The sequence below is a fragment of the Mustelus asterias genome, chromosome 3, assembly GCF_964213995.1.
Source record: "Mustelus asterias chromosome 3, sMusAst1.hap1.1, whole genome shotgun sequence".
Classification (NCBI taxonomy): domain Eukaryota; kingdom Metazoa; phylum Chordata; class Chondrichthyes; order Carcharhiniformes; family Triakidae; genus Mustelus; species Mustelus asterias.
The window spans coordinates 42181111-42418770 of NC_135803.1; the positions used below are offsets into that span (position 1 = coordinate 42181111).

At 41.3% G+C, this 237660-nt stretch overlaps 1 protein-coding gene and 1 long non-coding RNA gene across 9 annotated transcripts; one reads left to right on the top strand and one right to left on the bottom strand.

Moving 5' to 3' along the window:
* Positions 1-42243: 42243 nt before the first annotated feature.
* LOC144490337 (uncharacterized) lies at positions 42244-45432 on the bottom strand. The gene is made up of 2 exons (XR_013497227.1): positions 45326-45432; positions 42244-44110 (listed from the first exon to the last, which is right to left on the bottom strand). It is a non-coding gene; the product is annotated as an uncharacterized LOC144490337 (long non-coding RNA).
* tbl1xr1a (TBL1X/Y related 1a) lies at positions 45417-219169 on the top strand. Of its 8 annotated transcripts, none has more exons than XM_078208077.1 (18): positions 45438-45553; positions 109881-109957; positions 155560-155641; positions 180624-180717; positions 183934-184032; positions 185591-185736; positions 189024-189246; positions 190792-190924; positions 191228-191369; positions 193049-193112; positions 195932-196029; positions 196139-196199; positions 200252-200373; positions 202973-203047; positions 206443-206570; positions 212953-213118; positions 213427-213528; positions 215865-219169. In XM_078208077.1, the coding sequence occupies exons 5-18, from the start codon at positions 183975-183977 to the stop codon at positions 215889-215891; spliced, it is 1545 nt and encodes a 514-aa protein (XP_078064203.1). In that variant the 5' UTR covers positions 45438-45553; positions 109881-109957; positions 155560-155641; positions 180624-180717; positions 183934-183974; the 3' UTR covers positions 215892-219169. The 8 variants fall into 8 exon arrangements, with proteins under 8 accessions (XP_078064189.1, XP_078064199.1, XP_078064203.1 ...); XM_078208061.1 differs by lacking the exon at positions 155560-155641 and adding an exon at positions 189626-189721; XM_078208063.1 differs by lacking the exons at positions 109881-109957; positions 155560-155641 and adding an exon at positions 189626-189721 and having other exon boundaries at positions 45417-45553.
* The last annotated feature ends 18491 nt before the right edge of the window (positions 219170-237660 follow it).

The window sequence follows — 237660 nt, forward strand, 5'->3', positions numbered from 1 at the left end:
AAGACAGGGATGAGGGGGAATTTCTTCTATCACAAGAGTCATAAGTCTTTGGAATTCGCTTCCCCAGACAGTAGTGAAGGTGAGTCATTGAATTGTATTCAAGATCGAGTTCGACAGATTTTTGCTTAACAAGGGAGTTAAGGGTTATGGAGGACAGGCAGAAAAGTGGAGTTATGGCCACAATCAGATCAACCATGATCTTATTGATGGAGGAGCAGGTCAAATAGCCAACTGCTGGTCCTATTTCTTATGATCTTATGACCAATCCAACACATACAGCCATGGGAATATTTTGCCTGCTAGGGAATAATGGGTCTGTTTTCTTTAGAGTAGAGGGTAAATTGATAGAAACATTTAAAGTTACGAGAGAATGAGACAGTGTGGATAAAAACAGTCCATTTTTAGTGATTGGGCGTTCTCGAATGAGGACATCCAATATTAAATATTGGGCAGGGAACAGTAGAAACGTTTTGCACTAAGGCTTTAATGATTGAAGCAGAAACCACAGGGTGAAATTCTCTGGGGGAATATTCCTGATTGCCTGCCTTGATTTCAACACAAGATTTGCACCAGCTCTAGAGAAATATGAGTGATGTTTACGTGGATTCTCTTGAGTTTCTGCAAATGGATTTGGGAGCGATAGGGAGAACTCCCAACAAAATCGATGGTGAATAGATTCGATGGGGTTGTTGAAGGGAAAGAAAATAGGTGGGCATGGAACAGAGTGAACCCATGAAGATGACTGCTTCTGTGATGGGTGAACAGCAACACAGACTGAGTGAGTCAAACATTCTGCTCCACATTGTATTTCTTATATAACTTTATGTAAGCACAAGGGACCTAGCCACACCCGATGCTCACCACAGGTGACTATACATGCAGATATAAGCGAAGAATTCAAAACCCACCACGCACGAAGGTGCTGAAACTGCATTTGCTGCTTTGGTTCCTCAATAAATCAGGGCAAATAAATCTGGAAATGGTTAGAATCAAGAGGAGATATTAAAAATTACACAAGACTGGAGCATAAAGTGAGAAAAGAAAACTCTTTCATTGCTGTAATGTCAGAGGAGTCCAGCAAATCTTACACGCTGTGCCATATGACCAGTTGTTGGCCCTGCATGTATCATTCGGGCATAACTACATTTTTAAAGCATCCACCCAGTTGCAAAATGACATTTTCATCTGTTCTGACATCTTTATAAGATGCTATTGACCAATGGGTTCAGACCCCAGTCAAATAGTTGCATCAGAGTTTGATAAACCACCGCAGGCCACTGAGATCAGAAAAAAGATGACTTAACTGAGGCTGGAGCCCGCAATTGCTGATTGAAAATTTTTAAGCAGCTGATTTACATCCTTTGACACACCACATTGTAACAATTTGTTATAGTTTTCTTTTAAAAAGAATGTATGACTGGTTTTATACTTTAAACAAGTGTAAAAGATCTTAACAAAAAAAGGCAGGAGTGAGTGGTCTAGTTTCAGCATGGGAATAGCTGGTTTTTTTCCCCTTCTTTGATGCCCTGATCTAGCTCTGCAGGAGATTTCACAATCACACCTCTTTCATCTTTCTCCTGGATTGAAGATAAATGGCTTCAGGTCCTTTTTAGTTGCACATAAATCAGAAAGCAATCTACTTACAAAACAGACACTGGCAGCCACTGAAACTGGAATTTAAGACCAGGGGGAAAATCTCCTTTGTTTACATAAGGAAAACCATACTGCTTGCTAGCTCAAATAAATTATTTCCCTTTTATTGTGCATAAAAGGTCTGGCATAAAAGAGATTTTTAACAATAGCTCAGAAATTACAATTACTTCAGTGCTGCGTAACATTAGTTAGAAAATGGAATGGCTATTTATCTTGCCAAGTATGCTAAGATGATTTACTAAAAAGCACATTCATATCTTTCCATTTATATAAAATAAATGGAATTTTTTTAAAGGAATCACCAAGAATCATAGTCTAGATTTTTTCTCTGTCTATCTGGACATCTACTCACAATTTCACAGTTATGGAATATTCTTCTTCTTGGGTGCTAAAATTGCATATCTCCTTCCATCAGATCTTTAACCTGTTGGTAGCAAAGGATTGTTTCCCTGCCAGACTAAGCCATTGATTAATTGTACAGCATCTGCAGTTGCAGCCTTAAATGCACATATATTACGTTAAAAAATCTTTTCATTCAATACTTTATCAGTTGCTATTACACAGAAACCTAGTTTACTGTGCTGCTAAAGAAGCCCAGATGGTTTATCTTTTTACAAGAAAAAGCTCCAGTTTTATCATGAGAAACCCTGGACACGACCAAAAAGTCCACAGCCATTCCAGCAGCCTCCCACAATAACTTCAATAAGAGTGCTGGAACAGTCAGAAATTAGAGTGGGGCCTATATATGCTGGACCACAGTCCAGTAATGAGATTTACAATGTAACTTTGTATGGACAGAGCTGCCACATGCTCCTTACAAGATCATTAACATGAGAGTTGGGCCAAGGTAAGGAGACTCTAGGCCCTGGGCTTTCTTTGAGCTGATAACACACATCATCAGTGCAGGTGAAGACAGGCATATGAGCTCAGTCATTAGCAGCTGTGGAGAGCACCAGAGAGAGATCAGAATTGTGGGCTAGACACCAAAAAATGTGCCCAATTTCTTTTTAGGCTTCGAATTGGCCTCCTTTCGTTAGGCAAGCACCCCGGACTTCAGTTTTCTTCCAGAAGCGGGAACCCAAACTCTCCTGGCCCAGGAGTCTCCTGCTTGGCTTTTGGCTTTTCTTGATGGGCCAGTGTGGTTGACCCAGTGAAAACCCCAGTCTGTCATTAGCATGTTGAGAATTTAGCATTATCTGCTCCTGAAAACCTAGAAACGTTCTGCAGTGGAGGCCAGAAGCTGGTACATGCTGGTTGTTGCACCAAGATGCGCCATCCCATAGATTTTCAGGGCCATTATGTTCAATTTTTAAAAATTCATTCGTGGGACATGGGCGTCGCCGGCTGACAAGCATTTATTGCCCATCCCTAGTTGCCTGAGGGCAGTTAAGAGTCAGCCACATTGCTGTGGCTCTGGAGTCACATGTAGGCCAGACCAGGTAAGGATGGCAGATTTCCTTCCCTGAAGGACATTAGTGAACCAGATGGGTTTTTCCAACGGTCAACAATGGTTGTTTCATGGTCATCAATAGATTCTTAATTCCAGATTTTTTTATTGAATCCAAATTCCACCATCTGCCGTGGTGGGATTCAAACCCAGGTCCCCAGAACGTTAGTTGAGTTTCTGGATTAATAGTCTAGTGATAATGCGACTAAGACATCACCTTCCCAAATTATTACACATCAGAGGACAGATTCTCATATCGATAATCTGGCGCAGATTTCAATTTTGAGCTCAAAGATCACATTGTATTAGTAGTCATAGAAATCATAGAAACCCTACAGTACAGCAAGAGGCCATTCGGCCCATCGAGTCTGCACCGACCACAATCCCACCCAGGCCCTACCCCCATATCCCTACATATTTTACCCACTAATCCCTCTAATCTACGCATCCCAGGACACTAAGGGGCACTTTTAGCATGGCCAATCAACCTAACCCGCACATCTTTGGACTGTGGGAGGAAACCGGAGCACCCGGAGGAAACCCACGCAGACACGAGGAGAATGTGCAAACTCCACACAGACAGTGACCCAAGCCGGGAATCGAACCCAGGCCCCTAGAGCTGTGAAGCAGCAGTGCTAACCACTGTGCTACCGTGCCGCCCTAGTATAAACCATCACAGCGGTTTCTAAAGCTTTCATCAAGGAACTCTGTCAGTGAACCTGTCAGATGTCCATTATTCAAGTCACGTTTAGTACTGTATAGCACAGAGGATCACATTCAGTTTGTCATCAATGTTCTGACTGGAAAGCACTGGTGCATGAGTCATATATTCTTTCTTCCTCTATGGTAATATATAATTTGTTTATTATGGACTCCGTGATTTGTTTTCTGTCTATTTTTATGGGTCAAAACATTTCTTCATGCAGCAGCATTGGGTTATTCAGCAAGTAAATGTATGCTGTTATGCATAATTTTAAAATTTGGCTTATTTAACGTGTTAGGAAATTCCTATTCCATTTATGAGTTAATAATGTGCTGTTCAGATGTGTAACACACTGGACGCAGGTGACCCTCATAATCAGGCCTTGAGTCCTGAAGCCCATTCACTGCCTTGAGTGCAGAATGTCTAATAATGTGATTATAAATCTCACCTAAGGCACAAAAAACATTATTAAGCCTATGGGTCCCATAATGTGATTTCAGCACCTCAGCAGCACTGCAGCTGCTCAATTGCAGCTGTCAGAAAGTTATGCAGCACTGCAGCAATGTACGCTATGGATTGATGCCCCTAACTATAGAGGCTGACTGGAACACACTCCAATGATTGCATGAATTGCTGATGCTGAAATATAAACTGCTATTGCAAGCAGGCCATGTGAGAGAACACTCAATCTGACCCTTTCACCAACAGACTGTGTCTCTTACCTGTGCTTAGCTTGCTTAGTCCTCACTCATGCTCAGTGAATCACTGCACTTGACTAACAGTTTTATTTTCACTCTCGGGATACAAGCATCACTGGCAAGACTGGCATTTATGGCAAATTACCAATTGAAGGTGGTGGAGAGCCTTCTTCGTGATCTGTGTGGTGAAGGTGTTCCCACAATAGGTAGGGAAAAGCACTTGGGAGGTTTGATCACAGATTCTTTTTCATTATTTTCCTGTAGCACTCACTGCCTTTTCTTTTTGGGCTTTCTATGGAGGAAAGTGCAGAATACAAGACAGATAGTAAGTATATGTCTACAATTATATGTCTGTAAGTATCTTTGAAGTTTGTTACAATTATGAGGTTTATAATATTTGTGTAAGTGTTGTGGGATCCCGAATCACTGACAGCAAGGACTTTCAACATAGAGTAGTTTATTCACTAGCTTAGCGACTACTTCAACACGTGCTCTGCGTTCCTGGAGATAATTCCCACGCTCCCACCATGTGACCTCTTTATATCATCATGTTATCATGTGACCACTCAGTCTACATCTTCCCAGTTTAGCCGACTTAGGGTGGTATGAGATGTGACACTGCGCGCAAGAGGAAACTATGTACAGACCATTGTGTAACTTAAGTGAAATGATCTAACATTGCATAACAATTTACGCATACAGTGAGGCATGGACTGAGCTGTTGCAGCTGATGCATAGCCCATCACATCTCCATTCACCCCCCCTTCCATCTTTTTGTTGTAGAAAGCTGAAATTTGAAAGCTACTTCGAGGTTAAGTGGCAATAAAGTCCTGAAACCTCTTGTTCGGTTTGCTTAGGCGCCCTGAGCATGTGGTTCTCCAGTTGGTGGTATTGTAGTCTTACTCTGGTTGATGTCCCTTGTGTGGTTAACCCAGAACATTCTGTCATTGTATTCTGTGGGTGCAGAGTTCGCTCTGGAGTAGTCTACATGTTCACTGGTGTAGGGGGCATGTGTCATAGGCCTGATGTCTGAAATGTTATGTCATGTGTTGTTGCTGGTTCTGATATCCGTAGAAGTTGCGTACACAGTGGGCACCATCTGATTCTACCATGTAACTGTTCAGTTTCAGGGCATGGCTGTGTACCACTGTCAACTGGTCATGGCCATGTGCGGTCTGAATCCTGACCGTTTGACCAGGTGTTAAATACTATGGGCAGCTCGATCATAGTGAGTTGTATGAGGACGTCTTCCACATTGGTTCCAAGGTTGGGCTGCAGCAGAGCCTTAGCAGAAGGAATCGTGATGCTGGAAAAGAGTCATTGTGTTGACAAGGGCAGATTTGGTCATGGTAGTTTTCAAAGGCTGAGAAGTGCGGCATAATAGTGGATAAAATCCCATGCACATTTTTCTAGGAGATGCTTGGCTGAGTGAACCGCATATTCTGCCAGACTGTTTGACTGTGGATAGAGGGAGCTGCTCGTGATATGCTCAAAGTCCCATGTGTGTGCAAAGTTCTGAAATTCCTTGGAAACGAATTGGCGAGCATCATCTGTCATGAGTCACTGCAGGATGTCGCTTGTGGCCAAGTGTCTCTTGAGCTTGATGATGACTGCGGTATTCATCATGTTTGGCAGGTAATCAAGTTCAAACCAACCGGAATACGAATCAACTAGGATTAAAGGTTGTTTACCATTCCATTCAAAGATATCAGCTGCTGTGAGTGGCCATGGGAGGTCCTGGACCTCATGCAAATACAGTGATTATTTGCTTGATGTGGATTGAGTGCATTGCATGATGCACATCTGGAAACTTCTTTTTCCATGTCTGCACACATGGAGGGTCAGTACAGTGATTCTTTGGCCCTATGTCTGGTTGCTTCCAACCCGGGACGTCCTTGGTGAAGTTGTTGGATGCCATATCTCTGAAGAGCGCTAGGGATGACAAATCATCGGTCACTCAATATTACTCCATCCTGTACAGTTAGTTCAGCTCCGATAGTGAAGAATGTGTGGAGCCCATGGGGAAGTTCCATTGAGGACTCTGGCCAGCCCCTCGCAATCATGTCATGTGATTGTCTGCATGTGAATTCCACTTGTAAAGTGCTTCAAGTTCCTAAATTTGATGAAAGGATAGCACCTCTATTTTCACAATGACTATATCTTCCTCATGATCTGCCTGGTCTGTGGTGGGTAAGAAATCTCTGGAGAGAGTCTCAGCCATGTACAGTTCCTTACCAACGTTGCAGTTGTAATGTTATAACTTTAGCATCATGCATTGTGGTGTAGCGAGGCTTTTTAAGATAGTTATAAGTGGCTGATGATCTGATTCAACAGTTGCAGGATGACCATATATGAATTCACTTAGTTCTGGATGATGTTGAGCTTCTTGAGTGCCGTTGGAGCTGCGCTTGTCCAGGCAAGTGGGGAGTATTGCATTACATTCTGACTTGTGCCTTGTGGACAGGCTTTGTGGACTCAAAAGGTGAGTTACTGTCCACAGAATTCCCAGCCTCTGACCTACTCTTGTAGTACAGTCTTTACCTGTCTGGTACAATTCAGTTTCTGGTCAATGGCAACCACCAGAATGTTGACATTGGGGGAGTCAGTGATGTTAATTGTTGCAGAGGTTGTTTGATGTTTCAAAGAAAGATCTGGAGGCTTTTATGTTTAAACTTAAACCCCCATTAATTGGAGATCCATAAATATGTACATATTTGAGGTTCTGCCATGCATGAGTACAGTTCTCTAGCCCCACGTTAACTCTTACTCTGTTGAACCCCCTTATCCAGTACCTCCCCTTCCCATGTCCTTACCAAAATACATTTACAACACAATTCTTACTTGCTACCCCTTCTGCTCACCCCCACCTCAAGACTCTTACTTCGTAAATGTAGAGAGTCTGGAGACTTAACCATTCTTCCAGATCTTGTTTTGTCATATTTGGAGGAATGATAGTCTCTGTTGCAATGGATTGACTTTGTCAGTTTAGCATTGAAATTATAGTACTCTGTGTCCGACACTTGGTTATCTCCATTTGATTCATTTTTTGCACTCCGTTGAATTACATTTCTTTTTATCAACTCATCTGCTTTGTTCAGACACCATGGGTTTGTCCATTTCCTTCCAAAGGAAATATGTTAGTTCCAAGAGTGGACACGGATGTTCTTTTTCTGTGAGATCCACCAAGCTCTTGCTGGACGTTGGCATTTTAAAAATGGAGCCTTCATTAGCACTTGATTCAGCCATGTCATTTTTCAACCACTGAATGGTTCTTATTATGTTTGAGATATATCCACCGTTTTTTCTTCTAGCTCCTTGAGCTTCAACATTGGATTTACATTTTCTGATCTTATTTCTGGCTTTTCTATCTTTGTCTGCAGCAGAGCTTTGTCCTGGTCTTACGTTGTGGTTTCATTATTCACCAGGTCTGTCACCAGTCAAGTCTTAACATGTTTCAGTTCTATAATTGTGCTTCTCATGGCTTCATTATCCACTCACAGCTTGAAAAGTTTTACGGCTTTTCCTTTCCTCCCCTTACCCATTCTGTTGGTTCTTCTGCTACACAGTCTCTTTCTTATACATCTTGGCTTCCTCCTGGAATATGAAACATTACTGAGTCCTCTCTGAATAAACTACAGAACCAGTTGGCCTTAAATTAATGTTGCTTCTCTTTGTAATTTTCCAGAGGAACAGATTTTGACCTGAGGGGTCCCTGTGAAGGTCGTTTAACAAGTTTTCCTTTTGTTTGTGAAGCTCAATTGCTTTGTTTTGAATTTTCTTGCAATTCAAGTCTCCTCAAGTTTCTTCTGCTGTTCTTCCTTTGTGCTGTTCAAGGCAGTCTCCATTTCTTCATGCTACTGAAGGGTTATATACTCCTTTTGCTTTTGATCTTGAAGGAAACTCAGCTATTCTTTCAACTGTTTATTTTCTTGATGACCTCTTGCCAGTTCACTCTGTGCTTCAGTGCATTGCTTTGTTGCTACTGATAGCTCTGACACTGCTTTTGCTGAAGTATAATTGAACATCTATTTTAGCTCCTCATTTTCTCCAGGGCTATGTATTGATTCTTCAAGGAGCCTTTCAGGGCAACAACCTAATAGATTTTCTGCCTACTGCTGTGCTGGCTGTATTTAAGGTTGATATCTTTCAACTTAGCTCTGATACCAACATTTTCCTGTGGATTAGCTTCATTTTCTTTTTGCAGGTTTTGTTTCTTTTGGGTTATTTCAGATAACTTTCCATCATTCACAGCCAACTGCTCAATCTGCACTGCCATCTGTTGTTACAGTTTGAATAATCTGTCAACATTTTCAAAAAGCTCTCTTTTTAAGCCTTTCAGCTGCTTCTTAGCCTTTTCTTTCTTCTTCGCTAAACTATTTGGCTCATGCACTTCATTGTGCTAACATGGTGTTTCACTATCTTGTGGTTTACTTCAGTATTGTCTCCTTTGGTTTGATGGTCTTCTTTCTTACTTGGCACTTTATTGAGGGTATTCTAGGCCTGCTTTCAAGACCTGCACTTTCCACAACTTGGAGTTTAAATTATTTGTCAAAGGCTTTTAATATCTCACCAAATGTGGTTGAGGTTTCATCTATGCCTTGGGTTAGCTTGTTTCATCCGCACATATACCAAACAAGTGTAAAATGCATTAACCTGCTTAATCCTGATGTACACTGATAATTTAAAAAATGCCTTCTCCAAGACTCCCAATTTTGGGTCTGCTTTGGCCCTCATCTTAGCCTAAACTGATCTGATAGTGTTAATGTTCTGTCCATGGCCATTTTTTTAAAAAAAGTGAGTACTTCTTTAAAAGATTTTATCTCTCCCTTCAAGATGACTCTGCAGCTGCCGATGTTTTTTCTCTCTCTCTGTTCTTCCCACGCTTTGTCAGTTTTAGCGGATTCCCACTGAGCCAGTAGGCATTTTTTAAAATTAATTGATTCTGCTAGAAACAACAAAGGAAGTTGTTTTGGGTTAGAATTCCCTCCTTCACGCCTGGGAACTGACTACTAGGCATTCTTAACTCTATTACCCCTTTTCTTTCTAAGCTGTTTTTCAATTCAGGTTGACTGCCTCATCTTATGGTGCCAACTATGGGCCTCTGGCTGCAGCTCTCTCTCACAGTGGCCCAGTGGTTAGCACTGCTGCCTCACAGCACCAGAGGTTGGGTTCAATTCCCGGTTAGGCGTACTGTCTGTGCGGAGTCTGTACGTTCTCCCTGTGTCTGTGTGGGTTTTCTCTGGGTGCTCTGGTTTCCTCTCACAGTCCAAAAGACGTGCTGGTTAGGTGCATTGGCCGTGCTAAACTCTCCCTCAGTGTACCCAAACAGGCACCAGAGTGTGGCAACTAGGGGATTTTCACAGTAACTTCATTGTAGTGTTAATGTACGCCTACTTGTGACACTAATAAACAAAATAAACTTTAAACTTTCAGCTGCACTCGATGTGCTGATCCTGATGGCTGCCTACTTTAAACGGTAAGTTCAGCTCTTTTACTGTGTGTGTTTTTTTTGTTTACTCATCTTGTGATTTGGTTAGGTCTCTTAACTTTGCTTTCACTCAGGTCTGGCTTTTTTATCTTATCAGTGGATTATTCTTCTTTCAGCCTTTTCTTCCTTTTCTTTTGAATATTGCTCAGCCTTCTTTGCAATTTGTCTAGCTTCTTTGACATTGCTTCTATGTTTGATCAGGTCAGGCTTTTCATCTGCACAAGTGGATTCTTTTGCTGCCTTTTAGCCTTTTTTTCTTGTTTGAATTTGACTCAATCTTCTTTTGATCTAGCTAGGTTCCTTGACTCTGTCTTTGATCAAGCCTGGCAATGGACCTTCATTGGCCCGAGTGGAGTGCTTCAGCCTCCATGTCTGTAACAGACCATTTTATTTCAGAGCTTCCAAACTGTGTCTCCAGCTTCTTTTTAACTGATCTTGAACTGCCTTCAATTTAGGCATACTTTTCTTAGGTCAGGCTTCACTTTCTTTACTTTTTAATTCTTTGAGATTCTGGGTTCCTACTCCAGCTTCTTTGGGATTTCAGGGTGCATCCTTCACTGCTAGTAGGTTTCTTGGCATTTCACGGAGAAATCTGGAGGCTTGTATGGTTGCACATAAACCATTTATTTGTAACCCATAACCATGTACATATCCAAGGTACTAACAGCATGGGTGCTGCCTCCATGTCAGCTCCTTCCAGATCCTACTCCACAGACAGTCTATCATGTGACTTTCTACACCATAATGTGGGCAGTACTGTTCTCCAGTCCCACATTACTCTACTGAACACCCCTATACTACAACAATTCCATCCAAGGAGAGCCGGTTGGATTCTCTCTTGTTGGAGATGGCCATTGCCTGGCCCTTGTGTGACACAAATGCGACTTGCCACTTATCAACCCAAGACTGAATATTGTCCAGTTCTAGCTGCATGTGGGCACAGACTGCTTCAGTATCTGAGGAATGGTGAATGATGCTGATCATTGCTGATGATTATCAGCAAACAGTCCCACTTCTGACCTTATGATGGAGGGAAGATCATTGATGAAGCAGCTGATGGTGGCTGGGCCAAGGACACTACTCTGAGGAATCCCTGCAATAATATCCTGTGCATATCCCACGATGATATCCCACGATGATGGCATTGCTGCAACGGCCTCAGTGCTCAGCGCCAACAACTGCCAGTTTCCAGATGCAATTTTACAACTCATCTACTTCATCCTGGACCACAATGTCTTCACCTTCAACAACCAGTTCTTCATCCAGACACACGGAACAGCCATGGGGACCAAATTCACACCTCAATATGCCAACATCTTCATGCACAGGTTCGAACAAGACTTCTTCACCGCACAGGACCTTCAATCGATGCTATACACTAGATACATTGATGACATTTTCCTCCTTTGGACTCATGGTGAACAATCACTGAAACAACTATATGATGATATCAACAAGTTCCATCCCACCATCAGACTCACCATGGACTACTCTCCGGAATCGGTTGCATTCTTGGACACACGCATCTCCATTAAGGACGGTCACCTCAGCACCTCACGATACTGCAAGCCCACGGATAACCTCACGATGCTCCACTTCTCCAGCTTCCACACTAAACACGTTAAAGAAGCCATCCCCTACGGACAAGCTCTCTGTATACATAGGATCTGCTCGGATGAGGAGGATCGCAACAGACACCTCCAGATGTTGAAAGATGCCCTCATAAGAACAGGACATGGTGCTCGACTCATCGATCGACAGTTCCGACGCGCCACAGCGAAAAACCGCACCGACCTCCTCAGAAGACAAATATGGGACACGGTGACAGAGTACCCTTCGTTGTCCAGTACTTCCCTGGAGTGGAGAAGCTACGGCATCTCCTCCGGAGCCTTCAACATGTCATTGATGAAGACGAAGATCTCGCCAAGGTCATCCCCACACCCCCACTTCTTGCCTTCAAACAACCGCACAACCTCAAACAGATCATTGTCCGCAGCAAACTACCCAGCCTTCAGGAGAATAGTGACCACGACACCACCCAACCCTGCCACAGCAACCTCTGCAAGACATGCCGGATCATCGACACAGATGCCATCATCTCACTTGAGAACACCATCCACCAGGTACACGGTACATACTCTTGCAACTCGGCCAGCGTTGTCTACCTGATACGCTGCAGGAAAGGATGTCCCAAGGCAAGGTACATTGGGGAAACCATGCAGACGCTGCGACAACGGATGAATGAACACCGCTCGAAAATCACCAGGCAAGACTGTTCTCTTCCTGTTGGGGAGCACTTCAGTGTTCATGGGCATTTGGCCTCTGATCTTCGGGTAAGCGTTCTCCAAGGCGGCCTTCACGACACACGACAGCGCAGAGTCGCTGAGCAGAAACTGATAGCCAAGTTCCGCACACATGAGGACGGCCTCAATCGGGATATTGGGTTCACGTTACACTTGCCTGGACCTGCAGAATCTCACTGGCTGTCCTGTCTGGAGACAATACACATCTCTTTAACCTGTCTTAATGCTCTCTCCACTCACATTGTTTGTATCTTAAAGACTTGATTAGCTGTAAGTATTCGCATTCCAACCATTATTCTGTAAATTGAGTTTGTGTCTTTATATGCCCTGTTTGTGAACAGAATTCCCACTCACCTGAAGAAGGGGCTTAAGGCTCCGAAAGCTTGTGGCTTTTGCTACCAAATAAACCTGTTGGACTTTAACCTGGTGTTGTTAAACTTCTTACTGTGTTTACCTCAGTCCAACACCGGCATCTCCACATCATAATATCCTGCGACAGAGATGATTGATCTCCAACAACCACAACCATCTTCTGTTGTGCTTGGTATAACTCCAACCAGTGGTGAATTTTACCCCCAATTCCTATTGGTTTACTACGGTTCCTTAATGCATACTCAGTCAAATGCTGACTTGATGTAAATGGCAGTCACTCTCACCTCTCCTTTTGCATTCAGCCACTCTTTTGTCCATATTTGCACTAAGAATGTAATGAGCTGAGTGGCCCTGGCGGAAATCAAACTGAGCGTCAGTGAATAGGTTATATTTGAGTAAACACCATTTGATGGCACTGATGATGACACCTTCCAGCACTTTGCCGATGATTGAGTGCACTGATAAGGTGGTAATTGGCTGGGTTAAATTTATCCTTTTTTGTGGATAGGACATACCTGGGCAATTTTCCACATTGCCGGGTAGATGCCAGTTATGTAGCTGTACTGGAAAACCTTGGCTAATGGCACAGCTAGTTATGGAACACAAGTCTTCAGTATTATTGCTGAAATGTTGTCAGGGCCCATAGCCTCTGGAAGGTGCTGACTTGGATCATCCACTTGAAACTTCTGGCTGAAGGTTGCTGCAAATGTTTCAGCCCTGTCTTTTGCACTGATGTGCTGGCCTTCCCCTATCATTGATGATGAGGGTATTTATGAAACCTCCTACTCCAGTTAGCTACTTAATTGTCCACTGCCATTTACGACTGGATGTGGCAGGACTGTAGAGCTCAGATCTGACCCATTGATTGTGGGATCGCCTAACTCTTTCTATCACTTGCTGATTCCGCACACAAGTAGTCCTGTTTTGTTGCTTCATCATTGAGTTGATATCTAATTTTTATGTATGCCTGGTGCTGCCCCTCACATGCCCTCCTGCACTTTTCATTGAACGAGCGTTGATCCTCCGGTTTGTTGGTAATGGTAGAGTAGGGGATAAGTCAGGCCATGATGTTGCAGATTGTGGTTGTGTACAAGTTCGCTGCTGCTGATGGCCCAATTGTGCCTCATGGATGCCCAGTTTTGAGTTGTAAGATCTGCTCAAAATTTATTCCATTTAGCCCAGTGGGAGTGCCACACAACATGGTGAGGTATCCTCAATGTGAAAATGGGACTTCAGCTCCAGAAGGACCATGCAATTGTCATTCCTACCAATACTATGATCAGCTCCACAAGGACCATGCAATTGTCATTCCTACCAATACTATGATGGACAGGTTCACCTATGACAGGTAGATTGGTGAGGATGAGGTCAAGAAGGTTTTTCCCTCTTGTTGGTTCCCTCACTACCTGCCACTGACCCAGTCGAGCAGTTATGCTCTTTAAGACTTGACCAGCTCAATCAGTAGTGGTGCTACCAAGCCACTCTTGGGAATGAACATTGAAGTCCTCCACTCAGAGTACATTCAGCACCCTTGCACCTTCAGTGCTTCCTCCAAGTGGTGTTAAACATGTAGGAGTACTGATTCATCAGTTGAGGGGGTGGAAAATGGGAATCAGTAGGTTTCCTTGCCCATGTTTAACCTGAAGGCGTGAGACTTTATGGAATCTAGAGTTGATGTTGAAAGCTCCTATGGCAACTCCTTGATGACTATATATCACTGTGCCACCACTTCTTGTGGGTCTGGCCTGTTGGTGAGACAGAATGTATGCAGGGCTGATAATGGTGGCATCTGGGATATAGTCATACAATAGAAACATATCTTGCAGACAATGTCAGGCTCTTGCTTGACTAACCTGTCGGCCATATCTCTGAATTTTGGCACAACCCCTCAGATGCTAGAGGACTTTGCAGGCTCCAAACGGATGGGTTTGCCCTTGTAGTTTCCAGTGTCAATGTCATTGTCAGGTGATCTGTCAGGTTTGATTTATTTTTGTAGACTTTTTAGCAGTTTCATACATTTGATTGGCTTGCTAGGCCATTTCAGAAGGCACTTAAGAGTCAACAAAAATGTTTGTGCATTTGGAGTTACATATAGGCCAGACCAACAGAATTCCTCCCCTAAAGGAATTACTGAACCAGATGGGTTTTTACAACAATGGTCATTATTATCAAGACTGGCTTTTCAATTCCAGATTTTATAAATGAATTTATAAAAACCAGCTGCTGTTGTAGGATTTGATCCCTTATCCCAGAAATATTAGCTTTGGTCTTTGGATTACTAGTCCAGTGACTTAACCACTAAACCACTGCCTCCCCCAGTTAGACTGATAGGGCTCAATTTTACCATCAAGTTGCGTTCGTCTTCAGGTGCGAAAACTTGGTAAAGTCAGGCGTGAGGCGAGTAACACGATCCGCGCCCGCCTCTGCTCTGGTTCCCCCTTTACCAAGGCCCAAAAATGGCCAAAATCGGGACCGTGTCCGAAATGGGGGGAGGGTCCACGATCGGTCTGGGTGGCGGGGGTGGGGGGGGGGGGGGGGGCGGGATAAGGGAGTCAGTAATGTTGTGGGGTTGGGGCAATGTCTGTGGGGGCCAGGAGGAGGCATTATCCAGTCCAGGAGGGATGTGGCAGGGGAGCAGCATTCTATCAGTTTTTTCCGAACATGCGCAGTTGGAGGCACCAATCGGAATTGCAGGGTTTCGGGTGCGGTAAGCCCCGCCCACAGGTTTGAATCAGACTCGCCGATATTTTTTCAGGCAGAGTGCTTATGGGGGCGCCCTAAAACGTGTCTAAAAGTCAGATCTGGAACACTCCCAATTTCAAGTCTGCCCAGCACTTCAAATCAAAATGGTAAAACAGGGCCCTTAGATGACTTAGTTGGTTGTTCTTTGAGAGACATTAGCATTGGGTTCTTTTAAGAAATCTCTGGCTGCTGAAGGGCATTCGTAATGATGACCGTAAGCTAATTGGGCTCAAAGCTTACCAGCTGGGTTGGGGAAAGAGGGAGGCAAGTGGCACCCCACTTCGGTCCTCTCCCTGAACTGTTTCTCATCAGTTCTGCTGAGAAAACATGTGCTTGGATTGCTAGTCCAGTGACTTAACCACTAAACCATTGCCGCCCCCAGTTAGACTGATAATCTCCAAAGTCAAAGAAAGGTGTTGAAAATTTTGGGTTGTAAATGGTTATGCTTTAGACTGTTCATTTACTTCCAAGATAAAAGAGAGTTGGAATCTTAAAGATAACACACCAGCATTTATACCTTGGATTGAAAAGATATGAAGATATGAAATGAGGCTGGAAGGTTTGTCTCGCATTTGCTGGACGGAGAATTAGCATGAAAACCCCTCACCATGAAAAACAGTTTTGGGGTTAAAACTTTTCAGGTTTGGAAAAGAAAGGAACAGAAATAAGCATTTTCAACTGGTTCCGGGGCTGGGATTTGCCATGGACGTAAATGGTGACAGAGGCATAAAATCTCACGGAAGGTGAAAAACAAGATTCTCACCGATGAGATCTCGTGACGCAATTGCCCCTGCCCCGTGCTAGTGATATAATGGGGTTCATACCAGGCAATCATAGGAACCCCATTTAAATATATTTTAATGTCATTTGCGGGCTTCCCCACTGTATTGTTCCCCCACATTCTATCTCCCTCCCTCACTGATATAACATCATGTTGGCGAGGTTTACAATAGATTGTGGCCAACGTGAACCTAGCGAAGAGAACCTGCCAGGGATGCACAGGGTAAGTATAGCCTCTAGGTAAGGGTGGCGGGGGGGGTGGGGCGGAGGTGAGTGACATAGCCGAGCAATTCCGACACTACCCCGGCACTGTGCACTGACACTAAAGGGGAAATGCCAGGGTTTTCCTTTGGGGAGATCCATGGGGTGGGGCAGGGTTCTCCATGTCCATAAAAGCTGGGGGTTTGGGGGTTCCTCATGTCTGTTCTGATCGAGGTGCCCTTTCTGATCTCTGGAAGGCCAACATTGCCAGTGGGCAGGCTATAGCATGACAGTATTGGAACTGCCTCCAGCATTTGTTTTAACAAGTGTTGGAACATGTGGTGGGAAATGCCAGCGCGCTGCACACCACTTTTATCTCCTGACCCAACACTTTGAAAAATAAAGAAACTTCCACCCCGGAAGAATTGAATGTCTACCCAAAGGATCATGTAAAGTATAATGGTGGCACATGAGATTTTTGGTTGTTTAAATGTTAGAAGGGGTAAGTTCTCTTTTGTAGCTTAAAATATAGGTTGCCTACAAAAATAGTGTTTAGTCAACTTTGTTTTCAGTTTGGTTATTGCAGTAAAAGTTATAAAATGTGAAATCTGGCAATGCCACATCCCTTCAGCTATCAAATGGCAATTCAAATTTCTTTTTACAAGTTATTGGTCTCGCTGGGAATTGTAACAGGTTAAGAAAAGGAACTTGCATTTAAATATTAACATTGTAGAAATTAAGGAGGGAAGCTTACCAGTCATTTGTGCACAGCAATGCCCAACAAACAGCAAGCAAAATGAAGGACTGGATAACCTGTTTTGTATTGTGATTGAGGGATACTGGGAGAACGCTCAGGCCTGAATTCGGCCAACCCGCCAGCAGCTTAGACAGCCAAGGATCAGTCGTCATTTTTAAAGGCTGCCCCAGCGCAGAACGAGCAAACCGGATCACCCTAGAACCTTGCCTGGCACTCTGCCTTGGAACATTCCCGGCATTCTCCCAGGTACTACTTGGCCACCCCCTGCCACTGCCCAGGTATTCCTTTGGCACTGTCCGGGCAGTGCCCTGAGAGCGCCTGGGCAGCACCCGGGCATGACCCTCTGCCCTGTGAACTCTACACACACCTGAGCTCCCCCAGGAGGTCTGCTCGCCAAATGCACACCTTCAGAGATCAGTTGTGATTTGCGCTCTGCTGCCGTCACACCGCTATGGAAGGATGTTCTGACGGGGGTGGGGTGGGGGGGAATGATTCTGGCGAAGGGGCCTGATAATAATGTGGTAATTTATGATGATGATGTTTCTGATGTTAAACATCAGAAACACGTGGGGCGGTGGGGAGCGTGGTGGGAGGGGGGGGGGGGGGGGGGGGAATTGCATCATCCAATTGCACCAACCTTGCCGTTCTCATGATATTTTCCATTCCTTTTGCCGAACCCCCCGATGCAAATGAGAGCAGCAAATCATGGTCTCAATCATTATTTAATAGTTCAGTAACAGTTTTTTTTTACATCCATCTGAGCCATCTTAAACAGGATGTAAATGATAATGTTACATCTAAATGTCACTACCTCCAACAATGCCACACCCTCTGTTTACAGCTCAGAAGTAACAGTTTAGACAATGTGTGAAGCCATGGGCCTTGAACCAACAACAATCTGACTCAGAGACAAGACCAACAGTACTAAACTAACGCTTGTATAAGTAGCTCTGGAGCGGTGAAGTAGAAAACAATGCACTTTTTCTCCCCCAAACGGAACCGGTCTGCGAGGACAAGGTTTGCAAACTTTTGAAGGAGCTGTGCAGTTTAAGGAGGTGGTGAGTGGATGGGGAGAAACAAGCAGTGGAAAGCAAGTAAATGTGGAGAAGGTCAGAGCAGTTAAAGCTTACATGTAAATTTATTTCTGTGCTTGAATTTGGCAAGAGAATAGAAGCTTTCAAATCATACTGGCCAGATTCCACATACCTCTGATTTTTTATGAAGTGGTGACTTCTCCTCAAATGGATCTTTCAAACCTCAGGAATTCGGAAATAGACAATGGCAAAAAAGAATAAAATTTTAAAAGCAGTCAATCCATGTTTGCTGCTTCAGATCAAAAATATCTGTAATGCTACGTTAAAAGTCTTATTTATCACACGAATTTTGCATATGACTTCATAACTTTCAAATCCCGCCATTTTATAGAATTTCTTTTTTCAGCTCAGGAGAAAGCCATCAACCATACTGCTTCTCTGAAACTCCTGCCAATCTGCTCCTGCTGGTTTTATGGAAATGATTTTTGAAATTAAAAGAAGTTTTTTGCTGGGGGCCACTGAATAATTCCAATTAGAAACGCCAGAATCCCAAACCACTCGCTGCTATTTTTTTACTTGCTCGTGAGATGTGAACGTCTGGTTAGGCAAATCTATAATTGCCCTTGAGAAGGTGGTGGTACCCTGCCTTCTTCAACAGCAGTGTACATCCACAGTGCTGTGAGGGAGGGAGGGAGTTCCAGGATTTTGACCCAGCCACAGTGAAGAAACGGCGAAATAGCTCCAACTCAGGATGCTGTGTGACTTAGAGGGGAACTTGCTGATGGTGGTGTTCTCATGCATCTGCTGCCCTTGTCCTTCTAGGTGGTAGAGTTCACAGTTTTGGAATGTGCTGTTAAAGCAGGTTTGGTGAGTTGCTACAGTACATCTTGTAGATGGTATACACTGCTGCCAAGGTGCATCAGTGATGGAGGGAGTGAATGTTGAAGATGGTAGAAGGGGTAGCAATCAATTGGGCTGCCTTGTCCTGGATGTTGTCAAGCTTCTTGAGTGTTATTGGAGCTGCACTCATCCAAGTGAAGAGTATTCCATAACATTCCTAACTTGTACCTCGTAGATGGTGGACAGGCTTTGAGAGTCAGGATGTGAGTTGCCTGCCACAGAATTCCTAGCCTCTGACCACTTTTGTAGTCATATATTTATACGGCTAGTCCAGTTCAGTTTCTAGTCAATGGTAACCCCCAGAATATTGATAGTGGGGGATTCAGAAATGGTAATACCATTGAATGTCACGGGGCAATGATTAAAGATTGTTGGAGATGGTGATTGTCTGGCACTTGTGGTGCAAATGTCACTTTCCACTTACCTGAATATTGTCCAGGTTTTGTTGGCATATAGATACAGGCTGTTTCAGTATCTGAGGAGTTGCGAATGGCATTGAATATTGCGCATTATCCCCACTTTGGATTTTTCTGATGGAGGGAAGGTCCAGCTGAAGATGGTTGGGTGTAGGACACGACTCTGAGGAACTTCTGCAGTGACGTCCTGGGGCTGAGATGATTAATCTCCACCCACCACAACCATCTTGCCTTGTGCCTGGTATGGCTCCAACCAGTGGGGTATTTTTCCCCTGATTACCATTGACTTCAGTTTTGCTCCTTGATGCCACACTTTGTCAAATGCTGTTTTGATGTCAAGGACAGTCAGTCTCACATCACCTGTATTGCGTTTAGCTCTATTTTTCCCATGTTTTGGACAAGGTTGTAATGAGGTCAGGAGTAGAGTGACCCTGACGGAAACCAAAATGAGCGTTAGTGAACAGGTTATTTCTAAGTAAGCATTGTTTGATAGCACTGTCGACAACCCTTTCCATCACTTAGCTGATGATTGAGAGTACCAATGCCAGAATGTTCAGGGCCCAAAGCTTTGCAGTACCCAATTCCTTCAACCGTATCTTGCTATCATGTGGAGTGAATCAAATTGGCTGAAGACTGGCATCTGTTATGCTGGGGACTTCAGGAGGCGGTTGAGATGGATCATCCACTCAGCACTTTTGGTTGAAGATTATTGCAGGTGCTTCATCTTTTGTCCTGTGTTGCAATATCCACTCGAAATCCATTCTTGGTGATGGGCACATAAGTCCCCAGCCTCGAGTACATTCTGTGCCCTTGCCAGCCTCAAGTGCTTCCTCCAAGTGACATTCAACATGGATTCAGCTGAGGGGGCTCTAACAGGAAGTTTCTTGCCTGTGTTATACCTGATGCCATGAAACCAGAGTCAATGTTAATTCTGACTCCCAGGTCAATTCCTTGCCAACTGTACACCTGTGCCACCACCTCCTGACATACCCAGGAATCGTGATGGTAGTGTCCTGTCTGTAAGTTCTTATACCATGTGTCAGGCTGTTGCTTTTGTCTGTGGGACAGTTCTTTAGCACAAGCCCCCAGATGTTGGAAATGAGAAATTTACATGATCGACAGAACTGGCTTTGCTGTTGTGTTTTATGGTGCCTCCAAGACACAAGTCAGGAGTGTGATGGAATTCTCAAGGAATTTGACACCATCCAGGACAAAGCAGCCAGTTTGATTGGCACCACATCCACAAACGTCCACTCCCTCCACCACCGACGCTCAGTAGCAGCAGTGTGTACTATCTACAAGATGCACTGCAGCAATTCACCAAAGATCTTTAGACAGCTCCTTCCAAACCCATGACCACTTCCATCTAGAAGGACAAGGGCAGTAGATACATGGGAACACACCACCTGCAAATTCCCCTCCAAGCCATTCATCGTCCTGACTTGGAAATATATCGCCATTTCTTCGCAGTCGCTGGGTGAAAGTCCTGGAATTCCCTCCCTTAATGGCATTGATCATTGTAAAGTGCTTCAAAAGATTAGTCATGGAACAAATTAATTCCGGCCTCCCAGATTGCCTGGATCCACTACAGTTCGCCTGTCGCCGCAACAGTGGACGCCATCTCCCCGGCCCTACATTCAATCCTGGAACACCTAGATAACAAAGACACTTATTTCAGACTCCTATTTATTGACTACAGCTCAGCTGTCAACACCATTATTCCTACAAAACTCATCTCCAAACTCTGTGGCCTGGGGCTCGGCTCCTCCCTCTGCGACTGGATCCTGAACTTCCTAATCCACAGACCATAATCAGAAAGGATAGGCAACAACACCTCCTCCACACTCATCCTCAACACCCAAGCCCCACTAGGCTGTGTTCTCAGCCCCTTACTATACTCCTTATACACCTATAACTGTGTGGCCAAATTCCCCTCCAACTCGATTTTCAAGTTTGCTGATGACAATAATTTCCCCCCTCACCGTATTGTCAAACCTCATTGATGTGATGTGATGTCAGTAAGGTTTACAATAAAATCACCCAGACGCGAACCTGTCAAGGGGATCCCTCTGGGGGCGTAAAGGTGAGTATAGTCCCAGGGGAGAGGGACATGCCCAGGCACTGCCCTCTGACTCAGCCAGATAGGCACAGTGTCAAGCTGGCAATGCAAACCAGTACCGGGGCAGAGTCAGGGGCGGCCTCACTTGAGAGCCTCGGAGAGGTGGGGGTGGAGGGGGGGGGGGGGGTGCGTCAAGTATGTGTAGTAGGGGAGAGAGCATACACTGAAGAGGGGAGAAAATGCCAGTGATGCTTGGGCTGGCAGGGGGAGAAAGAGGGAGATACTGGTGATGATTGGGAGTGGGGCTGGGGGTGGGGGGGGGGGGGGGAGATGCCAGGATATCAGCGATGAGGGGGGAGGAGGAAGAGGGAGATGCTGGTGATATCAGCGGGAGAGAAGGAGGTACTGGTATTGACTGTTTGGGGAGGGGCAAACCCCTGAAACCTCCGAGAGGGTGAGGGAAAGGTTATTTTTTGCTCTGATCACGGCACCCTTTTTAAAGGAGTAGGAATTGCATGGCCAGTGGGGGAGCATGATCAGTGGGGGTGGTGGGCAGTGAGAGCAATGAGGGGAGGGGTGAGGGGAGGTGCTAGACAGGTGGGGGTGAGTAGATGTGTGGGGACAGTAGTCGGAGGGTCCTGTGGGGATCGGGTAGGTAGTTAAGGATTTCTGTGTGTAGTCAGGAGGGTATCCGGAGATCTCATGATCGTCAGGGCAGTCAGTATAATAGTCACCTGGGCGTCAGAAGTGGTTTTAATTCTTTTAATTTTTCCTGAGTAACTATTCATGTAAGACAGTTGGAAACACCCAAAGACCTCAATTTAAGTCAGAGTATAGGATGGTTCCCAGTGCAGGGAAATTGTCCAAAAAGGTTTGAACTTCCAGAGCAATTGCTGTGCAATCCTAATGTGGGGACCTCTGGGAGGGCTGGGGGGTGCGGAATGGTGGAGGGGATCCCCCAGAGTTTCTTTGGAGTACACCCCTGAATATGAGGCTTCAGAGATTATAAATGAAGGGCCTACATATTGATCCTTAGTTTGTCTCAAACTGGTATTATAGGCAAAAATGTTTTTTTAAAAAGTTTAGTTATTAGTCACAAATAAGGCTTACATTAACACTGCAATGAAGTTACTGTGAAATTCCCCTAGTCACCACAGTCTAGCGTCTGTTCTGGGTCAATACACCTAACCAGCACATCTCTCAGAATGTGGAAGGAAACTGGAGCACCCGGAGGAAACCCATGCAGACACGGGGAGAACGTGCAAACTCCACACAGACAGCGACCCAAGCCGGGAATCAAACCCAGGTCCCTAAGGTTTTCAAAATAATTTTCCATCTGATATACCAATAGTCCTAATCAACATCTCATAGTGTGCACATTCTTTATAGTTAACTTTTTGTGGTCCAGATTTACATTCATATAATAGCAAAGTAGTATAAAGTGACTTTAAGATCCCTTCTACACTAAATAAGTAAAAATCTCGAAATGTGAAAACACTCCTCCTCTTTTCTGCAGTACAGTTCTCTTTACTCCTCTCTTGTAGCAGCAAGACCTCTGACTCATCCTGAGCAATGCCACAGATGTGCTAGCACTAATGAAGTTTAATAATCAGAATTAATTTGCATATATAAATTTAAGTTGGCTCCCCACAACCTCAGTCCTATCTTTCTAAAACTGAGAGCTTCATCATTATGCTATTTGAAATAACCTACTTATAAGTTATTCTAATTAGATATGATTTGCATATCCCTCATGTTCTTCTGACTCTGCTATTGAATAACTCTAAGAAATACTAGGGCCCGACATTCGACTCAGTCTCCAGTAAAGTCATATTTCTCGCTGCAAATTGCTTTGCCAACATCCCATGAGAATTAAACAATTATAAGCAATTTTTCATTAACATTTCCATCAAAATGAATCTTTGTCAATATGAATACTTTGATGTTAAGCAAACTCACAGGACCTTATGTTTTGCTGACTTTTAACCTTAGCAAAATAATTGCCTCGTAAGTGGAACTTTATTGCCTGCAATTTGCAATAAATGATTTTAATGGTTTTATCCGACCTTCCCAGACCACAACAAGTAGAAAGATAATATATATTATATATATATATATATATACACACACACAATATAAAAACGCTACTTGAATACAATGTTTAAAGGAGGAATTTGTTTTATTGCATTGAGATTTTGATGAACATATTGCCAGGTGTACAGTATTTAAGTGTCAATAATTTGTCACAGTTTAGGTCACTTTGAGATTCAAGAAACATTGTTCCAACAGCAGAGTTATAGTTCTATCAATTTCATTAGGAAAATGAAAATACATAGTAGCTACTGTTGTGATTATCTATTTCAATGCACATTTTTGCTCCACCAAAGGCTTGAATGATTAAGATGGTGCAGCCAAGCCAATCCCACAGTGGAAGTAGACCTGCAAAACCAGTCCAAGCAATTAGAACAATATACTCAGGAAAAATTTAAAGTTTTTTTATTAGTGTCACAAGTAGGCTCACATTAATACTACAATGAAGTTACTGTGAAAATCCCCTACTCGCCACACTCCGGCACCTGTTCGGGTACACCAAGGGAGGATTTAGCATGGCCAATGCACCTAACCAACACATCTTTCATCCTGTGGGAGGAAACTGGAGCTGTCGAAGGAAACCCATGCAGACACGGGGAGAACGTGCAAAATCCGCATGGACAATAACCAAGCCGGGAATCAAACCCGGGTCCCTGGCGCTGTGAGGCAGCGGTGCTAACCACTGTACCATCCCCGTTCTGCCCATAAGGAAGGAGGAAGGGAAGGAAATTGATGACGAAAGACAGTAAAGGTTTATTCTGAATTTTCTAAAATGTTAAATTGACAGATGTTCCATGTAAAGGATTTGGAGTTGGGTGTTGTTCCATCTGCACTGAGTAAATTGCTATTTTATTTCCTTTTACAGTATTTGTATGTGGGAGTTAAAGTCATCGGATCTGTTCTGCCTCCTCTCTTAGTATCGTCTCTTTTTGACATACACTTTACAAAATATCTGTTCTTTTTTTCAATCTAGACCTACTTACGAGACTGTAAATAGCATCATTAGCAGCCCGGGACTGCCTGCAGTTCAGAGAAGAGTTCCATTACTGGAAGAAAGGCTTTTTGATATTCAAAGTGCACCTTGTTGACAGCTGAGGATTCAAACTCAAGTCTGTTATTAGCATCAATATTTTTTCAGAAAATATTAAATGTACATGGAAAAAGAATCAAATAATGGATAGTTAATGAACAAAGGCATGCACCATTTTCCCAAGAATGAAAGTATAATCTGATCATCCATACTCTAGTTAATCTAATATCAGTTTTGGACAAGCTCTTGAAATCCATTAATCAAGATCAAATTAAATATGGGATGATCAGGGACAGGCAGGTTGGACTTGGTTGAATATGAAAATCGTAAGTGTGTGAGTAAACAAAGTTCATCATTATGAATTTCTGACTTCTAAACTGAGTCATTTTCCATTGATAGGGAGTGGGGGAGGAGCACTAACAAAAGTACATGGAACATGGATGACTCCGATTTGGACCAAACTGCGCTGTGCTCCTAACATGGCTTTATGGCTACATGTGCGATTGATCCATAGAGGTCAGGAAATTCTAGATTCAATCCAGGTCAGCGTTGAGTAAGTTAATTTAGGTTGGGGCATTGATAGGTGTTTTAAGTAGCTGCCTGTAGCTAAGAGACAAATAAGCTAAGAATCAGACTCTTGAACTTAATTAATTGCCCCCCCTAATGGAAAGCGTACCATCAAGTAAGAATGGGAGTGACCTAGGATATAGGGCGGAATTTTATGTCTCAAAGTCGTAAAATCCCACCCAAGGTCAACGGACCTTTCCATGGTTCGCCCCTTGCCCGCTCCGATTCCCGTGGTTACCGGGACAGTAAAATTCCGGACATAATCTCACATATGAAAAATGGCCACTTTGGAGGAGGCACCAATGGGTAGGTAATCCTTGTGGAACTGTACCTAAAATAAATGAGAACCTTTAGTTAAAGAGGACAGCAAGTTGGACAGGTAATCAAATTTTCAAAAATCATTTTAATGCTGATTTGATAAAGACCTGTGCTTTGCAATAAATTGGAAAAGGGATGAGAGAAATGGAGTTGGATGGATCTACCATCCTTTCTTCAAAATTGTTAAAATAAGAAACACCTTGTTAATAAGCAAAATACTGGGGATGCTGGAATCTGAAACAGGAACGGAGAATGCTGGAAAAACTCAGCAGGTCCAGTAGCACCTGTAAGGAGAGAAGATTGAGTTAATATTTAGAGTCCCTTTGACTCTTCACCAGAATTAAAGAGAGGAAGAAATGTGTTTGATATTAAACTGTAGCTGTGGGAGGTTGCAACAAGATGTAACTACTTTAAGGGAGGGGGATGGGGAGGGTTATCATAATGAGACAATAAATAAATGGGATATTTTTTAAAAGTGGTATAAGATGGAGGAGACAGATCACAGTCTAAAGTTGTTGGACTTAACGTTGAATCCTGAGGGCTGTAACATGCTCCAATAAAGCCCAGCTTGCGTTGGGCTTGACTGGAGCATTGCAGGCGGCCAACGATGGATATGTGGCACGAGAGCAAGGTGCTGAGAAAAAATGACAAGCAGCAGGAAGGTTGGGGTCATTCTTGTGGATTGAGCGTTGGTGTTCTGCAAAGCGGTCACCTGCATTTAGTCTCCCCAATGTAGAGGAGAGCGTATTGGGAGCAGTGAATACAATAAATCAAATTAAAGGAAGTGCAAGTGAAATGCTCCAAGTTCCTCTTCATGTCACACACCATTCTGAATTGGAGATATATCATTTTATCTTCATTTTGGCTGATTCTAAGTGCTGTAGCTAACACCATTGTGAAACCACAATTGCTACAAAGACTGGAGAAAGGACCTATTGCCATATTGTCAGAGAATTTCAGGATAGACAACAAGTGTGACCTTGCTGGTATCACCCAGATCCTTGGAATGAATTTTTAAAAATAAGTATCTACACCACTCCACACTTCAAGCTATATTGAATTCCGGGAACATACAGACACTGCTCACACCCAGTGTTAGAATAGAAACAACAGACTATTTCCCTCATTGGCACGGTGTCACAATATACCTGCCTGTAAATGGGCAAACATTCAGCGTATGTGTTCAAAATCTGAGGGAAATGCTGATGATCAGATAAAGGGATGGGGCCTTCTGTTACTGGATTATGCCTCAGTTTTTGTCACCACCTGCCCAAAGTGATTGTTTTCAAACCATGTCAGTGAGGATTTTCAAGATCTCTAACTATAACATTAACATGAAGTGATCTTAGCTTGCTGGCGGCAGCACCCACCCAAATTTTACACTTCAAGCATTGGAATGCCTGTTTGGTACTCTGGAGCTCATCTGCCAAGTCAAACTGAAGGAGCTCTCTTCACATCTGGAATAGGTCAATCACCCAAAACCCAAATCACCTCCTGTAAATTTAGCGTTAGTGTAAAGCCGAAAGTGCTTCACACTCTGACACTAAACTGGTTGTGTGAAAGCATGGTTAATTTATGCTACATTAGTAAAGAAAAACAATATTTTAAGATTAAATCTAGATAGTCAAAAGCATTTACTTTAATTGTGGACATTAGATCATATGTATTGTATACATAGTTAGGATCTTAAATCAGTGAAAGTGACCAGCCTGTTTGTGTTTCAACTTATGTAAGTTAGAAAATATCTACTTAATGTTTCTGATATTTCATAAGTTACCAATAGCTCCAGTCTATTTTGTAATGTACACTGAAAGAAGGATGTACTGTATTTTCTAGTTGACTTTATGAATTAAGTGCTCCTCACTTAGAAGGTTATTGGTAGCTAGAAACTAGCAGTGTAATATACAAACCACTGATGATGTCAGCTTGTTATTGACTTTCCAAGTCTGAATGACTGAGCAAAGAAGTGGGGGTGGGGTGGAATGAATCAATTGAAAGGAGTGGCTGGCCATACAAAAATGAGTCTGAGCTGCTTTGTGGGGGGATGGGTACTACAACTATCTGTGGCTAAACTGAATTGTCCTTTAGGAATAAGGTGTAAGTAGAATCCTTCTGACTATTTAACTGAACGCAGCGCAGATTTAAATCAGTTAATATTTTTAATCACAGCAAAATTAAAGCACTGAATATTTAATTTCCATTTTGAAGCCGATACATGTTCTGTACAGAAGGAGCTGGCATTTGAATTTGGAGTGGGGGATGGGAGTAGGGAATAGACAAAGAAGCAGTTCAGAGAGGCTCGTAAACCAATACAACCAAATGTTTCTGACAGCTAGGATTCTTAGCCTCTACACTGGGATTGTGGGGGGTGGTGGGAGGAGGGGGAGATAGTTCTCCAAAGGCTAGCTGTGATATTTCTGAGTTGTAATATTGCCTGTTTTTGTCAGGTGGGGTAGCATAAGATAATGGTGAGCTTGCGGAAAATCAGTTGCTGTGGTGTTAGCAAAGGGAAAGCTTCCAGACTTCTAGATTGCTAACAGCCTTTGTATTGTTTTGCAGCAGATAATCTTTTTTTTGTATATTGGAGCCAGAAGGGAAGTGAGCTTTTAAATTTCATGCAGCCCATGAGCATTTTCCTCTTTAAATAAAATCCCAATCCATGAACTTGTTTTCTTTTAAATTTTGCCCGCTTTCTCTTGTTTTCACTTCTTTCTGGAAGATATTAATACTTCCTGTGATAAATAAAAACAGAAAATGCCGGAAATATCCAGAAGGCCAGGCAGCATCTGGAGAGAAAAGTGAGTTAATTCAAGTTGATAACCTTTCACATACTTTCAGCATCTGCATTGATTTTGTATTAATATTTTCTGTAACCCAAGCTGCAGTTGTCCACGTAGCCATTTTTCCTGTGTGAACCTAAAAGATGACCTTTTGAAAATTACCTATAGCCTTGGAGGGCAGCACGTTAATATTATGTTAATTATATTGCTACGGTTAAACAGGTAGTGAGTATTGATTAATTAATTGTCTTTGGGCATGAAAAAACAACTACAATTTAATTTGAGGCGGCTGCTCCTTGGGTTTTGTTCGCACTTCAGTCCAACACTCCAAGGCCGGACTCTTACCACTGTTCACGCCGGAGGGATTTTCCCACCTTGCCGCAGTGAACGGAGATTTGGCTGGTCGCCAAATTCTTCAACATCGCTGCAGCGGGAGTATAGTATGAACGGTGGGTAAGATCGTTCCCCTGATCTTTGGCTATTGGTGTGGAGGGGGGAAGCAGGCACGGTGGACGACCTCCTCATTAACATGCTCCTGGGTGTGGATAAGGTGATCATCAACAGATCCAGGTAGAGAGAGGGTTTTTGAAAGGGTTATTTGACCCAATTGCCTGCCCTCTTCCATGGTTACGTCCACACCCAAATGTCCTTAGAGAGGGAGCATGCAGTGTCCACTGGAATGCTCAAGGCCTACTGCGACTGTTGTGCGCTGCATGGGATGAAGTGAATCATTTCTTCTCCTCCTCCTCCACACCGCTCACCCCCCCCCCCAAATATTTAATTTAAATTAGGTATGTTTCATTCACAGAGTTTTGCTTTTTACTCGCGTATTAAAGAGACTGCTGGGACACTAGATTGATTGGTAGGTAGGAGGAAGAAATCTGCAATGCTGGATTCTGTGAATAAACTTACAATAATAAAAGGATGTGCCTGGCTCTGTACTTCACCATCTGGCTTCGATCCATTTAACACATCACACCTGAACCTGAGTTTGTCTTGTCATCGAGCATATGTGCACTTTTTAGTGCTATAACGGGAGTGCACAGTATTCATTTATTCCCTCCTCAGCCTAAAGAGTACTTAGACTAATGGTGGCACCCATCTGCTGTTTTGGTTAGGTCTAGTTAACTCCGCCAAACCAGGAGTCAAACACAACCGTGTGTGTGTGTCCACTTTGTACCACATTCTGTAATGAATTTCTATGAGCAACTGAGGGAGTTTCTTATTTAATTTGTTTCCACTGACTATTTGACTGTGGGTGGTATCAGAGTTGTAAAGTAATGCTTACTTTGTAGTAGGATCATTGGATAATGATCAGGAAGAGAAATGTGGATGAGCTTTAAGCAGTGAGACTAACTTTAAAATCTAACCACCAATTCCACTGAGATTAGCAAGATCAGCACACAGGCCACAGTTAGAGTGCTATGTGCAGTTTTCGGCACACCACTATAGAACTGGTATTGGAACCATGTGTGAGATGCAACATAGTTTTATTGGGACTTTACCAGGAATAAGGGTGGAAGAGTATATAACTACAGTGGGAAACGTGGAATGATGAGACTGCATTTACAAGGGAGAATGTTCATCAAGAGCCAATTCAACATTTTAAGAAGATAAACACAATATTTTCACTGGTCAACAAACAGGTTAAATACTTAAAATGCTGGCGGTTAAAAACATTTGTTTACATAACTGGTTATTAGAAGGTGGAATGCATTACTGAAAATGGGCATTTAAATTGAGTCAATTACAAGGTTTGAGGAAAAAAATATACATTTGAAGATAAAAGTTAGAGGGAAATGGGATTAGAGTACGAGTTACCTCCAACAAAGAGCTAACAATGGGATAAATGACTTTCTTTTTTGCTGAAATTTGTATGATTCTATGATTGAATCCTTGGCTCTTTCTGATTTACAAACTAAAACATATGCGCCAACATCGAAAATTAGACTGCCAGCTTCAAAAGTTTAACTGTGCATAAAAGCTGCAGATACAACCAACGTCCATTCCCTTATGTTAGAGCGGGCAAAGAACACAGGTCTCTGAAAACAGCCACTAGCGAGTGGCTACTAGTGGAAAGTACATGTATGTGCACATGAAGTTAATACAGTAAGAAGCCTCACAACACCAGGTTAAAGTCCAACAGGTTTATTTGGTAGCACAAGCCACTAGCTTTCGGAGCGCTGCCCCTTCATCAGGTAAGACTTACCTGATGAAGGGGCAGCGCTCCAAAAGCTTGTGGCTTGTGCTACCAAATAAACCTGTTGGACTTTAACCTGGTGTTGTGAGACTTCTTACTGTGTTTACCCCAGTCCAACGCCGGCATCTCCACATCACATGAAGTTAAGATAGAATTGGGCTTGCCTGTGGCGTCCCTCATGATATACGACCTGACAACATTCACTACCAATCTTTGCATATAGAGACCGGTTGTATGAGTAAAGTAATGGATAAATTCCAGCACAGGTGGAACCATACTCACTATAAATCAACACCTTCAAAAGATAAAGACAGGAGGGTGGGGACAACATTGGCCAAACATTTAAAAATGTAAAAGAACCTGACATTGCAAAATCTAAAGGAAAAGGAACACATTTTAGAGATTTAAAAATAGCCAAAATAATTTAAAATCAATTACTAATTCCAAGGGAATGAGATTTGTTTGTTTGAGCTTAATGCTCAGCAGGGAGCCTTAATAGAAAATATCTCTTTCAATTTGCTACCCTTTCAAATGCAGCAAGCTTGTGAGAAAGAACAGATTGAATTGTATATCATAGATCTGTTCAGTGAATATTCTTGGAATTAAACTGAGTTTAATTACATGACTATTGTATCCTTCAACAGAATCTGCCCGTTTCCACTAGGCAAAGGTGCTGAATGATGTTTCACTCTGCTCAATTTGTCTCGATTTAATCTTTCAGTTCTGGTCAACATTTTAGGCTCACACCAGAAGCTAATGGAGTTATTGTCCTTGACCTTAAAATCAAAACATTAATCCCTACAAAACCCTAGAATGCCAATTTGGCAGCCTGTTTTGTGCGTGTGCACACAGTTGGAGATAATCAGTTTGAAGGAACTTACTGACAAAGTAAAATTTTAAAAATGAAACTTTATCTTTTTGCTTTTCATGAACAAGCCTTTGCTCCACCCTGGAAATTGATATTTTGTCATTAATTGGCCTCTGATTTCATTGCTGAAGGCTTCACTGAGATAAATGAAGCAAGAGTTCCTCTGTTCCACACATTCACTAAAAATAACAAGCAAAAATTCTCGGAGGCAGAAAGTATCTAACCCTACTGAAAGAATTGCAATATCTTCCAAACAGGTGGCCTAGATTAACTGAGCCAAATGCAAGAAGGTGGTTCCAGGATCAGTACACACACCGAATCAGCGAATTTCAGCTGAAACCTCAAGGCGGCTACAACTGGCCTTCGTGTTCCTGAGTTAAGGAATGAGAAATCTCTGCTGGAATTAAGCTTTGTCAAGGAAAATCTGGATTGGCATTTGTTGCAAGAACAACGTGCATTTATATAGCAGATTAAATATGAATAAAAATATACACAGAAATGCAAAGCTATGCCATCTGGACAAAAGGTTGAAGTGGCGACTATGTGGCAAAATTGTCTAGGATTCATTACACACTATATTGGTTTATAAACTGTTTTTATAGAAATGCAGGGGTATATTGGCTGCCTGATCTCACAGGCAGAGCAAGAAGTGCAGGAGAAACAGCAAAAACGACTGGGAGAATATAAAATGTCTTACTTTTTTCTACTTTTTAAAATAAAATGTATTTAAAAGTACATTTTTTACAGTACATGAAACACTATAAAAGATAAAGCTGGGTTGTCCTGCATAAAGGGTAAAATGGTAGGATGTGGATTTACATCATGATTCTCTACACAGGATGTTTTTGATCACGATCACAACGTTTCAGGGAAGCTTGGGTCATGGCTAGGTATTTCCTCACAGAAAGGAGGTTTATTGATGATCTGCTGTAGGTATATATTGTTGTTTTAGAACATTTAAAGTGTTTTTGACTGCAGCTAAAGTATCTACTCAAACCAAAATATTTTTCTGCAGGCCTTTCTTTGTCTAGCTCTGGCAACATACCATGTTGTATGCATGCTGTTGGTGATGATTCATGATGCTGAATGATTCTGCAGACACCAACGGTCATCCAGTACCTTCTGTAACCATTATTGATATGAATAATGAATATTTGACTTTGTAAGCAGTGTAGTTGAGCCTGATCCTGCCTTCACCTAACATCTCACTCTCACTGCATTCTGATCAAAAATAGAATTCCAGCTAACTTTTTTCCTTGCTAGTCCATGGACATGACCAGATCTAACCACCCACCATCATAACTCAACAAATACTAATCCAAACTGTACAAATCTACTCACCATGGAGCTCTGAAAGAGATTCCTTAAGTTGTGAAAAGTCCAAAATTAGGTGAATAATGATATCTGCCACTTAAAAGAAGGAAAATAGAGATGCTTATGTGTAATTGAAATACATTAGCAACTTTAATAGTTATGGTAATGCATGAGTAACTCAGGCAATATAAATTAAAATGCCAAATCATGAAATTAAATTTAGTAAACATGAATGCTGCGAGATTGTTATAAAAAAAACACTTGTCCTTTGTAACATTTTTCTTGGAAATGACCCTACCACCCCCTGGTTAATTAACCTATATGTGACTGGTCTGCATACATAGTTGACTCCTTAATACTCTCTGAGGTGGCATAGCAAACTATCAAATTATCAAAACAAGTAGGAAGGGCAACAAATCTAATAATCTTAGAGTTGCCCAGAAGAACAAATCATCCATCAATTTCTATATTTAGAATTTCTATTTTAATTGTTTTTGTATTTACACACAAGTGGCATGTAAATATAATCCATCTATAGAAATAATTATATAACAAACTGGATTTCTATAAGCATATAAGAACCGTGACAGCAAAGGTTTACGTGCTTTATAGTAATCATCTGGTGCTATGATTAGATTATGACCTTTTAATCACATTTAAGTGCTTGTTATTTTATATCTGTTCCGGTTTCAGATAAAGATTTGAATCATTTGATGTGCTGTCAGCAGTTATTGATACGATTCTCAATTAACTGAATTCAACCTACACAATTTGTGATGATGTTCATGGAAAATGATTAGTAATTCTGATATAATAATGATGGTAAATTTGGGACAAATCATTTCGCGTCAATACTCAAGCCTGAAATAATGTCCAGGATATAAGGAAGAAAAAATGACTGTCTTTATGTTGCACTTTATCACATCTTCAGGATATTTCAATAATTGTTTTAACGCGGGTAAATGTAAATGATGATTTAACTATTTATGCATAGCAAAGTCCCACAAACAATAAATACAGAAAATGAACTTTACCAAAAAATTAGATTTATTTGAGAGAAGAATATTGACAGACTCCAGTCTGATTCTTTTCTCTTAGTTATGTTATGATTGACATGAACACTGTGATATTTTGTCTTCCACCCCATCATGGATCTTTTTTCCCTCTTCGTCCCCATCTCCCAATTCCCTGCCTTTGTGCTTGCAAAAAATGTTGGTGCGTCATTAACCTTTTCAAATTCTGATGAAAGGTCATCAACCTGAAATATTAACTCCATCCTTCCCTCTAGAGATGCTGCTAGACCTGCTGCGGTTTTATCTTGGATTTCTAGCCTCTATGGTATTTTGCTTTTGTTTTCCAATTCTTTGACGTTGGATGACTTTTTCAATCAAAGATAAAATCCATGATGCACTTGTTATAAAATTACCAGTTCTGCTTTTGATTTCTGTAAAATGACACTCCAGAATATATTATGTGATGACACTAAACCTTGAAATTACAATTAGAGTATTGCTGAAAAAAGAGACGTGCAGTCAAAGCTTTTTGTCTTGCAATCAAAAGGACAGTCACAGCAATATGAAATTTCGAAGCAAATAACAATAAGTGCATGAGAAAAAGGTTGTTGATTTGTTGGCAAGCCAACTCTGGTTGAAGTGTTACCATAGAGAATGAATCTGGGAACAGTTATTCCCCTAAGCTTTTGTTTAAATTTAAAAAAAGGCAAGTTGAATCTAGTCAAGGCAGTGCCATGAGAAATGCACTAGGGAACAGTTGTCCCCCAAGCTTTTGTTTAATTGGGGAAAGTGCATTGTCTGGCTATGTCTGGCTTACAGAGGACAGGGCCTGGTTATGAATATATGTAACCTCTAGCAAGTGTAAGTGAGCCATATTGCAAACCTGACTGATTATCTTAAATTGGTTGTTGGTGTAATTTTTAGCACACTTGGAATTATCCAGTTAGTGCTCTCCAATTGCGGGATTACATCTAATATTGGGCACAATGTTCTGATTTTTGTAAGCATGAGCTGGTTGAGTTTGGTCGGTGTTTGCGTGTGGCAAACAGCCAAAGCGACAGATGGCCTACCTACTTGCCATCACCCTGGCCCTGAAATTCATATACCACATTACTGATTTGTGTGGTAGGCAGACCATCTTTTTTGACTTGACAGCAGCATACTGTTAGTGCAGAATACTACTCCTGTTGTTACTTTACCTGGCGTATATTCGGCCTTGCAGGAATTCGGGATGATCCAAAAAACTTCAAAACAAATGAATCACTTTTTGAAATGGATTCATGGTTGTAATGCTAGCAATGTTCTTCAGCAGGACCTCCCAAGCTACAGCTTCTAACATCTAAAGGATGAGGACAGCCGTTTCTTGGGAAAACCGTCACCTCCATGTTTCTTTATAATTCACACACCTGGAAACATATTGACATTCCTTCATCGTCATTTGGTCAAAATCGTGGAACTTCCTCCATAACAGCACTGAGAGTATGTTCAGCATTCAAGAAGTCAGTTCACCACCACCTTCTCATGATCAATTAAGGATAGGTAATAATTGTTGACCTTGCCAGTAACACCCACATCCCATGGATAAAACACAACAGCCAATTTGTGCACAGCAAGATTCCACAAACAGCGAAGAAATAAATTAAGAGTCTCTCTTACAGGAGAGATAGTCCTTGCTGTTCTTTACATCTACTTGAGAAGACACAAGGGATCTCTGTTTAAAATCTCATCCCAAAAACAACAGATTTACTACATTTTCATATTTTACCTTGTCTTGGAGTCAGATGTTGTAGGTTCAAGCCCTACTGAAGAGAATTGAACACAAAATTTCGGCTGACACTACAATACAGTACTGAGGGAGTACTCCACTCTCAGGAGTGCTGTCCAGTCACCCACATTACCTCAGTGAGTGCATTTTTAAAAGTTCTATGGGATGCCTTGAGGTCATGAGTGACACTATAGTCAAGTTTTAACTCGCCTCAAAACCATCCAACTGGCGCTAAAATTGGGCTCTATGTAAATGCATGCATCTTTTTATACAGTACATCATTTTGTTACTTATTTTAAAAATATTTTTCTACCTCAGTTACTTGAACAACTTCTTGTGTCAACCATTTTTTCTGGTGAAAGTAAATCCAGGAGACATCTCATGTGACTCTACCCATGCCTTTATACATCTGGTTCTTCGCAGGTTTGCAGAAGGGCCTCGTGTCATTGGACTTTTAAATTCCTCCTCCCCTCTCATTAACAAACACTTGGCTTGTAGTTGCTACCTTTCCAGAATGGCACAGCAGAACCCTGTAGTGAACTGCTGTAACTTTCAACTGTTCAGTTTTATTTAGGATGTCTCAATGTTAGATAGCACTACTGAGGGAGAAAAGCAGCAATAACATGCAAGATTTACAAGCTGTCTAATTTGCTGGTTCCACCTATAATTGTTCACTCCAACCCTCGCCCTTTTATTAATTTATTTTATTGATTACTTGTTTCATTAAAAGAGAATATAATTGTTCTCCCACCCCAAACGCTGACCTCAAGTCCAAATTTCTCAACACACTGCAAGTTGAGGATTACGGCCATTTTTGTGTGTTACAAATTCTTGTATCACCCATCGTTCTTCTTTTTTGTTAAAGTTATTAGAAGTTTTTCCCTGTATTGGAAAAATCACAACCCGTGGCAGTCAATGGGTTTGCTTAAGAAGGCCACATAGCATTAAAATTAATGTTTCTTCCCTCTTTCAGGTCCTAACACAAAATCTTTCTGGCTTACTGTCTCTATGAATCACCATCTTTGAATGACCGTACACTAGTGCATCAGCCAGCTCAGATATATACACAGCATATTTTCTGATTGAAGGAGTGAGCTGATGACCGGTTTCAATGTCTCTGCCAGTTCTTCAGAGATTTGAAATCCACCACAGCCCAAAATTGGACATGTCTTCATTTCATAGTGTTAGAATCCTGTTTAGTCCGTTAACATTTAAAGAAAATATTCAAATACCCGGAAAAAGCTAACAGAACTACACCTCAAGATTTCCCTTTCTTTAAAAACAAAACACACTTCGTTGTTAACAAAAATAAATTAAACAAAGCGACTAACTTAACACTATGGCTTATAAAGACTTATGCTGCAAGCTCAGTTCTACTTTTTACTCCCCCCTCCCCTCCAAGAGCTTTCTTACTTTACAAGGTACAAGATTTCATGGGGGCCCTTCCATTAGCTTTTGGCTAAGCCCACCGCTAATGATTCCTTTTAAAACCTCATGGGGACAATTCTCCCATCCCGCTGCGCTGCATTTTTAGTGCAGCAGGCCGGGAGAATCTAGTGGAGGCCGTGTTTGGAGGGCTCCCCGTTGGGTGCCATGGCCTCTGTGTATCTCCCAGTAATGGATTTCCAGAGCTGCCTAATGTATTCAGCAGCTCATTTCCCTAAATTTCAATAGAGCTGGCGGCCTGACCCTACAGGAGTGAAAGGTGGGGGGGGGGGGGGGGGGGGGGCAATTGAAGCATCTCCAGAGGGTTAGGCGCTGGGGAGGGGTGCCCTTGGGCGTTGCCACTTTGGCATTGCCAGCTGGGCCCCCGGCACTGTCCAAGAGGCAAAGTGCCAATGTCCAGAGGGCATCGTGGCACTGCCCACTGGGCATAGGGCATTGCCAAGGGGGCAGGGCATAATGGGGTCTGATGATGGGGCAATCTGTGGAATTGGGGGGGTCCTGCTGCCACTCTGCAGTCGGGATCGGTGGGGGAGGGTGGGAGGCCAACGATCATGGCTGGCCATCGGGGGGAGGGGGGGGGGGGCGGAATGGGTAAGAGATTGAGATGAGTCGTGACGGGCGGTAGTCGGGGCTGGACCCAGACATGTTTGGGGGGGCCAGCGAGCAATCGAGCTGGCCAGCAATCCGGAGGCTGGCAGACAGGGGTCACTGCGCATGCGCCGACCTTGGCACTGACAGGTCGGCGCAACCGCAGTGGCCCACTCAGTGCTAGGCTGCCAGCCTCTCGGGTGGGAATAGGCCCCGCCTACTGATTTCTGGAGTGATGCACACTAGTGCCCTCTGCAGTTCACAGAGTGTGGGAGATTCAGTTTGAAACCTCCGCTGAAAAAAACCAGCGTGATTTACTCCAGTTTTTACACGAATTCGACACTTAGAATATTTTTGGGAGAATCGCTACCCCACTGCCCTCCCCCCCCCCCTCTCCCCGACTCTGAATTCCACTGTTCAGGCACGGGCCTTCCCATGACTCCTGTGCAGTGCCTTAAAACATCAGAAAACGCTCTTGGTTTCCACTAGCCTGCTGCTACAGTTTCAAACTGATTGCTTCCAGACCTCCAATTGCAACAAGGTTAAGTGCCTTTCACTGAGGGGGTTACTGTAGATTTCTTCCTTTAGCTTCCAGCTGAATAAATCTTTCAGGTTTTTCTTCTTACTAGTACGTCATATACTGAATACCAGCTCCGAATCTGGCTGATCATAGGTGAGAAATCTAACATTTCTGTACTTCAGGTGTAGATCTATTTTTGTAATGCATATTACTGGTTTTTAATTCCAAGATTTTCTTTAATTTTGGGAAACCAGATGAACGATGTATCCTTTATTAGAATAACTGAAAACATTATGGCTGGAACTTTCCAGCTGTTCATGCCGGTGGTATCTTATCCTGCTGATGGCGCACCCCATCGTGGGTTTCCTGGGGGTGTGGGGTGGAGTCAATGGGAAATCCCATTGACAGTAGTGGGACTAGAGGATCCCGCTGTTGGCCAATGCACACTGCCCTCTCACCGCGAGAAAATGCAGTGGGGAGATTAGAGTAGCCCGCCCTATGTCTCCAGTTCTTCAGATATGCAAGTCCACTGGCTGCTAATAATCTTACCTTTCTAGCTGTTAATCTCTTAAATCAACACGGCCCCAACCTTTTAAGTGTAATATACTCCAAACTTGTTTGGACTGCACTTACTTCAGAATTGCTTTCACCAATTATCAACCAGATAACTCCCCCTCCCCTCCCCATTTTCTATAGGTAATACTTAAATTTCTAAAACTAAACAATATACATTAAAATCTCGGATTCAATTCCCAGGGGATCTATCTACAAATTCTTGTAATGTGGAGCTTCGTAATAGCCGAGGAAATCCCATTCCTACAAGAATGCGTCTCCAGTAACATGATATACTTACAAAAGCTGTCTATGTCAAAAACAACAGATTAAAATATCGAACAAAAATGCAGTAAATCACTAAGTGTGTGAAAATGTCCCTATTCAGTTTGTTCATACTTGACAATGGCCTGACCTTGTAAAAGGCCGAAGCTTTCCATCGAAAAACGCTGGGAATTAGCACCAGGAAAACTTTGTAATCTCCTCTCTGATTAATGTGCTGTTTTTGGACACGCATAATACAATCCGCCATGTTGTCAATGCAGTCAAACATATTTTCAGTTGGTGTTACAGTGCGAATTCTGGGAGCATCTCTTTGGTCTTTGTGGCATTACTTAGAGAGAAACAGGCAGATGGGCAGACGGGTATACATCGGACTCTTTGGGGTCATCAGTCTCCTCGAACTCCTCGGTTAAAGAATGTACTCCATCTACAATGGCATCATCTGTCAGTTGTTATATTATCATCCATCTTTGCATAAGTTTCCATCGTTGTCTCTGCTGGAGTTTCCATGCCAGTGAAAAGTGCCTTGTCATCGGAAGCATGGCCGCAGCCTGCTCCTTTTTGTTCTCGACAACCTATGCTGTCGTAACCTGTTTGAACTCAGTGTGGTGAAGAGAGTTCTCAATTATAGCTTCTGTCACCATCTTCCACTTCTTCTGCATCACGAACATGGTACCTAGTACAGTTGGATTGTACTCTTGCTTCATATTGATGGCCTCTGTAATCTGAGAGATCAGTTGCCATTGTTACTAATCACCCCTAATCCATTGGTTGGAGCTTCGCCATGATGTTGGGAGGCAAGAATAACTCTTCAGGCCGGTGAAGTTGGCAGTTGTCTGAAATGATGACACTCTCCTTTACTTTTGTTGATATGTTTTGTCCACTTTCCTGATCGATGCCTCAAAAATGCGGAAAGTCATCCAGACAGTTTTGTTAGCCATCTACAGCCTGGGTAGTATCTTGGCATTCATAAAGCGGTGTGACTTTTTGGAATTTCTATCACAAGAAGTGGCAGTTTTTTGGTGCTATCCATGTTGGTGCAGACCATAGCAGTGACATGTCCCTTGCTTTGCTTTTCACCATTATATGTTTCACATTTAAACATCAGAGTAGTCTGGCAAAAGAGGATAAACAGCCCAGTTTCATCCATGTTAAAAATGTTTCTTGGTACATATCCCAGACGTGGGTGAGACCATTTTGGAGCCAATCATTTGCCATATGTCATAACCATCACCTCCTTACTGCTTACCACACAGAAGACCATGCTGTGGCTCATCTTGAATCGTTCCAGCCATCTGTTGCTCCAGGTGAACTTCATATTTCGCAGCTTCTTTGCCAGGGCAATTTCCCCTTTCCGGCAGGATTGGACCAGAGACGAGAATGTTTTCTGCTTAGGCTCTCTTGAACATGTCAGAATTTCTTCAACGTCAGCATAGGCAGCGGTTTTCATCCCTTTCCATCCTGGAGCGGATGCCTGCTTGTCGAACTGCTCCAAGATGCCCGCCTTGTGTTTCATAAGGATAGAGAAACTTGGTGGCAGAATCTCCCAATCGTTAGTGATATCTGCTTTCTGCCATGGTTTTCCACTTGCTGCTTCAACTTCACTTTCTCTCTGATCAACAACAGTGATAACACATTGGAGTGGGTTAGAAGCTGGAAGAGTTTAGTATTTTTTGCACTATTGAAAATGATCAGGCACTTGTATTCTTTTATAATAAAGAATTTAATTTTAAAAAAGTTTTACTATTAGTAATTTCCAATGGCTTTACAATCTTTATGTTGCTGCAACAAGGCACCACCATTTTGATGCAGAATTTTGCAAAGTGACTTTGTGTTTTTCTTTCATGAGATGAGGACATCATCTGATGCGGCTAGCCTTAGTAGCTCATCCCGAATTTCCCTTGAACTGAGTGGCCACTTCAGAAGGCAGTTAAGAGGCAACCACATTGTTGTGGGTCTGGAGTCACATGTAGGCCAGTCTAGGTAAGCATGGCAGATTTCCTCCCCTAAAGGACATGAATGAACCAGATTGGTTTATATGACAACCAATGTTCGTTTCATGGTCACCATTATTGAGACTGGCTTTATATTCCAGATTTATAAATTGAATTTAAATTCCACCAGCTGCCTTGGTGGTTTTTGAACTCATGTCCCAGGTCCAGCTAATGCTGAACCTGGGTTTCTGGATTACTAATCCAAATAATTTAATTGTTACAATAATCTAGTATACAGACAAGAACAAATTCCTGATTTTTATAGATTCAGTTATATACAAACAAAGAAAATTACATTTTCCATGTGGTTTCATGTCATTTGACATGAGGGATAGGGTGGGGATGTAAAAGCGTGATTATGTGCGAAAGTGATTACAACACTTTGACTAGTGTACTAATGTCAACTAAAACAAGATTGTTGTTTCCTCAATTCCTGCATTTTGCCCTCCTTCTCTGAAGTGTTGACTCATTTGGAGTTTGATTCCACATGTAAATTGCATAATCCAAATGCTACTCCAGTTAAAAATCAAGCAAGAAGTCTGTACTGATTGAAACTGCAGTGCTGTAATACCATACCATCCAAGGACATTGCATTATATTTGTGGGACTGATTGATGGATGATATAACAATTATTTTGACATTGCAAAGGAAATTCTGACTGTTATCAAGACTGTGATATGCACTAGAATTTGGGGATTGTCTTTGTGTTCATAAAAGGCTAGTATTCAGGTACAGCAAGTAATTAGGAAAGCTAATGGAATGTTGTGAGGGGAATTAATTACAGAAGTAGGGAGGTTATGATTCAGTGCTACAGGGCATTGGTGAGACCACACCTGGAGTAGTGTGTACAGTGTTGGTCTCCCTATTTAAGGAAAGATGTAAAAGCATTTGAAGCAGTTTAGAGAAGATTTGCATAAGATTTACTAGACTAATACCAGGAATGGTTGGGTTGTTTTATGAGGAAAGGTTGGAGAGGTTATCCACTGGAGTTTGGAAGAGTAAGAGGTGACTTGATTTAAACCTTTAAGATCTTGAAGGGTATTGACAGGGTAGATATGGACAGGATGTTTCCACTTGTTGGAGAATCTAGAACTAGGGGTCACTTTAAAAATAAAGGGTTGTTTATTTAAGATGGAGATGGGGTGTTTTTTTTCCTGAGTGTTGAGAGTCTCTGGAACATTCTTCCTCCAAAGGCAGTGGAAGCATTGTCTTTGAATATTTTAAAGGCAGGGGTAGACAGGTTCTTGATAAACGAGGGGATGCAGGGTTATTGGGGTAGGTAGGAATGTCCCAGAAAGAAAAAAAACAGTTTGGACCAGCAGTCTTATTACCGTTTCATTTTCATATACAAGACCACAGTATTCTTTTAAAATATTTTTATTGAAAATTTTCAACTTTATATTCAACACGATACACAACAAATTCCCAGGATTCAGCACCGTACAGAATGAGCATTTCACATATATACATGGAGAAGATCAATATAAATAATCAGACATCATAATCCCTGCTGCTGTAGTTAGCACCCCTTTTGTACAGATATTGAAAGGACAACAGAAAAAGAATATGGGGAATCAGGACAACAGGAAAAGGCCACAAAAACATGGCCCTATGGTGCACACCCTTTCTGGGAACAACAAGATAGAAACACTAAAAACTCAAAGACCTATCAACTGTGTTCAGAATGCACCACCACACACCTCCCCCACGCTCCCAATGAACCAGAAGCACCAACGGCAAGGAAAAGAAGTCCAGTCCATTCCAGGATATTTAGTTTGTCTGCACCACCATAAGCACAGGATTACTTAGACCCAGAATAACTAGCAAAGAACAAAGAAAAACACGACACCAATAAATACATTGTGGGGCTTTCCTCTCCTAAAATTGGGTCTTAAGGCCAGACCAACCATCTCTACATCCATCCATCCATTCACTCACTACCCTGCTGTGGCACTACTCATCTTTTCTATAACTAAAATGGAGGATACTGCAAAAGAATCATAGAAATCATAAAAACCCTACAGTACAGAAAGAGGCCATTTGGCCCATCGGGTCTACACCGACCACAATCCCACCCAGGCCCTACCCCCATATCCCCCCACTAATCCCTCTAACCGACGCATCTCAGGACACTAAGGGGCAATTTTTTTTTAGCATGGCCAATCAACCTAACCCGCACATCTTTGGACTGTGGGAGGAAACCGGAGCACCCGGAGAAAACCCACGCAGACACGAGGAGAATGTGAAAACTCCACACAGACAGTGACCCAAGCCGGGATTCGAACCCAGGTCCCTGGAGCTGTGAAGCAGCAGTGCTAACCACTGTGCTACCGTGCCGCATGTACTCCTTCTGTGCAAATGCAAGGATAACAACACATTAAAAAAACAATTAAATATGTATTGCATAAGATCTGCAACCCACTTGGAGTGCTCCCTGGTAAGAAAAAAGAAGAGGGCCCCAGTCAGAGAACCAAGGTCCTTTTCCCATCTGGAGCACACCAGTGGAAGAACCATCAGCAAGGATATAAAAAATGGTGATCCTGAATTTACAGGGAAATAGACTTGGGAAAAGGAAAACAAAACCCTGTGTTCAACCCATTCTCTTATCAGGATAAAAGACAACATCACATGCTCAAGAGTAAAATCATAAGGGTCCAAAAGAAATATAAACTGCTGGATTATAAGCCATCCATGGAGTTAAAAAAAGCCAAAGTCATGAACAGATCATCGAGGAACATCCAGGACTCAAGACACCAGTCCTCAAATCCAGATTGTGAAAGCATGGCATCCAGTTCTCAAAAATCAGCCGGGAATCTCACCACAGCTCTTCCTCTTTCTGGGGGGGCTAGTTCATGGGCAGTCCTCGCCTGACCACGTCCCCTTGACACAAGTCGGATGTTCGACACACCATATAGCAGGATTTCCAAGGATCAAAGATGATCCTTCACCGATGAAACCTCCCTCTCAGCTGAAAGGATCATCACCTTCACGTCATTCATTCTCTGTAGCTATCACTCAGTTCATCATGGTGAGCATTCATAATCTGTGCTGGGGGGCAAAATACGTCTTTCACATTTTCGCTCATAAAAGTAGTCTTCATCTCGCTGCCGACTACACCACCCGAGCATGGGCCTGCTTGCTAGGGCTGTGGCCACGATGAACCAGGCCTCACTGAAGTCAGTTCCAACCCCAACACAAACAAGCATTTCTTTAACTTAATTTGGTTTCCTGCAGTCAAAAAAGTTAATCAGGATCTTCCACAAACATTGCACAGAATATATACATAGCAGGATTAACCAATTAAAGGTTGTATACCAGGATAAAAGAAAGCATTAAAAGATGATCAGTGTCAGAGCTCGTGAAAACGTAGCCACTCCCGCGCTTAGATCTTGCAACCTCCCAGATCCTTATTTCCCTGTTTTACAGTTGTTTTTTCCTTGAGGGGTAGGGTTGAAGTTACAGCCATGATCTTATTGAATGGTGCGGAGCAGGCTCATGCCTATTCCTGCTCCAAATTTTATTTTATTTATTCGTGTCACAAGTAGGCTTACATTAACACTGCAATGAAGTTACTGTAAAAATCCCCTAGTCACCACACTCCGGTGTCTGTTCAGGTAACAGTGAGGAAGAATGTAGCATGGTCGGCACACCTAACTAGCACGTCTTTTCGGACTGTGGGAGGAAACCGGAGCACCCGGAGAAAACTCACGCGGACACGGGGAGAACATGCAGACTCCGCACGGACAGTGACCCCAATCCGGGAATCGAAGCCGGGTCCCTGGCGCTGTGAGGCAGCAGTGCTAACCACTGTGCCACCCCAGAATTAGTATGTTGTGTGTGTGAGCCACAGTTTGTCAGCCGAGGATGGAGGTTCTCTCTCTCTCTCTGGTGGAAAATAATAATTTCACAACCAGCCTTCCAAAAAATGTTTTTTTGTTAAGAAACAAAACACGGCGGTGCAGAAATTTAAAAAAAAACTGGAGGCTGTGGCAACTTATTTTTTTTCTCCCCCCTGTGTGTGTGCACCACCAATTCCTTTCAAAGAGTAGCAGCCCATTATTTTGAGTGTGTTGGCAAGTGTGGAGGAGGAGTGCAGGATCAGTGAGAGTTGGTGTTGTGTCTCCTCCTCTCTATGTGTGACACACACACACACACACAATAAGAGCCCTGTTGCTGTGAGGGAGCCATTTCTGCAGGCCGGGTCACAGTGGCTGCCAGCCGGGGAGAGAGAGAGAGAGAGAGAGAGAGTGTGTGTGGGGGGGAGGGAAGGCAGACGTTGGATGGCAGTGAACGTTTGGCTGTGTTCAGCTTGACGTTCTCAATCCTGCTTCGCCTCGGCACTTCAACCAACCCAAGCCCGCCGCTGCAGTTTGTGTTTCCCCATTTCTTTTTTAAAAAAAAAATATATATTATTATTACACACACACACATTTCTCCACCTACCTTCCTGGGACAACATTGTCGGTCGGGCGGGCGCCCTGCTGCAAGCCGCTGGCACGGATGCGGAGTTTTTATATCCAGAAATTTCCACTATAACCGCCTTTTAAAGCCCCGGCCTCTGAGTGGAGAGAGAGAGAGAGAGAGGTGGGGGGAGGGGAAGGAACAACAACGGGGAGGCCGCCCAGCAGCCAGGAGGAGGAGGAGGAGGCCGCCGAGTGTCTGCGGGTCCCGGTGAGTGAGTGAGCCTCTTGCATACCGACTTTACCCCGGGGAGGGAGGGGATGGGGAGAGGTGTGGGTGAAGCCCCCCAGGATGGGGCCTGCGGTAGTAGGCCTAGCCGTGGGGGGGGTGGGGGAGGGCGAGCTGGCCGACTCCTCTCGCCCTGGGTGAGTGGCGGCCTGCTCTGATGCTGCTGTCTGTCTGTCTGGGTGAGCTCTCCCCAGAGGAAGGGAGGGAGGGAAAGGCCTGCCCCGGGGTTAAAGGCCCGGGCGGGTGTTTTTTCTTTCTAATTTTGGGGGTCGAGGCCCTGGCCGGGGCTCAGCCCTCTCCTCCTCCCATCCCCCCCCCCGGGTCTGAAGGTGCGGGAGAAGCGCGGTGGTGGTGGTGGTGGCGGCTCCCCCCCCCGGGCCTGCACTCGTGCTGTGGGGGAGGGGAAGGGAAGCGCTATGAAGAAAAGCCTGAGAGCCACATGCTGCTTGCTGTGAGTGACACTGGAGCTGCAAGAAGCTCCTTGTCTCTTGCCTCAAATACACAAGGAATGATCAGGGTGGGAGCTCAGTCTGTGCCTGAAGACACCTCCATGCTGTTCACTTGATTTTAAAAGTTGTGGCTTTGTTGGGGCCTTGAACTGCCAGCACCCCTCTTGACCACTCTGTGCCATTTCTTGTAATACTCTACTAGCAATGGGGTTGTTGGTTATACTTTATATATTTATAAAAAATGTATTTCAAAAGTGATATAACGGATTGCATAACTGGCAGCACACCAGTCGGTTTCCAAAAGCCAACACAGAACTTCAGGCATTGACCTCTTTTGCAGCAACTACAAGCCGGTCTAGTGTAAAATTAGACATATATTTTATGTGTTGAACACAAAATCAATTTGCAATTAGAGCATCTCTTCCTGTTGAACTCCTAAAGAGTTCAGATCTTGGGCGCAACAATAAGTACAATTAATTAATTGTGGTGTTTTCAAAGTGGACTCCTCATTTGATTTAGTGGCATTTGATGAAATAAGTTTATTAATGCAGGATATAATATCTGGCTAGACAAAGTAATACATTGATTACCATGAGCTGGTGGGTCTTCTGTATGAAATGGCTGCAGTGGAGAATTGCCATCTCAAATTATATGGTTTTCTGTATAAGCTAAAGAACTGCTAAAGCTCATCATTAACAATGAGAAAACAATGCTGGAATTTAGTTGATTATATGGATTTGTTTTGGTACATTTGAAGAGTGGAATAACTCCCATTTCTGTTAATCTGTTTTTGCTTTATGTTGCACTACACTTGGATCCTAAAATGTACTGCACACACACTTTGCAATTATTAAATGATATTATTTTCCTTGTCCAGTCCATGAAAATTACTTTGCAGTTTGGGGGTGCTGTGGTGGGTTTGGGGAATGGAAATGGTTTATTGGACAACTAGAAAGGAATATAATGTAAGCACTATCTTATTACCTCTGCAGATCCAATGGTAATTTTTCTTTTGCAGACTTGGTAACTTTCCCTATTATCCATTTGCAATGTTGCCCATTTTTTATCTGTTGATGCAGCTTTGCAGCCATCTCTGTGATGGGACATTTGTTCATGCCAGTGATTCACCATGAACTCCTGGTTCATTCATGCCTGTTTAGATAGACAGGACTTCCTGATTTGATATTTGATATCAATAACGATTGTATTTATATAGTGCCTTTAATGAAATATCTCAAGGTGTACACAGACTCATTTAAGGTAATAGTAGATTCTTGGTCAAAGAGGTGAGTTTTAAGGGGTATCTGAAAAAGAGGTAGAAAGTTGGAGAGGTTTGCGGAAGGAACTCCAGAGCTTAGGACCTAGGCAACAGAAAGTATGACCATCAGTGATGGATCAATTAAAATCAGGGCATGTTTGATGGCAGAATTAGACATGTGCAGATATTTGAGTATTGTGGGGCTGGGGGAGATTACAGAGATAAGTGGGGTGGTGAGGTAATTTGAAAACAAGGATGAGAATTTTTAAATCCAGGTATTGCTTGACTGGGAACCAGTGTATGTCAATGTGTACGTGTCATGGGGGCATGGGACTTGGTGCAGGTAAAGACACAGGCAGTAGAGTTTTGGATGACATCAAGTTTACAGAGTGTACGATATGGAAGGCCTGCAATGAATATGTTGGAATAGTCAAGACTAGTGGTAACAAAGGCCCGAATGAGGGTTTGAGCAGCAGATGAACTGAAGTGGGGTAGAACTGGTTGTTGATATGGAAGTGAAAATAGATGGCCTTAACCGGGATACAGCTATGTGGTTGGTAGTTTATCTTGACCTCAAATATCCACCGAGGGTGGTGGAGTTAATGTTTTTGCCCCTATCTGTAAACAATACATCTCAAAAGCTGATGGATGGATTTCAATGAAAGGTGGTATGTAGGGTATGTTGGATGGCACAGTGGTTAGCACTGCTGCCTCACAGCTCCAGGGACCCGGGTTCGATTCCCGGCTTGGTTCACTGCCTGTGCAGAGTCTGCACATTCTCCCTGTGTCCGCGTGGGTTTCCTCCTGGTGCTCTGGTTTCCTCCCAGAGTCCAAAGATGTGCTGGTTAGGTGCATTGGCTATGCTAAATTCTCCCTCAGTGTACCCAAGCAGGCGCCGGAGTGTGGCGACTAGGGGATTTTCACAGTAACTTCATTGCAGTGTTAATGTAAGCCTACTTGTGACTAATAAATATACTTTACTTTTACTTTAAGGAAGTTTTTGTTTAGTTTTTGCTGCAGATGTGGGTCTGGACCTGATCCCTGAAAATTTTCAAAGTATTTGTCAAAGTTGGAAGACGGTAAATTGACTTTTTTTAAAGAATGTTGTAGATCACTCAGCTGCTGTGGTGCAATTTGTCACTATTTGCATCTGTCCAAATGTGAGCAGAGTTTTCAGAGCAGGTTGTTGGCACCACACATCAGCTTTGTAGATTCCTTGAGTTGACCTGAATCCTCCTCAGGTGGAAGTTCTTAAAAATATTTCTATTTTCACCTTTCTAGGTACAGAGCTTCAACCAGAAGAACTGCTTAATTGTAATAATGTTGAGTTAATACAGCATTGTGGAGTGCCTTCTTCACTTGTTTTCTTTGTGTTCATGACATCATGAGTCTTTAACCCCACTCATATTTGTCATTGGGGGATGGTCTTTTAGAATTCTGAAACAAAACATGGAGTACCCAATGGGGGTGTACATATATGCTGAGCTAACTCTGTATTTAACTTGTTACAGTGGAAGGTGCTTAATATGACAACAGATTCATAGACCTACACGTCATAGTCTCTCAGTGTAGTCAGTTTGGGTCATTTATATTTATCGGTGCAGTTCATGGTGGGAGAGCCACACATTTCATGTTGACTACATTCCTCTAATGTGTGTCAGGGTCTGTGCCATAGCTCCAATTCTCTCATCTACATTAATGTTAGATTCAGAAATCTATTGCAGACCTGTCAAATTTGCTGTTCATAAACTTGGATGCCAATGTCAAATTCCAAGTATCTGCAAAAGGGTTTACATAAAACCTACAAAATGGATAAATCAGTTACAGATGAAATTTAAAGCATGATGGTCGCCATACTTTGGATGATGTAGAAATAGCAAAAGATGAAATGGAAAGGATTTACAGATTCAGTGGTTAACACAGTGACGGTATGTGTACAAAAGTGCCGTGCTAAAATTGTGCAGTCCCATAGTGATTACTTCACCTTGAGTATTGTCACCAAGACATAAGGGAACTCTCAAACTATGGAGATAGTACAAGGGAATCTATAAAGCTGATGTGTGGTGTCAAAAGGAAAAATGGGGAGAAATTGGCACCACAAGGGGACTTTAAAGAAATATACAAGACATTGAATGGCATGAATCGGGTTAATCTGGAACACTGAATGAATAATGGGTATAGATTGATGAATTGAAGGTTGATGTTGGGAAGAACACTTCCATGCAAAAGTTACATGACAGCTAGAATTATCTCCTGAGTTGGATAATGGAGGCAAAAAATCTTACCCCCTCCCCACTCCCCCTGCCATTTCTTGAATCAATATAACATTTTTTATTGTGTGTGAGTTGAGATGGACTGAATGGCTGTCCTTATCGGTTCTGACACACAGAATTATCCCCTGGCTAGGATAATGGAGGCAAAACCTTACCTTCTGCCCACTTCCCCTGCCATTTCCTGAATTAATATATAACATTTTAAAATTGTGTGCAAGTTTAGATGGACTGAATGGCTGTCCTTGTCGATATCTATTTTATAAAACTTCCCAAAATGATACATACTAGAATTTCTTGAAAATTCCCTAAATTTGTACGTTTATGGATTCATTTACATTAGAGCTTTAGGATGCCACTGAACTTCAAGGGTCATTTTCATATTGGTAGTTATACTGCTATGAATTTTAAGATGCCTTTAATGGGTCAATTTCAGCCATTAGTTAGGGAAGCTTGCATTTTGCTGTAACCAGGTGCTAATTAAGCATTTAAATTATACAAGATCTATGTTAGCACCACTGGTTCTCAACATACGGCTTTGAATAAACCTGACAAGACTGGCTTTTTAGCAGCCAGTCTGGTGAGTCCTGGCAGGTTTACCTTTGGGTTGCACTAATCTGAGAGATGTTTTGGGAACTAATGATGCAAGCACAGGACCTTGTACAGTGTAAAATTAGGTTAAATGGTCAACACTGAACCTTCTGCAAATGTCTTTTAACCATCTTGAGATGTACTCTTTTGAATACTGTCTTTGAGTTTAGAGGCACTGCAATGCAGCATAAACCTTTAAACCTGCTGAATCTGGTGACTTTGTTTTGGCATTTGTAATGCTTTTCTGAACAATTAGTAGGTTTTCATTTATTTTCCCCATAACATTGCTGCATTAATTCTCTGCAAAGTGATTTTGCACTGCTGTTTTTGGAAGGAATGCAAAGTCATGAGCCATCATATATGACTGTGACCATTGATATCCCTTTTTGTTCATCTGGAGCCTTTGACTCAATTAACTGCACCATCCTTCTTCCAATGCTTTCCCATTATTGTCCAGCTGAGTGGAACTGCACTTGCCTCATGTCATTCCTGTCTATTCTGCCATAATCCGATAATCACCTACAATGTCTACTCTTCCAGACTCTTAGCTCTGGTGTCTCACAAAGATCTATTCATGGCTCCCTTAGTGACATCTGAAATCACAAAGTCACGTTCCACATGTATGCTGATGACACCTGGTGCTTTCTCGCTACCATCTCTTTCAATCCCTCCAGTGTATGTCAATTGACAGATTGCTTGTCTGACATCAATTACTGCATGAGCAGAAATTTATTTCCTTGAGCTAGGGCAGCACGGTAGCACAGTGGTTAGCACTGCTGCTTCACAGCTCCAGGGACCTGGGTTCGATTCCCGGCTTGGGTCACTATCTGTGTGGAGTTTGCACATTCTCCTCGTGTCTGTGTGGGTTTCCTCCGGGTGCTCCAGTTTCCTCCCACAGTCCAAAGATGTGCGGGTTAGGTTGATTGGCCATACTAAAATTGCCCCTTGGTGTCCTGAGATGCGTAGGTTAGGGGGGCTAGTGGGTAAAATATGTAGGGATATGGGGGTAGGGCCTGGGTGGGATTGTGGTCGATGGGCCGAATGGCCTCTATCTGTACTGTAGGGTTTCTATGATTTCTAAATGTTGGACAGACCTAAGTTGTTGCTTTTGGTTCTAGCCGTACCCCTCCCTGGCAACTGCATGAGGCTGAATTAAAAATATTAGTTTGATTTTTGTGTCCCCTTTGACCCCAAGATGAGCCATCAACTGCATATCCACGCCATTATTAAGACTGCCCATGTCTACCTCCTTAGAATTATCTCATTCTCTTCCTACCTCAGATCATCCACTCCTGAAATCCCTTCATGCCTCTCAACTTGACTATTCCAACACACTCCTGGACGGCCTCCCATCTTCAACCCTCCCTAAACTTAAACTCATCCAATACATTGCTGCCCTCATCCTAACTTGCACCAAGTCCTGTTCACCCAACCCCTGCCTGCTTGCTGATCACGATGTGGAGATGCCGGCGTTGGACTGGGGTAAACACAGTAAGAAGTTTAACAACACCAGGTTAAAGTCCAACAGGTTTATTTGGTAGCAAAAGCCACACAAGCCACAGAATTCCCACTCACCTGAAGAAGGGGCTTGGGGCTCCGAAAGCTTGTGTGGCTTTTGCTACCAAATAAACCTGTTGGACTTTAACCTGGTGTTGTTAAACTTCTTACTGTGCTTGCTGATCCACATTGACTATGAGCAAAGCAATGTTACATTTGTTTTCAAATCCCTTTGTGGCCATGCCCATCCGTATCTCTGTAATCTCCTCCACCCCTCCCTTTCTGATCCCTTGCACATTCCTGATTTTCACCATTCCATTATTCATGTTCTGCCTTCAGCTGCCTCTCTCCTTCAAGTGCTAATTGCCTTAATATCTGCTTTTGTGGTTCTGTATCAAATTTGATTTTTAACAACAACAGGTTAAAGTCCAACAGGTTTATTTGGTAGCAAATACCATTAGCTTTCGGAGCGCTGCTCCTTCATCAGATGGAGTGGACGAAGGAGCAGCGCTCCGAAAGGTAATGGTATTTGCTACCAAATAAACCTGTTGGACTTTAACCTGGTGTTGTTAAAACACTTACTGTGTTCACCCCAGTCCAACGCCGGCATCTCCACATCAAATTTGATTGACAGTGCTCCTGTGCAGCACCGTGGGATCTTTCACTATGTTAAATCCGCTATAAGATACAAGTAGTTACTATCCAATGTTTGCTATTGCAGAGCTTACCAGCTTGAATGGGGCCTCTTCTCATTCAATATCTGGTTAAACAGTTACAATGCTGATCCTGGATCATTGGTTGACTAATGGAATGGCAGCTCCTACATTATTTAACTTTATACTGTTATGAGATTTATAACATTATATTTTGGGACTGCAGTTTTACATTTTGGGTAAATGCAGGGGGTCATGTGACATGTCATTCAGTCTGCCTGACAGTAAGACTTGGGTGATTTGATTGTTAGGACATCAAAGGAAGAAGTTGATTGTTTAAGTGAGAAGAAGGTGTCAGGTATTTATGCTTGGAGACACTGGCAGCAGCTTGAATTTATAATAGCAGACTCTTGAACCTGCCTTGGATATGCCTTTTCCAAATCAGAATGTATTTAACTATGTAAGCAATGAACATTAAGGAGCCAATCAAACAATGTTTTCTTGAGTCAGAGTGAGCAGATTTATTAACCCTAAATCTGAAAAAAATAATCATTAGGGTGTGTGCATGCAGGTATCAGAAACGATGGCAGGAATTGTGGATAGCGAAGAGCATTGTCGGGCAATACAGCAGGATATAGATAGGCTGGAAAATTGGGCGGAGAGGTGGCAGATGGAATTTAATCCGGATAAATGCGAAGTGATGCATTTTGGAAGAAATAATGTAGGGAGGAGTTATACAATAAATGGCAGAGTCATCAGGAGTATAGAAACACAGAGGGACCTAGGTGTGCAAGTCCACAAATCCTTGAAGGTGGCAACACAGGTGGAGAAGGTGGTGAAGAAGGCATATGGTATGCTTGCCTTTATAGGACGGGGTATAGAGTATAAAAGCTGGAGTCTGATGATGCAGCTGTATAGAACGCTGGTTAGGCCACATTTGGAGTACTGCGTCCAGTTCTGGTCGCCGCACTACCAGAAGGACGTGGAGGCATTGGAGAGAGTGCAGAGAAGGTTTACCAGGATGTTGCCTGGTATGGAGGGTCTTGGCTATGAGGAGAGATTGGGTAGACTGGGGTTGTTCTCCTTGGAGAGACGGAGAATGAGGGGAGATCTAATAGAGGTATACAAGATTATGAAGGGTATAGATAGGGTGAACAGTGGGAAGCTTTTTCCCAGGTCGGAGGTGACGATCACGAGGGGTCACGGGCTCAAGCTGAGAGGGGCGAAGTATAACTCAGACATCAGAGGGACGTTTTTTACACAGAGTGTGGTGGGGGCCTGGAATGCGCTGCCAAGTAGGGTGGTGGAGGCAGGCACGCTGACATCGTTTAAGACTTACCTGGATAGTCACATGAGCAGCCTGGGAATGGAGGGATACAAACGATTGGTCTAGTTGGACCAAGGAGCGGCACAGGCTTGGAGGGCCGAAGGGCCTGTTTCCTGTGCTGTACTGTTCTTTGTTCTTTGTTCTTAGTTCAGTTTAAAAGAAAGGTAAATAATATATGGTTGGTTGTCCTTGAGGCAAGATTTTAAACTTTGTGACCAATTTGGGTTCGCTGGTTTCTCTGCGTTCCAAATGAAGAAGATCTTGTAATTATTACGAGATCTTAGTTTGCTGGTAGAGTTGGCTTCTTGAAATGGGCGATATGTTTATTCCAAAAAGAGGGAGAGAGTGAGCAGCTTATTCTGCTGAAAGCTGTCTGAACACAGCCTGTGTCATTAGCAATTTCTCTCTTGTGGTTGGCAGCCTTGCACAATGGGTGAAGTATTTCCAAGAGGTTTTGGAAGGGACTGTCTGCAACGGCCATTGTTTCAGTATCCAGTACATTTCACTTTAATGTCTCTTCCTTAATTGTGAGTTTCAGTGGATGTCTGGATTATAGGAAACGTTTCTTCGAGCTCCTCAGAGTGATTTGTTTGTTTTCCCCCTCCGCCTTGGAATGTAGTCTTGCATTTTTTAACAGTTTGCTCTGTCTTTGTTCAAATTGCAAAATTTCAGTTGAAAACTGAAAAAAATCATATTCTCAAAAGCAAAGGGGCATAGCTTTGTAACAACTTTCTTCTCTCCTGATCCAGTTCCTGCCATTCTATACATTCTGTCCCTCCCATTTCTATGCATTCATTCTTCATTCTCTCTTGATTCTTTAAAATCATAGCTTACCCTTTTCTGTACAATTTTGACATCTGTGTTGAGAGGTGCCTGAAATTTAACACTGCAGGACAGATGGAGCTATGGACAGTGCCTTCTATACAGATTTGCTTTTGGCCCCTGAAATATGGACTTTAGCCTGGATGTGTAAATGAAAGAGCCAGTCAACATAGTTGTTGCAACCTGTACTCTTGGTTTTAGTGGATGTTTCACAATGTTCCGAGATCTCCCTCCTGTTTGTTTGTCTGGCAGTGCCGTTTAGTTTATATTTACACTGTTCATTCATGCCTTATTTGTCCACATGAAATACTAATTGCAACTCATTAGTCCATTTCCACCATGGTGAAGATCTTATTCATTATCTCGCATATTTTTAGAAATCACAGAACTTGGTATGATCTGCAATATTAGCTTTGTATCATGCTCAACTTCCGATCAATTATATACAGTAACCAACAGTGTCCACATCACTGATTCTTATGGCAATGAACACTTGCAATTTTGATGCAGCTCAGTTGAAACTTTTGCGATCCCAGTCAGAATTTTTCCTCCTTTTTTAATATAGTTTTAATGTGGCTAAACAGCTTTTATTAGGTTTCAGCTTACTTCATTTTTCACCATTATAGCTAATGTTTTAAAAGCCATATGTAAGTTTTGAGTTTATTTGAGGTCTAACTGAATTTTTAAGGAGAGGAGGTTGAAGGTTTATGAATTTTTGGAGTCAGGTAGGATTGAAAATGGGCACAGTAAAGCAAAATACCGTAGGTGCTGGAAACCTGAAATAAAAAGAGTTGATAATACTTAAGTCGATCTGGCAGCATTAGTGGAGAGAGATTTAGAGTTAACATTTCAGGTCATCTGATGAAAAATCTGACCTGAAATGTGAACACAGTTTCTCATGCCCACAGATGTGACCAAACCTGCTAGGTATTTCCAGTGTTTTGTTTTTGGTTTCATGTATTTTGCCTTTTGCTTTAAGAAGATCCCATTTTTCTCAAGGTACACTGAAAATGGACATTTGATGAAGTCTTTCTTTTTAAAATTTCATATTCTGCTCCAGCTTTTGATCTTTTGTTTTCTCAAATTTGTCCTGCCACTTTTACCTTTTGCTACATTGGATTTTTTTTTTACTGTCTTAATGCCACTGTTCGTTGCTTGCCTGAGATGACAAGTCAGTTATTCATGATTTCTCTATACATTTGACTGTACAACTTTTTAAGTTGTACTACCTTTTTGGTTAAGAGATGCATAAACAACTGCTATGGACAGCAGTTACATTTATATAGTGCCTCATATTACAATCTCCATAGACGCATAACTTCAAAAAAATTTGAAATTCTGCTTGAGAGTTGAAAGGATGACACGACAAGATTTCACATTTAAGACTTTTACTGTAGCAAACAGCTAAGCACACCATTGTCAAAACACTTCCGTAGTCAATATACTTGAAACTACAGAACAGAATTTTCTGTTTTGTTTTTAACACAATCAAAAATACCACTTTACACTTTCCCTTAAGTAGCCGTTTGATTTTCTCGGACCCAATCCAAGTGATTTTTAACTCCCATTGATTTACTTCCATTCCTTTGCTTTCCCAGTCTGGTCACTGTTAACCCCAGAATTGTCTTTAATGGCCAGTTTTTTTCCCCCTGAAGTTTCTCTCTCAAGTACAAGCTTGGTGAATTTTTCTGTGAACCTTTCTTTCTCTAGTTGCCCTCTCTCTCTTTCTCTCTGCTTGATCTTCCAGACTACTTGTGTCTGAATTTCATGGCTATCTTGTAGGTCAGCAATTTGGATGAAAATTAAAGAATTTACAAAAGTTGTATTCTGATCTGATTATGCTGCAGGATGGATTCCATTGCACTGGCAGCAGTGCATAAACTGCAGATTCATATTTTAAAAGTTGTTACTATGACTTTAATTCCTGGCAGCCAGACTTTTCCCATTGGCGGTGAAAGATCTTTGTAAGCCAGGTGTGAAAAGCAGGAAACAATGGTGGCATGCACTGTTATTTACAGTAAGAAGTTTAACAACACCAGGTTAAAGTCCAGTTATTTACAGTCAGTGGTACTGCTGTTTTTGGAGAACAGCTAAACACGGTCTCTTGAGATGATTCTTTGCTCCTCATGTCTTCTTTGCCATCTCATTAACGTTGCAGAGCTGCATCCAAAGGAGCTGCCATCTGTGGTATTGTTATAATATAAAGGAGACATTATGCCATATTTATACTGGGGATAACTGTTCAAAAGAATCCCCTGCTGGTTTTTTTGCAAGCTATTTTATCCTTTGAGTGGTTTGAAGAGTGAGGAAAGGCAAGGAGGATATTGTCTTAACCGATTTTCCTGATCTTGAACTGCTGTGATTTTTTTTCTTTTCATTGTAAATATTAAAGAAATGATAAATCTCTACAGATTTGTGTGGTTTTATAATTGGTAAACTTACAGTGAAGGGAGGGGAAACAGTGCAGCTAAACAAGGAATGTGCTGTGTAGGGGATGGTTAGTAATATACCATTTGATAAAATAACCATTGGACTTTCTGTGGGCTTGTTTGATTTGAATTGCCTCCAGATTAAAGTCACCTCTTCAGGTTTATTTCCTAAATTAAACACAGTTCTAACCTTAATTTATGTTGTACCAATAACTAGAAGTCACATTTTCAGGAGATTGATTTATCAATTGAATGTAGCGCTGTGTGAAATGTTTTGAGTACTGGGAAATTTTATTTCATATTTTTACAGAAAGGTATGACTCTCTTGGAGGGCTAAATTTCTCCACTCTGGCTGATCCTTTAAATCCTTCAGCTTAATTCAAAAAATCTACAATGCTATAGAATCATGATGGAACCACAGAGTACCCCATTTGGTCTATCATGCCTTTGCTGGCACTTTTGCAGAGCTATCCAAGTATTCACACACACCTTCTGTTTCCCCAAAGCCCTACCTGTATTAAGTCTTTGTCCGATTCTCTTATTGAATCTACAATCCACCACCCTTTTATGCAGTGTGTTCCAGATCACACATACATTGTTTAAGAAAAAAATATCTCCTTGCATTGCCTCTGGTTCTTTTGCCAGTCACAAATCTGTGTACTCTGTCTGCCAATCCCGTTGCCATTGGAAACTATTTCTTATTACACTCAAGACCATTGATGATTTTAAACACTATCAAATATCCTTTTACCCTTTTTCAGGCACCAACCGCATTCCAGGCACCCACCACTCACTGCATGGAAAAACTACCCCTGCACATCTCCCTTAAACTTCCCCCTCTCATCTTGAACCTGTGCCCCCTTGTAATTGGCACTTCCACCTTTGGAAAAGTCTCTGGTTATCCACCTTGTCTATGCTTCTCAATTTTGTAGACCTCTATCAGATCCCCCCTCAGCCTGCGTCTTTCCAGTGAAAACAATCCTAGTTTATTCAACCTCTCCTCATAGCCAACAGCCTCGAGACCAGGCGACATCCTGGTGAACTTTCTTTGCACTCTCTCCAAAGCTTCCATGTCCTGGTAGTGTGAACTGCCCGCAATACTTCAAATGCAGCCTAACCAAGGCTTTATAGCTGCAAAATGATTTCCCAACCGTTGTACTCAATGCCCTGACTGATGAAAACAAGCATACAAAGAACAATACAGCACAGGAACAGGCCCTTCAGCCCTCCAAGCCCACGCCGCTCCCTGGTCCAAACTAGACCATTCTTTTGTATCCCTCCATTCCCACTCCATTCATGTGGCTATCTAGATAAGTCTTAAACGTTCCCACTGTGTCCGCCTCCACCACCTTGCCTGGCAGCGCATTCCAGGCCCCCACCACCCTCTGTGTAAAATATGTCCTTCTGATATCTGTGTTAAACCTCCCCCCTTTCACCTTGAACCTATGACCCCTCGTGAACGTCACCACCGACCTGGGGAAAAGCTTCCCACCATTCACCCTATCTATGCCTTTCATATTTTTATACACCTCTATTAAGTCTCCCCTCATCCTCCGTCTTTCCTGGGAGAACAACCCCAGTTTACCCAATCTCTCCTCATAACTAAGCCCCTCCATACCAGGCAACATCCTGGTAAACCTCCGCTGTACTCTCCAAAGCCTCCACGTCCTTCTGGTAGTGTGGCGACCAGAACTGGACACAGTATTCCAAATGCGGCCGAACCAACGTTCTATACATCTGCAACATCAGACCCCAACTTTTATACTCTATGCTCCGTCCTATAAAGGCAAGCATGCCATATGCCTTCTTCACCACCTTCTCCACCTGTGACGTCACCTTCAAGGATCTGTGGACTTGCACACCCAGGTCCCTCTGCGTATCTACACCCTTTATGGTTCTGCCATTTATCGTATAGCTCCTCCCTACATTATTTCTACCAAAATGCATCACTTCGCATTTATCTGGGTTGAACTCCATCTGCCATTTCTTTGCCCAAATTTCCAGCCTATCTATATCCTTCTGTAGCTTCTGACAATGTTCCTCACTATCTGCAAGTCCTGCCAATTTCGTGTCGTCCGCAAATTTACTGATCACCCCAGTTACACCTTCTTCCAGATCGTTTATATAAATCACAAACAGCAGAGGTCCCAATACAGAGCCCTGCGGAACACCACTAGTCACAGGCCTCCAGCCGGAAAAAGACCCACTACCACCCTCTGTCTTCTGTGACCAAGCCAGTTCTCCACCCATCTAGCCACCTCCCCCTTTATCCCATGAGATCCAACCTTTTTCACCAGCCTACCATGCCATTTGCCTTAATCACCTTGGCCACCTGTGTTGCCACTTTTAGGAAACTGTGGACCTGCACGCCCAGATCCCTCTATGTTAATATTCCAAAGGATTCTACCATTTGCAGTATAAGTCACACCTAAATTTGATCCTCCAAAATGCATCACCTCGCATTTGTCTGGATTAAACTCCATCTGCCATTTCTGTGCCCAAGTCTCCAATCTATGTATATCCTGTTTTATCCTCTGACAATCCCCGGTATTATCAGCAACTCCACCAATCTTCGTGTCATCTGCAATCTTACTAACCAGATCACCCACATTTTCCTCCAGATCATTTTTATATACTACAAACAACAGAAGTCTCAGTACTGATCCCTGCGGAACACCACTAGCTACAGATTTCCATTCTGAAAAACACCCTTCCACCACTACTCTGTCTTCTATAACCAAGATGTGGAGATGCCGGCGTTGGACTGGGGTAAACACAGTAAGAGTTTTAACAACAGGTTAAAGTCCAACAGATTTATTTGGTAGCAAATGCCATATAACCAAGCCAGTTCTGTATGCATCTAGCCAGCCCACCCCTAATACCATGTGATTTTAGTTTTTGTACCAGCCTGCCATGTTGGACCATGTCAAACGCCATTCTAAAGTCCATATAAACTACATCCACAGCCCTTCCCTCATCAATTTTCTTTGTCACTTCTTCAAAAAAAACTCTATCAAGTTGGTGAGACATGACCATCCCTGTACAAAACCATGCTGCCTGTCACTAACTAGTCAATTTTCTTCCAAATGTGCATATATCTTGTCCCTCAGTATCTTCTCCAAAAGCTTCCCTACCACTGACATCAGGCTCACCGGTTTATAATTTTCTGGATTATCCCTGCTTCCTTTCTTAAACAAGGGCACAACATTGGCTATTCTCGAGTCCTCTGGAACATCACCTGTGGTCAAAGAGGATGTTAAGATATCTGTTAAGGCCCCAGCTATTTCTCCCCTTGTCTCCTGCAGCAACCTGGGATAGATCCCATCCAGCCCCGGAGACTTGTCCACCTGAGTGCAATTTAGGATACTCAACACTTCCCCCTTCGATTATATTGACGTTTTCTAGAGCGTTCACCCTGACCTCAATATCCTTCTCCGTGGTGAATGCCGATACAAAGTACACATTAAGGATCTCACACTTCCTGTGGCTGCATGCATAATTTCCCTCCATTGTCCTTGAGTGGGCCTACTCTTTCACTTGCTACCCTCTTGCTCCTAATTTTGCAAAAAAAACCTTGGGATTCTCCTTGACCCTGTTTGCTAAAGACATTTCATGGTCTCTTTTAGCCCTCCTTATTCTGCATTTAAGTTCCTTCCTACTTTCACTGCACTCCTCAAGGGCTTCATCAGTTTTTAGATGCCTAGACGTATCGTATGCTTTTTTTTGACTAAGCTTGCAATTTCCCTTGTCATCCATGGTTCCCGAATCCTGCCATTTCTATCCATTATTTTTGTTGGGACGTGCCTGTCCTGCACTTCAATCAATTGGCCTTTAAAAGCCACCCACATGCCAGACGTGGATTTGCCCTCAAAAGGCCACTCCCAATCTACATTCCCCAATTCCAGTCTAATTTGGATGTAATTGGCTCTCATCCAATTAAGTACCTTCACCTGAGGGCCACTCTTGTCTTTATCCATGACTACCTGAAATCTTATGCAATTATGGTCGCTCAGCCCAAAATGCTCTCCCACTGAAACATCAACCACTTGGCCCAGCTCATTCCCCAACACCAAGTCTAGTATGGCCCCTTCCCTGGTTGGATTACCAACCTACTGTATCAAAAAGCCTTCCTGGACATATCTAACAAATTGCTCTCCATCTAAACCCCTGGTTGTAAGGGAGTCCCAGTCAATATGGGGGAAGTTAAAGTCACCTACCACAACTATCCTGTTTTTTTCCCCCACGTTTTCAGCATCTGACTACACAACTGCTCTTCTGTCTCCTGTGGGCTGTTGAGAGATCCATAGTACACTCCCAACATTGTGATTTCATCCTTCCTATTCTTGAGCTCCACCCATAATGTCTCACTACAAGATCCCTCCAATGTATCCTCCCTGAACACAGCTGTGATGTTCTCCCTAATCATCAATGCAACTCCCCCACCCCTTTTGTTTTCCCCTTCTGTCTCATGTAAAACAACAACATCCCGGAAAGTTAAGCCGCCAGTCCCGTCCCTCCTTTAAACATGTCTCTGTAATTGCAATTACATCATAATTCTATGCAGTAATCCAGGCTCTCAGTTCATCTGTTTTACCTGTTGTACTTCTTGCATTGAAGCAAACTCACTCCCGAGCTTCCCTCTGTTTGCCCCTACTCTGCATTGTCTTTATCTCAGTATCACTTTTTCCCCCAGTCCCTACATTTACTGGCTTGTTGTTCAGTTCCCACCTCTCTGCCGCACTAGTTTAAACTCTCCCGATCAGCACTAGAAAACCTCCCTCCCAGGATATTAGTGCCCCCTCCTGTTCAGGTGCAACCTGCCCTTCTTGAACAGGTCCCACCTTCTCCAGAGGACATTCCAGTGATCCATACATCTAAAGCCCTCCCCCCTACACCAGCTCTTTAGCCACGTGTTCAATTGTACTATCTCCATATTTCAAGTCTCATTGGCATGGGGAGTAATCCTGAGATTACAATCCTCCCTTGTTCAGTACATTACTGAGTCATAATCACCTGCATAATTAGAAATCTTGCCCTGTATATCCTAGTCCAGGTTATTGATAAATTTCAGAAGGAACAGTGGCCATAATACTGATGACTGGGGAGCACTACTGTATACCTCCCTGCAGTCTGAAGGGCAGCTGTTCATCGTTATTGTTTTCTGTACATTAGCAAATTGATACCATTCTGATGCTGCCACTTAATTCTATGGGTTTTCATTTTGCTAACAAGTATTATGTGGCATATTGTCAAAAACCTTCTGCAGCACCAACCTCATCAACCCTCAGTTATGTAATCAAAGAACTCTATCTAAATCCATGCTGACTTTCACTTATTGGCTACTATTTTTTTCTAAATGCCCAATTAATTTGGCCTTATTGTCTCTAAAATTTCTCCTCTACTGACCTGCAATTGTTGGATTTGACCCCTTCCCCTTTTTTTAAACATAGATGTAACATTTACAATCATCCAGTACTTTGGCACCATCCCCATGAGTCTCTGCAGCCTCCACTCTTGATTCATTTGGTGATCGAGGATGCATCTCATCCAGATTGCAATCAAAAGAGAAAATGCTGGAAAATCTCAGCAGGTCTGGCAGCATCTGTAAGGAGAGAAAAGAGCTGACGTTTCAAGTCCAGACGACCCTTTGTCAAGGCCTTTGGCCCACTGAGTCAATGAGATCATGACTGATCAGATATGATAATCCTCAACTCCACTTTCCTGCCTTATCCCCATAACCTTTGATTCCCTTCTCCCAGCCTTGAACATACTTAATGATTCAGTCTCCACAGCCCTTTGCGATAAAGAATTCCACAGATTCACAGATAAAGAATACCACAATTCCTCCTCATCTCTATTTTAAATGGGCGACACCTTACTTTTGAGATTATGCCCTTCGGTCCTAGACTGTTCCACAATGGGAAACAGCATGTTACTATCCCAGATTACTGATATTTGAGTTCCTGCTTAACTTCATTCCTAGTTCCTGAAACTCCTGTCTACAGGACCTCAATCACATGGACCAGGCTATCTGGCTGTTCTCCTTCTCCCCACTTCTCTGCATCCCAAAAATGTTTGTGCTTTCTTAGCGTCACCCCATGCGGTGCTTACTTTGGCAGAATACTTGTCTACTATTATATTGAATGCCTAATGACCCCTCCATTTGTACATTTCGCTGTGCCTTCAAAGCTCCCCCACACCTGCCTCCAGACCTTGTCATATCACCACTGGTATTCAGTTCTGATAACTGCTTTGAGGGTGCTGCACTCCCTGACTCTTATTTCACTGTCCACACTCTGTCTCTCAAACCCCCCCCGCCGGAGCAACAGGTCAAGCCAGCTGTTTTATGCTCATAGCACGCAATAGTGGCACAAGTGGTACTTTCCACTGATTGGATGCTGCTAACTTCCAAGCAATTGAGCAGCGTCATGTATGAATACCATTGAATGTCAAGGAGAAGTAGTAGTTTCTGTCTTGTTGGAGATGGTATTGTCTGAAATTTGCATGGTATGCATGTCACTTGACGCTTAATCCAAGTCTGAATGTTGTCCAGGCCTTGCTGTATGCAGACATGGAATGCTTCATTATCTGAAAAGCTACAAATGGAATGAACACCATGCCACCATCAGTGAACGTCCTTACTTCTGGCCTTTATGATGGAGGGAAGGTCATTAAAACAGTTGAAGATGGTTGGGCCAAGGACTCTGTCATGGGGCCTCTAGCAGCCATTTTCTTGTATGCCAGTTTTCCCTCCTTATTACCATTAACTTTAAATTTATGAGTGCTCCTTGATGTCACACATGGCCAAATGCCTTGATGTCTAGGGGACTTGCTGCCGCCTCATCTCATCCCTGGAACTCAGTTCTTTGTCCTTGCTTGGACCAAAACTGTAATGAGGTAAGAGGCTGCATAGTGATGTGAAATGAAAGCTGAGCATCAGTGAGCAGATTATTGATGAGTAAATACTGCTTTGATAGCACTGTGGATTACATCTTTCATCGCTTTGCTAATGATTTGAGATTAGACAGGGCTGTAATTGGTTGCATTGCATCTGTCCTGCATTTAGTGGACAGGGAGTACCTGGCCAATTTTCCACTTCGCTGGTTAGGTTCCAATGTTGCAGTTGTACTGGAGCAGCTTGGCCAGTGGCATGGCAAGTTCTGGAGCAAAGGCTGCAGCACTGCAGCCAGGGCCTATGTCGCCTTTTGTTTATCCAGCACAGTCAGCTGTTTCTTACAAGGGAAGCAGTAGTGGTGGTATTTTTGCTGGGTTAGTAATCCAGAGACCCAGGTAATGCCCTGTGCATGCTGGTTTGAATCCCACCATGGTGGATGGTGGAATTTAATTTCAATAGAAAAAAAACATTTGGCTTCATGGTCGTCATTAGACTTTTTAAATTCCATTGTTAATTATTGTAAAAACCCATATGTCTATAAGTGTTCAGCACTGAGGACTGCTTTGAGAATGCTGCCTTCCCTAACTCTTACTCAGCTGGATGGCTATCCACTTGCTGTTTCTCTGAACCTTCTTTAACTGTAGGATTGCTACCTTCTAGCACATGAACCCGAGGAAATTCTTGTACTCAAACACACAGTCACACGCTCAATGCCCGCTCACTCCCCAGCTGCCTGTGCTCTTGATACCTGTTCACTGATGCTCAGTTAGGGTTCCAGCGGGGTCACTCATTTCCTGACCTCATTATAGCCATAGTTCAAAGATAGACAAAAGAGGTAAGGTGAGAATGACTGTCCTTGACATCAAGATGGCTTTTGACTTGAGTGTGGAATCAGGGAGCCCAAGTAAGACTGGAACCAATGGGAATCAGAGGGAAAATGGTCTGCTTGTTGGAGCCACACCAGGTACAAAGGAAGATGGTTGTGGTGGTTCGCGATAAATCATCTCCGCTCCAGAATATCACTGCCGGAGTTCCTCGGGGTAGCATCCTAGGCCTAACCATCTTCAGCTGCTTCATCAGTGACCTTCCTTCCATCCTATGGTAAGAAGTGGGGATGTTCTCTGATGTTCAGCAACATTCATGACTCCTCAGACACTGAAGCAGTCCATGTCCAAATACAGCAAGATCTGGATGATATCCAGGTTTGGACTGACCAAGTGGCAAGAAACATTTCTGCCACACAAATGTTAGGCAATGACCATCTCCAACAAGAGGGAACCTAATCATCGCCCCTTGTGACATTCAATGACATTACATCACTGAATTCCCTACTACTGACATGCTAGGGGTTGACCAGAAACTGAACATATAAATATCGTGGTTCAAGAGCAAGTCAGAGGCTAGGAATCCTGCAATGGGTAACTTGCCTCTTGACTCTCAAAGCCTGTCCACCATCTACAAGTTGTCACAAACTACGCTGATATCTGCGAGGGTGTTCCAACTTGAAACACTGATTCGTGGTGGTGTATAGTTTTGTTTTTGGACTGGTGCAAGGAGCCATATATACCCCAGTGAGAATAACCAGTCCAGTCATTGTATAACAATTATTAAAAATAATTCACTAAATTAAAGAAAAGACAAATACACACAAACAGAATTACAATACACTAAGTATATGAATTAGTAAACATAGACACAGTTTATGTAGAAATTACCCCTTGTTCCAAAATATATCTATGATCCCTGAACTCCTTAAGACTTTCCCCCTTCCCAAACGGCATCCAAATTAAATAAACCTGAAAGTCAAATTCAGTTTATAGTTACCACACAATACAAGGCTGAGGATCAGGTCTGGGAAAAGTCTCTTCCTGGTCCAGTGAAGATGTTTAAACTCCCTTAATGAAGGTTTCTGCACTGCCTTGGCTCTAAGACCTAGATGCAAGCCTAGTCTCCTGACTGAGAGTTGTAGACTGGCCTCTTGGCTGTTAGAGGTAAACTGGCTTGCCCGCTTCTGACTGTGTTGGCAATTGCACTAGCTTTCCTCTTTGAATCTTCATTCTGTGTATTTTGCTGCCTGCATCTGTCAAATTCCTTGACTCTAGAAATTAGCATGTGTATACCTCCACTCATCTCTGTCGTCTAGGTCACCTGTTTCCTACTAATCATGCAATTCACACCTGGTTCAGTCCAGATGCCTGCTAATCCCATTACTGGGAAAATCACAAGGAAATTTCCTGCCTTGCCCACCATTGGACTCGTAGGGGGGGCAGACAATGCAAAGGTCCATTGACCTCGAGCAGAATTCTCTGGTTTTTGGGTGAGCATGGCCGGAAAATCCCTCCTCACGTCTTTTGAATGCTGGCTACTGCTGTTGCTAAGCAGATTTCTACTTGTTGCTAGGTGGAGTCCATCCTTTCAACCCTTGTTAAACTTTTATTGCTGTTACAAGGCAGATCCATGACAAAGGCACAAGTCAGGAGTGTGATGGAATACGATCTGCCTGCTTGGATGAGTGTAGCTCCAACTACAGTGAAGAAACTCAGTACTATCCATTTCAAAGCCGGCTGCTTGATTGGTCTCCCTTCCACAAACATTCAATCCCTCCACCACTGATGAGCAGTGGCAGTGTACGGTATGCAAGATGTGTTGCAGGAATTCCAAGGCTTCTTAAACAGCACCTTCCAAACCCACTACCATATAGGACAAGGGCAGCAGACACTGGGAACATCATTACCTGGAGATCTGCCTGCAAGTCATGCATCAGGAAATATATCACTGGTTAGCACTGCTGTCTCAGAGCGCCAGGGACACAGGTTCGATTCCCTCCTTGGGTCACTGTCTGTGGAGAAGTTTGCACATCTCCCCATGTCTGCGTGGGTTACCTTCGGGTGCTCTGGTTTCCTCCCACAGTCCAAAAGACGTGCTGGTTAGGTGCATTGCCATGCTAAATTCTCCTTTTGGTGTACCCAAACAGGTGGCGACTAGGCGATTTTCGCAGTAACTTTATTGCAGTGTTAATTAAGCCTACTTGTGACTAATAAATAAACTTTAAAACTGTTCCTTTATTGATGTTGGATCAAAATCCTGGCACTCCCTCCCTAACAGCGGTGTGGGTATACCTACACCTCTGGTACTGCAGCGATCACGAAGACAGCTCACCACCACCTTCTCGAAGGTAGTTAGTGCTAGGCAATAAATACATGCCCAGCCAGTGAGGCCTACAATCCGTAAAATAATTGTAAAATACTATCGCTTGGAGTGAATTGAATTGGTTATGGACTAGCATCTGATGGTGGGATCCTCAGGAGGGGGCCAAAATGGATCACCCACTCAACATTTCTGACTGAAGATGTCTGCAGTTGCTTTAACCATTTGTGCTGATACGCTGGGCACTATTATTATTAAGGATAGCAACGTGTGGAATCTTTCCTTCCTATTGTTTAATTGTCCACCACCATTCATACTTGGATGTGGCAGACTGCAGAGTTTGAGCTCATCTGCTTGCGAGATTTCTCTGTTCTCAGTCACAGTTAATAGAGGGTGTTCCCATTGTGAGCATGATATTTTGTCTCCACCGGTACTGTGAGGTAGTCACTCTTGCAAATGCTGTGGTAATAAAAATGAACCTTGATCCAAAGGAGATAATAGGGTGGCCAAAAACATGGCATCGGGATTTGGATTTCAAGAGATGTTTGAAGAGTGAATTTCCGCAAGTGGGGCCCAGGTAACTGCAAGAACAGTCATCAAAAGTAGGGGTGGAGGTGAGCATATTATGGAAACATTGTCACTGTTGTGTTGACACTTGAGAGACAAATTGTGCATAGCAAGATCTTGCAAACAGCAATGTCTGTTTTGATGTTGATGGATAAATGTTGGCTACAACACCAGTAAACACTCTTATTTCTTTTTGAGTAGTGTCATAAGGTCTTTTACATCCATCTGAACAGAGAGCATCTTGCTTCAAGTCTAATGTGAAAGTCAGTGCTTCACCAGATTATCACCCTAGATTACATGCTTGGGTCTTAAATTTGAGACTTGAACTCTTAATCATCTGAATCTGAAGAAAAATACTACCACTGAGCCAGGCTGATAATCAATATAAATTTAAATGACCATAATATGCAGCCAAGCTATTTTAGCAGTAAATGATATTTATATAGTGTTTGTGTTGCAAAAGCTAAAATTAATGTTTAATGTAGGAGATTTTGTTTATAGTTTAAAAAAAGTAGCTTATAAAATGTAAGCTTGCAATATTTTGCATAGTGTTTCTATTTAGCCATTTTTGGTTAAATTTTCAAATTATGCATTTGAAGTGCTCACAACTTGTTTTAGACTAACTGGTTGATGGTTATCCATTTTAACCTTCTATCTCCTCTTGAAAAGAGGTGCACATCAATTACTCTAGTGTCCTAACGCCACTTGCCTTTTTTATAAGGAAGATTGAAAAATTGCTGTACAATTTTCTGTTATGTTCTTTGGCTTTCTTTCACATTACAGAGTCAATAACATCAAAACTTGGTAACTTAATGAACAGTTTAAAGAACAGTATCTCAAATAACTTCATATCTTCTATATTCTCTTTTCCACTGTCATTGATGATGCTTGTTAGAGTATAACTTATTTTGAGAGGACCAGTAATTTTTTTTGAAGTTGCGATATGTTTCCTCATTATAGCCTTGTATTAAATAAAAGTGTGACTAAGCAGGTGTTTCATAATGAGCTTTCTACGTCATGGAAGTTAATTGTTAGGTGTAAGACTTATCTGGAGCAGAACCTATTACTGCCCTTTTTTTGAATGGAGTTTACTTGCATTATATTTTTGTTTACAACTTATAGGTAGCCATTTTTAATTTTTTGAAAACCTTATGGATACAGAAATTATTTTAAGGAAACCATTAAAGTGAAGCACAAAATATACGAATGACTGAGTTAATAAAGGACTCAATTTCTAATTTAGCTGTTTTATTAATTTAAAATTAATTTAGGGTTTAGGGTGCAGGGGAGATGTTAGGGGTAAGTTTTTCGCACAGAGGGTGGTGGGCGAGTGGAATCGGCTGCCGTCAGTGGTGGTGGAGGCGAACTCAATAGGGTCTTTTAAGAGACTCCTGGATGAGTACATGGAGCGTAATAGGATGGAGGGTTATAGGTAGGTCTAGAAGGTAGGGATGTGTTCGGCACAACTTGTGGGCCGAAGGGTCTGTTTGTGCTGTAGTTTTTCTATGTTCTATGTTCTAAAATAATTTCATGGGTCATGCAAAATCCAAACATAAGTGAACAATGATCAATGCTCGCTACTGCCCAGATAGTGAATAATTGGTCACGGCCGTAACAATGTGAGGAAATGTCCAGTACAAATCCCACTAAAGCATAGAGGAAGACCTGATGACCAGACACAAAATGGGAGCACATTACTTGTAATCTTGGCTCGGGGTAGTGGTGGTGTAGATGTATTAATGTAAAGGAAGGGATGAAATGCAAAGTTTTTTTTAAAAAAAAAGTGAAACCACTGGACTCTGTAAATTGAGAACATAGGCTGGTGACTTTTAATGATTAGTACTACTGGATTGATCAGCTGGATTTGTGGTGCTGAGTTCAAGTTGAATACCGTTAGTTTTCATCCTGTCTTTTCTCCTAGAACAGTGGTTCCCAAAGGGTGCGGCGCGCCACACTGGTGCGGCAAGAGAGGATGGCAAGTGTGGCAGGAAGATTCAAGGACAATCAAAGAAACATTTAAACATGGATTAGATATTTTTCCAAAGTGATTGTTTTATACTTTCTGGATGTCCCATGATCATATTATAAAGTAGTTGTGTTCTATGTTATGAATCAAGCACTGCTAGGAGTTGTTTTTTTTTGTTTTTGAATGTATTTCTTATCAATAAAAAATTTGGCGTGGCGCAAGCAAATTTTTATTCTGAAAGTGCGGCCCAGTGAAAAAAGTTTGGGAACCACTGTCCTAGAACAAAACCAGCAAAACAAATTTTAGTAGGATCGTTTTGGGAGTTTTCAAATTTGTGGGACAGTGCCACACATCCACTTTCTTTAAAAGAAATTAAGAGATTGTAAGTTTGGGTTTGAGATAAATGTTTTTGTATGCTAAATAAACATGATGCCTGTAATATGCATTGTGCATTATTGTCTGTGGATATAGAATTAAATGTGAAGGGTACACCCGAATATGAAACTTAGATTGCTTTCCTCAATGCCACCTTGCTTAATAGATGCAATTTATTTGGTAATGTATGCCCAGAGAATTAAATCATATAATTGCATGCTGTCTCTATTTATGTGTTTGTTGACTATTGCCAATATTGTGACAGTGACTGGCAGATCATGGCATTGTTCAGGAAGTAGTAAGGTTATTGATGTGTACCATGTATTAAATGAAATGAGACAGTAAAATGCCTTTTGAAGCATATTGCTATTAGTGAAATAGTCTTTTGAAGCATATTGCTATTATATTTGGCTGCTTGAAAATATTGAGTGAGGTCTAATCTGGGTGCAAACATTGGGTTTCGGACATAACAAAATATCAACAAAGATTCTCATCCTCATTTTTAATTCTGTGGCTCCTGGAAAGATGGTATGGGGTTGAGAATTCTGCTGCTGCAGTTGCCTACCGCAGGCTGAAATATGGGAATGCTTTTGTAAAGCACTTAATCCTGGTTGGTAGTACTGGAGTAGTTCTGGTCACAGTTTGTTACATGTGAAATGAGGTAGAATTATTTTAAAATCAAGTGGAATGCTTGTGGCATTGTTCAATGTGCCAGTATTTGGGTACAAACATTTTAAGTTACACAAGTATTGTGGAAAGCAATAAATCACTTAGGCTGCAGAATATTGATTCTGATTTTATTTTTAGAAATGGCAATATTAGCATAAAACAATGCAGCCGCTTGAATTTTTTATTCCTACTTTGAACAGGTCACTCAGTGACTAAGATCTTTTAATCGATCAAGTGCAAACACACGGAGTTATGTTGAGGGTAGGGTTGCAGGCAATGGACAAGATAGAGGCAAGGCAGACAGTGAAAGTTAGATTGTGCATATCACTTCAATGGCATTTTTGTTTGATGTTAGACTGGACTCTCAATTCAAGAGAATCAAAACCTCTACCAATTCAAGAAGCCATTCTATGAAGATGCACTAGGCTTATTGACCCTGAAAATAATGTAAATACAATCTTCTATGCCTAGCCCACAGCTGGTGTGAAATGAAAAAAAAGAGACAGTACATGAGTGGAAATAAGAGCTATATTTCTGAGTGAAGGGAAGTCATGGCATCCATTTGCTGCCAGGTTTGAGTGCCCACCACGATTTTGGCATTGTTCTTCAGGCAGCTAAAGGTATTTTGCTTATATTGTAGTTGGTGATTTTGTTACCTGGAGCTAGATATTTGCAAACTTCATCGTCTGCAAATGTTTCCTCACTAAATAACTAAGTTGAATTGTCAGACTGTTGATTTACAGCAGTTAGACTTTGACCTTATACAGGACCATTTAAAGCTAGAACCACCTTGGCTGTATCATCATACATTGAATTTAGTGGCATTATGCTCCTACCATTTGGGGAAAAAAAAGCGAACTGGCTGTGAGCAATTCAAAAGACAATGTATATATACTAATTTGACATTTATGGAGCTAATAACAGTTATGATTTTAAGCCCCAATCATTTCCCCCTCTACAATGCCAGCAGTTCTTTGATACTGAATTTCAAGGTATTACTGCTGCCATAATGCAATCAACAGTCCAGCTTTAAAATCCAATGGTTTAAAACTTGAGTAAAAATAAACATTTCTCTTATGAATGATTTGAGGGAAAAAGCCACAAACAGGCTATTAGGAACAGAAGAATATATGTGATGTCAAAAGACCATTTTAGTTCGACAAGCAAATGCCAAGATTTAAAAAAATCAACTACTTTTAACTTATTTTTCTGTTGATTGCAAGGAAAACTTTCAGAGAGAAAGGAAGGAAGGGACAGTTAGAAGAGAGTTTGGGGCAGGTTTGAAATGAGCAGTTGCAAAGCCTTGTAGACTTTGCTTTGTTTGTAGCTGTCTCTGTCCTGCAGCCATGGTGAAATGGAAATAGTGCTTAAGATAACTTTTCTAAACCATTCTGTAGCTTGTGTGTGTCTATAAAGTTCTCTCATTCACCATTTTTCAACACTGAAGAGTCTTGAGCATTCCTTGCAACTCAGTCCTCTGACAGCAGACGTAATTCTGATGGATTTTCTTGGATTTTTTCCTTTGTGCCTCAGCGTTGAGAACTGAACACAGCATTCAAGGTATAGCCTGACTGGAGTATTGTACTTGTATTAGGGATACTGCCTTCAAATGATAATCTACTGATTTAGCAATGTTGGTTAATTTTTACTGTTGTTGTCAAAAGTTGAGGCTGAGGACATTAATGATTGACTTAAATATGTTAACCATGAATGTTGCACAGTCCTACCCTCCCCTCACTTTTCAGGAGTGTCTGGTTCATCTAGATTTGGTGTCTTGTGTGAGAGAGTTTCTTTGATCCTATTTAAGATGACACCTTCAACTATGATCCCTTTCGGTTCCAATAGTCGTATATTATTCTCTTATGCAAGTTGCCACATGACCATACGCTGCTGGCAGAAACTCGTGCTGAGTTTAAAAATAGAGAACAAAGCTGATTTTTCACCTTTTTTCCACACACCCCACCCTGAGTATGCTGAGACTTGTAACACCTCAATTGCCATCTTGACCTAAATCTGATAGTTCCACACAAACTAAAACAAGTTTCAAGCTTGATTTGTTTCCTTGGCTGAGAATATCTAACTCAGCATGGACCCCGAATGAAACCTGACCTGTGAAATATAGGGATCAGCCAAAGAGTTTGCCTGCATGCCTATTGGTCCCCGAGGGATGGCAAGAGTTCCACATGTCTACTGCTGACAAAACGCTATCAATAAAGCTTGCAATGGCACAGAAAGTCAATTCTAGCAGTGAAGAATTACTGCCAGGTGAGTGTGAAATTCCAGCGGTTACACTTTAAACTCATTAATTTGATTCACTGTGCTCACCATCAATCCTCACAACTGGCACGAGTCAACAAAAATATTGTCAAATGACCCCTACTGCACTGATCCAAAACAGATTGTATTAATCTCATTTACTACTTCAGATTCACTTAGTGAAGATTTCATCTTGCCTGCTCCTGGTGTTTCTCTTACTGAGGATTGGAAGGTGACACAAAAAATAGGTGGTTGAGAATGACTATTGTAATGTTGCAAATACAGAATCATTAGGATTTTCTATATCTCCTAAGGAACTTTTTTTCTCATATCTGCTATTGTAGTATGAAACATGTCAAATTTCATCAATAAAATTATATTTTCACATTGCAGAATTTCAGTAATGTGAGACATGACACATGCATGCATGGGAGGAATATGATCTTGCATCCATGGTTCCCAAAGCTTTCCATCATTAGGGGATTCCCTGTCTCTTGCCTGACTCTATTGAAGACTGATGGAGTTTGCTATAATTTTGTACAAATACATTTCAAAAGTACTCCATTGACTGTGAATTGCTTTGAGCTGCCCAGAAGTTGTGAAAAACACTGCATAATTAATTTTCCTTTCATAATTAACCAACAACACCATTAACATTATATCATGTGATCACCAGGATATTAGAAGGTGAACTATATGGATCATGCCCTTTTTCCTTGTCTGAATACAAGAGTGACCATCGTTACTTGATGCTAATAATAGTTACTGTTATCCCTGTTGGAGCTGTGATAATTTTAAAGTAGCATGTATGCCAAGCTTCACAAGACTTAGTGGCAGAGTTTTTTGTGATGGTTATGGAATTCTCCATTTGTGAATTTCTGGCTTTAATAACATGTTCTGCAAGCACCGAGGATGGGCTCTTTAGCCCCTGAGCTTTCTCTGGCATTCAGTTATATTACAGCTGGTCAGTATCTCATCTCCATCAACCTGCCTTTTGTTCCATATTCTTTTACTATCCTTACCTAATTTAAAACAGCTCGTCTATCCAGCTCGGTCATGACAATTCCAGTTGTCCCAACCTCCTCAACCTTTTGATGGGTGGATAGAGAGAGAGAGATTGTGTTCCAGATTCAAACTATTATCTGAAAGCAACCCTCTGTTTTGGAGAAAATAATTTTTGTAACACCTACAAGAACTCTAATTTTTTAAGACATCAGGGCAGCAGGCTAGGACCATATATTATATGGACCTCTTATGGTAGGTCACTACCAAAGAGAGAACACATGTAGATGCTGCTGTTTATTGTGTGAATAAATGCTTTCTGATTTCATTTATAAATCGCCTTGCTCTACTTTTAAGATTATCCCTCTCGTTCTGGATTCCTTTGCCAGACAAAGTAATTTCTCTGGTATCTATCCTTCTAGAATTCCTATCATTTGATTAGGTCATCTTCCAGCTACCTAAAATTGAGGCAATGCAAACCGAGGTGATGTACCCTTTTAAGTATTAGAACCGTTGTTGCGAAACTGCTATACTCTCTCCAAGGCCAATATATCCACTATATCTTTCTTGAAATTTGGCACTCATGAGCACAGTATTTCAAGTGGAGTCTGACTGACACTGCAATTGAAGCATCATTGTCTCACTTTGATATTAAAATCCCTCTGCATAAAGACTAATATTCCATTAGCCTTGTTGATTTTTTAAAATCTAGTATATTAGTATTTGGAGATGTATGGATGGTAACTCTTTACTCCTGCGTTTGCTATTAAGAGAATATTCTCATTTGTCTTGATCCAAAGCTGATAATTTCACACTTCTGAATGTAGAACCTCATTTGCCATAGTCAGTTAAGACTTTTGGATCTTCTGCTCTTAATTGAATAACTTATTCACTTCAAACTGTCCTCTGCAAAGCTGGATATGCAACATACTATTTCTTTTATTGTAATAACATATTTGATGAAAATATAGATTGTAGATTTCTGGCCTGGTAGTGCTCCCCAAACAGAGAATAAATCTCTTTATTTCAACATTCTTGCCAGAATTCTACCGCCCCGGAATCTGAGCGGGTGAGGGGCAGACATTGGAAATGTCCGTTGACCTCAGGCAGGATTTTTCGGTCTTGGGTCGAGCTAGACCATAAAATACCGTTCTATCTTTTGTCTCCCAATTAATTACCACTCCTGTCGCAATGTTGCTTCCAAATGTGTTTTCATTTGTACTCATCAGCTCTTCTGTGGAATCTTATCAAATGCCATCTGGAAATCCATGTCAGTAAAATCCATCCATACTGCCATACTACTAATGACCGATTTGAAATATTCAAATAGATTTGTTAGACATGATCTACTCATTCAGCAACACCTGTACATGCTGTCTCTTTGGGAGTGATCTACATTAAGGGGTCAATATAATGGGGTGTCCTGGTATATTGGAAAATAGAGAATTGTTTAGGTGTTACAACAAATTATTTTTCTCTGAAACAGAGGTTGCTTTCAGACAATAGGTTTTACAATGAAATGGCTTGCTCTCCTTGGAGAGCTTTGAGAGTCAACCACATGGTGTGGACTGTATCAGCTAAATTATGGAAAAGTGATGGATTTTTTTTCCCTGGAAGATATTGGTGAAGCAGTTGGGTTTTTACAGTAATCAATAACTTTTATGTCACTCCAGTTTTGGTGCTAGCACATTCCATATTTACTGACTCGATTTCATATTTGACTATGATGGAATTTGTTCACAAGAAGTCTTGAATTGCCACTATCATTACTGCACTGCTGTACCCTTCTGTTACTGAATTACGCCTTGTCATGTAGGTCAGTCATCATCGCATTCTGGAAAAGGAAATGTTGGTGCAGCCAGAGAGATGCTGTAATTTCTCAATCAATAGGCTATTTTGGCCACCAGCATTAAAGCTGTATGATTCAGTCAGTCTGGCGCTCTTTGACTTTCCCTTTTTTGAAGGTCTGGACTCTGATAAAGCCTGTTTGCAAATTGTGTTCATTATAGAGAGCTTTAAATTGTTTATTATTGATGTAATGTCAAGGCATCGTTTTCCATGAGAGTAGCAGTAACTTTAAATTCTGTTCCTTGGGTAACTAGGAAGAGTCAGCATGGTTTTGTGAAAGGAAAATGGTATTTAACTGATTTAATAGAGTTCTTTGAAGAAGTAGCATGTACTGTGGATAGAAGGCAGCCTATAGATGTACTGTACTTGGATTTCCAGAAAACATTTGATAAGGTGCCACACCAAAGCTTATTGTAAAAAAAAAATGGTGTAGGGTGTAACATATTGGCCTGGATTGAAGATTTGCTGGATGGCAGAAAGAGTATACATAAATGAGTCTTTGTCCGATTGGCAAGATGTGATGAGTGGAGTCCTGCAGGGCTCTGTACTGGGGTCTCACAACTTTTCACAATTTACATCAATTAATTAGATGAGAGGAAGGAAGGCAGAGTAGCTAAGTATGCAGATGACGCAAAGGTAGGCAGGAAAATATGTTGTGAAGAAAAGGTATGGGATTTGCAGATGGAGTGAGTGGGCAAAAAATCTGGCAGGTGGAGTACATTGTGGGAAAATGTGAAGTTGTTCACTTTGGCATTAAAATTAAAATGAGAAACATAGAAAATAGGAGCAGGAGGCGGCCATTCAACCCTTTGAGCCTGGTCCACCATTCATGATGATCATGGCTGACCATCCAACCCTATCCTGTTCCTTCCACCCCTCTCCCCCTCATTTTCTTTGATCTCCTTCATCCCGAGAGCTATATCTGACCCCTTGTTGAAAACATACAATTTTTTGGCCTCAATGGCTATCTGTGGTAGTGAATTGCACAGGCTTGTCACTCTCTGGGTGAAGAAATTTCTCCTCATCTCAGTCCTAAAATGTTTACCCCTTATCCTTAGACAACCCCTGAGACTGGGCGCCCCCAGCATCGGGAATACCTTCCTCCATGTACCCTGTCTAGTCCTGTTCGAATGTTGTAGGTTTCTTTAGATCACCTCTTATTCTTCTGAAGTCCACTGAATATAATCCTAACCAGCTCAACCTCTCTTCATACTTCAGTCTGGTAAATCTTCACTGCATGCCCTTCTATGGCAAGAACATTTTTCCTCAGATAAGGAGACCAAAACTGCGCACTAGGGTGTGGTCCCACCAAGGCCCTGTATAATTGTAGCTAGGCATCCTTGCTCTTGTACTCTTTGCTATGAAGACCAACATATGATTTGCCTTCTTTACCGCTTGCTGCACCTGCATGCTTACCTTCAGTGACTGGTGTACGAGGAACAATCTAGGTCTTGTTGTATATTCCCCTCTCTCAATTTATAGTCATTTAAATAATCTGCCTTCCTCTTTTTGCTACCAAAATGGATAACCTCCGATTTATCCACATTATACTGCATTTGCCCACTCACTCAGCTTGTTCAAATCGCACTGCGGCATCTCTACATCCTTCCCACACCTCACCCACCCAGCTTTGCGTCATGCAACTGCAGAAATGGAGAAGAATGCCGAGGTGCAGAGGGGTCTAGGTGTTCTTGTGCATGAGTCACAAAAAGCTGGTATGGCAATGTGTAATCAAGAAGGCAAATAGAATGCTCTCCTTTATTACGAGAAGAATTGCCCATTAAGGATGTTATGCTTCAGCTATATAGGGCATTAGTGAGACCGCATCTCGAATACTCTATGCAATTTTGATCTTATTTAAGGAAGGATGTAAATGTGTTGTAGGTAGTTCAGAGGAGGTTGACTGGACTGATACCTGGAATGAGCGGGTTGTCTTATGAGGATACGTTGGACAGGCAGGCTAGTTTCCACAGGAGTTTAGAGTGAGGTGACTTGATTGAAGTATATGAATGGTATTGACAAGATAGACGTTGAAATGATGTTTCCTCCAGTGGGTGAGTCCAACGCTAGGGGCACTTTTAAAATTAGTGGTCATCTTTATGGGACAGAGGTGAGGAGAATTTTCTTTCTTTGAAGGTTGTGCCACTTTGGAACACTCTCTCAGAAGGCAGTGGAAGCCTGGTCACAGAACATTTTAAGGCAGAGGTAGAAAGATGATTGTTAGGCGAGGGAATCAAAAGTTATTGGGGGTAGTTGGGATGTGGAATTCAACAAAAACAGGTTCCCGGTGTTAAGTTTAGTCTGTCTGCTCATTGGATTTCTCATTTGACATACTTTGTTGTAGATCTCTCCCTGTTTGTCATTGATTTTAATTCCCTGTCTGAAACATCTAGATCCTGATGCCAAAGGTTTACATATTTTCCTTTTTGAGTGTAGTCTCCACCAAGCATAACACAAAGCTTAAACAATTCTAAAAAGAATCAGTTACAGCCAGGATATTATTGAATGATAAGCAGGCTAGAGGGGCTGAATGGTCTACTTCTGCTCCTGTTTTGTATGTTCGTAAATACTTCATATTTTTCTGATATATGCCAGTTTTATATTGGTCTCCCTCCCCGGAAACCCCTAAAAAGTCTCATTGTTTTTCCCCTTCAGTGGGGAACTTACTGGATATATAATTTACTTTTTCTGGGTTTGGGTTTGTTTCAGGAGTTGTCTTAGTGTGGATGGGTATAAGTTGTAAAGTTGGATACGGCACAGTTAAAACATTTTACCTTTTAACCTGCTGGAGATGTTGATTTCCCTTGGAATGTCCCCATGTCCAGCATCGTTGAATTGCCATAAATTTAAAACATTAATTCTGGTATGAGTGTCAGATTTATAGACAGGACTGCAATTTGGTATTTCATGCCATGCCTTCTCAGTTGCTTTGATTTAATGGGTTGCAAAATGTTTCTGAACTGTGCAACCATGGAGTGGATAATATGGGCAGTGAGTCGACAGGCTGTGGAGTTTCTAGTTAGGATTTCCTATGGATAAAACCATTCATCCTCTTCTAGATATTAAAGGATTTGAGAAATTACCCAGGCACTACCCATCTGCATGCTTTTTTTGTGTATTGACATGTAATTCAGCCAGTCATTGGGAGACTGCACCATTATACTTTGTATCTTTTCCTGTGTTTGCAAGAACAGTGACTTGTCACGGTGGCAGTTGTTCCTAATCTTTGTCAGTGGTTGATGCTGACATTGTGTATCTGGTTCCCAGTGTTAAGTTTAGTCTGTCTGCTCATTGGATTTCTCATTTGACATACTTTGTTGTAGGGCTCTCCCTGTTTGTCATTGATTTTAATTCCCTGTCTGAAACATCTAGATCCTGATGCCAAAGGTTTACATATTCTCCTTTTGAGTGCAAGGGTTATGTTTTAGTTTCCTCTTGGCTACTTGTATGACCTCATTCTTTTTCTGAGATGGAATGTCTCCACCAAGCATAACACAAAGCTTAAACAATTCGAAAAATAATCAGTTACAGCCTCAACAGTGTGCAGTACTAATGAAGCCACTCATACAATGATGGTTGAAATTAAAATCCAAGCAACTAAGAATCCAAACTGTTTATCATTCCCAACCCCACTTGCCCATCTAGATTAGTTGAACTGGTCTAACCACTTTCTGCACACCATACTTTGAATGCTTTCAGTTAATAACTGCCATTATTCAGCCTGCAATGTTTTAATATTTTTGCCAAACACCAGTTGTGGTCTTTTATAAAGCAGGATGTTGAAAATTTGAAAGATGCCTGTTCTATCTCGAATAGGAGGGATCCTTTGTCTTGTATTACACGTAAAAAATTTTTTTACAGTATGCCATGAAGGTATGGGCTCACCATTGACCTCAAAGACAAAGATATAGTCAGCTCAAGAGCATTGATATTCCTTTCACTTCTGACAGTAAATGTCCATGGATTCTTTTGTCACTGAGACCATCCGACCAACTGTCTCCCTGACTAGTTTGACATTTGTTTTGTCAGAACCAACCTGCCACCAGAAAATTGCCGGGGTCTCACCCAATGCTTTCGTTTAGGTTTCAGCTGTGAAAACCCAGGTAGGTAAGCAACAGCTACCAGCATCATTATTCAGTCAAAACTCTTAAACACGATCATGTATGTAGCACTAATTGTATTTAAAGTTCTGAGACTTTTTTTTAGTCCAAGAGTAGGGTGGGGGGGGGGTCAGCTTTTACATGTATAATATTTTTGAGGGATTGACAGATGCTTGATTTGGGGCCCAGAAAGATATTGCAGTGGAATAAAGTAAAAATTAACAGTTCTAAAGGATTCATACTAATTCTGTAGAATTTATTTACTTTATCTTACAAGCAATATGCATTTCATCCAACGCAATATACATAATATCCCATAATGAACTAACTACAACATTTACATTGAAATTCTTCGAAAGCATTCTGACCACCCTCTGAATCACCAACAATTTGTCCCCATAGCCGCCTTCATCATCATTGGTCGTACCAGTAACTTCAGCATCATTTCACAAGTAATCGTGCTCTCTGTACTGCACAAGCGTATTTAATATTCCACATTTTAGAATTTTTTGGACAACATCCGAATCAAGTTCATTCCACACACCTATGACCCATTTATGTTCATGAGGGTGCTTGCAAGATGTTTTATGCCTTTCAACATGCAGTTGCTCCATCTTGCCCTTGAGAGGTTATTTATACACGCATTCTAGGGCTGAATAGTACTTGTAAAACTGCCAGCAATAACTGTTACATCGGAGTTGGTTCATCTCGCATCATGGACTACTACATTGTTGACAAGGTGTGATTTGAGTATGTTCCAGAGGAGCAAGACTTTTTCATTGTGTAGTCCTCCTGTTCTTAAATTCCACACTTCTTTGATCCAGAACAGCCTTCATCCATCCAGCATTTCTTGTGAAAATGGGTGACTGTCTTTTTGGGGAGAATTTTGTCCTTTAATATCACCTTGGCTTTGATTTTGTGCCATCTGCTATGCAAAATGGAATTCTTGTGGCCAGTAATTTTTATCAGGATGGTTTTTTCATCTATCTTGGTAACGGTCTTGTTCGTTGGGACGTCAAAGTTCTTTGGTGCCCCATCCTTATTTTCAGTGCAGGCCAGTTGATACATTTTTTTCTCTATCAGATGACAAAATGGGGGAATTTGATGATTATTCTCATCAAGTTCCTGTGGCAGATGCTGTGAAACTTTGATTTTCCGATGGAATACTAAATCATTCCTTTTCATTATGCACCATCTGACAGTGGCATAGTTTTCTAGAGTATAATTTTTCTTCGCTTCTCTGAGAACATTGAGTCAAATGACTCTGTGGATGATATCACCATTTTGCTGAGGTTCGTTGATCCACTCAGCCACTTTTTAACTCCATGACAGAAACGTAGCACTAGAAAATAGTAAATTATTAGGTGGGTTCAAAGTAAGGGAGAAAGCAATAAAGTCTAAATGAGGTGCAAATTGCCATGTGGAAATGCAATGTTGTGGCTAGAACAGAAATCTGCCTCCAAGAAGGGCAGGACTTGGTCATAAATAGTCCTGGATATAGGTGTTCAGGGTAGATAGGAAAGGAAGTAGGGATGGGTGGAGTTATTGGTCAAGGAGAATATTGCAGTGTTGGAGAGTGAGGAGGTCCTAGAGGGATCCAAAACAGAACCAATTTGGCTAGAACTAAGGAACAAAAACAAGTGCAGTTACATTGCTCGATGTAATCTATGGGCCATTAATGAGTGGGAAGATATAAAGGGACAAATTTGCAAGGAAATTATATAGAGTGGTCAGGAGTTATAGAGTAGTTACAGTGGGGGCCTTTATTGGAACATAAACTGGGATAGTAGTAGTTTAAAGGGCAGAGTGGGCAAGAATTCCTGGAGTGTGTTCAGGAAAATTTTCTGCAGCTGTATGTTCTCAGTTCAATGAGAAAGGAGGCACTGCTAGATCTAGTTCTTGGGATGAATTGGGCTGAATGGATGAGTGTGAGGAGCGAAGCACTTGAGGCACAATGATCACTCTATAATAAGGTTTAGGTTGGCTATGGAAAAAGGCAAAGAACAATTTTAGTAAGAATTAACTGAGGAAAAGTCAACTTCATTCGGAGGTAAGAATGGAACTGGGCCAGATAAATTGGAATCCAGTGTTGGCAGGAAAAGTGTTAACTGGGCTATCTTTAAAGAAGAGATAGACATCTCTCCGAAGGGGAAAGATCAGACAACCAAATCCAGAACTTCCTGGAGGACGAAAGAGCTAATCATTAGATGAAGGAGAAGAAGTATGTTTATGATTGATATCAGGTGGCTAATAGAACTGAAAATCAGGCTGAATTACAATCAGGGTCTTTGGGGAGGTGAAAAAGTAGATGGAAGGAGCATGGAGAGCATATGCAGAGAGGCTGGTAGAGAGCATAAGAGGGAATACCAAAGTCATCTGTGGGCATATAAATAGTAAAAGAATGGCCAAAGGAGGAGTGGGGCCAATTAGGGACCAAAAATGGGGAGATCAGAGGTATTGAATGAATACTTTGCGCCTGTATTGGTCATGGTGAAAGAGGAGATCATTCATATGCTTGAAGGATTTAATATTGATATGGGGGAGGTATTGGATGGGCTGTCTCAAGTTGACAAGGCGTCAGGGCTGATGAGATGCATCCAAGGATACTGAGGGAAGTGAGAGTGGGAATTATGAAGACACTTCCTTAGACTCTGGGGTGAGACCAGAGGACTCGTTAATTGCAAATGTTACACTCGTTTAAACAAAAGTGTTAAGATGGCTCAGCAACTACAGGTCAGTCAGCTTAACTTTGGTGGTGGGGAAGCTCCTAGAAACAATAATTTGGGCCAAAATTAATAGTGACTTGGGCAAATACACATTAATTAAGGAAAGCCAGCACAGATTTGTTGAAGGCAAATCTTGTGTATCTAGTTTGCTGAAGTTTTTGAAGAGGTAACAGAGAGGGGTGATGCTGTTGATTTAGTGTACGTGGACTTTTAAAAGGTATTTGATATAGTACCGCACAACAGACTTGTGAGCACAGTTCTAACTCGTGGAATAAATGGGACAGTAGCAACATGGATACCGATTTGGCTGAGTGATAGGAAATGTATAGTTAATGGATATTTTCCAGTCTGGAGGAAGGTTTAATCTGGTGTTCTGTGGGGATTGCTGTTGGGAACCTTCCCCTTCCTGAGATGTATATAAATGACCTAGACCTTGGTCTACAGGGTAGTGGAATGACACTGGATAAATTGATCACTTGGAGAGCCAGTGCAGACATAATGGGCTGAATGACTTTCTTCTATGCTGTAAGAATTCTGTGACTCGGAGGTGAGGCCACTTGTAAGTTCCTTCCTAATTTCTTGATGCGTTAACCATTGTTTATGTGCACATATGTTATTTTCTCACTACAACAATGCAAATGTTCACAGGTCAGCAGTTAGGTGAGGAACTCTTCTTTGTCGGCACGATTCTCATTTTTTGGTGAATGGAGAAGTGCAGAATACTTGCTAGTTTAAATGTGTTTATTGAACTCGTATGTGCAAGCAAAATATCAAAATGCAGTGAGAACTCTGGTTTCTATATATGGCTCCATTTTCTTTTCTCACTGTAATGAATAATAGAACAATATAGTGATGCAAAATGTTTAAAAGTGGTTCAAAAGTTGAACCCTGCTTTACTTAGCATCATCCTTTTATAAGATGGATGTCATCAAGCATTGCGAAGTTGCTGCAGCTATAGCTAAGTGGTTGGCAACATTCTCAATTACTGCTTTTGTTCATTGTCTTGGGTAGAAAATTCAGCCTTGCTTGTGTGTCATTTGATAGTTTTTTGGGAGGGGGTGGTGGGGAGTGGGATTTGATGTTCTTTGCTCATGAAAATTTATGAGATGTTCCATTCTCGTGGGCGCCACTCCAGATTTTGAACTGCTTTGCCTTGCCTTCCATTCAGTCTTTCCGAACTTGATACTTCTGGTTTATTCATATATGGTGAACTTCAACAGTACATAGTCATACCCTTTTCAGTCTTTGGCAATTAAATAGCAAAGTGGATCCAACCATAATACTGAACACGAGAGAGATGGCAAGTATGCTCAACTATTTGTGTTGAATTCTAGAGTTAACATACGAGAAAACAAACATAACCATGTTATTGTGAAATATGTACTTTTTTTTGTTGAAATCCCTATTTTGGCTACAAATTTCATTTACATAATGAAAATTATTCGAATAAAACAATTCAATTGGATCAGAATGGGGGCCCGTGGAAAAAAAGAAACAGAATTGTGAGAGCCAAGGAAAATTAAATGGAAAATGTTCTGCTAGGAATCTACAATGGAAGGAAGAAACTATGGCAAAGAATGGATGAAATGGTCTTGCATGCTGTAAGATTCTAGGACAGTGCAGCCAATTCTAACTCTTGTCTTCACTAGATGCCTGCTAATACAAATTTCCAAGAGGAATCTATTTGAGAATACTGACTGAATAATGTATTCAGCTTAAATCTAAATGTCCAGTGATGATCACTAACTGAACTATTCAATCGCATCTTGGCTGCTGTTCCATGATGTACAGCTAACCACTAAGTCCACTGTAGTATCTTGACTCTCAAGCCCTGTTAAGCAGCAGCTGATCATCTATCTCTATGAAATTGGTGTTTCAACCTGTCTTTTGTTGGTTTTTCTTAATTTATCCACTTTACCTCTGGGATATTGAAATTCTTTATTGATATCATATTAGAATTCCCTGTAGCTCCTCTGACTTGCCTAAGTGCTTATTGTTTATTTGATTACCATGAACTGACAACTGATAGAACCAATTACTGTGTTATTGCTGCCTCACTTATGTCTGCTCATTATTCCTATCATCATTTTTGCTGTTATTTACTCTCTTAATGGATATTTTAGCATGTGTCATCAACGTTACTGCTTCAGCCAGTTTAAGCATTATCTCCTTTTTAGCTTCGCTTCATTTGTAGCGAAATTTATGTTGTATCTAAATGTAGTTAAAATCTTCACTGGGATGTGTATTTTATATAAGTTCATTGTTGATTTGATGAGTTAATGCTGGTGCGTTCTGGAATACTAGTATTACACCCAGATGGCTATTCTTCATGTAGGCATCTAAACAGTGGGTGATGGCAGAATATTTCTAGGAATCTGATTTCATATCCGAGGCCATCCTTGCTTTTGTTTTCTGCTGATCGATTTTTCAGGAAGAGTCATTTGCTAGTGGCCTAGTAGTTACCCTGACTGATTTATTCCGGTTTTGTTTGAAAGCTTGGGGATACAATTATTGTACAAATGTTGATACCATGGTTGGGCTCAACTAACCAACTTTGATGATTAAATTCAAGACCATCCTGTTCCATGTAGATCACTATTAATGCATTTATGTATGTCACCACAGGGGGAGCTCTATATTTGTCTTGTGATCCTGGCATTATTGAGACCTCAGCAATTTCTGGGAGCCATAAAGATCTTCCAGTTTTTCTACTTCAAATTCGGATAAAAAACATGTTCAAGCAGCTTAACCTGTTTGCATTTGGCAAGTGCAAATTACTTAACATTTAGTCAAGTGCAACTTATGTTTTGTGTATTATCGAGTTTTGGAAACTACTAATTCTGTGTTGAACAGGTTTGCCATAAAATAACTAAAGTTATTTCACCCAGCACGTCAGCCTCCAACCCCTCACCCACCAATTGTACTGACCATGAGGAATTTGAGATGAAAGATCAGTTCAGTGATATGTGGCACCGGATAGATTGGTTGATTCACGTCATCTAATTTATTTGGATCAGTGGAAGATGAGGGTTAATTCTGCTGCTCCTACTGATGGCGAAATCTAAATAGTTTCATGGTTTTTAACATGCTTGGTTGATTAAATTTAAGAGGTTTTGGGTTTAACTGATAAAACGGAAACATTTGAATGCAATATTTTGAAGTCTCTTATTTTGATAACATTATGCCCTGGCAATGCACATAGAAAATATTCAGACTGTTTGTTGTACTTCCACAATTTTATTGGCACCAGGAGCTTTTCCTGAGTCTATTAACCTGATCCAAACATTTGTTAATATTTAAAGAACGGACTTTTAATATTTGAATATGATGCAAGCTAGCGCCTTGACTCTTCATTTTTGTGGCACTGAATGCTATTGAAATTTGATGTCACTTGGGTGTTTCTGATGATCACTCTAGTGTTTGATGTGGAAAGGTGGCATTAATCTGTGTTGAAGTTCATTTTGTGGCTTGCAAATATTTGCTGGATGATTTTATATCATGAAATCAACAATGTGTAACAGCATACGTTTCAAATCTATTTCCACTAGTTTTTTCAGAAACTCGGGTCTAAAATTTTAAAAGAAGACTGGGTTCAGATTACAGGCAGGTGAGCCTTTCTGCCAGTTCTCCACCACTATCCCAACCCTGTGACATTTGAGCGGGTTGCTTGGGGTGGGAGAAGGCCAGTTGCCAAAAATTAGATCTACTATTAAACCCTATCCCATCCCGACTGGGATTTCCAATGTGATGAACTTGGGGCCGGTAGGAGTGGGGACACAAGGGATCAAACAACGGACCCCTCCCTCACCCCGGATCTTTAATGGCCACAGCTGCGGCCATCCTCTACGTACGATATACGGTCACGTAGAAAGGCATGGACTAGTCAGGGATGGTCAGCATGGATTTGTTAAAGGAAGGCCTTGCCTCACAAATTTGATTGAATTCTTTGAGGAAGTGACAAGAAGGGGTGATGAAGGTAGTGCAGCGGATGTTGTGTACATGGATTTTAGCAAGGTGTTTGACAAGGACCTATATGGTAGATTGGTCAAAAAAATAAAAGTCCACGCGATATAAGCAAACTGGATAAAAAATTGGCTTAGTAACAGGAAAGCAAGGATAATGGTTGATGGATGTCCTTACGAATGGAAAGTTGTTTGAAGTAGTTTTCCACAAGGCTTGGTGTTGGGACTCTGTGCTACATATTAATGATTTGGATGTGAATGTGGGGCGGGGGAGGGGGGGGCGCATGATCGGGAAATTTGCAGATGACAAAGATTGGCCGAGTAGTGGATAGTGTGGAGGTTAACTATAATCTCAAACGAGATTATAATCTCAAACGGGTTGGTAGAGTGGGCGATGGATTTTGACATAGAGAAGTGTGAGGTCAAACAGTTATAGGGAATATGCTAAGAGGGGTAGATGAAGTGAGAGATCTTGGCGTAAAAGGTCCCTAAACACAGTAGTTCAAGTAGACGAGGTTGTAAATAAGGCATATGGAGTGCTCTTTTTCATTGGCAGACATGTCAGATATAAAACTAAGGATATAATGTTGGAATTGTATATAACACCGGTGAGGCCACAACTGGAGTATTGTGTACAGTTCTGGTCACCACATTCCAGGAAGGATGTACTTGCTCTGGAGAGAGCACAGAGGAGATTTACTAGAATGTTGCCAGGGCTAGAAAAGTGTTGATTTGAGGAGAGATTGGATAGGTTGGGGTTATTTTCCTTGGAACAAAGAAGGCTGAGGGGTGACTTAATTGAGGTCACATTTGGTCTCCTGAGCCTGCTCCGCCATTCAATATGATTATGGCTGATCTAATGGTGTCCTAATGTCCACATTCTGCCTACCCTCAATAGCCTTTGACTCCCTAGTTAAGATTCTATCCACCTGTGCCTTAAAAATGTTCATTGATCCTTCTTCCACCACTGCCTGGGGAAGAGAATTCATTTGTTCTCCTTGGTTGGATGGTGAGCCTGCTCCCAGGCCTTTAGCTGAAGATTTCCAAATTGCAGAGGGTGTGTTAACGCACAGTTGGGACCTAAATTTCGCCCCCATGTATGATTTTGGATCCCTGATAATTAATTCTGGGCCCTTAAAGTTGTGAGAAAATGTCTATGATAGGGCAAACAATAAATAACCTACATTAAAGCAAAATACTGTAGATGCCGGAAATCTGAAATCAAAATAGAAAATGCTGGTTGCTGGTTAAACACAGCTGGTCTAGCAGGATCTGTGTGGAAAGAGAAACATAATTAACATTTTCGAGTCATAGAGGTTTACAGCATGGAAACAGGCCCTTCGGCCCAATTTGTCCATGCTGCCCTTTTTATAAAAACCCCTAAGCTAATCCCAATTGCCCGCATTTGGCCCATTTCCCTCTATACCCATCTTACCCATGTAAGTATCTAAATGCTTTTTAAAAGACAAAATTGTATCTGCCTCTACTACTACCTCTGGCAGCTTGTTCCAGACACTCACCACCCTCTGTGTGAAAAAATTGCCCCTCTGGACACTTTTGTATCTCTCCCCTCTCACCTTAAACCTATGCCCTCTAGTTTTAGACTCCCCTACCTTTGGGAAAAGATATTGACTATGTCTATGCCCCTCATTATTTTATAGACCTCTATAAGGTCACCCCTCAGCCTCCTACGCTCCAGAGAGAAAAGTCCCAGTCTATTCAGCCTCCTTATAATTCAATCCATCAAGTCCCGGTAGCATCCTAGTAAATCTTTTCTGCACTCTTTCTAGTTTTGCCCACGATGAAATTCAACGTGGGCAAGTGCGAGGTCGTGCACTTTGGAAAAAAGAATAGAGGCATGGACTATTTTCTAAACGGTGACAAAATTCATAATGCTAAAGTGCAAAGGGACTTGGGAGTCCTAGTCCAGGATTCTCTAAAGGTAAACTTGCAGGTTGAGTCCGTAATTAAGAAAGCAAATGTAATGTTGTCATTTATCTCAAGAGGCTTGGAATACAAAAGCAGGGATGTACTTCTGAGGCTTTATAAAGCACTGGTTAGGCCCCATTTGGAATACTGTGAGCAATTTTGGGCCCCACACCTCAGGAAGGCACTGGAGCGGGTCCAGCGGAGATTCACACGGATGATCCCAGGAATGGTAGGCCTGACATACGATGAACGTCAGGATCGTGGGATTATATTCATTGGAGTTTAGGAGGTTGAGGGGAGATCTGATAGAGACTTACAAGATAATGAACGGCTTAGATAGGATGGACGTAGGGAAGTTGTTTCCATTAGCAGGGGAGACTAGGACGCGGGGGCACAGCCTTAGAATAAAAGGGAGTCACTTTAGAACAGAGATGAGGAGAAATTTCTTCAGCCAGAGAGTGGTAGGTCTGTGGAATTCATTGCCACAGAGGGCTGTGGAGGCCGAGACGTTGAGCGTCTTCAAGACAGAAATTGATAAATTCTTGATTTCTCGAGGAATTAAGGGCTATGGGGAGAGAGCGGGCAAATGGAGTTGAAATCAACCATGATTGAATGGTGGAGTGGACTCGATGGGCCGAAAGACCTTACTTCCGCTCCTATGTCTTATGGTCTTATGGTCTTTAATAATATCCCTTCTATAATGGGGTGACCAGAATTGCATACAGCATTCCAAGTGTGACCGTACCAATGTCTTGTACAACTTCAAGACATTCCAACTCCTGTATTCAATCTTCTGACTGATGAAACCAAGCATGCCGAATGCCTTCTTCACCACTCTGTCCACCTGTGACTCCACCTTCAAGGAGCTATGAACATGTACCCCTAGATCTCTTTGTTCTGTAACTCTTTTGAGTCTGTATGACTCTGTATGAGCTGAGGAGAGGTAGATCTGTGGATTCTATGCTATTGAAGAGGGGGTGGAGATCAGGGATAGGTGGGAGCTTATGAGACATTTGACAAAGTTGCCATGGACACACAACAAAGAAAGTGTTAATGGTACTGTTAAATACTAAAGGTGCTAATAGTCGCATAAAGGTATGATAGCAGAATGTGTTAATAGCAGAACAAGGGTCAGCACTCTGTGAAAGCAAAACTAAGACCCAGTTACAGATGGCCCCCACAGGGCCATCTGTAATTTATATTTTGCTTTCACAGAGCACTGACCCTCGTTCTACTATTAACATATTCTGCTATATTATCTTTACAGAAACATAGAAAATAGGAGCAGGAGTAGACCATTCAGCCCCTCAAGTTTGCACTGTCGTTTAGTATGATCATGGCTGATCCTCTAGCTCAACACCATACTCTTGCTCTCTCCCCAAACCTCTTGATGCCTTTGGAATACAGCAATCTGATATTTTCTTCTCAAATATATTCAGTGACTTGGCCTCCACAATCTTCTGTAGTAGAGTATTCCACAATTTCACCACCCTCTGAGTGAAGAAATTTCCCCATAAACCAGCACTAAATGGCCTACCCCATATTCTGAGATTGTGATTGTCCTGGACCGCCAGCTTTGGGGAACATCATCCCTGCATCCAGTCTGCTCAGCCTGGTCAGCATTTTATACATTTCAATAAGATTGCCTTTCATTCTTTTAAATTCTGGTGAATACAGACCTAGTTGACCCACCTCTCCTCAAACCTCAATCCTGCCATCTCAGGAATCAGTCTGGTGAATATTTGCTGCAATCCCTCTATGGCATGTCAATCTTGGCTAAGGGGACCAAAACTGCACACACTACTCCAGATGTGTCTCACCAAATCCCTGTGCAGCTATAGTAAGACATTATTGCTCCTGTACTCAAATCCTCTTTCGGTGGATGCCAACACACTATTTGCCTTCCTACCTGCTTGCTGCACCTGCATGCTTGCTTTTAGTGACTGGTGTGGAAGGACACGCAGGTACCTTTTGTACATCAATCTTTCCCAATCTATCACCATTTAAATAATGCTCTGCCATTCTGTTTGGTAACTTCACACTTATCCACATTATACTGCATCTGCCATGTATTTGCTCACTCATACAACTTGCCTAAATCACCTTGAAGCCTCTTTACATCCTTCTCACCATTCACATTCCCACCTAGTTTTGTGCTGTCTGCAAACTTACTTTTGGTTCCCTCATCTAAATCATTGATGTATATTGTTAATAGATGGGGCTCAAGCACTGATTCCTGGAGTACTCCAGGGATCAGTGCTTGAGCCCCAGTAATAATGTCTCATTAACACCCCCAGTGATAATGTCTCAGAGCAGCGATATTTGTAAGAGTCTGGGTTGCAGGACACATTTAAGATGGGATGAGAATAACATGAGCTGAAGTGCATAAGCTGTATGTAAGGGGAGGGAATGCAGCAATCTCACCAAAGGACATGATTATTGAGTGTTTAGGAAAGATAGAAAGGAGGATCAGTGCAGAGCTGAAGAAAGAGATGCCCCAGTGTGGATGTGGATATATGTGTAGTGATGCGTGGATAGTGATGTCTTCCTTAATTGTAGAAACTATTAATAATCTAATGCTTACAGTATTATAGTATAAGTGAGTATAAACTATTGCCTGGCTCCTGGCGGTTGGGTGAGGTCATGTGATGGTATGGCCTTGTTCTGCCTACTAAGATAAGCTGAATACAGCTGCGATCACTTGTTATCACACAAGTGTTCTGTGTTGCAGCATCTGTGCACAGAATGTGACTGGCCAGTGAAGGTCAGCACGAGGAGTGCACGAAATAAGATTATCCTCTGATTGGCAACAAGTATATTGGGGCTATAGCTGGTAGGCTATTGGGTTGCTTGCATGTGTTAGAAAAAAAGTATTTGTATTGTACCAAAACAACGAAGTGTGTTCAGTCTCCCCTGAGGGCTGCAGGCTTTGTTAGCCTGCATCATTGAGGAAGACTGACCCGACGTCGTAAAATAATGAAATAAAGAGGTTGATTAAACACCTGGAGTTGAATCGATTTGTTGTCGAACCAAGCCTGATAGTGTAATTTGAGATTATCACCAGAGAGATCAAGGACAGAATCTATTTGGCTAGACTAAGGAATTAAAAAATGCAGTGCAGCCTATAGGGTGCCAACTAGTGGGGAGAATGTAGAGGAACAAATTTGCAAGGAAATTACGGAGGTGCAAAAATGATAAAGTAGTTATAACAGTGGATTTTCTGCATGGGTTTCCTCCGGATGCTCCGGTTTCCTCCCACATCCTGAAAGATGTGCTGGTTAGGTGCATTGACCCGAACAGGCACCGGACTGTGGCGACTAGGGGAATTTCACAGCAACTTCATTGCAGTGTTAATGTAAGTCTTACTTGTGACTAATAAATAAACTTACTTTAGAATATAGGATAATAATGTAAAGGGCAGAGGGGACCAAGAGTCCCTAGGGTGTGTTCAGGAAAATGTTCTCCTTCAGTATGTTTCCAATCCAATGAGAAAGGAGGCACTGCTTGAGGTGATCAAGTGTCAGCAGGAGAACAACAGAACAGTGATCACTGTGTCACAATGTTTAGGCTGAATATTGATAAGGACAAAGAGCAATCCAGAGGAAAAACAATTAACTGGGGGAAAGCTATCTTCAATGCAATAAGAACAGGTCTGGGCTGAATAAACTAGAGTCAGAGGTTGGCAGGAAAACGTTAACTGAACAGTAGGTTACCTTCAAAGAAGAGAGTTCAGGCTCTGTCAAGATATATTCTCTCGAAAGGGAAAAGTGGAGCAAACAAATCTAGAACTCCTGGATAGCAAAAAAAGATAGAAATTATGATGAGGAAGAAAAAATATGCTTATGGATGTCAGGTAGAAAATGCAACTAAGAATGAGGCTGAATATAGAAGGTTCAGAGGGGAGGTGAAAAAACATAAAAGCCAAGAGGAAATATGAAAAGAGACTTGCTGATGACATAAAAGGTAACCTTAAAGTCTTCTAGAGGCATCTAAATAGTAAAACTGTGTTAAAGGAGGGGTAGAGCCGATTAGAGATCAAAAGGGGGATTTGTGCATGGAGGCAGAGGGCACAGCCAACTTATCAATGAATACTTTGCATCTGTCTTTATCAAGGAAGGAGATGCAACCCAGACTATGGTGAAAGAGGAGGTAATTTCAACATTAAAAGGGTTTAAATTGACAAGGAGGCTCTTTTTGGGATGAGATGAAATTCATCCAAGGATACTAAGGGAAAGTGGAAATTATGAAGGAAATTAAACTCAGGTGGCCGAGGACTGGAGAATTGCAGATGTTACACCCTTGTTCAAAAAATGGGTGTTAAGATACTGCCAGCAACTACAAGCCAGTCAGTTTAACTTCGATGGTGGGGAAATACCTAGAGACAAAATTAGCAGTCACATTGACAAATAGAGATTAATTAAAGAAAGCCAACATAGATTTCTTAAGGGAAAATTATATTTAACTTGATGGAGTTTTTTGAAGAGGTGACAGTGATGGTTGATCAGGGTAATGCTGTTGATGTAATGTGCATGGATTTACAAAAAGCATATGATGCAATATTGCACAGCAGAATTGTGAGCAAAGTTATTGTTCATAGAATAAAAAAGAAAGTCGCAACATGGTTATGGAATTGGCTGAGTGACAGGAAACAGCAAGTAGTGGTTAAGGTATGTTTTCAGGCTGGAGGAAGGCTTGTAGTGGAGTTCCCCATTTGTGAATGGTGCAGAACTACAAAAGGACAGAGACAAGCTGGTGGAATTGGTGGGCAGGTGGCAGCTGAAGTTCTTGTTCATAAGCCAATATTGTGCACACTAAAACAGAACTTTTTAATGTTAATAACTGCAGTTAACTATGAATATTTCATACTTTAATGTTGTGCTGTCAACTCTGAAATTATTTAATTTGTATTACTTGTTAATTTAAATTATGCAAAAACAATCTCCACGTGATTGTATTAAAATTATTTAACTTGAACTGCTGGAAAATTAAAACAATGAATTTTAACAAAAAGCAACGTTTCAAGCAGTCCATCTCTGTTAATGCTTTTATTTTGCAATTGTTTATAAATGTAGTATCAGTTATAGGGGGGAATTCAGAATTGATTCCATAATTGTTTTGATGCTGATATGATCACTCCCAGGCAATAAGATGCTGAGTGGAGGTGATGGTGCTCCATGTACTGGGGTGGGGAAATCTACTGGAGAAGGAGAGTTGCTCATGCACACCTCTCGGCAGTGAGCTGTATAAGGGTAAAACTAAGCTCTACCTGTTTGCTGAAAGAGACTCTAGACCTATAAACTCGGAGAAATTTGAGGTGACTTATTCTTTGGAGCTGCAAAAGTAATAGAAAATGCAGTGTCCACAGCTTGTGTTGGGTGGTGTTGACACTCCAAACTTGTTTTCTCTTGGAACCCAGATCTATGCTGAGCTATTGGTTTTCACCAGACCTACAAATCTTTCCTGATCAATATACTGCTGCAATCTGAATGGAAACTGTTTATTTTTATATTACCATGTGAGTATAACTTCCCCCTGCCAATAACATTCCAAGCAGATGCTGACAACATTAAAGCAAACTTGATAGATTTACTTGAGGATAATGGCTGAGAAGACCCGTTTTTTGGTTTTGGCAAATCCTGACTGTGTAAGGACTGCAAGTTTTGTGAATTGATGGTATATGCCAATTAAGCAAAAATGTAAATTCTTGCCTAAAGTTTTTTGAATGTTAATTATATCCATTGTGTTCCCTTATTTTCTCTCTAACCCCCCCTCACCCCTCCCTCTCTCTCTCACCCTCCTTCTCTCTCTCTCTCTCCCCTCTTTCACCATGGAAGTAGCATTTTTTAAAAGCAGACTAGTTCATGGTGTCAGAGGAAGTGAATTTCCTGAGCATGTCTGAGATGGTTTTCTATAACCTTCATCTACCGTTTGGCTGGATGCAGAGCAATGTCTATAATTTTATACAACGGTGGTTGAGCCAGATTATTCTCCAGGAGTGGTGGTGTGTACCGCCGTTATATCTCCTTCATATTTGAGCCGGGCATTGAGTCATTGTTTGTTCCATGGTCTGTACTGGGTGACCACAATCGCACACAGGAGTTTTTAGTTTTCCATTGTGTATCAGGAATTCGCAACTGCCCTTGTTTGTATGAATGCAAATTAGGATGTCTATGAGCTTTGTGGGAGGTCGAAACTGGTGACAACCCAGTGTCGGGCCTTTCATGAAATGTTTGTTCATAGCTTGTTGTGAGCACCATTCATTTTTCCAAACTTCAGGATTGAAGTCGCATTGCCTGAGGTTGTTGGGTCCAAAAGGGCTCATGTGATCTCGAGGGGTGGTGAGAGACGTTGGTGAGGGCCTGGTGGATAGTCCTGGTTTCCTGCAATAATATGTCCTATTGCCAACAAGGGCCAGGCCATATTAGATTTAGTAATAAATAGTGAACCAGATTTTTGTTAGCAGCCTAACAATGTGTGAACATGTATGTAATACTAATCATAATATGATTGAATTTGACATCCAAACATAATTTGATCGAGTTCAGTGTAATGTTTGAAAGGAAGAAATATTAAACAGCTATTAAGAGACTAGATTTGGGTAAGGATGACTTCAGTATGACCAGATAGAGACTCTCCAAAGTAAACCAGGGGAAGCTGTTATTGGGTCGATAGTCATTGGGAGATGTTATTAAACATGAAAAAGAACCAGTTTAAACCTCCAAAGGGCAAGAGCTTCACATGCCAAAAAAAAGCCATGAATGAGAAGTAAAAACCAACATAAGACTAACAGAAAAAATGTGTACAAAAATGGAAATAAAAGCACATCCTGGCAGTTGGGAGAGATATAAAGAACAGTAAAAACTGACAAAAAAGATGGTAAGAGCTACAAAAAGGGCTACACAAGAAGTAATTTGGAAGGAATATCAAAATTAACACCACTTTTATAGCTAGGAAAAGGGTGTTGTTTGGGTGAAATAATACAAGTGAAAATGAGGAAATGGCAGGCATGTTAAAATAATTACTTTGCATTAGTATTTACAGTAGAGAAAGATGTCAGCATTTTTAAAAAATCACAGGATATGAGCACCCATGGCTAGGCCAGCATTTATTTCCACTCCTGATTGCCCTTGAGAAGGTGGTGGTGAGCAGCTGCAGTCCCATGTGAAGGTACATGTAATTGCTGTTAGGAAAGGATTTCAGGATTTTTGACCCAGTGACAGTGAAGGGACATTGATGCGGTTCCAAGTCAGAATGGTGTGTGGCTTGGAGGAGAACTTGCCAGTTATCACCTCGAGCCTGAATGTTGTCCAGGACTTGCTGCATGTGGGCAGAGACTGTATCAGTATCTATGGAGTTGCAAAGTGAACTGAACATTGTGCATTAATCAACACACAGCCCCACTTTTGATCTTCCCTTCATCATGAGTCTAGTTATGAAGCAGTTGTTGGAGGTCTGGGGAACACCTGGAGTGATGTCCTGCGACTGAGATGATTGACCTCTAACAAGCACATTGATCTTTTTGTATTAGGTGTGTCTCTGACCAGTGGAGAGTTTTCCCCATGGTTTCCATTGACTACTTTTTTGCTAGAGCTCATTGATTCCACCCTCTTCAAATGCTACCTTGATGTCAAGGGCAGTTAGTTACCTCACCCCTGGCTTTCAGCTCTTTTGTCCATGTATGGACTAAGGCAGTAATGAAGTCAGGAGCTGAGTGCCCTGACGGAACCCAGACTGAGCAAGGTTATTGCTGAATAACTGCAACTTGATAGCGCTGTCGACGACCTGATCCATAATTTTGCTGATTGAGAGTAAACTGTTGGGATGATAATTGGCCTGGTTGGATTTGTCCTTTTTGTGGACATACCAAGAAGTTAACATTAAATTAAGATTGTCTGCGCAACAAAACTGTTGCAAGTAAAATAGCAGTAGTGAAGGTGAAGTGAATGAACATCTTGAAAATTTTCAGCTGATCAGAGAGAGCCAGCATGGATTTGTTTTGGGTAGGTCTTGCCTGACCTGATTTGTTAGTATAATGGTTAATACGTTCCTTGTTAGTATTGTGGTTAGTATCCCTGCCTGTCATGCAGGAGACCAGGGTTCAATTCCCTAATGGAGAGCTCTGAAGTTTGCCTGATGACGTGCCAGTAAGTTGTCTTTGGGGCAGCATGGTGGTTAGTATTGCTGCCTCTCAGCGCCAGAGTCCAGGTTCAATTCCGCCTTGGGTGACTGCCTGTGTGGAGTTTTCACATTCTCCCAGTGTCTGTGTGGGTTTCCTCCAGGTGCTCCAGTTTCCTCCCATACTTGAAAGATGTGTGGGTTAGGTTGATTGGCCACGCTAAATTGCCCCTCAGTGTCAGGGGGATTGGCAGGGTAAATATGTGAAATTATGGGGATGGGACTTGGGTGGGATTGTTGTTGTTGCAGGCAAAGTGGCTCAAATGGCCCCCTTTTCTGCACTGCAGGAATTCTAGGATTTTTATTTTTGTATGTGCTATCTAAAGTAGTGAATCTTATTTATATGGACTTCCAGAAAGTCTTCAATAAAGTTCCTGGTAAGAACCTGTTACCTAATGGGTGGTAAATTATTGACCTGGTTTGGAATTTGAATGAATGGCATGAATGTTGATGGTTCAATGAGAAGGCTTGCCGTCAACTAAGGGCAATAGGGGTGAACAAAAAATGTTACCTGTATTGATGTGACATTGTATTACTGAATTTATTCATCTCTGGATCTACGAAGGGGTATTGCTCGGTGGAATTCTCCAATGTGTTTTCACAGTAACTTCATTGCAATGTAAGCCTACTTGTGACACTAATAAATACTCTTTAAAACATTTAGAGGTTTGCTAAATTTAATATAGTAAAGGTGTTCAGATCCATATCTCTTTTTCATGTCACGATAGATCATCAAGGAAATATAACTTCAAATACAGTATTAGTGTTAGATTTAGTTGTAACACTATATATACCCAGATTCAACCAGATATCGAACTTTTCTGTCGATATTTGGTTTTAAAAAAATAGCTTGGAAAGACCTCCAGTGTTTCCAATGGGTTATGCATGTTCTATCTCCCATTATGTTGCAAGTACAGTAGGAACCAAAGCATTTAGCCTCATCTACATATTTGACCATTTTAAAAAAAACAAAGTGTCACAAATATCAGAGTCTAAAAAGACAAACAAAAGTTTTAGGTGAGGTAAGTAAGCAAGTAAGTGAGGGTTAGAAAAAAGTGTAACGCAGAGAGTAAATTCATGGGCTGATTGACCCGCAGTCTGCCCAATAGAAAAGCAAAAAGCTGTTGGGTTATGTAAAGGATGATTTTTGTGACTTAATGGAAGAAGTACCTTAAGAAAATAGCTAAGATAGTAAAAATCAAATGCTCCCGTAAGAAAAAGGGCAAAGAGTAGAGCGGAATAAGTCAGCAGTTACAAGAAATCAACAGTTAAAGCTGCAATGCTGAAAGAAAATGGTCTTCCAGCCCTACAAAGGGAAAAAGGAATGATAGGAGGAGGGTTACATTCTAAATCTGTGTGGCAACTGTCTGTTCCTCTTTACCATTAGGGGTGGCACAGTGGTTAGCACTGCTGCCTCACAGTGCCAGGGACCCGGGTTTGATTCCTGGCTTGGGTCACTGTCTGTGTGGAGTCTGCACGTTCTCCCCGTGTCTGCGTGGGTTTCCTCTGGGTGCTCCGGTTTCCTCCCACATTCTGAAAGACATGCTGGTTAGGTGCATTGACCCGAACAGGCGCTGGACTGTGGCGACTAGAAGAATTTCACACTAACTTCATTGCAGTGTTAATGTAAGCCTTACTTGTGACTAATAAATAAACTTTACATTGAGAACAAGTATGACCCCCTTCTGCCTAAATTCTGTACACAACAGTGAGGTTTACATGGATTCAATTTGCCAAATCCTTTCTTAATTTTAAACCTGACTGTCATGTTCCTTTCAATTTTCTAATTTCCAGAGAGAAAAGATGCAGCATATTTTATCATTCCTCAAACACCATTTCCTTATGTTCAGGAATCAACTGTGTAATCCTTCTTCACTGCCTCTAATACCTAAATATCCTGTTTGCTATAAGGACACCAGCACTGCATGAACTTCCACTAGGGCCAGAAATAGTTTAAAAATGACCCCTATTTGATTTAGATATTATGCTGCTTGTTATGCATCCCAGTAGCCTATTTATTGTTTAATAGCCTAATGACATTGTGCTGATGGTTTAATGCCCTGTCCACTCAAACAGCATGATATTTATCCTCAAGTAACTTCCCATTTAGCACATTTTCCACATTAACCTTCCACTTGCCCAATCATTAATATTATCTGTATTGAATTGTATCTGCCACTTCTCCACTTATTGGGGCTTGTTGAGAATGTGTGCACATTTATATTAATTATTCGCCATTGCTCCCAATTTGGTGTTATTTGAAAATGTGGGTAGTTTGGACACCTTTCTTCCAAAATTAATAAAATTAAACCCAAGAGTGACCTAACACTAAATCTTGTGCAACTCTACTGGTTATTGGCTGCCGGCCACATAGCTGTCTATGACATAGGATTGCATAGGATATTGGCCCAACAAGCCCCATGCCTATGCTATGTTTGTGCTCTGCTCGAGCCTCCTTCCATCTTCATATAATCCCTACAGTGCAGAAGGAGGTCATTCGGCCCATTGAATCTGCACCGACAACAATCCCACCCAGGCCCTGTTCCCGTAACCCACATATTTCTCCTGCTAATCCCCCAACACTAGGGTCAATTTAACATGGCCAATCAACCTAACCTGCACATCTTTGGATTGTAAGAGGAAGCCGGAGCACCTGGAGGAAACCCACGCAGACACGGGGAGAATGTGCACCTTCCACACTGACCCGAGGCCGGAATTGAACCCGGGTCCCTGGCACTGCGAGGCAGCAGTGCTAACTACTGTGTCACTGTGCCATCCCACTTTCCTTATTTAAATCTACTCTTGTCACCCTCTAATTCCTTTATCCTCCTATGCTTGTCTAGCTTCCCCATAAATGCATCACCATTCGTCTGCTAAACCACTGCATAGTGGGTCAAACCTGCCTTTCTCTGGGCTTCTTTAAAGTCCTGGGCTGCCACATTATATTAGATTGGTATGTGGATCTGGTCCTTTTCTTGACACTCTGATGCAACTGGATTAACAGATGTTTTTTTATTATCAACGAAAGTTTCCTGTTATGATTATTCAAAAATTTGCTTTGATATTTAATATATTATTTGTGTCCTACATTTAATGTAGCATGGAATTCATTTCTTGGGATTTCTTTTTGAAAATGTCTCAAACAGGCTGTTAACTTTGTTCTCTGTTAAACTTGCCTGACTTCAAATAGAGTAACTGAGTAAAGTTAGGGGGTTTGCAAGATCTCTACATTTTGTGCACTTGTAGAAATCCGAAGTATATTTATGCATTTCGTTGTGCTTCCTATTATACTGATCTTATGCGAGTATAATACTAACATTAAATTTACTTCTGTAATGTTGACATTTGATGTCCTTCCACAGGTTATGATTCACATCTGGTGGCAATTTTATATTAAATTACATTAAAAATAAGTTTGAGCAATGAAGCACTTCATTGTCTTGGAGTGTTCTTTAGAAATTGAAAAGTCTGTACCTTCTTGGCTGTAGGTTAGTTTTATGTACCTGAGATGATATTTTATGTACGTCGTATGCATCCTCATGGGCTGGCAGTGCAGATCATAAATTTGAGTTTACATTGTGCACAATCTTTTGATAGGTACTTTTGGCAGGCTGATTACACCCTGTTTAAATAGAAATATTTGTTTTTAACTGAAAGAACTACCAGGGACTTTATCTCTGTGATGGCGTAGTGATATTGACACTGGAGAAGTAATCCAGAAACCCAAGGTACTGTGAACCAGAGTTTGGATTCTACCAAGGCAAATGGTGGAATTTGAATTAGAGTACAAAATATGGAATTGAAATGGCTAACACTGACTGTGAAACTATTGCAGCAAGACCTGAACAATATCCAGGTTTGACTGATGAGTGGCAAGTAACATTCATGCCACAAATGACAGGCAAGGGCAGTCTCTAACAAGAGAGAACCTAACCATTGCCATCACTGAATCTCCCACTATCAACGTCCTGGGAGTCTACCATTGACCAGAAACTGAACTGGACTAGCCATATAAATACTGTGGGTACAAGAGCAGGTTAGAGGCTAGGAATCCTATGGTGAGTAACTCCCCTCGTGACTCCCCAAAGCCTGTCCATTATCTACAAAGCACAAATCAGGAATTTGATGGGATATCCACTTGCCTGTATCAGTGCAACTCCAACAATGCTGACAGTTCAACACCATCCAGGACAAAGAAGCCTGTTTGATTGGCACCCCATCCACAAACATTCACACTCTCCACCACCAGCTCACAGTGGCAGCACTTTGTACCATCTACAAGATGCACTGCGGAAACTCAATAAGGCTTCTTAGACAGCACCTTCCAAACCCAGTTAGGGATGGATAATAGATGCTAGCCTATCTAGCAACGCCCACAGCCCACGAATGAATTAAAAACAACCTTTAACCAGCTCGTATGTGACACATAAGGGTGGTAAATTTGCCTCTTTCAGGAAAAGCATCTGGCATGCATCTAATACTTATGATGCTAATATTATGAAGTCACCACAGGCAATCGTGGCCTATGACCATAATTCCATCACACTCAAACCTCCACTCAATTGCTTAGTTTTTGATTTTCTTTCAAATTATTTTTTTCTTTTCATTCATTTTTGATCCTAACAGTATATTTTTATCTTTCAATGTATATATTTAATGTTTAATTTGTGTTTGTATTGTGTGTTAAGAAAGGTGGAACATGGTTCTAGTTTCATTTAGTTTTTTTTATGAGCTTGGTGCTGGGAAGTCTGGAGGCCCTATTTGTATACATGCGTTTTTCATGAGGTTTTACAAACGTTGAGATGAAGAAATTTGATTAATTTAGTGAATTTAGGGGAAAACAACACAAAGTAGGAAAATCTGTGTTGTTACCTAGTAACAGGGGTCCAGGCACACGCGTGCGCACTCGAGATCTAAACCCTCGAGTAAAACGTTCTGCAAGACTGCGGGGAACCTGAGTTTAGAGAACCTGTTTGTCTGCTTTGAAGTTAAATTAATAGTGATGAGAGGTCACATGACAGCAGGTTATAGTTTAGCAGGTCAAGCTTTCGGAGCGCTACTCCTTCGTCAGGTGCAGTGATGTTAGATTGCAGTTTTAGGTTGGCTCGGGGAGAGCTACCAGCAGGGGAAAATGCATCTAGTGAATGTTCAGAAATCTGCTGGAAGAAAAACTGTTTGCAACGGAGGCATTCCAAACAAGAAGCCTTGGTGACGTCATGATAAATCTTCACTGAGGTTTTGTGTTTGTAAGGGTATTGCTGGGATAAAAGGAATTGTGAGTTTCAATCATTTTCTGGTGTTTGTATTGAAATCTTTCCAACCTTTTTGCCCAGTTAATACGGTTCACTTTTCCGGTTTAATAAATCTTTTATTTGCGTTTAAAATTATCCTGGCAGACTCCTTGTGAATGTGTTCAGTAACTGATCTCCATTGTGCCTTAAAACAATGTGATCCAGCCAGGTTACACTCTGGGATCTGACTTGCCCAGTATTAACAGCAGCTGAGATAGTAACAATAGAATTATGGAGAGAAAAGATGATATTTTAGAATAAGAAATGACTAATCTTGGTGTTGCGGATCGGTTGCCAGTGATTTAAATGAAAAGTGAAAATCATTCACTGTTCATTTAAATCGATGGAAGGTGTATTTTTTAATCAATGGCCTAACTATACTGTGGTTTTATGCCAGGATAGTAAGTTGAGAATCTACTTCATTGTGTCTCTCCATGGCACTTTCTCCTTTCAAGCACCTCATCTTGTTTCACTCTTGCCATTTCCTTTTGACACCCTCACTCTGTACTCCTTCCCTTGCCTCAGCAAGATAATTGCAGTTTCAGGGAAGGGGTGGTGGGAGTGCAAGTACAAGAATCTGGGACTGGAGGGGAAAAATCTTTTACTTTTTCCAATTTTGAAACTTGCCAGTTTCTGTTTGATTTGCATTTTAGAAAAGACTGAATATGAAAGTCATTGATTAAAGTTCCAACTCAAAGTACTGATTGGTACAGACATTGTATGCACACTTGAGTGGGGAAGCCCTATGTGTATTAACCTATGTGCATTAACAGTTGGCTATTTTTGAACACCATCTGCTGATCCTGAATATGTCTGTATGGTAAAGCAGGTAGATGATTGGTCTGGAATCTGTTGCAATGTTGTATTTTTCATTTGTTGTTTATTTCCATTGGATATCTGAGCATGCTGGGTTCTTGCTCTAAAAGTGTTTGACTAAGTGGAGGGTGGGGGTGTGCAAGGTTAGCTGCTGAATTAAATTTGAGGATTGCACATGAAGCACTTTCCTGGCTGATTCATGTTTGAAAGCGAGTCAACGTAATTTTTGAATCCACCCAAATATATTCCTTAAACTATTTTTGCCATGTTCTCAGCTAAACTTGTATGACACTGCCGCAGACTTAATGTGGGTACTGTATCATGGTTGGAATTTAAATACAGTAACAGTTTTAACAACACCAGGTTAAAGTCCAACAGGTTTATTTGGTAGCAAATACCATTAGCTTTCGGAGCACTGCTCCTTCGTCAGATGGAGTGGAATTTAAATGCACAGCCTATATGTGATTTTTCCACAAGTCTATAGGACAGTAAGTAGCATTATAGTCTGTCTAGTATTCAAGTGCTTCAGTAGAATTTGATGAACAATTTTTGCAGTAAATTTTATATCATCAATTAACCATTATTTCCTTACAGTAGTTGGACAGTTACACATTTTTGGAAACCGAACCTTTTTGTGAGAATAGAAAATAGTTTTAGTGCAAAAATAAATATAGTAATAAAACTTTGATCCTGCTAACAATTAATGCACATAACTGGCTGTGGTTTGATCTGTTGAATGTTGTTCTTGATAAAAGGTACTGGCTCTTGTTGTAAAACAATTGATTTAATTGATCTGACTATCACTATTTTGGATTTGTTGACACACACAGGAGCACAAAAAACTGTAGTTCAGTATTTGTTAATTAAATATTATCGCAATATTTATGTCTGCTCAGATCAATTTCTTTGCATTGTCTCTAGCTCAAAAAATCCTAAAGTTCGTTCAATGCAACTTTCTGATGGGCTTGTAAATAGTTCATTACTCCACTACTATCATAGCATGAGTAAGGGAGTATACATTACATTTTGGATTTCTGATTATTTGTAGGTCAAAGGGATTTCAGCTGACAATAAACTTGTCAACACTGCTGGTATGCAGCTTTCATCCTTATTCAATTTCTCTTTCATTTGATAAAGTTGCTGTCAGCCCAAAATTACAATTTATGATTATGAAGTACTGTGATGATACTTTGTTCTTGAGATGCAATGTAGGAATCTTGTCTAGCCAACAGAATGAAAGGTTGAAGATTTTGGATTAGTAATGTTTTGGAGAAAAATAATATGAGACAAAGGTTTAAAAAAAAAAGGCCAACAATAGCTGGATATTGTAGTAATTCAACTCGTTCCAGTCAAGCATCCAACTACATTTTGAACCAAAGCCTTTGAATGCATGACTCTACCATGTCGATTATTTTAAATTCTATTGTTTTGTGTAAGCATTTTTCAAAAATATTTTTGAACTTGACACTCTTAACATTTAAATTCTGAAATAGTAACTGCATCTAGTAGTACAAGAATCTGGTTCTTTAAAATTATAAAGGAATTTATTTTGGAAAGTATATAAAAATACTGCATGGAACTGGGGTGTAACTTAGTTCTATCTAGCCTGCTAGTAACAGTAAATCTTTTCGGAGGTATTTTTCTGGTTTTTTTCAGTTTGATTCTTGTTGCAGAATTTTCTGGCTTTAGCTCTTTTGTATATAATTTTGAATTTGACCAGTATTTTCTCTTTGAGAAGATGTCATAATAGTTTACAATGTTAAGTATCTGGTAACCTATTTTTATTGTTATTGTGGACATATCTAGATTTAAATTCCACTGAAGTAACTTCAAATTCACTTTTAACCCTTTTCCAATAATGCTATAAATTGCTTATCAAATAAGCTTAGATTTTAGATGTGTGACAATTGTCAGGTGTGCAAGCAGCATCCTTTTTATGTTTTAATTATAACTTTCTCCAGTACAAATAAATACTGAAGTCCTAATAATCCCGGAATGTAAGCACTGCTAGATTGTGATGAAGTGGCCTGAAATTGGGAATAGAGTTTAAAAACCAGTTTTGTGAAACCTCAAGGTGTTTGTGTGTGCGTGCATGCGTTATATGATTATTCTACCATATTTAATTGGGAACTCAGATTGTTAGGCTGTGCTCCTGGTGAGGCCTCGTACCAAAGGACTTTAATGCAGTTTGTAGTTTCCTGCGTTATGCTGCCATCTTTGCTATGATAATCACTATGCTTGCATTTTAGTGCCTATTATGCATAATTTTCAAGTCTTTGAAATCTAGTGAATTGGAAGGGGTGTTTTATTCACTGCATAGTTTTCTGGAGCAGTTTGCTGGCGGGGATCATAGTTTTTCCTTGTGAATTTCAAAATGATAGGTGTTTTCAGGGCTAGGAAAACGAGTAGAATGTGAAATTACTTTTACAGTATGGGAAACTTACCAGTTTGAGGATAAAGATTTTTAATTTCATACCAGTTGATTTCTTATGGTATTGTAAGCGATGTGTCATGACTAAATGTAGTCATATGGAGATTAGAGAGTAGGCGGTCACTATAGGCACATCTTAATACATCTCTTCCAATTTCTTACGTCTATGTATATGATAAAATGGCCCATCCTCTCATCACGGTGGGAGGATGTGTTTACTGCATGTCAACTTTGCATCAGCAATTTCCATTATGACGTGAGTGAAGTGTATGTTGAAGGTGATGTTTTTAATTATTACCAGTTGATCTGCAGAATCAATGCACATGGCAAGGCATAACATATCTCTTGCCTATCTTCGTCTCTGGTGTTTCCCTCGTCTGCTTTTCTTTTTTAGCTGTGTCTTTATCTCTGTCCTTGCTGTGTACGTAGGTGGTGCAAAGGAACCCTGAACAGCAGCAGACTATTTGGGGTGAGGGTTTCAGGAAACTGTGGCTCTCAGCAACTAACTTCCCATCTTGTTCCCCAATTGCTCGTGCTTCTCGTTATCCTTTTTCATGTGCTCGCGTCCTTTCATCATCTCTGTATATATTCCTCTTTCTACAGCACCCTCATTCCCATCACAGCAGCTAACTTTCCCTTTGCTTAGCTTCACCTTGCTTTCCACCCTGCCTTATTATCACTCACCTTGAACCTGAACCTTGCATCTGCTCCAAACACACACACACATCTGTCCATGTAACATTACGTGAAGCAAGGTGCAATCTTTCTTTGCTTCCCATGGGCACACTCCCACTATGTGCTTTTTTTTAAAACATAACTATGAATTTTGAAATTTAAGTTTCTCCTCAATTTTTAAAAAAAGCATGGGGGGGTAATAGTTCCTTGGTGTATTCTCCATGGTACCACCTCGACCAATCAGAGTTTGATTTGCCAACTGGACCAGCACCCTTCCCTCATGTATTAATTATTGCTCATTTTGAACTTTAGCATCCTTGTGTTGATCCTGATGAATGTAAGGAAGCCAGAAGGCTTTGACAGCAAGTCTATAGGAAAAAGAAGAAATCATGTTAGTATTCTTCCGTGGACTGTTTGGTAGATATATTCTGGGAAATTTGGCTCGTTGCACATTTTTAAATGGCACAATCCAAATTCAGCCCACAGTATCACAGCTTTTGGCAAACATTCTCTAAGCCTAGGCTTTGGCAGAGGTTAATGGCTTCAAAACAAGCTTCGTTATGAATGCATTAAAAGGCAATTCGATGGATAAATTCAATAAAGTGACTGTTGACACCCACTTCGTTAACCAATGAGTTGACAGCTAGGCGGGACTTGTCATTTTGATTTAGTTTCCAAACCTTTTGTGTGTCTCACGTGCAGCAGAATTACTTCACCAGCAAAATGTAAAAATCAATCTCCATTTCTTATTTTCTGGCCTGATTGACTGCTAATTATCCAGTTGTTTCCATTCTGGCCATGACTTGTGGTATAAAATGTAATCTTTTTATTGCAAAACAGTTTAATGTTATAGTTTTGGTTATAATTTAAAATTATACAAAGTTCAGTTTCTGAAGTTCTATCTCCTTCACGATAGCATTGGAAAGAGATAGGATCAGGCAGGCTAGGAAAGTGTTTCTCTGGAGTAAAGGGAAATACAGTGTCATCAGGGAGGAAATTAGACGGGTAAATTGGAAGGAGGCATTCTTGGGGAAAAGTACCGAAGGAAAGTGGAGGATTTTCAAGGAATGTTTGTCTGGAGCTCTGCATGACAACGTTCCGATGAGACAGGGGGGTGTTGGTAGGGTACGGGAACCGTGGTGCACGAAGGTTGTGATGAACCTGGTGAATAAGAAAAGAGAGGCGTACAGAAGGTTCAGAGAGCTAGGAGGTGTTAAGGATTTAGAGGAGTATACGGGATGTAGGAAGGAGCTTAAGAAGGAAATTAGGAGAGCGAGAAGGGGTCATGAGAAGGCCTTGGCGGGTAAGATTAAGGAGAATCCCAAGGCTTTCTACAAATATGTCAAGAGTAAAAGGATGAGATGTGAAGGCATAGGACCCTTAAAAGGTGAAGGGGGAAAAGTTTGTGCAGAACCGTTAGAAATGGCGGAGGTGCTTAATGAATACTTTACCTCGGTATTCACGGTGGAAAGGGATCTGGGTGGTTGTACTGCTGGTTTGCGGTGGACAGAAAGGATCGAGCATGTGGACATAAAGAAAGAGGATGTGTTGGAACTATTGAATGGCATCAAGGTTGGTAAGTCGCCGGGACCGGATGGGATGTACCCCAGGTTACTGTGGGAGGCGAGGGAGGAGATTGCGGAGCCTTTGGCGATGATCTTTGCATCGTCGATGGAGACGGGAGAGGTTCCGGAGGATTGGAGGATTGCAGATGTGGTCCCTATATTCAAGAAAGGGAACAGGGACAGCCCGGGAAATTACCGACCGGTGAGTCTAACCTCAGTGGTTGGTAAGTTGATGGAGAGGATCCTGAGAGACAGGATTTATGATCATCTAGAGAAGTTTAGTATGATCAAAAGTAGTCAGCACGGCTTTGTCAAGGGCAGGTCGTGCCTTACGAGCCTGGTTGAGTTCTTTGAAAATGTGACCAAACACATTGACGAAGGAAGAGCGGTGGATGTGGTCTATATGGACTTCAGCAAGGCGTTCGATAAGGTCCCCCATGCAAGACTTCTTGAGAAAGTGAGAGGGCATGGGATCCAAGGGGCTGTTGCCTTGTGGATCCAGAACTGGCTTGCCTGCAGAAGGCAGAGAGTGGCTGTGGAGGGGTCTTTCTCTGCATGGAGGTCAGTGACCAGTGGAGTGCCCCAGGGATCTGTTCTGGGACCCTTGCTGTTTGTCATTTTCATAAATGACCTGGATGAGGAAGTGGAGGGATGGGTTGGTAAGTTTGCTGACGACACCAAGGTAGGTGGTGTTGTGGATAGTTTGGAGGGATGTCAGAAGTTGCAGCGAGACATAGATAGAATGCAAGACTGGGCGGAGAAGTGGCAGATGGACTTCAACCCGGATAAGTGTGTGGTGATCCATTTTGGCAGATCCAATGGGATGAAGCAGCAGTATAATATGAAGGGTACCATTCTTAGCAGTGTAGAGGATCAGAAGGACCTTGGGGTCCGGGTCCATAGGACTCTTAAATCGGCCTCGCAGGTGGAGGATGCGGTCAAGAAGGCGTACGGCGTACTGGCCTTCATTAATCGAGGGATTGAGTTTAGGAGTCGGGAGATAATGCTGCAGCTTTATAGGACCCTGGTTAGACCCCACTTGGAGTACTGCGCGCAGTTCTGGTCACCTCATTACAGGAAAGATGTTGAAGCCATTGAAAGGGTGCAGAGGAGATTTACAAGGATGTTGCCTGGATTGGGGGGCATGCCTTATGAGGATAGGTTGAGGGAGCTTGGTCTCTTCTCCCTGGAGAGACGAAGGATGAGAGGTGACCTGATAGAGGTTTACAAAATGTTGAGAGGTCTGGATAGGGTAGACTCTCGGAGGCTATTTCCAAGGGCTGAAATGGTTGCTACGAGAGGACACAGGTTTAAGGTGCTGGGGGGTAGGTACAGAGGAGATGTCAGGGGTAAGTTTTTCACTCAGAGGGTGGTGGGTGAGTGGAATCGGCTGACGTCGGTGGTGGTGGAGGCAAACTCGTTGGGGTCTTTTAAGAGACTTCTGGATGAGTACATTGGATTTAATGGGATTGAGGGCTATAGATAGGCCTAGAGGTGGGGATGTGATCGGCGCAACTTGTGGGCCGAAGGGCCTGTTTGTGCTGTGGCTTTCTATGTTCTGAGCGGAAAAATGGCAGGGGAATTTTATTTTCAAAAATCATCCTGAGAGAATCTTGTGGCCAGATTTCAGAATGTGTCATGTTTTATCCAGCTGTTTCCATTGTAAATTTGAATATAGAACTGTACAATGATGAAAGATAACAAATCATGACAAAACAATATGAGGAAGTTGTAGGTCAAATTATATGCAAATGTATGATCTTTAATATAAATATGGGTTTCAATTGAGTAAAAATGAATGTCGAGATGGCTTCCGAGTGTAAGTGATCTATCTGGATAGTGTTGTGTTACATGTAGAATTTTCTCAACAAAGAGGTTGCTATCAAATTTCATTGGCATCGGAGATGTAAAACAGCCTGCAGAATGGATTTCTACTCGATTAAAATATTTTTGTCTCAAAAGTTATGCTAAAAAATTTCCTGTGGGTTATGGAATCTCCTGTTGGCTTTTGGAAGCCTTGCAATGTGTACGATATCTTAACTTTCAGCAAAGCTATCGCCATGTTTCTCCCTCATCTATTTGTGTTAGGTACTAACCTATTCATTTTGTGATATACCGTTATATTATTTCAGACCATTGTCTGTTTGAATTAATAATAAACATAGAAAAATATTCACTGAGCCCTCCAATCCTTATTTTAAGCTTGAAAATATACATATTAACAGAAGTAGAATAACTAGCTATAATTCATGTATTTTAATGAGAAAATTATTTTAAAGGGATGTATTTTGTATCACTGCTAAAATGTGGACATAGCGTTTACATTTTATATGCTATGTGCTGTATACCGATTGTCATAATACATGAAGTTTATATCTACGACACATTAGAGACAATTATTCATTGGCTGTCCTTGGTGTTCTATTTCCTCAATTTGTTCTTATTATCAACATGCTAGCTCTCTTCTAAGCAATGGTAGTACTGCAAGCAATTCTCTCTGGCCAGAATTTGTTGTATTGTACTCCCTGTGTTAAATAGTACATCTGACTCAGATATCTAAAGTTAAGTTTATTATTTTGAGTGAGTCATATTTATAATTTTTTAAAATCTCTAAATAGGTGCTGCAGAATTGTTCAGTACCGACATTACATCCTTTGCTGGACTTGAGATTTTACACAGCCACTGTTTGGAGCTAGTAAGTTTGCATTTTTGCATGATTTCCTTCCAATATCTACAGTAGTAGTGCACCGCAAGGTAATCTTTTAGAATACATGTGTGTCAGTGTAAAGACCATATACTATCGTGTTTTAAATCAAAAATTGGTGGTTCGTTGACCCAAAGTTGATAGGGGTGTGACTACCACAGAATAATGCCTACATTAAAAGAATCAACTAAAATCTAAAGCAGGGACCAAGCATGTCTTTGCTGCCTTCATCTTTAGCCTTGCGTTTTATTTAATGTAGTAAAGCAGAAAGTAATTTAATGTTTTTAAATAGCTTGTAAAACCGTATAAGGAATGTCAAAAATATTGTACTTTTCTAACACAACCAAGATAAAGGCAAAATACTGCTGATACTGGAATCTGAAACAACAACAGACAATGCTAGAAAAACTCAGCAGATCTGACAGCATCTGTGGAGAGAGAATCGAGCCAACGTTCTGAGTCAGGATGACCCTTCATCAGTGCTCTGACTCAAAACATTGGCTCTATTCTCTCTTTTCACAGATGCTGTCAGACCTGCTGAGTTTCTCCAGCGTTTTCTGTTGTTGTTTTACTAACTAACCACTTCTCTTGGTGCCAGAATCTTGAGCATTTAACTGTTTGATTTAGTACATATGGAATAACAGCTTTGATTTTTTTTTACTGTGATCAAAAGTTTTGCTGAATAGATTTATTTTGTTAGCTGCTAGCCAACAGAAAAAGTCTTGAGTACCCTTTTAGCATGTCATGCTCTAGTTTTCGTCAGCAACTGCTTTCAAATGGAAAGCAACACTGGGGACAATTCTCAGAAGCTAAGAATGAAAAGAAACTAGTTGTACTTTTTATTTATGTTTCATAGTTAGAATTTCTGTAGGTGGTCATTGACTGACGTTTGAAGACTTATGATCTTGGAAGAGACCAATAACTTAACAGTTTGATTATCTGAAAGAATTACACAAGGTTTCACATTTTAAACAACTTTTACTATGCAGGAATTAAACAAAGCAAGTACAACTAACCATCTTCAGCTGCTTCATCAATGACCTTCCCTCCATAGTAAAGTCAGAAGTTGGGAATGTTTAGTCTTCAGTTTGATTTGCGAATCCTCAGAGTGAAAACGTAGGAAATAGGAGTAGGCAATCCAGACCTTCGAAGCAATACACGTCCATCGGTAGCAAAACTTGGGCAATAAGTAAAGTTTGTGCCGCATAAAATGCCAAACAATTACCATCTCCAACAAAGAATCCAGCCATCACCCTTTGACATTCAATGGAATTACCATCACAGAATCCCTTGCTATCAACAACCTGGGGGTTTACCAGTGACCTGAAACTGAACTGACCAACCATATAAATACTGTGGCTACAAGAGCAGGCTGGGAATTCTACAGCAGGTAACTCGCCTCCTGATCCGTCCCAAAGCCTGTCTACCATCTATAAGGCACAAATCAGGATTGTGTTGGATCACTCTGTATTTGCCTAGATGAGTGCAGCTTCAAGAAAACTCAGAAATTCAACACCAGCTTGGACAAAGCAGCCTGCTTGATTGGCATCCCCTCCATTACCTTCACCCCTCCCCCAACAATGCAAAGTGGCAGCAGCGTGTACCATCTGCAGCACCCCGAGCCTCCTTCAACAGCATGTTCCAAACCCATGACCTCTACCACCTAGAAGGACAAGAATTGCATGGGAACACCATCTGCAAGTGTCAACTACCTTGTTAAAAGAATTGCTAGTTAAACATGTGACATTTATTGAGACAGCTGAAACACTGGGGTCAATGCTTCTTGTAGATGAGAAGCACTGACGATGTATTTTACAATAAACCAGCTTGAACCTAATGACCAGTCTGGGGTGATTCTTCCACCACAGCCGTTTATTGTAAGTAACAGCAAATTCCCCTCCAAGCCACGCACCATCCTGACTTGGAACTTTATCGCTGTTCCTTCGCTGACGCTGTGTCAAAATCCTGGAACTGCTTTCCTAAAGGAACGGAGTGTACCCACACCATGTGCGTACATGTGTAATTCAAGGTGATGGGAAGGTAATCAGGGATGGGCATCAAATGCTGTCCTGGTTAGCGATGTCCACATTCTGTGAAAGAATAAAATAATCTGTATTGTACAGAGGAAATTACAAGTGTAGATTTAAGATGTCTGAGGAAGGTAAATAATTCGGACTTCATTTTGCATTCTGATGACCTATATTTTAAAATAATACTTTTATATTTATAAAATAACAACTTGCAATTTTGCTGCAAAGAGCTAGAATTAGTTGGACCAATAGGAAGAAGCTCTAAGAAAGAGATGACAATGCCTCTATTGGGAAAGGGGTGCAATTACAGTGCAGCTAGTTTATATAGAATGTTTTAATTTTAAACAGGGACATTTATAATGAAAGCAAAGATTTGTAAATGAGAAGCATGCATGTAAGTTTATTTCTTTTTGTACAGATTGATCAGGGAACTTGCCTTTCTTGATGATGTTTTCCATCGTGATAATGCCTATGTAGAACAGCAATATAATTGTTGGGAGTACTAAATGTGTAGAGCACGAGACCACTCTTCTCGGACTATCTGGATGCTTTGCATCTTGGATTTTTTGGTTCCCCACATGGCACACTTAGCACTAGACTATCTGGCATAGCATTCGCAACTGTTAAATCTAGTGTAAGTACTTAATTTACTTAACCTCTGGCCAGTTACTTCATTACACTTAAGGTAACTATGAACAAATAAACAAGCTCTTGTCGCTATATCATGTGATGGAAAAACAAAAATCCTGTCAAATTCCCATAATTGGGGGATTTAACTGCAACTCACTGGCAAGCTGCATTTGCCATGATTTGCAATTTTGGAAGTAATGTTTGCAAGATTGACATTTGCCTTTTTGCTGTGATATTTTGCACTAGAGGATGCATAGCCCATCCATTCTGCGTTTCCATTTACTCCAAAATAGAAAATCACCATCAAACTCATTCTAGCTAATACCAGTTGTCGAATGTATTTGTGTGATTTTTCGTAACAGAAAATAGAAACAGGAAAAAATAAAACAATATTTACTTTGTCTTTTTTTTAAAGTTCTCAAAAATAATACTGCTCAATCTTGATTCAAAACTGTACCACTCAGATTTTGGCTAGCACAACATAGGCGTTGCTTTTCTTCCCTGATCTTATCTCATTATTGCCAGGGGAAGTAAAAGCCGAAGCGGGGAAATTGCAGGTTAGCTGGCTGGCAGCACCTCTGATTAAATCAGTTTGTTTGCAATAGGTAGGTGACCATGTTACTATTTTTATCATTCATATATATCTCAGACTTCCGGATTTCTGCTAGATTGGCTTTGACATGAGTTGCATATCAAGTAGCTTGGTTCTCCTCAATGGATATCTTGTTTCCAGTGCAGTAATGCAAGAACCGCCTCCAAAAAATGAAAGTGCTGATTTAATTAATTTGTGTGTATGCATTCAACAGTACTATAGAAAACTAGCTAGTTGCTTCTCCCTAAAACCCTATCTCTAGACAGATTTCCATATTTCTTTCTTCCCTAAGCATGAGCCCGTTTTAGAATAGAGTCATGTTCTATTTTAAATTCATAAAGATTTAAAAATCGCGATATATTTGAAAAATATGTAATCTGTGGATTCTAAGATTTGAGGCAAGGCTTTACTTATGTGATGGCTGAGCCAGACCAAAATCTCACTCGCTTATCCTACCCCCTGAACCCAACCCCACCGCACAGTAGCTGGCTAGCAGCTGCCAGCATTGCATGTAAGCTTGACATTGCTCCACAGTTACTATTGTTGCGGTGTTTAATGGCATGGACAAGCCTTGTTACCATGATTACAAAACTGAACCACTCAATGTAGCAATTAGGGAAGATGGGTAATAGCATATTACACCAAGGTTGAGGAATACTGGGGCATGTACAATGTTGACTGCAGCACGTAAGGCTTGACATACTCTGGAGGTTTGATATGTAACAACTATGAAATGTTTCAACATGCCCATAAAATGCCATTCATAATTACTGCCTTTAAACTTTTATCAAATATATATGCTTGAGATTGATAAACAGTATGATTAGCATAATTATGATCACAAAACAATGGTCACTTCGAAAAGTAATTTGGTTTGAAGGTCACACAATAGTTGTTGGCTCAGATTGCTCAAAAGGCAAAGGAAACATTTTAAGTGAATATATCATGCCTTCTGGCTTTATTCAATTCATTGTGTGTGCATGTACACTTAGTGCCTTTGCAAATGAAAGTGGACATAAGTGTAGTATCAAATTAATTTCAGCCAATAACTATCCCTTTCTATCTTTATTTAGAACAGATTTTATAGCATAATTTTTATTACCTTTCAGCACGTAAGAGCCAGAGTAGACCATTCAGCACTGCAAACTGGTTCCACTATTCAACTCAATTCTGGTTGATATGTACTCCATTTACGGACCATTGCTCCTTATCTCCTCATCTCCTTGCCTTCTGTACATCTCTATTTGGAATCTTCCAAATTTTTGATTTGATTTATTGTTGCATGTACAGGGATGCAATTAAAAATATTGTTTCTTGCGCGCTATACAGACAAAACATACCATTCATAGAGTAGAGAGGGGAAACGTGCAAAATATAGTGTTGCAGTTACATACAGATAGGGTGTAGAGAAAGATAAGCTTAATATAAAAGTCTGATGGCAGCAGGGAACAAGCTGTTCTTGAGTCGGTTGGTACGTGTTCTCAGATGTTGTATCCTTTTCTGAATGGAAGAAGGTCAAAGAGACTCTACCCAGGGTGCGTCGGATCCGTGATTATGCTGGCTGGTTTTCCGAGGCAGTGGGAAGTGTAGACGGAATCAATAGATGAGAGGCTGGTTAGCATGATGGACTGGGCTACGTTCACAACCCTTTGTAGTTTCTTATGGTCTTGGTCAGAGCACGATCCATACCAAACTGTAATACATCTGGGAAAGATACTTGCTATGGTGCATCTGTAAAAATTGGCGAGAGTCATAGCGGACGTGCTGAATTTCCTTAAGTCTCCTAGGAAAGTAGAGGCATTGATGGACTTTCTTAACTATAGTGTCAGCGCAGAGGGACCAGGACAAGTGTTTGGTGAATGTACACCTAGAATCTTGAAGCTCTCAACCATTTCCACTTCATCACCATTGATGTAGACAGGGGCATGTCCTCCACTACGTTTACTGAAGTCGATGACTATCTCCTTCATTTTACTGACATTGAGGGAGAGATTATTGTCGTAGCCTAACCAGAACAGCTTTTTGAAGGAAAGAATGTTCCAGGTTTCCATTATTCTTTTTGTAAATGGCTTAGTTTTAATTCAAATAGTAAGCCCTAATGTGTGATCAATATTTAGATACATTGTCATTATAGTTTTCACAATCAACATCTGGCATTGCAGTGATCAAATATTTAATAATCAATATTATGCACATCTGAGCAGAAAATGTATAAGGTGCTTCAAAGGAGGAACCATCACTGAGCAGTAGTTAAGAGAGATGACATAGCATGGCCAAAATAATTTGGAGGAGGCTTTTACAAATTGGAGGGTATAGCAAGGTGGAGCCATTTGAGGCAAACTTTTCAGAAAGCAACGCCATGATATCTGATTCCATGATTTTTCTGCCAGCGAAAAGATGTTGAAGTGTTGTTAGATGCAGTGACCGATCTGGTGGCCAGAGATCTAAGAGAAAGCTTTTGAAGCTGGAGCAAATGTACGCTTTTGAGTTGAAGGAATAAATGTAAGAACATAGAAATTTGTGAGCCATTTGATACTGCTGCAAATGTTCAGTGTTTTTGTTTATAATTTGAATTGGAAGCTATTATGCTCATTTCAGCTCAGTCAAACATCTTTAGAATGGAAGAGTGCAGTGAATTTTTAAGTAGATTTCTTGGTATATGTATTACCATTATATGTCATCCATTGCACATTACAAAACATCCAAAGCTCCTCCATTGACAATTGTTTCACATCTATCCACTTGGGAATATTTGTACCTACTGGCAACTGGTTGAGAGATTTGATAGAAAACCTATTTTCAAATTTGATGTTCATTTATATAGAAATTTAGTGAAATCTTTGTCACTATGACTAGTTGGCAAGCTATTACAGTCTTTTGTGGGAAAAGTGTATCAATTTGTAAGATATTTGCCCATTTACAGTTATCTTCAAAACTGCTTAGCCGTTAATCTGTATTGATGTACTAAAACAAATCGAAGCTCGGTCTCATCAAGAGATTTGTTTTGTTACAACTAAACCTAGTCATTTTTTAACTCCTTGACTTTTGTTCACACTCTACCCACATTTACAGTACTTGACAATGAATTTGTGACAAAATATATTTAAAATACTTGATGAATGTTATTTTTATATTGGGAATATTCTCCCTGCCATGCACCAAAACTCTTTTGACAATCACTGGATGATCTTCATTATCACAATCAAATGGCTGCAGTTACGGTGTGAGGCTTAACATACAGCTTTTGGTTATTCATCATCAAAGATATTCAAGCCAAGCCCATCCTCTGCTCATCTGATACCTCCAGCAAGAGTCTCCAGATTGTGATCAAGATGGGAAACTTGGCTGACACGATTAAACTGATGATATTTTGTTCTTGATTAGTTTCGATTGGACAAAAGCTGGCAAAGCCAGTGAAAGGAACTCTTTCCCCACCCAAAGCAATTGCTGCCACCTCCAAAATTAACTGACAAGCAAAAAAACAGTTAGTTACCTTTTCAAGAGAGAAAGGCTTAGAAAGTATAGATTTTAATTTTTTTAAAAATCAGACGAGGATAGAAGAGGAGGAAACTGGTCACTGGACATCATTAGTGTTTAAATCCACCTTGTTATCATCATTGACATTGAAAGCACTTTGGGCTGCATATAGTGCATTGAAGATGGGTGGATTTATGCATTTCAGTTGGATTTTTTAATAGCAAACAACGGCATGTTTTATTGAATAGTTTGTAAATAAAAGGGTTTTTCCTGGCTTGGTCTGCAGAATTGTAAATGTAATTAATCAAAGGCCCCACTTTGGGTGGTAGCCATATAGTATGTGGTTGGTAAACACTGTTATTTTAGGAGGCTTATTTTAAATAGCTTTGTGTAACTTATTTCACTGTTGAGGATTTGGGTCAAAATCTTGTAAACTAGTTGATCAACTAAGCTTGGAGTTTCTTGCGCCATGCTAATAGTTTGGGACTATATTGCTGTCTACAGTTAATCATAAAAGACATACTAATAATGTAATAAGTTTAATCTAACAATTAATGGGAAATAATATATAGTAATAGTATTCATGTATTTCATTTTGTAGAGATGCACCAAAGGCAGCATGGTGGCACAGTGGTTAGCACTGCTGCCTCATAGTGCCAGGGTCCCAGGTTCAAGTCTGGCCTCGGGTGACTGTGTGGAGTTTGCATGTTCTCCCTGTGTCTGTGTGGGTTTCCTCCCACAGTCCAGAAATTTGGAGTTTAGGATGATTGGCCATGCTAAATTGTCCCTTATTGCCAGGGGGATTAGCAGGGTAAATACATGGAGTTATGGGAATAGGGTCTGGGTGGGATTGTTATCGATGCAGGCTTGATGGGCTAAATGGCGTCCTTCTGCACTATAGGGATTTTATGATCACACACTTCATTTACATCAGAAATAACTGCACCAGCTAATACTCAGGATGAAATCTTTCCTAATGTCTTGGAATTATGTGTATACACCAATATAGGTATCTCTTGTTTAAAGTGCATTCTAATAGCAGGTTTTCAGTTTAGTGAGGTTTTTAAATTTGGAAAGTTCCCCTGAAAAGCACCAGCTCCATTTTTTTGTTTTAGCCCGGTTACTGTGCATGCGCAGTCCTTTTTCTTTAAATCAAATTGCTGTTTTGCTCGCTGTCTAACTCCAAGCCCTTACTCCCTCCATGCCCGTTCCAGCTTCCCCGACCACCCTGCTCACTGCTTCTCTTTCCTGAGCCATTGTACATCCCACTCGCTAACTTGCTTGCCACCTCTCTCCTGAGCCCTTGTGAGTGAGAGGTAGTGAGTGAGGGAACAAACAAGGTGGCAAGAGGGAAGGAGTGAGGGAGTTGGGAGAGAGAAGCAGTGAGCAGGAGATGTGAAGCAGCAGGCAGGATGTAAGTAGTGAGAGGATTTTTGGGCCAGATGGGTTCAAGGCAGCCATTAGGTTTTTACCAGTCAGAAACATAACTCCCCTTCGTTATATGTTTTCTTGGCATTTTTTTCACTTTTCTTAGAAACACATTAGAAGCACTAAATGTGGAATAGCTGTAATGGCAAAAGCATAAGGGAAAGTATCAGCTAGGCTCCACTCAAGCAAAGCGCACAGATTATAAAACACACTTCAAACCTGGAGCATATAATGTTGATACTTCGGTACTGGGGGCGTGCTGCATTTTTGGAGGTGCAACTTTCAGCTGACACTTTAGATCGAGTCTCTGTTTATCTGTTAACATGGATGCAAAAATTCTATGACAATTGATCATGACTAACATGTGACCAATGTTGCCTGAATGGACTAACTTGACCACTTGTAAGCAAATTAGCTGCTTAATTTGGATAACTCCAGAACTTATTCATTGATCGTAAAGTCCTGAGGATTGTAAAATATGCTGTGCATGTAAACAAAAGTTGTGTTTCTTTATGGCCATACTGGGAGCCCAATCAGCTGTGAACAGAAAATGGTGGAATTTCTACAAACGACGATAGTGGCACCATTTTAACATTGCCCTTGATGGCATTGAGGGAAATATAAACCTTAAGTTTTTAATCACTTCAAGCATTACTGCTTTTGGGTCATTTATCCAACAAGTGTTACTGAGTGCGCTGTGACTATCAGACGTGATCTGCAAATGAAGGGGCATAACTGTACAGTTTAAATATCAGTAAGAACATATGCACTTCTACACGATTGTCTTTTCCTATATTTCAAATTTTTAGAACCCTAATTTTTGGCTGAGTCATTAGAAAGCAAGACGGAATTAAGTAAATAACTTGGTTTCTTTTCTTTGGAATGTAAACTGTTTGAATCATGTTTATGATGTGCTTTCATTTTGATTTAATGCAAAAGGCCCACCACACACTTGGCTATAGTTGCTGAAGTTTTTTTTTTTAATGGCCATGTCAAAATGTGCCAACCAGGTTGAGACCACGTGCTTTCATTTTAGGGGGTTGAATGTTAAATCAAGATTACAATACTAGTGGCTTTGCATCATACACGCAAGAATATGCTAACCTGGCGGAAGGCTGTATGAATAAAAGAGCTTTTATTTAATGTTTCATCTCTGCTGGCTTTCTGCTCAGAACTCATAGTAATGCATGTTTGTAATCTGCATCTATATAGAAAAACCTGAGCTGAAGGATGGGACATTTTGATTCACTTAGTTAGACATTTTCTCTATTATTTAAATGTTCACTTCAGCTATTTTTAGATTGTTTTTTTGCCAAAGTGGTAAGAGGTTGCAATGCAAACTGTGCTATTATGAATGAGTGTGCAATAGTTTTACAATTGTAAAGCTGCTACTAATGTTTGAACTAAATTTATTTCAACATCATAACTGCAGCAAAACTTTCGACTTGCATACCAGCCATTTTATCCACATTATTTTCTAATCTAAAGTTATTTTCCTGGAGCAATATTATGCCACTGGCATTTATGCTTGGTAATATGAATGGGCTTTATGGCAAATTGGAATATCTTGCCTGTCTATCTCGTCTAAAATCGCACCTTGTTTTTGTATAAACACATTGCTCCGTGACTTCATTTACAATGCATCAGTTGCTATCAGTAGTTTGCATTTAACAGTACATTCTCATGCCATATTCTTTCCTCCTCGAGCCCAGAATGGGTGTAATATCTAGCACTTAAAATGTTGTTTTAAAACCCTTTTTAAAAAAAAATACAAATTGACAAAATAATGTGGAGTTTCATTCAAATGTTTTTGTTGGCGGTATTAAAAATGTTTAAAAGGAGGATAAGTGGTGGCACAGTTGTTAGCACTGCTGCCTCACAGCGCCAGGGACCCGGGTTCGATTCCCGGCTTTGGTCACTGTCTGTGTGGAGTTTGCACGTTCTCCCCCTGTTTGCGTGGGTTTCCTCCGGGTGCTCCGGTTTCCTCCCACAGTCTGAAAGACGTGCTGGTTAGGTGCATTGACCTGAACATGCGCGCCGGAATGTGGCAACCAGGGGAATTTCACAGTAACTTCATTGCAGTGTTAATGTAAGCCTTACTTCTGACTAATAAATAAACTTTAAGTTCTGGCTTGGGATTATATTAAGCTTGTATTTGCAGTCAGTTGCCAAGCCTTTGTAAACCGGATTTGGAGGTCCACTAAATTAATTGTCCCAAAAATATAATGGCGCGAAACTATTCCCTTCAGGGTATCACAGTCGACTTCATTCTGGAAGACCAGTGAATCCTGATACTACAGTAGTTTAGTGCTTGTGCAGTTTTCACCAACACTAAATCTGCAGTGTAAAAGTATTTTGAATATCTTGTTTAGTTAATACAGGTCAATAAATCTGAACACATCTAAAAACTACACTTATTTTTTTGAACCGTTTCAGTTTTTAGCATGGGAAATCCCTGACACAAGCTGCCATGATCTGAGGCAATGCGAACCTCGCTGATTGCACCCGACTGTCAGTGCAGGAAGTCTGGTTGTTTGTCTGCAATTGACGTAAATCTCGCCAATTGCACCTGACCTTTTAGTGCAGGAAGTCTAATTGTTTTATATGCACTGTTTAACTTGTGATTTTTGTAATGAATTTGCCATAAAGATCATCAGGTATCCTTATGGCTAACAAATGAAAAAAGGCCAAAAAACATATTTCGTTATGTTTCTTACAAGATTCATTTAGGTCCGAAACATTAACTGTTTTTCTCCATAGATGCGATGCTGTCAGACCTGCTGAATTTAACCAGCATTTTCTGTTTCATTTCATAATTCATTATCAATTGCTAAGAAGGTAGACTTGTTGCAGAAATGTGACAATGGGTGTGTCTCTGAGGTTTGAGTGAGGCGTATGGGGTTGGTTTCACCACCATATACGATCTTTGTAAAGTTTGCACGTTCTTCCTGTGTCTGCGTGGGTTTCCTCCGGGTGCTCCGCTTTCCTCCCACACTCCACAGATGTGCAGGTTAGGTGGATTGGCCATGCTAAATTCTCCTGTAGTGTCCAAAGATGTGTAGGTTAGGGAGATTGCCGGGTTAACTACATGAGGTTACAGGGATGGGGTGGACTTGGGTAAGATGCTGTATCGGAGAGTCAGTGCAGACTCGATGGGCCGATTGGCCGCCTCCTTGTCTGTAGGGATTCTATGATTTAAAGAAGCAGAAAGACAAATTTTTGACCTTCACAAAATAGGAAAACTTTGCTTGGGTTGAAAAATGATGAACCTGATCCATTATGATGGAATGGATTCATCAGCGTAGAGGTTTCTGCTGGTTGGCCCATTGATCCATGTCATAAGCCAAGATCTACCATAAAAAACTGAGGCTTGAAGGTGCATGTGAATACATGACTGGTTAGTTGCAGAAATTCGAGAAGTATCATGGTATCAAGTTTTTGAAAGATTGTGGTGACGAAATAGCTCCAGATCGTGACACCACTGAAAGTTTTTTGATGAGTTTGCTATGCTAATTTCAGATGAACTGTTTACAGAGAATTTACAGAGCTGTTGAAATGAGTCTGTTCTGATGGTACCTACGAAAATACTGGCAATGGCTGAGGAGAGTGCACAGAAAGGTGTAAATGATGCTAAGTATAGGTTGACAGTTTTTGGTTGTGCCAATACAGCTGGCACACAAGTGAAAATTGGCTGTATCAGGAAGAGCAAATGCCCCAGGTACCTCAAGGATCTTCTGATATTACCTGTTCACTACTATGTCATTAAGAGAGCCCGAATAACCAGTGACGTGTTTTCTGATTGGTTTCACAACTGCTTTGTACCAGAGGTACATGCGCACTGTTGGGCAGCTGGACTTGAAGAAAACTGTAAAGTCATGTTGCTCCTGGACAATTGTTCAGCACATCTCCCGCTGAACTGTTGGTGAAGAACAGTATTTTCGATGTTTACTTTCCTCCCTAAAGTAGTCATTAATTTAGCTGATGGATTGGTCCATGAAATATAAATATAACGGATACTCACGTGCATAGACTATCGCAGTAGCCTACATGTTTTTCTTCTTGCAGTATATTTGAAGCTGTCTTGCAATGCATCCTGACTGCTGTACAGGAATAGGATTTCTTTATGGCTGAGCCCCTAATCTGTTGATGTAATCCATCTCGGGCTTTGACCTAGTTTTTGCCATAGTGGGGATTATTGTGATTCATTGGTGTGAGGGCTAATCAAATCAGGGATTATGGTGAGAGTTGAATCTTTGGGGCTGGGTTGTTAATTGTACGATTGCTGTCTGATGTTCTGCAAAGTCTTACGTGCTCTTGGTGCATTAGAGGCCAGGGGTACAATATTTTGTATGAATTGAGGTACAATTTTCTAGTCGGGTAATTCTAATCAACACTGGTCCTCAAGGGAATAAATTGAAAGAAATATTTATTGTGTATTTGCTCTTTTGAGGCCAGTTAGAATTTTTTCCCTTGAACAAAATCAATTTGATTCTGAAATTTTGAAAATTAATACATAGACAAGTTCACTTTGCCTCAAGATCAGCACAAAAACTGCAAACCAGTAACCTAGCCAATGATCAGTGCCTATACCCAGGATTTTTGTTTTCCAGTGCCCAATTTACAAACAAGATTGGTGTCATAGTGGACAGTGAAGAAGGTTATCTAGGATTGCAACGGGATCTTGATCAATTGGGCTAATGGGCAAACGAATGGCAGATGGAGTTTAATTTGGATAAATGTGAGGTGATGCATTTTGGTCGATCAAACCAAGGCAGGACTTATTCAGTTAATGATGGGACGTTGGGGAGAGCTGCAGAACAAGGAGATCTAGGGGTACATGTTCATAGCTCCTTGAAAGTGGAGGCACAGGTGGACAGAGTGGTGAAGAAGGCATTCGGGATGCTTGGTTTCATTGGTCAGAACATTGAATACAGGAATAGGGCGCCTTGTTGAAGTTATACAAGACATTGGCAAGACTACTCTTGGAATACTGTGTACAGTTCTGCTCATCCCATTGTAGAAAGGATATTATTAAACTAGAAAGAGTGCAGAAAAGATTTATTAGGATGCTACCAGGACTTGATGGTTTGAGTTATAAGGAGAAGCTGGATAGACTGAGATGTTTTTCTCTGGAGTGTAGGAAGCTTAGAGGTGATCTTATAGAGGTCTATAAAATAATGAGGGGCACAGATCAGCTAGATAGTCAAAATCTTTTCCCAAAGGTAGGGGAGTCTAAAACTAGAGGGCATAGGTTTAAGGTGAGAGGGGAGAGATACAAAAGGGTCCAGAGGAGCAATTTTTTCACAGAGGGTGGTGAGTGTCTAGAACAAGCTGCCAGAGGTAGTAGTAGAGGTGGGTACAATTTTGTCTTTTAAAAAGCGTTTAGACAGTTACATGGGTAAGATGGGTATAGAGGGATATGTGTCAAACGGGGGCAATTGGAACTAATTTAGGGGTTTAAAAAAAGGGGTGGCATGGACAAGTTGGGCCGAAGGGCCTGTATCCATGCTGTAAACCTCTATGACTCTAGGGACATTGGGAAGAGGAGGGGTGTAAGGCAGGCAGGAGGAAGGACCAAGAAATCTAGTGCAACATGGTGAAGTACAACATGGCTGTATCAGGGGCTGGAGGCCAGGCAGAAGCCACTCTTTCTTTAGCAGAGGAGAACACTATAGAGTACAGCCAATGGCAAGAGCTTCTGTGTGGAGTGTTTTAATGTAGGGAGACTGTACACTGCAGCTACAATAAGGTTCTGGCTGACCAGGGTCCTGCTCTTACTGCTTTCCACAGGCGCATTTTGGAGGGATTTTCTTTACAGGAGCTTCTGGTTCAGAGGTAGGGATGTACCATCTTTGCCACAAGACTTCCCTTTGCAGAAAAAACTAACTGAGGGAGAAAGGGAGCATGACATCAGGCTGAGTTAGAAAGGCGCTGGGTAGGAAATTGCAGAACACACTACTGTAGTGGTGAAAATGAGATGATATTTGTAAAAAGTTTGTTGATTTTGAATTAAATGTACAGTTTCCTGCTCTCGTTTCAATTTGCCTTCTCCTGCCTTTACCAATATGGCAACTACTGCTGGTGACTCCACACTGGCACACGATGGCCAGAGCAATTGTGCAGTTTTTAAAAAAATGCAAAGTTTTTTTCAAATCTGTCTTCTAATTGACTTGGGTGTTAAGATGTTAATAACATGGGTGTGACTAGCATTGATTAAGATTTAACCTTGACACAACATTACCTACATGCCGAACAGGTATTACAAGTAATGCATCATGGGAAAAGTCACAAAAATGATTTTGACCTGGAGTTGAGTGCACCTTTAATGGAACTTGAAGACCCATCTACCATTTCACCAGATAGTATTTTTGCACATTTGCACTGAGCAGAAAAAGACCAGCAAGTTTGAACCAACATGGTTGCAGTGCCTTTGGATTGGGAAGAGAGTGGAGCGAAGCTAAACTGGACGAGGACGACTCAGGAGGAAGTTGAAAGATTGTCATGTACATAAGACATGAAAAAGATCATAAACTGTTTAAATCAAATTCTGCTTTCTGCTTTTTTAATAAAAATGTACTTTGCTGGATCAAAATCCTGGCTGCTACATGTCACATGATTTGCAAGTTGGCTCTGTTCTGGAAACTTTCAACAGTAATTACAGGACAAAGCTCAACCGTCATCCTGGTGGAAGCTCATGCCTATCACTGCGTGGGCCCATTACAATCAATGAAACAAGGGAGCAGCAGGCAGTCTGCCTCCACAGCCTAAACTTAAAACAAAGGGAAAACCATTGGAACTTGTTAGACCCGCTGAGGCACTAACTATCTCCTAAGGTGAAAAATATATTTTGACCAGAGACATAGAAACTGTTTGAACCTGAAGCTGATTTGTCAATGGCTAACGTCAAATGACCTCAGCCCCTCGGCCTTTGGAAAATTTTAATGTTACCATCGTGGACCCATTGGGCAGTTTGCTGTTAAACACACAGCCTTTCAATGCCAGACTCCAAGCTGACAGCAAAGCGTGTCTCAAGTCTTCAAAGCTTGGTTCTCTGGAAGATTCCTGTCATTACTTTCAGGGTGGGCCTGGTCTTTGTGTACCAACCTTCCCTTGCTGCATCACCCCTAACTTTTAAAAGAATTCTGCAACCCCTATGTAACCCACCTGAAGTTCAACTCCTCCATGAAGGAACCGTCACTTGACTTGGACAGTCACATGAATTAGTATCCATATCTTTGATTCTTTGTTTTCAGTTTGGGGCGGCATGGTGGTACAGTGGTTAACACTGCTGCCTTACAGCGCCAGGGACCCGGGTTTGATTCCCAGCTTGGATCACTGTCTGTGTGGAGCTTGCTCGTTCTCCCTGTGTCTGCGTGGGTTTCCTCCCGGGTGCTCCAGTTTCCTCCCACAGTCCAAAAATGTGCTGGTTAGGTGAATTGGCCATGATAAATTCTCCCTCAGTGTACCCGAACAGGCGCTGGAGTGTGGCGACTAGGGGATTTTCATAGTAATTTCATTGCAGTGTTAATGTAAGCCTATGTGTGACTAATAAATAAAAACTTTTAAAAACACACAAGCAAGAGATTTTTGTTTATGTAATTGCAATGATCGTTCCCTGGGTTTGAATGTATGAATAAACAATACTTCTGATTTAATCCTAAAGTGTGATTGCTTGAGTAACTTTAAATTGACTTTACCAACTGAGGGTTTGGGGATACATGCCACAGCCTGTTTCAAAATAAAACATCTCTGCTTATAGACAGGTAGTGGGGAAAAAGGAGTTCAGTTTGCTCCTCTGCTTTGTCCATAACAGTTGTGTGCAGAATGTGAGTATAGATAAAAGGAAGAGTTACATTCCTATAGTCCCTCTCACAACCATAGGACATCTCCAAAGTGCTTTGTAGCCAGTGAAATACTTTTTGAAGTGTGGTCACTGCTGAGTTAGGAAACGTGGCAGCCAATTTGGGCACAGCAAACGCCCACAAGTAACAATGCTATAATGACTGGATAATCTTATTTTTTGCGGTGATTGAGGGGTAAGCATTGGCCAGGACACCTGAAATAAACTCTCTTGCTTCTCCTTTGAATAGTGCCATGAGTCTATTGTATCCAACTGAGTGGGCTGATGAAGCCTCGGTTTTACATCTCACTTAACAATGTAGTGTCCCTTTAGTATTACACTGGAATATCAACACAGACAAGTCTTAGTAGAGCACGGTAACTGGGAGGACCAAGTAATTGAGTCGGTGCAGGAGATTGGAGAGAGGGAAGAGCACTGGCAGATAGGTTGTGAAGGACAGGCAGAGAGAATGGGAAAGTATGCAGTTAGAAAGTGGAGATGATAATAAAGGGCCAGGAAGGAAAAGGTCGTTCAAAATACAAATAGAGTTGATAAAAATGTATTAAATGCGAGTTTAAAACAGGCTTGCATAGAGTGAAGGGAAACTGTACTAAATAAATAACAAGAAAATAGATAATAGCGTGGGAAAATGGTTAAGTTGCGTAAATATGTTATTAATAAATTTGAAAAGACCCGGACACTTCAAAGCCTAGGTTTCAGTCTATAAAATAAATTAAAGATCAGGATAGCACAGAGTGAGGGGAAGTGCGGTGAATTAATTAAACAAAGATTATGGATTCATGAAAAAGGAAATAAATATGTTGCCTCGTTCTGGAATTAACTAAATGAAGATTGAGCTCATCAAGAAGTTGGTCAGAAGAGACTGGAAGATGTAATGTTGTCGGTGGGGTTTTCATTCTAGGTGGCACACAGGGTGGAGATGTGGTGGCAGTGAGTGATAGTCACAGTAGACACTATCTGGTGGACCAACAAGTGAGAACAATCAAGCCAGCAGCAGATAATTTTACAATTGTGCAAGATCAGATTGTTTCAGGGGCCCATGGTATTAAGAAAAAACAGGAGCGAGGAACATAAAACTGTTCTGTGCACCATGAGATGAGGAAAATAGAATTGCCTTTACTCTTAGCAAGCTGTCTAAAATTCTTGAGGAATGCGCTGTAGCAGAACTATCCAGGGGAATTTCACAGTAACTTAATTGCAGTGTTACTGTAAGCCTTACTTATAACTAATAAATATACTTTACTTTATCCTTTGAAGGTCAAGCATTGCAGCTCCAATTTTGAAAGAGTAAGTTCAGTTGATTGACAGTCACAAGATGTTACCTGGCACAACATTATACATACACCGTCACAGGCCAGCAAAATAATGGCCCAAGTGTCCTAAAGGGTGGAATTATCGTTGAATTGTTGCTGTGCTCTTAGCTTTCTGTGCCATGACAGAGCTCCATGTTTCTGGCCTGGTCTTCCAATCCCAGTTTCCTCAGGAATGCAGAATGGTCTTCCGTTGAACTGCTTCCTATTAGTGCTCAACTGTGGGCCGGAACAAAGAAAATTACAGCACGGGGAACAGGCTCCAGTCGGAGACTTTTTCCAGAGGGTCCCAGGGAGCAGTGGAAATGCCCATTAGAAGTTCAAACATCCTGAGCAATTCCCACAGTCATTGCATTGGGTCTTCTGCAGAATCCCAAAACTCATTTTGGAGGGCACGTCTGGTCTCTGACAATCCAGAGACCCAAAGATCTGGGCCAATGAAACTACTTCCTGTTTTTAGTATATAATAGATTTGTAATTGACATATGCTACCTGAATACATTACCAAGTGGAATTTACTCAGCTTTGTCTTCATGCTCATCCTGCAAAATGTTAAAATAAAGTCTGTGTATGGGAACTAATAGTTCGTAGTGTGACAATAATTGGTACAGTACTGATATTATAAATCTCGTATTTGGTCCAGTAGACAAATGGCTCACGTCAACTGGGCAGTTATGTCTTGCCATTTTGGTTAATTATATTTCATTGCTTTATTAGTTAAGTAGTTTTGTTCCTTTACTATATTTTGACACGTACTATACATGAAATCTGTCTCAAAAATGATTCATTGTAGATTTGAACTTTGAAGATGTATTCCATTGTTTAATTATCCTCTTGGAGATGCACTATACTGTAGAAGTTTACGATCGATTTGCTTATGCAAAGTGCAGGAAAGTTCGAATGATAGTTGTTTTTATTGTAAGAAAGTGATATTATCCAGTCTAAGGGAAGTATTAATGTGGGGAGTTGTATAAATTTAATTTTTACATGCGAGCTTGTTTAATTTGGTTGAATTCTAGCATCCGTGCATCAGCTCTTCTGTTTACACTGCCAAAGCCTGATTCCACTGGTCTCTCTTCCATGGTCTGGTCTGTGCGTCCGTGCCTCTGGAGAGGGAAGCATGCAATGTCCACCAACTCTCTCTTGATACCTTCCACCGACAGTGGGGATCTCCAGGGTACACAGTATCTCAGAGACACTGGTAAAAGCATTCTGGTTTAGTTGAGAACTTTTGCTTTGCTTTCATTGCTGATTTATGCTTCTTTAGTTTGAATGGAGGACATATTTAGGGAAACGAGAGGAAAACTTGTTCACTAGAAGGTAGAATTGTCTATTCTTTATGGGGATAGTGGGGGGAAAAATGGCATAGAGGTCGATTATCAGCCATTATCTGTTTGAGTGGAGGAGCAGGTTCAACGGGCTGAAGGCCGTACTCTTGCTCCTCTGCTCCTAATTATAAATTCACTTTCGAGATGTTCTACTCCTAATATAAGTGGGTTAGATTTACCAGTGAGCCAATCCATCAGTACCTGTTTTGCATGATTATGTAACTCGGACTAATGTCAGAAATGTTCAAAGATTAACTCCAACTTTCCCTATTTGCAAAGCACGTTTTTATAGAGTTCATGTATGCTTTAATTTGATATGATCTAATCGTGGAATAGTGAGTAGATAGGTGAAAATATAATTCTGTTCAGTGCTCAACAATTGTGATGATTCAGGTTTTATGGTCAGCAATGAATGCAAAGCGCTTTCTCTCCCATAGTCTTACAAATGCCCACAGACTTTTAGTGGGCTTTTTTGCATAGCAATTTATGGTAATTTTTCCTTTTAATGAGCTGTTGCCCACCTAATTGACCTTGAACTAATTGGCTTGCTCGGCCATTTCAGCGGGGAGTTGAGAGTTAACCACATTGCTGCGGGTCTGGAATCTCATTGCGTGTAAGGCAGACCAGGTAAGGATTAAAAGATCCTAAAGGATATTAGTTTTGATTTGATTTATTATTGTCGCATGTATTGGGGTACAATGAAAGTTGTTTCTTGTGCTCTATACAGACAAAACATACCACATATAGAATACACAGGAGAGAAGGTCAGGAGAGGGGGCAGAATAAGGTGTTACAGTTATAGCGAGGGTGTATCGTTTTTCCAACGGAAGGTGGAAGAGAGTATGTCCGGGGTGTGTGGGGTCCTTGATTATGCTGGCTGCTTTTCCAAGGCAGTGGGACTTGTAGACGGAGCCGATGGTTGGGAGGCTGGTTTGTGTGATGGACTGGGCTATGTTCACAACCCCTTGTTGCTTCTTGTGGTCTTGGTCAGAGCAGGAGCCATACCAAGCTGTGGTACATCCGGAAAGGATGCTTTCAATGGTGCATCTGTAAATATTGGTGAGAGTTGTAGCAGATGTGTCAAATTTCCTTAGCCTTCTGAGAAAATAGAATTATTGCTGGGCTTTCTTAACTGTAGCGTCGGCATAGACGGACCAGGACAGGTTGTTGGTGATCTGGACACCCAGAAACTTGAAGCTCTTGACCATTACCACTTCTTTACCGTTGATGTAGACAGGGGCATGTCCTCCACTACACTTCCTGAAGTCGATGACTATCTCCTTCGTTTTACTGACATTGAGGGAGAGATTATTGTCATCACCCCATTTCATCAAATTCTCTATCTCTTCCTTGTACCCCGTCTTGTGATTGTTTGAGATCCAACCCACTATGGTGGTGTCATCAGCAAACTTGAAAATGCAGTTGGAGCGGAATTTGTTGCTGAACCAGATGGAGTCCTTATCACAATCAATGATAGTTTCATGGTCACCAATTCTAGATTCATCAATTGAATTTGAATCCCACCAATTGCCATGGGGGAATTGAACCCATGTCCCCAGCACGTATTAGCCTGGGCTTCTGGATTACTAATCTGCCGATGGCACCATCATCCACTGCATTACTACTATGCCGCTGTCTCTTCGTTAGAGAATTATTTGCCATCTGATATACTGCTTACCCAACAGTGAGTGCTGATAGTTTCACTATTATACTGTAAAATTCAAGCCAATATGTTTGCATGTTTCAAGATCTGAAGATGTGCTGTTCTTTTTTTTTGTTGTTGGTTCAACTGGTAAAAAGTATTTAATACATCAGCAAGTACTTAAGAACAAAAGTAAATTGTGAAAACACCATGTTTGCTAATGGCAGCCTCCCAAAAATGTACTGTTTTGTTCGGATAATGTGTTAAAATAGAAGCTGTACCAGGTGCCACAGGTAATCCTGCCAATGGGATTATTGAGGAGGAATAGATCTTTTTAATTGAATGATACCAGAACACTCAATTATTTCAAGAAAGGATGGACAGTCTGGGTTCTTTTTTCTTGAATAGAGGTATGTGATGGAGACCCTTAAACCTTTGAAAGGTTTTTAATAGAGTTGATGCAGAGAATATCAATTTATGCTAACCACCACAAAATTAAATAGGGAATTTAAAAGAAACGTCTCTTTACCCAGAGAGTGGTGAGAATATAGAACTCCCCACAACAGGGCAAATAGGGAAAGCTGTATGAGTGAGAAGGGGCATGAAGGGACTGAAGGACTATGTTGATAAAGTTATATGCGGAAGGATGGGAAGAGGTTCAAATGAAGCATAAATGCTTCATGGACTAGTGGGGCTGGATAGTCTGATTCTGTGCTCTACAATCCATGTAACTCTGAAACTCCTAGAAAAGTTCCCAACCCTTCCTCACTTCAGATGTACCAGTCACGACTTGATTTGTAGAATTCACCTGAGTAAGACTTGTGCACAAAAATCAAGCCTGACATTTTGTTGCAGGACTGATAAAATGCTGCACTGCCAGTGGTGCGTCTTCAAATGATAGATTAAACCAAGACTCCCCTCTGGTGGATGTGAAAGATCCTACAGCGCTACTTTGATGAAGAGTGTCATCTGGTGTCATGGCCAATATTTATTAATTAACATTTAACATCATAAAAAAATCATTTAATGATTATCACTTTGCTATTTGTGGGGGCTTGTTTTGTGAATTGGCTGCTGCTGCATTTCCTATCTTCAACAACAGGAACAGAACTTCAAAATTATTTCATTGTCTGTAAAGTGATTTGTGACATCCTGTGGTAGTGACAGGCGTTAGATAGATACGGATTTGTCTGTCTGTCTTTCTCTCTCTCATTTCATGGACATGGCCTTGACCATTATGTCATATTGCATTCCCTGCCCATTAGAGTTACAAGATAAAATGTTTTGGAGTAGTCAGTGTATTGTATTTTTTTAATGTAACTCATTGACGTCACTGGCATATGAAAAAGAATTGCATTCTGTTTCTACTGCATGGAACTTTCCTATTTAATAATGTCTTGGGATCAAATTTCCTAATTTTCCATATAAACCAAAATATGATTGTTTCATGCTTTTTCATCTATGTTCAAAAGGCCTCACTGCTGTCCATGCCCGTTCCTATCAGTCCAAGTGCCTACCTACCCAAAATTTACCTTGTTTCGTAAACGTTCACTTCCCCAATTCTCTTGCATTTTCCCATCCACACTCGAGCATAATTCCTCCGAGTGCTTCTGGATTGTAATTCCACTGAGTACTCTGTCCTCACTCCTATCTTTACTCTGATTGTACTATCCCAGTTGTGGACCCCCATGCGTAATAGGTATGTTCTAATTGGTCAACCCTATCAATTTACCCTCTATTCTCATGATATCTCAGGATTATCTAACTTCCCCTTAAAATGCATGGATGTTATAGCAACTTTGTAGACTGTCTGGTCCAGCCAGCTTATAGCTCAGAATGTGCAGTCAATGGCAAAGCTACTGGGCTTTGTGCTTGCCACACATCACTGACCTCTCAGATAGCTGCCAGCGAAGATCAAGTGCTCTCTGTGGAGTGGCCTTCCCTTTTCCCGATGGCAATTTAAATCTGGTGTCAATCTGGTATACAGCGGCAGCAATGTCTGCAAGCTGCTAAGTAGCTAAATTGAAATATTTATATGGCAAACCAGGATGTTAAAAGTCCTTAACCCTCAATATTAATTTAAACTAATGATAATGATTGGATTAAGATAGAAGCTAAAATAAAGATACACAAACTTTAAAAAAAGTAGATTTTAAAAAATCATTGTGTAGGTTTAGTGGCTCCATTTCCAGTCAGTTATTGTGGACAATGGTATTAAATTGGCCAATGTTGGGATATGTTTAATTGTGAAAAAGCAACATGACTCAACAAATTGAAAAAATTGGTTGCATTAGGTGTTAGGAAAAAGTGAGACTTGCTTTTCCTATGAAGTTGATAACTGGTATTATTTATAACTATATTTATAACTATATTTATCCATGCACATATGTCTAATCTAATTTAACACAGTATTTAAACTTGGTTTGTGCTAGCCCTGAACTGGTTGGTGGCTGCTAAACAGCTACTCATTCCTCTTGGATGGGAATAAGTTCTTGACATTAACTAACTCTTAATTTTTCAGTGCCTGGGTACAATAGTGGCTTATCCTATGTGCCATTTTTGTCCAGTATCTCCAACACTGGATGTGTAGGTAGTTTTAAAGAATCTACACTCAACGGTGGAGTCATGCCTTTTTAAAATAAAATTTCCCCCCAACTGTTGTGGGCTTCTTAGGTCACAGCTGATGCTTTCAAAGTGATACCTGTTTTAGATCAGTATAAATTTGAAGCATTCTTTTATTTTGGTTGGTGTACATTGCCCATTGAGGGAAAGCGGATCTCTCTGCTCATAAAGGTGTGCACTGCAATCATAGGAATCTGAAAGCAGATTTTTTTTCAGTTTCTAACCTGCATCATTGGTCACACTAAAAATTTTAAGTAATTTCTGTGGGAGTTAAGCACCCTAGATGACATGGCTAGAGACTGGAATAGCTCCCATTTTAAATGCCAATTTTAGATCCCAGTTAAGATGGAATACAGTTAGACACAGAATTTAACTCCATTTGCTCTGTCTTACCATTTCGTATAGACCCTCATGGACAACTGTTGGAGCAGATATTTTGCTGGTCAAAATTTGAGTCGAGCTGAAAGTTCAATGTTTAACCCGCTGCAGCGCCCAATTCTCGTGAATGAAGATTTGTGTAACTGCTTGCTTTGCATTATTTTTATTGAGATACAAAGCTGAAGTAATATGAGACTATCTCGCTGAGATGCACTTATCAACATTTGATGGAATCAACTTGGTGTCTTGAATCTGCAGTCACCTTAGATTTTGTCAATTCAATATGAAAGCTTCCAAGCAAAGTCTAGTATACGTGGTCTTGATTCCTTTGTATGCTGTCCTGATAAAGAACATGGGGGGGAGGGGTAATTAAAACATTCTGTTGTTATGGCCAGGTAAGAAAGTGCGAAATGACTCCCCTATTCTCCCATCTCTCATTTGATTATAATGGGGACTTTTAAAAATGATTAGAGAGGATATGTCAATTCTGTGTATGTCCCATGTTTTACATGTAGAGAATTACTCAGGTTTTCTTGGGCTAAACAAAGAATGAGGTATGTTGAAACTTAATAAAATAAGAAAACCATTCATAAGGTCACACGCAGTTATCTGGGCCTGTGCAAATGGCAGGGTAAGAGGATAAAAGTGTTCTGGACATTGTTCAAGTGCTCAAGTCCAGTTAGTCCTCAGGGAAAGACACCATGTACCCAAGGAAACGAAGTGAGATTAGATCTAAAATTTGCCAAGTGCTAAAAGTTATGATGCGTTCAGTGAATACAGAGATATCTCGCTAATTTCAAAATCAACCAAGTTTCACCTAATTTCAGGAAAGGCAATTGAAATAATCAAGGAAACTATAGGCTCATTACTTTCATAGAGGTAATTGGCAGAATAATGAAATTAATCATTAGAAACAAGGTTGATTTCCTCCTCACCTGACTCCAACTTCAGTAAACTATTGTTCTTTTATATCCTGTCCCTTAGTAAGTCCCTCTTTCCCATGGTTCCTGACACATTAAATTTGGAATTATTTTCCTCATTCCAAATCTCCATGGCCAGGCCTCATCTAACCCTACCTCACTGGCTTTACTGCTGCCTGGTTCTCTTATTCTGACTGTTCACGTCAGGGCCATCCGACATCTCAAACTTTATTTTTGTAATCATCTCAAATTATTCTGTCACTGTATTTCCCTTCCTTCAAACCCATACCTCCCACCAAACCTTTCGTTACTTCGCTTAATTTCCAATTGTACATTGATGTCTGTTTTATCCCCTTTATTAAAACAACATGGGATGTTTTTCTATGTTTCTGATTCAATCCTGTACTCTGTTAAATTGCATCGCCCATCCTTAGATGTCACACAAGAACGTTATGAACAACAAACTTCTTGAATTTAAGGTTAAAAACTTGGAAATCTACTGTTTTAAGAAATGGTAAAGCAGCTAATATGAAGAGTGTGATATTTTTTAAAGAATTATATTCCACTGTAGATATATAGATTGTTGTTTTTTGAAAAATAGCTTAATTTTTAGAAATATGAAAACTTAGAAACCAAAATAAAATTTACAGTTGTACCTGGCCGTGGAATTTTGTACCGCCTAGCCAAAGTCAGTAATGTCAGGACATTCCAAAACATACAAACTTACAGTCCAGGCTGTGAATTACATTGAAGCTTGTGGAGAAGCTTTTGGCTACATGACTGCATATTTTGTCAATTTTCCTTCAACTATATAAGCAAGCATGTGGACAACATTCTTTTGATTTTTTTTTTCTCTACAAAACTAAACCTTGACTTTGATAAAGCAAACATTTATGGTAGGTGTTTTCCATTTTTTTTCCAGGTTTAGTTAGAATTTTCTGCATTTCTCTATATTTTAAGAATTTGGATTGATTAACAGTGATTAAAATTGTGTTATCTGAATTTGGTCATATTTTACTATTTTCACAAGTAAATATCAGAATTTGTTCAGGTTAATGTAAATCCACAGAACTTAGCTCAGCACAATAAACTGTTATTGATAAAAGTTGGCACCAGCTAGGTTTTGGGCTTCGTGCCTTTTGGGGAAATAATTAAAAAGAGAAATTTCAGTTTTATCAAGTAAACATGGGAAATAGAAGCCTTCAATAATGAATAATTTAGAACACTTAACAAGCTTAATGTTGCAATGAGATTGATAGCAAGACTAAATTCCTAATGAGTTATTTTACTTGTCTGTTTGCATAGTTTTACATGAGCTGATGACAAAACAGTGTCAAGTTGTATTTGGAAACTGCGTGGAAAATTCTAACGTGTCCATTTTGATTGCTGTGTTTTTATTACACGCATTCTAAATACCCTGGTCATGGTATTCAGTGCAAACCTGTCAATTATTCCTTCCACCCACCTGATGGCTTTCTGTGACTCAGGATCTATGTTCTGTTATCGAACCTCTGCTATCCAATTAAACCTCACTATCTGGGTGAGGGTTGGGGCATATGTTGGGTAGGATTTTTGTTCTTTACTACAACTACTGTTTAAGTTAGGATATAGATGTTGAATAAGAACCTGGCTATGAACTTGACATTTCAATAACTAACCACTGCTAATTTAATTGATGTACTAGGCAACTGTTGCCTGCGTATACAAAGGAAGGGTGGGAGATTTTGGTATTTAGAAGCAATTTGTGATGTTGGCGTTGACAGTCAATGCTGCTAAAATGAAAATTGACAGAAGGAAGCTACTTTTGTTTATAGTGTAGCAAGATCCAACTGTATGGTAAGACCATCCTTCTCATTATCAGGAAATATTTCGAGTTACAGCTGTAGATACAGAGAAATACATAGAACTTAAAACTCCGAACGTACTGTTCAGCCCAACCAGTCTGTATTCACATTTACCTTCCACAAGAATGTACGTTCCTATATTATTCCGCCTTGTTCCCATTTCCCTTAGTCAGTCACTCCCTCCACTGCTGATGCATAGTGGCAGCATTCTGTACCATCTACAGGCTGCATTGCAGCAAGATTCCTTTGACAGCACCTTGCACATCGAGAACAACAAGGTCAGTAGAAGCACCACCACTTGTAAGTTCCCCTCTAACAAACACACCATATGACTTGTAATTATATCATTGTTCCTTCGTGGTCTCTGTGCATCACCTTTCCTGATGTGGAGATGCCGGCGTTGGATTGGGGTAAGCACAGTAAGAAGTCTCACAACACTAGGTTAAAGTCCAACAGGTTTATTTGGTAGCACAAACTACCAAACAATGCGCTACCAAATAAACCTGTTGGACTTTAACCTGGTGTTGTGAGACTTCTTACTATCACCTTTCCTAACAGCATCGAGGGTGTGCCTATAATACCAGAATTGCAGTAGTTGAAGGAGGCAGCTCATCACCAACTTCTTGAGGGAAATAAGGAATGGGCAATAGTTTCTGGCCTTCCCAAGAACGTTTACATCCTGTGAATGTATTGGGGGGAAAAAAATTCCTTCAAAGCCTGTCCACCATCTACAAGGCACAAGTCAGGAGTGCAATTGAATATTCTCCACTTGCCTGGATGAGTACAGCTCCAACAACACTCAAGAAGCTTGACACCATCAGAGCAAAGCAGCCCATTCAGTCACTTCACCACTGGCACAGAGTGGCAGCCGTGTGTACCATCTACAAGATGCACCTCAGCAACTCACCAAGGTTCCTTAGGCAGCACCTTCCAAACTCATGACCACTACCATCTAGAAGGACAAGAGCAAAAAATACCTGGGAACACCACTACCTGGAGGTTTCTCTCCAAGTCACTCACCATTCTGACTTGGAAATATATTGCCATTCCTTCACTGTTGCTGAGTCAAAATCCTGGAACTTCCTCCCTAACAGCAATGTGGGTGTATCTACACCTCAGGGAATGCAGCAGTTCAAGAAGGCAGCTCATCACCACATCCATAGAGGCCCTTTAATGAGAGGGAGGCCGTTTGGCCCATCAAGTCTGCACCGACTCTCCGACTGAGCATCTTACTTGGGCCCATATACCCCCATATCCCTGCCCTATCCCCATATCACTGCTAATCCACCTAACCTACATATGTTGGGACAGTGGGGGGAAACTTGGCGTGGCCGGTCCGCCTGGCCGACGCGTCTTTGGACTGTGGGAGGGGATCGGAGCACCCGGCGGAGATTAGCGCAGACGCGGGGAGAATGTGCAAACTCCACAAAGACAGTGAGCCAGGGCTGGAATCGAACCTGAGTCCCTGGCACTGGGGCAGCGGTGCTAACTACTGTGCCACCATGCCACACTTCTGAAGGGCATCTATGGATGGGCGATAAATGCTGGCCTCACCAGATATATAGAGGGATATGGGCCAAATGCGGACAATTGCTGATGACACCAAGGTTGGTGGAGTAGTGGATGAGGTGGAGGGCTGTTGTAGGCTGCAAAGAGACATAGATAGGATGCAAAGCTGGGCTGAAAAATGGCAAATGGAGTTTAACCCTGATAAATGTGAGGTAATTCATTTTGGTAGGACTAATTTAAATGTGGATTACAGGGTCAAAGGTAGGGTTCTGAAGACTGTGGAGGAACAGAGAGATCTTGGGGTCCATATCCACAGATCTCTAAAGGTTGCCATTCAAGTGGATAGAGCTGTGAAGAAGGCCTATAGTGTGTTAGCTTTTATTAACAGGGGGTTGGAGTTTAAGAGCCGTGGGGTTATGCTGCAACTGTACAGGACCTTGGTGAGACCACATTTGGAATATTGTGTGCAGTTCTGGTCACCTCACTATAAGAAGGATATGGAAGCGCTGGAAAGAGCGCAGAGGGGATTTAACCAGGATGCTGCCTGGTTTGGAGGGTAGGTCTTATGAGGAAAGATTGAGGGAGCTAGGGCTGTTCTCTCTGGAGCGGAGGAAGCTGAGGGGAGACTTAATAGAGGTTTATAAAATGATGAAGGGGATAGATAGAGTGAATGTTCAAAGACTATTTCCTCGGGTGGATGGAGCTATTACAAGGGGGCATAACTATAGGGTTCGTGGTGGGAGATATAGGAAGGATATCAGAGGTAGGTTCTTTACGCAGAGAGTGATTGGGGTGTGGAATGGACTGCCTGCAGTGATAGTGGAGTCAGACACTTTAGGAACATTTAAGCGGTTATTGGATAGGCACATGGAGCACACCAGGATGATAGGGAGTGGGATAGCTTGATCTTGGTTTCAGATAAAGCTCGGCACAACATCGTGGGCCGAAGGGCCTGTTCTGTGCTGTACTGTTCTAAGTTCTATGTTCTAATTGGGATTAGCTTAGGGCTTTAAAAAAAAGGCGGCATGGACAAGTTGGACCGAAGGGCCTGTTTCCGTGCTGTAAACCTCTATGACTCTATTCTCTAAACAACTGTAGAATTGAATTCCATAGTGTCTCAGCTCTCCCTGCAAAAGAAATGTAACATGCTGACTTTTAAATCTCTTGTTTTTTGATCTATGGCCCCTCATATTGCTACTGTTTGTAATAGTATTTGTGGCAAAACCATAATAATTTCTATCATTGTGATTATATGATTCAGTTCTCAAAGAAAATTAAAATTCTTTCTCATTTTCATGCTCTCGCCATCACTGAGCTTAAAGCAGAAGAAAAGTTGAGAAATGTACTACACCCATCTTCCATGCACTTGCTGAAATCCTGATTGCCAAAAACATCAAACAGGGTTTTTATGTGTTTACAGATTTCCCCACCTTCTCTATAAATTTTGGGGTGGAGAATTCATGAATAAAAAGTGCTTCATATAGATTATCCTTCCTCTGAGTCCCTTGCTTCCCCCACTTCCACTAAAGGCATGTATTTATGTTGCAGTGCGATTCACATGCCAGCTGCTATCTGGTACCTTGCCAACTGTAAGTCTAAACTGTAAGTATCAACAGGACATTTGACATGAAGAAATCACACACTGTTTGATCCTTTTCTTGGCTTCAGCTGACTTCACCACATATACGTGCCAATAAGAATTGCTGTTTGCTGTACTATGGGTAAATTCTTCCCTTCCTTCCCATCAACTAATTTAGCAAAACCAGAGGACCAATCTGAGACCTTTCTGCCTGTGTTAAACTGAATAGTTTGTTTTCTATATGTGGCCTGTACTTGCACAGTGGTTCTCAAACTTTCCTGGTTGAAGGACCGCTTTTCAAATTGATTATTATTCTCTTGTGACACCCCCTCCCATTTTAATATCATGTAATAATCATAATAAGAAAATGCTACGTGTAAAGAATATTTTAATGCTCGTAAGAAAACAAGTATTTACTGACAGGTGCCAGTAAGCTAGGTGTGCCTGCTTTTCACAGCAGAATCAGCCAGTTCTTGGCAGGAGCTTGGTAGAAGCAAGGCCTAGGATGAGGGCAACAGAGCATGGAGAAAGCATTAGGCGAGCATAGGCCTGTGGGGAGCAATGCTTGGCAGGAGGAGAGCCTCTGGTTGCCAGTCGTTTTCTTAACTCTTGACCATGGCACTTCCGCATTATTTTGTAGACTCCCTGGACAGTCTCTGCAGAGCTTCAGGGCCCCACCCACCCCAGTTTGAGAACTAACGTTTTTAAAATTCAGTCTGAAAAGTATAGAACTCGAAACTTTGATCATAACCATATTGGATGTAACTGTTAAAAAACGCACCTCAAATATCTAATGAGTGAAATTAGAAACATTGAAAGAACAAGTGAAAAGGGCACTCCGAGCGCATGCCTTCATCATACGGTGTTAACTCAAAATTATGCAGCTCTTCCTTGAGGCTTTTCCCTGCCTGATTGATGCTCTGTAAGCACTAAGCCAGAAAGAACATCTTTTTATTAAGTACTTGCATCCAACTGAGGAAGCTTCAGGCCACTGCATATCTAATAAGCTCCAAAAACTCTGCTCACATTTTGACAGGTGACAAATTGCACCACAACATTCTAAAGCAATCACCAATAATTACTTTTTAAAAAATTGCCCCCCCTCCCATTTAAACTCCCCTCCCTTCCCCAAGCCAATGCTTGTAAGGGAATTGCCTAAGAAGTGCAATCTTCCAAATGGACAGTTGCCCTACAATTGAAAATGTAATTTAAATCACAAACTTCAGGTGGGTCCAACTGACTTGCATCACTAGTTGCCCAGAAAAAGTGAGGATTCCAACCACTTCTAGTTTCTGGGTTAAATGCAAAATGCTGCGGATACTGGAATCTGAAACAAAAACAGAAAATTGCTCGAAAATCTCAGCAGGTTTGACAGCATCTGTGGAGAGAGAGTAGAGCCAACCTTTTGAGTCTAGATGACCCTTTGTCAGAGCTGAGAGATAAGGGAGTCAGCAGAGATTTATACTATGAGGGTAGGGAAGGGTGATGGAATTGGACAAAGGGAATGTAAATTAGCTGTTTCTGGGTAACTACTGTACAGGCCCACGCCTCCCACCCATGGCACTACCCCATCAAAAAACTATGCATAAACTGATCAGTGATGATTCAGACAGAGTGATGATGGAGTGGATTCGATAACGGAGGAGAGAATGCTATTGACTGAGCCAATGTTGATTAAGCAAGCCAAAGTATTCTAAGATTAATTGAATATTTCCACTCCATGCGCCTATATTTCAAGTTGGTTAACCAAATTTAAAAGGCGTCATGGAATAAGGCAATAAGTGTATGTAGATAAAGCCTCAGCACATAATGAAGCAGCTGAAAATTACATGGATGAGTTCGCCAAGTTAATTGCTGATGAAAACCTTTCTGCTGAACAAATCTATAATACTGCTGAAACATCCCTATATTGGCATCGCATACTAAGGAAAACCTTAGCAACAGCTGATGAAAAGGCACCCACAGATATAAAAGATGCAAAAGATAGGTTGTGCTAATGTGGCTGGGACACAAATATAAGTTGATATGTATCGGAAAAAACGTCCAACATGTTTCAAGGAGTTTCTAATATTTCTAGGTCATTAATGTGGCAATATGTTTTCTTATTGGGCAAATGATGAACTATACAAATTCTCATCCCCTTTGTGGCTAATCAGGCAAATTTGTTTGTACTGGTTTGAGAAGCACTTTGTTCCCGAGGCACATGCTCACTGTAATTCAGTTGGGTTTGATGAAAAGTTTAAGATATATTGATGTTGCTTGACAATTACTCAGCACATCATGATGCTGAACTTCTCGTGAAGTACAATTTGTTTGGCATATGTGTGCCCCTGAATGTAATATTGATACAGCCAAAGGCTGCTGCATGTATGGAACCAAGTGACTAAACACTGCAAGACTCAAGCTTGACACAACTTGTAGCCGGCAACTATGTTTGATGCTGATGCTAATATTGAAAGATTGTGTGCATCTATTGAAAAGAAAATGATTTTGGAACTTTTGGAGAATGCAAGGAGTTGTTTTCTTGAGCTGCACAATCATTGAAAGTAAAAAAGAAATTGAAGAATTTATGAACATACACTGTTATGCTCCCAATGTTCCACAATTTCATCATTTGTAAATATGTGAACTGGTTTTGTGTCCAGAGTAGAAAAATAAAAAGAGTGAGGATAACAATGATGACACTGGTGATCAAGTAGACAGTGTCCATGGACAAATATAGTGAGAAAATGTGAGAAGATTTAATTAATGCCCGAGAGCAACATAGCTTCAAAACAGCGCGAGAGATAGTGCTGCTTACCCAATTAAAGAAAAACTAATCAAAGCAAAAGCGAAGTTCATGAAGCAAATGAAATTAGCTGATCGTTGCATCCTAACAGAGAGCTATTGACTTCAACTTCAAATGCAATTCCCATGCTGGAAGATCCTGTTGCTGGCCCATCAGCAACCCCTGTCTCTCCGTAAAACTGCTCTTGAACACAACTTTCAGCCAGATGTAATTAACCTCATCTGCTTTTGTCCATCTAACCACAGAAATGGATAGTAGGATGAATATTTGGTTAATACAGTAAAGTCTCATTAATTATTATTTTTCGAACTCTGATTATGAATTTCTATTTATTCATTTTCATTCTTTATTCCATGTACCTGTAAGCCATTGAATTTGGCCAGGGATGACTACCTGGTGTAACTGTCCAAAATCCAGGAAAATCTGAAATCTGGCATGTATTTGGTCCCAAGGATACCAGATTTTGGACGTCCAACTTGTTGCAAAAACATTGTGTTGAAAAGATTGAAGTTCTTGTTCCATTTCTACTTTCACTTTGTTTCAGACAGGAGAAACAGTACATGAACTGAGCAGAGAAACAGTACATGAACCGAGCAGCCATTGAAAAGTTGTTTAGATTTTCATCATGTAATATTTTCATTTAAATTTGACTTCATAACTAACTACAATCGGAACTCTTCTCAAATAAAATGTCACAATATTTCATCGTAAAACTAAAGGGTTCTTTCCAAAATATTTCTATTTCTGACGACATTACTAAATCATTTGATATTAAAGAAAGCATATGCAACAGGCAATGGTGCTGGGGTTTTTTTTTATAACTTGTATTATTCAGAACTTGAGCTGCCAAATTAGTGGCAGTCATGTGTCATGAAAAGCGGACATAAATTGAAGTAATTTGTTACTCGGACTGACTGAGAGTCACGTTTTTTCTGCTCTGCTCTCTATTTAAAATTCATAGCTCAACAGGGAGTCCAGGGCTGATCCTAATTACATTACATTTTTTTATAGTGAGAAATTAAGGTCCAGTTCATCTAATTGAGCAGGTGTGTAAATCCTTCTCAAGCATCTCTGAATGTATACCGATGTTAGCTGGCACAGACTTGAGGCTAATTGCAGCTCGAACAAAAGCGACCAACATGTTTGCAGAATGGTAAATGAGAACTGTTTAGAAAAATAATAGTGTTGAAGGAAAATAATTTCTCTATAAGCAGAATAATTTGACACAACGTTATTAGAGCAATATTTTATACTTCTACATGACTTCTACAGCCCTTGAAGTGTGTTGAAAATAACCATTATAATTTTAGGCTTTAAATTGTGATCTTTTGGACCAATTCATTGTAGGAAATCATGTACAGTACAAAAATGCAACTTTTGGTAGCAGGATAAAGGAAAGATAACTTCTTCATTTTTCTTTCCCAACTGCTTCCACTGTCCCCTCATTTTGTATTGTTTTCCTTGGTGTTCCTGGCTGCCCAGCAATTTGAAACACTTGGCTAGTACTAAACTATCTCCATTTAGATGATTCAACACTATTTTCCTCCGAAACTCATCTCCAAACTCTGTGGCCTGGGGCTCAGCTCCTGAACAGGATCCTGAACTTCGTATCCCACAGATCGCAATCAGTAAGGATAGGCACAACATCACCTCCATGATCATCCTCAACACCGGTGCCCCACAAGGCTGTGTCCTCAGCCCCCGACTATGCTTCTTATACACCTATGACTGTGCAGCCAAATTCCCCTCCAACTTGATTTTCAAGTTTGCTGATGACACCACTGTAATGGGCCGAATCTCAAACAATGACAAGACAGAGAATCTGGTGAATTGGTGCAACGACAATAATCTCCCTCGATATCAACAAAATGAAGGAGATAGTCATCAACTTCAGGAAGTATAGTGGAGAACATGTCCCTGGCTACATCATTAGAAGTCTCACAACACCAGGTTAAAGTCCAACAAGTTTATTTGGTAGCAAAAGCCACTAGCTTTCGGAGTGCTGCTCCTTCGTCAGGTGAGTGGGATTTCTGTTCACAAACAGAGCATATAAAGATGCAAACTCAATTCACAAAATAATGGTTGGAATCCGAGTCTTTACAGGTAATCAAGTCTTAAAGGTACAGACAATGTGAGTGGAGAGTGGGTTCAGCACAGGTTAAAGAGATGTGTATTGTCTCCAGCCAGGACAGTTAGTGAGATTTTGCAAGTCCAGGCAAGTCGTGGGGGTTACAGATAGTGTGACATGAACCCAAGATCCCGGTTGAGGCCGTCTTCGTGTGCGGAACTTGGCTATCAGTCTCTGCTCAGTGATTGATGCAATGTTGAGCAGAGACTGATAGCCAAGTTCCGCACACATGAGGACGGCCTCAACCGGGATCTTGGGTTCATGTCACACTATCTGTAACCCCTACGACTTGCCTGGGCTTGCAAAATCTCACTAACTGTCCTGGCTGGAGACAATACACATCTCTTTAACCTGTGCTGAACCCACTCTCCACTCACATTGTCTGTACCTTTAAGACTTGATTACCTGTAAAGACTCGCATTCCAACCATTATTTTGTAAATTGAGTTTGTGTCTTTATATGCCCTGTTTGTGAACAGAATTCCCACTCACCTGACGAAGGAGCAGTTCTCCGAAAGCTAGTGGCTTTTGCTACCAAATAAACCTGTTGGACTTTAACCTGGTGTTGTGAGACTTCTTACTGTGTTTACCCCAGTCCAACGCCGGCATCTCCACATCATACATCATTAGAGGCAAAGTAGAAATGGTTAAGAGTTTCAGGTTTTTAGGTGTTCATATCACCAATAACCTGTCTTGGTCCCCCCATGCCGACAGTATAGTTAAGAAAGCCCAACGGGCATCTCTACTTTCTCAGAAGACTAAGAAAATTTGGCAGGTCCGCTACGGTTCTTGCCAACTTTTACAGATGCACCATAGAAAGCATTCTTTTTGGTTGTATCACAGCTTGGTATGGCTCCTGCTCTGCCCAAGACCACAAGAAACTACAAAGGGTCGTGAATGAAGCCCAGTTCATCAGGCAAACCAGCCTCCCATCCATTGACTCTGTCTACACTTCCCACTGCTCGGAAAAGCAGCCAGCATAATTAAGGGCCCCCCGCACCTCACACATACTCTCTTCCACCTTCTTCGTCGGGAAGAAGATACAAAAGTCTGAGGTCACACACCAACTGACTCAAGAACAGCTTCTTCCCTGCTGTCATCAGACTTTTGAATGGACCCACCTCACACTAAATTGATCTTTCTCTACACCCTGACTATGACTGTAACACGAAAGTAAAGTTTATTTATTAGTCACAAGTAAGGCCTACATTAACACTGCAATGAAGTTACCGTGAAATTCCCCTACCCCCTACATTCTGCGCACTCTCGTTTCCTTCTCTATGAACAGTGTGTTTTGGCTGTATAGCATGCAAGAAACAATGCTTTTCACTGTATACTAATACATGTGACTATAATAAATCAAATCATATCTTTACAAACTGGAATGAGTTCTAAGTTTGCATTCAGACCTGAATTGTGGTTTGCTATGTTAAAGAACGTGCTACAATGATGCTGTAATCTGTTAAGTTAAATTATAGAAGGAGTTCCTTGCTCCTTTTTAAATTTAAAAATGTAACATTCTCAGCTAGAATCTGAACGTGCATTTTGGATCAAGAATTGGCACAGGCCGCACCAGATATTGAACTGGTTGTGATCCCAAGGAAAGAAGATTGCATTTTTCTCTCCTCATACCTACTCTTGGGCTACCTTCCAGTTCTATCCTGCTGCTCTCTGTCCCATGACACAGCTATCAGCTTTCTCTTTATTTTTCTCTACTCAGAATGCCTGTTTCAATAACTGCAAATATTATCTATTACATTTTAAAGCTTTGAAAATAGAATTTTATTCAAGGATATGCTCTTTCATAATATTTTTGCTGGTTGAAAATTGAGCCAGAAACACCATCAGTTCTAACAGTGTGTGCTTTTTAAGACTTTTTTTCATCTGTTTTGAATTTATTTTTCTCTCCTAACCCACACATTGAACTACTCCCAGTCTGGTGGTACGTTTTCATAGCTACAAATGTCCTCGAATAACCTTTAATATTTTCCAAGTACACTGTGTGATTTCAACAAATTGGCATAAAAATGTAATATCTGTAGTTTTGCACCAAAGAAAGATTTGTGTTCAGGTTTTACTCAAACATTTTCTCTTGTATTTACTACTTGACCACAATTTCCAAGTGTAACCCTGCCCATATTTTCCAGCATGTGCCTAGATTTACCCAGTTAACCCCTAATCACAGCTTATTGGAGTAGTTACAGTGTATCCACTTTCCAGTAACCTCAATGTGGAAAAGAATGATACAAAATAAAACCTCTTGGTCAGTCTTATTTACAGTTTTGGATCAAACATACACAGCAAGGTGCTACGTGAAAACTCAGTTGACTCTTTAAAACAGAAGAAACACAGTACCAAATTCTCATTTGGGTCGCAGTGAGATCTTCATTTTCTTTTTTTCTGTCTGCATGGTTTTCATGCCTCTAGTCCCTGAGGCATGGGTCTCAAATCAGCTGGTAATTAGCCCCAATGTTAATTTCTCCATGTTCTGGCTAACATTTATACCTACCGCAACACAGATTCACTGATCATTTACTATGTTTGAGAGGCCTTACTGTGTGTAAATTGGTTTTAGGAACAAAGATTTCTGCATTTGCCTACAGAGTAATGGCTACACTTCAAAGTAATTTATGAAGCATTTAGGATCTTCTAGAGGATGGGGAAGGCACAGAATATAAATTCAAGTTTTTTTTTCTCCCTTGTCTCTTTTTGTGTATGAGTGCTTTTAAATTATTCAAATGTAGACTTTATGGGGATGATCTTACCAAAAACATTCTCGGTGAAAACGGGAGAGTATCGCACCCATCTTTGAGCGAGCTCTCGGGCATGATCTTATGCCATTTGGAGAAAAAAATGAGGCAAGGTGCGATTCTTGTCAGTTGGGGGACTGAATGGAGTCTATTCACACTGGGAAGCTGGCTGATGACTGCTAGAGGGACCATTGTGCATGTGCTGAACTCCCAGTGCACTAATTGTTCACAAGAGTACGTAGTTAATGCACTGAGAGATATCTCACTGCCTCAATGGTCTCTGGCCCCACTGGTGAGGCCATCACAACAGGTCCTTGTTGCTGGGGACCATACGTGATCCTCGCCGGTGAGGACTTCCACCGGCGAGGCCGTAAGGCAAATGAGCTCGGACGATTGAGGGCTCACTAACGATATTTAAATTAAGATTTAAATAATATAATCAGCCTCGCGCTGGCTGAACTGTGCCGGTAGTATCATGAGAGGCGAGAAACCGGAGGTGAACCTGGTTTTTTCACCTCATGAGCGATCTTGCCAGTCCGCCACGCCATTCGACTGGTGGGAAAAGCCAGTAAGATGGCCCCCCACTCCCCCCATTTCTTTGAGACCCCCCCACTCCCCCCATTTCTTTGAGATATCTTCTGTAAACCACCGGTCCCTTCCCCAGACTGTATTTCCACTTCTGTTATTTCTGTGTGGATACTTCGTAGTTTGCTTTTAGGTTACAGTTGACTCTTCATACAACAGGTTTTTTAAAATCTGAAATTAAACTATGACTATGCCATCTTTCCCCTGAACCCCCCCATCACCACCTGATCCAAAGATAACTGTATGCAAATGGTTGGAAATCCCTTGAGGCAAATTCTTATGCCCATAAAATAAGCAATTAGTAAAGTGAGCTTGCTTTCTCTCCATTGGTGAAAATCTAATAAACTTCTCATTTCAATTTATATTCTTCAGTTTACTGCATGTGAAGGATGCTCCTCTCCATTCGGTTACAGTTGCTTTTCACGATATCTACAAATCTAATGTACATTGCAGAGGATTTTAAGTTTTTATATAAGAGCATGGATTTACTAACCACGTGCATCAGCAAATTTGATTTATTGCAAAGTACACAAGTTGATGTGTACCAACTGGTATAATAGTTTGCTATCTCTTTTGACATCTGAAGTGTAACAAAATTCCTAAAACTTTGGAGAATGCATTCAAGCAGCTGGGAATTTTCCCCTATGTGCATAACCTGGAAGTTAAACCATAAAAAAAAAGCATCCAGTCTGCTGATGTCAAGTTGTGCTGAAATTTTCCACCAGACTGCACCCAAATATTAAAACGTATAGGCTGGAATTCTCCGGCCATTCACACCGGCGGGATTCTCCAGTCCCGCCGTCAGCATACTCCCACCTCTGGATTTCCCAATGGGAATTCCATTGACAGTGGCGGGACCAGAGAATCCCACCGCTAGCAAACAACACGCCACCTCCCGCGGGCAGGAAACATGCATCTCGGAGGCCGGAGGATCTCGCCCATAATATCAGTAGGAATTGGTGTAAACTACCAGGCTCAAGGAAAGTGTCCAACTCTCTTCATCTTTTTTCGTGCTTGATAAAAGTTTTAACTCATTTAACCATTAGGCATGTTTTGCTTATAAACCTGTAATTGGGGAAGCTTTTCAATTTTTAATGTTGCCTTTTCTGTCATAAAAATTAATACGGAGAAACAGATGTCAGTGAGGATAATTAAAAAAAACACTTGCTCAAATGTTGCAATAAAACACCAAGAAAATTACTTGGCTTCCTGCTGTGCCTGAAAATGTGGACATAATTTGAAGAGAGCCACTGACTGAGCAAGCACATGGGTGAAAGGCTTTGGAAATTGGGGCGAGGGCTATTTATTATGTATGGAGAAGGGATTGGGTAAGAGGGATCAATAGAATATTGTAAAACATTCAGGAGATATATATGTGTATTATGTTATTGCCATCGCATCTGAAATTAAGATGATCAGTCATGATCATATAGAAGGGCGGAGCGGGTTTGAAGAGCTGAATTGCTTACTCTTGCTCCGAATTCCAATGTTCCTAAAATAAAGCCTCCTTTATGTTTGTTATTCAGCAGTGGGCCCAAAACACAAGCAATGTTTAATACTGAGTTCAGTGTCTAATAAATATGAATGGCGTAGCCAGAGGAATGTAACTTGTGTACATCCATAATTCCACCATCTTTTAAGCTATCAATTTGAATTGCACCCATTTTGCATGTGTTTCCGAGGCCTTTTACACTGGAAATTGGAGGTCACAGGGCCATAGGTTCCAGGCTTCCCAGTGACGCATTTTGGGGTGTACCCCAGTGATGTGCAGGGGATCTCTCAAGGCAGTTCCCACATATGGGTTTACCCGACAATTAACCAGAAAGGTTGACTTTCTCTGGATCATTGCGTTGGGCTGAGCCAGTTTTACCCTCATAGTTAGTTTGAAAGAGTTGGAAGGAAAAAGGACATTTCTAACTTCAGAGTAACTTTTAAAGACCCAGACCGAACCCCACATGGGCCATCCTCTGGTGCACAGTCCAATGTCTGAACCCTCATTTACCGTTGAAACTTACTTTCTCCCTTTCAATAGTCCCTTTATCTCAGAATGTATTATGTGTAAAATGAATTGGTGACTCCATTAAAAAAAAAATTGTTGGAGCATTTCTTTTCACCAGCTTTGGCTATTGGCCGTAATTGATGCAGTAATTGCTTGTTTAGATGTGAGAGTTATCATAAGCAGCTCAAGTTTATAGGACCAAAAGCAGAAACAACTTCCACTCATCAGACATTGAGGGTCAGCATTAGACATTTCTCTAATCTTGGCCAAACTGCTGAACACAATAACTATAAAATGAAGGCTTCGTCTTGAGTGTAAATCCTGTGACTGGAAACTCTTAGTGCTGAAAAATGTTCTTTTTAATGATGCCCGTATGGTAAACTTGTATTCTGGAGTTAAATGATCAGAGGTCATCTAGAAGGCTGTAGTGTCGTAAAGTAAGAAGCCTCACAACGCCAGGTTAAAGTCCAACAGGTTTATTTGGAATCGTGAGCTTTCGGAGTGAAGCAGCACTCTGAAAGCTTGTGAATCCAATTAAACCTGTTGGACTTTAGCCTGGTGTTGTGAGACCTCTTTCTGTGTCCACCCCAGTCCAATGCCGGCATTTCCACATCATAGTATCGTAAAAGTTTGTTGTAGTTCTGTTAGATTATTTTCCGATGTGGAGATGCCGGCGTTGGACTGGGGTGAACACAGTAAGAAGTCTCACAACACCAGGTTAAAGTCCAACAGGAGCAGTGCTCCGAAAGCTTATGGTATTTGCTACCAAATAAACCTGTTGGACTTTAACCTGGTGTTGTGAGACTTCTTACTAGATTATTTTCCAACAGAAACAAAGTGCCAGTAGCTCTTGTTTGCTGTTAAAGTATATAGATTATATAAATGTGTTTAATTTCACTTTCTATTATGCTTCTGTTATTTAAACAGAAGTCAAGATAAAAGCCATCATCTGCCTCACCTGCAAGCATTGAATATTTTGTGAATTGTGACCAGATAATGTTTGGATTTCTGTAATTGGCTTTGAACAACTTATTGAAATATTTAAGGTTATTTTTGTTTATTTCCTGACTACATTTCTGCTTCTGATTTAATTGTTAATGTCACAGACTAATATCCGTATTCCACCAAAATATTTATAATGGGTAGGGCGAGTTAAACCAAGGATGACCTGCTGAGGTGAAAAATTTATAAATGGAAATGGGTCTTACAGATTATAAGTGATGGGGCTGTGACTATTTCCTTTGGCAGTTCATGGTAGGATAATCCTTGGGAAGAAAAGCTGTTGATGCACGGTCTTAGAAATAAATGGTCTTTGTATTTTGTGTGGATAGCTACCTCATGTTTTGTCATTGCCAGAGGGCACTAGGTACTTGTTTCTGTCAATTCTCACCAGTCCATTTCATATTTTATAGAACAGGATCGGTCTGGTTTCTCCCTCCTTTGCTGTTGTGATTCCCATTCCAAGTCTTTGATCAAGGATGTTCCAGTGGTGTTTCCCATCCTGATTTGTGCAAATTTGAGCAGCACGTTTCTGGATCGCTTCATTCTTTTGTCACATAAGGATGTCATATAAGGATCCCATAGACAACTTGCATATTCCTGGATTTTAAATGTAGTCAAGAGTTCTCACTAAATGGGCGTTGTAACCCTGAATTCTTACTTAAGAACTGCATTCAAGTAAGAGTTTAATAAAGTGTTTTTTATTTACATATCTTTGAAACTTACTTTTTTTTCTCGTTAGTGTTGTAATCCTCATCGTACATTATATTTTGTAGTTATTCTCCTGACCAATAATATGTTACTGATCCAAGATAACAGTCTTAATAGTGGCATTAAGGAAAAATTAGGCTTGGTAACTGACAACGAAAATACATCACTCTTAATGTGAGCAAGAAAACCTATCTGCACACGAGCTGAAATATTAACAGAGTATCAGCAGCTAGTTTGTTTAAAAGGGTGTAATCTACTGAATTACAATTATTGGGCAAGAACTATAGTGGCTCAGCATTAAAGTATATTGTCTCAAGTGCAATTTGTATTTGTAACTTATTGGTACTATTATGTACTACTGGATTATATCGCTATTTTGTGCGTGCATATTGAGGTTTACCAAAAGTGGGCTGCGATTCTCCCATCTCGCTGCGTTATGTTTTTATGGGGGCAAGGCCTGGTGGGGTGATCGGTGGGATGGGGAGTCCCTCCGCCACTCGGGATCAGTGGGGTAAGGAGGGAGTCCAGCGATCGGGGGTGGTGGGTGCTCTGGGGGTCAACCGGGAGGCCGGCAGTGCGGGGCCACTGTGCATGCACTGATTCCGGTGCTGACAGATCAGCGCATGCACAGTGGCTCCGCTCAGCGCTATGCTGCCGGCCTCTCTGGCAGGGATAGGCCCCGCCCCCCCTTCATACACCCTAGTGACTTCTGCAGTGCAGAGTGTAGGAGATTCTTCTCTCAAGTCCCACTGAAAGAAACCAGCGTGAATTACTCCAGTTTTCACGCGAATTGGACACTTAGACCACAGCTGGAATTCCCCCCCCAAAAATTCTATGAAAATAAATGTAAGCTTTTAAGATAAAAAGTTGAAGCCTTCGCCCTTTAGGGGTAAGTGAATGTTTGTATTCCAATCTTTGATGCACCTGGACAAAAGAACAATCTATTAGTCCAGGGTTCCTTATTTTGATACAGCAAATATTCTGGAATTTTGTTTCTCAATGCTGTCATTCATTTACTCAATCTTTATTGTGCTTTTACTCTTTACATCATCCCTTTTTGTCCTTGTTTGCATTCTTCTATTTTTCTTTGTTGTCTTTTTATTGTACTACAATTTTTATACATGTAACCTCTGGAGAGGCTTTTGTTGATGGAAAATCAAGTTTTGAATTTCTTTCTTGCTCGGTTTCAGTGTTGTAATTTTCTCAGATTAGAATGTCTGCAATAATATTTCACATTAACTTGGCTGGTGGATGTTGTTCTCCTGACATTATGTTTGGAGGAAACCTGAAGACCAGTGACGGTTAAGGTCAAAAAGGGGAAGTTCAAGAGTCTGCTTTGATCGGCGCTTGGTGCCTTTTCTGTGTAATCGCGCAACGTCCTTTGGCAGTAGAGACAAATCTTTAGCCCTTTTATTTATTATTAAAGATTGTGTGCATAGCTTAACCGATGAAATCTCAAGTGTCCATTTGGAGTTTTCCCTTCTCCCATGATTTTGCTGCATTTATATTTTCCAGTCAGACAAAAATAAAGGTTCTGTGTACGACCTAAATTAGTTTAATTGGATCTTGGTTGGTAGGATAAAAATAGGAACACAGGAATGTGCTGAACCAGAAAAGATTGTAATCCTGAATGCTCCCTCAAATATACGAAGGCCAAGCTAGTGCAGGCAGTGAACTTGTGTGGTCTATCACCTTGTGCTTTTAGAAACAGAGCCCTTTTTCCTCCAGAAAATTTAAAAGTAGCTGCACCATGTACACTTTTGATTACATACTACCAAGTAGTGGGTATGCTCTTTAAGATTTAAACCACGTCACTCATCTTGGATATTTCAACCTCCTTGGCTTCCCCTACAGCTTCCCACTTGTGGCATGCTGCATCCCTGCTGTGTTGGTGCTGCATGCATCCTTCAGCTCCAAACTTTAATATTCCATTTTGGTTTTCGCTGGGGCTAGAGTTTGTTGCCGTCTATATTTGATCTTGAATATTTTCTCCTGTAGCAATGTACTGTGCTTTAGGTGAAGAGTAGATTGAGTTTCGTTGTTCTCTGGAGCTGCTGTCGAGTATTGAGGTTTGCAGTTGTTAGGTCTGCCCCTCCATATAGCCGGGGAAATTGTGGTTGCTGGAGAAGGTGAGGAGATAAAGTACCAGGATAATTAAGGCAGGTCAACATGCATTCATTTGAATTGCTCAGAAAATAATTTTTTTCCCCAATACACAGTAAAATGTTCCTGTTTAAACAGTGATTTTTTTTTTCTTGTCAAATCGTCTTGTCTTTTCAGCAAATTTTGTTCTTGAGCATGTGCATGTGTAACTGCTGATCAACATATTTCCAGTAATTAAAAACAGATAATACTGGAAATACTCAGGCAGCATCTGTGGGAGGGTGACGGTCATGGTTTCAATGGATGGTCTTTCATCAGAACTGCTGAGTATTTCCAACATTTTCTGTTTTTTATATCCAACATCTGTTATTTTGCTTGTGTAATATATCTTGTATATGTATGTGCATTTGATTCCAAATGCCTCTAATTCACTCATTCTCTAGATAGATATTCCCTGCAATGTTCAAAATATACGGGGGCGGTCAGCAAATTCATCTTCAACGTCACAAGTAGCCCACATAAAAACAAAGATTTTGGCAAATACTTCAAGGAAGGTTACCCCCACACAACCTTACATTATGGTTCTTTTATGATCCAACTGGACCTGAACAATTGCAGACGCAGGTGCTCGGGATTGGAAAAAGCATTGTAGAGTTTGATCGGAGAAGCAGAAAGAATAGGAGAGACAAAAAAGTGAGGAGTTGCTCCCTCCAATCACAAATTCTGTCTCTCCTATGCTGGCTGCTCCAACTCCAACAATCACTCATCTCTTCCAGTTGCAACACCCTTTCTAATTCAATATAAAAGAAAATAAGAGTATTGGGATCTCCACACCATCGTTGGTGGATCTGGAGGAGGGAAGCCGGCCTCGGCCGGTGTCCTTGAGATGGTGTGAGAAAGACATTGAGAAAGAAGATTGGGGATTGTGGGGAGAAGGAGTTCTCGCAAGGTGAGAGAGAGTCATAGAGATTTACAGCATGGAAACAGGCCCTTCGGCCCAACTTGTCCATGCCGCCCAGTTTTTACCATTAAGCTAGTCCCAATTGCCCGCATTTGGCCCATATCCCTCCATACCCATCTTACCCATGTAACTGTCAATGCTTTTTAAAAGACAAAATTTTATCCGCCTCTACTACCCCTGGAGCATGTTGTGGATAATAGATGACGTTGCTCACTTTCAAACTCGCACCTTATTTTACTTATTTATGTGTATGATTTACCAACTTCTTTAAAAGATTCTTTTCCTTCTAAACTCTCCTCCTAGCCCTGGCTTTCAAATTTACAAACTACTACTGGAACAACAATAACCAAGAAGGAAAAATTTTAATTATTTTCTTTCTCTTCTATATTTGTCCAGTAAGTTATTGTGAGTAAAGTTTAAAGAAGAGAAATCTGGGGTAGAGGGAGAAACATATTGTAGGGGAATTCCAGTTTTCTTTGTTCCCCTTGGGTTTTCCTGTAAGTGCTTCCACTATAGAAGTATGGCTTTGTATAAAAGTTCTTCTTGCCTGTTGTTGTGCACATGTTTCTTTTTAAAAAAATTTGATATGCAGAAAAAGTTGGCAGTCTAGTTGATGTAGAAGAGTCTGATCTTCCAGGGCTTGAGTTTGCTTTAATATCAGCCGCTGGATGAGTACGGAGGGATTGAGTGAATGAAGGAAAGCTGTTAATTATTGTTGGATTCTTGGCTGCCTGCCAGCGCCAAGCCTCTCGTTTCTTTAATATCCTTTAATGGAGGTGTAGAGCGGGTTTGCAAATTCCTGCTTTCAGAACCGTTTGATTTCTAACTTAAATCTTCAAAGCTGCTTTGCCTTCAAGGAGCCCCCGAAGATCAAAAAGTAGCCTTTACAAAAATCTCAAAGAGCCCTTAAAAAAAAAAAATTTAACCCCTGATTCTGTGTGATCTTTCTGACACACCAGTTTTGATTTGTGCTGATTAATTATGACTTGACTGCAAATGATATTCTGTGTTCAGTGATAAGTTCTCTCCTCGTCTTTTTAAGTTAGGCCAATTATTACATCTGTTACTGAATCAGGGAACGCACAGCACGTGCTAACAGGTGGACCACGATGCAAGAAAGTGTAAACCTTCAGAAATGTCCAAATGGCTAAATTTGCAAATTAATTACAGCTGCTATTTATTGCAAGCATTTCTTATTTTTGAATTAAATTGCAAAGCTAGAACCCGGTAGCCTGTAAACCAAACATCCGTAGCTTTCGACGGTTGGACTTGAAACTGGAGCAGTGAACTTCCCTTCAGTTTGATACTGGCAGGAATTCCTGAGGGTAGACGATATGTTCAGTTAACTTTCCCAATACCCATTTTGAAGTTTGGTCTCAGGCACATTTGCCAACTGGTTACCCCAGACTTGTCATTCCAGGAATCAAGGTTGGGACGAGGAGAATGAAAACTGCATTATGAAAGCTCTTGGTCAATCCATTCAAAGCTATTTTGGAATTTGAGTGAGTATAAATACTCAAATGTAAATGAGTTTACTATTTCCATTTAGTCTTCTGTCAATAGCCTTGTAATGTTTTCCTGCTTGTCTGATATCCAAGACGTATTGCACGCTTGTGAGCATTCTATTTATGAGAGCATTGTAGCTGGAGTCACATTTTGTAGATTAATTGTAAACTTAAAATAAGAATGGGAAATGAGGGCTTTTTTTTCAGCTCAGCAACTTTTGATTTGATTTTTTAGGGTAGCAAGGTGGCACAATGGTTAGCACTGAACAAAGAAAGTTACAGCACAGGAACAGGCCCTCGGCCCTCCAAGCCTGCACCGACCATGCTGCCCGTCTGAACTAAAACCCCCTACCCTTCCAGGCACCAAATCTCTCTTTTCCCATCGTTCTTGTATTTGACCAGACGCCCCTTAAAAGTCACTATCATATCCGCTTCCACTACCTCCCCCTGACAGCGAATTCCAGGGACCAAAAAACAAACTGCTGCCTCATAGCGCTAGGGACCCGGGTTCAATTCCTGCCAGTGTCTGTGGCAATGTGTCCTGCCACAGACACGCACACACTGTGTGGAGTTTGCCCATTCTCCCTGTGCCTCCGTAGGTTTCTTCCTGGCGCTCCGGTTTCCTCCCACATTCCAAAGATGTGTGGGTTAGGCTGATTGGCCATGCTAAATTGCCCCTTAGTGTTAGGGGGACTAGCAGAGTAAATACTTGGGGTTCTGTGGGTTGTTGTCAGTGCAGGCTGAATGGGCCAAATGGCTGCCTCCTGCACTGTAGACTCTATGATTATTCAAAAAAAAAAATTCAAGCAGACTCTGTTGCTACTTGTTGTGTTTAAGGATCAATGCAATATGTTGGCATACAACAATGAGTGAAGATAATTGTTATTGATAAAGTTCTTTATAGGGAGAATTTTGGTTAACTCACACAAGCTAAGTACTCTGGGATGTAGATTATCAGGCCCTGAGGATTTATTGGTCTTCAATCCCATCAATTTCCCCAACACCATTCCCCTACTAATACTGACTTCCTTTAGTTCCTACTTCTCACTAAACCATGTGTTCCCAACATTTGTGGTACTTTATTTATGATGTCCTTTGTCAAGACAGAACCAAAGTATGTTTTTTGTTGGCCAGCATTTCTTTGTTCACCATTATAAATTCCCCTGTTTCTGACTATAAGGAGACCTACATTTGTCTTCACCAATCTTCTTCTCTTCACACGCCTATTGTTATAATTCAGCTCAGAAACTCCAAAGTGTTTTATGAAGCCTGCCTGGATAGTAAGTTTTGCAGTTTGTTTTTGGCTAGGGTGAGCATGAGATGCTTCACCTCAGTGGGTCAGTTGAATCCTACCTAAGAAGCTTTTATCAAACAAAGTTTATTTAAGTATACAGTTAACATGTATAGAGAGAAAATTAGCAATAACTTTTACCAATTACAAACAAACAAAAATCATGATATTGTGTAACTCTTTGGAAAGAAAAGTACAAAAGTTTATTAGTCACAAGTAAGGCTTACGTTAAAACTGCAAGGAAGTTACTGTGAAATTCCCCTAGTGAAATTCCCCTAGGCGGCACGGTAGCACAGTGGTTAGCACTGATGCTTCACAGCTCCAGGGACCTGGGTTTGAATCCCGGCTCGGGTCGCTATCTGTGTGGAGTTTGCACATTCTCCCTGTGTCTGCGTGGGTTTCCTCCGGGTGCTCCGGTTTCCTCCCACAGTCCAAAGATGTGCGGGCTAGGTTGATTGGCCATTCTAAATTGCCCCTTAGTGTCCCGGGATGCATAGGTTAGAGGGGTTAGTGGGTAAATATGTAGGGATATGTGGATAGGGCCTGGGTGGGATTGTGGTTGGTGCAGACTCGATGGGCCGAATGGCCTCTTTCTGCACTGTCGGATTCTATGAGTCGTCACACTAGGCACTTGTTCGGGTCAATGCACCTAACCACGCCTTTCAGAATGTGGGAGGAAACCGGAGCACCCGGAGGAAACCCATGCAGACATGGGGAGAAGTGCAAACTCCACACAGACAGACAGTGACCCAAGCCGGGAATCGGAACCCAGGTCCCTGACGCAGTGAAGCGGTAGTGCTAACCACTGTGTTACCATGCCGCCCCAAAATGTTCCAATCAAACAAACTTCCCTATACAACACCCTTACCACAGGTTTAGCACAGAAAATGCGAATGCTCACGTGATGCTGGAACCTAGTCCTTTGGGTGGAGAATTGAAACCTAGCCTTGTAGCTTCCAGCAGCCCTCTTGATATACACACCGACCAGCTTGAAGTCAGAACAGCTTCCCAACACACCAGGGAGAGAGACTCTAGGCACTAATTAGCAACCCACCAACAGCAGATTTTTCTTTTCACTCCAGGAAGGCAAAAAGCCTTGCTTCCAATTAGCCAGCAGAATTTCCAATACCAGGGGGAGAGAAACACTGCTTTTCAGCCGAATGTCCACCCCCTTCTAAACTAAAAATGAAACCTGAGATTTTTCTCGGGAGGAACCACCTGACTTTTCTTGTCAATGAATCTTCCCCCTCACAATGCAGGGCCATAAAAGTTACCAGAAAGTACCTGAGGTTCAGAATAAAAATAAACAAAACCTCATTTAAGCCATTGAAGCAGCAATAAAAGGACTTCTAACCAGACAGCCTGGCAACAATAAAAAAAAAGCCAAAGCTGATTTTAAAAGAAACATTTCTTAAAGGTACACTAATGTCAAACTATAGACGCTTTTACAGTCAGTTTCTAAGTGAGTGGGTTCAGAAACTGGAGAGGATAAAGACAGCATTCAAAGTAAAGTGTAATGTCACAGGAAAGCAGGCAAGTGTTTGTTGGTGAGTATTTCTCTCTTTATCTCTCTCTCTCCATAGACTAGGGAATTTGTTCAAACTAGGAGTTGGGAATTTTGTTCCCCTTTTATATTGTTTGTTCCCCTTTTATATTGATGTGGCCATTGTTGGCTAAGCCAGCATTTTTATTGTCCATTCCTAATTGCACTCCAGAAAGTGGTGGTGAGCTGCAGCCTTGAATTGGTACAGTCCATGTGGTGTATGAACACCTACAGTGCTGTTAGGGAGGGAGTCCCAGGATCCTGATGCAGGGACAGCAATATAGTGCCAAGAAAGGATGGTGTGTGGCTTGGAGGCGAGTTGCAGGTTTGGAAGATGCTGTCAAGGGAATTAAAAACTTCAACCGAGCAGTTAGAAATAATGCATGATTAATAAGAATATTAGCACAGAGCAAGTCTAGAGGCATTAATTAAAATTAATTAGCAAGATACAAATTATATTGTAAAAGAGGGAATAGTGGATTTTTAAAAGATTTTTGTAAGCGCGTCTGAGACCTGTTGCTTGCAATTCCTTCACCTTGTGGGGACTTCAGAACATTTCACAGGTCTTGTCGGACCACGTGTATAAAATGTGTGTTCAGCTGCTTAATTGTCTTGAGTGGATATAAAGGGGGATTTGTCCCATCTGTGGCTCAGAGGTGCCAGCCTTGCCTCTGAGTCAGAATATTGAGAGAATAAGCCCAACTCGAGTACGTAGTGCAGGCTGACACTTCAGTGCGGTACTCTAGGATTGGTGGATAGGATGTTATAAAGCGAGACCAATAGAAGTGACAGAGAAGGCAGATATGTATCATGTGATGTCCTGTAAATAAATCTAATATTTAGTAAAATATTGACTCTCTACTTCACCATCCAGCTTCAGAATGAATTAACATGGTAGCAGAGAATGGTTCCTTAAAACAGTGGTTCCTACCCTTTTATATGACGTGGCACACCTCTATACTATAAAAGCATCTGTGCATGGCATGATGGCATGGTGTTTAGCACTGCTGCATCAACGCTTTCAGAGACCAGGGTTCGACTCCTGGTTTGGGTCACTGTCTGTGCGGAGTCTGCATGTTCTCCCCATGTCTGCGTGGGTTTCCGCCCACAGCCCGAAAGACGTGCTGGTTAGGTGTATTGGCCATGTTAAATTCTCTCTGTGCACCTAAACAGCCACTGGAGTGTGACAACTAGGGGATTTTCAGATAACTTCATTGCAGTGTTAATGTAAGCCTACTTGTGACACTAATAAATAAACTAAACCTAACGTTTTGAAGCTCACTTTCAATTTTCTCTGTCTTCCCTTAGTGGGAATTTTGTTTTTAACTTCTCCCTGTCCTCTTGCTTGTTTTTATTTTAAGTCTCTCTCGTTCTCCCAAGGTTTTTGCACCCTTTTTGAGTTTTCGATTCTTGTGCAGGCGCATGAGATATTTGCTTCAGCTCGAAGTCCTGTTGGTCATGCGCATGTGCCTCACCAACATAAAAAATCAAAATCATGCATATGTGGCTTTTTCCTGGCCAGCGCACGCGCAAGGGGCCCAAAATTTGTTGGTTCTTGGAGATGCCAACCACAGAGCTGAAAACTAGGGTCGGTTTTAGTGTAATTACATGAATTTTGAATAATTTTGAATCTTTTTTTCATGGCACACTGGTTTGGAACCACTGGTCCAAAGGTAAAGATTTTTCAGGCAGATGATTGTAATCTGATTATTTCTGTGATGAATGGCTAAAAGCAAGTGTAAATCATCAGGGTATGATTATCCGCCAATGTTCTTTGAATCCGAACCTTGGGACCAGTGGAAAAAAATGAAGTGAACGTGGGTTACATCCTTACTGAAGAGAAAACAAAAGATATGGCCTTGGCATTTTTGTTCCCCAATGAAAGTAAAATCAGAAGCAAAGTATTTTGTGAGCTGGTTACCCATCAGCTGGATACTGATGAATGTTAGATCTTCTATTCAGCTTCATGGATGAAATTTACAAGATAGATGATCTATTAGAAACCTACAAGGCATGGTCAGACTTTGATAAAATTTCAAAAGATGGGTGGTCACTTCATGCAGTAGCATATGGGCTTTAACAGATTGTATAAGAGATTGCAGAAATTCAACTTGACAAATCCTGATTCAGTGCTCCTGCTCAAAATTGCTGAGTTGTACTAAGGAGTCGTACATAGGTAAGCTCCTGGTCTTAACTGACATTCTGTTCTCAGAAAAAGACATCCTTTTGGATGAAATGTCTGCTGTTTTAAAGAAAATCCTGGCAGTGATTTTCAGCAGCCTTATTAGTGCAAATTTCACATTCTACAGTATCATAAAGGATGGAGGACTTGATTATTGTGGCATTTTTAAGATAGTTCAGATACAGGATGCAAGCGCAATGCAAAAGAAGAGTGCCAGATAGAAGTAATGAGAATGAAGGCATTTTTTATTAGATCTGGCAGATGATAGATTGGAGTAACAATAATGGATGAATGAACCACGGGGATGCCCAGGGAACAGTTAGCAAGCGGTTCAGATACAACTCAGAATAACACTATGATGAACTGTCCAATTTGAACAGCAGCGTTTTCAAATTGACACATGACATAGAATTTGTCATCATAATGATCGGTCTGAGGGAATTGTACTAGTCACAAGAAACTTTGGTGTACTAATGTGTCCTAGCTGTGGATTCATTTAATTGTTCCATGTTAGATAGTGGTTGCACCTCAACAGTGTGTGGAACTGTTTGTTTAAAATGTTATTCGGATTCACCCAGTGGTAAGGATTGAAGTAAGGCCAGGGATTATCAAAGTTCTATTTGTTCCAGGTTCACTGAAAAGAATGGTGATTCCATGCGAAATGGCCACTTTATTAGTAAAGATGTAGTCTCCAGTGAGATAGCCTTGCTAATTTGTTATGACAAGTTTCGAGATATGTGTGAAAATATGAATATTGTCAAGAACGCCGCAGCTGAAAATCCTTTCAGCGATGGAGTGCTCAGAAGAAATAATGCGGTGATTGATGAGCTGCTCCATAAAATCTTAACTTGCAGTTTGGTTGATCAGCTAACAACAAGTCTAGCATGGGGCAGTCCATGCAAAGGATTTGTTTCAAATGGTTGGGGACTGTAGTCCTTATTAATTTGTCTGTGGGAGGAATCCAAAGTACCTTCTTTGCTGTGTGAAAGACACTGGGTCCTAGAAGGGGCTACAATTAGTTCAATTTTTCTGCATACCCGAAAGCTTTACATGCAGGAAGAAGGGTGGATGTCTCGGCAAGATTTGGGAAAGCCCTAAGCATTGCATAAGCCCGTCGAAGATCACCTTTAATCCTGGGGATTTAGTGTACAATAAAAGGAATGATCATAAAAAGTTGAAGGGTCATAAAGTGTGTGGGGGGGGGGGGGGGGGGTGGGGGTGGGGGGGTGATGGTAATGCAGTGGTTCTCCAAAATGGTCGTAAACTATTAAGGTTCATTAATCTTGATCAACTGGAATTGATTACCAATTTTCAAAATCTGAGCAATTAGTAGAAGGCGATGAGACACTCTGTACCTCATATACTCGTATATTCAGCAGTTATGGAGAATGGAATACAGTAGATAAGGGGTCCAGATGGTGATAGGCAGAAAGATACTGACACACGGAACGGGGCTCTTGTTTCCAATGGACAACTGCCCAGAGTAGGTACCTCAGTGACATACATACTTGAAGGGTCCATTGAATGAAGGGGTGCAATTATTATCAAGATGATGGACAAAAGGTAAGATCAAAGATTGGCAAAAACAAAAGGATTTTCCTTAAAACATATTATTTACTCTGGATGGATAAGCAGCAGCAAACTTTTCACTTCGGTACACAGACAGGGACAAATTGGCCAATTATAATCTAGCTGGGGAAACATCAGGCTAAGGGATCTCCAACTATCCTCTAAACAATTTTTAAAAAAAAGTACCTGGAACTGAAATGGAGGAGGTTGGGTCTCAGAACAAGACCAAGACTCCGTGTCACTGAGCTACGTCCTCCGTAGCTGCTGCCTCTCCGGTGCTGGGAATAGCCATCTTCCCGAGAGACATACTACTGAGAGCTGTAACTGTGGCGTCCCGCGGTTTCGCCGCCTTGACTTTCAAAAGCTCTGAGGACGCCAGGGATGCACTGCAGGCTTTGAACAGAAAATTCCTTGAAGAGTGGCAGATCTGTGTGGACCACAATGAGAAATAGGTGGCCAAATGAGAAAATGCTGGAAAATCTCAGCAGGTCTGGCAGCATCTGTAAGGAAAGAAAAGAGCTGAAGTTTTGAGTCCAGATGACCCTTTGTCAAAGCTAAAAGGCAGAGAAAGTGGGAGATATTTATACTGCAGGGTGAGGGAATGAAAGATGAGTCATAGCCACAGAAGCCAGGGGAAAGATTGCTAGTGGCTGTCCATAGAGAGAATAATAGATGTGAATGGCCAAATGGCAGAAATAGGTAGCGGTGGCAGGCGGCTTTCGGCAGTACAACTCTCTGGCTACTACTGGGGCTGGGAAGACAGCAGCTCCAGAGCATGCAGCTGTTATAACCAGTGATATTGAGTCTTGGTCTTGTTCTGAAATCCAACCTACTTCCTTTCAGTTGCTTTTTTTTTATTGTTTAGGGAGCGAGATGGAGATCGGTTAATTTCCCAGCCTCGTGCTAGATTATAATTGGCCAAATTGCCCCCGTCTTTGAATTAAATAACTTTCACCCCCAAGACCTGCCTGTATTTAGAGAAAATCTCTTCAAGGGATTCACTCCTGTTACAAGTGAAGTTGCTCAAGTCCACTCTCTCTCTGCTTTCCTTCACAACTTATCAAACAGGGGAGTGTTTGGTCAAGTGATATCACATGGTTGAGGAGAGCAGATAGCACCAACTATCAGTTTACAACCCAATCACTTTCATTCCAGAAAACCAGCATTTCCAGTAAAATAGTACTATGTAAAAACGGAGTTGCCTGTACTGTGGGGAACATTTATAATTGAGGGTGTTATCAGGGCAAATAAAACATTTTAAAAATGAAGAATGGTAGCAAGGTGGCACAGTGGTTAGCAGTCTCACAGTGCCAGGGATCCAGGTTTAATTCCGGCCTTGGGTGACTGTCTGTCTTTGTGGAGTTTGCACATTCTCCCTGTGCCTGTGTGGGTTTCCTCCGGGTGCTCCGGTTTCCTCCCACAGTCCAAAGATGTGCAGTTTAGGTGGATTGGCCATGCTAAACTATCCTTCAGTGTCCCAACATGTGTATGGGATTAGGGTAATTAGTGGGGCAAATGTGTGGGATTATAGGAATAGGGTCTGGGTAAGTTTGTTTGTTTGTTTATTACAAGTAGGCTTACATTAGCACTGCAACGAAGTTACTGTGAAAATTCCCTAAGCCATGATGCTGTTTCGGAGAGTCGGTGCAGACCTGATGGGCCAAATAGCCTAGTTCCGCACTGTAGGGATCCGATGTTTCTAAGTTTCCAGTCTTTGGGACCTGAAGGATCTGAAATTGGTCCTTTTTAGTAACACTTTTCGTGCTAAATCCTAGTACAGCTAGTTTTATGACATTCTTGGTGTATGAAAATGGAAAATATTTCCTTGACCTGCCAGAAAGTAAAGTGTGGTTTAAAGTACTTTAGAGGTGGAAACATTGACTCTTAAAGAAGTAATAGACATGGGTCTTAACAAATGCTTTGGGGGAAATTCTATAGAAGGGATATTCTGCAAACAGTTTGCCCATTTACTGTTATAGAGATGATTGTTCCCTGTGGGAATTGTACATTAGACAAAAAGTACGATTGAAAAAAGGTTAAGAATTGACCTTGCTAGTGTAAAAGAGATGCTGGAAAGAAATGGGTTGACGTAAGCCATCAATTGTTGAATTGCTTTACGAAAAGGAATGCTTGTACAAAGACACTATTGGAGGCCCTATAAAGGCCCTAGTGGAGGGACATCTTGTGCGTGTACAAATTTGGAAAATATTTTTTCTCTTTTTAAAATTTGTTTTTGGAATATTGTTTTAGTGTTATAAAGTTTTGATTTAACGGAAAGAGAGATTTCCAATGTTCATTGCATTATTAGGGTGAAGGATAGATATACAGATGAAGGGTATTGATTGATTAAGTACTTTGAGCACATGGGTATAGTCACTGAACTGGTAAATCCACTGACCTAGAGCAATGTTCTGGGGTTCCAGGCTCAAATCCCACCGTGGTAGATGGTCAAATTTGAATTCAATTTCAAAACAAATCGTCCTGTGGCAGGCATGCGTGAGTTGAAAGATTTAAGAGGGAATTCTGGGACACTTGGTTAGGGAAGAGGCAGACTTGTGAATTTGTATCATGATAATAAATCTCGTATGAAGTAAAAGATTGACACCTGGTTTCCTATTTCACCATCTGACTTCAGAATGAATTAATAGTCCTGAATCTGTAGTGGCCGAACAAATTTTATCCCTTTTTAAACATGCAGTAATATTCATAGTAGTTGATAGAGTAATAATAAACCATTCAAAATGCAATGCATGCAGCCATCTTAAAAGAAAACTATTTTATCAAGAGTTACAATGGTAAAGTGTCAGTATTAATCATAGAAATCATAGAAACCCTACAGTACAGAAAGAGGCCATTCAGCCCATTGAGTCTGCACCGACCACAATCCCACCCAGGCCCTACCCCCATATCCCTACATATTTTACCCACTAATCCCTCTAACCTACGCATCTCAGGACACTAAGGGACAATTTTAGCATGGCCAATCAACCTAACCCGCACATCTTTGGACTGTGGGAGGAAACCGGAGCACCCGGAGGAAACCCACGCAGACACGAGGAGAATGTGCAAACTCCACACAGACAGTGACCCAAGCTGGGAATCAAACCCAGGTCCCTGTTATTATTATTGCTATCTCTCTCTCTCTCCTAAAGGTATACCAATTGACTTGAACCATAAAAAACACCTCTTTTGATAGAAGACTGTGAAATAAAATTGATATCTCAAAATTTCTACAACACGTGCTACATTTCACTTGCTGGCAAAATCCCCAGAGGAATATGTGAGATGCCTCAATTACTTTTTAAGAGCCGATTTTTATAAAAAAAAAAGCTTGACAAATAATTTTAACAGGAAAACTGACAGGTACTTGAGGGATGGGAAATTTACAGGATTATAGACAAAAAATGATTGTGTGGGACTAATGCATGACTGCTTTTTCAAGGAGCCAGCATAGGTAAGACATCTGAGTGAACATCTCCTGTGTTGTAACTGTCTACAATTCTATAGAACAGGCAGGTTTCTCCAGTATTCTCTCATTTCCTAGACTCACAACACCAGGCTTTGATCTGTGGTGTTTTGCTGCATTGCCTTCAGCATCCTTGTGCCTTCCATCTGACCGGATTTTGATGCAGTACTCAAGTTGCAGTCTAAGCAGAGTACTGTTGTTGTTGGCCTTCACTTCAGATGTGTAGGATAAACCCACCGTCCAGCCGACAACAATTGTAGAATTGCTTCTCGTCTCAGGAATTTTGTGTGTGTGATCCATCGCAGCAGTCCCCCAACAGTCTTCCACACTTCTTCCTGCTGGCAGTAACATGAACTTGTTCTCTTTGAATAGAAAAATAAAGATTTAATTTGTAGTTGAAAGTAATGCAGGCAAACACTATAAATGTACTTTAGTATTTGCCTGCACCAGGCTTTGAAATCCAGCTTAAGCTGAAGGCTAAATACCTGCCTGCTGCAACTCCAGATATTTGGGGTCAGGCTTCAGCACCAGGTTAGTTCCAGATATGCCAGGAGGTGTAATTGTCAGCAACTGCATTGGCCCTCTCCCAGCGGTGCACAGCATACTACACCCCCTTTGCGCCCTGTGGTTCCACTCATAGCAGCAGCATTATTAGATTACCTCTCATCCTGCCTACAATACAAGCAATCCCAGTCCTTAATCCTGATTGAGAGGATGCAGGTGTTTGTCTGCTGCAGAAACTACTGGACTAGGATGGGAAGGAGGTGTAGAATGGATAGAGAACAGAAAAGGGTGGGGTTTGAGGACGCAAATTGGAGGAAATAGTGGGAACAGGAGGTGAACAGAGGGACCCCCTAACCTGTTTATACGTAAAACTATATCCTATAATGTTATGTATAATCTGTGTGTGATGTATTTGCCTATGTATGCATATTTAGATAATACTTTTCCTGAATCTTGGGGCCCTATTTTACCATTTTGATTCTAAGTGCTGGGTGGATTTGAAACTGGGAGTGTTTCAGATCCGACTTTTAGACCCGTTCTCAGGTGCCCCCATACGCACTCTGCCTGAAAAAATATCAGTGATTCCGCATTGTGCTGCCCAAGCTCTCTGGACAACTGCAAGGTGGCTACCTCCTTGAAGATGGAGGCTTCTCCGCGTGGTTGGGGGCACTTGCCACCGACAAAATAATCATCAAATGGGCAGTTTGAAACATGGAAACGAGAAGCATGAGTAGGCCATTCGGCCCTTCAAGCCTGCTCCACTGCCCAAAACCTTGCAGCTCCGATCAGCGCCTCCAACTGCGCATACGCAAAAAAAATGATAGAATGCGGCTCCTCTGCCACATTGCTCCCGGGCCAGATAATGCCTCCCCCGGCTCCCACAGACATTGCCCCCCCCCCCAACATTACTGATCTCGGCCACCCAGATCAATCGCAGGCCCTTCCCCTGCCCTTTCCCCATCACTGATCTCAGGCAGAGTGGCAGCGGACCCCCCCCCCCCCCCCAACCGGCCAACCAATCTCAAGCAGAGAGCCGTCGGATGTTAGGCACCTACCACCTCACTAACTGGAGCGTCCGAATTGGACTTTTGTGGAGCATGTCTGTTTCGTGCCGAATCTAGATGGGCGAATGCGGTGGTAAAGTGGGAAGTGCTGGTAAGGTTGGGCAGCCCATTAAGTCAATTTAAATGATCGTCGTGCCTGTTTTGGGTACAGTCCCAATCGCAGCCATTTTCGGGCTTTGGTAAAGGGAGAATTAGCACGGAAGTGGGCACGGATCGCGCTACTCGCCTCATGCCTGACTTTACCAAGTTTTCACACCTGAAAACGGGTACAATGCGATGGTAAAGTCGGGTCCTTGGTGTTTACAAGTGAGGCAATTTTTTTTTTTGCCTGATGAAATTTTTTAACTTTTCTCAAAAATTGCTCTCATTACTCACAGGTCAGATGTAGCATATCCTGATACGAAATAAAAGTATTTTATCATTACACCACTGCAGATGGCAGACCTCAATTTGGTACCAGAACAGGGAGGTTAAATGAAGTGGCTTATTGGTTTTGGAGGTGCCCTATTTCTACCTAAAGAATTGATTTTTCTGGAACTCTGGAACAAGCTGTGCTGCTGTCAGCAGGTTAAAATTACTGTTTCAGCGGCTGTCTTTTCTTGCCATGTGAAAACTAAGCAAGCTTCTTCGTAACATAGTGAATTTGCAAGTTTACTTGTGCTGAACTGTTTCTGAATTTCTTTTATATTATAGAATAAATGGTGTGGATTCCATGGCACTTTGAATTTAATATTTATAATTTAATCTGTCAAACTCATCCCCCCCTCCCCTTTATGAAGTGCCCTAATACAGCTATTGCATTGATCACTCTTGATGATGTCATATTTGATTATGGACCGTTTTAAATTGTGGCCTGCAGTTATTTAGAATTGACTAGAATCCTTCCAAGTTGATTTCAAGTTTTTAAACAAAACGTTTTATTTATTAGTGCCACAAGTAGGCTTACATTAACACTGCAATGAAGTTACTGTGAAAATCCCCTAGTTGCCACACTCCGACGCCGGTTCGACACTGAGGGAGAATTTAACATGGCCAATACACCTAACCAACATGTCTTTCGGACTGAGAGAGGAAACCGGAGCACCCAGAGGAAACCCGTGCAGACTCCGCACAGACAGTGACCCAAGCCGGGAATTGAACCCACCTCCCTGGTGTTGTGAGGCAGCAGTGCTAACCACTGTGCCACCATACCGTCATAAAAGGAGATTTTGTCCTACTTGTCTGAATTGAATTGAACTTCACTAGCACACTGCATAGGACTCTGCGAAGATCCTGAAGTGGAAAATAATTTGCTAATCCTCCTTACACTTTCAGCAGTCTTTCCCAATTCATATGACTTTCTTGAAATGTAAGAGAACGTAAAGCTCAGAGCAGCACTATTCCATTTGCCTGTATTTAGATAGTTTAAAATTAACTCAATTCACATCAAGTGATGAAAATCCCACCAGAATGTGGATGGATATTGTTCTACTCTACAGCAGTAATCAAAACTGAATAGTATCTCTAAATGTATTGTGGGGAAAACAAAGCATCAGTACCTGCTCTTGATTAAAGAGGTTATCCAATTGATAGCTGTTCACACAGATCAAGAAATGCCCAAGTTTGATCCCAGGGTTGGCTGACCTCTGAGGGTAACTGTAAAGGGCTTGGTGTGGAAAAGTGAACATTTGGCCTGTGTTCCTGCTCTTGATGGTTGTTCTTGGAAGTGGGTTTGTGTGGACATCAGCTGAGAAGAGAATTAGGTTTGACTGGTGAGATTCACAGGCACAGCTTGCCATCATTCACCATTCAGGCTGACGTGAAGAATAGCAATTGTATGACGGTTTGTTTAAAATATGTAATCCTGTGCCAGAAGGTGACATTTGTGGAACCAGCAATTGGTCAGTTTGTTCACGCAGGGGCTGTAATTGGTGGTTTGAGGGATAGTTGTGAAGCTGCATCCAACTCTGCTGCCTATCAAGTGCCTGTGATGGTTACATATTTAAAATAACAGTTGGACTGATGCTTTTTAAGTCTTTCCTATGTCAGGCATATTCTCTAGTTGATTGAGCTGGCAGACAGTCTGCTTTCAGATCTGTTAGCAATTGTGGAAGTGTGGCACAGATTGACTCACTCCCTTGAGTGCATCACTTCTGCTTGATGCCTTTGTCCCACTAAGCCTGGGAGCTCAGCTACAATTCAGTGTTCTGCCATATGCTACCACTCTATGGCATGCAATCTTCATTCTTCTTTTGGAATAAAAAAGGATTTTGTAAGAAATGTAGAAAGTCAATGCATTTTATTAGAATATGAATAACTGCACAATCGAGTAACTTTTAAACAAAAAAAGAAAATTACAAGTCAAGACTAAACCACATATTGGTGAAAATAAACAGTGAACAGGTAAAGCTTTGAACCTGCTCAACGTGGTTGAGAAATTATTTAATGATAAAATGGGGTTTAGTGTGAATTGTTGTCCTTGGGCATCTTGGTTTGGATTGATTTCTGATGATTGAAATATTAGACCACAGTGAATGTTTTTTAAACCTGTCCTGTTTCTTGATATTTCTACAAGTTGTTTAACTGCACCTCTGCAAGTTGTTTAACTGGTCCATTGTTGTTTGTCATCTATATCAATGATCTGGATGATAATGTGGTAAATTGGATCAGCAAATTTGCTGAAGATACACAGATTGGAGGTGTAGTGGACAGTGAGGAAGGTTTTCAAAGCTTGCAGAGGGATTTGGACCAACTAGGAAAATGGGCTGAAAAATGGCAAATGGAATTTAACGCAGACCAAGTGTGAGATAGAAACATAGAACATAGAAAGCCACAGCACAAACAGGCCCTTCGGCCCACAAGTTGTGCCGATCATATCCCTACCTCTAGGCCTATCTATAGCCCTCAATCCCATTAAATCCCATGTACTCATCCAGAAGTCTCTTAAAAGACCCCAACGAGTTTGCCTCCACCACCACCGACGTCAGCCGATTCCACTCACCCACCACCCTCTGAGTGAAAAACTTACCCCTGACATCTCCTCTGTACCTACCCCCCAGCACCTTAAACCTGTGTCCTCTCGTAGCAACCATTTCAGCCCTTGGAAATAGCCTCTGAGAGTCTACCCTATCCAGACCTCCCAACATCTTGTAAACCTCTATCAGGTCACCTCTCATCCTTCGTCTCTCCAGGGAGAAGAGACCAAGCTCCCTCAACCTATCCTCATAAGGCATGCCCCCCAATCCAGGCAACATCCTTGTAAATCTCCTCTGCACCCTTTCAATGGCTTCAACATCTTTCCTGTAATGAGGTGACCAGAACTGCGCGCAGTACTCCAAGTGGGGTCTAACCAGGCTCCTATAAAGCTGCAGCATTATCTCCCGACTCCTAAACTCAATCCCTCGATTAATGAAGGCCAGTACGCCGTACGCCTTCTTGACCGCATCCTCCACCTGCGAGGCCGATTTAAGAGTCCTATGGACCCGGACCCCAAGGTCCTTCTGATCCTCTACACTGCTAAGAATGGTACCCTTCATATTATACTGCTGCTTCATCCCATTGGATCTGCCAAAATGGATCACCACACACTTATCCGGGTTGAAGTCCATCTGCCACTTCTCCGCCCAGTCTTGCATTCTATCTATGTCTCGCTGCAACTTCTGACATCCCTCCAAACTATCCACAACACCACCTACCTTGGTGTCGTTAGCAAACTTACCAACCCATCCCTCCACTTCCTCATCCAGGTCATTTATGAAAATGACAAACAGCAAGGGTCCCAGAACAGATCCCTGGGGCACTCCACTGGTCACTGACCTCCATGCAGAGAAAGACCCCTCCACAGCCACTCTCTGCCTTCTGCAGGCAAGCCAGTTCTGGATCCACAAGGCAACAGCCCCTTGGATCCCATGCCCTCTCACTTTCTCAAGAAGTCTTGCATGGGGGACCTTATCGAACGCCTTGCTGAAGTCCATATAGACCACATCCACCGCTCTTCCTTCGTCAATGTGTTTGGTCACATTTTCAAAGAACTCAACCAGGCTCGTAAGGCACAACCTGCCCTTGACAAAGCCGTGCTGACTACTTTTGATCATACTAAACTTCTCTAGATGATCATAAATCCTGTCTCTCAGGATCCTCTCCATCAACTTACCAACCACTGAGGTTAGACTCACCGGTCGGTAATTTCCCGGGCTGTCCCTGTTCCCTTTCTTGAATATAGGGACCACATCTGCAATCCTCCAATCCTCCGGAACCTCTCCTGTCTCCATCGACGATGCAAAGATCATCGCCAAAGGCTCCGCAATCTCCTCCCTCGCCTCCCACAGTAACCTGGGGTACATCCCATCCGGTCCCGGCGACTTACCAACCTTGATGCCATTCAATAGTTCCAACACATCCTCTTTCTTTATGTCCACATGCTCGATCCTTTCTGTCCACCGCAAACCAGCAGTACAACCACCCAGATCCCTTTCCACCGTGAATACCGAGGTAAAGTATTCATTAAGCACCTCCGCCATTTCTAACGGTTCCGCACAAACTTTTCCCCCTTCACCTTTTAAGGGTCCTATGCCTTCCGATCTCATCCTTTTACTCTTGACATATTTGTAGAAAGCCTTGGGATTCTCCTTAATCTTACCCGCCAAGGTCTTCTCATGACCCCTTCTCGCTCTCCTAATTTCCTTCTTAAGCTCCTTCCTACATCCCGTATACTCCTCTAAATCCTTAACACCTCCTAGCTCTCTGAACCTTCTGTACGCCTCTCTTTTCTTATTCACCAGGTTCATCACAACCTTCGTGCACCACGGTTCCCGTACCCTACCAACACCCCCCTGTCTCATCGGAACGTTGTCATGCAGAGCTCCAGACAAACATTCCTTGAAAATCCTCCACTTTCCTTCGGTACTTTTCCCCAAGAATGCCTCCTTCCAATTTACCCGTCTAATTTCCTCCCTGATGACACTGTATTTCCCTTTATTCCAGAGAAACACTTTCCTAGCCTGCCTGATCCTATCTCTTTCCAATGCTATCGTGAAGGAGATAGAATTATGATCGCTATCCCAAGATGCTCACCCACCGAGAGATCCTCCACCTGTCCAGGTTCATTAGCCAGCACCAGATCAAGTACAGCCTCTCCTCTAGTAGGCTTATCCACATACTGTGTCAGGAAACTCTCCTGGACACACCTAACAAACTCCTCTCCATCCAAACCCCTAGCCCTAGGGATATTCCAATCTATGTTTGGGAAATTAAAATCTCCCATCACGACAACTCTGTTATTCCTACATCTCTCCAGGATCTGTTTCCCCATCTGCTCCTCAACATCTCTGTTACTATTGGGCGGCCTATAGAAAACACCCAGCAAAGTTACCGACCCCTTCCTGTTCCTAACCTCCACCCACAGAGACTCCGTAGTCAATCCCTCCACGGCGTCCACCTTCTCTACAGCCGTGACACTATCCCTGATCAACAGTGCCACTCCCCCCCCCCCTCTCTTGCCTCCCTCCCTGTCCTTCCTGAAACATCTAAAACCCGGCACCTGAAGCACCCAGTCCTGTCCCTGAGACATCCAAGTCTCCGTAATGGCCACCACATCACAATTCGAAGCAGCAATCCACGCTCTAAGCTCATCCACTTTATTCACTACACTCCTGGCATTAAAATAGACACATCTCAGACCTTCAGCCTGAGCACTTCCCTTCTCCATCACTCGTCTAACCTCCCTCTTACCCTGTCTACATTCCTTATCTATTTGCGAGCTAACCTCCTCGCTCTCAGTCCCCTCATTTCGATTCCCTCCCCCCAACCTTTCTAGTTTAAAGTCTCTCCAGTAGCCTTAGCCAACCTTCCCGCCAGGATATTGGTCCCCCTGGGATTCAAGTGCCACCCGTCTTTTTTAAACAGGTCACACCTGCCCCTAAAGAGGTCCCAATGATCCAAGTACCCAAATCCTTGTCCCTTGCTCCAGTCCCTCAGCCACGCATTCATTCTCCACCGATTCCTGTTCTCACTCTCCCGCGGCACAGGCAGCAATCCCGAGATTACTACCTTTGCATTCCTCTTTCTCAGCTGTCTACCTAACTCCCTATATTCTCTTTTCATGACCCCTTCCCTCTTCCTACCTATGTCAGCAGTACCTATATGCATCACGACCTTCGGCTCCTCTCCCTCCCCCTTCAGGATTTCTGGGACTCGACCAGAGACATCCCGGACCCCTGCACCAGGGAGGCAAACCACCATCCGAGAGTCCCGTCTGTGTCCGCAAAAACGCCTATCTGACCCCCTCACCGTAGAGTCCCCAATTAGCACTACCCTCCTTTCCTCACCCTTTTGCACTACTGGGCCAGGCTCAGCTCCAGAGACACTGCCACCGCTGCTTCCCCCAGGTGGGCTGTCCTCCCCAGTAGTACTCAGACAGGAGTACTTATTATTAAGGGGCACATCCACCGGGGTGCTCACCATCAACCGAGCTTTCTCCTTCCTCACTGTTACCCAGTTACCCTCCTCCCGTGGTCCCGGTGTGACCACCTGCCGATAGCTCCTGTCAATGACCTCCTCACTATCCCTAACCCGGCGAAGGTCCTCGAGCTGCAATTCCAGTTCCCTAACATGGTCCCTTAGGAACCGCAGCTCAACACACCCAGCACAGATACGGTCGTCCGGGAGATATTGCACTTTGGAAGGACAAACCAAAGTAGAACGTACAGGGTAAATGGTAGGACTCTGAAGAGTGCAGTTGAACAGAGGGATCTGGGAATACAGGTACAGAATTCCCTAAAAGTGACGTCACAGGTGGATAGGGTCGTAAAGAGTGCCTTTGGTACATTGGCCTTTATAAATCAGAGTATCGAGTATAAAAGTTGGAGTGTTATGGTAAGGTTATATAAGGCATTGGTGAGGCCAAATTTAGAGTATTGTGTACAGTTTTGGTCACCTAGTTACAGGAAGGATATAAATAAGGTTGAAAGAGTGCAGAGAAGGTTCACAAGGATGTTGCCGGGACTTGAGAAGCTGAGTTACAGAGAGAGATTGACTAGGTTGAGACTTTATTCCATGGAGCGTAGAAGAATGAGGGGAGATTTGATAGAGGTGTATAAGATTTTGATGGGTATAGATAGAGTGAATGCAAGCAGGCTTTTTCCACTGAGGCTAGGGGAAAAAAAAACCAGAGGGCATGGGTTAAGGGTGAAAGGAGAAAAGTTTAAAGGGAATATTAGGGGGGGCTTCTTCACGCAGAGAGTGGTGGGAGTGTGGAATGAGCTGCCGGATAAAGTGGTAACATTAATGTTTTAACATTTAAGAAAAACTTGGACAGGTTCATGGATGAGAGGGGTGTGGAGGGATATGGCCCAAGTGCAGGTCAGTGGGACTAGGCAAAAAATGGCTCGGCACAGACAAGAGGGGCCAAAAGGCCTGTTTCTGAGCTGTAATTTTCTATGGTTCTATGGTAACTGCAGTTAGGTTCTGCTTATTTGAAAGGCATTAATCATTTCCGAACACCTGCATTTAAACAGCAATATACTAAGACTACTTCCACAGGATCAGCAGAATGAATGGAGATTTTTAAAATCGAGGGATTTTGATGGAGTGAATAGGGAAGGTTTATTTCCTCTGAGTGGGTGTTAGTAACCGGGGTCAACAATTTAAAATTATTTCCAGAGATGGGTTTGGGGAGTTTCGTTGATGCACAGTTGTTAGGGTTTAAAATGTTTTATAACAGGAGCAGTTGATCGAGACGATTGTAACTTTTAAGGGAGACGTACATAGTATGACGTAGGATATCCAGCACAGAAACAGACCATTCGGCCCAATCAATCCAAGCTGGTGTTTATATTCCAATCGAGTCATTTCATCTTTCCTCATCAAAATTCATCATCATCGCCCTCTAGCCTCTTCTCACTCCATACGTTTGTCTCACTTCCCCTTAAATCCACCCATACTATTATCTTCAAACACTCCACATTCTCACCACTCTTTGTGTAATGACATTTTTTTATGAGTTCCCTATTAGATAATCGTCTAGTTTTTTCTAGACATTGGGGTGATGGCAGAGGACAGGATAACTGCCAGTGTTATTCCTTTGTTCAAAAAGGGGCAACAGAATAAAGCCAGCAAATTACACACCAGCCAGATTGACTTTTTATTGGTTGGGAAACTTCTGGAAACTATATTTCGGAACAAAACCAACAGTTAGACAAGTGCAGGATAATTAAGGAAAGCCAGCATGGATTCATTAAGGGAAAACCATGTTTAACTAACTCGCTGGAGTTTTTGAGGAGGTAACAGCGCATGTTGATGAGAGCGACACTATTGATGTGGTGTATATGGATTTTCAAAAGACATTTGATACACTGCCACACAACAAACTTGAGCAAAATTCTAACTCCTGGAATAAAAGGGAAAGCGTAGGCATTTGTATAACAAAGTGTTGAGTAACAGGAAACAGAGATCAGTGAAAAATAGCTTTTTTTTTCAATTGAAGGAAGTTTTCAATGGCGTTTCCCAGGGGTCAGTGTTGGGACCCTTGGCCTTCCTGACGTATATTAATGACGTAGACTGTGGTTTCCAGAACATGTTTGCAGATGATATGAAGATTGGAAACATTGTCAACTGTTAACTTCAAAAGCACATGGGCATATTGGTGGATTGGGCAGAGAAATGACAGATGAAATTAAAGAATATGGATAGACTGTATAAAATAAAGGGAGACACAAAAAAAAGTGCAGGGACAGAGGGACCTCAGTGTACAGGTATATAAGTTATTGAAGATGGCAGGACATATTGAAAGAGTAGTTAATAAAGCATATAATACATAGAGGATATAGGAGACATATAAGAAATATAAGCATATAGGAGAGTGGGAAAAGAAGTGATAGATGGAATACAATGTGGAAAAGTGTGAGATTATGCACATTGGAAGGAGGAATGGAGGCAAAGACTATTTTCTAAATGGGGAAATGCTTAGGAAATCAGAAGCACAAAGGTACTTGGGAGTCACTGTTCAAGATTCCCTTAAGGTTAATGTGCAGTTAGGAAGGCAAATGCAATGTTAGCATTCATGTTGAGAGGGCTAGAATACAAGAGCAGGGATGTACTTCTGAGCTGTATCAGACTCTGGCCAGACCCAATTTGGAGTATTGTGAGCAGTTTTGGGTCCTATATTCAAGGAAGGATGTGCTGGCCTTGGAAAGGGTCCAGAGGAGGTTCACAAGAATGATCCCTGGACTGAAGAGCTTGTCGTATGAGGAACGGTTGACTCTGAGTCTGTACTCATTGGAGTTTAGAAGGATGAGGGGGGATCTTATCGAAACTTACAGGATACTGCGAGGCCTGGATAGAGTGGACATAGAGAGGATGTTTCTACCAGTAGGAAAAATTAGAACGAGAGGGCACAACCTCAGACTAAACAAATGACCTTTTAAAACAGAGTTGAGGAGGAATTTCTTTAGCCAGAGAATGGTGAATCTGTGGAACTCTTTGCTGCAGAAGGCTGTAGAGACCAGGCCATTGAATGTCTTTAAGACAGAGATGGATAGGTTCTTGATTAATAAGGGGATCAGGGGTTATGGGGAAAAGGCAGGAAAATGGGGATGAAAAAAATGTCAGCCATGATTGAATGGCAGAGCAGACTTGATGGGCCAAGTGGCCTAATTCTGCTCCCATGTCTTATGGCCTAGAACATAGAACAGTACAGCACAGAACAGGCCCTTCGGCCCACGATGTTGTGCCGAGCTTTATCTGAAACCAAGATCAAGCTATCCCATTCCCTATCATCCTGGTGTGCTCCATGTGCCTATCCAATAACCGCTTAAATGTTCCTAAAGTGTCTGACTCCACTATCACTGCAGGCAGTCCATTCCACACCCCAACCACTCTCTGCGTAAAGAACCTACCTCTGATATCCTTCCTATATCTCCCACCATGAACCCTATAGTTATGCCCCCTTGTAATAGCTCCATCCACCCGAGGAAATAGTCTTTGAACATTCACTCTATCTATCCCCTTCATCATTTTATAAACCTCTATTAAGTCTCCCCTCAGCCTCCTCCACTCCAGAGAGAACAGCCCTAGCTCCCTCAACATTTCCTCATAAGACCTACCCTCCAAACCAGGCAGCATCCTGGTAAATCTCCTCTGCACTCTTTCCAGCGCTTCCACATCCTTCTTATAGTGAGGTGACCAGAACTGCACACAATATTCCAAATGTGGTCTCACCAAGGTCCTGTACAGTTGCAGCATAACCCCACGGCTCTTAAACTCCAACCCCCTGTTAATAAAAGCTAACACACTATAGGCCTTCTTCACAGCTCTATCCACTTGAGTGGCAACCTTTAGAGATCTGTGGATATAGACCCCAAGATCTTTATTAATAGGGGCATTGAATACAAGATAAAGGAGGTTATATTGAACTTGTATAAGATGCTAGTCAGGCCGCATCGGGAGTACTGCATTCAGTTCTGGGTGCCATACTAGAGGAACGATGTAAAGGCATTGGCGAGCGTACAAAGGAGATTCACAAGAATCCAGGGATAAGGAACTGCAGTTACGTGGATAAATTGGAGAGGCTGGGTCTGTTTTCCTTGGAGAAAAGAAGGCTGAAGGATTCTTTATAGAGGTATTCAAGATCCTGAGGGGCATGGGCAAGATAAATGGTGACAAACTGTTCTCACCCGAGAGCATTAAGAGGTGATGCATTTTGGTAGATCGAATCAGGGCAGGACCTACTCAGTTAATGGTAGGGCGTTGGGACAGTTATAGAACAGAGAGGTCTAGGGAGTACACGCTCATAGTTCCTTGAAAGTGGAGTCACAGGTGGACAGGGTGGTTAAGAAGGCATTCGGCATGTTGGTTTCATTGATCAGAATATTTGAATACAGGAGTTGGGATGTCTTGTAGAAATTGAACAAGACATTGGTAAGGCCACACTTGGAATACTGTGTACAGTTCTGGTCACCCTATTATAGAAAGGATATTATTAAACTAGAAAGAATGCAGAGAAGATTTACTAGGATGCTACCCGGGACTTGATGGTTTAAGTTATCAGGAGAGGTTGGATAGACTGAGACTTTTTTCCCTGGAGTGTAGGAGGCTTAGGGGTGATCTCATTGAGGTCTATAAAATAATGAAGAGCGTAGATGAGGTAGATAGTCAACATCTTTTCCCAGAGGTAGGGGAGTCTAATACTAGCGGTCATAGGTTTAAGGTGAGAGGGGAGAGATACAAAAAGGTCCAGAGGGGCAATTGTTCCACACAGAGGGTGGTGAGTGTCTGGAACAAGCTGTCAGAGGCAGGTACAATTTTGTCTTTTAAAAAGGATTTGGACCGTTACTTGGGTAAGATTGGTATAAAGGGATATGGGCCAAATGCGGGCAATTGGAATTAGGTTAGGGGTTTAAAAACTGGGTGGCATGGACAAGTTGGGCCGAAGGGCCTGTTTCCATACTGTAAACCTCTATGACTCTAGACAGCACAGGTTCAAAACAGTTGGCAAAAGGAGTACAAGTGAGGATTTATTTTCATCCACCAGGGGTTGGTGTCTGCTACGAACGTCCTGAGAGAGTGGTGGAGGCAGGTTTGATCGAGATCATAGAAATCATAGAAACCCTACGGTACAGAAAGAGGCCATTTGGCCCATCGAGTCTGCACCGACCACAATCCCACCCAGACCTCCATCCCAAATATTTTGCCCGCTAATCCCTCTAATCTACGCATCCCAGGACACTAAGGGGCAATTTTAGCATGGCCAATCAACCTAACCCGCACATCTTTGGACTGTGGGAGGAAACCGGAGCATCCGGAGGAAACCCACGCAGGCACGAGGAGAATGTGCAAACTCCACACAGACAGTGACCCGAGCCGGGAATCGAACCCAGGTCCCTGGATCTGTGAAGCAGCAGTGCTAACCACTGTGCTACCGTGCTGCCCCCTAAATATTCAAAAGAGAATCGGATTGCTATCTGAAAAGAACATGCAACGTTATAGGGAGGTCGGATTAGATAGGATGCACTTTGAGGGTCAGTGTAGACTCAATGGGCTGAATGGCCGCTTCCTACATCGTAATGATTCTGTGATTAGATTTTTTTTTAGTGACTATCCTAGATTGATGGCCTCTCTAGTTTCTCTTCCCCATAACAGGAAACATTAGCTCTGCATTCACTCCTATAAATACCTTTTCATGAAAAGATCTCTATTAGGTCACCACTCAATTTCCTTTCCTCAAGAGAAGAGATCCAACCTGTCCATCCTTTCCTGCGTTTTACCCAGGCATTTTTGATACAATCTTCGTAATTCCTCTCTCTACCCTCTTCATTGTCTATTTTATAACATGGTGACCAGAAATGCATGCAGTCCTCTTAAATATGGACTAACCAAGGTTTAGCATAACTGCTTTTCAATTATATTCCTATAGAAATAAAGCCCAGTACTTGGTTTGCATCTTAATGGCCTTGCTAACCTGTGGAGCAACTTCTGGTGTATTTGTACTCCCTTGGTTCCGCTACCCTAGCTGGACTCGCAACTTCTAAGCAATAAGTGATCTCCCTATTCTCCCTACCAAAATGTACTACACACATCCATCTGTGTTGAATTTCATTTGCCAATTATTTGTCCATTCTGCAAGTTTATTAATGTAGATAACTATTTGAAGTAGATGAAGATAAGGGCTCTCAGAAGAGATCAGTGGTTTAGTTTTGGATCGAAAGCTGGTATGGATTGCATAGGCCAATTGGCTCCCTACTACACTGCCAACGAGTTAACATACTTAATATGGTTCATAAAATTTCATGCGAACCCATTGGAATGGCAATCTTGTGGTATATTACTGTTTACCAGCTAATGTTATCCTGTACCCACACTGAAATTTACTTTTGTATATTTTACCAGTAAGGAAAACCTCTGGCTAGATGTCCAGGGAAGTAATTAGTTAAAAGCTTTAATCTGTAAAATCTGACAGATTTCCAAATGAGATTTTAGCAGTACAATTTATGTGTATGCGATCTCCGGTCAACCCTGTTTAAACTCTAAATCACAGAATTAGAATAAAAATAATAGTCTGAAATGCATTAAAAATTCCAATTCCTGTGTTGTCTGAGAAAGTAAATATATAACATATGTTGGGCGGTGACCCTTTCATCATGTGAACTTGGGTTCGAATTCAGGCCACACTTTGAAATAAAACCAAGTTCTTAAATCCTTGTACAGGCTCAACCGCCTCTTAATAAACTTTACAGAGCACCTAACTGCCCAGCAAATTTTAATCAAAAGCTACAGCTTAAGAGGAAAAAATTATGCCACACATACTCCTGTTAGTACTTAAAAGATGTACAGGCATTGATGTTCAAGCACATTAGTAAGCACTTTTGTTTGTGTTTTGCCTTTCCAGCTATACCACATGCCAAGTGATCTAAGGTGACGTGATACATCCATCCTTAATTGTCCTGAGAGTTCAAAATGTGTTAATAGCCTATTCATGAAAGGTAAGATTTAACTGCCTTCTTTCAAATGAACATGGAGCAATTGATTTTCTAAATTTGTTTGTCTTGGCTTCAGATGATTTTCTTGTTTTGCAATGTGTTTACAGATTTACTTCACTGGAGAACATGTAGCTTAAAGGCAATTTATTGCATATACTAAATTTGTTAACTAACAAAAAAGGTGAATTACTGACAACTATCTTGGAAGATTGTTGGGAAAGCTCATTTTGAATAATATTGCAGCTGTCTTAAAATAAATCAATTAATACAAGATGAAACCATGCCCCCTTCATTTCTAGGTCCTGCTAATTTACAATCTGAACCCTGCCATCAAAGTTCAGTCATACTTTTAAGAGGCATTCTTCAAATAAAATGTGCTGCTATTTCATCATCAAACCTACATTATAATGTTGGTAAATAAATATGATTAACGTCGTTAGGGCATACAAATTAGGAGCAGGAAAAGGCCACTTGGCCCCTTGAGTCTGCTCCGCCATTCTGATCATCTGAATGTAACCTCAACTCCACATTCCCACCTACCCCACATAACCTTTCACCACCTTATCAAAAATCTACCTAGCTCTCTGTTAAAAATATTCCAAGACTGCCTCAACCATCTTTTGGGGAAGAGAGTTTCGAAGACTCACTACCTTCTTGAGCTCCCGGCATTTTTTTCCTGGATCTGCCGAATCACAAAGACCATGTCCGCATTTGTGGATGACTCCAGCGTGATGGCTCACTCTGTGCAGGACATGCAAAGGGCACTTGACCTCTTCAACACATCGCCAAGGTGGAAATCCTTCACCAGCCTTCCCCAGGCCAGATGAGAATCCTCCACGCCATCCATGTTATCGGATGACTCTAGAGTATGTGCAGCGCTTGCAATATCACGACAGCACCTTTTCCAAGGGATTAACATTGATAAGGAAGTCCAGTAGTGAGTCTTCTGTGCCAGTGCTGCCATCTTCAAGTTGTGCCAATGTGTCTTTGACAACAGAGACTGTTGGAAGTCAACAAGATGTGGACCACTCAGCATGGCTCCACCTGGTCCATCGAAGTGCAGGCTGCTAAGGAGCCCAGCAACTTGACAGTGAGGCAGAATGGCAGCAACAGAGGAGAGCCAACCCAGGGGTGTGAATTCTACTCTCCTGCGCAACAACATGCCTCCACTGCGGAAAAGCCTGTGGATCCAGAATCGGACGACTCAGTCACCTAAAGATTCACCAAGCCTGATGGACGTCATCCTCGACTTCAAGGGACCACCAACCATCTGAGAAAAAAATTCTCCTCATCTCTGTCTTAAGTGAGCGACTCCTTATTTGAAAACTCTGTCTCCTAATTCTAGATTCTCCTACAAGAGGAAACATTCTTTCCACATCCACCCTGTCAAAACCTCTGAGGATCTTCTACATTTCAATCAAGATACTTACTCTTATAAACTCCAGTCGATATAAACCTAGCCTGTCCAAACTTTCCTCATAAGACAACTCGCATATTCCAGGTATTAGTCTGGTTAAGCTTCTCTGAACTGCCTCTTGATTAAAAGGGCCCGTTATAATTTGGGTTACTTTTTAATTTTTATTTTCAAGACAAAGGCCAGCTTCCATAGCAGGCACTTCCTACAAACTGAAATTTAATTTTGTTTACAAAGTATTTAGAATAGTGGCCTCTAAGTGAATGGTAAACCCTGTTACTACTCTTCAATTCCTCAAAATCAACATAAAATGCCTAGAATGTATAGCCCAAAACGGTCAGCATTTTTTTTCATTGACCGCATAGAGAAATAGAAAATGGTTCCAGTGAGAGCTTCTAATTGCTGCATCATCGGGGTCCAGTATTGAGAGAAGAAGTGAGGTCTTCCAGCATGCCAAATTCCCTATGCAATCATGCCCCTTAAGGATGCCATTCATGCTCCTGAGTGACATCATGAGCTGAGGACCCATTCCTTGAGATCAGACCAGCTCAACAGCAGAGAGACACCAGACCCCAAAAAAGAAACACAGGTACCATATTGAGATGCAGACAAGACAAACACATACACGGATGGAGAGAGGCTTAATCGCCAGACACAGACAGACAGAGAGAGAGAGAATCTCTCGGTCCACACTGAGATAGGGAAATAACCCCCCCAAATCTAGAGAGAGAAAAATAGAGTGAGTGCGTTGAGACACAGACGGAGATGTGAGCAGATGGAGAGTGTGAAGTCCTGGTCCTGGATGAAAGACCAAAAATTCACTCGCGGGGGCAGAGACCGAAGACCCCGGTCTCATGATTTAATAGTGCCAAATCTCCCAGGCAGCCTTGATAATCATTAACATCAGCATTAAGAAAAAAGGCATGAAAATCATTGTAATTGGTAGCATTCAGCCCTTTCCTGAAGTGGCCCAATGGGACCTTTGGTGTCCACCATTGTTGGGACTGCAAAATCTGTGTCTGTTAGTTTTGTTTGAGGGCATGTAGCCTGGAAAGAAGATGAATGAGTACAATAATAGTCTAATTGCATTTATTGTTTTCAAATTGATTGAGAGGAACAGTAGCAGCCCTCAAATGTAACTTTCATAACTTTGATCGTGTGTCTTTGATTTTTTTAAAATGATGCGAGAGACAGTTAGGGAATCCCTGTAACCTCCAATAAAAGTAATCGAGAACCTTGGCTGTAAGGCTGATGATGTATGTCTTTTGGAAATTTGATTGTTTCTTTGTGGCATGTAGTATTTTGAATATGTCAGTTATTTTTTACACCAGTGACCAGCTGTGCCATCACAATGTGCCCTTGTACAGTGTGTAAATATTTTAGCCGAAGAGCATTGTTGAATCCTGATTTGTGTCAGCTATATAACGTTCTTGATCGCCAATTCTGTTTCACAAATGTACTATGAGATTATTCAAAATGGCTAATAAACAGCTTAAAAATCCTTCAGTAGATATTTGAATTTTGAAGTAGAAGCTCTGGCTTGTGATTTTTCACAGGAAAAACGGAGGAAATTATGATAACTGAACAATTGAAATGTCATTTTTATTAGATTTGAATTGCAGCAACTACTAGGGTTTAGTGTATCATAAGTAAGCAATCCTGAATCTTAGCATAAGGGTGATTAATTGAGAAACAGTCTTCTTGCACATTAGTAAAGTGAAGAGTAGCAGTGAAATTAATTTGCAAGCCTAATTTTCTAGTAATGCATGTGCAAAATGATTGATTCTACCTTTATATGTATATAGGCTTACCCTGTAATGACCTCATGGTTTAAGTGGGACTGAAGATGAGTATTAGCAGTGATGAGGTCAACTTTCTGGTATATAGATATCTACAGGAGTCTGGTAAGTATATCAAATATTAAAATACGGCTTTGAAATGTTTGAATTCCTCCTAGCTGTTATACTGATAGCAGAAGAAGTGGGTGGCCAAGTGTTTGGGTTCAGAGGTCATGGGGGTGGAGTGGGGAAAGGGTTAGGGACTGGAGCCTGGGGTCGGCTGGCAGAGCAAGGGCGGTGGATTGTTGGCATCCCAAGATGGCACTGAACAGGGTGATGCCGTTTAGTGGGTATTTTTTTTGTTACAGTTTACAGTTAGTTTCCCTGAGTAAAGTTAACACTGGCTCAGAAGTAGGTATTAGGCTCCTAGTTTTCATAACAAAGAGTTAATGCCTGCTTCAGGCAAGGGCAAAGGTCACCTCTTGTTTGTCCTACCAGTACGATGGGTGACACACTTGATGCGTGTTATTTTATGCATCCAAGAGGCTGTGGTAGCAACTGGAAAATACCTTGGCTACTACCCAATTTCCAGGTCTCTGTACTTACCACACATGTACTTATGAAAACAATTGTAAACTTTTGAGATAAAACTTGAACAGTGTGAGCAACAATGTGATTTTACAACTGCCCAATTACCACACCCCTGCCCCCTCAAACTCCATTATTCTATTTCAATGTTTGAAATCAGATTGTTAATTTATATGTAGGTGTGGATATTAGAATAGGGTCTGAGGGTGCATTTATCCTCAAAGGAGCTTCAGGGTCTGGGAGCATTGGAAGTGTTGGAGTTAGAGGAGCATTCAAGGAAGAGGTTTGGAGAAGAATGGGATCAGGGCGAATTGGGTGGGGGTGGGGAAATTCTTGGGTTCTGGCAGTAGTGGGAGTGATCCTAGGATTGGGGAACACTGAAAATGTAGTGTTGAGGCTTGCTATTCTGAATACAAGTTTTGTTCTTTGAGCAAAACTTGTTGAATGACTCGCCTGAAGTAAAGCTTTGAGAATGCATTCTCTTAAGAACTTTCATTTGGGGAGAGGGGAGTAAACTTTTGACTCTTAACATGATTAAGGGATGCACCCTTCTAACTTTCAACTCCATTGATGTGCATGATGCTTTGTGAAAATTTTGAAAACTGCATGCTCAGAACACCATTGAGGTAAAAAAACAATCTCCAATCAAAGCCTAGTTTTTTGAGATCGGTCAAGGTCCAGAAACATTAAAGAAAAAAGATACAAAAAACAATTCAGTGGCTAAATTTAATAATGTTGTGAAGTAATTAATTTTTAATTTGATTTTGTTTGAAACTGCCCCAGAAGTTTTTCATTTTCGAAAGACATTTTCAATATTCCAGTTCATCAACGAACCATGATCTACAGCTGTTTACATTATAAATCCTGACATGAAATGTGTTACAGCAGATAATATTTGTAAACAGGTCATGCACGCCGTTTTCAGGATTTTCAGTATGTAGATGAGGCCTGAAGCTGTGTGACCGCTAAATAATTAATCTCGTATTTGATGTCAGGAAACAAAGCATGATTGATTACTTATCAATAACCTGTTTACTGCTGTGTGTGTAATGCAAATTGTTTCAGCTATTGTCAATCATTATTTTTATTATCCAAGGTTTTTCCCATTCGGCGTTCACATTTGGTATAGAGAGTCACATCAGTCAGTCCAATATTAATGGTGCCCTGGTGCCACCAGCAGCTCTCATTTCGATCATACAGAAAGGTTTGCAGTATGTGGAGGCTGAAGTCAGTATCAATGAGGTTCGTATCCAACAAACTTGGGAGGGGATGACTGGAATTGTGGGATGAGCAAAATTGAGCTCTATATACGTTGCACACTTCATTGGACTTTATTGTAATAATTCTAGATTTTTTAAAAAATAAGTTTTTTTTGCACTGAAAATTTCCATGCTGATTTTGCTCATCCCACAGATATATTTTAGACTCTGATGGAACTGCCTGAAATTTCAAAGTACTGAAATGAAAATGTTGACTGAAGCCTGTAAAACAAGTGAAAGAAATTCATTGGGTTGGAAGATCATGTATACTCGTGTCTGGTTTTTGTTTTTGGAAAAAGATGAATCAATTAGGTGCAGTAGTAATTTATGGTATTAGGAGACTGGTTTAGTTAGCTATTTTAGTTTAAGCGTGTTTTCCTTAGTTAGCAAAGTAGCTTTTACTATTGTGTATTGATCTTTTGACCATTTAACTTGGATCTAGTTTGGACTACTATATCTTTCAACTTTTATAGTACCATTACAAATCCTAAACCATCGATTGTGTGATACTTTACTATTAAAAACAAAAATGTGAACAACACCTTTGTCAATAATGTCATGGTTGACTCACCTTGCCATTTTCAGAAACATGGGTAACAGGTTGATACCTGAACCTCCTTGCCTGCCCATACATTCCTTCCTTCACTTTGATCAGCCAAATAGCAAAGGTGGTAGTGGGACCATCGTTGCCAAATACTTTTTGATCTCTTCCCATTCCCCTGCACCTATAAGTAACGACTTTTCTTTCTACACCTACGTTGTAAAACCCTGAATCTCCAAGGATTTATTCCCTGTCACATTTCTTTCTCATCTACATGCTGCCCTGGTTGCATCAGTCATAAACATGAACTCCATTTCATTATTATTGCAGTTAATATCCAAGGGTACCCCTCTGCTACCTCTCTTGACCCCACATCCACCGCCAAGCTTTGAGAATGCATGTCTGACATGTTCAGGTTGAGTCCAAACATCTTCCAACGGAATATTGGGAAAACTGAAACTATTGATTTTGGCTCTTGCCATAAACATAAGTTCTCTTGCCATTGATTCCATCCCTCTCCGCTATTTGCTCAGGCTTAATGAGAATTTAAAACATTGCTGCTAACCTATTCAACTCTGAAGCAAATTTCAAACTTATCATCCAATCTAGCACCAATATCACTTCCTTCTGACATATCACAGTGGCACAGTGGTTAGCACTGCTGCCTCACAGCGCCAGGGACCCAGGTTCAATTCCGGCCTCAGGCCACTGTGTGGAGTTTGCACATTCTCCCCGTGTCTGCATGGGTTTCCTCTGGGTGCTCCGGTTTCCTCCCACAGTCCAAAGACATGCGGGTTAGGTTGATTGGCCATGCTAAATTAACCCTCGTGTCAGGGGATTAGCAAGGTAAATATGTGGGGTTATGGGAATAGGGCCTGGGTGGGATTGTGGTTGGTGCAGACTTGATGGGCAGAATGGCCGCCATCTGCAATGTGGGGGTTCTATGATTCTATCAGCATTGCCTGTCTCTGCTCTCTGTCTTAGTGCCATTAGGTGCAGCACTTGTGCATCGTTTTGTCACCTCTATCCTCAACTATTTCAATATCCTTCCATCCTTCACTCTATAGAAACTTAAAGTTGCCCAATGTTCTACCATCTGTATTGTGTCCCATTTGTTCGTTTCCTCTCTCTCTGCTGACCTACGTTAGCTTAATATGTCCAGAATATAAAATTTAAAAACCATACCCACACATTTCTCACCATTTTGCCCATCACTTTGCAACCTGCTTCAGGACTATACTACCTCACTCCCATTTAGTCTTCTGAAATGGTCTATTGCACAATATACCCTTTCTTTGCCCCACCCTTAAGCTTCTTGCACTCTCTTTTCTTCCTGGAATATTTGTAAAAGAACCATGCAAAGGCAAGCTGTTGGGAACTAACTGCTTTTTGTAATTAATAGAACAGAATTTAAGTTTAGTTTCTGGCCAAATTAAAACACTAAAGCCTTATGCTATAGAATAGAATAAAAAGGATAGGCATGTCATCTCTCTCCAGCTAATTTCAACATTAGTTTTACACCTTCTATCTTGAATGTTACATTAGTGCCATCTGGTCATAGTTGCTAAGCTAGTTTGACTTGTTTTGGTGGGATTATGATTTTTTCTTTCTAAAGTGCCTTGTATGCAACTTTCAGTCATCCATATTTCTTAAATGCAATTCTGAATTTGGCACCCTTGGCTCACCTACTCAATAACTGTAATCTAGTCTAGTCTGCTGAACCTAAATTTGCAAACAACAGCATGCCAGATTCATAGAATCCTACAGGGCAGAAGGAGACCATTCGGCCCATCAAGCCTGCACCAACAACAATCCCTGCTAGGCCCCTGACACTAAGGACAATTTAGCATGGCCAATCAACCTAACCTGCACATCTTTGGAGTGCGGGAGGAAACCAGAGCACTGGGAGGAAACCCATGCAGACACGGGGAGAACATGCAAACTCCATGCACAGTCACCCAAGCCGGGAATCGAACCCAGGTCCCTGGCACTGAGGCAGCAGTGCTAGCCACTGTGTCACCGTGCCGCCCAAGTGAATGTTTTTTTTCACCCTAAGCTCGTATAGCAATTTAATATCTCATTAATTTGTTAAAGAATAACTTTCAACTTAATTCAGCATTGACTTGTTGATAATCCTGAAGTACGATTTTAACAGGAAATTTGAAAATGCGAAAGGCACCACAATTTAGTTTTGGGATAGGTCTTCAGTTGTGCACAATACTGTTGTCACGGAACTCTCTTACATTTCAATGTTTTTCTTCCCTGACCTAGCTTTTGTGCTATTTCTTTCCTTCTCCTATGTTCCCCCTCACCCCCACCTTCACCAAAATAAAAAATATGCATCAGAAAGTGTTTCCCAATCGTATGCATTCCAAAAATAACCTGAAGTAATTTGCTGTCCAGAAGGCTAATATTCAACTTGATCGTAATTTTGTGTGTATTGGAATGATTACTGCTTAATGTAAATTGCAAGCAACTACTTACTTAATCTTCTCTTTCTGAAAATTATCAGCAATGTATGCCATGATAATTCAGTGTCCAATGTGGCAAGCCAAATAGAAGAAAAAAATCTGCTGATATGTATTTTCCCTGTAGCCCTCTGAAGGTAGCTTTATGTTTTGCAACCACCTTGCCTTGATATTCAATTCAAAACAATATTGGTGAAATGTGCCTTTTTAAATGTTAACAAAAACAAGATCTTTATTCTGAGTCATAGCTCTCTGTTCTAGGATGGCACACTATTTGACGGGAGGCCCATTGAGTCCCTTTCTTTAATTGACGCTGTAATGCCTGACGTGGTGCAGACAAGACAGCAGGCTTACAGAGACAAGTTGCAGCAACAACAAGCGGCAGCAGCTGCTGCCGCCGCCGCTGCAGTTAGTCAACAAGGGGCTGCAAAGAATGGGGAGAATACTGCAAACGGAGAGGAGAATGGAGGACACACTGTTACTAGTAAGTAGAAATGAGAACAGGAACGTACATTTTCTGTTCTAGTTTTCCATGTCATTTCGTGTATCTTAAGGGAAAAATGTACACTTTTAAATCGGGCATCTAACACCTGTTTCGGCCCCTTTGAGAAATAAGACTGTGGCTGACTACAGCAAGCATGTTGCACATTGCAGTCAGTTTCTTCAGGTGATTGAAGTCAAGCCAGTGGCCCTTAAAGGGACCACTGGAGGCTGCCACCTGAAAAGTAAATTTTGACTTTTTTACTTACCGTATTAGGGAGTCAGGTGGGGCAGGAGTGCTCCTTTTGGCTTCCTATTAAAACCATAGACTGCTGCCAGCCACTGCTCGCCCCTTTACCGATTGTCCTACCCTTCCCTTCCAGACTTCTCTGATGTCCTCAGCTGGCAGCCTAGCATCCCCACCCAGCAAGCTACTTCAGGATCTGCGAATGATAGAGCTACCTCTGGATCTGTGAAAGGTGCCCATTGCTCGCTGATTCTATTCACAACTTGGGCACAGTCCAATTTCTGGGACTAAAATTCATTATCTCTGAAACACAGTGTGCCAATCTGTTTGCAAGTGAACTGTTTCTTAGACCAGGAATTGAAATAATATTATAAAATATAAAAAGACTTTTTGGTCCCTGAGCTCAGTTTTCTCAGTGCTCTCATGCAGCTTCCCTAGCCATTGGATATTTCTTTCAGGCATTATTTGCGATCTTAGAGCTTTTACTATTCAGACCTGCTGATAAAACCAATGGGCTTGATATAAGGGAGGTGTCTGAAGCTTGAGGCAACACAAGTAAGCCGATTATTTCAAGCTAAAAAGGAGAGGTTTTAGACATGAAACGTCGACTGTCTGACTGACTTCTGCTTCTCCACAGAAGCTGCTTGACCTGAATATTTTCAGCTTTTTCGTTTTTATTGCTTTCAGATTTCCAGCATTTGCATTGTTTAGCTTTTTGTTTAAAGTGAGGCAGTGTTGTTCATTGTATTTTGCATTAATTCATACGGTGAGCAAAGGTGAGAAGTAAGATCCTGAATTTGACATGTCCTTTTAAGGCATGTTTACACTCCGGAGACTGCATAAAATATGGTTCATTTCAAACCAAAAAGTAATTGTTTCTGAATAAAATTCCAGGGGGTAAAAAGACCAAATCACATTTTGTTCCAAATTTCAAATAAAACAAACTTGACATTTTTACATTGCAAAGAAAGCAGAAAAGGAAAACATTTAAAAAAATAATCCATAATGATGTGTAATAATTCCTATTACGGTTTGTGATAAATGATTGTCCCTGGTTTAGCTGCATTGTCCATAATTTATTTAGAGATGCTTTTGACTATTAGAAACTTGAATCAAGCACATTATTTATTTTGTTTGAATGTTACTATTGATTCACAGACCTAGGCATGACTCAAATAACCTATTTCAGAACATCCAATAAATGTTCAGTTTTGTCGTGCGTTTGCATTAATCTTTCAGTCCATTTTTTCCCTTGTGATTACTCAACACATCTTAATTCTTCCATTTAAAAAAAAAACATAGATAACCATACCGATATGATGGAAGTTGATGTAGATGTGGATATTCCATCCAATAAAGCTATGGTATTGCGCGGCCATGAATCGGAGGTTTTCATATGTGCTTGGAATCCAGTCAGTGACCTCTTGGCATCTGGGTGAGCTCTCTCTAGCAATAGCAACTGTGTCATAACACAAATCAATGTCTGGAATGAAATAAATAATTTAAAAAAATTGTTGGATGTATTTGGTTCATGACTAAACCTTAACCATCAGCTTGATAAAGGTTTGATTGTTTTCAGTAATTTTCAAATGCACCAGATCTGCAAAAAGTATCAACCTTGTTAGTTGTTTAGTTTGATAGTTTGCTATCTTTAATCATGATACTTGGGAAAACATTCTGCAGAAATTTGTAACTTGCAGCTTAAATGTGATTAGTTTTTTTCAAATTTATCCTTTAGATCGGGAGACTCAACAGCACGGATATGGAATCTTAGTGAAAATAGTAGCGGTGGTCCCACCCAACTAGTACTTAGACACTGCATAAGGGAAGGAGGACAAGATGTACCAAGCAACAAAGATGTTACGTCTTTAGACTGGAATGTAAGTGGAAAATCTTATCCAATCTGTACTATGCAAAATTGCTGAAGATTTAAGTAATTTTGTTTTGAACATGTATGTAAGATTTATAAATTCCAACAATTATAACGATTAGGTATTCTTTATCAGGAAGATTCCTTTGTATCTGCAGATTGTGGCTTTTCTATCAAAGATTGGGAAATTTGTATAATCAGATTTTACAAGGACACACTTCCCAATATTTGATTGGGCCTCTATGTATTAGAACAAAGAAAGATACAGCACAGGAACAGGCCCTTTGGCTGTCCAAGCCTATGCCGATCATGATACCCTAACTAAACTCTTTTTTAAAAAAAAACCTTCTGCACGTATCAGTTCGTATCCCTCTATTCCCTCCCTATTCATGTACCCATCCAGATGCCTCTTAAATGATGAAATTCTTTGACTCTCAAAGTTCATAATCCATGAATGCAAAACTGTTTCTGTACCAATGTGTTTAGTGTTCACATCTTCAATTACGTTCCTTTGTCACTGATGAAAATAGTTTTACCTTCAAGTTGCTAAACTGACCATTAAACCGGCTTCTGTAATGTATATGATACATAGGGAGTCAAATTCCAGCTCGTGCACAAAAATAATGCACTGAATTATATGCCGAGGGTGGGCTGCCAGCATCCCAACATGAACGTTGGGGGCAAGCCCACCTCCCCTTAGCTGGCTTGTCCCACTTCAATTTTTTTGGTTGACGGTCCTCAGTTAGTATGAAATGAGACTTCCGTCTGTCTCCAGGAAGAGGTCTTGCCTCTTAGTACTGTGGGCAGTTGAAGGTCAGTACCTGCACACGACAGCAGCCCCTCTGGCCATAGGTGGCCACTGCCAATGCTGCCGGGGGCGGGGGAGGGAATTATGGAGGGTGAACATGGGGAGAGGCCTCCGATTGGCACTTGTAGCCTGGCAAAAGACATCCCTGCCCTTCAGGTTTAAATCTGCTGGGCTGCACATTGAGTATCAGCCTCACTCACCATCTATTAAATCAGAGTGTGGTGGAATAAGGCTGTTAATTGGGCATTAATTGCCCTCGAGCCTCAATTGGGTCATGGGTGGGCGGCCCCCCTGGCTGGCGCTCGTAAAATCAGGGTGGAGGCAGGTTGGCAAGCACACTGCTGATGGAATGGTACCCTCATTTACAGTTCCACCAACTTACTTTCCTGTCTGTGGGTAGCTGTATAACTTAACCCGCTGTATCTCCGCTTACCCTCAACCCAATGATGCTAAAAATCTTATTCCGTTTACATGTGCCCGTTGGTGTGGATTTCTACAAATTTGTCTGAATGATGCCATTTTCTTGAATTTGGCAGTTATTTCAATCTGAATGGGTTCTCAAGCAGTTGGTTAATGCTTGTCTCTGAATTGACAGTAAAGATTGTTTACCTATAGTGGGCTTCAGAACGGAGCCCAAACCTGTCTACCTGATGTCTAAGCACATGCACTTCTAACTAGGATCACTGCATAGTCTTTAGGGGCAAAAATAATGACTGACTTTTTTTCGCTCCAAGCAGTGGCACTGAGCCCAGTTGTAGCTTTTAGCTGCAATTAGCTTACTTGAATAGAATTAGTGATTATGGCTCAGCAAGTTGCTGAATATGTACTTTCTTGCGAGCTTAGTTGGGTGTAATTATTCATGTTATTTTCCGTTGTCTTAGAGTGAAGGCACACTTCTAGCAACAGGTTCATATGATGGATTTGCAAGAATATGGACAAAAGATGGTGAGTTTTATTTTTGTGTATTTACTTGAGCCCTGTTTATTTGATCCAGTTTTACTTTCTGCAATGCATTATACTACATATAATATAGATGTGGTCTGTTCCTAGGCCTCATCAATGTTACTCAAGTGGCCTTTAGGAAGGGTAAAACCCAGCCCAGGAAAACTTGCATTTTGTGTGTTTTTCCTCTTCATGCCTACAGAGGAAATCCTTTACTCGTGTTGCTCCTTGTAGCTATTTATGACCTTGCAGGATTGTCTGGAATTGTGTAGGAAGAATCTCACCCCCACTGATACGTTTATCCCATCAGGTTCCATTAACAATCCAGAATGATTGTCCAATCACAAACAACAGTCATTAGTTCTTTGGACCTCCTTGAGACTCCAGTATCTGATCATCCAGGTTATCATTGAAGTGTATCAACTTTGGAACCAAATTGTGGAACCAACTTTCTCTCTTCCTTCTCCACCCATCACAACCCCTAAGTGACCACGAGCACACATATATGCAAAGAGGCTAGTTACTGATTTTGGTTATTAAGCAGCTAACAGTGCAGGGTTTGATCTTTCACGAGATGGACAGCAGATGCCGGGAATTCTTAAGTGGTACGGTGAGGTACACAATTTCTGTCTAATTATGCGTGTACTACTACCATAGTTCTGACCATGTAACATGTACCCAATTGAAGGTGTACAAAATAAATACCAACTGCTTAATTCTTTGCAACCCTGTTGGGGAACATTATATTAGTTAATGTTTCTTGCCCTCCCAGTAATGTCCTCTTCATGTTTACCAATTCTTTTGTTACTCAGCATTTGTTACCCATCCCTAATTACTCCTGAAAAGCTTGTGATGAGTTGCCTTCTTAAATTATTGTAGTCCACGTAATATATACTCCATGTGGTATATGCACAACTACAACTAGGAAGAGTTTCAAGATTTTGATCTAGTGACAGTGTAAGAACATTTCCAAGTTAGAATTATGCGTGACTTGGAGGAGAATTTGCAGGTGGTGGTGTTCCCCTGCATCTGCTGCCCTTGTCCTTCTCGGTAGTAGAGGTCATAGGTTTGGAAGTGCTGTTGAAGGAATTTAAAATTTCAATTGGGTCCTGGATGGTGTTGAGCTGCTTGAGTATTGTTGGAGCTGCACTCATCCAGGCAAGTGGGGAGTTTTCCATCACTCTCCTGACTTGTGCCTTGTAGATGGTGGCAGGATTTGGGAGTCAGGAGGTGAGTTACTCGCTTCAGAATTTCCAATCTTAGACCTGCTCTTGTAGCCAGTGTTTATATGGCTAGTCCAGTTGAGTTTCTGGCCAGTGGTAGCCCCCAGGATGTTGATAGTGGGTGATTTAGTGATTGTAATGCCATTGAATGTCAAGGGGTGGTGGTTAGATTCTCTCTTGTTAGATGTTCATTGCATGGCATTGTCACTTGCCATTTATCAGCCCAAGCCTGAATGTTGTCCAGGTCTTGCTGCATATGGGCACAGACTCATTCCGCCTCGGAGGAGTCATGAATGGTGCTGATCAGTGTGCAATCATTAAGTGGCCATCCCCATTTCTGACCTTATGTTGGAGGGAAGGTCATTGATGAAGCAGCTGATGGTTGGGCCTAGGACATTCTGGGACTGAGATGGTTGGCTTCCAACAATCACAACCAAATTCCTTTTGTGCTAGGTAATATCCAACCAGTGGCAAGGTTTCCCCCTGATTCCCACTGGTTTAAATTATACCAAGGTTTTTTGATGTCACACTTGGTCAAATGCTGCCTTGGTATCAAGGACAAAAGCTCTCACCTCATCTCTGAAATTCAGCTCTTTTTGTCCCTGTCTGGACCAAGATCACGATGAGGTTAGGAGCTGGATGGCCCTGGCAGAAGCCAAACTGAGCTTTAGTGAGCAGGTTATCCCCGTGCAAGTGCTGTTTGCTAGCAGCATTAAAAACACCTTCTGTCAGTTTACTGATGACCCAGAGGAGACTGATAGGGTGGTAATTGGCTGGATTGGGTTTGTTCTTTTTGTGGACAGGACATCCTGCATAATTTTACACATTATTGGATAGTTTTGTAGCTGAACTGGAATAGTTTGGCTAGGAGCGCAGCTGGTTCTGAAGCAGGAGTCTGCAGTACTATTGCTGGAATGCTGTAAGGGCCCCGTAGCCTTTGCAGCATCTGGTGCCTTCAGCCATCTTTTGATGTATGCTAGGCATTTATCATCAGTGACAGATGGATCTGCAGAGGAGAGTTGGCTTTGATTTCCAATACATCTAAAACTGATCCTAACTGTTGGTTTCAATTGTACCCAACAGATGATGTCATTGCAGCCTGCACTACAGACTGGCTTTGCAACTGGCGCCACTTTATATACCACATCTATTATGTAAAGCTCAGCTTTTGTTTAACTGCTCATGAGTTCTGAAAACAAGTGCAGTACGCATCACCTTAAGTGGGTGTTTGACTGTTCATTTCATTAAAAAAGTAACCAAGTCTGGTATCATGTGGCTTTGCTAATATTTCAGTAATATAGATACATCACCACCAAATGTAAATGCTATATTACACTATTGTATGAAAATATTCCATTATTTCAGATGTTGGCCTCCAAGGAAAGACCTGTAATGGTTAAGAAATTTGAATTGGGTTGTTTGGGTCGCCTGTAGTGCTACATTGTTCGTCTGTAAAGTAATTAATATTAATATCGATATGGCCATTAATGTTTGTTGACTATAGATTATTCCATTCACTGTACAAGTTGCCAGTGAAGATCTGGTAACTTTTTTTTGTTGCCTTCTTGTTTTTAAATGTAATCTTTGTCATTCTTCAAGGTAACCTTGCTAGTACCTTGGGTCAACATAAAGGACCGATATTTGCATTAAAATGGAACAAGAAAGGAAATTTTATCCTTAGTGCAGGAGTGGACAAGGTAGATTCTGAAATAATTTCATTACTTCAACACACGTATTACTTCCCAGTAATTCATTCATTTTTGTATCTGCTTCATACTACTAATTCTTTGATTTTGTTTCATGAAGACAACGATTATTTGGGACGCGCATACTGGAGAGGCCAAACAGCAGTTCCCTTTCCACTCTGGTAAGCTTTTAGAAAACCTAATGTATTGTTTAAAACTATCTGATTTAAATTTTGTTTCTTTTGGCTCAGAACTGTATTAGCACAGAATGAGCTGAAGAGCCATTTGATTCCTTCCCTACCTGCTGAATGAATTTAATGTGTCATTTTTGCATGGGATGCTGGGGATTCTCATTAACTTTGATTGACAGCCTTAATCCTAAGCAGTGACTTGCTGAATGACTTGATTGTCAGCAGCATTCTGTTGATATATATATAGGTGGGTATTGCCCATCGCCTATAAAAAGGAGAGGTTTTAAGTAATCTACAGACCTTCTTTCAGTTACTTACTTTTTGTTGCTACATTAGGCAGTTTCAGCATGTTTAAATAAATCGCTTCAATAATGGGAAAGCAAAGCCAGGAAATTAATTCTGTAAATGAAAGCCAAGTTCAAAAACACAAGCAGTGATGCAAAAAGAAAACGGTGCAAATACAAATAAGAATCAAGAGGCAGGATGAAACTGCATTAATTGGACAATTAGTTTTTCTCTAATTAATTAGAGAAAAAGTTTTTGACACTTCCTTACCTACAATGTCAGTGTCCTCTTAGAGTTATATACGACATGGAGGCTGTTTGGCCCATCATGTTTATGCCAGCTCCATCTGAAGCAATCCAGTTAGCCCCCCGTTGTATCCTGTAGCCCTGCAAGTTTATTTCCTTAAGTGCTCCTCTGACTTTATTTTGAAATCATGATCCTATCAGTTTCCACCACCCACAAGGACACACTTTTTAAAAAAGAAAGTCAACTAGGTTAGTTATTTAGACATGACATGCCCTGGCTCTCTCTGATCAGTCATACCTCGCAAAAAGGAAGTTGGATGTTTATGGTTGTTGGAGGTCAGTCATTTCAGTTTCAGGACATCAGTACAGAAGTTCCTCAGGGGAATGTCCTAGGCTCAATCATCCTCAGCTGCTTCACCAGTGACTCTCCTTCCATCATAGAGTCAGAAGTGGGGATGTTCTCTGATGATTTTCAATGTGCAGCAGTGTTTGCGACTCCTCAGATACTGAAGCAGTTCATGTCCAAATGCAACAAGACCTGGACATTATCCAGGCTTGGATTGACAAGTGGCAAGTAATACTCTGGCCATACAATTACCAACAAGAGAGAATCTAACTATTGCTCCATGACATTCAATGGCATTACCATCACTGAATCTCCGACTATCAACATCCTGGGGCTACCATTGACTAGAAACCTAACTGGACTAGCCATATATATATTGCCTGGATGAGTGCAGCTTCAGCAACACTCAAGAAGCTCAACACCATCCAGGACAAAGCAGTCCACTGGGTTGGCATCCCTTCCACAAACATTCGCTCTTTCCACCACTGACGCACAGTAGCAGCAGTGTGTACCATCTACAAGATGCACTGCAGGAACTCAGCAAGGCTCCTTAGACAGCACCTTCCAAACCCACAACCCACCACCATCTAGAACCCAATCTTTTCTGTAACCTGGCACAGTTCACTGAGAAAAACAACTCCACGGCACACTTTTTTCAGCTGAATTGATTGCTTGTAAATGTCTCACAATGTAGGAGCGAACCAATAGTTGCCAATCACATACAAGGGGTGGGATATAGGGTGCTCCACAATTCAGCAATCCGCAACATGTGTATTGCCATTGTATGGCCATTCATCCTGTGTGCTTAGCTTAAATCAGCATTTGGACTGAACTTCAGTTAAAATGCTAAAAGGTATTAGACATAAAGATACACCAATCAATGTGAACCAGAAAACAAGAAAAACATATTGTTGCACTGTCATATAACTGATGCCCACACTATATGAAAACAACCTTTCTTGCATTTATCAAGTTAAATGTCAAATCTAAACACCAATGTTAGTTTATTGTAACACATTGTACATGCTTGTAATTGCGAGACATGAATTTAATTTCACAGTCCTTAAAAAGCAACATATGGTTTGCATTGACATTTTGTGTTACACTCTTAACTCTCTAACATTTCCCTGCTATGTGGCAAGTGATAGCAATATATTTAATAGATAATGACTACGTACTTTACAAAGATTGTTTTGGCCATTTGAGTGAAGCATAGTATCAACATACAGTTTTACTGTCACTATTAGATTGAAACTTTCTTTGCCAATTTAAGATGCCTAAATACAACACTCTGTCAGTATTATACCACACACAATCTTAATCGTGAACTGGATTCTCCATTGCTTCGTGGAGGTAGACTGCAATGTTTAGCAGAAATTTGAAATCAAGTGCTCCACACCTAAAATTAACCTTGTGTGTGAGATAACTTGCATCAGGCAGTATAGAACATAAAATAAATCAATGTCTAATAGATTTGATATTATGCAGAGGGGAAGTGAGGCTGTGAGAAGGCACAAACTTAGCTTATCATATAGTATTTCCTGGTCGTATCCTGTAGTGAAAATGACAGATGAATGCTCCCAAGGAGCAGAGGAACAGCTGCAGCCTCTCTCTGGGTATTTTCTCCATTGAAGATTTGGCCACCTTCCCCGATGTTATTTCCTGATGGCAGCCAGTGATCCAACATGTGGCATGGCCCTACTTTTGGCTCTCTCATAACCCCCATCCCTTACCATGGGGTTGACCACAACGCAAGCGCATCTCGGGGTCAGCTCCAAGGCAATAATCTCAGCTGGTTCCATCAACCCCCACACCTGTCAGGACCCTGCTACCCTGTCTCCCTCTTCCCCCAGGTAGAGCCAAAATCTGCACCTGAACAAAACTTGCTTGCCAAAAATGATTGCTGTATGTCAAAATTAACACGGATCCTAAATGAATTCAGGATGGTGGACTTGTTGTAAAACCTTTGGAAGGCGTTGATTGACATTGGCTTAAATAAATATTTTAACTATAACCAAATAAGCTCCATTCAATTTTAGACTGGTAGACTTTTTTGAGAGAAATGGTGTAATTGATATAATCAAATGCATGTAGTCAAAGAAACAACAGCGGTTTCTGAAAAAAGCGGTCTGATTTAAGGTTGATTAATTGGCTGTGCTTCACAATATATATTTCACTACATTAATTTTAAACATGATTTGCCTTTAGAGCAAAATCATGGTAGTACAAGTGCCAGGTGCATTTTTAAATTGTAATCATCACTAATGGTGATTTGGGTCAAGTTATCCCGTTAGGGAGATATACATGCCTAGCCTCCGGAGGAATGATCTTCATAATTGTTTTTGTTGGGTTGGTAAGTAGATGAAATTTAAACATTTAATAGCTCTGAACTATTCGCTAAGAGACCGTTCCAATTTCAATTTAAATCACCAAGTTAATAATTGACTAGCATTTATGTGTATGAAATTCATGTTTACATTTCTGTAACCTACCCACTTCATAGAATCATAGAAATCCTACAGTACAGAAAAAGGCCATTCGGCCCATCGAGTCTGCACCGACAACAATTCCACCCAGGCCCTATCCCCGTAACCCCACGTATTTGCCCCGCTAATTCCCCTAACCTACGCCTCCCTGGAGACTAAGGGGCAATTAGGCAGGGCCAATCAACCTAACCCGCACATCTTTGGTTTGTGGGAGGAAACCAGTGCACCTGGAGGAAACCCACGCAAAGTTGGGGAGAATGTGGAAACTCCACACAGACAGTGACCCTAGGCGGGAATCGAATCCAGATCTCTGGCACTGTGAGGCAGCAGTGTTAACCACTGTGCCACCGTGCTGCTCTCAAATATGTTTCACAGTCTTGTGGTACAATTAGATATTTGAGATGTTGCGCAATTGGGGGTCTGTTAATTTTCGAACTAGCTGGATCGAATTCAGAGTCTTTATCCCTATATTTTTTTGTTCCAAATATTACTCTTGGGTATTACCATGAGCATTGATGCGTTTCTAGTTCAAAACGTTTTTAAAAATATGTCTACTTTTGAAAACAATTTCATCATTTTAAAATGTGGTAGATTGTGCAAAAATTTACTTCTGTTGGGATTGCAGTGCATACTAATTATCAAGAGTCAAATGTTTTCCACTTCTCTACTGTGCATTTACAGCTCCAGCACTAGATGTTGACTGGCAAAGCAACAACACATTTGCCTCTTGCAGCACAGACATGTGCATCCATGTCTGTAAACTAGGTGCAGACAGGCCCATCAAGACATTCCAGGGACACACGGTAATGACTATTCAGAACCAGACAGCTTTTATTTACTAATAATTGTTTTTCCTGATGGCACAGTGTATAACTGATGTTGTAATGATCCATTTAGACCGTGAGGCTTTGGTTTACTCTTTGATCCATGCAGAGAAAGGTGACCTTAGCTTTCATCATGTGGATTAGAGTCAGAGAGAATCACTGCTACCCAGTGATCCCTCCCTGAATGGATGCGTGAGTGAGCTGAGGATGGAATTAGGCTCGGAAATTAACACCCAAATTTGCTGCTGCTTGCTGTGTTGGGCCAAATGTCCACTGATGAAGAATTGGAAAAACTTATGAAACCATTTTTAAGGATCAGTTTGTGCCTTACGAGGGGTAAAGAGTGAATGCGGGTGGGAAAGTAGAACTTTTGACTATTGCAACCGTTTCAACTACATTAACCCATTTCTTGTTTATTTTTTTAAATATCCAGCTTGCAAAAGATTGTCAGATTGATCATTTGCCATTTGAGTTTGGATGTATCATTGAAAATCATTTCCCCTCAAGTGACTGCTTTTCTCTAATCATGTGTCCGCTGTCTTCAAATTGGTGAGGTGAATTGATCATCCATGGCTGGGATTCTCCGGTCTCATTGGCTTTGCCACCGCTGTCGGCAAGAATGGGGAATTTGACCCTCGGCCAAAACTCCATTCACTGCAGCGGGACCAGAGAATCCCAGCTGCGGGTGAGGTCAGAGAATTGGGCCAAATTTGGTAAACTTAATTTCTAATCAAAACTTGAATGTTAGCTTCAATCAAGGCCAAGCGTAAAGTTTTTTCTTTCCCAGTTAAGATCTGTAGCAGTTTCACGTTGCACCTAAAATGTGAATAAAGATGTTAAACTGATTAAAGCATTAACCTTCTTTGTGGTTGTGGGGGAGGAGGGGGGTTCTAAATGGTTTACTCCTGAAGTAAATTTAGCTCTCCCGTAAGTGATAGCCATAACATTATACTAATACAGGGGTTTCCTTTTCCTTTAATATATACAGTGAGTCTCCGTTTTAAGTTGCTCCATTTAAGTCATTTGGTTTAATGTATTCTTGATGGGGCTGGTATTCTCGTTTAGCATTGAGGATTTACATTAAGTTTGTCACATGTTGGGTGTGACGCAAGGTTGCGTGATATGATCAAAACCATTTTGGAGTGCCCTCTCCCGCTTCTGACTTGTTTCATTTAAACTTACACTTGTCAGGAATGCAATTACAATGTTAAGTGAGGAATTATTGTATGGCCTTCTACTTGGCATTTTCAACCACATGATGGAATCATAGTTTAAAATGATTTGTTTTGAATTTTCTTCGCATTAATAAGTTTAGGTCATTACGTTAAAGCACAATCACTTTATTCCGATAGAAGAATTTTATTTTGATGATTCAGCAGCGTATATATAATTTTGCCATAATGGGAAGGGTGCTTGTTTCCACCACTATTTCCCATACAATGAATTCACAAGCTTAAATTATGAGGTTCTGTGCCAATTGGCAGAAGTCAACAATAGATTGCCTTTCGCACTCTTGCAGTCACAGAATATTAGGTGTCATGGGATATCAGAGAAGAAACAAAGTAGGGAAAGAAATTTTGTAGCAAGAGTAAATTATGCTTTTGTCTAAATCTCTGGATGTAATTTCAAACTTGATTAGATTTTGCACTTCGCAGGCTTCTGTTCTTCCTTCAAATTTGAGTATTTATAACAAGAAAATATTTATGTATGAATTTTCACCAAATTTAGCAGGTGACCCTTAACTATGTCTGACATACTCTGAATATGTTATGCATGTAAAACCAAATATCTTGTACTTGGACTAAACTGCTCACCTCAATAACACCGATTCAGTTTATCCAACTCAGTGAACAATTTTTCTCACATTCTTGATTCCTTTGGCTATTTGGTGAGGTTAAAAACTATACCTTCGTAAAGTTATGGAATAGGAAATATTGACTTGTTGGCTTGGGTTGAAAAATGTGAATGCATTTAAATTAATATTTCTAAAAAACACTTTTTAAAAACATGATTTATTCTCTTGAACATTGTCATAAATTTGCACCAATCCAAGAGTGTCCAATCGTGTTGTGTTTATATATACATATATGAAAATGGTGCACAACCAGTAAAAATAGCAAATATAATTTTGTATTGGATAAAACAAAAGATACAATTTTATTTTTAGCTAATGGTTTCTTTTTGCTATGTTATTTGCATGCTTGTTCATTTTATATTTTATTCCCCCAATTTGGAAGGTTTTTTATATTTTAGTTTTAAATTTTGACTACAATATCGTGTTGGCCTTCTCCACTAGTTAAGATTTCAGTAGCATGTCTCTACTTTTGCCCCTTTGCTTCAGAATTGATGCTATAATTTTGTGTTAACATTGACTGGCATTTGAAATAAGCGAAGCAAAATACTAATGAATAATCTGTTACCAGTGCTGATAATCATGTGGTTTAGATTTGATATTTCTTGTTGATATTCTAACATGCAAGAACATATTCTATTTAGATGTTGAATGTCAAGAGTTTACTCTTGCTCTGATATGAAGGGGGTACCTTATTTATTTTTAATGACCTGATTCTGTTTTCAGAATGAAGTGAATGCAATCAAGTGGGATCCAACTGGGAATCTACTCGCATCTTGTTCTGATGACATGACCTTAAAGGTAATTAATGTTTCATTTTTGTTGCTGCATCTAATTTGTTATGGATTAAATACTGTATGAAAAAATCTGTCACAGCTGAAAAGAATGAAGATTTAGTGTAGAAACCAACAGGTTGGGGTCAACTATAATGATGGTTGATGTTTTAAAGATTTAACCTTGGGTGATTGAAAAAAATTAAAAACAAATTAAATCAGATGAGGAAAGGCAAGACTCAATTTTCCTAAAGCTCAATTGCTTTTACAATTAATATCAGCTTTTTGACTTCTGTGTACAAGACCTGAGTTCCAGGTATTGACTTTATCTATGATAATTGCTTAAAAAGGATTAGAGAAATTTATGGCAGAATGAGACCATTCAGCCCATCATGTCTGTATCAACTGAAAACAAGCTATCTGCTCAATCCCACTTTCCAGCTGTTGGCCCATGGCTTTCTAGGTTACAGAATTTCAAGTGTACATCCAAGTACTTTTTAAATGGGATGCAAGTTTCTGCCCCCAGCCCCCGTTCAGACAGTGAGTTTCAGACTTCCACCGCCTTCTGTGTAAAAAAGAAATTCTCAACTCCCCACTAATTGTACGCCCTATTACATTAAATCTATGTTTTTTAAGTAATTATCTGCTAAGGGAAATAGGTCCCACCTATCAAACTCTATCTACCTTCATAATTTTGTACACCTCCCCTTTTAAGGCATAGTATTGTCAGTGATGTGGTTCAGAGATGAAAACGTTCTCTTCCCTTAATAGTCCTCAATGCATTTGTGAATTATATAGGTTATGGCATTCAAGCATCACTGGGAATCTTGGCTTGTGGACACAGCTAACCAGTTTAGAACATTGAAAGACTGAAATTAGATTAACTCCTTTACAGTTGCTTGTTTGTTTTCACAGTGCTGTACTTTGTGCTTCTGTTCATATTTGTCTCAAATGAGCTAACCGTATTAGTTTCCTTTCCTGTCCCCATGCAATTACCTTTTGTTATTCATTAATGGGATGTGGACATTGCTGGTGAGGCTAGTGTTTATTGCCCATCCCTAATTGCCTCTGAGAAGGTGGTGATAAGCCACCTTCTTGCATCAGCGCTCCTTGTGGTGTAGATGCAGGGCTCTTAGGAAGAGAATCTCTAGGATGTTCGAGGTTGTACACTTGGTTTTTCCCATATTTATTGTTCACACTGTCCCTCGCTATTAGCAACCACAGGCTAAACTTCTGTTTGGAAACAGACAATGCCAACTTAATCTTTCTGCCCTCAGCATTGACAAACTTGAAATTCCACTTTCAACTTCCATCAGTACTTTTTCTTTCTAGTTTAGAATTCGCACTGTTCCCTCAGTCTAAATCAGGAGGGCCTGTTGATTCCAAGCTAATATGCTTTCTCTATTTGTGAACATTGGCATGACCACTTCCTTTCACCTTTTTATAGCCTGCCAACACCCATAGCTCTTCAGTACCTGTGCCTTCATCTTTAAATTGTCTCCTGACTGGCCTCTGCCCAGTCTTTCATAGACTTAATCATACAGAATTCTAGCCTGTGCTCTTTGCTGTATATTTGTTATCCACGTCGTTATAAACTCCACTGATTTTCCTTGTCCTCAATAAATCATTGGACTCCTCTTTAAGTCCTTTCACGGTCTTGTTCAATCCTGTCTGAACAATTGTGTAAGAAGTTTAACAACACCAGGTTAAAGTCCAACAGGTTTATTTGGTAGCAAAAGCCACACAAGCTTTCGGAGCTGCAAGCCCCCCCTTCTTCAGGTGAGTGGGGATTCTGTTCACAAACAGAGCATATAAAGACACAACCTCAATTTACATGAATAATGGTTGGAATGCGCATTCCAACCATTATTCATGTAAATTGAGTTTGTGTCTTTATATGCTCTGTTTGTGAACAGAATCCCCACTCACCTGAAGAAGGGGCTTGCAGCTCCGAAAGCCTGTGTGGCTTTTGCTACCAAATAAACCTGTTGGACTTTAACCTGGTGTTGTCAAACTTCTTACTGTGTTTACCCCAGTCCAACGCCGGCATCTCCACATCATGAACAATTGTGACCAGCCGTGTGTCTCTGCAGGTATCCTCTGCATTGCTAACACCAAAGTCCTGCTTTCTATGATCCATCATTAGAAGATAATCTTTCAGTGTCTATAATTTTCTCCAGAACCACTTTACCTTGCTACTTCCCTTTCTACCTTTTCAATGCCTTCTTGAAACTTTCTTTTAGATCTTGGGGGCGATTCTCCCAAAAATTCTAAATGTTGAATTTGCGTAAAAACTGGAGTAAATCCAGCTGGTTTCTTCAGCTGGATTTTCAAAACGAATCTCCCACACTCTGTGTATCACAAGAGCGCACTTGTGTGAATCTCGTGAAAAATCAGGGGGCAGGGCCTATTCCTGCTGGAGAGGCTGGCAGTATTGCGCTGTGCTGGCCACTGTGCATGTGTCGATCTGCCAGCGTTGAGATCAGTGCATGCTCCGCATTGCTGGCCCCGCGACCCCCGCATCGCAGACCTCACCCCCCCCCCCCCCCCCCCGCAAGTAGGCCAACCCTTTGCCTCCCCGACCACTGGTCTCCCTCCCTCTGTCCCTCTGCAGAGTGGCAGCGGAACCCCCCACCCCCACTGATCACCCCACAGAGATCCCACCCCCTCTTGCCACTGCCCAATGCCTGGTGGGTAGTGCCAAGGAGGCACCCCCCAGCATCCTGTGCAGAGCTGACGGCGCCGGAAATCTGGCGCCTGGAGGCCATGGCGCCCAGCCAAAAGCCCACTAAATGGCCTCCGCTTGAGTCTCTTGGCTCACAGCACTACAAAAGCAATGCAGAGGGTTGAGAGAATCACACCCCCATGTCTTTAGTTGCTCTTAATCTGAGTTTCCATCTTTCTTCTGATTAATGTATATTTCCAGGTTGTGTACTGTGACTTTTTTTGCTTGAAGTAAACTATATAAATCAATGTTGTGCAGCAGCTTTTACGGAAAAAAGACTTTTATAACTAAATGTAGGAATATACATAGATCTCAATCATTTGTGGAATTCAACTGTTGTAGAGTTAAAAAAGTGAGATTGCAAAATTGCATCCTGGACTTCTCAAATGCTAGTTTGGGGTATGGAAAGGTTAAAGTTTATACAAATTCATTATGGAAATTTAACTTGGTTGGGCACCTCTCTTGGGTGATAAATGGGAAAATTGTTTCATTAACCAAAGAGAAGATGGACTTTGAGTAGAATAGCCTTTTCTTTATTTTAGTTAAATGCACATTAAACTTTTTCAAAAGTAGATTTTCCCTTTAAAATGTTATCTATTAATGTACTTATTGTGCATTGTTGAGCTTAGTGCTATTGATGAGTTTGTAGATGAATATTTCCATATGTAGGTTTTCATGCAATTTTCTTTTTAATATAGATCTGGAGTATGAAGCAAGATGCATGTGTTCATGATTTACAAGCGCACAATAAAGAAATCTATACCATCAAGTGGAGTCCAACAGGACCTGGTACTAACAATCCAAATGCCAATCTTATGTTAGCAAGGTATGAAAGAATTTTATCTAGATAATTGGAAGTCCTGACTCTCTGAATATCTATTATTTCTTTCTCAACAGGAAAAAAAACATCGCTTTGCTTAAGTAAATATTAATCATTTAAGTTTCTACTAAAATAGTTGACTAAATGTGAACAAATCACAAAATTGGAAATGCGTAACCGTCAGAAAGTCTAGCAATTAAATCCAAGAGTCCGTTTTTCAGGGTCAGCCTTTACTAACCAAGAAATATCACAAAAACCCACCAGTCCGATTGCTCAAGTTAATTCTTGGATTACTGGATTTGTAGTTTTAATAGAACATAGAACTGTACAGCACAGTACAGGCCCTTCGGCCCTTGATGTTGTGCCGAGCTTTGTCCGAAACCAAGGTCAAGCTATCCCACTCCCTATCATTCTGGTATGCTCCATGTGCCTATCCAATAACTGCTTGAAAGTTCCTAAAGTGTCCGACTCCACTATCACAGCAGGCAGTCCATTCCACACCCCAACCACTCTCTGAGTAAAGAACCTACCTCGAACATCCCTCCTATATCTCCCACCATGAACCTTATAGTTATGCCCCCTATTAACAGCTACATCCACCCGAGGAAATAGTCTCTGAACGTCCACTCTATCTATCCCCCTCATCATCTTATAAACCTCTATTAAGTTGCCCCTCATCCTCCTCCGCTCTAAAGAGAAAAGCCCGCCAAGGACTTCTCATGCCCCCTCCTAGCTCTCCTAAGCCCTTTTTTTTAAGCTCATTTCTTGCTACCTTGTACCTCTCAAGCGACCCAACTGAACCTTGTTTTCTCATCCTTACATATGCTTCCTTTTTCCTCTTGACAAGACATTCAACCTCTTTTGTGAACCATGGTTCCCTCACTCAGCCATTTCCTCCCTGCCTGATAGGGACATACCTATCAAGGACACGCAGTATTTGTTCCTTTTGGTGCCGTTCTTGTAGAATTATGGTTCCCAGAATATTTTGTGACAAAATCTGTTCACAGCTATGGGGTATGAGTTGGAGGGGAGATTTATTTTTTGCATTTTATACGATTAAGCCAATGGCACAACATTCTACACATTACAGTGCATTGAGGCAAGATTTACTTTTCATTAAGGTTACAGGGATGTTCATGAAGCAATTTGATGCAGCTAAGGGCAGCCAGCCAGGTAGAACTGGATGCTGGCAGTGGCCACCTGTTTACAGGCTGGCTCCTGAAGCCTCACAATAGGAATTTTTCTCTTTCTCCTCAACTGCCAATTACTGTTTCAAGAACTACAAATTGGTGAAGAAAAATAAAAACATAGAAAATAGGAGCAGGAGTAGACCTTTCAGCCCTTCAAATCTGCTCTGCCAATCGTTATGCTCATGGCTGATCATCCAACTCAGTAACCTGCTCCAGTTTTTTGCCCCATATCCATTGATCCCTTTAAACCCAAGAGCTATATTTAACTCTTCCTTGAAAACATACAATGTTTTAGCTTCAACTGCTTCCTGTGATAGAGAATTCCATAGGCTCACCACTCTCGGTGAAGAGCTTTCTTCTCATTACATTCCTAAATGATTTACCCCATTTCCTTAGACTGTGGCCCCTGGTTCTGAACTCCCTGCTATCGGGAACATCCTTCCTGCATCGACCCTGGTTTCGATGAGATCCCCCTCATTCTTCTAAACTCCAGTGACTATAATCCTAACTGACACAACCTCTTCTCGTTCTCATTCCCGCCTTCCCAGGAATCAGTCTGGTAAACCTTTGCTGTATTTCCTCAATAGTAAGGACATCCTTCCTCAGATATGGAGACCAAAACTGTGCACAATATTCCAGGTACGGTTGCTCCAAGGCCCTGCACAACTGCAGCAGGACATCCCTGCTCCTCTCATCCTCTCTATGAATGCCAACATACTATTTGCCGCCTGCTGCACTCGCATGCTTACTTTCAATGACTGGTGTATGAGGACACTGAGGTCTCCTTGCACAATTCCCCTCTCCCAACCTATAGCCATTCAGATAATAATCTGCCTTCCTGTTTTTGCTACCAAGGTGGATAATTTCACATTTATCCACATTATACTGCACCTGCCATACAAGACTTGCAGATAGTGAGGAGCATTGTCAGAAGCTACAGAAGGATATAGATAGGCTGGAAATTTGGGCAAAGAAATGGCAGATGGAGTTCAATCCTGATAAATGCAAAGTGATGCATTTTGGTAGAAATAATGTAGGGAGGAGCTATACGATAAATGGCAGAACCATAAAGGGTGTAGATACGCAGAGGGACCTGGGTGTGCAAGTCCACAGATCCTTGAAGGTGACGTCACAGGTGGAGAAGGTGGTGAAGAAGGCATATGGCATGCTTTATAGGACGGGGCATATAGTATAAAAGTTGGGGTCTGATGTTGCAGATGTATAGAACGTTGGTTCGGCCGCATTTGGAATACTGTGTCCAGTTCTGGTCGCCACACTACCAGAAGGACGTGGAGGCTTTGGAGAGAGTACAGAGGAGGTTTACCAGGATGTTGCCTGGTATGGAGGGGCTTAGTTATGAGGAGAGATTGGGTAAACTGGGGTTCTCCCTGGAAAGACGGAGGATGAGGGGAGACTTAATAGAGGTGTATAAAATTATGAAAGGCATAGATAGGGTGAACGGTGGGAAGCTTTTCCCCAGGTCGGTGGTGACGTTCACGAGGGGTCATAGGTTCAAGGTGAAGGGGGGGAGGTTTAACACAGATATCAGAAGGACATATTTTACACAGAGGGTGGTGGGGGCCTGGAATGCGCTGCCAGGCAAGGTGGTGGAGGCAGACACACTGGGAACGTTTAAGACTTATCTAGATAGCCATATGAACGGAGTGGGAATGGAGGGATACAAAAGAATGGTCTAGTTTGGACCAGGGAGCGGCACGGGCTTGGAGGGCCGAAGGGCCTGTTCCTGTGCTGTATTGTTCTTTGTTCTTATTTGCCCAATCACTTAAACTTATCCAAATCACACTGAAGCATCTCTGCGTCCAGCCACAGCTCGCCCTCTCACCCAGCTTTAAGTCATCTGCAAATTTGGACAAATTACATTTAGTTCCGACATCTAAATCATTAATATATATTCTAAATAGCTGGGGTCCTAACATTGATCCAACTAGTCACTGCCTGCCACTTGGCCCATTTATTCCTACTTTTTGTTTCCTGCCAGCCAGTTTTCTATCCATCTCCATACACTACCCTCAATCCCACGCGCTTTAATTTTACACGCTAATGTCTTGTGTAGGACCATGTCAAAAGTCTTCTGAAAGTCCAAATAAACCACATCCACTTGTTTTCCCTCATCTACTAGTTACATCCTTGAAGAATTCCAGTAGATTTATCAAGCATGATTTCCCTTCTGTAAATCCATGCTGACTTTGTCTGATCCTGGCATTGTTTTCCAAGTGCTCCGTTATTAAATCTTTAATAACGGACTCTAGAATTTTCCTCAAATGGCTTACTGATCTATAATTCCGTTATCTCTCTACCTCCCTTATTAAATAGTGGGGTTACATTAACTACCCTCCAATCTGTAGGAACTGTTCCAGAGTCTATAGAATCTTAGAAGATGCCCACCAATGTGTCCACTATTTCTAGGGCAACCACCTTAAGCACTCTGGGATATAGATTATCAGGCCCTGTGAATTTATTGGCCTTCAGTCCCATCAATTTCCCCGACACCATTTCCCTACTAACACTGATTTCCTTCAATCCCTCCCCCTCACTAAAATCTGTGTTCCCCAGCATTTCTGGTATGCTAATTGTGTCATCCTCTGTGAAGACAGGACCGAAGTACACATTTAGTTGGTCAGCCATTTCTTTGTTCCTCTTTATAAATTCCCCTGTTTTGACTGTAAGGGACTTACATTTGTCTTCACCAATCTTTTTCTCTTCACGTACCTATGAAAGCTTTTGCAGTCGGTTTTTATGTTCCCCACAGGTTTGCTCTTATACTCTATTTTTCCCTCCTTAGGCAATCCCTTTGTCCTGTTTTTGCTGAATTTTAAACTGCTGCGTTTTATAAACCAAGAAGATAGAGAAGAGTTTTGAGAAAGGAGCAGAGAACAATAAATAAAAGTGTTTGCATCTTTAAAAACATGCAGCCAGTCAGTGGGATGTGGAGAAAAATGATAAACTGTATAACTGGGATAAAAGGGTTTTCAGAGGGTAGAACGTGGCTCACTTTTTGTTAGGTAGGTAATGAGCGGTTACCAACATGAATTCACTCGGCCTGTATCTTTCAGTAACAGCAGTGAAACATACAATTCTGAAGGAGCTCATCAGGTTAGACACTGAGGCTGTTTCCGTTGGCAGGGGAATCGAGAACAAGCGGGCACTGTTTCAGGATAAGGTGCCAATTACTTAGGACTAAGATGAGTAATTTCTTCACTCAGTCGGTTGTGAATCTTAGTAATTCTCTATCCCCAAGTTGTACTGCTTTAGTAAATTTGCTGAATGGTGGGGAGAGGCAAAACACTCTCATAAGCTGCAGGGAGGTTGCATTGAAAGTCTTTTTTTAAAAATGCACGTGCACGGATTGCAGCGATTCAAGAGGGCGGCTCACCACCACCTTCTCGAAGACAATTACGGATGGGCAATAAATGCTGGCTTCGTCAGCGCTGACTACAGCCTGAACCTATAATTTTTTTAAAATTGCACGAATACAAGATGTCAATCCATAAAATCCCTTGAGTGTAGAAAGGGGCCATTCAGCCCATCAAGTCTGGGCCAGTTCTCCAAAAGAGCATCCCAGCCAGGCCCTCCCCTCCGCCCTATCTCCGTAACTCTGTGCATTTACCATGGCTAATCCATCTAAATTACACATCTTTGAATCTAAGGGGCACTCATTTCCCATGATCAAACTACCTAATCTGCACATCTTTGAACTGTGGGAAGAAACCAGAGCACCCAGGGGAAACCCACGCAGACGTGGGGGAATGTGCAGATTCCACACAGTCACCTAAGGTGCAGGTTGAACCAAGGTCCCTGGCTTTATGAGGCAGCAGTGCTAACCATTATGTCACCGTGCCTCCCTAATAACAATAACAGCAAAGGGAATAATTTCTACTGCATGAAAAGAGGATGCTGCTTGCTTATGTTGCTACTGCGTCATGCTAGCGTCAGCTGTTGCTCAAATATTTGAGACATCTTGTCCTTCCTGGCTGATGAGCTAGACTGGGCACTTTTCAGGACAGGAGTGACAGCCATAGGCCCATTCATGAGTTTGCGTAACAGATGGTGAGGAATTATCTGATCAGGGTAGCCCCTATTCCGCAGCTTTGATGCCCCCTGTTTTAGCATTGATGCATCCTATTTCAGCATCAAGCTTACATGGCGAGCAAATAGCTCGGGTCCTATTTACGAGGTTATTAATAAGGCCAGTCTTATAGCACATGGAACTGTAGGAATCCCAACGTGTATACTGACTAGTGAAAGTGGGCTTGTGATAGACAGGAGTTGGGAACCCAATGGCAGATTTCTCAACTAGCACATGAGGTAATGAAGGTAATTTGACTGCTCCATTTCAAAGGTGAGTTTGAGCACAGGATGGAGCCCATTAAGTGTGTAAAGGAAGCTCTTAATGTAGCTGCAGATTAAAATATAGCAAAAGTATCATCTACGCATTGGAAATATGTAGTGGTAGGAGGTTAGGGGTCATTCCATCAAAAATGTGCTTCTCGTAAAATCCAGCAAAAATGTTGGTGAGAGCTGGGCCTCGAGGGAATCCCATGGTTTTAGAATTCCATCAGCTGTAATGGTGGGATTTGAACCCATGTCCCAGAGCATTTGACTTGGCTTCTAGATTATAAGATCAGTGATATTGCCACTACACCACTGATAAAATTAATGTGTGCATTCTTATTTGAAAATTATGTATGTGCTTTTGAGGTTTTTTTTATTTCATAGATTGCGGACCATAAACTTTATAAGTTAATTAACCATTAATCATTTGAGTTTCTGTTATGTGCTAGATGTTAGTGTCTTGGCAATCAAGCACACATTTTTTGTTCAGCAAGCCCTGGTTACAGTATAGCCATTGCTGCTTCAGTGGGAATTGTTACTGGCAAAAAGAGAAGTTTTGAGAATCAGTAAACATGTGGTAAACTTGTTAAAAAGCTGGAATGATTCAAGATTATAATAAATGCACACTATCAATATGGTATTGAGTTTTACAGCTTGATGTGATGGCTATTGACAGGAATCAGACCCAAAAAACTAGTCTGAATCATATGGAATTATTTGTTAATGACTATTCTTTAATTGGATAGAGAGTGTACCTTGCATTGAAAGTATTTTTAGACTTCTGATTAAAGTTAGTGCTGGTGATTTTCAAATACACTCCTAGACTTCGGAATTTTTTTCTACAGTGCATCATTTGATTCTACTGTACGACTATGGGATGTGGACCGAGGTATCTGCATCCACACTTTGACCAAACACCAGGAACCTGTATACAGCGTAGCGTTCAGCCCAGATGGCAGGTACCTGGCTAGCGGCTCCTTTGACAAGTGTGTTCATATCTGGAACACTCAAGTAAGCACTTTCTTCTGTTGAAGTCATGTTAAATTCCTCTTTTACTATTTGTTTATACCAGAGAATCGCATTGGAAGGCTGTTTATAACATACAAAAGCAATAACTTCTGTATGATGTACGACTGCCCTATTGTATTTCTCATCACCGAGAAAATGGTAGTTATAGCTATCTTCCCTCCCTATCTGTTAGTGCAAATGCACAGTTGGATTGCTCTTTACAGAAATACACACTGCACCATGTACTTTATATTCAAATTTTAATGGTCTGCCTTATTTCTGGTAATTGAAGTAAAATGTTTTCTTTACAGACAGGTGCTCTTGTCCATAGCTACAGGGGAACAGGAGGAATATTTGAAGTGTGCTGGAATGCAGCTGGGGATAAAGTGGGTGCAAGTGCATCAGATGGTTCAGTAAGTATCACAAATGATATGCATCTGTATGTTAGCAGAATTTAGGGTTAATGGAATTATCATGTATATTTATTAGAAAGTTAATTTCGACTAATTTTCAAACAATTCCTGGAGTTGTTTCAAAATTTCACATGGGGAATTTCACAGTAACTTCATTGCAGTGTTAATGTAAGCCTTACTTGTGATTAATAAATAAACTTTACTTTACTTTTAAATCAGAAATAGAATTATTTTTTTCCCTGATATTTAATAACACAAGTTAGAAACGTGTTTTTAAACAAATAATCTGTGGATTTGTCTGGAATATAGTAAAAATCTTGCTGTCAACCTTTTTCAAAATATGTTCCTGTTTTCAAATTAAATGGGTTATGGTTAGCACATGTATGCACATCACACTAATTATATTCTCCTGCCAGTGAGGTAACTACCTTAACTCCTCATCTGTACTAAAACTGAATGTTTACACAAGAATAAGGATAGAATGCATGACCATAAGAGGGGACCGTATTCCAACTGTGCCAATTGTTCTCTTCCCCTAATCTGCTCTCAGCTAAAAGTTGTATTTGGTCTTTGTCCATACTGTACATTAATAGTATATACTGTACAAAGAGATGAGTTATCAAAGTTGAGTTTGATACTAGAAACTGATTTTGCATAGTAAATTTAACTACATACAAACAGACTTCTGTGGCATCTCGGTCTATATAATTTGTGCAGTCTACAACTAGAGAATTCATTTTTAGTACAGTGTCTCCACCTACTGACTATTCTTGAAGTTCATATTTATGTTTTTTAATGTAAAACTAATCTGAGAATTACTGAAAGTTTTCTTTCTACCCATTCTTAAATTTATTTAAGACTTCAAAATAATTTTTCTTTTACAGGTAAATTAGTAAAGGAAATAAAATTATCACACAATATTAAATGATAGATTTGTTGGTTTGCTTAACTCGATAAGGATTTCAAGCTATACATTTGGGTAGAGTTGGTTTGTTGTGCTGCATTTGAAAAATACGTCTAATAATCTGCAAGCCAAGTATCCAATCTACAGTATGTTGTTTGATGCTGGGATGTTGAAGATACGTTGCCGTGTTCCATTTTTCTATTAGTGTACAAGAATTCAAAAAAATGGAATCCGAGAAGGATTAGACACCCTCCTACACCATAGGTGTTTTAGTTATTGAACTATAAGGGAATTGGGCAAAATTGGGACCAGTGCATTTGGCCAGAAAACTGTCAGGAACTTGGCACTGACTGGGAAACAATGCTGTTACCCAATAAATCACTGGGCTGTCAGTGAACACAGCATTGGAGAAGCACATTTTGTTTTAAACAGAGGACAACTTGAGCCTTTCTTTGCAGATTGCTGTAGTATTTGGTGAGGTGATTCATCCAGTGATATTTTACATCTGTGGTTGACTGTTTAATTAGATGTAGCATTTTTTTATAACATTAAGATTTTGAGTATATTTTGTTGATCAATTCAATACATGACAGACAGAATAAGGGGGAAGTTCTCCTTACGGCCAAGATATCTCTGTTAATTTCTGCCCATGTAATCTGTCCATTCACCAGATGATTTTGCCTATTGTTCTGGACCTGAACCGATTGGTCCTATCTTCCAGTTTTGTCTCTTGATCTGTCTGACCTGTTTCCTCCATGGTGTTGCAGTCATAGCTAGTGTGTAGAGAAAGATCAACTTAATGTGAGATCGGTCCATTCAAAAGTCTGATGGCAGTAGGGAAGAAGCTATTCTTGAGTTGGTCGGTACGTGACCTCAGACTTTTGTATTTTTTTCCCAACGGAAGAAGGTGGAAGAGAGTATGTCCAGGGGCGTGGGGTCCTTAATTATGCTGGCTGCTTTGCCAAGGCAGTGGGAAATATAGAGAATCAATGATTGGGAGGCTGGTTTGCGTGATGGAATGTGCTTTAACTCTCCATGATAATTTGACCATGCATTTGATCTTTCTGTTTGGGGTTCTTATGCTTTGGACCCTGTCCACTGGAAAGTGGGGTGAAATTGCACAACCCGAGTCCGTGCCCGAATGCTGCACTTGAGGGAAAATTGGAAATTATCAGTCTAGGCTGGATTTCAACTCAAGTCCTTGTGTGTTGGACTACTGCTTCGATCTGTTCTTATTTAATTGTGAAAAAAGTTTCACTTGTAAGTTATTTAGGTTTATAAATTAATATTTGTGTAAATGTGTTTCAAAGTATTTGGTGGGTATTTGCACAAATGAAAGTCTCATTCGTAGGGGCATATTTGCTAATAGAGAATATGAAGTGATTTAATAAAGCTGCAGAGTGAATTTACATGATATGTTTTCTCTTAAAAGGTTTGTGTGTTAGACCTGCGGAAATAGCGCTGCTAGCTGGAAGCCATGGACCGACAATGAATGTGTACATAGCCAAAACGACTGTCCCTGCCCCATGCACTGCTACAGTCTCACTTGAACCATGGCCAGTCCACTACAGCCAAAACAAGTCAGAATGCAAAACCCAGGACAACTGAGCCCTGATGTGAAGAGTACCTTGACTGCTTAATGCTGGAAGCTCCACCCACAAAGAAAAGTCAACCTTTCTGGAAGGTTTAAAACAACTTGAAAAAAGACTTGACATGAGACCATATGTGTACCAAAATGGAAAGATAATATCAGAGGACAAAAATATCTTTTATTTTTTTGGTCCAGAGTCTATGTAGAATGAGTTATCTTGTCAGCAGTTCAGCAGATCTGTGTGCAGACATATCAGCTTCTTTCAATCAGCAGCAAATAGTTTGTTCCCTTGTTTTAAACATTGTTTTATCACTTTAGTTTACAGTTGCATGATGTAGGAGAGTGACTGTATCTTGTTTATCTTGTTTTTTTTTCCTACTGACACTTAACACACAACTAGAAAAAAACTTTTTTATGGATACTATAAGCAAAATAACAGTGTATTTGGTATGTTTTTGGTACATTTTGTGGCTCACAACCTAATATGTGGGAAAACATAAAACCGCTCCAAAATTTGACATAAAATTAGTTTCATTCTACATCAGTCATAGGTAACAAGCTGTGGTTTACAGGTGATGTGGCTAAAATGTAGTAGTTTCTTAATGGGGACAATGATTCTGCCGATTTATGAGAATTAAACAAATGGGCACAAAGAAAGAGAATCGATGCAGGGATGCATCCCATTGCTTTAAGACCATAGTTTGCATATGGTTGGATTGTGCACTATTGATAGAGCAGCTTATAGAATTTTGAAAGATAACTTTTCTGGACAGAGGATTATTGCTGTTACTCTACTTATTCTTTGGTAGAACTACAGGCATAAATTTCACAGCAAGATTCCAGTATTAAGGACTGATGTCTCGTAAGCAATGTTTTTAAAAACCTATCCAGTGCAATGAGATAAACCTCCCTCCCCCTCCCTCTGCCATTGGGCAGAAATCATGCAGGCATATGTTTATGTTAATGCTAAGGTAAGGGTTGACTTTGCTTTAATTTTCTTTCCTTGGTGCTCATGTATTACACATGGGTTCATCTTGGCTCAGCCCTCTAAAGTACTTGCACTTGCTGCATTGTTCAGTAAAGTACAGGTAGTATAATTGCAATAGCTTTTTTTAGAATAAAAGTATATTCTATAAAGTATAGCATATCTGAGCTTTTAAACCTCAGGGGACCCTTCTTCAGATGATGAAGTGGTTAAACAAATATTTCTGCTACAAGACACTCGATTACTTTTTCACACGAAGAAATGACGTTTGAGGTTTCAAATCCTTGGATTTAATGCATTGTAAAATGTTAGTCTAACAAAGGTATTCTTCTATTTCCCAAATCCCATGCAACAACAGATCAATGAAATGAAGTTACTGTTGCAAAGACTTTATACCACCACTTCAAACTTGATCTGTTTTCCAACTCATTAAAAATGCAAGATCAGTTGCTTTTTTGTTTTAAATAGAAGTATGAGTAAGAAGAATTGCTGCACAAGTGTTGGATTTTTTGTCCTTGGAGTAAAGTCTGTTAATCACATTTAGAACTGATCATAGGTAACATGGCATAATCAAATAGCTGCTATATTTGCAGATGTTCCATAGTGTCTGCATCACTGAAGTTGACCAACAAGTTCAGAATGGCTCCTAGATGTTTATTATGGGCTATTTGTCAAATGTAGATAAATTATTAGGCAGCTTTATCACATTTGTAAGAGAAAATTCATTGGTTATGTTATTTACTAGCCTTTTGTTAAGTTGCTTCATATTAAGGTAACAAATGAGACTGGTTTTATCATTCTTTCAAGCTTTGCCCTTTGCAAGTTTGTTGGGAAGTCCAAGTTAAATTAAAGCCCTTGCATCCCCCGCCCCCCTATTAAAATGATGCATAAAGCATCTGCTAGTGTATGTTGCCCTAAAGAATTACTATTTAGATGGGTGAGCCCTAGCTAGTTTTTATCGGGCAGTTAAAACCTTTCATTTAAATCTTTTAAAACATATACATCGATGGCACAACATTCGAGAGCTCACAATGCAGTGGTAAACAGGTCAGAAGCAATTTTTAAAAATGCAAACAAGATGTCAGTAGCTTTCTATTTGCTGTTTTTTGACACGTTGAGGGTAGAGGTGTAAGAGCAATTTTGATGACCTAACTCAATTATCTAATTTCACATTTTGGATTGGAAAATGGAAAAAAGGATGGCAGTTACCTACACTGGACTTGAATGTGGCAATCCAAAAATGGGGTAGCAGTAGAGCCTCTCACCCGATGATAGCGATTTATCTGAATGGGTATTTACATCAGTCAGATTTTGTATGGATGGCAACTCTCTTTTCAAATGTGTCTATTCTTACCAATTGTTCTAAGGGCATCCATACTTCAACAATCTGAGGCTCCTATTCATATCTACTAGAACTTTGGGAGACTCAAAACAGCAAAATCATCATCATAACAAATTATACATACAACACTGTTTAAACTAACTGAAGTCAGGCATTATTACACATTAACACAGAAAATGCATAATTTCCAATATGAATTAAAAGCTGCTCCCCTTGCTCAAGTCAATATTGATTTGACTACGTTGATAAAACTGTTGCTCATTTGTTCCATTGCAATTGCTGTTTTAGGAAGGGCTGCAAATGAAACTAGATAGTTGAAGCAAGTGAAGTATTTAGGTTGGTGAAGACAGCATTAGGTGCATTCAGTGCTCAAGAACGAAGAGCATAAAAGGATGATTTCAGGGGCTAGCGTTACAACTCTAGCACTGGATTTACATGTCTGCATCATTTCTACAGTTCTCACAAATTAAGATTTTAAAAATTGTGAACCTGTAAACCAGGCCATGAAAGTTTTTTTCTACTCTTTGAACTCTTTATTGTTCTGTTTTTATTTGTACCTGTTCAAAAGACTGATTTTTGATGTACCATACTGTCCTGGACCATGTAAATATCACCTGATAATGTATTTAGGTTCCACATTACATTAATGATTTTCCCCTTTCCCCTCTCCCCAACCCTCCTTCCACCACCTCACCGTACAAGTATCACCACCAAGGCACATCTTCTGTTGCAGCTTCCCTTTGCATCGTATCGATCTGACAACCATAATTTGCATCAGATCTGAAAGAGGTCCAGAATAAAATATATTTTGATATTACATTATTGTTGTCTTTTTGGGTTTTGTATATTTGGCTTTGGGTAAGTAAAATTTAACTCTTGCATGTTAAAATAGAGATGGTAAAATAATTTAACAGTGAATGTTGCTCTTTGCCCTTTGAGGATTACTACCATAGAAGAATATGTTTGGCGATTCTGATTTGAGGCTGAAAACCTTTTTATGATTCATTTTTATTCATATAGATGCTTGAAATAACTCTATCTACATGTTCAGCTCCTTTGATTATTGGATTTATAATCACCTGGAAAGGAATAATTTGATTAGGGATAGTCAGCACGGTTTTGTGAAGGGTAGGTCGTGCCTCACAAACCTTATTGAGTTCTTTGAAAAGGTGACCAAAGAGATGGATGAGGGTAAAGCGGGTTGATGTGGTGTATATGGATTTCAGCAAAGCGTTTGATAAGGTTCCCCATGGTAAGCTTTTGCAGAAAATACGGACACATGGGATTGAGGGTGATTTAGAGGTTTGGATCAGGAATTGGCTAGCTGTAAGAAAACAGGGTGGTGGTTGATGGGAAATATTCATCCTGGAGTCCAGTTACTAGTGGTGTACCACAAGGATCTGTTTTGGGGCCACTGCTGTTTGTCATTTTTATTAATGACCTGGATGAGGGCATAGAAGGATGGGTTAGTAAATTTGCGGATGACACTAAAGTCGGTGGAGTTGTAGACAGTGCGGAGGGAAGTGGCAGGTTACAGAGGGACATAGATAAGCTGCAGAGCTGTGCTGAGAGGTGGCAAATGGAGTTTAATGCGGAAAAGTGCGAAGTGATTCACTTTGGAAGGAGTAACAGGAATACAGAGTACTGGGCTAATGGTAAGATACTTGGTAGTGTGGATGAACAGAGGGATCTGGGTATCCATGTGCATAGATCCCTGAAAGTTGGCACCCAGGTTGATAGGGTTGTTAAGAAGGCGTACGGTGTGTTAGCTTTTATTGGTAGAGGGATTGAGTTTCGGAGCCAGGAGGTCATGTTGCAACTGTACAAAACTCTGGTGCGGCCGCACTTGGAGTATTGCGTACAGTTCTGGTCGCCGCATTATAGGAAGGATGTGGAAGTGTTGGAAAGGGTGCAGAGGAGATTTACCAGGATGTTGCCTGGTATGGTGGGAAAATCGTATGAGGAAAGGCTGAGGGGCTTGAGGTTGTTTTCGTTAGAAGAAGGTTGAGAGGTGACTTAATAGAGGCATACAAGATGATCAGAGGATTAGATAGGGTGGATAGTGAGAGCCTTTTTCCTCAGATGGTGATGGCTAACACGAGGGGACATAGCTTTAAATTGAGGGGTGATAGATATAGGACAGATGTTAGAGGTAGGTTCTTTACTCAGAGAGTAGTAAGGGTGTGGAATGCCCTGCCTGCAGCAGTAGTGGACTCGTCAACCTTAAGAGCATTCAAATGGTTATTGGATAAACATATGGATGATATTGGAATAGTGTAGGTTAGATGGGCTTTAGATTGGTTTCACTGGTCGGCGCAACATCGAGGGCCGAAGGGCCTGTACCGCGCTGTAATGTTCTATGTTTGTAATGTAATCACAAGGCTTTCCTTTATGGCTACCTCTAATTCATTGGAGTCACTGATTTAAAGCTGTCTGATCCTGGGAAATTATGTTACCATCTAGGTATGTTTTGATGTTCAGGGAGACATGGGTTTATAGTACAAGGAACTTGGGTACATCAAACAATTAGGAAGGCAAATTGCATGTTGGCCTTTATTGCAAGGAGATAGGAGACTAAGAAAAAAAGAAGTCTTTCTACAAGTGTATGGGACTTTGGAAGACCACACCTGTTAAGTACTGTGCGCTGTTTTGGTCTCCATATTTATTGGCGTTGGAGGCAATAGAGGGAACTTTCATGAGATTAGTCCCTGCCTTAGATGAAAGACTGAGGAAATTTTGCCATGTTCTCTGGAATTTAGAAGAAGATTATCTCATCAAAATATACAAAATTCTGAAGGGGCTTGACAGATGAGATTATTTCCTCTCCTGGGGAATCTACAACATGAGGGCACAGTCTCAGGATAAGGGGTTGTGGATACTGCACTGTGGATTTTATTTAAGGATGGGATAGACAATTTTTTATCACAGGATATCAAGGGATATGGGCAATGGCGGGGGGGGGGAGATGGTTGTGGAAGAAGCAGATGGAATTGAAGCCCAAGATCACCTATGATTGTTTGAATGGCAGAGTGGACTCGAAGGACCGCACCGCATGGTATACTTCTGCACCCATCTCTTGTGTTCTTGTGAAATATGAGAATTTACAGGTAAAGATCTTAAATGACAGTAAATTGTAAATTAACCAATTATTTGCAGCACAGGAAAATGATGCAGTATGAGGATTTAATAAGTATTGTCTAAAGTGATGCACCCCATTACCTATATACTATTTTGGTTAAACCAATTAAACTAAATTAAATAAATCCATTACCTATATAAATGACTTTTGAGAGTCTCAGCTTGATTGAAGTGACATTTGATGTATTTCAGGCAATCTATTTTTGATGCGAAGAATTCAAGCAAGAATGACAGCTATTGCTTGATGGGGTTTTCTGACCTCTTAGCAACCCAATCTCTTCCCAAATTGCCAGTCTAGAATAACTTCAAACAATTATCAGGTGGACTGCTTTAAAGTGCATTCCCACAGCTAGTGCCTGAACAATGGTTTTAAAAGGATAGTAACTGATGATTGGAAGTACATACTAGTGATGCAGCCCCCAGATGAGAAGTGACTAGGGAATAGTGTTCAATACTGTAGTAAACCTAAATATTTAAGTACAATACATTAAATTTAAGCTCTTCTCTGTGTTGCTAAAATTTTCTCTCTCTGTTTTTCCCCACCCTTCTCCTTAAGGTAGTGATAATTCCACAGCTCCCCCCTCCCACGGAGCCTTGTCAAGTGACCATTCTTCATATATATGAGGCTAAATTGGAAGTGTCATGGGCTATCTATTTGATCGTAGCCAAATTCTACCCTGTCCTCACATGACCTCTGCAGGGATACTGGCCATTTCTTTGACCCTTGGTCTAGAAATTAACAAAGGCAATTGTAATGTCCCAGTCGTCACCCTGGTTGAAAACAACGAACTCCTCATATACCAGAGATTAAAGCAGCAACATTATTGCTCCATATAGCTCAGGTACATTCAATTAGGCAATTACCAACGGAGCTGTCAAGGACCCTGCATTTATTGAATATTTTGCCAGCTGTTAAACGTAGTACAGCTATTATTACTTAGAACTTGTGGCAGATTCTGAAAATGGTATCAGCGTGGGCTAACTACGCAAGTTAGTTTAACCATTTTGAAGGCCAGATTAAACCAGGAAAATGTTGTGACCTGGAGGATTTCTGTTTGTTATTTCAAACCTTGTACATATAGAGGAACTTACATCCTTGAGTCTGAAAATTTAATGGCATCCTTTATTACATAGTGCAGAAAGATTGCGATATCAAAAAAAAAATGCTGGGTTTCTATATGGACTTCTCCACATGCAAAAGAGAATTTGTTATGTCCTAAAAACAACAGGATTTGCTGTAAGTGACTATGGTATAAAACTGAAGTTTTACTTATCACTTATGCTTAACATTAATGTTTCTGCAATTAGCATTGTATTTTCTTGCCACCCATTTGTCAAAACTATAAAACAATTTTTCCGTAACTGTATATTCTCCCTTTGTGTTAGCTATGGGGACTGATCCATGTTTTCAGTAACCAGAGTTTCACTGCCTGACACCACTTGTGGGATGATAATGAATCCCCTTTCATCGGGAGCTCATGGTTACATCTTAATGTTGCCTTGCAGAGTTTTTGCAGTGCAATCTGCCCTGACCCAAATATTACGTGCCTCAAGTGAGATTTTAGACCAATCATTTGTTGCAGTTTGTTCGACCATATGCAGTATAATTAAACAGTGCTGGATTACTGCCAGTGGTAAAATGCACATTGAACATTGCTGCACTTGAGACAAATTCAGGCAAAGTTTGGAAAATTGTGGATGTAATTCTATTTGTGGTCTTGCCTTTGAGTTCTAAAGTGTTTAAATATATATAACTGCTGTTTTTTTGACCGTCTCAGGCTAACTGAATTACTTTGCTTGAATATCAATGATCACAAAGCGTTTGCTTTCCACCTTCATCATTGACTATGTATATTGTTGATATATTTTGCATTTCTGATGACAGATTGCATTTTACACACAATTTCTCCAGTACTGCTTAACTCATCAATCATTTAGAACTTCAGTAGAAACATTGGCCGCGATTCTCCCAAAAAGTGCTGAATTGGCAGGAAAACTGTTCTAAATCCCGACTGTTTTTTCAGTTCAGCTTCTCACCTGAATCTCCGCACTCTCTGTACTGCAGAGGTCCCAGTCATGAATATCATTAAAAACCTGGGTGGGGGGGGGGCGGCGTGGGTGAGGTGGTGGCCTATTCGCGCTGGAGTCTGACAGTTCTGGGACTCTGCGCATGCACAGTGGTCCTGATCTGTCAGACTCCCCATTTGCTGACCAGCCTGGGACCACTGCAGTGCTGCCTCTCCAGCACCCTCCATGGCCCGATCGCAGACCCCACAACAATTCCGGGGCCAGCTCTGACAACCCCCCCCCGCCCCCAGTCGTGATCCCGATCCTGATATACAGCCCCCCCCGCCCCCAGCAGTGGCAAAGCCCGCCCCAATCGCTGCCCTCCCTTCATCCCAGACCGATCCTGTCTGCAGCGTGGCAGCGACACCCCACCACCCCCACCGATTGCCCATAGGCCCTGCCTCCTTGGCACTGTCTGATGCCTGGTGGGCAGTGCCAAGGTGCCCCCTGGGCATAGGCACGTTGCCTCTTGGGCAGTGCCAGAGGGCACAGGCTAGCACTGCCAGGGTGCCTATGGGCCAGGGGGCACCACCTGAACCCCAGAGGGGCCCCGATTTTCCCCCCTCCCTTCATTCCGGTGGGATCTCTCCTAGTTCCCCGAACATGGGGAGCTAGTCTGAACCTGCCGGAATGAAGTACTCCTGAAGGGGTGGGAGATTTGATCGGGACCTGAAAGTTCCCGATAATGACCAGCTAAACATATTTAAAATACATTTTAAAAAGATTCAAATTACTTAACTGCCTTCCCGCCAGTTTCCAGCGTGGTCTGACTGGCTACGGTTCGCCGGCACTGTGAGATGCGCATGCGTTCCCGGCACATGCGCAAATCTCGGTACAAGGCCGGCGATGCGCGTCTCCCACCTTGACATGCCAGCAAAGTTGCAGGTCGCAATGGGAGAATCGTGACCATTTCAACATTTATATTTAAGAATAGTATCATGAGAAGATTTGACAACAGCTCCTTCAATACTGTTAGTTGCTGATTTCCACTCCCTGCTCCCCCTCTTCCCAAACCCCAGCAAGAACACCAGAGTCTTAACCATTTATCATGTTGCCTTTTGTTCATTGCCAATTTTCAGCTATTTTGTTAATTCCATGAGCCATATTCTTTCTTTAAAATCTCTTCTGAAGATCCAAGTTTTGATTCATTTAATTATCCTTTTAAGTGAATTAGAAAATTTGTAAGACTCCAAAGCAATGAAAACATCCTACACATTTTAGACAAACATCAAATATGCTTCTAAATTTCAGCATTTTTCACTGGTCTTTTAACTTCCATAATCCCATGTTTCATTTTTGATTATTGGAACTCTTTGAATTATTCTTCATTGATGTCCATCTTCTGTATTTCAGAAGTTTAGGAAGATCAATAGATCCTTAGTTACTTCTCAAATTTCCCTGGAGATTACTTTGGTCCCAGGAGACCTTTAATGCTTTCCTCTTGCATTCCATTGTAAATGATGGCAGCCATCAGAACCAGTTTATTGCTGCCAGTTCCTGGCAACCAATGATATTCCTATCCAATTTACACCCTAAAGGATTTATCTGGATACATAACTAAAGTAATTTATTGTCTTTGCCATTACTATGTTCTTTGTTACTTCATGCCTCTAATGATTAATGAGCATCTTCACTGTAACATATTCACCATAACTCCTCATCAGGAATTGTTTTGAGATTGAATGGTCTACATCTAGGAGTATTGGATGCCTCATTTTGGCTCACCCATACTTTCATGCATGAATTGATTGAGATTATTTTAATACGCTGACATCTCTAGGATTAGTAATGCACTTAAAATTAAAAACATTTAAGTATGTGAAATGCAAGTTATCTAATTCAATGTTAATTGGCAGAATCAGGCATTGATATTACATGGTCTATTACTATGCTGTTTATTCCATTTGACCTAACTACCATGTGCTGGTGTTTACGCTCCACATGATTCTCCACCAATTCCATCTACTCATCTCAGCTTTGCAGCGCATCTTTCTAATCCCTTTTCTCTCATGTGGTTGCGTAGCTTTATTTTGAAGGCATCCAAATTATTTGCCTCATCCACTTTCAATATTAGTGAGTTCCACATTAGTAACTACGTTGTATTTAAAGACCCAAGTTTTGGATTATAAGAGGTCTTTAGGTGCAGTGGGTAGGGTCGCTGCCCCTGAACCAGAAGCTCCAGGTTCAAGTCTTACTCTAGGATTTGATGTCCAATAAGTTGTGATCATAAAGCAGTCAAACAGATAAGCTCAGCTTGTAAATTATTCCAATGTGCCAATGGCACAGAGTGGGAGAGGTTCTTGGTCAGCTATGTGATGGAAAGAAATTGGAGCCTCTACCATTGGTATTCTTAGCTCTAGGCTACTACAGGCATGTTAAAGTGCATGTTGCCAAAGCAGCAACTTGGACTCCTTGAGGAGCTGGAAACTCACTTGTCTGGATGGCCAATGTGGATCAGGTTAGTACCAATCGTTCCGGCTGTGGTAGATTTGGGACATGTCTCCTTGCCCTACCCATGGTGGAAAAAGTGGCACTGTGGGTCGGAGCTGCCTTTGGGCATAGAACTCGAGAAGAAGTAGTAGTTTTAAATTCTCCCACAAATGGAAACATTCCACATCTCCCTGGTATAACCCATTCATAACTTTAAAAACATATCAGGTCTCCTCTAAATCTTACCTAAAGAAAAATGTCACAGCATGTTCCACCTTACCTGATTGCTACCAATCCTGTAAATCATTTATATTGCCTTCAGTGCTTCAATATCCTTTTTACAATAAGGAATCTAGAACTATGGATAGTACTCATAAGTGCAGCCTGACCAGGCTTCTCTACATTTTTAGCATAAGTTAATTTTCTATGAGTTATGTGTCCCTTGAAATAAATACCAGTGTTTTATTGGCACTTTTAATTGCTTTGTTGACTTGCAACGCTGCTTTTTAGTTTGCTCATCTGTATCCCCAGATCCATTTGCTCTTCTTCCACTCAGTTTCTTATGCCGTAAGGTATAGATGATGTTTCTGTTTTTCCTATCTACGTGCGTCACCTTGCTTTTCTGCTCAAGTTAATTTACCACTCAATTGCCCAGTCTGCAAGTTTTTTAATGCCTTGAATAATGTTGCATTTTTCAAATGTGTCATAGTAAGGTCAGCATCAACTCACTTCACTTCTTAGCTCATGAGCTGCTATATAGTAATTCATGCTGTGACATTGAAAATTGCTGTTTTGGATGGAATTGCCCTTAATGCTAGATTTAAAAAAACACCAAAGCAGGACAAATGTCTGCAATAATATACAAGATGTGGATTGTGCATGTTTCCATTTGACTAATGATAAATTTATTGAAGTCTCACTAGTTTTTGTCTGATCATGTAGTAACAAAATGCATAATTTTCAATTAATTAAAAAAATGAAAACTGGAAATACTGTACATATAGAATCTACTCTTGTTAATTTGGGGTCGATAGAAGCAGGCTGTTTTCAGGAGTTGGTGGGTGAGGAATGAGAGGCTAGAGATATTGGACAATACGTCAGAAATTTATAACAGTGGAAAGAATCTTTGCACAGAATTGTGAACGAGTGAATTCATTAATAGACAAGAGACTGTCAACATTACTGTAAATTAACTTGACAAAGTCAGCTTAATTAGTAATAAAAACAGCAAATGCTGGAAATATTCAGCAGGTCAGTGAGCATCTGTGGTGAAAGGGACCACATTAACATTTCAGGTTGATGATCTTTCATCAGCTTTATTGGCTTGTGATTAGTCACTTCATAAAGCAAGCAAATCAAGAGATTTAGATACCAAGACTATTGGATATATTAAACATCTCACCAGCTTGGGCGGCACAGTGGCAAGCACTGCTGCCTTACAGTGCCAGGGACCCGATTTCAATTCCAACCTTGAGTGACGGGCTGTGTGGAGTTTGCATATTCTCCCTGTGTCTGCGTGGGTTTCCTCTGGGTCATCTGGTTTCTTCCCACAGTCCAAAGATGTGCAATGTAGGTGAATTGGCCATGCTAAATTGTGCTTTAGTGTCCAAAGATGTGCAGGTTAGATGGATTAGACGTGAATGCAGGGATAGGGCGGGAGAGGAGGCCGATGTTTAGTTGGTGGTGAGAGCCTAGGGAAGGCACCCTTGTCAGCGTCGGTGCAGCCTCGATGGGTCAAATGGCCTCCTTCAGTGCATAGGGATTCTATGATTATTACTGATAGTCTGGCTTATACATCCTTTTCCTTTTGAGTTAATGCAGTAATTTGATTGCTATCTTTTGGTATGTCTGTGATTTTGTTTTGTCCACAGATGTGGTTATCTGGTCTCCCTCGTGGACCTTCTTAGTAGATTCACCTTGCATTTCAGTAGCCATATTTGTCTACATCTAGTTCAAAAAATGGCATTTCTTTATAATCCCTGTTTGTTACCTCCTAAATTGAACCATGCCAACTTGTGTCCACCAATTTTGTGAAAAGTTCTTTCAGCGAAGCATCTATAGGCATTAACTATGTTTCATCATAAACATAAAAACTAGGAGCAGGAGTAGGCCATCTGGCACCTTGAGTCTGCTCCGCCATTCAATATGATCATGGCTGATCTTTTTGTGGACTCAGCTCCACTTACCCGCCCGCTCACCGTAACCCTTAATTCGTTTACTGTTCAAAAATGTATCTATCCTTGCCTTAAAAACATTCAATGAGGTAGCCTCAACTACTTCACTGGGCAGGGAATTCCACAGATTCACAACCCTTTGTGTGAAGAAGTTCCTCTTCAACTCAGTCCTAAATCTGCTTCCCCTTATTTTGAGGCTATGTTCCCTAGTTCTAGTTTCACCCGCCAGTGGAAACAACTTCCCTGCTTCTTTCTTATCTATTACCTTCATAATCTTATATGTTTCTATAAGATCTCCTCTCATTCTTCTGAATTCCAATGAGTATAGCCCCAGTCTACTCAGTCTCTCCTCATAAGCCAATCCTCTCAACTCCGGAATCAACCTAGTGAATCTCCTCTGCACCCCCTCCAGTGCCAGTATATCCTTTCTCAAGTAAGGAGACCAAAACTGTACACAGTACTCCAGGTGTGGCCTCACCAGCACCTTATACAGCTGCAATATAATCTCGCTGTTTTTAAACTCCATCCCTCTAGCAATGAAGGACAAAATTCCACTTGCCTTCTTATTTACCTGCTGTACCTGCAAAGCAACTCCTTGAGATTCCTGCACAAGGCCACCTAGGTCCCTCTGCACAGCAGCATGTTGCAATTTTTTACCATTTAAATAACAGTCCATTTTGCTGTTGTTCCTACCAAAATGGATGACCTCACATTTACCAACATTGTACTCCATCTGCCAGACCCTCGCCCACTCACTTAGATTATCTATATCCCTTTGCAGACTTTCAGCGTCCTCTGCACACTTTGCTCTTCCACCCAACTTAGTGTCATCTGCGGATTTTGACAAACTACACTTGGTCCCCAACTCCAAATGATCTATGTAAATCGTAAACAATTGCGGTCCCAACACTGATCCCTGAGGCACACCACTAGTCACTGATCGCCAACCACAAAAACACCCATTTACCCCCACTCTTTGCTTTCTGTTAGTTAACTAATCCTCTATCCATGCTAATATATTACCCGTAACACAAAGAAGAACAAAGAACAGTACAGCACAGGAAACAGGCCCTTCGGCCCTCCAAGTCTGTGCCGCTCCTTGGTCCAACTAGACCAATCGTTTGTAACCCTCCATTCCCAGGCTGCTCATGTGACTATCCAGGTAAGTCTTAAACGATGTCAGCGTGCCTGCCTCCACCACCCTACTTGGCAGTGCATTCCAGGTCCCCACACCCTCTGTGTAAAAAACGTCCCTCTGATGTCTGAGTTATACTTCGCCCCTCTCAGCTTGAGCCCGTGACCCCTCGTGATCGTCACCTCCGACCTGGGAAAAAGCTTCCCACTGTTCACCCTATCTATACCCTTCATAATCTTGTATACCTCTATTAGATCTCCCCTCATTCTCCGTCTTTCCAAGGAGAACAACCCCAGTCTACCCAATCTCTCCTCATAGCTAAGACCCTCCATACCAGGCAACATCCTGGTAAACCTTCTCTGCACTCTCTCCAATGCCTCCACGTCCTTCTGGTAGTGCGGCGACCAGAACTGGACGCAGTACTCCAAATGTGGCCTAACCAACGTTCTATACAGCTGCATCATCAGACTCCAGCTTTTATACTCTATACCCCGTCCTATAAAGGCAAGCATACCATATGCCTTCTTCACCACCTTCTCCACCTGTGTTGCCACCTTCAAGGATTTGTGGACTTGCACACCTAGGTCCCTCTGTGTTTCTATACTCCTGATGACTCTGCCATTTATTGTATAACTCCTCCCTACATTATTTCTTCCAAAATGCATCACTTCGCATTTATCCGGATTAAACTCCATCTGTGCACCTTTATCTGCACCTTTATCTTATGTAGCAGTCGTTGGTGCGGCATCTGTGCACCTTTATCTGCACCTTTACCTTATGTAGCAGTCGTTGGTGCGGCACCTTGTCAAATGCCTTCTGGAAATCCAGATACACCACATCCACAGGTTCCCCATTGTCCAATGCACATGTAATGTTCTCAAAGAATTCCACCAAATTAGTCAAACATGACCTGCCCTTTATGAACCCATGCTGCGTCTTACCAGTGGGACAATTTATATCCAGATGTCTCGCTATTTCTTCCTTGATAGATTCAAGCATTTTCTCTACTACAGAAGTTAAGCGAACTGGCCTATAGTTACCTGCCTTTTGTCTACCTCCTTTTTTAAACAGTGGTGTCACATTTGCTGCTTTCCAATCTGCGGGAACCACCCCAGAGTCCAGCGAATTTTGGTAAATTACCACTAGTGCATTTGCTATTTCCCCCGCCATCTCTTTTAGTACCCTGGGATGCATTCCATCAGGACCAGGAGACTTGTCAACCTTTAGCCCCATTAACTTGCCCAAAACTACCTCTTTCATGATAATAGTTTCTAGGTACTCACCTGCCATAGCCTTCCTCAATTTTTGGCATGTTATTTGTGTCTTCCACTGCGAAGACTGACACAAAATACCTGTTCAATGCCTTAGCCATTTCTCATTTCCAGTTATTACATCCCCTTTCTCATCCTCTAAAGGACCAATGTTTACTTTAGCCACTCTTTTTCATTTTATATATTAGTAGAAACTTTTGCTATCTGTTTTTATATTCTGAGTGAGTTTACTCTCATAATCCATCTTACCTTTCTTTATAGCTTTTTTCGTGGCTTTCTGCTGACCCTTAAAGATTTCCCAATCCTCTAGGTTTCCACTAATCTTTGCCACTTTGTATGCATTTCCTTTCAATTTGATACCCTCCTTTATTTCCTTCGATATCCATGGCTGATTATCTCTTTTTCTACAGTCCTTCTTTATCACTGGTATATACTTTTGCTGAGCACTGTGAAAGATCGCTTTGAAAGTCCTCCACTGTTCCTCAATTGTCCCACCATAAAGTCTTTGCTCCCAGTCTACCTTAGCCAACTCCTCCCTCATCCCTTTATAGTCTCCTTTGTTTAAGCACAAGACACTGGTATTGGATTTTACTTTCTCATGCTCCATCTGTATTTTAAATTCAACCATTCTGTGATCGCTTCTTCCAAGAGGATCCCTAACTGCAAGATCATTAATTATTCCCGTCTCATTATACAGGACCAGATCGAGGATAGCTTGCTCCCTTGTCAGTTCCATTACATACTGTTCAAGGAAGCTATCGCGGATACATTCTATGAACTCCTCCTCAAGGCTGCCTTGACCGACCTGGTTTGACCAATTGATAGGTAGATTGATATGTTTCCCAGTCACAAGCTGCACTCCTTTTTTGTGGGTACATTATGATCATTATATGCCATTTTCACTGTAAGCTAAGTGTCTAACTAGGATTCAGGTGATGTTATGAGCCCACTAAGGATATAACGTTCCTAACTTTCAGGATTTGAGCTCTGTGCCATGTGGATTTCTTTGAAATTGACTTTAAAAAGTCGATGTTGTGCTGCAAAGATGGCTGCTAAGGGTTAGGTGACCTTTTGTGATTTCCAGAAAGACACAGGATTAGCTCATGTTGAACAGGCTGGTGGAAATACTGAAACTGTAAACAGCTGTGGGTGGAGTGGCACCTTTGACTGGACATACCAAGATGGAATCTGTGGAATTAACACCTATTTGTGGACTTATACAAAAATTCCAAGTCAATAGACTTGTATGCCCACTGTATTTGAGTTTAATACTTAACAAAAGAGAGCCACAGAAGCCAGCTCATTGTGAGTTGGTGTGAATAACCCATCCATTTCACCATTGTTGCACAATGGCTTCAGATTTCCAAATTATTCTGGGTGGACAGCAGAAGGATTGATGAGTTGATTGAAACTGTCTTTAGATAACAAATCTTTTACTCCCAAGTACCAAGAGAGAAACCAGATTGGTCTGGAAACCATTAGGGCAAAGGGACCATTCCTCTAGCTAGGAAAACAGAACCCTACCTAACAACCAGTTATTTCAGGTAGTGAGGGGAACTAATTTGTTTTCATTTGAAAAGATTCACCGTACTAAGGATCGGGGGGCTGCTCTGCATCGTGATCATTGTAGGGGGCGCGATCGGTCTGGGTGGGGGTGGCGGGGGCTGGATTTCAAGCAATCTGCCATGAGCCCCCATGATTGTGGTTGGGGTGGGGGGGGGGGGGGGAGAGGCGTTTGTTGAGACTGCCTGCAGCGGCAACCACCAGGCAGCTCTCTGTCTGAACTAGAGGTCTGCACATGCGCAATAGCTCCTGCTTTAGGCTGCCTGCAGCAGCTCAAAACAGTCTAACCATATTTTCAATGTCTAAATCCATAAGATTGGGAGTGAAAACTCAACCAAAAAGCAGATGGGGAACTCTCCCGTTTACATGTTAGCTGGACACTTAGGGGTGGAATTTTACAAGATTGTTTCTACCTCGCCACCTCTCTCCACATCCATACCATATGTTTATGCAGCCAGGATGAGAATAAAATATCAAGTCCCTTCATTCAGCTAAGAATCACTACACTAATCATCTTCTTCAAATTCTTAGATGAGACAAAACAGATGGGAAGCTACTTTAGGAGCATTCTAAATGCCTCCCCAACCCCTTGAGTGATCCAACAATTATTAGCCAGAAATAATCTTTACCATATTCCATTGATTATATTACTATCCAAAATTGCAATACTGCCACCGTGAAGTGCAGCTAAGTTAGTCCACTACCACCTCAAATATCCTAATTAATAGTAAAGTTGCAGATTTGTATTTTATTCCTAAAAGCTGCTGTAGCTGGGGGCATTTTGGAGAAATGGATATAAAAGGTGGAGGAAATAGCACTGGTTTTCTTGAATAATAATCCAATAAGTTTTCTTTGAAGCTGTCTTTTGTGGAACTGTTTGGACCAGGATCTTCCAGAACACAATGTTGCCTGCCCCCCCCCCCCACCCCTCTCCCCCTCCCCACCCCTCTCCCCCCTCCCCACCCCACAAGCTTGAGGTCTCTTAATGATCCCAGTAACTATTGAGGAATCTTGTTGATACAATTGGTGCAGATGTTTCATCCATTCTTCACCAGCACTGGAATTGAATACTCTGGATCAAAAAAGAGCAAGTTTGATTTGATACTCAGGAATAACCTTATTGAGTTTTTTGAGAAAGTGACCAAGGAGGTGGATGGGGGCAAGGCAGTGGACGTGGTATATATGGATTTTAGTAAGGCGTTTGATAAGGTTCACCATGGTAGGCTTCTGCAGAAAATGCAGATGTATGGGATTGGGGGTGATCTAGGAAATTGGATCAGGAATTGGCTAGCGGATAGGAAACAGAGGGTGGTGGTTGATAGTAAATATTCATCATGGAGTGCGGTTACAAGTGGTGTACCTCAGGGATCTGTTTTGGGGCCACTGCTGTTTGTAATATTTATTAATGATCTGGATGAGGGTATAGTTGGGTGGATTAGCAAATTTGCTGATGACACCAAAGTCGGTGGTGTGGTAGACAGTGAGGAAGGGTGTCGTAGTTTGCAGGAAGACTTAGACAGGTTGCAAAGTTGGGCCGAGAGGTGGCGGATGGAGTTTAATGCGGAGAAGTGTGAGGTAATTCACTTTGGTAGGAATAACAGATGTGTTGAGTATAGGGCTAACGGGAGGACTTTGAATAGTGTGGAGGAGCAGAGGGATCTAGGTGTATGTGTGCATAGATCCCTGAAAGTTGGGAATCAAGTAGATAAGGTTGTTAAGAAGGCATATGGTGTCTTGGCGTTTATTGGTAGGGGGATTGAATTTAGGAGTCGTAGCGTTATGTTGCAACTGTACACAACTCTGGTGCGGCCGCACTTGGAGTACTGTGTGCAGTTCTGGTCCCCACATTACAGGAAGGATGTGGAGGCTTTGGAGAGGGTGCAGAGGAGGTTTACCAGGATGTTGCCTGGTATGGAGGGGAGATCCTATGAGGAGAGGCTGAGGGATTTGGGATTGTTTTCGCTGGAAAGGCGGCGGCTAAGAGGGGATCTTATTGAAACATATAAGATGATTAGAGGTTTAGATAGGGTGGATAGTGATAGCCTTTTTCCTCTGATGGAGAAATCCAGCACGAGGGGGCATGGCTTTAAATTGAGGGGGGGTAGTTATAGAACCGATGTCAGGGGTAGGTTCTTTACCCAGAGGGTGGTGAGGGATTGGAATGCACTGCCAGCATCAGTAGTAAATGCGCCTAGTTTGGGGGCGTTTAAGAGATCCGTAGATAGGTTCATGGACGAAAAGAAATTGGTTTAGGTTGGAGGGTCACAGTTTTTTTTTTTAACTGGTCGGTGCAACATCGTGGGCCGAAGGGCCTGTTCTGCGCTGTAATGTTCTATGTTCTATGTTCTATGATAGGTTAAATGTAATTCCGAATTGTAGAATAGCTTAAATCTCAAGGAAACCAATCTGCCTTTATCATTTTTTAAAAAAAGTCATTCTCTAGTACACAGCTCTTAAAGTGCTGGAAGCCATGGGAGCACAAATCTTGATTTTAGCAAGAATGTGTACTGAATTCAAAAGTCCATGTAAAGATGCATGGGAAACGTACTGAACTTGTCTCTTTAAAATGCAAGGTAAAGTTCATTGTTTTATCCCCACCTGATGTCTTAATGTATTGTAAAACATCTTGAGGGACTTGGAATGCCACTTTCTGGTATTTCACAAAGTACTGTGGCATTCCTTTTTTTTCAGATGAATGCTGCTAGACTCGTCTGTGCATCTAGTATATTTCTGCCAACTAAAAAACGTGCAACCGGTTGTATATAGTGATCAGTATCCCATGTGCAGTTAGAGAGCAATTGATGGATACAAGAGGCATCTGTTCAACAAAAACATAGTCCTTTGAGACAACACTGAGTAGAAGTCTTTAATATTATAGTGTCTCCTCAATGTTAAAACCAGTTGCCATAAACAAGTGTAAAATACTGATCCTTAAGCACTTGTTTTGCAAGTGACAGCTGCTGTTGTTTGAATCCACAATACTGTGTTTTGACCTCACAAGGCAAATCCTTAAATTTGATTTTAAAAAATAAAATGCACTTCCTGTTTGCAGGTATTAGTTCAGAAAAACAAAGACATTCCATTCTTGTGCTCTTTTGGAATTGTTTGGCAAAAATAATACAAGCTCTACAATTCCCAGCAAGATTTATCAATAATGAATAAGTTTATTTATACTTCATATGTGACCAGCAAATGACTACTATACACATTTTGGAAATAAATGTCATTCAGTAATGTACAGCAGACTCATTAACAATTCATTGGAAAACAGTTGTAATGTAACTTTATAGATCATGTTCAACTTGCAGGTTTCTTTAATTTCAGTGCAAAACAATTTCATAAGCAGTACCTGCAGCTGACTATCTTTTCTGTAGTACTTTATATGGAAGATTTTTAAAACTTGTGTCTGCGTAACCTGTTTAAGGTTTTGCGATGAGAAAGCACTGAAGTTATGAGTATCAATTAAAGATGCAGGACGGGATTTTACGGACTCACTCAAATGAGACCAGAAATTCCCGCCCAAGGTCAACGGACATTTCCATTGTCCACCCCTCACCCGCTTCAATTCCGTGGCAGGCGGGGCAGTAGCATTCCGGTGACAAGGTTTTAAACTATGGGGGCAATCTTGAGCCTGCATCTCTCTGACGGCAGGGTTGGGGGTAGGGGCTCCAGATTCGGGGAAACATGGAAATGGCGAATCTCGCCGGCGAGAAGGCGATCCTTGATTTTCATCCCCCCACGCTGGCGAGAACCTGATTTACATTCATTTAAACAAATTTTAATGTCATTAACCATTTCCCCCTCACCAGATCTTCCCCCGAAATGTTCATGTGACGTCACATTGGTGAGGTTTACAACCAGTTCACCCAGATGTGAACGGGGATCCGCCTGGAGCTGCAAAGGGGAGTATAGCTCCTGGAGGAGATGGGCATGGCCAGGATGTGCCATGGCACTGTCCTGGTACAGATTTGCTGCCAGGACCCCATCCTGCAAAATGACAGCGTGAAACAGTTTTTTTGACAATGTGTCATAAGATCTGGCAAAAACTCTGACACTGCCATTTTTTGGTAAGATTCCGTCCATAATGTTGTCAATTGAGAGAGTTGACTGCCCCACCTGGATTGTCCTGGAGAGTGCAGGTATTAAAGATTACCACGGTAGTTTATTCTTCTTGCCACTTCTGAATTGGTATCTTATTCAAGTGTTATTCATTTTCGGTAAATTACTTCAAATGACATACATTTTAATATTTGAAGTCAAACATTTGGTACAATGAACTTCCAGAGCAATTTAAAAACAAGAAATCTACAAAATATTTTATCCGTACTTTACATAAGATGCACAAAATAGAAATCTGCCAATGAGTAGACGAAGCAACCTTGAAGAATTTACTGGAAAATCTTGTCACATTTTTATTTGTACAAGTAATACCCAATTTTTCAGTAGTTCTTAAAAATCTCCTGAGTGTGCTGTTTGAAACATCAACATCCCTGATGCAGCTGGACTATAATTACAAGCTACACAACTACAGTATTTCAAACCAGGTAAATTGTGAATTAAGTTTAAATAACCTGTGGATGAAATTATTGAATTCCTATTGATCGGATCTTGGCTTAAACATCAAGCAAATGGAAGTTTCTTCCAGTGTATGGTATGTTGAAAAGTCTTCTGCATATAAAAGCTTTACAGCAAAGGTGGCTGCATCACACCCAAGCTGGCTCTCTGGAAAAAAACTGCCAAGTAAGTAGCAAAGTCCCCACAGTATTTGTAAATGATTATTTATTCATTCCTTTTTAAAAGCTATAATGAATTCTGCCTCCATTTCTGCATATTGAAGTACTAACAAAAACCCTGTGTAAATCTTCTAACCACTTTGTTCTTTTGGGGGTAATCTTAAGTTGATGCCTTCCAGTTACTGATTTGCAAACCAATGCTAATAGTCATCCAATTTATTTTACAAAAATTGTATGTTTTCCAACATATCCTCTAAAGCTTGGGGCAAGATTCTCCCAGCCTCCCAGCCTCCCAGCCACGTGTTTCCAGTGGCGGGATTCTCTGGTCTCGCCGCTGTCAAAGGGAATTCCCATTGACGTAACTCCATGCCGACGGGAAACCCGCGGGCCAGGGGTGTGCTGCCGGCATGAACAGCTGGAGAATTCTGGCCATGTTTTTGAACTTCTCTGAACCATCTGTGCTCTAATTTCAGTTTTTCTCATTTCTTAGTTAAAGACGAAAGTCTTTTCTGCAATGTACTGCAATCGTTCTCACAGAAGAGTGCCTGACAGTAGACACAATATTCAAATGTGGCCTAAACAAAGATTAGTGCAGGGTGAGGATGCCACTTTTGTACATAGAAAACAAAGCCTCCCTTAGGCCATTTTGTTTACAACTGCATCAACTTATCCTCCAACTTGATTTCTGTATCCAATCACTTAAGGGAATGCATATGATAACATGGATAATTTATTTTCTTTCACAGGAACTTTTGTACATACTGGCGACTGACATAAATAACATAGCGGAATCTGTTTT

Coding starts and splice junctions, on each gene's coding strand:
- tbl1xr1a (XM_078208063.1), top strand. CDS start 183,975: ATGAGTATTAGCAGTGATGAGGTCAACTTTCTGGTATATAGATATCTA. Junction 203,048..206,442: donor CTGATGACATGACCTTAAAG/GTAATTAATGTT, acceptor TTTTTAATATAG/ATCTGGAGTATGAAGCAAGA. Junction 213,529..215,864: donor CAAGTGCATCAGATGGTTCA/GTAAGTATCACA, acceptor TTCTCTTAAAAG/GTTTGTGTGTTAGACCTGCG.